The sequence below is a fragment of the Scatophagus argus genome, chromosome 19 (genome assembly GCF_020382885.2).
Source record: "Scatophagus argus isolate fScaArg1 chromosome 19, fScaArg1.pri, whole genome shotgun sequence".
NCBI classification, from domain to species: domain Eukaryota; kingdom Metazoa; phylum Chordata; class Actinopteri; family Scatophagidae; genus Scatophagus; species Scatophagus argus.
The window spans coordinates 11214039-11488971 of NC_058511.1; the positions used below are offsets into that span (position 1 = coordinate 11214039).

General features: G+C 40.5%; 11 protein-coding genes and 2 long non-coding RNA genes across 28 annotated transcripts; 8 read left to right on the forward strand and 5 right to left on the reverse strand.

The window, feature by feature from the left end:
• The first annotated feature begins 5039 nt into the window (after positions 1–5039).
• On the forward strand, positions 5040–14199 carry myb (v-myb avian myeloblastosis viral oncogene homolog). 2 transcript variants are annotated; one of them, XM_046373633.1, is made up of 16 exons: positions 5040–5190; positions 7169–7286; positions 7493–7564; positions 7764–7856; positions 8800–9020; positions 9562–9790; positions 9914–9976; positions 10083–10187; positions 10633–10896; positions 11038–11217; positions 11485–11603; positions 11698–11812; positions 11911–12006; positions 12223–12321; positions 12546–12629; positions 12756–14199. In XM_046373633.1, the coding sequence occupies exons 1-16, from the start codon at positions 5168–5170 to the stop codon at positions 12864–12866; spliced, it is 1992 nt and encodes a 663-aa protein (XP_046229589.1). In that variant the 5' UTR covers positions 5040–5167; the 3' UTR covers positions 12867–14199. The 2 variants fall into 2 exon arrangements, with proteins under 2 accessions (XP_046229589.1, XP_046229590.1); XM_046373634.1 differs by lacking the exon at positions 11038–11217.
• A 14183-nt stretch (positions 14200–28382) lies between these two features.
• LOC124051010 lies at positions 28383–33878 on the reverse strand. Its single transcript, XR_006841723.1, has 2 exons — positions 33742–33878; positions 28383–33118 (listed from the first exon to the last, which is right to left on the reverse strand). It is a non-coding gene; the product is annotated as an uncharacterized LOC124051010 (long non-coding RNA).
• A 6377-nt stretch (positions 33879–40255) lies between these two features.
• Positions 40256–60917, reverse strand: LOC124050575 (cAMP-specific 3',5'-cyclic phosphodiesterase 7B-like). 2 transcript variants are annotated; one of them, XM_046373260.1, is made up of 14 exons: positions 60784–60917; positions 60513–60667; positions 57525–57585; positions 49775–49864; positions 48752–48915; positions 48583–48646; positions 48238–48333; positions 47203–47303; positions 46348–46479; positions 46151–46242; positions 45578–45722; positions 44131–44227; positions 43755–43835; positions 40256–43661 (listed from the first exon to the last, which is right to left on the reverse strand). In XM_046373260.1, exons 2-14 carry the CDS (start codon positions 60603–60605, stop codon positions 43444–43446), a joined length of 1434 nt encoding a protein of 477 aa, XP_046229216.1. In that variant the 5' UTR covers positions 60606–60667; positions 60784–60917; the 3' UTR covers positions 40256–43443. The 2 variants fall into 2 exon arrangements, with proteins under 2 accessions (XP_046229216.1, XP_046229215.1); XM_046373259.1 differs by lacking the exons at positions 57525–57585; positions 60513–60667; positions 60784–60917 and adding an exon at positions 53769–54578.
• Positions 60918–63952: 3035 nt separating this feature from the next.
• On the forward strand, positions 63953–67025 carry LOC124051004. 3 transcript variants are annotated; one of them, XR_006841720.1, is made up of 5 exons: positions 63953–64912; positions 65144–65230; positions 65315–65349; positions 65940–66032; positions 66347–67025. It is a non-coding gene; the product is annotated as an uncharacterized LOC124051004 (long non-coding RNA). The 3 variants fall into 3 exon arrangements; XR_006841719.1 differs by having other exon boundaries at positions 63953–64256; XR_006841718.1 differs by having other exon boundaries at positions 63954–65230.
• A 2797-nt stretch (positions 67026–69822) lies between these two features.
• mtfr2 (mitochondrial fission regulator 2) lies at positions 69823–74018 on the reverse strand. 2 transcript variants are annotated; one of them, XM_046372698.1, is made up of 8 exons: positions 73896–74018; positions 73009–73192; positions 72746–72850; positions 72114–72241; positions 71660–71868; positions 71247–71565; positions 70941–71124; positions 69823–70369 (listed from the first exon to the last, which is right to left on the reverse strand). In XM_046372698.1, the coding sequence occupies exons 2-8, from the start codon at positions 73078–73080 to the stop codon at positions 70325–70327; spliced, it is 1062 nt and encodes a 353-aa protein (XP_046228654.1). In that variant the 5' UTR covers positions 73081–73192; positions 73896–74018; the 3' UTR covers positions 69823–70324. The 2 variants fall into 2 exon arrangements, with proteins under 2 accessions (XP_046228654.1, XP_046228653.1); XM_046372697.1 differs by having other exon boundaries at positions 73780–73956.
• armc1l (armadillo repeat containing 1, like) lies at positions 73966–77105 on the forward strand. 2 transcript variants are annotated; one of them, XM_046372699.1, is made up of 7 exons: positions 73966–74114; positions 74716–74894; positions 75247–75338; positions 75615–75798; positions 75893–76009; positions 76251–76325; positions 76456–77105. In XM_046372699.1, the coding sequence occupies exons 1-7, from the start codon at positions 74027–74029 to the stop codon at positions 76648–76650; spliced, it is 930 nt and encodes a 309-aa protein (XP_046228655.1). In that variant the 5' UTR covers positions 73966–74026; the 3' UTR covers positions 76651–77105. The 2 variants fall into 2 exon arrangements, with proteins under 2 accessions (XP_046228655.1, XP_046228656.1); XM_046372700.1 differs by having other exon boundaries at positions 74077–74166.
• A 107-nt stretch (positions 77106–77212) lies between these two features.
• On the reverse strand, positions 77213–100076 carry map7b (microtubule-associated protein 7b). Of its 9 annotated transcripts, XM_046372696.1 has the most exons (20): positions 95777–96188; positions 89916–90086; positions 89717–89794; positions 88921–89084; positions 88306–88423; positions 87690–87791; positions 87162–87272; positions 86224–86310; positions 84748–84867; positions 83426–83598; positions 82286–82422; positions 81806–82035; positions 81500–81650; positions 81240–81408; positions 81033–81137; positions 80885–80935; positions 80757–80790; positions 80530–80656; positions 80270–80448; positions 77213–79110 (listed from the first exon to the last, which is right to left on the reverse strand). In XM_046372696.1, the coding sequence occupies exons 1-20, from the start codon at positions 95943–95945 to the stop codon at positions 79100–79102; spliced, it is 2487 nt and encodes an 828-aa protein (XP_046228652.1). In that variant the 5' UTR covers positions 95946–96188; the 3' UTR covers positions 77213–79099. The 9 variants fall into 9 exon arrangements, with proteins under 9 accessions (XP_046228652.1, XP_046228648.1, XP_046228647.1 ...); XM_046372692.1 differs by lacking the exons at positions 87690–87791; positions 95777–96188 and adding an exon at positions 99944–100076 and having other exon boundaries at positions 81788–82035; positions 83426–83574; XM_046372691.1 differs by lacking the exons at positions 87690–87791; positions 95777–96188 and adding an exon at positions 99944–100076.
• An 8073-nt stretch (positions 100077–108149) lies between these two features.
• Positions 108150–128111, reverse strand: ppp1r14c (protein phosphatase 1, regulatory (inhibitor) subunit 14C). Its single transcript, XM_046373636.1, has 4 exons — positions 127254–128111; positions 112549–112632; positions 111980–112012; positions 108150–110719 (listed from the first exon to the last, which is right to left on the reverse strand). The coding sequence occupies exons 1-4, from the start codon at positions 127488–127490 to the stop codon at positions 110645–110647; spliced, it is 429 nt and encodes a 142-aa protein (XP_046229592.1). The 5' UTR covers positions 127491–128111; the 3' UTR covers positions 108150–110644.
• Positions 128112–128293: 182 nt separating this feature from the next.
• On the forward strand, positions 128294–131289 carry iyd (iodotyrosine deiodinase). The gene is made up of 5 exons (XM_046373635.1): positions 128294–128568; positions 129943–130140; positions 130256–130415; positions 130536–130692; positions 130882–131289. Exons 1-5 carry the CDS (start codon positions 128379–128381, stop codon positions 131062–131064), a joined length of 888 nt encoding a protein of 295 aa, XP_046229591.1. The 5' UTR covers positions 128294–128378; the 3' UTR covers positions 131065–131289.
• A 349-nt stretch (positions 131290–131638) lies between these two features.
• On the forward strand, positions 131639–145395 carry sec63 (SEC63 homolog, protein translocation regulator). The gene is made up of 20 exons (XM_046373327.1): positions 131639–131927; positions 132825–132924; positions 134450–134564; positions 134798–134910; positions 135018–135079; positions 135544–135602; positions 135785–135835; positions 135950–136058; positions 136844–136938; positions 137120–137252; positions 137776–137868; positions 138007–138152; positions 138271–138418; positions 138895–138977; positions 139179–139247; positions 139351–139506; positions 139641–139811; positions 140010–140210; positions 141436–141540; positions 142852–145395. Exons 1-20 carry the CDS (start codon positions 131804–131806, stop codon positions 142987–142989), a joined length of 2271 nt encoding a protein of 756 aa, XP_046229283.1. The 5' UTR covers positions 131639–131803; the 3' UTR covers positions 142990–145395.
• Positions 145396–146103: 708 nt separating this feature from the next.
• scml4 (Scm polycomb group protein like 4) lies at positions 146104–161599 on the forward strand. 2 transcript variants are annotated; one of them, XM_046373755.1, is made up of 7 exons: positions 146104–146538; positions 150559–150811; positions 155612–155814; positions 156351–156480; positions 158186–158395; positions 159003–159148; positions 159688–161599. In XM_046373755.1, exons 2-7 carry the CDS (start codon positions 150598–150600, stop codon positions 159811–159813), a joined length of 1029 nt encoding a protein of 342 aa, XP_046229711.1. In that variant the 5' UTR covers positions 146104–146538; positions 150559–150597; the 3' UTR covers positions 159814–161599. The 2 variants fall into 2 exon arrangements, with proteins under 2 accessions (XP_046229711.1, XP_046229710.1); XM_046373754.1 differs by having other exon boundaries at positions 146114–146538; positions 158183–158395.
• A 245-nt stretch (positions 161600–161844) lies between these two features.
• LOC124050990 (mitoregulin-like) lies at positions 161845–163353 on the forward strand. The gene is made up of 2 exons (XM_046373997.1): positions 161845–162096; positions 162409–163353. Exon 1 carries the CDS (start codon positions 161923–161925, stop codon positions 162091–162093), a length of 171 nt encoding a protein of 56 aa, XP_046229953.1. The 5' UTR covers positions 161845–161922; the 3' UTR covers positions 162094–162096; positions 162409–163353.
• A 74086-nt stretch (positions 163354–237439) lies between these two features.
• Positions 237440–241203, forward strand: lratd1 (LRAT domain containing 1). Its single transcript, XM_046373980.1, has 2 exons — positions 237440–237619; positions 238079–241203. The coding sequence occupies exon 2, from the start codon at positions 238116–238118 to the stop codon at positions 238902–238904; it is 789 nt and encodes a 262-aa protein (XP_046229936.1). The 5' UTR covers positions 237440–237619; positions 238079–238115; the 3' UTR covers positions 238905–241203.
• The last annotated feature ends 33730 nt before the right edge of the window (positions 241204–274933 follow it).

Below are 274933 nucleotides of genomic sequence, written 5' to 3' on the forward strand. Positions count from 1 at the left end.
TGTTATCAGGACATAACAGGAAGAGAAAAGAGTTCAAAAATCAGTATAGAGCAGAATGGAGATCTAGCAATTAGGTTCACAATGGTCTGAATTGAACAGTAAAAACATTGATTCCTTAATATTTCATTAGTCCTGTGCTTAAAAATCCAGCAATCATCATGAGGATGATGGTGGTGATGATGATAAAGGTAGTGATATTAATTGCTTGTGATCTGCATGCAGCCAAACATTGCTGAGTTTTATGACTGAGGAAACACTAAAATTCATATTCAAGATATCATATTAATGTGGAAAAGAGGGCACGATATCACAGATGAACAATGACAAAATTTGCACAACACTGAGAAAATTATTACGTTTAAGAGGAACATGGGGAAATCTGCCTGCACAGAACAGACACAAAACTTCAATTTTCAATCCCACCTATGATCTTCAGCTGTGAATGTCTAAACCATTTTTGTGAAAGGTTATGCCTTATGGTTAGGGACCACCCCGCCTGAGCCCACACTCACACAAACACGTACTCTATGGGTGACATCATTTTTTCCTCCTATCTTTGTACCACAAGAAACTTATCGCCTTTCTGCCACACAATGCAATGAGATGTTTACATCCTTGTGTGTGCTTGAATTTGTGCATTTACAAGCGTTTGTATATGCATGTGTTCATCTGAGACATGGTCTTTGCATCCATATGTGTTTGCACGTGTATGCATGTGTGGTTTTTGATTTTTCGATCAATACATTGCCCTGTGATTTCATCTACAGGAGCCTAAATGCCAATGAAAGAGAAGGGGGTGAAAATGTTATGCAGTGACCTAACACCAGTGATGCTGATGAAGTATGCACTTGCACATCTGCACAGTGAAATGAAATATGAGGTCTGCCGTGTCTCCCCAATCTAAAAATAGAGCAGAATAAAGAAAGACGTCTGCTTGGGTAATTGTAAAGACCTTTTCACAATGAATAGCTCATATTGCAACTGGCAGTTTGACAAAGAGCAGCTTTTATTGGCAAAGGTTAGTAAGAACAAGAAGATCACTTTTTTTGGAGGGGAGGGGGGGCAGATGTGGAGTTTATTATTTACTCTGCACAAAGTCCTTTGGTTAAGAGTGTGTGAATATGTCTGTGTGCATGTGTTTTTTCTCTGTGTGGGTGGAGGTTTCCCCTTAAAATTCCACTTCCTGCATTTTGAAGTCTTCATTGCACATCTACATGCCAAAATAAACAACTGCACATGTTCGTGCACACATGCACAAAGTACAAATAACCAGACACAAACATGTTCATTTTACAGGGTCACACAGGTGACAGAGAGGGAACTCTTCCTTCGCAAATGTTTCTAGGACATTTTCAAACCAAAGACAGAAGCAACATTTGATATGTAATGGAAATGGAACATATTGCCTAAGTGAAAAGCCATAAAGCATTTTCAACATTAAAAATGTAGTAGTATTTGCAGCTTTTCTGTTGGATTGTCTTATGCAACTTTACTCAAATCAAGGGTACGACGAGATCAGATTGATAGTTTGTTTGTTTTCTTTTTGCTTTCTTTACATACTCACAATTTCAGATGAATTAATATACACGTCTGTGTTGCAACAAGGCTGAGGTGTGACTTTTCACACCTCTACACAGACTCTGAACAGTTATTTCCTTTGAATGCCTTTTAAGAAGTCTTTGGTCAAATCTGTGCTGCCGATGTGGCCACAGAGTTCATGGAAAGTCTGATGAATCGGTGGTGGGTGAGAAAGATTTCCGAGAAAATTAATGTTGGACTGATTGGATGGATTAAACAGATGGATGAACAGATTGCTGGAAGAATGAGGAGCTCAGTGGATGGGTGCATTGTTTGAATTACATAGACTCCATATTATTGAATGACAAATAAACTTTGCAGATTTTTTTTTGTACCTGCATTTTATTTATTTCTCGGAGATCCACAAAATGGTTGTTAGCAAATAGATGGCAATGGTATCTATGCAATCAAGTGAAAGACAAGGATTGCAAATCTGTCAACAACAGCATGTAAATCTGAAAACAGATTAATCCTGGTGTAAGTGTAGAAGACAAAGCCTATGTGCAAGTGGGTGAGGGGTTAAACCCATCCCAAAAGTTGGCAGTGGATATGAGGTAATGCTTTACATAATTTGCCAAGGGCACCAGGCATCATGCGAAGAGTCTTTCACAGGAACTCCCCCCAAGGAAAATGCAAAACCTGCACCCTTGGCAGTATTTAACAGGTGGTCCAAACAGCTAAAGTCAATGAAAAACAAACACATATAAGCACCTTAAAGGGGCAAATTGTGAAGTTAAAAGGTAATAATTCTGAAAGAAAAATTAAAAGCTTTTTATATACAGCATGCATTCGTGAAGCAGGCAGGTTTAATAAATATTCTTTTAAAATAATATTGTTCCTGGAAAAAGAAAGTTTCGCTGGATTCCACAATAATGGAGAAATTCTTTGCATGATTATTACCAATGCTTAACAGATAGTCAACATATGGATTTCTTTAACCACGTAACCATAGATGATCACATTCACTCTCTATTTGACTTGGGATCGACCCTTCTACAATGCAGGCTTTTACATACACATAGACACACAGACAATTAACAATACTTATGCTTGGCCTTCCCAACACTGGATTTGAAAGCCTGATGGGGTGATATCTCAAGCCCAGGGGCTGTCATTAAAAATCATTCAAATGAACCAACCTGTGCACACAATGCTTTGCAAAGGGGCTAGCCGGCACAATACCTGCCCTTAACCTGTCCAATCGTGCCCATGCAAATGTCCTCAGCTAAGAGTCAATGGGAGTCAGGCTTCCTGCTATAGGGGAATTTGCATACCCTGGCTCTGTTCCTTCAATTTCGTTTCAGATAACAAAATGTTGTTTTTAATATTACCCTCTAGGGAAAAGACACATTTGGGGCTGATGTGGAAAAAGGCTCAAGACATATACTTAAATATATAATATATATACTTAAATACACTTGACATCTTGCACACACACACGCACGAATCAAAGTGGAGATAAATTTTTGCTATTGTGTGTATAATGTTGTTGAACTGGTTACTTTTAATGTCATACTTAGTTTTTGTACTGTATTTCTTTCACAGACCAACTTCTCTTTCTATGTAGGGCATCTTGTATTGCAATCTTGCACGATAGCTATTGTATAATTAAAGCTTGATTTGAATAGATTAGAAGTACCACCTCCTAGAGGCAAAAAAATGTCTGGAACAATGCATGTACACAGGTGTGTATAGGATTTTGAAGCTGACAAGTGATTGCAACCAGGCAACCATAAGCCTGCAGTTAGACGTGGTGACACTAAAAATTAACAGTAACATAATCCAGGATTAAAGTCACAAATATGAAGCTTCTGAACAATCACAGCCATTATCAATGCTAGATTGTATAAAGGATAATGCACACATAACAAATTTTAGAAATCTCACTCACGTTGAATTTCACTGAATAAATCTCCAACCCTGTAAATAAAATTATAATGAGTGTGGTCCAGACCTTTTCTACATGAAAAGTGCTCTGCAATAACTTCTTTTATGATTTGATGCAAATAAAATTGATTTCTGTGTAAATCTTGCTAAACTAGTTCTGTCTGTCTAACTGCTTCACTTCACTGATCACTCTATCCACACTGTTGAATCAAATAGTGAAATTTGCAGTCCATGGTAATGTGTGTATGTGTGTAACCTTTTATCAGGCCACTATTATGACTGCCCTGGGACAATAGGCTCTTCAGGGGTGATGGTAATTACAAGTGACCAGGACAATATGGTCGCGTATGGAGGAACTAATACAATGAGAAGAAACATTTATACAAATAAAGCATTAGAGCCCCCACCCACACACCCACACACCACCACCACCACCCGCAATGAATGGCTGAGCAAGGACAATCCTGGCGTAGGGAGGATGCCAAAACAAAATAATCACAATACATGGTGGCCACTTGCCTTAATACAGACTAAGGCCGAAGTTTAGCAATACAGCTAAGAAAGGATCATTATTATTAGTCATCTTGGAAAGAGGGTTGTTAAAAACAGGTTCAACTTGTCCCTAATTCAAATGTGGATTATTTGAAGTACATGCAAAGACATCAGCAAGGTGCCGTTTAAGAAACTCAAAAGGCAACATAAGGAATAACTCTGATAACATAAAGGAAGTCATGTGTGTTTTAAGGGCAGTTGCCCTCTGAGTTATGCGCAATACTTTCCCACAAAAAATTGAAGTGCCCCTGCTTTTCTTGAACTTTCTTTGTCTGGGCGAGCACAAAGTTCATTTTATCGCCGCACGATAAGAACAGGGTCTTGCTTGTTTTATCACGGCGAAACATCTGTATTTCTAACACCAGCAGTGCACTCAACAAACAGTTGCCGAGCGCAGAAAACATAGGCAACTTCACTTTCCTGGCATGCCAAAAACCCACTCGCAATTGTTTACTTCGTCCAGACTCGTTAGTTTCCTTCTTCTTTTCACCAAAAGAGAAGTAACTCACGTTTGTTGACAAAAAGCGTGTAGCGCGGACTTCCAAGCAAAACGCGCCTTTGGCACGTCTAATGCGTAATGCCATGGTACTTTAAATTACGCTTCGTAAAACGCAGTACGAAGCAGCCCTGTATAGTTTAATATGTGGCGCACCGTAGTACATATGATTAAAACATATCAAATTATTATTTGCAGTATTTAATCTCACCACGTTTTTATCGCTGCATTTGTATTTTTAAATTATGTGATATCAATCTTACAAGGCAGTGAAAATCAGTGTTAGTTTAAGTAGGCTTGGTCCATCACCTAAAAGAAAGTTTCCTGAACGTACATGACAAATTTCTCAAGATTTTCTATGATATGAAGTAATATTCTGAGTTTTCCAAAACGCTCTTCTTTCAAACGTTTGCAAAATTGCAAAATGTCGGACGGCAATTGAAGTATACTATATCCTGGACATGCGCAGTTGGCCTATCTGCTTTTTGGAGCGCCAAATTCACCGGGATGCGAAAGAGGGGAGGAGCACAAGTAAGGGGCTGCTGCTGTGTTTAAATTAATGTCAACCTGCCTCCTCGCCGGGAGAACAAACCCAGCGCAGATAGCGAAAGTACGTGCTCAGCGCAACCTGCGAGCCACTGTACAGATATTAACATGACTCGGCGGCCCAGAAACAGGTAAGCTCAAGAAGGCTAATTACTCTTTAACTTAAATGGTCCTTTACTTTCTTTTTTCCTTTATCTGAGCGTTATCCTACGTGGTTACTGTTAGTTCTTATTATCTTAGCCTTTATTTCTCTTCAGGATGGCTTCAGTTGTGAGCTTCAGGGGATATTATATTGACAAAGTTAATGGTGTTTTTTTTCTCCATTAATTCCTTCTGGTTTCCAGACTGTGTATTTGTGAAGCATTTTCTTTTCTTGGCAGTTAAAACGGAGTAGTGTGTGTCTCGCTCGCGCGCCCATGACAGGTGGTGGTCATCTGGCATGTGCGCTCCTCGCGCTGCTGTCAGTGCCGAGAGAGAGAAAGCACTCTCTCTCTCTCTCTCTCTCTCTCTCTCTCTCTCTCTCTCTGCACCTGTGTGTGTATGTGTTTCTCTGTCTCCATCTCTCTGGCTTGCACACGCACGCACGCACGCATTAACAAGCCAATAGGCGGCTGGGCAAGCGCGTGCCACGCTGTGCACAAGACGGTGCGTGGATATTGGTTTTAAAAGGAGCCCATATCATAAATACAAAGTGAAACCCGATAGCATGGCGTTTATATATCTCTTTCTCAACGCTGACTGTCCTGCCGCAAGCAATTTAATGTCCTAGCGTTGGTTTATGAAAGTTTTGCTAATTCTGTTTCCTTGCGCTTGACTTTTCCGGTGTCCATCACTCCAGTCGGCCGCGCAGACTCGGATGTTTTCCTTTTCACGTTTTATTTAAGCATGCATATTGGACTTTGCACTCCAGTCGATTTCGCGGAAAGTTCATTTAAAACCCGCCTTGATTAATCTTGCTTACACACTGAATGCCGCAGCATCTCTGATAGTAAAAGGGTGTTCACTGTTATTTTGAAAGCCTCGCTTTATGAGCACTTGTCTCGAGAAGTAATTCTACTTATACACCAGTCGCCACAACTTGTAGCTTCACTCATTCTGACCAGTTTTTGTACTCTTTCATGATGCGCACTTTCCCTAAAAAGGCTGGCAGCTTGCATGCAGCGTACGTGAGAATTTTTTACTTGAGGTTTAACAATTATAGTTTCAGTGTTGGTAATTAGTTTATTTTCATTTCATAAACAAAGTTTGTTTCAGGATGACGTTTTCATTTGATTTATCATTCTCAAGATGAGAATACTGTATTCATTAAAATTTGTCTGTGTGTTTGTACAAGTTCTCTGCAGTTTTTATTTATCATCTGGTGAAATTTATTTATACTAACGGAGAATAAACTTTTTTTTTTCTTTTTTATTTGGTTTGGTCAGTGCTGTTAGTTAGTCTTTGGGTAAATGAACAAAAATGAGGAAGATAATCCACTTTAGCCTAAATATCCTCTTGTACCAGCACGCACACATGCACACACGCATGTGCACACACACACACACACACCTCAGTGGGGTTCCTGTTCACCTGTTGTGCTGTATGATACCAAATTACCCTACCTGGCTTCCACGTTGTCCGTGCTCTACATTCTGATTGGTTAACCAACCACTCAGCGTCAGTGTCAGTGTGAGTGTGCATGCATGGCTGTGCTGCACAATGCCGCTGCAGGTCTGAACACGCCAGGGTCACGAAATTATGATCACATGTGCCAATCCCAGTATCTGTGGAAACCAAAAACATTGGAACCTGTTCATCCATCTCCCCTCCCTCCTACTGCCTGTTCTTCTCTCTCTCTTTCTTTCTGCCCTTGTGGGTGTCTTGGCTAAAAGCCTGCACCCAAACCTTCAAGAATGACTGGTTCTGTCTGTGTTGACACCTGATGAGTTAAAGAGTGGGCTGAGTTCTTTATGCACTCTGTAAAGAGACGATTAGGGAGTAGTTTGGAAATAGACTGGCACTTATTGTGCTATTATTTACCTTGCTATTATCTTGCCTTATTCTTTTTCACACAGCCTCCACTTGTTTTTTTAAATTTGCCTTTCTCTCTCTTTGTCTCTCTGTCTGCAGTGTTTACAGTAGTGAGGAGGATGAGGAGGAGACTGAGATGTATGAACATGATTATGATGGATCATTGGCCAAGGCAGGAAAACGCCACCTTGGCAAAACACGCTGGACACGAGAAGAGGTACACACAGACACCAGTCTCAACCATTCAAAACCGTGTTCACTACAAAATATAACACAAGCAACATGTTAAAGAGTTGCCTCAGGAGCGACCACGAACCTGGGAACATTTTTTTAATCAGTATTGTCCAGTCTTACCACATTCACTCACTAATATGCTCATTTTAAATTGCTGGTATTGATGTTCATTATGCTCTCTTTTTTTAGGACGAGAAATTAAAGAAACTCGTTGAGCTTCATGGATCAGAGGACTGGAAACTCATTGCAAGCTTATTAACTGTAAGCAACAAGTCTGTGCATACACACATTCATACACAAATACACACAGAGCAAGATAAGTAAACATAAGTAACGTGTGACAACATTGCCTTGTGGCAAAGAAATTGTCACAAGACAAACCAAGAGGATATTGTTTTATTTCTGTTACCTCCCATGGTATGAGGGTGATAACTAATTCTCCTGCTGTCTGACCTGCCAGAATCGTACAGATGTGCAGTGCCAGCATAGGTGGCAGAAGGTTCTTAATCCAGAACTCATCAAAGGGCCATGGACCAAAGAGGAGGACCAGAGGGTAAGGAAACTTCAAAATGTACACAGCACTTAATGGATCACAGACAAAATATTGAAAATGGGTGATGAAATCACATGTGAATGTTAAAGCAAAATCTTCACATAGAAATGCAGAAACATTTTAGCTGCAGCACAGCTTAGAAACGTCGATCAAATTAATTAAAACAACGTTTTAATACCTACAGAAAGATGCCACTGTCTAACAGAGGCATCAGTAATGATCACTGATAGGGTGGTGTTATGTTTGCTGTTTTTTTTTTGGAGTAACATAATTAGATAGCTCTCACAGAAAACAGACAATCAAGTGTAATCCAGGGTAAAAAAACAAATCACTTTATGTTCCTGTGTGATTAAAGCAATCATTCTGTAGCAACTCCTTGGCTGCTGTTGCACATTTTTAGTTTCCCAAAAAGTTGCCATTACTCAACAGGTAACATGTTTAGGCTCTTCAAACCTGTGAGGTGAACTAGTCCAAAGGAGTTATATTTCTACCCAGATGCCACTGTAATGATTAGCAGAGTGGCTAACGTTCCACTGGAAACTCCCTCACTGCACTCCAGCAGGTGTTCTCAATCACCTTCACAATTTTAAAGTTAAAGAAAGAGAGAAGGAGGCAGGACATGAGAGGAGAAGCAATAACTGACATAATCTATATGTTTTCTGAGATTTTTCTGGGTAACTAACAAGTTTTTTATTGTCATTTTCTCACACTGTCATCTCTTTCCCTATTCTATCCCTCATATACCTGTGATCTTTTTTGCCTTGTTGTTTTTCTTACTCTGCACCCCTTTACTTCTTCCTCTCCTCCCTGTTATTGCTCCTTCCTTCCTCTTTCCTCATGCCCCTCTGCTACAATTTACTTCTCTTCCTTTTCAATGCTCTTCCCCCTCCCCTCTCATCTTCCCCCTTTCTTGCTCCTCCACACAAACACATGCACACCCCAGGTAATTGAGCTGGTCCAGAAGTATGGTGCCAAGCGCTGGTCAGTGATCGCCAAGCACCTGAAGGGCCGCATTGGCAAGCAGTGCCGTGAGCGTTGGCACAACCACCTGAACCCAGAGGTGAAGAAGACATCATGGACTGAGGAGGAGGACCGGATCATCTACCAGGCACACGAGAAACTGGGCAACCGCTGGGCTGAAATCGCTAAGCTGCTCCCTGGCAGGTGAGGCAGAGAATGGAGAAGAGAGAAAGGTGGAAAAAGAGAAGCTAAATGAATCACTGAACCCTTGTTGGTTTACTGTGAAATATTGCGGTTGAGAGGGTGAAACAGAGGGAAGGACACTGAAGGGGGAATGAAAAAGAAGAAACAAATAAAAAAAAAAATGAAGTGAGCACACCGAACATAAAAGAAGATGGAGGAGTGAATACAGAAAAATGTCTGTGTTGTTATGTTTACAGAATGATTGGGAGAAAAAAGTTTAGAAGACAGTGTCAGGACAGGGTGGACTTGATATAGAAAGGCATAGAATCAAATAAGAAATACAAAAGGAATGAGAGAGAAAAACATACTGGACTTCTGACATGATTGTAATTGCTCTGTAGTGATAACCTTATGTCTCTTAACTATCTGTGGCAGATTCTGTGTGTGCCTTCACTGATAGTGCTATCAAGCACCACTAGAGTCCAAGATGATTTTGCATTTTGCATGCTTTGTTTTGTAATAAATTATCTGTAGTTTAAAATGTGTTATTCATGACATCCAGGACTGACAATGCGATAAAGAACCACTGGAACTCCACTATGAGGAGAAAGGTGGAGCAGGAGGGCTATCTCCAGGGTACATCAAAGAACAACAACTCCTCACTCTCCATCAACCATGGCTACGTCAAGACCAACAACCCCATCATGAGTTTCCCCCACCACTCACCCAGTCACGTGCAGCTGCCTCCCTTGTCACCACATAACTACACCTACATCACCAACCTTCACCGAGTGAGTGGGCTTTTAATCCACTTGGGTTGCTGACAGGAAAATGAAATGATTCTGAATTTGTAGCTGCATGCGATCCACTTCTTTGATGAGTATTTGATGAGGTATTTTTAATTGGCTTTTCAGGTACCGTTCCCCATGGCTTTCAACATCACAAACATTCCCCAGCATGGAACTGCTGCTATACAGGTAAGAACAACAAGTAACTGCATTCTCACATGAAATTGTAAGACGGGAAGAAGAACAGGTTGGAATTGTTGCTAAAAGTCTGCCTCCTGCACTCTTTTTTCCTCAGAGACACTATAATGAGGAGGACCCAGAGAAGGAGCAGAGGGTGAAAGAGATCGAACGGCTGCTCATGTCAACAGAAGATGAGCTTAGAGGCCAGCCATCACTACCAGTGAGTCGTATGTTTGTGTGTGTATGTGTGTGGCTGCGGGTGAGCTTTGCAGTGTTGAGGTGTGGCAGCACAATTTATGTGCATGTCTGTTTGACCCTGGTTTTAAGGACAGTGGTTGAATGTGTGTGTTTGAGTGAATAAGGAGGAGGAAACATCTGGGGAGCCTGTTTCTGCAAAAAATGATGAAATAGGACCTTATCGCCATTTTTGTGTGTGCATGACCCCTTGTGCAACCTCAACCTAACTTCTGTCACTCTTTAAATTAAAGTTCCCTTTCTTCTTCTTTTTTTTACACCTCTTCCTTTATTGTCAGGCTTGCATTTTCTCTCTCTTGCACTTGTTTGACACTTTTTTTTACATTCACCCCACTGTGCTCATGTTTTCAGATTATTATCCTTTGACACTTATTTCTAGCTCTCACTCTTCATATCCTTTTCTCCCCCAGATGAATTTGTCCTATCCCTGCTGGCCCAGCCAGAGCTCTTTGACCAACAGCTCAGAAGGTGTGCCAGTGTTATTACCTCATCACCAGGTAGCAGCCCCTGCCCTGCCTCTCGACCAGAGCTGCCTACCTGAGGAGAGCGCCTCTGCAACACGTGCTCACAACAGTGACAGCTGCAACAATAACAACAATAACAGCAACAGCCATCACAACAGTCCAACATTCTCAAATACTATTCCGGAGTTTGTGGAATCCGTCATTGATTCAGTAAGTGTCTGCATTTAGTTTGTCTTTGGGCTATATGTTAAGTGTGCTATGATCAGTTTCAAGATACAGAAAAAGAGAGCCTAGCAATTAGATGTTACTCAGTAGTGGGTCTTGACCCATATTTTCCCGCCCTTTTCCTAGAGCCTCTCCTCAGTGGATGAGGCCACTACTGGTGAGCTCTTGGATAGGAGCGTTCTCAGAACAGACAGGGTCTTGCCCAATCAGGGTTCAAGAACCGCTCATGGAGCATGGGCTGGTTTCATCTGCTCAACTCCTTCAAAGCCTTCACCAGGCAGAAACCTACCCTTTTCACCCTCACAGGTAGTTAAAGTAGCTGCGTGTGATCAGAATCCATCCAACCTGCCACCTGATGATATCAACAACCAATCATTCAGAATTAGTGTCTGTGCTGTTGCTTTTCATCTTTTTTGTTTTATTTCAATCATTTCATCTATAACTAGTCTAATCACGCACCTGTCCACTTTTCTACATTCCTCTTCATTTCTGTAGTTTGAAACAGTTGTGCTTCCATGATCTAAACCCCTCAAGGCACTTTGATTGATTGGTTTCTTTCCTCACGTTTCACAGTTTCTCAACCAGTCAATGAGCTCAGAACACTCCGACAACGACAGTTTACCGCTGAGCTCGCCTGTGGACTCCAAGCCTCTGATCAACCACACTGTTAGGCCCCAGAAAGAGAATGAAATGTGAGTAGCTCTATCTATAATATATTTTACTATGCAGAATTTGAAGTAAATGAGTCTTTACACACGGTCATCTCTTTCTCGCTCTCTCTTTTAGGTTCAGAACTCCAAACATTAGTCGTTCAATCATGGAGTCATCTCCTTGCACACCCACGCCTTTCAAGTCAGCCGTGGCCCTGCAAGAGGCCAAGTATGGACCCCTCAAACTACTGGTGAGAAAGAAGTCTTGATTCCTGAATTTGTCATATTAACCTCTGTAGTACTTACTTGTGTCCTTGTGACTAACCGGAGGATTTGTGTCTTTTTTCAGAATGTCTCTTTGGAGCAGCAGATGGTAGAGTCCATCAAGCAGGAGCCAATGGAATGTGCCATTGAGCAGCCTCCTCTGAAGAAGATAAAGCAAGAGGTACTTTCCACTCAACACATACACACATGCCGACAAATGTGAGACTGAAGTTTTAGTTTTTACGTTGAGAAAGCAAAGATGAAAAGTGGAACATACTTTCAGTCTGCAGTTGTGGTAGCAAACGGGGGTAAACGATCAGAGTGTTTTTCAGATTTGCAAATCACTTGATCGACATGAGGAATAGTTACGTGATCGTGATGTGTTTTGGGTCCTTAGGTGGAGTCCCCATGTGAGAGGAGCCCATGTATGCAGTGGGAAGGACAAGACCTTCACACCCAGCTCTTCTCCCCAAATGGCCCAGCTCAGGAAGTACCTGTAAGCTCGTGTTTGACTTCAGAATCCATCACTTCTGATGTGAAGCTATCCTTGATTACTCACAAATGTCCTCAGACCTTAATCCTCACCTCAAATAATAGTTTTTCTGAGAATGTATGAAAAACGCCCACCCTCCTGCTTTTCGTGATACTGCCCTTTCAGTTATTTGATGTAAATCAGCTTGACTTCTTTTGTTAAGATATTTTTTCTACATTTTCCTTCAGGACCTACTTACTAGCTCATTATTGAGTGAAGATGGACTCAAAGCCTACCACCTCCCTCGCAGAGGCATGGGCAGCCCACTACAGGTGTGTATGAGTTTGTATGCATGTTATATATTGAGATAAGTTTTAAAAATCATACTAAATAATACTAAAATTGTGCCGATTCGCACATTCAAAAGCTCATTGTCCTCTTTCTCTTGCCGACTGCAGCTCAGTTCCTGGGAACAGGCAACCTGCGGGAAAACGGAGGAGCACGTTTTGGCCTCGGAGCAGAGCCACAAGTACATCAACACTTACCCTACGAGGACACTGGTCATGTAGACACACGCATGTTGTCTACATGCATGGAAAACATCAACAATCCCTGCGCTGGATGCGGCGTCGTGGGTTACATATTTGTTGTGGTACAACAGTTGGGAGAGGCTCTATGCCATTGGTGTTTTTACACTCACACTTGTTGGATTTCAACCAACCAAAGACTATACTTTTTTTTTGTTTTGTTTTTTTTTTGTTTGTTTTTGAAATCTTTTATATAGAATTTGCTTTTGATTTTTAGAAATGTACGTCCTATCACTTTTGGTCTCGTCAGTGTATTATTATCAATGTTGTATTATAAATGGGAAACGGTGGCTACATAATTTGCATTTGGGCTGTATTATTAATTCTGAATTTTGATATTAATATAAAGAACAAGTTGATTAATTTATTTCTTTTTCTTTGATGATGACTTTATTGTTACTTGTTTTGTTTTTTGTTTTTTACAATTGGCCATTGGAGCAGTGTTTTAAGTTAAGTATTTAAGCCCTTTAGCATTATCATGAATCCAAAGGCATATTAATTAATTCAAAACTGACCTCTGTGTGTCATGAAAGTTTTCTGTTTCCTTTTTTTTCTTTTTTTTTTCTTTTTTTTTTTACAGGCTTTACAGGCTAGAATGGGTCTACTGAGAATTTCAAGTGTTTGTTCTGTGCCACCTCATGTAAACACTTAACTATTGAACAGGAGCAGCTACTTCTGTTCTTGCATTCAACTATGAATTGTCATGTTTTACACAGCAGAAGGGGCCAACCTTATTAGTATTACCTGGTTACTATATTGGCACCTTTATTTCATAAAAATTGAGTTTTCATTTCAACTTTCAGTTTATTTCTGGCCCTATGTGGCAAAACAATCTATGAACAAACATTATATGTCTTAGTTAGTTTAGTTTAAGTACATATATATATTGTATATTTATACATTTAAAAATCTCAAATGAGCTTATATGTTTGAAACCATGAGCTTCACCCAGTAAGAGTAAGGCCAAGCTGCACTTGAATTTTATATTCTCCATAAAACGTGAGAGTACTAAACACTGATATTTTATATTATGCTACAAACAAAAGCCCAGTTGAACCTTTTGTATGTTTGCTGTTTTTACATTTCTTTGAATAGGTTTGTATTGTTTTGTAACGCATAATCAATCAGCATTTTGTTTTCTTACTAAGACTGCTGTAGACCATGTCAAACACTTAGCGGACAATCTTTTTATATGTGAAATGCCTTGTTTTTATACTAGCTTTTGAGCAGAAAAATAATTTTATAAAAGCATTTATACATGCCAAGTTTTTATACTTTTATATACTGCCTAGTAAATAAAGTGTGTTTTTTTTTTACATCCTTGTGTTAAGTCTCATTTGGAGAATATTATTTTAGAGAACATAGCCGGATCTTTGGTTGAGGATCTAATAGTGATAGTGGTTCAAAAGTTCCTTAAAGACAATACACAAACATTTTCGTATATATTTAAACTGTAAATATGCTCTCATTAGTCAGAACTTTAGTATAAATAGCCTGTAGTGGTTTAAGTTACAAGGGTAAATAGTGCTGTGAAGCCAGTCTATTGTCCAAAGTAATTCCTCTATTTGAAGTGAATGAAGTATTTGCTCTCCGGTGTTTCCAAAGTGAAGTGTAACCTATCGCTACTATTCAAATTTTTGTGTGGACTGTAGTATTCAAATATTCCACCCTCAACACGTACACACACACACACTGTCCTGTAGATACAAAGGTTTTTTGTAATAAAGTTATGCATAGCATATCATAAATTTTTCCTCCATCTGCCAATGAGTATGCCAGTCTGTGAAGGTAATAAGCAAATATAACCAACCGCTGCCTATTTTTCTGTGGATGAGGCGCCACTCACATTTACTGTGGTTGCTTTCAGCTCGCTGAAGTTGGACACTTAATTCAGACACAACTGTAAGCACATATGAATATACTGAGTTCAATTAGTGAATAAAGCACCATAATCCTCCTTGTTCTCCAAAAACAGACACACGCACACATGTATGAGCTTCACCTCAGTCTCTTGAGGAGCCATCTTTTCCTGTGAGGCCATGAAAGCCAAGGGGCCCCTACTCAGACGTGGAGCTATATTTACACCCGCTCGCTCCCTCCCTCCCTACAGCCACCTGCACCCCATCTCACCCTGATCCACCACAGTGCCCTCAAATATAGATTCTCATCTCAAGTATGAGTCTCAAAGGGATATATGAACAGAAATGACATTCATCACGACGGACACAGCTAACAGGAACTGTGATATTTGAGGCAAAAATAGTTTCCTCAGAGGTGCGTGCATGCTTACTACAGCTTTAAGATACACACAAGGTGAGATGAGCTTTGTTCAAATTCAAAAGTTGGGTTTGAAATTCCCTGACAGCAGTTGTAGTTTGGGGTTCAGTATTGTGTGTGTGTATGTGTGTGTGTGTCTGTGTGTGTGTGCAGGGGAAGAGGCTAGAGCAAGAAGCAGACTTTCACTCTGGGAATTTCAATAACCAAAAGAAAGAAAGAAAGAAAACCAAAGCCCCAAACCCCACGAGATTTACAGACACCTGCTTCCAGTGAGTGAGATGACAGCTGCCTGTGTGTGTGTGTGTGTGTGTGTGTGTGTGTATGTTTTTGTGTGGATGGATGGTGGTTTATTGACAAAAACAATATAGACCCAGGTGGATATTATAAGACATAACATCTTATAGTGTGAATAGCTGGTCATCTTTCCTCTTTACTATGTTCACAAGATCGACTGGACCATAAAACTTAGTCTATAAAGGACCTGACTGTGTTATCATTGGCAGTGCAGTGCTGCAACCATTTGAGAAGGGCAGCAGCAGAGTGTGATAATGCACAAGATCAACAAAAGATTACAATGCATTCACACTGATCTTGATTTTGCAAGTTCACTTAAGTTCAGGCCTGTGTTTTTGTTCCCAAGGGGCAAAGAGAGACCAAAATAACACAGCGAAGTATACATAATGTGCACTGAAGTTCACATAAAATAACAAAGGAGCGCAAGGAATAAAAATCTGTAAAAAAAAAATAAAAAAAATTGAAATTCAAGTATTTATAAAAAGCAAAGTCTATTAAAGCAGACATTTCTTATCTTAATAGTGCATGGACAACAAAATTCTGAATCAAAAAGAAGGCAAAGGCTGTTGTGGTTTACATTTTAGGATGTACAAATGTGCACCCACTAGAGTCAAAGCTTAAGTGAATCCTATTTATATAATACCCTAAAAAATACAACATGTACTGACCTTTCAGCAAAGGAGGAAATGCAAAAAGGTCGCATATCTCTATCACTGGCTCAAATACGGCTTCAACAATGTTCCCCTCAGCACTGTCTCTGCTTGGATACTGGTTCAACTTTGGACCGGGGATACTAACAAGGATGGAAAGACTTTGTAGTGAAGTATGAATAAGTCAAGAAAGAAATCTTTATAAGGCATTCAACAGGTAAACACCTTTTTTTATTAATGCAAATACAAATTCTCGCTTTTAGATTTTATTGGACGATGATGTCAACAATTTGACATAACATAAAAAGGCTTAAAGGTATATGGTTTAAAAAGGTTCAGGCACTTTTTCTTCTTTTTTGAGAAATATCCAGCTCAAAATGTCAAGGCACAAGTTCCCTCTTACTGCTACATTTTTTTTTTTATTTCATCCTCCTTTTCCCTTTTCAAATCAAACATGTCTGTCGCAAGCAGATTGGCTCATAAATTCAGTTTGACGTGTCACAATAGATTTATAGCCGGATGTTGCAGAAGTGGCGGGCTCCTGAAAACGCTTGTGCATGCTCACAAAATACACGCACACGCCAGCCAGCGTGCTCTGGGCCTACATAGATTACTCTAGCATGATTTCCTCATTCCCTGGGTGCTGTTGTGGTCGGAGATACTCAGCAGCCGCTCCCTGCTGGCAGCGGTCAGGTAGGAGGGCTGGGCTTGGGCTGGCCGCCCCTGATAACTACCCTACCCATCCATGGTACTGAGATGAGGAGAAAAGCAGAGGACAGAGAAGAAGACAAGGGATGAAGAGACAGGGAAAAGAGAGAGCGAAAAAGAGTTCACTCAAGTTGAAACAGGATTATACTTATGTGGTTAGTTTGTCTGTATTTAAATTTGGTACCAACTTGCCGCTTTCAGTCTTTATGCTAAGCTAAGCAAATTGGCTCCGACATAAAAACATTTGACGTCTTGACTAAAGCTGGATCTGTAGCTGATGCAAGGGGTTAATGGGAGTCCCACTGCAGGTACCTGCATCGTAGGTTTGGACGTACAGTCCAGCGTCACCTTTCACCCATCGGTGCCACCTCTGCAAAGCCAGACAGAGCTGTTCTGAGATCAGGACAAATCATGCTTTATATTCCCTAAAGTTACCATGTCCATGTTCTTTTATTTACAGAGCAAAGGTGATCTCCGCATATATTTATAGAAATGGGGTTACATTCAAGTGACTTACAGCGTTATCTAAAATAACGCTGTGTGTTTCCCAAAATAACTAGTCTTTTTATTTCTTTCTATGCCCTATTGTATAAACACAAAAAATGTACATGAACAATTAGAATCAACAAAGTCATGCTGTTATACAAATGCTATTCTGCACACTGTGACATACTTCCAAATGTGATTTTGATGACTAAATTGATTAAACAGTTCATGTTAAAGGCATTTTTCAGCAAACATTTTGAAGTGTTACCAATAAATTAAAGTCTCTGGTCATTTCAAGTCCATTAAGCCATGACAGTTTAACAGTGAGCCAGCAGGCACAATACAGGACCCTGAAACTGAAGCAGCTAAATGGAATTCAGCCATCATTGATTTTATTGCCTTTTATTTCGGCTTTTTTTGCACATCATGAGCATGAGTGACTACCACAGGACTTTAGCGTTTGTACAGTCTGACTTATTCTGTCAGCATTTACGTATGTGAACATGAAGAAACTTCAAGGATTAAAAACCGAGAAAACAGAACTTCCTAAGGTTTGACAGTGAAATAAAGTGAACTTCAAGTTTCATCAGAGCTCAAGGAGAAGTTGCGGTATGATCAGGCACCTGGCTTAACAGGTTTGAGGAAAATGGGTAATTCCATCATGTAGTAGTAATTACAAGGTTGATCTTGGCAGTATGGCCCATCCAAAAAGTGCTTATGGTGAGTAAAAATCTGTTATGACTGATTATAATATGGGACAAGCCTGCCCTGAATTTACCCAGTCTGAGCCACAGATAGAACAGTGTAACCTATATATGACCAAATACCACTGAGGCTTATTTAATGTCACAGGAGACACAATTCACCCAGTTCAGTAGCTGATTCTTAAAACCTTTTTTTTTTTTTACTCCTATTATACAGCATACAGTGCTGTGTCAATCACTGGTATGCAAAGATTACTTTCTTACAACAAATGCTGCTCAGATGTAGGTTATGTGCATGTGTGTAGGAGGTTGTGTGTGTGTTGTTCATCCAGACTCAGAATCGATTAAGCACTTTTGCGGTTTTCAGTTATCCGTTTGCAGATAGAGGTAAAGGTGCAGGATCCCTGCCCAAAACGTCCAAGTTTGTCTGCAGCCATGTGACGACCGCGACACACGGACAGTATACAATATGACCCACGTGCAACCTCTGACTCGCGACCACAAAATGCACATGCATGCATGGTCACACACTACTAGAACACACAGATTGAGCAGATAGACTCCTGCCATGTGGAAAGAGAGACTGAGATAGGAGGGTAGGAGAACACACTAAGAGAGAGTGAGAGAGAGAGATGGAGACTGTTAGAGCTGCTGCTGAGGTGATTAGACTCCTTTGTAACAGTTACTGTCTCCCAGATTTGGCTGCCATTCATTTGGCAGTTTGTTTGTTGTTTTTCAGGACCAAAAAATGTATAGAGCAATGTGCCTGCTGCAGATAGCCCCAAAACAATAACTGTAAACATTTCAAAAACTGGGTCAGCATTATCAAAGTAGTGCCAACAGTGTCAAAGAGCAAAGAAAAAAAAAACTGACAAAGAGGGGAATAAACAACAATATTAGGCAGGAGGTCAGCAGAGAAGTAAGCGTGAAAGCTTGTTGGGTCTTTGTTTGCTTGCGTCATGAAATAATCGACTCGTATAACCCAGGCTTGACTTGCACCCAATTTTCAAATTGTCTTTTTAAATGAATAATGAAATAACATCGATTGCAAAAAAAGTTTTTTGATATTCACACATTTTGTGAACATCAAGACGACAGCCTCACCTCACAAAAGTCACCACGTTTTTAATGGCTTCTGAACTACACAAATTTAACATAAGGACACAGATGCACCGAGCTTGATAGGGGCTACGGTCAAAAAAATATTTCAGTTGTAGATTATGATTATTCTGCTTTCCTGAGTCGTGGTTTAGTCAGTGAGTTTATAAGATGTCAAGCAAAAAAGTTCTCTCTTTTGAAAATTCACTGAGTGTGAGGTCAGCAGAACCAATGACACAGAGGGTTAACCTGACCCGTAGACCTACCAGTGAGGTGTTGTGTCCCAATGTTGGTATTATTTTTACTGCTGCTTCTACCCCCCCTGCTATTAGGTAAAATTCAAAAATTTCCATCTAAGGCCTAAGGTAGCATTTTCAAATTTCTGGACTTGTCCAACTTAACAAAACCCAAATAACTTTAATTTTCAATCATACAAAGATGCAACAAATTCTCTTTTTCATACCACGTATATGAAACACTATGTATGAAAGAAAGACACAAGAGAATATCCTTGACATCACGTCAGCTTTTGACAACTTTTTCTCAAAGTGTGAACAGGACATGTGAAGGAATATTTAAAAAAAGATCTATGCTGTAAATAAACCCACCTTATGAATGCAGGTGTCATGAGTTAAGCAGGTTCTATATGAGAAACCACAAACACACACATACAAAGAAATGGACATGCACACCACGCACACACACACACACACACACACGCTTGCGTACACACATACATACGCATGTGCGCACACACACACACACACACACACACACACACAGCCTTCTCAGTTGTGTGGTCAGGTTTGTCACCCAGTTTCCTGACTTACTGAGACCAAGGCCTTTTCCCAGCAACACCCCTACACACACACACACACACACACACACACACACACTCCAGACACTTCCACTTAGATCTCATATTGTCTACTTTCACATTGGTCTGTCTAGGTTTTCTTCATCACATGCACAAAAACAAGTCAGAGAGAGAGAGAGGGAGAGAGACGACAAACTAACAAGGACAACATTAAAAGCAGTTTAATGTTGTGTTAAATCCAGAATAAGTCAAGTTTGTTTCTAATCTGTGTGTATCTGCCCGTGTGTGGGTTCAGGATTTTGGGGTAGGGGGTCATGTTGCTAACTTTTTGTCTTGAGAACTTCTGGTTGCATACAGTCAGGAAAAAGTGTCTGAAACTCCCCCCCAAACACACACACACACACACACACACACACAGACACCCCGCCCACACACTCACATTTACAAGGCACAAAATGACATGTTTTCCCGCTCAGGCTTGGTCCAGCTTCCCTATTCACCTGGGTAAATAGAGCAGAAGGAAGAGCCTTTCAATGGAACCCACTACACACACTCTCTCTCTCTCTCTCACGCGCACACACACACACAGATACATAGACGCAGGCACACAGACACACTTTCAACATAATCCCACCCTGCACTGCCATCACAACAACTGCACACACACACTCACATTTCAATATTTCCTAATCTAACATCCACTAATACACACACTCATATATGTTCATCTAAAACACTCCTCTTGTTTCCTTGTCTCCTTTCCTTGTTTCCTCTCCTCTCTGTCTGTCCATTCCATTGTTGTCCCTAAGTGATACTGACATGTTGATTCACATGCCATGATCACGCTTGACCGCCTCGATTTAGGACACTTGTCCCTGGGGTCCCCCAGCCTCAATAAATCTGCCCTCGATCTGCCCTCCACCCCTCCTAAACACACTCACACACCCCTTCAGATACACCCCCTACTACCCTTGAACTCATTTAGGAGGTGGGTGTGGTTGGAGGTAATGGGGTGAAAGTTGTGTGTGTGTGTTTGAGCAAGTGAGCAAGCAGGAGTGGGCATAATTGCACCAATGAGATAACAACATTCAGACCTTGGGCCAATTTGTGGTCTGCAGTCCAAAACACAGCCAGGCTGAAAGCACACACACACACACACACAGGGAGAGGCAAACACACTTTCTCTTTGTATGCATGACACCTGTTATGAAATAAACTGGTGAATAGAGCAGTGACTGGCATGTTCTGACATCATTAGTTCCAAGCAAATGTTCCTCTGTACAACTGAGGTTCTCTTTTCATCTGTTTGTGAGTAAGTGTGTGTGTGTTGGGGGGGGGGGGGTTAATTCAACTGTTGGAGAAGACATATGGGAGGAAAGCGCAGGATGAGGGACATGGGTGGGGGTGGGGTTAAATGAACTCATTAGAGCTATCAAAAGCAAAATTAACCTAAACTGACATAGTTCCTATTGAAACCCAGAAAATACTGAATATTTCATATTTCACAATGCAAGCCTAAGCTGTAAAATTTTAAAATGTAAGTTCTTTCCATTTTAAGTCACATGAAGTCAGCACCAAGTTTAATGTGCCCAGTCCTGGCTTAAAGTGTCAGTAAGCTCTAAGCTGTTTCCCAAAGCATGAAAAGCACAGCAGTTGGCCAGGTGTGAGGTGGTGAGAAAGTAAGCAGTGTTTTAACCTCGCTCTCAGGCTTTCTTTTCTATTCTTCACACATCACACCATCACACCACTTCTCATGTGTACAAAAGAGCAGCAGCAGCATCGTGAATAACCTTGAGGAGAACTGTCTGAAAATGAGTGTCTTTATCCCCATTTTAATGATTCATCGCGCCTCACCCTCCTCTATGACACTTTTGCCCTTTAACGTGTCAGGACTACACTTTCTGCAAAGTTAGTTCATTTGTCCTGTTACTGTGGCTCATCATCAGCAATGAAGATCTGCAGGCTTCTGCCTGTTGATCGATGAGGAAAAATAACCAGTTGATAAAGTTGTAATGCTAAAGCTTTGTTGGTGGTGGTATTTTTTTATTGGTTTTGTTTGAGTAGCAGAGCATTTACAAGCAGACACAATTCAGGTGTAAAACATAAAAATCCTCTTACAATAAACTGGTGCAAGCGTTTTAATTTTCCTTCTTTTGTAATCGTAAAACCTTAAAGACACAGACGTGTCCGGTTGCTGACAAGACCACACAATCATACACACACATTGACTCTGACCCACTTCGTATCAGTTGTAATCATGAATGCTGATGTTAATGTCTCTGCTCTCATTTTCTCAATGGAAATTGACAGGAAGATGAGCAAATGCTGACAATGTACATGTACCTAAATATCTCTGAGTGTGCATATTGTACATGTGCAGAGTGTGTGTGTGTGTGCTTGTGTATATGTGTGTGTGTGTGTGTGTGTGTGTGTGTGCACGCACTCATTGTGTACAAATGGTGCTAATAATGCTTTTTAACCTTTAGTGTTAACAAAAGTAGTACAAGGCCTGTGGGCTCAACAGTCGCTGTGACAGAAGAGGCACAAATGCAAACACAGGAAGAAAAAAGAGAAAGCAGGAGGGTTTTCAGAAAAGATGGCAAAAGAACAATGAATTTGTCCAAATATGATTTTACATTTGACAATTATACACATTTTACATGTTAAAATGTTATTTATTTTTATTTCTTTTACTCATATCATCATTACTACATTTCAAACACTGTTTGCTGAGTGGGTTATCCATAGGGCTGCAGTGGCTGCGGAGCAATGATGTTATCAGCCGCAGGAAATTCTGAGCAAACAATTCAGTGTGTGTGTGTGTGTGTGTGTGTGTGTGTGTGTGTGTGTGTGGGTGGGTGTGTGTGTGATAAATGCACTGAGCAATGCAGTTGGTGGGTTTTGAGACACCTGTCCTCTTAAAGATAAGAGCAACAGATACCAGAGAGCTGGCAAGGTGTGTTTCAAAGGTCTTATCTGAGCAACATCGTGCTAATACACTCTTATGTACACACACTGCAACAAAGATTATGCAAGACTGCAATCTATCTATCTATCTAGCTATCTTTTATGTAAATTAAACTGATTGCTTGGCCTTTTTTGCAGAGCAGAAGTGTTTCCAGCAGATATTTTAAATGTGTGTCAGAAGGTGAGAGATTTATGTTTAATTTTTGCTCTTCATTGAGGCAGCTTTTAGTTTGATTCCGACTGATTCAGGTGAGAACAACTTAAAATAATCACAAAAATATGATTCTCCACTGTGAAGCATGTGATGAGGATCGATGTGTCAGAGATCAATTTTCAGCCCTATTTATAAAAAAAGAGAAGCGTCACCACACTCAACAAATGTGCATTATCAGCATTAAGACTGATGAACCAGCAACCAAGTGTACACTATGTTCTTGTTTTTTGTTTGTTTATTTCCTTCTTCATGATCAACTTAAGTGGTTGTGATAGCGTCCACTCAGTCAACAATAAGCTGTCCCTACCTCCTCCTCCTCTTCATTACTGTTCTAATGAACTAATAGCTAAAATTCCCTGGTCTGTGTTTATCTGTTGTGTGAATGTGATGAAATCCATTTTTACATGAAGAAAATTTCAGGAAATTTCAGCTGCAGCTGAGGTACATGTGTTTGCGTTTTTCATTTTAATCACGACAAAATCAAAAACTGCTCAATAGACTAGGCTGTACATTTAATTACACAAATTTAAACTATTTACCAATCCATCGGTGTGTAGAGAGATACAAGAGGATCCAAGCATTTTTATATGAAGTGTTTCAAGACTCAAGATGTATGCAGACACGACAACAAAGTTTTTCAGTTCAAATCGGTCTTCTTGTTGAATTAGGAGTATTATAAACACCTTGAAAACTGGTTCACACACACTCACACACACACACACACACACACACAGACATACAGACAGAAAACCACAGACTTCACAGTGTAGTTATCTGGATGCAACATTGTGACCAAGCAGAGGCGCCTTAGCTCATCAGCAAAATAAATAGGGGGTTGAGGTGTGTGTGTGCGTGTGTGTGTGTGTGTGTGTGTGTGTGTGTGTGTGTGTGTGTGCTGGGTGGGTGTGTGGGGGTGGGGGGCAGGATTCAGGGTGGTAGGAGCACAGCAGTGCAGAGAGATAAGAAGCTGTGGGATTGTTGAGTTGAGAGGAAGAAAAAAAGCAGAGAAAACAGATGGATATACAGACTGTGTGTGTGTGTTTGTGTGTGTGCGTCTGTCTGTCTGTCTGTATCGCGGCTTCATTGCTGTGGTGCTAGTATTGGAGTTCACATTTTAAATGGAAGCATTTCAAAAATAATAACCAACTTATTACTTGTCATTAAAAGTATTTATTGCTGGATGCAGTCACACTCACATGAATCACAGAAGAACTTATGCTGGTTACAAATACAAACAGAAAAACATTGTTTATAGTCAACATGAAGCTTGGAAACACAAAGAACACTTTTCACAAAGAATTCATGCCTCTCTAATAATTGTTTCAAGCCTCTTTTATCCTGCAGAACATGAGTTAATAATGTACATCTGCTATGTTCAGCCCTTATCCACTCACCACGTACCATCTGCTGGGTGCAGCACTCTACCTTTCTTTTTATCAAAGAAGCCGTTAGCAGGGGATTCCCAATTCTTCCCGGAGTCTTATTCCTGCGATCAGGGATGAAAAGTCCAGTGAAAGCAGAGAAATGGTTAAAGGTGAAAGGTCAGTGCTGGATGATAGTCATCTAGGACGAGTCAGCCTTAGAGAGCAGGGCCAGAGCCTGACCGCGGCTCCACATGACTCTGATACCCAAATAAGTGATGAGAATTACTGTCCAGGTAGCGCATGCGTGTTCGCACTGTTGTAACAAATACATGGACACGCATTAGTGTCAGGAAGCTCATACATATAAGGTACATCCTGCACACACACACACATAGAGGCAGATCGGTCTCACACCTGCTTGTAATGTACACGGTGCCGTGTCACAAAAAGACTAGAAACAATGCAGCAAAAAAACTGTTTCAGTATTTTAATACACATTCACTCTTGTATTCTCACCACCGACACCACCAGCACGGCTGAGCTGAGGTAAGCAAATTATATCTGTGTTGTTAAAACCAGCTTTTTCTTTCTCAGACAGTTGCTCACACCACTAAACACATATACACACACTCACTCACTCACTCACACAGTACCTGTCATTTTCCATCTTGCCACAGAAAAGGTTGGTTCTACCCCCGACAGATGTCCCCACGCGTGTACAGTGGACATTATGGCAGTGGAAACTGAGATGTGAATGTCGGAGGAAAAGAGAAGCAGGAGTTATGCAAAAGCCATCACGCGACACAACTACGTCACATACTGGATGAGTAAAAAATGAGAAACAATACTTGTTCCGCATTAAAAAAAAAAAATGCTGCCTGGTAAATAGCTTGGACTGTGATCTCAGTTAGTGAAGAAGAGCCCCATGAATGTGCATTTGCACTAAAGGAAGAAATAATGCACATGTCTATGCACGTGTGTTTGCATCTGAGTGTCTGGGTGTGTCTGTGACTGTGACTGTGTGTGTCTGCATGAAGTCGGGGGACAGCATTCATATCACCAGTAGTGAAGGTACATTCACTTTAAATCATATTCTGAGAATCTTTGGACCCACATCACATACATGTGCCAAATGCATTAGACACACTTGTATACACACACACACACACACACGCACACACACACACACTGTCACAAACAAAGGGTCCTGTGGGAGGAAGTGTGAGGGAGGGAAAGTACCTTGTGAAGACAACAACAACAGCAGAGGTGCAGGGAGTGACAGCTGCTCACTGAGAGAGACATGAGGGATCACCTCTGCACAATAACAACAAAGCCCCAGCTCTCACAGACAGGACTACACAGAGCAGAGACTACATTGGACACACCTGATGGACAGCAGTGTTAAGGACCCACTGACAGCCAGATGTTGCCTATGATGTACAGTGTTGTTGTATACCGACTGATGGAGCACGATGGTTTGAGCCATGTGTCTATTGTGGATGTTTAATTGTGGATTTGACCAAGCTAAAAACACTATAATGTTACTACAGTCAGTAATTTCATTTCACAATTCATTTTCGTACACAAGCTGCATTTTGAAATGTAGCCAGCTTCATGTGTACACAGTCTACGTGTGCATGAATGTAAGGCTTGTAAGCTATGGTTTGTTTACAGTTTCATGCTTCTCTTATGTAAATTATGTAACATCAATCAGAAACATGTGTATTTAACAGTGATGCTGGGAATACCTTGTGTCAACAGCATTATGTGTATGTGTTCTGAGCAGCCACAACATTATACTACAGGTGAAGTAAATGACATTGATCAGCTAGCTAGTTTGTGAGTTCTTTATCTGAGTGTCTCCAGTACAGCAGGTCTCATGGGCTGTAGCTGGTATGTGGTGGTTAGTACCTAACAAAAGTGGTCCAAGTAAGGAGAACTGGTGATCCAGCGACAAGGTCATGGGCCCCAAAGGCTCTCTGATGTTCATAGGAACCCCCCCCCAGTCTGATCCCACAGTAGAGCTATCAGTAGTGCAAAATGCTGTAAAAATGAATGGTGAAATGATAGAAAGGTGTCAGAACTAACAGTGCATCGCAGCTGGGTGAGTGCAGCGCTGTGTAGCTGCGGACCTATCAGAGTGACCTTAAGTAAATTCACTGGATAAATGAGCATCAGAACTAAATCTTGGAGCAAAAATTGTAGCGTGTACTGATCAATCACATTTCTAGTAGGTGACTGGATGTGTGAGCGTGTGTGTGTGTGTGTGGGAAGAGCTGGCAGCAGAATGCATTACGGTAAAAAGGGCAATACAGCAGAGGTAATGTAATACTCTGGGCAATGCTCTGCTGGGAACCTCGTGTCCTGTAATTAATGATGAAAATAATGTCAATCCTGGAATCCAATCCATTTCATGACAAACATATGACACATCACTTGCTTGCTTTAACGCTTATCATTTTATTTTCTTAGGAAAGAGGCCACATTCTTTTGTGGGTATGATAGGAGCAAAAAGCCCTGCCCGACTCCACCCATCCTGAGAACAAACCACACACACACACACACACACCATACAGTATCTGACACCAGTAGGTGCTTCTCTTGACCACATTTGACTCCAATCAAACCCATCCCCAGCACCACACCAGTCCAGCCCTGCTATTTTGTAAGACGCAGGCAGTGCTAACGTAGATGTAACAATCATTCTACCCACAGACACACAGGCACACTGGGGGTAAAGTATTAGTGGGAGTCTCTGATGTTCCGTTTGGTTGAAGAACAATACAAATCTTACAATCATTTACTCATCAATCAGTGTGTGATATTGATAAGTGAAAGCTGTGAATTATTTATCACCGGGGAACTCCCAGCTGCAGAGTCACTTTCACACTCACATAAATGCAAACAGGCACACCTGCCTCCAGAGGAAACCACCCTAATGGGCATGGCCTTAGATAAATTGATTACTCACTATAATAAGCAAATTTACAGCAGTAAAAATGAATAGGAAACCCCCACTGCTATATGTCACAGTTTACCATGTATAGGTATTTGGTCTGACTCAGTTGCTGTGTTATTTTTGGCACGTTTGTCAGGTGAGTTGTAAAGTACAGGTGCACAGCCATCTAGACAGATAATTGCAGAACAAGGAGGAGTTTCCCATCTGTACTCACACACACACACACACGCACACATGCACAGGTTTGTCCAGATAAATAATCTGGTTTCATATCGTTGAGGATGACGTACGTTTCTTGTAAGAGGGATCTATATGTTTGCATTTCTGCCAGTTTAGAGCCTAGAAATGAAACTGTTGACCCTTTATCATTTAACCACACACACACAAAAAAAACCCAAAAAACCCCAAAAAAACACACAACCAAACATAAGGTGCCCGGCAGAATAATTTTCCAGGTAAAGTTTGCACTGCATTTTTCTGAGTCTTGTTAGTTTGTGGGCAAATAGTTCAAAGTCCACGCACATCTAGCACATCTAGCACATCCACAATTTTGTATTTTCCCCATCCTTTGATTCTTGATTCTCCTTGTTCTTGATTGTTTGGGCTGGTCCCGGATGCGATCAAGTTCAGGGCTAATCTTAGCAGCTCTGTTCTGCTCTTTATTTGATTTGGGAACGTTTACATACCAGCAGCTCCAACAGTTAAAAATTATACTAAACAGCCAAACTGTTATATTAGAACCAAAAAAAAACATTCTGATCTTTCATTTGTTCTTATCATATTTATAATCCTGACCCTGATTAGTTCTACACTGCAACAGATGAATATCACAATTGATAAAATTTAGCTGACAATAGTCAATTCAACTGAAAATTTGCTTGTCATTCTGTCTTCAGAGCTCTTTTTTCCTCAACTCTGTATGTCAAGCAGTGTAAAGTGGGGATTATTACCAGAAAAAAATCACCTAAAATCGTTTAATGAAAGCATTATGATTTGAAAAAAGGTCTGAACAACGACAGACAATATTTCTGTTAAGCTTTTCTCAGAGGCAGGACACATACATATGCCTCAGTGTTGCATGCACCCACTGAGCAGGGCAGAAAACAGGGTGTTCCTGAATCAGCCAGAGGCAGACGTTTTCTGGGAGGGCAATGGTGAGGATTGCAAAACAGGAAACACAGGGCCTTGATAACTCTCACGCACATACAGGGTATTTGTACATACAAAAAGTGTGTGGGCATGTTACATAGGGCACTAGGAAATGGGTTCTAGTGAAAAAGAGAGTGTGTGTCTTTACACATCTCAGTGAGCACAGGATGTGTTTATGAGCAAGCTGTGAAGCTGAATATGCGTTTGGTGCTTACAGTACGTGCCAACATGATAACAAGGTGTGATTGATGAAGCTGAGGCTGTTTGCTAGGTGGCTGTCAGTTGCTCTGCAGGACTTACAGGTGTCAAAGGAGGACTTAAAAAAAAAAGAAGAAAGAAACCTAAAGGCGGAACATCATAGATGAAACGAAAGGAACAGTAACATGAGTAAGCACTCATTAAGATGGATGGGTACCTCCTTCTCATCATCTCTCTCTGTATCTCTTTCTCTGTAGTACATAGGCCTACACACACACACATTCAACACAGTGTTTTCTCTTCTGTAACTCTTGACAAGTTTGAACATGTACATTGGCCTGTGATGACTTAAACACACACATGTTGAACCAGCACTTACTGTAGTGTAACACTTCATCAGAAACATGACAGGGTCCTGTTATGTAGGAGTTACTGTTACATCCTTGAGTGGACGTGAGGCTGTCGACATAGACAAGTCCATAGTGTTGTTTCACATTTTGTACATCACTGGATGGGTTTTACTGTGACAGAGATGAATATATGTGTATGGACTGAGTCAGCAGTCAGTAGTTGTCTTTGTAGTCTGAGTAGATTCTCAGTTGTCCAGGTCATCTTGAGTAGAAGAGCTTGAGTTGTGGCAACTGGACTTCAGTTTAAAAGCGTCAAGCTTCATCCAAAAGGCTTCTTCAGTTCTGATTGACTGGTCGGGAGTCCCAGGTATTAAAGCTAGACCTGCCCAGCCAACATCCGCTGCAAGGGGGTACACAACCATAATGTGACTCATTAGAGTCTCATGTGTCCAGGTGCGAATCACTCGTCCACCCTCCCATAACCATAGTGTGGCTCTTTGTAGTATTTGTATCATATTGGTTTTGTGATGTGATGATAGTACAGCATTTGACTAGGACAAATAATTGAAGGTTGACATGTTTATCGAAAGTATATGACCTCTGCCAGGTCAAAGAACAGTGGATTTCAGAGATTGGAGGGTTATTGTTAAAACCCACAGATATTTTTGTTCTTTCCACAATAACAATGATAATGGTGCAAACCACTGCAGCACTACAGCACCCTGCAGGAGCTGAAGACAATCTGTTTATTTAGTGTTGAAGAGAAGCACAAAGGTATGGTTTTGTCCTTGCCATTATGGGGAACTCATGCTGCGCTATGGGTGAATGTGTGTGTGGGGTGGGGGGTTCTCTGGAACAGGATGTACTTTAGCTGTGCAAACATCTAAAAGTTTCTTTTTACTTGTGTTTGCACATGAGATGAAGAAGCAAAAAGAAAAAAAAAAAAGCTTTACTGTAAGCCTCAGGTCCACAATGTACCCATGGTGGGGACTTTTACCACAACCTGCCTGTCATCCTGCCAACGTGAGGGCGGAGAAGATACTATCAGATAAAAATCTCTGTTTGCGATTTACTATCATAATTTAGACCTTCAGGCACACACAAAAAGCATAACATTTTAGAAATACACAGATGAATGGGTAACTTGGCCAGCAACACAGTAGAATGCAAAGCTATGCAAATCAGATGCAAAGAGTGAGTCAGCACTATGATGGAAAATTTCTTCCTGGCTCAGAGACACCTATTTAACTACAATGATTAAGTAAATAACATGTCACTAGTCTCAGTGTTTCAGTCATAATTACACAACGCAAATGTGGAATATTTATTCAAGTACTGTAAATATAATTAAATAATTAATTACAAAGGTGTTTGACTGCAAGACCTTTACTTGTAATGGAGCATTTTTAGATTGTAGTATTGCTACTTTTACTGAAGTGTTCAATATTTTCCTCCACTGTAAAAATGTCACACTTTAATTCTTTTTCTCTTTTTCTTTTGAGGAGCTGTCCTTGTAAGCAACGTTCCTGTTTTCAGTTGCTCCCTCCACAGGGAGGTCAAAGTTCAGGGTGAGAATCAGTTAGTAACCTTGTTTGGGGGAATCTCAGCTGAGTGGGTGCTTGTCAACACCAGTTTCAGGAACATGTACATAAACTATGTAGCGTCCACAGTGTATATAAAGATTAAAGGTCTAAAAAACTGCTCAAGTTCTTACTTAGCTCATAATAACTCTCCTCTATGTTCCTTAAAAGAGCAGGAAGAGGTGGTGATGGAAATAAATCCCTCCCGATCCAGCAGATAAATAAAGACAAAGAACAGGTTTGACAGCTGTGACTTTATCCTCCTAACAAAGGGATGGATGGAGGCGTTGGGAGGAAGAAGGGAAGAAAAAGAGCAGAGGGGAAAAAAAAAAACGTCACATCACCGGCAATTTCAGGTACATTTTGTGGGTCAAATTAAATGCCAAAGGCAGAGGCATGGTCCACACCCTGGCATTTTGTCTGAATATCTTTATGTGTTGATTTAACCACTCATGTTGACTCTTGTGTATTCCTGGCCTCTGCTGGGCATTGAGCACCTGTATCATAGCTGAACGCAACTTGCTAAACAGTTATGAAAACCTTGTGGTCCAGAGATGGCCAGCTGATGCCTATCTAGTAGTTTTTCTCATAAAGCTCACACATAATCCCTCTGACTGTCTGTCTTCTGTCACCCCCACTCAAAATACACCACGACATGCCCCCAGTTTTCCCATGCTGCTCCATGTTGTATCTATTTATCCATCTCCCTGTCTCTCCTGCCTTTGCTGACTTTTCTCTTTTCATTTTTTTCTTTTTTGCTTATACCTAGAACGAAAAACGCCGGAGGTTTTTCTCGTGGGAAACTCTTGGAGAGGTATGTTGCTCCGTGAGCAGGGAGTGAGAGTGGAATCCCGTTTTTCTGGGTCTAGTCTCACTCCCTGTTCCGCGATCCCATCCTGGCTCGGTGTCACGATCAGCATCATGTCAGGACTCGCAGCACTGTTAGGAAACTCTCGCCTGTTCTCGCTCAGCCGGATCCTGGGGTTTCTGTTGTGCACAGCACCTGTGCTCTATTTCACTCTGCTTCTGTTTCTTTCTTGCTCCTTTCTTCCATCCTTCTGGGTTTTTAATTAGTCTTCATTTAGTAATCAATCATTTCCCTTTAATTTCCCTATAATTTCCCTTCAGCAGAATTGCACTCCTATATTTTCAAGGAATGCTTTTGCACAAAACATTTCAACTACCCGATTTCCTCCAATAAGGTTCATCGTATATTGCCTAAGAGTGCAGTGTGTTTACCCTCACACGTTTTTGATGGCTATCGAGGCATCTTAGAACAACTAACAAAACAACACCATTACACGTCTGTCTCTATTGTACAGCTGCTGGCAGGCAGTTCTCATCAAACTCACCAGTCAAGTAAAGTGAAGGATTTCTCCTTAAGTCACATGACTTTCAGTAAGTGGTGTCATCCTCAAACAGGCACATCATCAGAAGGAAAGAAATCTAGGTTTTCCAGCTGTACATGAGTTAACTTTTCCGTATAGGGGTCCGTTTTATGATGGTTTCCATTAAAAAGATATTTTTTATACAAAAGGATTTGGGTTATTTTATAAGTTAAAAACGTTAAGAAATGCGTTTGAAAGCTCATTATTCAGAATAATTAGACATGTGTAACCATGTTTTTTATCACATGTGGAGAAATGGAGTAATGTGACTCAACTTGATAATGAGGGATTTACAGTAAGCAATACACTAAGTAATACATCACCAAGAGGTAAAAAGAAAAAAACGGTTAATACAACTTGAGCCTTCTGGCTAACACCACCATCACATCAAACTTTCCTCTTCCTGAACATTTGCTGAAGGCCTCTGGTTCAGTCCTGTCCACCAACAAGAAGGTGCATGCCATCTGTGGGCTGGTATTACATCTCCAGTCCCCACCATCTCTGCCCAAGCGCTTTGAGCACGGTACTGAACCCCAGAACTGCTCCAGTTCCCGCACTGCTGGCATTCCTGCAACCTCTATGATGAAATGCATTTCTGTGGGTGAGGTGAGGTGAGGTGAGGTGATATGCAGGAAGGTACATTTGCCTTGGGTGCACTGACACTAAAGGAATTCTTTATACCATGTATCATCCAAGTGTCTGAAAGTAAAAATGGGTCTTTGAGCCACACTTACAGGAAGGACAAAAACCAGTTTCAAATGGTTTCATAGAGTCTATCCTCAAAAGCATACATGGTGTTGCATTCAGCTGTACACATGCAAAGAGAAGGAAATACTTTTACAAAGGAGGGGAGAAAATCTGTCTGCTTTCTCATCTCCACACTGTGCACAGCAAGTGTACTTTGGTCACCAAAACTTGAATCAAGTGGCCTTTTCTTTTACATCAACGTCAAAATCTGGTCGCTCTGAAATTTACTGGACTCCCCACAGAATGAAGTCTTTTGTTCTGGACGCTCCAGGCTCCACAAGTTTCTGTAGGACATTGAACAGTGGACTGAAATTAGTTCATTTTTTAATGAAGTCTGTATTTATTAGTCACATTTTAAGTGTCTTCATGTGTCTAAAAGGTTATGGACACATCTTAATATCAACAAAAATATGCAAATAAAAGGAGATAGGTTTTTCCTTTGTACTTCCTCATTCCTCTTTTCCTCTGCCCATTTCCCAGAAAGAGAAAAATAGACATGATTAGCTTGAAAACAAGTAATACACACCCCTTTGTATCACATTATTCTGGATTTTTTGGTCCATATTCCTACTTATAAGAGTCTGTCTTTGTTGAATTTAACAAATTTAGAACCATGAAAGTGTGAGATGCTTTCAAAGCTAAATTTCAGTGCTGAGAAGCAGAGAAGTCTCACATCCCTATCCCACTTTCAGAATCATGTCACTGAAACAACAGTGCTTTTGTTTTTGCTCTGTGTCAAAATATGTCAGCCATCAACCAATCGGAGAGGAAAACGCAGAGAAAAGTAGGCAGGCAAGTCCGAGCTCCTGGTCCAGTTCAAAGATACTTAAAACGAGAGAGGAAGCCAAAAAGAGACGCTGAGGACGAGGAGGTCAAGAATTAATGAAGCAAACAGTCATAGACTTACGCTGAGATGACACAAGTCCATGTCCTTCTGTTTCATCACGTGGACATGAAAACACCAGGAAGCCGAATTATTCCCTCGACCAGAGCATGAATGATGGATGCAGAGAGAGTGGACGGGAGAAGACAGCAGGAAGTGAGTGATATCAGCTGGGGGAAGAGAATGACAGAGACACTGCAGAGTTTCCTGGGTCACTCAAACGCACGTACGCACACACACATGCATACATGCGCGATTGAAGGCTAACACAAGGTGATGCAAGCAACACATTGGTGACATAACCACAATCATGGCAACGTCTTCTGTTTCAGCTTAAATTTCACACATTTTGAAAATGTTCTCAAGCACCAATCTGCACGCTCGTTTTCCGTCACACATGTGGTTTAATCCACAGTGCATTTGACTCTCTGCACTAGCAATGAAGGCCAGCAAATGTCAGATTAAAAGTTTGGGAGTCTGGGCTGTTGGGAAGTAAAAGGTAAAACTAAATTAAATTAGTTTTATTGGGAAGCAGTTTGGTCCAAAAAAGGAGAAGCAGTTTATATATTATGCTATAATCACCTCATGGAGAACTTAATTGGAGGAAGTCTGATGCAGGAGGAACAACAATAAAAAACAATATCCAGTGAATTTTTAGGCATTTCGCATCAGTATTGAAACATTGGGTGTATCCGTCTTTCTGCAGTGCACAGACACAGATGTAGGAATACACATACATACACACACACACACACACACCCTGTGGTACATGCATGTGAAAAAAAGAGGAAATTCTCCCTCAATGAGGTGAACAATACTGGACGTATCTTCGCATATTTTTACTACACACTTCCCCTCTTTGTGACAACTTCCTCACAGTTTTCACTATGAGCGCGTCGTACTACTAGAGGCTGCATATGAATGAAGAAGATGAACACACACACACACACACACACACACGTGCAGAAGGACAGAGAACAAGAAGAGGGTTGTTTTGCAACTAGAAAGAGGAACGTCCATGTGTCACTCACTCCTTTGTGATGCAACATGGACAACTCAATGAACACACACTCACACTTTCTAACACAGGCTCATGGTATGCCCAGCTCTAACCCACTCTTGTATGCATATTATGTATAGCCTGGGAGCATTTTCATGCAAAAAAACAACAAAAAAAAACTCTTGATAGCCCTGGGACAATGAGGGCTATAAGGAGGCAAGATGGAGCATGCACGCAAGAATCCTTTCTCTCCATGCTCTCTCTCTCTCTCACACACTCACACACACACACACACACACATCAGAACTGACCCACCCCACTGTGTACACTCACCTACCTCTCCTTGCATCCAACTCATTGCCACAGTGGATTTGCATATACATTTGCCAGTCAAATGAGATGCATGGAAAAGTAGGAGTGCAACTTTGGAGAGCAAACTCCTCCAGAATTCCCCTCACCTGGGAGTCTCCCGTATCAGCTCCAAGGAAAAGGTCAATTAGAGGATAGCTTGCACGTTTTAAAAATGAAATCGAACATGCTTTTAATTGTTTCATCATGCTGACTTCTTAGATTAGTTAAAAAGCTTTACAGGCATGGAGACCTTAGAAACCACCAGAAAGACAGAATGTTGCAGCTTCTCATGCACGTGTGTTGTACAAAACTGTTTCAGAGCAAAAACAATGTATGGATATTCTCAATGAACCTCACCCATATTAGCCTTAGGGCAAATAAAAGTGCTGGCACCGCCATTTGTTTTGCTTGGAGGTGCATTGCTGACAGATATGGAAATGATGCCTTTGTTTTTCACTAATTGATGCTTGAGGGTTAAAGACATTGTTGTCCTTCACAGGCTTTGATTTCACACCCAGTTTACAACCAGTATGACCATGACCTGATGTTTTTCAAGTCGGGGTGTGCCTAACAATACCTTCACATTCAGGTGAGCTCACATTCCCCTCACAATTTGTCAAGTTTGTCAGACACTAATGTGTTTTAAAGTGGATGCTATTCAACACCATCAATATTACAAACATGGATGCTGTGACAGTATTATTTTCATAGTTTTCATAGTTCAGACAGTTTTAGAAATGGGTTGAGGCCAAACAAAACACATAATTGCTCAAAAAATCTTTCTGTTCCGATGCGAAATGAGCCTCTTTGAATTGACTAGGTGACATTTTGATTATGCAGATGTGTGAGTCTGCCCTCTGGCATGCTTGGTCCTTAAGTTAGAATGCTCTTGAAGCTAATTTTACTCTGTTTAGGGTAATTAAGGATTCTGTAGGATCTTCCGAAAGATCCTGGCTGCTCGTCTGCCTTCAGGTTAAAGAGCATGTCTTTAGTAGAGGGGACAAAATCTTTACCTTAGCCGTAGTAGTCCAGTCTATGATGATAACATGAACACAGCTCTCTGTTAACACCAGAAACATGACTCTTAGCTAAAAACAAAGGTGAATTTGAGATACGGTGGGGGGTTCTCTATTTAAACATAACGCTGCCATAAAATTTGGCCCAACAAACCACAAACAGATCAACAGATCACACACACACCTTCACCAAATCTAGACAAAATAAACACCGACACGCATGGATTAATCCAAAACTAGACAGCTTGTTTACAGCAGCAACAACATTACTGAGCCGATATAATTGTGACTTTGATAACAGTATGATCTGACTAATGATGCAGAGCAGGAGGAACAGGCCGAACAGGTTGGACTGTGCTTGTAATAACATGAGGAGACGTGACTTACAGGAAGCTGCATGAATTTCATCAGCAGATCTGAAGAGGAATTGCACAAAGCGGTAGAGATTTGGCTTCATGTGAATGTATGCAATGAAACACAGAAAAGGCCCCCGTAACAGCAACACTGATGTGGGCTTTATTAAAACGAAACCTTCTTAGCATTTCAGCTTGAAAGTATCTTGAACTTAAAGCCAACAAGGAAAAAAAATGAGAAGGAACAATAAGAGGTTTGATGTTTATAAAAAGAGCTGGACTCAGACACAGATAGTGACTCATGGAGCTCACTGAAGGCCCTTTTAAAGGTACATGTCACTAATTTAGTGGAGTTTTGGAGCAAATACAGTTAAATAATCTCAGTGGCTGTGGAGGAAGCTTTCCTGATGACGTTATCATTATGGAATTCACTATTCAGTTACATCATGGCAATTGTAGGATACAGGATATTTAAATCTTGATTTTGGCAATTCTTTTTTTTTTTTCCTTTGTGTACTCCAACTTAAGGAAGCACAGCAATAAATCACCAGTGTACTCCTTTTACAAGCTGTATGCTCCAACTAACTGCTCCAAAAAAATTGAGATTGTGATGTAAAGGTCATAGGTTACTACCAGAGGATAATTTTGAACAACAAAACACAAAACAGGAAACCATTCAACACTCATATATATTTCAGTGATAAATTGCAAAAACACTCTCACGATGTGTTATAATGAACAAGTCACAGCCGGTTGCTGCACCTTCTCTGTGGACGTGAACATCCTACCATCAGCCCGCAGCCACCTGCTTAATAATTTGTTTGCTGAAACTTGTGTCAAATGGTCAGAGTACACTGAAAAACCCTATATATATATCAAGTACTTTTCATATGCTAAAGCGCTTCTTGTGTGCCCACACACTTACGCATACTTGCAGTATTCAAATTGCAAAAATCTATATACACACACATTAAACCCCCCCCACCCCCCCACTCCCCCCCAAAAAAAACAAAACTAAAAAAAAAAAAACAGGAAAAATCACCACACAGTGAAAATATGAACACAAATGACTGTACACTCAAGTACAGTACTCACTGTACACACTCACGCACACATAAATAGAGCAGGTGAAATGTGGCAGGTGTGCTTGGGGGTTGTGTATCATTTAGTCAATGTTACAGCGGGGGAATGGAGTTAATAACACAAGATAAGAGCTTTTTAAGCACACCTACGCACAGAGTCAGAGGTGGAAACGGGTTTTGCTCCTGGATATTGATCATGTACATTTTTGTTTGCAGAGTGTTTTTGAATGTGTGGGTGTTGCATGTCAGATCTCAATACTGCATGGCAAATTAACCCTTTATTTCCCCTAAGTGTACGCTTTAGTCATTCCACGACACAGAGTGCAGCTTGGAAACCACCTTCTGCACAGAGACACTCAAATGCAGGGATGTAGTGGAGTGTAAACCCACCGGACAGATTTTAGGCTGACATCAGATTCAACCTAAATGTAGAACTTTTGGCATCAAAACATTTATGAAGTTTGAAGGTTGTGTTTCTATTCTTCCACTCACTTTTATTAAGGGGCAATTTGGCATCTTTAAAACCACTGTGAAGCTAAATTTAAAAACAAAACTCTTATACTTAAGTATTGCAACACGTTTAATGAGTGATCTGTGAAAGGGTATTTGGGGATAAGAAAGTGCAAAAACTCTCTCAGGATCTGGAAGAAGGGCACCTGTTTTAAGTTAAGTTTAAATTTTAATCTAATTTCTAAACATCTAAGGTTAAAGTGTTTTTTGCAATACATTTACAAAAGAACAAACCAAACTGACACTCTGATGTCTCAAGTGCCTCTCTGGTGTGACTCTAAATCTAACAAGGGGCATGGACTGATCCCATTGGTACACAGATGTATCCTGGCTAAATAAGAGTTTTTTTTCCCCCTTAAGACACTTTGACTCTCTGAGTAAAAAAAGGAGTTTCCTCCAGTGCCGAGAAGGGCTAGTTCCTCTTTTTCTGTGGACTGTATGTAAGTGAGTGATAGTGGGGTAAAGGGAGATATCATTATTGTATTTCATCCTCTGCTTCTTTCTGCTTTAGTCCAGACAGTGTACAGAAAAACAGGGATGCATGCTTCAGAACAGAAGTACTTATTGCAGTTGTACTGGCAATAGATTGCATTAAACTGACAAGTTTTTGTTATTCACAGAAAAAGAAAAGAAAGATATAAAGATAATGCAAACAGAGGAAATATACACAGTGCATATAGCAGAGATCTTGACTCACAACAGGAGATTAACCCTTTCAGTGCAGAGCACAGTGGCCAGACAGGCGTAGTGAGACAGACGCAGCCCGTGAACACCACAAGTTTCATTTTTCACTTTCCACACACACAGCCGTAAATCTTCATGTCACAGCAGTGAGGCCAGGGAGGTGTCACTTTTAGAGTTCGCTTGACATTTTCACCTCAGATGTCACCTAAATGGTAAAAACATTAAGGACGTTTACCATGCAACGCTGTCCTTACGTGTGAGATCTCTGTTTCTCATACAGCTATTTGTGAAAAATGCCAAAATAAAGAGAAAAAAGTTTGAGCAATTTTACATTTTGGAGGGAGATGGTTATCAGATGATGGGGTGCATGTTTTTACAGAGGGAGTGGTTGGATGACATTTGAGGGGCAAAAGGGGGGCTCTGTTTGCAGTGTCAATATTTACAGTGACACATGCTGGATGAGTGTTGACTGACTGAGCTGAATTGAGTGTGTGTGTGTGTTTGAGTAGAAGACAGAAAGACGGTAAGACAATTATCAGCATGAGTGGATGTCAGATGTCATGCTCTGATGAACAGATTTACGTCTTCAGAAACATAACTATCTATCTTGTTCAGAGTGTACGTGTACTCTCACATACCGAAAGCAGTACCCGAAATCTCCCAGAGTGCTGAAAAGGTGTTGCAGTTATTGAAAAAAGGCTAAAAAAAAAAGATAAAAAAGGAAAAAAGGTAAAGTTTAGAAAAGTCAGCCAGTACGGCGTAATGTGATTTAATAGGTGACCAATCGCAAGTGGACTCTGTGTCTGTCACAATCTACAAGCCCCTTTTGCATTGCAAATTGGATATGCAAATGAGGGAAACACAGGCTGTGTGTGCCACTTCTGTCCTCAGCACACTATCAGCAGTCCTGTATCTTGTGTGCTTTCCCACTTTTTCAACCCTGTATTTACACTAGTTTCACATTTCTTTATTCTTCTCTTTTGAATACTGACTTGCCATTAATCCTCTCATCCTTCATTTCCCTTTCTCTGACTTTTTTCACTTGACATATCCCTCCCTCTTGTTCCTCTTTTAATCCTTATCCAGTTCATGCGTCTTCTGCGTTGAGTAAAATGCTTAGCTTTAGTAACACTTAATAAAACACTCTAATACAACCTCACTATGATTTCACAGTTTCATGAATCAACACAGTGACACATTCATCCTCATGTTCCCTGTTGCTTGACTTGCAAAATACAACTTTGCGCTGTTTCATTTCAACCTGTCTTTCTTCTAAGTTTTTTTGTTTACATATGAGCTCGTCGCCCCCAGCTATGCTTACATTACAGAAATCATTATGTTGATTCACTGGCTGGCTATTGTATTTATACTGTAAACAGTAGCAGGGAGAGGCACATACACGACTATGAGCCCTTTACCATGAGAACTGACAGCGTTGTCTCATGTACCTGTTGACTACTGAAATGCTTTTATTGCCCTCTAGTGGTAAAAAAGCCCACAACATTTTATTTGACTTCACAAAAACACACATGGAATCTCTAGTACATTGGATGTTAAATGAAAAACATTTTATTTTCTTGTTCACAGTGCTCAGAGGTTGGTTGTCAGAACAGAAATGTACAGTCAAGAAGTCAGATGACCCGTTCAAACACTAAAATAGAGAGATTCAGGTTCTTGTTTGGATCACTGAATAGACCACAGTGCAAACATCTCTGTTAACTCAGCTACACCATTAGTTAGGGTTATAAATAGCATTAAAAGTATTCATTTGGATATCTCAGGCTTTATTTTAAGGGGTTAATATAATTAATCATATGATCACTCTGGCACAGATAACCTTGTAATTATGGTAGTTAGCATGTACTAACAATTCAGTGACTACTGGGCACATGATGTAGTGCATAAGATATGACGGAAAGCTCAGAAAACAGCTTCTAAATGGAGCTCATTGTGACAGATTTTTCTTAATTGACTTTAAATCCAGTGAGGATAAGGAGGGACTGACGTATTCAGAGAAAATGGAAACATCTATTAACCCCACAACAACTGGGGTCATAAGGATCAAGTGATACGATCAAAATCTCCAGACTAAATGGACCCTGTGGTGCTGTGCTGTCCACAGTGGCATGTTCACTTTTTCACATCGTTCTCGCTTCAGTTCTGCATTCAAACCATTGAAGTTTGACTATGGCTGTACTACTGGACAGCACCAATACATGTGAGGTGAAGATGCACCACAGGATTAGTAAACTGAACACTTTTAAGCATGTGTGATCCTTCAAGGGAGTAAAAATCACACCTGTGCACATGGACATAAAAAACACTTCCTTAGTTTACAGACATGTTGGTATTCCTGGTTAAATTTTATCCATTCTGGGTGGTTGTATTGTAAACTACTTGGGCCTAAATGAATCTCTTCCGAGCATCACAGCAAATTCACTGATTTTATGTGACTAATCTTTTTAATAAGATTATAATTGTACTGTTGAATCGGGTATAATAACCACTCAGTGCATATTTGTTCTTAATAGTGAAACCATTATGGCTCAGCAACCCTGTTTTCAGTGCTAATTGTGAGAGGTAATGAAAGGCAACTCGACGCCTCCTGTACCGACGACGGCTGCACTACAGCAGCAATGTGTGGCTTACACAGAATGAAAAGTGTGCACGTTAGACAATAATGTGGCTCAATTATACTGGGAGCAAAGCCAACAGAGTGCTAGAGTGAAGACACATGAATAATTTGCTCGTTAATCAGCACAGCTGTCGATACATATGATTATCTCCACTTTTTTTAACCTTATTGCACTGCACCTCATAGGAGAGGTTAATATCAGTTACTTTTTTAAAAAAAACTGTCAAAGAGATTCATTTTATGTGTATTTTACAGATTTTATGAATATAACTCGTAAATATTTGAGCTGTATGTAGAATATAGGGTAAAGCTCAGACTGGACCCTCTATAGCTCAGGGAAGACGTGGGACCTGGGCCTCTGTTAGCACCATGCCAGACGTGAATCTAAAATATGATCACCTTAACAATACATATTTAGAGCAAAAGTAGGTAAAAAAAAAAAAACGAAAAACAAATTACTGTTTTACATGAGTACATCTTACACTTGGACCAACCAGTATTTACAAATTCTTCATAAGCTTTAGATTACAGACTAACTACTGAGATTTTAAATATAAAAGGCCCATTTTACACAATTAATTTTATAGAACTTAACAATTAACAATGAATGGTGGTATTTATTTTTCTGTAACAGACATCTTTATTGCCTTGACATTCGTGGCAGGATAAAATAAATTGCACATTAGAATAAGAGGTATCTGCAATTACTAATTGGCCCAAGTCTGTTCGTGACATAAGACACAGTGCACAAGTGTAAAAAGAAACTAAGCATAAACGCCTTATAGAGGTAACAGCAGTGAGTCGATGTGTCAGAACAGTAGGCCTGCACTGGCACCTTGGCAATGCTGACCCTGATACTTGGTGAAAGATGAAACAGGAAACAAGCTGCTACAGTACCGTGAATTTGTGTGTGTGTGTGTGTGTGTGTGTGTTTTCAGTATGCTGGTATGGCTGCAGAAGAACAGGCAAAAAACTGTAAGTGTAAAAATGGTAAATAAATGGTAAAACTCCATTACAAAATGTGTTTCACAGACAGACCAAGTTGCTGTTAAGGCTTTGTTGTTAATGAGCTTGTAAAGTGAGGTCATCATAAATAAACGCAGCCATTAAGTTGTTGCACAGGTAACACCAGTACCCATACCCAGTAAAAAGGTTAATACATTGCTGAGATTTTGGCATGTGAAGTGCTGAGGTCATACATCACAGTATGTACAGATTATACTGTTTTTAACTTACATGAATACAAACACTTAAAAAAAAAAAAAAAAAAAAAAGCTCTCATTTGTGTTCTCCCCATAAGTGAGACAAGAAACATCCATCCGAAGCCACTTTTAGCCAGACATTAACTGTCAGTCAGTTCACTCAGTCTTACAGGTTACACACAGAATACACTGTACACTTTATAGTACCTTGACATATCGATTTAGTGATTGAGTTAAAAACGCACTTCAGTGAAAAGTAGACAAGTGAGACACTTGTATGAAAGAGCATCCAGTAGAAGTGCAGGCTGTACAAAAAGAGACAAAAGTGAAAAGAGCTTAATACAGTATGTATTGTTTAAAAGTTTAAAAAGCATAATATAGTGGATATATTCATATATCTTTGTCTTTCATATATTCTGTCATCTGTTCCAGCACAGTCCCGCTGTATATAATTTTGGCTTTTTCCATTTCTTTATTGTTCTAGCAGCATTGTGCAAACATTAATATTTCTCTTCAGCAACCCCTTTTCAGCCACAACCTTTGCATTTTAACTCCTGCTTTTCTCTCTTTCTAACTTTGAAACAAATATCACAGGCTTAAAGAGACAGGCATCGCTTTGTCATATAGCATATATTTACTAAGATCCATCCATCTATCTGCTCAACCATGTATCTTTGTCTTCTTTTTTGTTTTTCCTTCCCTCCTCCACTCCAGAAGAGGGAGCCATCTCTCACGAATCCAAATCATTCTCCCATCCACTGCTCCCACTTTCAGGGCCTGTGAACAACCATCAGAGGGAGAAAATACGCTGGAGGACAAACAAGGAGGCGGATAAACACCCCTCTCCTCCGTTCACGAAAGAAGATGAAACACCTCAAGAAACAGTGGGAAGTTTAAGGGATGTCTTCCCCCTCGCCTCTACCCCTCTCAGGCCCGGGCTCCTCGGTGTGGGGGTGTGTTTGCGTGTCTGAAGGTGTGTGTGTGCATCGTAGGTGGCTCCATCGGGCCTGGTTCTTGTGTAGGTGACCCATCATGGTCTGACTCAGAAAGCTGGGCTCGGTGAAGCGGTGCCACTCCTCAAACAGGGGCTGAACAATGTAGGAGATGAACCCTGAAGCAAAACATAACAAAAAGGGCAGATCAACTCCTGATCAGCTGACACCTTCAGTTCATGATTCAGTACTCAGCTCTCTCTAGTACTCACCTATCTGAACGGCTGGGACAGAGTCAGCCTGCTGGTTGCACAGAGGACTAATCTCCAAGTCAAACTTTCTCTCCAGGTCACCTGACAGGTTAATAGTCAAAATTCAGTAAAAGAGAAACCATAACAATGTTGATGCAGACCACCATAAAATCTTCAGGGAAGTGTTTTAACACTTAGAAAATACTACTATTTTTAAGCTGTTCAAACATTCATAAATGCCATAAATTATGTTGATGGTTTTTAGGTATTTAATTGAAAGCCGCTACAGTTTAAAAGTACAACATGATGCCATTTCAGGAGACACAAAGTACCGGTACTGATTTCTCTTTGTATTTTTTTTTTGTCTTTATTTCAAATGAAAGCACACTTTACTCACCCTGCCTGTAAAATTCCTCACACACCCTCTCACTCCACTGTCTGCTCAGCTCCCAAACCCGACAGGGATTACAGACATCTGCACACTTCAGAGCGATCTGAACGCAAAGACAGAGAGGTTCATACGCGAGGTATATGTCACAGTTAGAACAACTATAATGCTCTCTCTCAATCCAAAATGTTAATAAATATCAATCAAACCTGAATATTTAAAGAAGTAAAATTGAGGTGTTGGTTTTCTTAGGAGAATATCTGTGTGTGCACAGTATTGGGCAACTATTAGTGCGCAGAATTATTATGCAACTAAATGAAAAATGAAACTTTTCCCATCACACTTGTTTATTTTCATCTGTTAAAGTGAGAATAATAAATAAACCCCTCAAAATTAAAAGAAAAACAAAACAAAATCAGTGACCAATATAGTCACCCTTCTTTTCAATAACAGTCATAAGCCTTCCATTCATGGAGTCTGTCAGTTTCCCGATCTGTTGATGATCAACTTTTTGTGCAGCAGCAACCACAGCCTCCCGGACACTGCTCAGAGAGGTGTACCGTTTTCCTTCACCACAATTCTCCCATTTAAAAAAGGACCACAAGTTCTCAATAGGGCTTAGGTGAGGGAAGGGGGCCATGACAGTAGTTGATTTTGAGTTCATTTTCAATCCGAAAAGGCCCAACTAGCTCATCTTTAATAATATCAGCCCATACCAGTACCCCACCTCCAACTTGCTGGCGTCTGAAAGTGGAAAGCAAAGTGGAGCTCTGTGCCCGTTATTGATCCAGCCACGGGCCCATCCATCTGGTCTGTCAAGAGTCACTCTCATCTCATCAGTCCATAAAACCTTTGAAAAATCTGACTTCAGATATTTCTTGGCCCAGTCTTGATGTTTCAACTTATGTGTCTTGTTCAGTGGAGGTGAAGAACACCTTGTACTTCTGGGCATATGACAGCACTGGAGGATAATGGGTTCCTGATAGCTTCACGTTTGATTCTTCTCAAATCTTTGCCAGTTAATTTGCATCCTTTTTTTCTCAACATGTTTTTTGCAACTCTGTTGACCGTTTGCAACAAAAAGTTTGATGGTTCTGCGATCACGCCCCAATATCTTAGCAATTTTAAGGGCTGCATCACTCTGAAAGACTTTTTTTTTTTTTTTACAATTTTTTACTTTTCAGGGTCAGTTAAATGTCTTTTTTTGGCCCATTTTGCCTGAGGAAAAGAAGCTGCCTAATAATTATGCACACCTTGATATAGGGTTTTGATCTCCTTAGGCCACACCCTCCCTCATTACACAAATACACAACACCTGATATGTTTTTTGTTTATACAGCTTGGAGTTGGAAAATATGCATAAAAATGATGATATGGTCAAAATACTCACTTGCATAGTAATTGTGCACACAGTGTACATGGGTACAGTGTACTGTCAAGTGTGTGTGCAGTATACCTGCAATATAAAGTGCCTGTGTGAAGCCAGCTGGAGGTCCAGGTCCTGGTTGTCCAGATGTTCTCTGAAGGTCAACAGGAACTCATTCTGCCTACTGATGTCTGTAGCCAGGATGAGAGAACCCAGCTGCCGTTCCATGTCCTGCCTGCAGAGGAGAGAGGGGCAGCACTGAGCCATGCTGAAGCGTGCATGTACATGTAAATTGTCAAAAACAAAGGTAAATAGTGGCATCATAGTTCTTCTACTAAAGAGCTCTGACAAGTTCATTGTACAACTGGTTAAAATAAAAAATAAGGAGTAGGTAATCCCAAAAAGTATTTCTTTGTGTGTTTCTGTAAAAAAACATATCTGCATATCTCATAATGGAATGGCTATTGCAACTAAAACATTAACTTATGAATTTATCAAGAGAAAGTAAAAAAGGTATCCATTTTATTATTATTATCTCTTTTATTTATTTACCTGTCAATCAATGCTCTGGCATACGTATAATTTATGTTGTTGACAGAGGTTACTTGTTGATGTATATCTATAAATCCTTGTGGAAAATAAATTTTAAAAAACTGGTCTTACGACATGTCAGCAGGCAGGTGGGACAGCAGTCCTGACTCTCGCAGCATGCCCACAGTGGATCTCCAGTGGTGGCTCTCCAGCACAGATGTGTTCTGTACAGGATTGGGTAACAGTCATTTCAAATAGTGACAGGTCAGACATTAAACCTGCAGAACACGTAAATCCTCACGCCGACACGTCGACACAACCGCATGTACCTGGTAGAGTGATGCCAGGTGGTGTCTGGTCTTGATGAGGAAGGGCTGGTTGACCCCAGGATGGTCCACGTCGTGGGCGGCTGCCGCCATCAGACCCAGGAACACATCCAGAGGGCTCAGCTGCTCGGCCAGCTACAACAAACCAGCGGTTCACAGGGCAAATGTTGTTCCTTACATAGGAAGGAAATTTATACTCATTTCACATGAAACTTGCTTGCTAAGCTGCTAAGAGAGAGAGGAAATAAATAAAATCCAGTCCAAAATAAAAAAATGCTGAAATAAAACTACTTCCAATTTACAATGCACATTCAAAATTGTGGATTGTAACTCATACGTGGGCGTGTGTAACAGGGTGAAGATGAATTCTTTATCATCAGTAAAGGACAAAATGGCACACTGATGGGAGAAGCAGCAGGCTTCACATCCCGTATGGTGAGTGTGTGCCTGTAACACACCAGTACATCTGCTGTGTTGAATTCAATTTATTTACTTAAGTGCTTTCAACAAAATAGGTGCATCACAAAGTGCTTTACAGGGCAACAGAGGACACAAAAGCAATTACTGCATAAAGGGAAAAGAGGCAGAGACACTTAATCTGGTCAGAGGACTTCAGGGATCTCTCTAGGCTGTGGATGGATGTGTTGTCGAGAGTAAGTGAGCAGGAATTATCCCTCAGGAAGAGACGCTAATAGGATATGTCAAGGAGAAGCTCAAGCCCAGTGAGGCCTTGTAGTGTGTGTGTGTGTGTGTGTGTGTGTGTGTATGGGAAAGAGAGTAAGAGGGAGAAAGAGAGACAGTGTGTGTGTGTGCATGTGGGTGCATGTGTGTGTGTATGAAAACAGTATTATTCACTACCTTGGGCTCTTTCAGGTAGCAGTACATGGCTTGAGTGACATCAGCAGCGTGAACAGCATTGTGATAGGGATTCTGGGAGTGGTAGTCCTCTTGCACCATGCCTGGTAAAACAGGACACAAAGTTAAACCTCATTAAAGTATTAACTAATGTCATTTTGGCAACACTGCTGAAACTGTCACGCAAATGCCTTAATTTGATTTTCATGAGCAGAGTCTGAATATATTTGCACCAGAGCTCCACACTCATTTGCCAGCAAAAATCTGCCTTCAGCCCTGCCTTCACAGACACAAAGAGAATAAAAGTTGCATTGAAAGGGGCAGGGAGAGAGAGAGGGAGAGACGCTCCTCATTTCTCCCTTGGATTGAGAGAGAGAGTAGTCTCAGATCAATCTGTCACAACTAGGCAGTCCAATATGAATCTACTTATCAACGTCAACATTTTGAAGACATGTTGATGCTGCAGCAACTCAGTATTGTCTGATGATGACTGGAGAATAAAAAGGCTGTCTTCATATATTTTGTATATGGAAAACGCACAGGACAAAAGACCAAACAAAGAAAACCTAAACTAAAAGCTGATCACGCGCTTCGTTTCCAAAACAGCACAGAGCTCATTGTTGTTCTGCTGCATGTGATATTCACTTACAAGGACGTCCCCACAGTCGCTTTGTTTTTGCTGTATGGGACATAAACCCTGTGTCCTTTCTGTGATGTCTGACTGGAAGACAAAGAATCAGTTGACGTCAATCTGGGCTTTCCTGAAAAGTTAAACCTCTCTCAGTTTTCGAGAGCGTGCGGCCCCGCCAAAAAGGCCCGCCGGTGATAATTCAGGGAAAATGCTCTGTGTAAACACACTAGTACGCCAAACCACTGGAATGTTTAAAAATCACTTTTTGTTATCTGCATATTTGTTGTGCATGTAAATATAAATGCAAATATAAGTTTGAAGGGAAGGAACATAAATTATTCAGTTTAGAAATTCTGCTAATGACAGAGCTTGACGGGTATCATTAGTGATACTTCTATGCAGCTTACCCAGAAACCTGTGCAGTTTGACCATGTCCAGCTGGAAATGGTGAATGAGACCGTAGACATTGAAGAGGTGGCACATCAAAGTCACCAGGCTGTTACCTAAAGCACAGAAATGAACCTCTTTAGCACAGTAAGACAAACTTCTGACAATTACATTATACAGCACACAATGTGTGAAATAATAAACAAAATAACGAAATACTGTCAGCGAGAAGAAAAAAAAATCTCCCTGAAATTTAAGTGGAACAAAAAGAAAATGACATTGACATGTTCCAGTAATTACACAATGGTGACACTGTGAACATGGTAGGTGAGGGACAACACCATCTGTTAAAATTAAAGCCTTACCATTTGTAAGACGATCAAAGAGGAAAATATCAAAGTTCCAGGTGCCCACTTTTGATAGCATGTGCTGTAACAGAAGAGAAATGACCTGTGATTCACACCTGATACGTACAGGACACAGAGAGCTGGAGTCTGTACCTCTGCGTGCTTGTTGATTTGTGAGCATGCTTACCACAGCTTGTCCCAGGTAGTCGTCGTCCAGCAGGTGCAGTGGCCCCGGGGTGTGGGGCACCAACCCCCTGAGCAGCCTGGAAGCGTGGCAGTATCTCTGAAAGCTCAGCAGACGTTTCACCTTTCTCCTGGTGCCAGACTCTACCTCCCCCTGCTGGGCACTGGCTGAAATTACAAAATTAAGGACTGTGAAGGCAATACAGAGAAGCTAAAAAATGTAATCTACACGTTGCAAAGTTTTGCAGCCACTGATAAGCAACTGAACATCATTTTGAGGTTTCCTTAACTGCATACATCTCTGTCTCGAGACCAAGGAGCAATTAAGTGTAAGTTCATGGTCCACCAAGTAAACGGGCAAAAAGTGTCTTACTTTCGGAAACACACTTAACCTGAATTTAATGCACAGTAATGCTGATACTGCCTTGGAGCTGTATTCAAAGCCCAGTATATCCCATAATTCATCATGGTTTACCACTGGAAACATTTCTGACATGGCCAATTAATGTACTATGTAGACAAAAGTATTGGGACATCTGACCATTACACCAACAGGGACTTTAATAACATCGCATTTTAAATATATAGACAGCTTTGCAACTATAACTCTTCTTTTCTCTCTTCTTCCACTCTTCTGGTAAGGCTTTCCATAAGATTTTGGAGTATTTCTGTTGGAATTTTTCCCCATTCATGCAGTAGAGTGTTTGAGAGGTCAGACACTGACACTGGATGAAAAGGCCTGGCTCACAATCTCCATACCAGTTCATCCCAAAGGTGTTGGATGGGAATGAGGTCAGGGCTCTGTGGGGGCCAGTCAAGTTCTTCCACATCAAACTCATCCAACCGTGTCTTTAGGGACTTTGCTTTGTGTACTGGGACACAGTCATGCTGGAATAGAAAACCCCAAACTGTTGCCACAAAGTTGGAAGCGTAGCATTGTCCAAAATGTCTTTGTATGCTGAAGCATTAAGATTTCCTTTCACTGGAAGTAAGGGGTCTTGTATATTGTTTGAGTTGGGAGACTTACTTTTGAGGATTCGCAGGTCAATCAGAGGGTAGGAGCCTCGTCTCTCAACCAGCAACACACCAGCATGATCAGTGTTCAGTCTGCCATCAGCTGCACACAGACAGATACAGAAAGCAGAAAAGGAGGGCGAGATGGATTAATATGGTTAAGTATAAATATTTGGTGTTATTATTGATATTCTGTGTGGCCATTTATGGCAGAGCTGCCCACAATAGCCATGAATCAAATTTTCCAGCAGGGAGGAGAGAGAGGAGGTGAGTGTTTAGACTACAGCAGAGGGAACAGAGGAAGAAAGCAAGAAAAAGCTGAGGGCTGAATGATAAGTTGAGCAGCTGGGGGTGGGGGGAAGGCAACAGAGCAAAGTGTTCCCCAGTGCTGCACATGTCCCTGCAGCAATGCTCAACATGATCAGCCTCATAAAATCAGATTTTAGTCATTTTTAAATCAGCATCTTGGAAACAAGAGGATCTTTGACAACGCTGAATCACCAGAACACCACGCATCTCATTCGCGTTTGCCCGGAGAGGATGAATTTCATGCCACGGTTCAGCTGTTGTGGTGCATGTCTGAACACTTTGTATTTATCAGTCTGTGTATGTTCTGTTCACACAATAATTACTCATGTTTTGTTTCTCCAGTTTAACACTGATGGTGACTGCTTGAAGTGGTTCAGTTCAAAGCACAAGTAGAAGTACAAGTACACTCATAAGGATCTAACAAAAACATTGAACTTCTGCTATGAAGAGTTTGATTCTAAGAAACCACGCCCACCATTTAAACTACTTAAACACTCTCTCGCAAAGGGAAAAAAAAGGTTTATTACTTGTACGTTTGAAAGGCCTGTGCATTTCTGATACACTGACACACATATTACATGAATCCACTTTCTGTCTCTGCAGAATCCCTGAAGATTATTTTGGGTCCTAATCCTTTCAGACAGAGAAAGGAACACAGCAGCACAATGGACCCTTGAACGCTGTCTGTTCAATACACACACATGCACCCTGAGGCCCGTGACAAGACACAACAGAACAAGGTCCTAAGTCACAACACACATGCGCGCACATGAAATTCACACTTGAATAAACCAAAAAACTATGGGAATAATGAATAATTTACAGATCAGATGTGAGGAACTGGAGCGTATTATGTCCCTGATGTTGCAAATCCACATCACCTCTGTGACTCCCGTTTATGAGAGCAGCTAACTACCTGTAAATGGGTTTGGAATGGGGTTAGAGTCTCTAAGGCAAATCCCTCTGGCTACCAGATCTTGCCGTGCTTATGCAGATTGACAAACTGGCAGAGTTTGCAGGCAGGTTTTGTAGTTTTGGTAAATGCATGTATATATGTAACGCTGTGTGTGTGTGTGTGTGTGTGTGTGTGTGTGTGTGTGTGTGTGTGTTGTGCGGGTTAGGCAGCTATACATAAAACATAGGGTGGAAAAATGGCATCATTCCCTATTTATGCACCTTATAGTCCAGCAAACAAATATAAACTGTTTGGGGGAAGTGAGTCAGCCTGTTAAAGTGAGGCAGAAGAGTCCTGTTGGCCTAGTTTAAGCAAGAAAAGGGGAAAGGGGGGAAAGCCACATTGCCTTTTATCCTGTGTGCTGGGTGGCAAGCAGAGGAGGGTATACACCATCTGGAAAAACCACTGCAGTAACACACAGATCAACTCCCTTCAACACAGACAAAACACTCTCTTCCTGCACTCGAGCTCCATGCTTGTATTTTGTGTGTCACTCCATCCCTCATTCCTCCCCTTTACTCTCTCCCTCTCTCCGTCTCTGTTCCTACCCCGTCAACCTCCTCATCATCCCCAATTCCTTCCTTATCAACAACACTCCTTCTCTCCTCGTCTGATCCCTCCTTTCGTCTCCCTCCCCCTCTCCTCTTTCCATTTCTCTTCCTTTAACTCTCTCTGTGGTAAATAGGTCATTGTCTCTGAGTGGTGCAGAACTGGGTCATTTAGGATGAAAACGTGAATCAGTTGGAAAGGGTGTTTAAAAACATGGCAATACACACGCGCTTCATCACACTCACAGCACATATGCACACACTTGCAAATGAGGTTAAATCCCTGATTCCGAATGCGAAAACAAGATCACCCACACAGACACACACGGGGCACAAATACGAATATGTTCACTTGGCTTCTCTTGAATCTGTGGGTGTTTACGGCACAAATCGTGCTTTGGGGTTGTTGGTTAGTCAGACACATCGCTGCCATATGCACCACCAACACTAGAATACAAACAGATTTAAACACACAGTGGCACATGATGTTTCCTGCGGTACGGAGCTGCTGTTTCTTTAGCTGGACATGGAAATACAAGCAGCGCGTCCTCACAGCTGGCTGGGATCTCCAGATAGAGATAACACACTGAAACATTTCTGTTTCTCTGGGATTTGACGGTGACAGCAGCCTGGAGCAATGATAGGTGACATCACCTATCACCTACCATCTGGAACCAATGGATGGACCAATGGCATTTTTACTTAAAATTAAATAATGGTTTCCTGATTAACAAAACACTGGCAATTAATCTTTTGTCAGTCAGTTGATGATTTCATTTGTTTTGGTCGTTTATTTTTGATTATCCCAGCTATCTATGCAAATCGTCTTCACCCATAAAACTTATTTATATATGTTTGAAACCCAAAAAGGTTTTCTACATCATGTTTATTACACTGACATCAATGTCTTAAAATATTTTTTTTGATACATTTTAATCAATGTTTTGAATATTTAATAAACTGTACCGCCTTTGGGTTGGGTTGAAAATGCTGAATTCCTGATCACAATCAGTTATACTTTTTCTTCCTACATTTCTGGACTTTTTCAGTCATTGCTATGATAAAGGCCAGGATGACTCAGTATCACTGCCGACAAGATCTCACAGAGTTTTGACATATGTTGTCTGTGGTGAAATCAAATATTGGGCAGGCAGCTTTTCACTCTCTGCAAGGAGTCATCATATGAGTGAGGTCATCACGATACACACCGAACAGCCTACGTTTATCCATTTTCCACCTTATGAGTCAGTGTTTGCACTCAGGTAATTCCCCCCAGTGTGAATCATCACTTCATCATTACTTTACAAAAGAACATACATCCTTAATGGGCTTTTGAAAAGGAATGATAAAGTGATGATTTGCACTACCATGTTCAATATTTTGTTATTCACTGATTACTGATTAAAGCATTATCCTGCTGATATGCTCACATCAAAGACATCACTGTGCACTACTAATTGCACTAAATTCCAATGAGTATGCAGATGTCAAAAACATTTGACAGCTTCAGTCCTTTTGTCAATCTGCCATTAATGGTCAAATGGTATCAATACATGACTCAAAAAGATTAGATTATCAGTTTGGAAACTGTCAACAGTGTTACTGTGCATCACTGGTGTTACACTCCTGACAGACGGACAGAGGCTTGACTGATGGCGTAACGTCAGTGTCATCAGTACAGCTGCAGCTCAGCAGATGGTAATGCAGCTTTATTTAATGGAGACGCTTGGGCTTTACAGCCCAAATCCCACATTTCACTGTCTACTCTGCCACGGTGTCTGAACTGCTGAGAACCTCGTCTCAACCTGCAACACTTACGAACACACGCGCAAGTAAGTATCCAGGCCAGAGGTATGCTTGTTGCAGATCATCTGTCACACACAAATATGCACACACACACACAAAAGGAAAATGTGCATCGAAAATGTTCAAAATGGTTGAACACTCAAAAACTAAATCTGATGGTGATGCACAAAATCAAAGTCGGAAACTCCTGTGACAGAAAACGTGACCACAGACCACAGTTCTAAACAAAGGCACATGTCAATGTACATTATGAATGAATGTAAGATATCCAAGGTACAGTAACCACATACACAGTTAAAAGAAAACATACACTGGACATTAAACATTTACAAGAAATCTGACTCCCATAAGCTTTACTGTATTTGTAACATGTATTATGTGCAAATTACCTTCCAGATGAGCACTCCTGTCCTCTATGTCATGCTTCACCTCCTCTACCTCTTCCTTCTCTGCTTCCACCCAAGTGCTTGCCTGACTCCTCTCTGGCCTGAGAGGGCTTCCCCTGCGAGCCCTCCAGGCTGCCCTGAGCTGCCGTATGAGAGCTGGAAGCTCCAGGGCAAGCGACAGACGACCGCCGCAGGTCACTGGAGGCATCCTGAGAGGACCCCAGACTGGTGAGCGAGGGGCCTCATCTGGACAGACCCCAACCTCGACCCCAACGCCAAGACTGGCGTCCCGCATCCTGAAATCTGGCCCCCAAAGCCCCTCTAGCACCGGCATTCTCACATAAAAAAAAAACAACAAAAAAACAACGGGATGATGGACAGTTGCGAGGAAAAGAAAAATCTGAGTAAAGACAGGGTTGAAACTGAGGTAGAGAGAGAAAGAAGGGTGGTAGTGAAAAAGAGTGAGAGAGGAGGAGAGGCGGCGGAAGGAGAAGCTCACTGTCAGGTAGGCACAGGTAAGGAAGGGGAAGACAGACAGAGATAGTTCCCAGTCGGGATGTAGCAGAGAGACTCCAGGGAGGGAGGGACAGAATCAGCAGCAGGAAGGAGACAGAGAAATGGGTGTGTAGTGATAAAAAAGGTAGAACAAATGCAGGAAAGAGGAGTGGGGAGAAGCCAGAAAAAAGATGCGAGAATCCCGTCTCTTTCCCTCTCCCACAGTCGGCCACTGACGGTCTGCTCCCGCCTTCTGCCGCATTCTCTCTCCCCTCTACAGTCTCACTCGCGCCAGGGTTGTTGTGGAGCGTAAAAGCCCCTCCCATTCTCGCTTGCAGCTCGCATACGCGCTCTCTCACTCTGCCTATGTGCTGCTACGCTGATGGCAGACCAGCAAGATTTGTGCGAGCGTCTGTGGGGCTTTGGATTGACGGACGCAGCCTCTGCCTCACGGTCAGGTCAGTGTGAACGCGGCGCATAGCACAGAGATGTACAAATATAAAAATTATCTTCAAACATTGAGTCTCTCTCTATGGACTTAACATTTAAAAACAGATAAGAGCATCAGAATTGTGTGTAGGCGTATTGCTAATCCATTACTAATCATTCAACTTGATTGTTTCAATTAAAATGTCAGAAAATAATGAAAAATAGTGAAAGAAGCACCAAAAATGGCCCATGGTGACACCTTATATTGCTTGTTTTGTCCTAAACTTAAAAATGTTCAAATAATATAAAACAGAGAAAAGCAACAGATCTTGAGCACCTATTTGGTATTTATAATTACATTAATGATAAATCAACAAACCAAAGTAAGTGAGCATGAGTGAGCATGAACTGTGTAGTCTAATGTTAGAGTATACAGAATCTTTTACACGAACGCTTTTATTTCCAGGCACACAAAATAAATAACGTAATGTCACACGTCACAGGAGCAGATTCCAACAGAACAGAATAATCAACTTATTCTGCTTGAAGGCAGAATGAGGTACATGCTGTGAATCACCCTCATTAAGGATACGTTGACACAGTAACACTTCAGTGGATTTGTTTTGATTTATTTGCTCTGAATTATCCTGTCCAGGTGACTAACCAGCCTTGGGTCCAAAAGCAACAAGGACTTCTAATGGAAGCAGAAGACCAAGATGTGATTGAAAAATACACAACCTTGGAAGATGTTAAAAAATGTGAAAGGAGACAGGAAAAAAAAAATAAATTCATTATAAATGCAGTTGAACACTAATTGCATCCAGAACTAAGAACTGAACAAGATAACCAGTTTCTTTCTGTCGCAATCCTGAATTCATACTTGCCTTGGCTGAGTCTCATACAATAATATGATTTAAAATATTCTTAATTTAGCCAGTTTTAATTCAAATGACCTGAACATTTGTTTGGGACTGAAACTCTCTTCCTGCTGTCCTAACATGCCACACAAACACCCAAAGGCTTTCCTGTAGCTGCTGAATTAACAAGAACACAATTCAGTGAATATAAGTAAATAAAACTTGTGTGTTCTTCTTTGCATGCACATAATGATGGTTGATGCAGGGCTATAAACATTACATTTTTCCAGAGAAATGTTGCCTTGAGAAACAGTCACATGCAGACAAAAGTACACAAACACACACCCAAAGAAGTACAGACAGGCAGAGACAGTCACATAGCCTTGAACGTCACATATCAGGCACAAGCGGTCGACTGCAAGAAATCATGAGACAAAGAGAGTTAAGATAAAAGATACAGGCTGTGAGAAACTGAGAGGCATGCAGTGATACAAAATGTACAGGAGGGTGAGTCAGTGGAAATACACTGTGGCTGTGAACTCAATGTACAATTGTTTTGTTTTGTAACTGTGATCAGCAGTTGGCACTGTAGTGTAAGATACTGTATTGTTTTGTTAGGTGTAGTGATACCATGAGAAATAAAGCATATATCTAACTTTGTACTTACCAACTGAAATCTGTACCCTAACAGCAACTACTTGATTTGTTTCAAACTTGTTCAGAAATTTTCAACAAGTTCTTCCCCAATTTCTTCTTTTAAGATATTATTGATTATTCCTTTAAGATTACCAAGACTTTTGGTCTTTTGGATGACACGTAGATTAGGATTAGAGTAACATCAGCATCCATCGACAACAACAGTTTTGGTAAGTTTGTCTGGAAAAAGAAAAGAAAATACTAAATGTGGAGTTGGAGGTAATGAATACATCCAGCATTCACAATGCAAGTAACTGCAGTGGTGCAATGGTGCATACTGAAAAGCTGAAGTTAAACAGCATTGCTGTGAATAGCAGTTTAGCAGCTTGAATTAGCATGAATTTCATGAATTGCTTCATGCAAGGTGCAACACACACACACACAGGTTACACAGGGAAACTACAGTTTTATATGTAGTATTATTGCTAAAAATGCGAAGAAAACTGGAAAAGTTTAACGGGAGCAAACAAAAAGAGCTATGAACTTTGTGAATATGTGAAAAGAAGGTGATAAAACGTAAGAAACAATGAAGAAGTGATACTGGCACAGAACAAGAGACAGAAAAATATCTGGATGAGTAAACTTAGGAGTCAGCCATCAGACTGCTGGCTCCAAAAGTTCCCTTAGATGCAAACACACACACACATGTGTTGTGTGTCTGTGTGTGTGAGACAGTGACTAACTCTTTTTTATCTCTTGAATCTTGTTTTGAATCTCTTTAATGATGCCATGTGTCATGTTTTTGGGCAGGTCACTGTAGAGATGTGGGTCAGCCTGTTTCTGCCTGGGTGTGTTTGTGGGCATGCAAATATGCGAATGTGTGCGTGTGTGAATGTTTTTGTGTTTCGTACTGGTAATTTACACCCCATTTTACTGTACCATGTTTTATTATATGTTTAATGTTTGACACCAAGCATTACACCAATTTTTAAACAACTTCGATGTTAATTTGGAAAAAAACAGATTTAGCTACATTTCGAGGTTCAAATCTTCAAGCTCAATAAAAACATGACGGTAGTAAAACTGAACATTGTAAGAAAAAGTTGGACTTTTTTTCCAGAGTTACAAAAGTGTACTGAGCCACTCAGAAGGACATCGTATACAGAGATAGCAGAAATATGCCTCAGTGTTGCATAGAGATTACACTGGGCCAAAGGTTAGCAACAGCCTGAAGCATTGTTACCAAATATTTGGACACATTTTGCTCAATCGATCTGCTGCTGACTATATATACATTAACAACCTTTAGCACTGAGGTATTCAGGTCAGTTAGGGTTCTTACCCAGCATGCGAACTTGTATGGCATTCTGCTCCGACCTTTTAAATGCGACTGCTCCACACCTCTGTGGCAGAGAGAAAGAGAGGCTGAGATTAATATTACAACACCCCGAAATACACACTGCTATCAAAGAGCATCAATGAACCTCGTTAATAAATAGAAACTGTGTGAAAAGTCATGGTGGCTCACTGCAAAGTTTCACACGCAGATAACTCTGGTTGGGGGTAGAAACTAAACTGAACCCCGAGCCTTTAACTTGGGCAAGTGTATAATGTTGGTCAGCTTATCCTTTTAAAATCTTTTAAGCATCTGTTTAAAGTATATTCTTCATCTCAGTGACTAATACAGGGTGCTCTTAGCGACAGTGGCATCTGCTGTTCCAGTAGCGACAGGTCTGTGTGTTGGCCAACGACACTGAAAAGTGGGTCAGGCATCACCATCATCATCACATGCTTCCACATGGTCGGCCCTCACGCCAGGGGTCTTTAGTCATTGTTTTTTGTCATTTTCTATCAAAGGTGTGCTTGTACCAAGTTCAAGTCATATGTTTTTGCTTTTTTTTTTATTTTTTAAGAAAATACTGGTAGCAAACAGAGATACTATAATATATCAAAGTTCAGAATTGTATGTCACATTGAACAGTTGATAAAGACAGACATGTGGCATTTTAGCTTGAAAAAATGGCAGAAATTAACTAATTATCAGAATTGATAAACCCAAATAGTGATTATTCCACTGCTTTTTAACCTTTGATTCATAAACCTCTAATAGTCATGACTGACCTTAAATCATTATCTTTCATGCACTAATGTCACAGCAGGATTTTACTGTCATAGTTGGTTGAGGTGGAGCTCATTTTGAATCATTTCAAAATTACTCCAAACTCAAACAAAGTAATGTAATGTGTAATATGATATTTTCCATCAACAGCCCTGCCATGTTTGGAAATTTACACCAACAAAACCTTGTCAATTTCTTTCTGATTAGTCAAAATTTATGAAGGACAGCAACACTGTGGTAATCTGCCTCTGTGCCCTGACCTGAGGTCAGTGCCTGAGCCTTAATACAACCCACAGTCCAGTTCAGGCAGACTCAGCACAGTATATGTCCCAATTGAGGTCATCTATTTATAATAGTCACTAATGTCTATAATAGTTATACTGGCTCCACATCTGTGTGAGTGGTGGATAAAAGTAAGAGTAGACTGAGTGCACTAAGCAGTGCTGGTTGAAGGTACAAATGTCACAAAGACATGTATTTGACAGAAAGCAGGCAACCTCAGCTGACCTAATGGTCACATGACAAATCACCTGTTATCCCTCCTAACATATACTGAACCTATTACACTGTTTACTGTTGCCCCACTAGGGAAACACAGTCAGAAAGGTACACCTTGAGTAGGTGGTTTTTACATCATTTTATCACACTGCTGTTCAGTGGTGAGCAGGAAATGGTTAGATGGAAACAAACCAGAGGCAATGACGCTTTACTCATCCAGCCCACACAGTTATGGCATGTTTATAGGATGCGCTCTGTCAAACATGTTTTTCCATGATCTCTAGCTCTCTGCTCACATCATTAGTCATCTCAAGTGGACATCTTTCTAATCAAAGTCTCCCTCTCTCTGTCTTTGCTAATGGCTAGTTGCTGTCAAACTGTTTACATTGGGCAGGTCTGTTCACTGTCTCCTGTATGTTCACCAGAGCTGGCAAGGAAATGGATTTGAAAAAAGTTTTTGACAATGTACCAGTCCCACTTTTCTGTGTAAAAAAAACAATCATACTGTAATGTCAATTTCTGCTGAATACAGGACTTTGACACATATGTGTGCAATCTTACTAATCTATTTACACACAAAAGTTAAAAAAATGGATACAAGTGGATTAACATTTAAAGGATTGTATAAAGCCCTTTTTAAAACTCCCATTTGGTACAGTCATGGGACAGAGAAGCAACGAGGGAACAAAAAGGGAAGCAGGGACAAAAGCACTGCAACAATCAAGAACAAGTAACATGTGCTGGTTAAAAAAATCATAACCGACAAATGTAAATATTGCATATGGTGCACAATATGCAAGTGATGACAACCGAGCAATCTCCATGACAACTGATCAAATGCAAAACCGTGACGCAAGTTAGAAAGCATCGGAAAAAGCTAGTGAATGGACTTTGAGTTAAACTGTTTCCACCACTGACATATACACTCAATGGAATCAACGTGCAACAAAACTCAGTCGCAGTACCAGAACGTGGACCTTACGTCAAGATTTTTCTTGCTAAATTTTTGTTTCTAAGGTCAAGAATGAATTTTCACACTCTGCGCGTGTTTTCACCATCAAGTTCTTGAGCAAGCACTGTGCACTTTCTGTACATACTATATATATTAAGACATCTTCTAAAACATTCCTCACTCTCTTTAATACATACACTGTGGCACATAAGCGAACACAAACACCAAACCCTCCCTATAGTATATCATAGCTTCCTCCACTGCACACCTGCCCCCTTGTCTACATGTGGTCTGCAGTATCCAGGATGCAGGTTGACTGCTGTAAAGCTGTCAATACATTGACGTGACACATTGCAATATTAGGCCTACACAAAGCCCATCAATGCAGACTGTACAGCTTAAAGAGGCTACATGTCAAGAGGAGTGTACCAAAAAATATTCATAACATAAAAAAACCAAGGTCACTATAAACTCACTGGCAAAAATCAAAACATTTTCGTCCCTATTATAATTCTTCTACTATCATGTACGAATATCATATTACCACCACAGCACGTGGCATATATAGTAGATAACAATCCTGTGATATAAACTCTCTTTTGAGCGCCAATGATAGTTTATAGGTCCTTATGTGACATTCGGATATGAATGTAACACTGGTTTTACGGTCGGTTATATCAGGCCTTTTCCATAACAATTGCGTGTGTGCGCAAGCCTAAGTGCGCCTTTCTAGTTCATAAGTAAAGTCACAGTATACATACCTCGACCATTAAACAGGACATTAAACCATCTTGGCCGCTCGTGGACAGCAAGCTACTGAATGCGACGGACGGGCGCGTGCGGAGTGTTTTCATGTGACAGCGCACGAGTGAGCCGCATACAGCAGGACGAAAGGTGACTGTGCCTCGACTGACACCTGTTTAATAAAAAAAAACAAACAAAAAACTATTTCATCCTCCTTCTGTCGTTGTGCCTAACCGCAGACGCACTGTAAGGACAGTGTCAGCTTTTTAAAAGGCAAGGTGAAGTTACCGTTTCCGCCAGCCGTTTGTTGGACTTCGTTGTGAGCCGCAGAGAGAGGATAGGGGAGGGGTTGGTTGTAGCATCACAGAGGCGGGACTTGTGGAAAGTGGACCAATCAGTGCTGGATACAACCGCTGATTTGAGTACAATTGGTTTTCCTCGGTCAAATAGAATTAAATACAAGTTTAATAGTATTAAATAGTACTTAATGTTAAGACTGAGTGTGAGAGAGATAGGAGATAGTTTAAGGGTATTTCCCTTTCCCCCAGGGCCAGATCAGGATCATTAAGAGGTAAAGGGCCCGTGCCCCCCCCCCCCCCCCCATTTTCTCCGATTCTCTAGGTATTGTTGGAATCAGATCAAATTTAGTATCACCAACATACACAGTATACAATGTATATTGCATGTGCTCCGTGCCTGAGTCCAGAAAAAATGAGAAAATGAAACAAAGAGAATATATTGTTAGTGATATATAATTAATTTGTGGTAAGTAAAATACATATGAACAAAATTAAGACCCCAGGACCCCTATCGTCTCAGTTTGTATTGTGTTGTAGTGGTGCATACAATACTAACACAAATGTTGCCTAATTGGCTGGGACTCCAGGCCGGCTTGGCACTGCTTATTATAGATTGCAGTGAACCAAGTCTTTTTTTTTCAAAGCTCTTTTGATCCACTTGATATGAACATGACTGATATGTGTACAGTGTTGTGTTCAATAATGTTCAGTGTCATGTTCAGTGTAAATGTTTGTATCGACTTCAACGCTGCGGGGAGCTTTAATCATCTGAACTAAGGGTTGATGTCTGATGATGTTGAACAAAATACTGAAGCACATTAATGATATTATCACTGCAGTTTGCATAGCCATTTGGAAAGTGAACAGCAGATCATTACTTAAATTCATTAAGCAGCGCATGATATTTTTGCCTTGACATAAAAAAGCCACTTAAACTGAAATTATTACTTACTGCTTAGTTTAAAGGAGGGGTATTCATGTTGACTGTGAAAGCAATGTCTTGATATGCAATACTGACACCTGCTGGAATAATACAAAGAGTACAAATACAACTGAAATTATGATCTATTTCTTATAGTTTATTTCCTCTATTTGACACAAGATAGAAATACACCTGTCTGGTATGTTTGCTACTTTTCACTTTTGTGCTAATGTAAAGCTAAAAATTCTACATGTTTCCCTTTTTCAGTTTTTCATTATTTTGCACGAGTAAGGTAACTCTGGTACAACGCATGATATGTAAACATGTCTAATGCTGTCACCAGAGGGGCGGTAACAGGAAGAACATCCTTTATACTAAGTATTTTGACCTAAAAACAATTGCATAACCAACAGATTTAACTTATAGTTTTGCTCCTACTGATTATTTTGCCCAAATTCTACTGCTTTCTCTTGCAGTTAAAACTTGTTTTTCAAAAGTTATTACAAACTTGAAGTCATCAGTCCATCTCATGACAAATTCTGAAGGAAAAAAAAGAAATGTGCATGTTTGTGTGGATTAATTTGTATTGTGCATTTATTTTATCTTAATTGGTAACTTGTAATTTTGAGGATTTGGATCATTATTTGGGTTTTGTCTGCTGTTGTGTGTCTCTTTGAGAGAATGTACTTGATATTGTATGTGGGGAAATTGTATGATATAATCTTGACAGCATTGCATGATATCCTAGCAGGATGTGGGTAATTCAGCAGGCTGCAAAATTGTGTTGAAGAGGACCACAATGACTGCAGATACTACAGAAATAAATGTGAAAAGGTGAATAGTGAATGAATTTTATGAGAATGTTTCAGTCAATACCACCAAGTTTTTTTGAAGAAGCGGCCCACAGATAGTCCTAAACTTATATATAAGCTTACATACAGAGATACATTTGTTGTCTATCTTTCCATTCAGCTACATAACTGTAACAACAGTGTCACTAGTTTCCTTAAATCCAAACAGGAAAAGAGATTAAGTGTAATGGATTTTAAACATGACATATTTTTTGATCTTGTATGGGGCTTCTGGTAAATACAGTGACTCTGGTTGGTTTTGCTCTACAACTAAAGAAGGATATGCCTTCTCAGTAAAAGATTAAGTAAGTTAAGCTTAGCATTAGGGCAGCACAGTGGTGCAGTGGTCAGCACTGTCGCCTCATAGCAAGAGGATTCTACGTTTGAATCCCAGCCTTTCTGTGTAGAGTTTGCATGTTCTCGATGTGCCTGCGTGGGTTTTCTCCGGGTACTCCAGCTTCCTCCCACAATCCCAAAAACATGCACATTAGGTTAACTGGCTACTCTACATTGCCCCTAGGTGTGTGTGTGGTTGTCTGTCTTTGTGTTTGTCAGCCCTGCAATTGACTGGCGTTCAGTCCAGGGTGTAACCCGCCTCTCACCTGTAGTTAGCTGGGATAGGTTCAACAACTCCAGCTCCAGTTCCCCGTGACCCTGACGGATAAGCGCTATAGAAAATGGACGAATGAAGTTTAGCATTAGGTCAAGAATAGAGTTATGTTTTGGACTGAATTTTAAAAATGTTAATGTCAAACACATCCTGAGTGAGTTACAGTGTTTGGGTGTGTGACAGCTCTAACTGAATCTATAACAAAATATAATCTCAACTACCATCCATGCACTGAAAAAGCTGCACCATGCAGTCACCTAAGATATTTTTAATGTGAATTAGATGTTTTTAAATATAAAAATGTTATATTTTTGAGATAAATTTCAGTTTTGCATTCAGATTCAAAAAAAGTTACTGTGCAGAGTGTCTAACTGCGAGAGATGTGTTACATAATGACTTGCCTAAAACAGGAAGTTACATGATGTTGTACTGATTTTGTATGCAACTTTCAGTAGCCTTCCTTTAATTCAAACTTAAGTTAACATTGTAAAATGTCGTTCTTATCATGAGTGGGCAGATATTTATTTGATGGGCATATCCTGATTACGCAGCGTATGCTGTTTGTAAATCCTTTGAGGTAAATTTGTGATTTTAGGAAATTAAAATAAAACCGACTTATCTTTACATGTCCATAAATATGACACCACAATTGAACACCCTTATTTTTTATTAATGTCAAGGATGGTCATTTTTTCTGCATAAAACTAACTAGCACCGCCCAGCATTTCAGCTGATGTTTAAGGTTCTCCTCCCAGGATGGTTTGTGGGTGTCTGCACTTCACATATTTCTGTGAGGGTTAGAGTTTCCTTGAGAAGTGAAACAGAATGACTTGCTCATCTGTGGCATGCAAAAAGGGAAAATACAGAAGTCTAATTTCATTTTTCTTCTTCACCATAGGCATGATGCTGGCATCTTCTTAGCCCTCATCTTGAATGGCATAATTTATAACATATTTTTAATAGACATTTCATAGACATAGACATCTCTTCTCCAGCCTACAAGGATGCATGCTAATTTTTTTTTATTTTTCTCTCTCTCAGCGGAAATGGTGGACTAGCGTGTACGGACAAGAGCAGAGGTAAAGTCAGTGAACCATGTTCTGTACTCAAGAAAAGAGGTATGGTGTTTTGTTTTGGGGGTAGGAAAAATAAAATTTCCGGTATTTAATTCAGAAATGTTGAACCGCATGTCATCAGCGTATAGAGAAAGCTTGGTGGGAAATGCTTTAACCCATAAGAACCCAGACCCATTTTTCTTTATAGGACTGTTATGGGGCTATAAAACAGATTGAATGGACCACATGTAACACATTTCTGAAGTTGTTTAGGAAAAAGTACCCCCTAGTGTCCAAGATCTGTTATGTTCCTTATACTGCATGTTACATTGGGCGTTTATACTAAATTTTTTAGTAAAATCATTTAAAAGTTTGTGACAAATGTGTCACTGTGGGTTCTTATAGGTTAAAGTTAGTAATTTTAGTATTTTTATGTATGTAACCAAGTACTTTTATGTTTTTGACAGCAGGTGAGAGAATAAATAATGAATATGAGATTCTTACTTCTGTAAAAAATAAAAACTAAGTATTCTGACACTCTCAACATTGCTCTACATAAATTAAAACAATACTGGATACAGTATGTAACATGACATGGTCTTGACGAAACCACTGGTGTGACGTACTGAGCGGAAGAAATAGGAAACACAATGGCTGCTATCGGTGAAAAAGAATACAGTGTAAGTCCATATATTTTAGGCTGAAATTAACATACCTGTGCAAGTATTTGGTAAAGTGTGTGGAAGTATAGCAATTTGGGAAGTTACTCTCTGCCTTTGGGTGTGGATTAACTTAGTGAGCTGATTGAAGTCAAGTTTGTCCGTTTAAAGCAAATATTAGCATTGTTAGCATGTTGAAGAATTTGACGTGATCCATTTCCTTTTCATCATACATTTTTGTTGATACTACAGATTTCCATTGAGTGTGTGGACAATCCTGATGGATCGCCAGGTGTTGTTCTCTATGATGACAAAGCAGTCCATATTTTTTGTCAACAAGTAAGACTTTTCAATTTTAAGTGAATCTTAAAATCTATTTGGTCTTCAGTTATATGTAATGTTTGTCCTGTGTTTTGTTGTCAGCGGATCACCTCGGACGATGAACAACATCCTCACAGGTTAGCAGCAGGAGGAGAAATTTGAATGTTGGACAATTTCTTCAAGTGTTGTATGGAAGATAGGATCAAATTGTGTTGAGGGAGAGGGTAAAGTGAGGAGTAATTAGGAGACCGATCCATGAGCTGGTTATCAGCATGCTAATATTGAGGCTGTGATATTTTGTCTCTGTGGCACTGAGGCTGCTGAGTTTCGGGTTGCATCATCATATCTGGCCAATGGTTGTTGCATAATAGATAGAAATTATCAATGTAGTTGATCCCTTTAAAATTACTGCTGTTTTTCACATTTTGCTGAGCCAAGTTTTCAGTGATAACAGTCTGCTTCGCCTGTTGATCACTCTTGGTATTGGTCCCCTGATAAAAACCTGATCTTTCAGGCAATACAGACAGTTAAACAGTTTAATACTGACTGTTCTCTCCAGATTTGTCACCACATGTAGACTGCTATGATTAATTTGAGTGTGTTTATTTATCAGCTGGATGCAGTATGTTTTAATCATCTAAGCACTTTCTATTTTTACCAATGTTTCTGATAGTTAATAACACGACAGGCTAAACCTAAATCTCTTTCTCCAACTGTTGTTTTGTAGCTCTGTGAGAACTTTCAGCTCTGCTCATAATGAGAATGAGAGCACGGCCTTTGGTAGAAATCCTTCAGAGACTCACAGTTAACCACTAGCCAGGTAAATCTACAGTCACGTATGAGGCTTTAGCCCATGTCTCATTTTACTGCTTTAATTGAATTGCATTGCATTTTCTTGCCAAAAAATATCCAAAAAATTAAAATAGTCTCACTGTAGACAGTTAAGTATTTGATGATTTGTCCAAAAGATGTTTTAGACATGTGGTGGAAAAGTAATTGTTTTATTTGCTTACTTTTTTATTTATATGATGCTTATGTTTTCATGAGGCTACATATTATTAGTTATAATAATTGTAATATGAGTGATTATATAATATTAAGCCATTCCAAACTTCTGTGTTACATTTTCCACAGTCGAGAGAAGCAGGAGGAGGAGGATGAAGAGGAGGAGCAGGCATCAACATAAACTGGCAAAGAACAGCCTTTGTATTTAATTCCCTTCAAGAGCCCCATTCTTTATAGTTTATTTATGTAGTTTAGTTAGTTCCATATATATATATATATATATGGTTTCTTTGTCTTTATTGTCTTTGCACAAAAACATTGATGTCAAAATGAGACAAGATGATTTATGTCTGAATTATCTGTTAGCTAATTTTTGTCTACACTTATGTACATATAAATACTATTGTCAAGTTTGGTCGGTGTCGCCGACGCAAAAAGAGCTGAACCCCAATGCAGAGTCAAAAGAGCAGGCAGGCAGGCAGGCAGGTCCAAGCAAAAGTCTTTAATTAAACGAAACTGAACTCAAAAAACACACACACTTACTGTGGCTTAGGCAGAACAAAAGATCATGGCAAAAACTCCAGACAAATACAAAGCATAGCATGGCATGGCATGGCATGGCAAGGCAAGGCAAGGCATAAAGATCCTGACGTGACGTGGGGGATAAACACAGACACTCTGACAATGGTGACTGGGAAGACAAGGACTAAAGAGACACGACAACGAGACACAGGTGACACACATCAGGAGGGAGAAAGCAATCAGGAAAACCAAAGCAAAGCTACATGAAAACAGGGCACACAGGGGAAGAGACACTTTCACAATAAAACAGGACATGACAAAAACCTTGAACATAAAACATGGAAACACATGACAAGACAAACATGAAACATGGCACATGGACTGAAATCAAGAGACAAAGCATAACCAAAAACCACCAGGCATGACAACTATAAACACTTATATAAATAGTAGCACACTTTCATCTAATCCTAAAAAAAATAAAAATAATAAAGTATAAAATTACAATTCTTGATTCATTTTTCTCATGCTTCCTGATTTTTTTAACTGTACATGTAAATCTATAATGTTTGTACAGTCACTTATAAAATCTTCATAGCACATTTAACAAGTCATAATAACTTTGAGAGATTTGAGATCTCATCACATTTCAAACTTTTTACTTTTCTCACAATTTGTAGCCTAAAATTTCTGTGGGAGACTTTTACTGCAACATACCAATATGAGTTCAAACCACTATTTAACAGTGTTATCAAGTTGTGTGTGCAGGATTGGCATCACCTCTGAACCTGTTTATAATATACCACAGACTTTGACTAAGAGACACCTGCGTTCTTTCAAGATTTTTTTTTTTGAATAAGATTTTTTGAACATCAAAACTTGTTTTTATAAAGAAAAGAAGGAATCCACCAGACTGCAACAGTAACACTGTAAAAAACAAGGCATGGTGATATACTATACATCTTTTGAATGAAACTGTCTTGTTTGAATTGGCCAAAAACCAAACTACAGCCTCCTGGTAGTTGTGTAGTTATTTGATATAGCTTCTGCCTCAGTGATTACCATGAACTTGGTTTGGTTTACATATGAAAACCAAACTAGATCATCTGACCTGAAGTCTAAAGTTGAATTGTCTTTGCTGTGGGATCCACAGCACCAGTGTCAATAGAAAACGTTTAGCAGCCACTTTATGAGCTCTTAAAGTGTCCCTTATCGAGGTGCTTTTGTGAAGTTCTGAGAAATAAAGTCTGGACCCAAATAAGCCAACGAGCAGAGTGGTCAGACAGTAAGCAGACAGATCAAACCACAGAATAAAAGTTCAAAAGAGTCTTTCATCAAATACAAATGAATTGCAAACTATTTAAAAGAATCAAAATTAAACAGGGTGACCAATTAATAGTCACTTAAATAAATAAACTAAAAAAAGGGGCATTGATTAAAAGTCTCTAGGAACTGAATCCAATATGGGAACCAGGCAGCAGGTAAGTGCAAGTGGTCTCAGTAACAGATAGCAGTCCAGGATATCGTGAAATCTGGGGGTGATTTTCCAGGCAGAGAACACAAAAGACTGGTCGGGCCATGGACTGGTCAGGGCAGGTAGAGAAAGGCAGGTGAACCTGAGCACAAGAAATGAGAACAAGTTCAAGGTTGTATACAAGGAAAAATTTACAATAGTGTGAGCTGGTCTGACAAGTATGTGTTTAAATACAGCAGGTAATGAATAACGTGTGTAGGTGAAGAGGTGGGAGAAGGAAACGGGTAATCCAAAAAACAGGCAGAAACAAAACACACACAAACAGACAATGGAGGAAGGCGAGGCAAAGCACAGGAAACACAGGAAAGCACTGGGAGAATGACAAACCTAACAGCTTCTTGTCCACTCTCAGGGTGTTTTCACAAATAGTCCTTTTCTAAATGAACCAGTCTCAGTCCAAAGTGGACCAAAAAGTGAAGCAACAATAAAGGAGCTCAGTTCTTTTTTCATTCACATTGAAAGTTCATTTGAAAGAGGGACCAGTTCTCTTTCTGATCCACTTCAGCTCTGATGAGGCCTCAGTCCTTTTGCTGTTCACATTATAGTGACCTTTACTGCTTTGGATTATCGTTAACTGTCACTTGGAACAAGATGGCTGCTGCTATATTTGGCTTATCCATATTGCTGTGGTATTTAATTATTTGTGTGTCATAAATAGCTGCTTCTTGATATGTTCCTCATTCCATATTTGTAACAGAGCTGCTGTTTCCTTCTCGGCCCACACAACATCTCGTCCTCCTCCTCCACTTGCCATCTTTTCATCAGCCACGTGTCTATTTTGTTTTTCGAGCGCAAGGTCATATGATCTACCTACGGCAAGCCTAAAGGGTTAAAATACAGTTGAAAGAAAGGTAAACCAGGAGTGCTTTTTGTTCACAATGCACAGGTTAAGCAAACCGCTTTGCGGACGTAAAGCAGCTGAGCTCAGTTCAGTTTGTTTCAGAGACCCTCAAAGGTTAATACAGTCTTACTGTCACATGCACTATACTTGGCAATGTGAAATGCATGAAAATGTAACTCCAGGAACATTTTGAATCAATATCTATCATGTAGCCAGTAATGTTGCAATGTCATATTATACTTGTCTCTTTCAGTTTTGTCATATCACTCAGATTTCCCAACTGCGAGGATGAGGACTCGGACATGGACTGGGAAAGCGCAGATATGACGAGCCAATACTCAACCAGGTAAAAATGACTCAGTGTAAATATATGTAAGCCAGCAAGTGTGTGTCATTGTCTTCTAAATAAAGCCTACAAAATGATCCTGTCCATCCAGTGCATTCACATATGTGGTTATAATTATTTTGCAATGATGAATGAATGAATGAATTTAATCAATTTTGGAATGAGACTGTAACATAACAAAATGTGCAAAAAGCGAAGCGGTGTGAATACTTTCCGGATGCACTATACATCCACATCCACACCAATGGAACAATATTACGCACAACTTCCTGGATCCTGTTTTTTTTCTTTTTTTTATTAGCTAAAACTGGATTCAGATTTATACTAAAATACTAGAAAACATGAAAACAAACAACAAAAACACTGATCAGTGCACTTTAATAAAATAAAACAACTTGAAACAGCAGTTGCATAGATTACAATAGTGAGTGAATCTCCTCACCTGCCATTACTCATTTCACTTGACTGAGGTAAGAATTAAGGCCTCCGAAAGTGACTTTCAGGGACACTGAGGCGAGTAGCTACAAGCTGCTGTGCTTACCTGCTTATACACATTATGTCCAACTCTGCACTGTACAAATACTAAACAGTTGTACCAAAACCGTCGTTCACAGCAATCGCTGCAACAAACGTACATTCAAACTTCCCAACAAAGAAATTCATCACAAAGAGAGTGAGTGAAAGTGAGACAAACACTCTTACAAGAACAAAAGAACAGACAAACGAAAATAAAAACGAAATGTAAATTAGTAGCTGCTGTAAGTAATCACTTTGTGAGGCACACCAGCGGGAGCTGCGATTGGGATTGTAAAAGGGATGTCTGACTTTTGACAGTTTGGGGTCAAAAGTTTCTGTTCAGCAGGCTCAGAGATGTCGGCGCCCATGACTGCGTCTGGTATGGAGAGGAACCTGGAACAGAAGCATCAGATTAGTAAACCTGCAGACAGCTTAAACCTGCAAGCTTGGTTTTAGTAATAAGTTACAGGGACAGACACAAATAAATAAGCAGTTTGCAACAAAGTCATTTATCTGGCCTGGTTGCTTTACTTTGCTTTGAAAGCTCATTTAGATAAATGGTTACTGTTAGGTCATTGACTGGTAACTTGAGAAAAGGGTTAGAGTTTCAGCAACAGGAAGGCCAGATGACACACAAGGCTTTAAAATGATCCATTTTAGCGCTTATTAAAGTAATCGCTGTGTACAGATACTGATCAACAGTATGAATCCCTCAGATGTAACAAGACCTTTTCACAGGAAAACAACATTAATGTCTGTTCTGTTCAAGTGTCCCAGCTGTCATGTCAGTGAATGAGCATGAAGAACACCAGGAACCTGAAATTGAAACAGCTAAATTGAATGCAGCCATCATTATGTTAGTAGTTACGCTTATGCTGTAAAAAGGGTGATGAAGAATAATCACTGAATATATTAAAATGAGCGTGAAGTGTGTGAGTATGGGGTGTGCCTCTGGGAAACAAACCTTGGGTGGTTCTGGACTGCCAAATGGTGACAATTCTAGGGAATTTTCTTTGTCAGAGGAATTGTTATGGTGATGGTGGGCAAATTTTCTCTTTAGTGCTTCAGCAATCAGAGCGGCTGGGTCATTAACAGATGCTGCACCTCCCCTACTGCGCCTCTTTCTGACTGGTGTACCCCCTGGTGATCTACAAAGAAACAAAAGGAAAATTAATTAGGATATAAGAGATTATATTTCAGAATATTAATTTTGGTATTACTCAGGTATAAATTGTGGCACACAACGTATGCTATTGAGCCTACTGCCTACCTCTTCACTGAGCGCAATTTAACTTGACTTAAGTCCTTGAGAACATGCAGCATGGATGGGATCCCTTTAACTTCCGAACCCCTGCTGAGATCTGAGTCCTGGGGATTCAGCCGCCTTCCATCAGGGCCTTTCTCGTCCGTCCTGCGCTGTCGGATCAGCTCGCGTACAGACAAAGACTCGGTGGAAGAGTTAGGACAGGGAAGGGGTGGTGGTGGTGGTGGTGGAGGAGGAGGAACAGCACAGCGAGGTGTGGAGGTCAGAGCTGGAGGAGAAGGAGAAGACAAAGGCGTGCCTGGTGCATTCTGGGACTCGATCAGACCTAACAAAATGTTAAAAGAGAATAAAAAGTCTGTTACTTTTGCTCGACTTTTAACATACAAAACACACCTGTATGTTGTGTAAAAAATGTGAACCTGAGCCTGGAGCAGCAGTAACAATCATGGCGATCTGAGCTCGGAGTTTGAGCAGCTCGCTCTCCAGCGCGGTGATCTTCTTCAGGGCGTCTGGATCAGCTGTCCGCCTTATAGATGTGCCTCCTCTCTGGGCTTGATTCAGGGCCGGTCCTGGGTATCTCACCATGTCCTGATTTGCAGTTATTTGCTTTTTTGGAAGCAAATGGTTCCTATGGAGACCAAACATCAGTTTAGTATTACTTTTATATTTTCTGAAACAATAGCAGAAATGCACATGTATACAGCATATATGTAGGACATGTTCTTAATCTTGGCAGAGTGTTTCACACACTCCCTCCACGAAAAGCTGTCAGAGGTGAAATTCATAGCAGCATGGAGGCAGCCGCTGCATCTCTTTGTTCTGATGCTACACTGGACTCTGACTCATAAAGTTTAGGAAATACACAATCCATACCTGGTCCTGGCAAAGTTGTCCCCCTCATCTTCATAGACCCAGAGGACATCAGCGAGTGAGGGGATGACAGGTTTATCCGCAGGGATGTCGACATGATTCCTCTGCTCACCACAGCTGAGCAGAGGGACCTAAGGATGAAACATGTACAAGCAGGAAAGTTCTGTGACATGAAGAATGTGACAAAAATAACACACAATTACTGAAGTTATGAATGATTATGAAACATAAACCTCTTAAATATCACCAAAATGTGAACATGATTGCGCAGAAAGGAAATCAAATGAAAGTCTCTTGTGTGTGTCATGTCAAAACAATTAGGGTTTACACATTACGAATTAACACTCAAGTTCAGCATAGGATACAGTGTTGTTTCTGATTAGAGAGTACTTTGTGGCATACTTTAAATCAGGCTGCACACCTGTTTAGTATTGTTATATTCATGTGTTTATAAAAAGAACACACTTGATTTGCTGACTTGAATCTGACCAGTTAGAGACAAATATATAACTTCATGACATACCAATCAACAGTTTTTTTAATTTTCACACCAGCAATCTTCATTGTCATAATAAACTGAACCAATTTTGGTTGATGATCTTCAGTCTGTTAGAAAACACAAATAGTACAAGTACCTGGAAGTGGACGCGTGGTCTAGGTGCCAGTGGGAGATTGGTCCCAATCATGCGCACAATGCTGCGATACTGACCGCACAGCTGACTGTCCCACACTGGAACCAACTACAGGCAAGAGCACATAAACATAACCTTGTTGAAACAAATTGCCTAACAAATTCACCTAGTTAACCTTTATGGAGCCATAAATACCATTTGAATCCAGCTTCAGAATCAGTAACATGATTATAACTGCATGTGTGTGTGTGTGTGTCTGTACTCACCATGTCTGGTGACACTCCAAAGTACTCCAGGACAAAGCGCAGCACATACTGGACATCCTCTACTAAAGACATTGGAAGGACTTTTCATGCACCAGCTGATGCAGCTGCAAAGCTCGACTTTCTGCTGACTGACTTGATAAGAGGCCAATGAAGAATGGATCACACTAAGTCACATACTTTACACCTGCAACAACAACAACAACAACAAAAAGACTTACAACACTAAAACTACAAAATATAACTATAAAATATAAGAAATGTCTGTAAAAACCACAAATCAAGCCAGAAATCTCGATGTAGTTATGGACTTAAATTATAACACCTACATTCCTCACCTTCAAGCTACTGCAAGAATTTAAGAATTTCTACATCGCGTCAAGACTAAAACTAGAGGCGCTTAATTCAATTAAAACTCATTTTGGAGGTCACATTTCTAACATTCCTCGATCTACTGAAGTCGGTTATTGATCGAACTGTGCAAGTGTCACCTGGTGGCCTCGCAAACTGATGCTCAGGGAGGTAGCTGTCTTCGTCCTCACCCTTGAATGCTGACTCGGCTGAACAATCGCATTAGATCGGCAAAAGGAGGGTTCATAGAGGATTTTAGTTTTAACCTAAAGAGTGCATTCTGTCCAGGCCAGTGCAGGTAAATTCAGTACCGCACGGGTACCGCAGTGTGTCTCTCTGTTGGACTGCATGGCTCGTCAAAAATAAAATGCACGACGCACGGAAACATGCGGGATAAGCGAAAACATGTGTAACATTACTTACCGTGGACTCGTTGTCTGGTCAAAAGGCGTATCGGTGGCTACATTTGTGCGAGATCTTCTTAATAACTAATAGCATGAATTATAACTGCAGATAAACATTAATGAGAACTTGCTTACAGTTTCTCTCTGGGGTCACGCATCCAGCAGCAAGCCTTTGAAGTCAAATAAAGCTACACCAGCAAAGCCTCCTCTGATTGGCTGTAAATGCAGAACTGGCACGAGAAGCCAATAGGAAAGGGCGACTGTGCATGGTAGGAAACGGCTTGTCGACCAATTGCGTGTCACGAAAACCTGGCACCGAAATTTGTATTTTCGTACTGCTGTATTCTCTGTTGGGTAAGAAAACATCTATAAACTTAAATTTCAAGGCATTTATCGCACTTAAAGGGTATGTACGTTGCTGGTAGTCGTAACAGTCGCACTATTTTCCGTCCAAACGGTACACCGAAACAAATCTAAATGTATTTTATCAAGCTTGTCAGCTTCCTCACATGTCAAAAGTAGCTAGCTTCTTCAACTAGCCACAACGTTAACGCTCGTTCTGTGTCTTGACAGGACAACAGTTTTAAACTGTCCTTGTATCTCGAGATTCCTAACTTGAAAACAATGACTGTGACGTTAGGTAAAACCACCCGGTTAGATGGATAGATGGGCGGATGGATGGATAGATAGATAGATGCTTTATTCATGCCAATGGCGAATTTCAAATATACAGCAGTTCATGTATGTATATATATATATATATGTGTGTGTGTATAAAACAACTCTTCCACTCATAAAAAATGACTCTAAATAAATAAAAACAGGATAAGTTGTATAGAACTATCGTGATTAAATTAATTGCCTTTCCACAACACATTTTGTCTAGCTTTAATGTTAACACTGTGTCAGGCTAAAGAGAAACCACACTGAAATAACGTTACCACAACACTCGCAGTTTCAGGTCTGGTAAAGTTAATAAAGATGATGGATGCGCTGTCAGTGGTGAGCCAGCTGCGGGATCTGGCTTCTGAGCCGCAGAATCGACAGGTGATTGTTCAGGACCAGGGCTGTCTCCCCGGGCTGGTTCTTTTCTTGGACCACCAGAATCCAGATGTGCTACTTGCAACTCTTCAGGTGTGTGAACGAGGCCGGACTGGTGCGGTGAAGTGTTTTACATTGACTGCCAATTATTTTACCTATCAAAGTTGTGTTTAAGTTGTTCCTTCATTATTATTATTATTATCCATGAATGCCAATGCTGAATGGCAGCATGGATAATCAAAATCAAGCAAGTCTTCAGGTTCTGAACTTGATTTGCATGCTGTACTGTGAAAGAAATGAAAATGGCTGCTTAAAGGTAGAAAATAATTAATAATTAAGGACAGTCTGTGATTTAGGTAAATTGTAAAACCCTGAGTAACTGTGTGTACGGATGTGCAAAATGCTGTGTATATTTGAATCCCTTTTTGTCTTCCTTTGTCCTCAGACCCTGCGCTACTTGGCCGAGTTGTCCTACAACATCCCCACCATGAGGAATGAGCTGGGTATGATGGTGAGCTTGGAAAATATAATTGGACGGTGAGGGGATTTTTTTGTTTGTTTGTTTTTTTACACTATCTTGCTGACCCCCTTGCATTCAACTACATCAGTAGTTTGATCTTAGCAGTGGATAGAGAAACTTTATAGTTACATGTTTATATTATGTAAAAGGTGTTCTGTTGCCTGAAAACATAAAATTAAGGATTAAATTAGCCATTTTGTCAGTCATTTGAATTGCTGAACAACTCAGATATGCGGCTAGCTTTTCAGAGGTCTGGGAACAGGCTACATTCAAGAAAATGTCTGTCCATATAGGGAGGACCTGTCTGTTGACATCACAGCCTTGGCCCAGGAAGTGTTTGACATTCTGAGTGCACCTGCAAATCCTGTGCCACGCACACCTGAAAGGGAGAGGAGAAAGAAACCCCAGTTCTTTATCAACTCCTGCAGCAAGAAGGCCAAGTCTGTAACTTTGCACATCAAGGGGCTGGATGGCACTGTGAGGAGGCTGACTTACTAATACATTTGCATGACAGTAGGGATTGTTATTACTGCCAGCATGTGAACTAATAGAGCCTTTCCTTCTTATCAAGGACCGGAGAGGCCTGTGTGAGGAGGCTCTTCTGAAGGTCAAAGGGGTGATCAGCTTCACCTTCCAGATGGCTTCCAAGAGATGCACCGTCCGCATCCGTTCAGACCTTCCCACGGAGGTAACGCACAAAAGCACAAAGAAAGTCATTTGTTACAAGTGTTTGCTTAGGAAACAACCAGTCTGTTAAAATATTACTTTACATCTCTAGGTGTATTACATATTTCTATTATTGCATCGTGAATGCCACTGACATAGACATGATGCAGGACTCTGGAGTAAGAAAACAGAACATTTGGTCTCTGCTGCTGGATGTTTATTAATTCCAGTCACCTCCTTCTCTGATGTTTCTTCATGTACAGAGTCTGGCAACGGCTATTGCTGCCACGAAGGTGTTGTCAGCCCAACAGGTGGTGAAGAATGAGGCCGGAGAAGAGGTGAGTAGTGCTCAAAGAACACATTTTGAGTGTGTCAAGCACTTTACACTATACTGCCTGAGTGTCCACAGAGAAGAAAAATTGTGGGTTCACACTGGACTCTACTCTCCTCTCAAATCGTTTTCTTTAGGTTTTTATCCCACTGACCACATCAGGAGTGGAGGTGCAGCAAAACTCAGCTATACCAGACTACCTCCCAGAGGAAGAGGAGAGCCCAGACAGGGAGGTCAACCGAGCAATTTCCCGCACCGCAGCAAAAGAAGATTCCAGTGGAAGCTGGCTCAGCACTGCTGCCAGCTTCCTGACTAAAACTTTCTACTGGTGAACCTGGTGCAGTTTGATTCCCTGAGATCCAGTGACAGAATAGTGCTAAAAGATTTTCTCTACTGCTGTGTTTTACTGGAATGGACGTAACTGGATGTTAGTGCACCACATGCCTAAATCCTGGTTTTGTGAGCATGGTCTGGTCATGGTCCAACATTCCAGCAGTTGTTGTGAAAAACTGCAAATTAGCAACGTGCAAAAGCACTTCTCATTTTACCTCAGTTGTGCATAGACACACATGCCTTGTCTCTGGATTACAATGCTGGTTTCTATCCAGTATTCTTATCGATGTAAATATTTTCTGTTGGACTTTGTCAGTTTTCTCTCTAAATGTAAAAAATTTTTTCAGGCTTTTTGCTTCTGTTCAGTACACTTGGAGAAGTATTTTTCAGTGTGTCCTGGTGTTTTTGTTAGTAGCTGTATTGATTTATGCTAAAATAAATCTACTAAATATTATATTTGTTTGGTTTGCACTGGAACGTTTTTTTCCCGTATTTGCCCACAACTGTTCTGTATGTTGGATCAATAAAAAGAGACAAAATGATTGCAATACCACATCAGTGAACAGGTAATCGATCCAAAAAGTTTTATTTACTTGCCAAACAGTACGGCTTCAACAGCTGTACAGCAGTTTCACTTTTACAGTGGTTCAAAGATCTCATCCCGCAGCCCTTCTTCTAAAGGAAAGCCTTGTGGTCAGCCTTAGTAAAATATATTGACTTTTAACCATAATTTATAGGATATCTCTGTGTAATGTCGTTTACAAATGCCAACTCACCATGTTGATAACGGTGTGCTTTGTAATACTGGCAGAGACCAGCACAGCAGAACCAAGCCACGAGTAGTCTTTCTGAAGTTTCCTTCCACTTTGGTGCTACAGCAAGACTTGAACAAAAGAAAACTAAGTGCAAATGTTTCAGAATCAAAACTACTGAGGGTCGAGTGATAAAGGTGTGTAACTATGATTGGGTTCCAGTGTTTTACTCGAATCTCTCAAGTCTTTATGTCCTGAAATGCTGTATGAACAACCAATTTTTATGACATTATAGCTCTTACATGATATAACAGACAGACCGGCAACACTTCATAATAATCTTTCATACTTCAAACATAAATCAAGAAAAGGAAGCCACTGGAGATTTTGGGTGTGAAACCAGGATGTCAAAGCTCACACTGGGAACGCATATCTTCTTTGAAGAATGACAACCAATAAGTCGCCTCATTCTTCGTACAATGCGGTAAGGCAAAGGAAAATCAAAATTAGCAGCATTTCTTCTTAAATCCTTCATCATCAAGAAAACTTTAGAATTAACAGCATGACCAGTAAATTATTTTAATCCATTTTGTACTTGGGACAAAACAAAGGTTAACCCTCCGACACAAGGCAGCTAAGCTAAAGCGGAATCCTCCAACACTGCTCACTGAGCTACAGCCTCACAGGACATGGGAAGCAGCATTGATGGGGTCAACAAATGAAAGGGCAGGGCTTAACATCAAAGCAGATTTTTTTTTTTCTCAAGTTGAACAGAAAGCGAAGACAGGATGAGGATGAAACAAAGAATCACATTTTATCTGTACAACAATTAAATAAAACTAAACAAAAAAAAATCATCAGTAGTTTACACCCTAATTCTCAGCGGTCTGAGAACAGTATTTTCATTTTCTCATTATTTAACTTAAACCCGAAGATGCTCCAACGCCCCTGCCTCACCCCAATAATAACCTCAAATCATAAACACCGTGGACACAGCAAAAACATATTACATGACACTTTCATCTTAATACAACTTCATGCTCTGATATCACTCCTACATCCCATCTCTTCTGGGACATTTCAATAGAAATGTTGAAACATGAGAATTATTATAAGTTCCAGTCAAAGAGAGCAAACACTTTGAAACTGAAACCTTGTAGTGTGAGTTCTGGTTATAACATCGCTGATTACAGTGCGTTCTGCAGCCATGAGAAAAAAAAAAACTGTTCAAGTATCATGGCTGAAGACTTAACACCTGATCTCTGTTTACATTATTAATCTCTCATTGACATGCAGGCAGACACACACACACACACACACACACACACACACACACACACACTATTGTGATTTCAGGACATTCACTTCAGAATAAGGAGTAGTTGGGGCCGTATAAAGAAAATTATGGCTGAGTGCTATCATGATCAGAGGCAGAGAGGCAGATCTTATTCCCCAGAGCTTTTGTTGAGGGACAAGTAACTTCTCTCTGGAGATGCTTTCAGGGAGAGCTTGGAAACAGCATCTTTGGGAAGAGGCTGCGGTGCTCTTCTGTTGCAAGAGGGTGTCAAAGTAAACCTCCGGAAGGGTCTTGGCTGTGATGCTGCGAGTCCTTCTGTCGAACAGCTCTGTGTTACCTCTCTCTGACCATCTCAGTCCTGTCTCTCTGGGCGTGGAATCATCTCCGTCACATAGGGCATCAGGCAACATCTAAAAAACCAACAGCACCAAAGAAAAACATCAACTGCTCTGAAGGTGAAAGTAAACTGAAAAAAACAAAAAAAACAAAACAAAAAAAGCATCTAGAAAGTTGCTTGACTTGGCCTGCTGCTGACCATCTGTGGTGATTAGTAGTTCATGTGCTGCTACATGTAGGGTCGCTAATGCAGACTGAAACCTTTGCTCTGAATTTTCAACATTAAGTAAAGTGTACTAATACATGTGAGTGGTACATAGAGCCTGTACCGCCTCATACTGATTATTTAGTTATTAGGGAGATTTGATTGCGGCCAGATGTCTGTTTTCACCCGGTCTGATATCAAATATTGTTGTAATATTGAACAATGACTGGTATTTTAAGGACTTGTAAGCTATTACATTTCAACCAACTTTTCACACTGGCCAAATGTTGTAAATGCAAACTTAAATGTAAATTAAACCAACTGCCCATTTCAGCTCACAATGTGGGTACAGTGTGTGAAGCTCAGAGGATGAAAGAACATACTGGGATCAAATAAAAGTAAAGGGACACACTATGATACATGTGTGATAAACTTGCAGTTATTATCTAAGAAGCATTAAGACAAAAGTTTAAGTGCACAGCTCCTTTACTGCTCTAGATTTCAGGTGCTGTAAGTACAGGCAAGAAGAGAGACTAGAGTGTGCAATGACGCCACTTCATTCTAATAGAGCAGATCTGCTCCCACTTCTTCATTACCAGTTAATAATAAGGTGCCACATGTCTGTTGCTTCTGCCTCTATCATCACTTATTTAGTGCTTCAATATACGTAATCCATTAGAGGTATTTCACCAGTTTAGTTTTGCACTTCCAAAAAATGTTGAACCCTACACAGCATCTGATCAGACCCTCCCTGCCTGGTAAAACTCCACACCACAAGTTTGACGTGTAACGCTCAATCTAAGATAACCCTGCTGGTATCACTATGTCATCATTACAATCATTTTCACACAGACGAAATATTGTCACAGGCTCAGTAGTAGCTGAGCAATTTCCTCAAATGTAGCAGCATCAGCTCTGAAACACGGTGAGCAACGTCCTCTGTAACTACATGAAGAGAATAAAGTAATGATGACGATGATGACAAATGAAGCAGGCAGAGGCAAAGCAGGAAGCAGACGCTTATTGACCTGGTCCCTGCTGGGCTGATATATCTTCTATTCCACTTAGAGGCTTTAGGAGACCATTCTCCCTGAAGGCTATGACAGGAACTCTTTCCTCCCCCTCCTCCTGCTGCTCCTCTCCCTCAGGAGGAGACAGCCTGGAATGTGAAGGCAGTACAATCACCTCTTCAAACTCCCCATTCTCCCTGGAAAAACAGAGGATGGAAAGGAAAGTTTTGAAATGCATTCCTCACTACAGTCACAGGTAACATTAATCTGATATTTACCTCTGGTCTGGATGGCTCAGTAGTGTGGAGTTGGGGTTTGGGTTAGGGTCAGACTGGTGAATGCTGCTGTTGCTGCCCTCAGTCAGTGACACAGTCACTGCAGATGGACTAGGAGCAGCTGATGATGCTGAGGGAAAACCAGGAAGTCAGCAACAGGATCATAAGAATGACAGTGGATATATTTTAAATGTACAACAAAAAAGTAAAAGTCATTTTTCAAAATATACCTGCATTGTCTTCATTCCCACTAGGAACAACTTTCTAGAGTGAGGAACGAAGAAAAAGATAATGAACACTCAGGAAGAATATTGATTCTTCACGGTTAGTCAGATACAACATTTACTTTAGTTCTTACCTTCTCTCCTGTGTCTGAACGTCTTGTTCTCTTCATGATCTCCTCAAGACGCTGGTGGGAAAAAAAAAAGAAGAGACTTTAACACACACTGCGAATGATGAATGAAATATTACGTGTTTTGTTTGTGTGTGAGTGCATGTATAAAGACCTTTTTCCTCTCCATGCGTTCAGCCTCCTCTTTTTGGAAGTGTTTCTCTCTCTCCTGTCTCAGTCGCTCCGCTTCCTCTCTTTGTCGAGACTCTTCCTCCTCTTTCTAACACACACACACACACACACACTCAGAGTTTTATTTTCCTGTGAGATCAACAGACTTCTTTGGTGGGTCTGCTAAGTTCGCATGTACACTTTCTCTGACCTGTTTCTGGAGTCTCTCTGCCTCCTCTCTCTCTTTCTGAAGTCTCGCTTCCTCTTCCTGTCTCTCCTGCTCCTCCTTCATTCTCCTCTCCTCTGCCTGGCGCTGAGCCTCCTCCTCTCTCCTTGCTCGCTCCTCGGCCTTACGTCGGGCCATCTCCTCCTTCGCTATCCTGTTCAGTCAGATACACACACATTCAGTATTGTCCATCTCATTGCAGTTTCTCACAGACAGAACATACATTTAGATGCAGCACAGCATACCTCGCCTGCTCCTCCTGTTGCCTGCGCTCCTCTTCCTCTCTCTCCCTCTGCTCGCGGGCCAGCCGACGATTCTCAGCCAGGATACGACTCGCCTCCTCTGGATCTGTGGTTCCTGCAGTGGGCTTGTAGGCAGGAGGACTGCTTATACTCTCTAAAAAACATCACAATTGAAGTTATGAGGCAATAATTTTAGAAAAACAGTTCCCAGCACCATTTCCATTGGAATATAAAATATAAAAATCATTGATGGGATAGAAAACTCCACACTAAAACTATAATTAGTATCACCAGGTGTTGGTAGCTGACCATTGACTGCTGCTGGCATCTGTTCACTACTGGGCTTGTTCTGACCAAGTGGCTGAGGTCGAGGCTGAGGAGGACTGAGGGCCTGCTCTTCCTCCTCCTCTCCTTGAGCTCTGGTGGGCTGGGGGCTCTCGGGTGTGATTCTGACTGGACGAAGATTTCCGGGGTCCTCTGCCGCTGGAGACTTAAGCAGCTTTGGGGTTGGGGGTCGGCCTAATGACTTTTGTGGAGGTCTGTGTGCAGAGAGAGAGAGAGAAAATTATCATTTGGTGCAAAGGAGCATCAAAAATCAGTGCAAATGTGGCTCTACTAATTAATGATTTGAAAAGTTCTCATCGTGGAACTTACTGATACTGATAGTTATCAGCCATCTTAACCTTAATTCAGATGTTATGAAAAAAGCCTTCATATAGTAATACTTGTCCAAAAATGTACAAGTATAGCAATACTTGCCCAAAAATGTACCTGGCTGTGTATGCCTACCTGCCAGGAGAGGGTGCTGTCACTTTGCTGTTCTTCTTGCCTGAAGGAGAGTGCTTGTTGGGGGGCAAAGTCAGAAGAGGAGTCAATGGAAGGGACAGGTTGCTCCATGACTTCCTGACCTCATCGCGGCCCTTGAACTATCAGTGCAGGAGATGGATGGAAATGAAGAGATGAAAAATTAGCACCCAAAATAGTTTAGTTTTCACTTATTCGGGACCTGGCTAAGCTGGCAGCACATTCTCTGTTATACAACATAATAATATAATAACTCTTCACAAAAGTGGCCTTAGCATCATAAAGGGTCATGTGGTGGTACAGTAGGTGCCCAGACTCTGATGTCCGACTGACAGTAGGACAGTAATAGGATTAGACTCAAACAGTCTTCCTTAGGCTGCGCATAACCCCTGGCACCAAATCCTGACACAAACATTAAAAAAAAGATTATTTTAACTGTTACCAAAAAAAAAAAAAACACTTTTGTAACTCAGAGAAACTTACAAGGCATTTATTGTCTCACTTTTGTAGAAATCAGTGCAGTGATACGCAGGGTAAATGCTTGCTCAAATTAACACTGACCTAATGTATGCAGTATCAAGGCACTATAGCACATAAGTAGTAGAACTGGTATATCACTGGATTGGGTTCAAGATCATGAATGCATTTGCGTACATGCATGCTCTATGCCTGTGTCTCTGGCTCACTGCATGGAATATAAAGTACAAAAGAAGCTCTTCTTCTAAGACCTTAATAGTATAAAGCTGTGACACAGCAGCAGACAGATGGACAGAGTGTGTGTGTGTGTGCATGTATGTGTGTATGTGTGTGTGTGTGTGTGTGTGTGTGTGTGTGTGTGTGTGGTGTGATGTAGTGCGATACTGTGGCTAACTGATCTGGGACATCATCAATGTGAAAATGTGAACAAGAGGGGTAGAAAGCAGAGAAATACTAGAAATGATCAGAGAATGCCCAAACATTGCGCATGCACAGGCTCACAGTAAATCTGTCAAAATCAAGATCAGGAATATTAAAGCCAACAGTTTCAAGTATATTATAAAAAAAAATATATAAAAAAAGGGAAATTATTATTACAGTATCTGGATACTGAGGTAAATGCAGGTGCAGATCGATGACATGACCCACCTGTGTGGTGCCGGTGGTCTTCCTTCGGCCAGTCTTGGAGGAAGATGAGGCTGTCTCCCTGCTGAGGTTCCTCTCATGGCTGCGGCAGTGAGGAAGTGGCTGAGTCTGCAGGGCCTTAAAGGACATGGAGCCCATGGGGTGGCAGGACACTGAGCGAGGACACACAGGCATGACTACTGTGATGTACGAGGTGAGAGTTTGGAGTGTTTTGAGAAAGGTATAGATTGGGGCAGTGTGAGGATTCATTGAACATCAATAAGGGTTTGATAAGCGCGTGATCAAGAGGGAGAGGAAGGAATGAACAGGATGTCAGATGAATTAATAAATGGAAGCCAAGAGTTTGAGAGGACCAGCAGAGGATAGGGAGGAAAGAAAAGAAGATGTTTGGTGAAAACAGAGAAGAGAAAGAAGGCATTAGTACTGCTGTTTGGAAGAAAAACTGTTAATATACTGCAGCCATCACTTGGAAATTGTACATCAAAAAACTAATGTCACATTATCAAGAGAAATATGTAGTATGGTTGATTGGCTGAGTTAGAAAAGAAAAATTTGACAACTTTTAAAACCACGACACAATACGGAAAATGCTCCAATCACTCTGTGCTATGTTACCCTTTAAGGCATCAGATAGGAGTGGTTTGGCAAAGCAATCCATGCTGTTAATTGTCCCAGTGGTGAAAGCATCTCTACTCTGTAAGACTTTGTCATTCAATCAGAATAAACTACAAACTGTAGATGTATTAGACCCAAAACTGCTTAGATGAAGTGAGCATGCAGCAAAACACACAAAACACAAGCAAGAAATGGACCTTCACACACTGCAAATAATGCTGAATGTGTACAAAGCAGAGGAAAGTAAATAAAAGATAACATGTGCTGTATGTGTCAGTGCGACTGAGTTTTCGTGTATGTGAATGTAAAAGACAGTGTGATTACTCAAATCAGAAACAAACAGGTAAAATACACCAAAGTCATGTCCCCATAGTAACAACAGAGAGAGACAGGGGAGGATATCGATATGGGAATACTTCCTGGAGAGCTTAACTGTTTATACGTGCATGTGTGTGTGCGTGCGTGCGTGTGTGTGTGTGTATGAGCTTTGAGTGCCTGATACAGGCTGGTGAAGGAAGTTTCAGACGCTGTAATGCTGTAAGTCTGTCCAAATCTGATTAGCATGCAAAACTGTTCTGGTCAAGGGACCAACATATAAACAGCACTATGAGCTCTGATTCTGAGTTTTGTGTGCACTCGCAGACATCCTCTGTTCACTACTGACCATAGCAACCCGGAGGGGTCTTTGACGTGGGATGCGTGTATATTACCTGCTTGCTCACCAGACAGACTCATGGCACTGCGGCTACGAGCCAAGTAGGAGTGTGTTGGCTGCTGCAGACGGTTCACCACGTTGCTCTCCCATGGCGTCAATGGAAGACGGCGCAGGCCTGAACACAAACACACATAACATTTGAGGTTTGATAACAGCTAAAGCGACTCACTGCCCACTGACTAGCCTAAGCAATCAGTCAAAAGAGATTAGAAATGATGCATAATTACTGTTTTCATTACCCAGTCCATCACTCACACTGCAGAGCAGGGTAGGTGAGAGCTCAAGTTAAGTGCTAACCATGCACAAAACATTACAAACCTATACTTGCATGCACCACTTTGTTACTTATGAGAGGAAGCAAACCAAGAACAAACACAGGAAGTAGAGAATGCAGATAAAAACAGAATATTTTTGAACAAAGGACATGCAGGATCTGCATTTTAAGAAAATAATATTTACCTAAACCTGGAACAAAAAATCTTGGAATTAATCTGACAAATGGCAAATTAATCTGAAATAGGGCTGAAAGCTTTTATGCAAGCAAGTTAAAATATCTCGCCATGCGGTGTCCTTTAGTAACTGGGTAGGGATTCTGGTACGTGGTGCAAAATGTGTGGCACCAGAAGTGGACAGTGCAACAATTAATCCATTTTACTGATAACCTGATTTGCCACTTAAAATGACAGTTTATCAGAGAAAACATGCAGCGCTGCTCGCTCTGTGAATGAAGCAGAATACAAAGTTTAAGCTTTCAGAGTGAGGAGCAAAGATGCAACTGGGCTGGAAACTGTGCAGGAGAATCCGAGTGTCTCATCTGAGCCACTTTGTTTTCATGCAATGAACGGTTTCAGAGTTCGCATTACTCTCACTAAATGTGTGATGTTTTTAACACTGTCTGTTTGAGATCTGAGTCTTTGCACATGCTTACATTTTAGGCCTGTAATTATGTGTATGTTTGATTGCTGAAATGTGGGTGTTGATTTTTTTTAGCTTGGATAAAAACAGCATAGTGTTCCCACAAAAACAAAAAGATTATCCTACGGAGGATTAGAGAAAGGGGTCACGCTAGAGGGGGAAAAAAAATCTTGATCCCTCTGATGAAACACGGAGGGGTTTCAGTATTAACGCATGCATATACAGTATAGTACATGCCATTAACAGAGAATGGAAACTGGATTCGATTATCACACTGTAATTACTCCAGATCACACTATTCTGTATTTAGGCATCTAAATTCTTTGCACATTTATCATATAAATATAATCCATGATCAAAGCCACATTGACATATTGTTCACCCACACTTCAATCTCAACTGAAGTGACACAGTGAGCAGGATAATCACATTTTTCAATCATTTCTTTCTGTTTGGAATTCCTTAACACTTTCCAGCCCATGAGCTTCTTGCTTAGCAAAATAGTGTGCAGCATACAATTTAAGGGACCAAACTGAAAAAAATCCCCATAAAACACCTGTGTTTTTGTGCAGGGTCTTTCCGAGGTGTAGGCGGGGTTTGGATTTGCTAATGACAGGGGAGGAGGCTGTTCTCATCTGTAAGCCTGTCAGCAACATACGAACATCAAAGAGTACATGATCTAAATGGTTAAAGTAGCACTTAAAAAATTATCCCTGAAAGAATAGTTAGAGATTGAGATTGTTTTCTTGCGGAGAGTTACATGAGAAGATCAAATACCACTCTCATATTTGTCCATTGACTATGAGGATACAGCAGACAGCCTGTTAGCTTAGCTTGGCAGAAAGCTTGAGAAAAAAGGGGGAGATTGTTAGTCTGTTTCTGTCCAAAGGTAATAAAATAACCCTATTAGTACCCCAAGCACTCACTTGTTTTTACATTATATCTTGCTTTGTATAATCTATACAAAAGTTCAAATATGCAGGTGGGTAGTGGTTTTGGGGCAGTTATGTGCGAGACTATTTCTGAGCTGTACACCGTGACTAAAACAAATAAGATACAACATGTTTGTAAATGAGCTTTATACATGCTAGTAGGCAGCTTTATGTTATGTTCACACAGATCCAATCTAGTCATTTTCCCATTTCCAGTCTTTACGCTAACTTAACTAGTCGGTTGAATGTAGATTCAAATTAACCATACAAACATGAGTGGTAACTATCTTCTCATCTAATTCTCTGCAAGAAAGCAAAAGCATCTTAGCCAAAACACTGAAATATTCTTTTGATGTAGAGTTCTGTGTTTTGTCCATATCAACACCGCTGTGCCCTCAAATCTCACTCAGTAAATCAAAGAAGAAAACAATGAGCACTCAGACTGGCAGAGTTTAGCTTACAACAAACGCAAATGACATAAGATGCAGCCAAAGGCAGAATATCACAAGTGGATACTGTAATGAGTAATACCGGTGTTTGTATATGATGTTCATTTCTTTACCTCGGTCTGGTGAATGTAGGAGTGTGGCAGAGGATGAGGAGAGGCGTTTGGTAATAACAGGGTCTGTGTGTTTGGATAAATTCATCGTGGACACTGACCGCCTGTCAGTATCTAAAAACAAAGAAGAAAAATTATAAAAGCCAATGAATGGTATAACTAACAAAGTGAAAACAGAGGAAAAGAGAGACAGAGAACTGGGGCCAGAACTCTCTCTTTGAAGGGTTACTCTAGTCTATTTTGGATAAATATGGTTAGATGTGGAAAAACTACCTACATGTTGCTAAATGGGATTTTTTTTAAATGAATTAGTGCTAAGTGCAGCTAAAATATATTTGAATGCTGATCCTGTGACTTAGGACATAAGTTACGAACTGGATCGCTACGTGCAAGTAAAACACTAATCATGCCATTCACACTGGCCTACATTTACTCTAATGCAAGTGAGCTACAACAGTGCTGTACAGTTACAGTGCTAGAGCCAGCGGTCTAACACTGGCTGGCTAAGTGACACAATGCTATAATATTCACATTGGGAGGTCACTCCGTATCTGCGGTAGAGACTGAAAGCACTCTGCATGTGCTCCAGTCCGGCAAGGTCGAGTGGATAGAGGAAAGCCGACTCGACAAAACCTGGACCAGGAGGGGAAAGGACAATGGCAGAGAAATAAAGAGCAGAAAGGAGATAGAGAAGAGAGATCCGAGCGTGACAGTAAGAAAGAAAGTGAGAATTGAGAATAAGAGATAGGTGGGATAGAGAGAGAGATAGATAGATAGATAGAGAAAGAGAGAGAGAAGGAGAGGCACAGCAGGGTGTGAGTCAGCAGTAACAACAGAGGGAAGGGGATCTGAAAAGTTCAAATACAAACATGGCAGAATAATACTGACACGCAGAGGCAGGCAGACATATTTACACAAGAGACACACTGTCTGACAGCAGGGAGATGAGCTATCAAAAGTACTCAATAAAAGTGAAAGCACTGGTACTTTCAGGAGGAAAAGTGGCTCAACAACAGTAAGAAAAATTCTCCAACTAATTGGGAGACTGTAAGACAAGACAGTGAGTCTCAGCACACTATAATTTCTGCGGGAGAATGCTCTAACTTTCTGCAAGTACTGTGTCTAGGCGTGTGATGTGTAAAAGTACCAGCTGGTGTGCTGGGAGTGTTGGTGTGGAGCGCCCCTCCCCAAGACCAGCGGTTGGGCTTCTGTCTGGCTCTCTGGCTCCTCTCCAACGTCCGTCGCATCACAGCCTCATGACGGGCCTTCACAGTCACAAAAACAACAATGACAACATCATCACATAATCAGGATTAACAAAACAACGCCCAACATGCAAATGCTGCATGTTGAGTGGAACATATTTTTGCTCTGAGTGGACACCAGTTGAACAGGTACCTGGTAGATAAAAATCAAAGCTGTGGTTATGCAACATGCTCAAATCAAAACTCAGTTTATCTCAAAAGTGTCCTGAGAACTTATAGTACTCGTGAAATCTTCTAGGCTATTGCAATTTTATGTCTGCATCTCAAATGTTATGTAAACTGGAAAAAAAAATGGAAATAAGGGTACAGATAGGACATGTATAAAGATCGAACTCTGACTAAAGAAGGAAGGAGCACAGAGGGTGTCAATGGTTCAGATTAGTGTGTTCATAAGGATGACGGTTATGATGTGGAGAAGATGTGCAAGCATGTGTTTTTACATAAATGAGTGACATAGTCGTAATGCACAAGCATGTACAGGGCCATGTAAGTCAGACCTTATCTTCCTCCAGTTTCTGCCGTCGTTTCTCCTCAACAGCAGCCCGTCTCTTGTCCTCCTTTATCCTCTGCTCCTCTAGCTTTCTTCTCCTCTCTTCTAGTTGCTTCTCGTAGTAGTGCTTGGCTCGCTCCTCACGTGCCTGCCACTGGGCCTCTTTAATAGCTGCAGCATGGTGCATGCACATACATAATTAGTTGATGCACAAATGTAAGTGTGTTCACATGTGCCCCCACACATGCAGAAAACAATGCACATAATCATATGCACAAAGACAGGCTGCGCATACACTCGCACATGCACGCACACAGGCTTACAGCAGCAGTGTGATGGGTCAGCTGTTGATCATGTGACCTGGCTTTAGCTTTGAACACAAAGCAAATCCCTCAGACCCTCGGCTGAGGACTGAGGTTTGACCACTGCACTATAGTCTGAACACAAACACACTTCAGAAATGAAAACATAAAAAACACAAACGGGCACCAACTTTCTAAAATCCATCTGTTACAGCGTGTCACTTGCATACTCATACAAAACACACACTCAAATCATCAGCCTCCCTAAACTCCCATGGCAAGACCTATTATGTAATGCTGGTGCCATGACAACGGGGGGTGCCTGGCTTCAACCTAAACTTTATGTAACAACCACAGAAACATTTCACCACAGCTACCAACTAAGTTAAGCCGTGATATGTTGTCCACAGAAAAGAAAGCGAGGGCTGCAGTTAAAGCCTTCTGCAGAATTACATGCAGTCTACTCTCTGTCACACAAACACACAATTAAAGAATACACACCATTCTGTTTCTCGCGCTCCCCTCGGCGCTCACGGGCCATCCTCTGTCTCTCGTCAATCTTGTTGAAGAGCAATGAGTCTGCAACACAAACAACTGTTAAACAGCAGTGTAAATGACTCAAGACAACAACTAATTCAGCATTATGTCTCATTAAGATTGTATTAACAAGAGAGAAATATTTCCTTGTATTCCAACTTACCTGTTTTGGTGCCAGCATTGTTACTGGGGCTGTTGCTGGTGGTGGTGCGAGTTGGGGTAGGGGTGGGAGTGGAGGTCAGGGTGGGAGTGTAGGTCTGCCCGGAGCCCGCAGAGCTGGGGCGGGTGGCTGAAGACACTCTGTCATCCTCAGATTTAAACTGGGAGTAAGACGCTGGAAAGAAAGACAACCCAGACAACGACATAAATGTTGTGAGAAAGAGACAAAAAGAAGGGGGGAAAAAGAGACAGAAACAGAGGTGTCCATAAGGACAAGTATCACTAATGAAACGTTCTAATGACTTCTCTTGCAAAAAATACCTGGAGTCTTACAGGAAACACAATGGGGTAAATTGGTATATACCGTTTTCCCTGTTTTCACAAATGTTCCCGATGTGTTGCAGTGTTTCCACTCAGCACAGAGCTATTGATTAATGGTACTATCAGGCTGAGGGTGACTCAGCATTTTCGGGTCAGCCTCCTGGACACAGACACAGAGCTTAACATTGGGCCTTATGCAGAAACAGATAAGCCTGTCCCAAATAAAAAGCTGGCTTAATTAGTCAAGGATCCAAGGACAAACAGCATTAGAGTAGAAAACATTATCACAATTTGCTGAGAGGGTTTCATAAAATATAGGACATTCATTGAAAGAAATGTATTCTGTAGAAAAATGTTTCTGACCGCAAAATTATTGTTAAACACCATCTTTGTCTGTGACTGTGGTGAAGAGAGAGAGAGGGAAAGAAAGGGAGAGTTAAATTTCCACAAGGACCAATCTGTCCCAGAAAGTTGAGGACTAAATCAAGTCAGTCCCCCTGAGACAGGCTAACGAGAAACTACAACACATGGACCCAGCCCTAAATAGCACAAGCCACACACCCTATTCTACAGTTGTCTACCCTACTTCTTTATCTCTTCACTTCTGTAACATGTTAGCTCAGTCGGGTAATTAATTATGCCGATGGTCCTGAGGAGCGAAGTACAAGTTTAATATTCACAGTGGACTCTCTTAGACCTGGATGAGCAAGCTCAAGTGCACTTTTCACTTTTGCACTTTTCAGGACTGACCTCGGATTGTACTTCTGCAACCAATAAAAGGCAAAAAAAAAAGCATGATAATTTTGACTTATTTCTATGTTATGTGGCCAGTCCTGTCTCCACTCAAACACAGAGATTTTTCATGGTAATTCACAAAGGACATCCTGGACAAAGACATGAGATCATAGCTGCAGGGTATTGCATGTATTGCATGTCAATGGGACATCAACAGAGGTGTGTGCACAAGTATTAACAGGTCTACCCTGCCTCAGCTGCACCAGCCTCAGAACTGGTTTTATAATGGCTTTTGTTATAACAGGAAAGGTTGGGTCAGGCCAGGTTACAATAATGTCTAGTCGATGTATTCCTTCCTCCAAAATAATCTTCCTTAAACAAAGGATTAGCTCATTGAGACAGGAGTATATTGTGCATCAGGCAAATACTACACTGGAAATATGTGAAAAGCTTTCAGGATCATAGCACTGTAAACAGGATGTAATTCAAATGTATGTCATATATCCAATGGCTCTGTATCAAATAACACAAAAGATTCCATGACCATACATTTGCATCAAAAATACACACTTTGATAAATAACTAAATAAATAAATAAAGGAGCCTGCTCCATTTGTGCAAGTTAACATTTAGTGACTGATGAAGTGGACCTTCTGACAAGCTAAGTGGGCCACTACTCAAAAAGCCAGTGGGGACAGGCAAAAGGAAGGACAACTTTGCCCAATTTGACAGCTTGAACTGGAGCACTTCACAAATAAGAGCTGGAACACTCTGAACTACACCAATAAGGAACAATTCCCCCCTTTCTTTAAAAAGTCTGGCACAGAAACACAAAGACACCGAGGAGAACAAGAGGGACGGAGATAAATGGAGACTGCTCAGGGGGAGAAAAAAAAAACATGCACCATTTACAAGGAATTCATAACTGTGGAAAGTATTATTAAACCAGTAGAATGCATGCACCTGAAGTGATTAATAATTGATCAGTATAGTTATACGCCTACTCAGAAATCATTTGTAAATGATTTCTGTGGGGAATCTGGATCTCTGCCGCAGGAAATAGTAACATGAAACATCAAGAAAAACAGACCAAACAAAAGACAATGAAAACAGGTGTGTGCATAAATACAATACATCAGGTGCAAGATACTCACGTTCACAATAATCTAAAATTCTGAAAGATCTGAATAATAGCCAGATGTCCCCTTATCACAGCGTTTGTTTTCATATAACACACTACATTTCAGTCGGTGGGAGTCAAATGACACCAGGTCAGAGGTGTGTGTGTGTGTATGATACAACACTCATCCTGTGAGTAGCATGTGGCTGCTTCAAACTAAAACAAAATACAAGAATAAACATCTGTCTGCCTGTATCCATCAAGTCATCCTAACTACATCTCACACTGTCATCTCATTAATAACCCTACAGCCATTCCAGCTCCACACACTATACACTTCACACATATGAAGTCTATGGATATGACCTCATATAGTCCAGTTTCTAAGACTGAGAGTCTGCCAAACAAAAAAAAAGAAAAAAAGAAATGAACTGGGGTCATCCTACATATAGAGGAGGCCAGCTGAGGTCAAAGGACTTTTTACTCAGAGTTGCAGATGAGGCTTTCTGTAGATCAGGGCACCATAGGGTTTTGGTTTGTCTATACTATCACTCTGAAGAAAAGGCTCTCAGAGGTTCTCATTTTGTACAACAAAAATCACATGAAATGAATGCAATTTCATGTGACACTTAATTGCAACACTTTCACTTTCAATATCCTACATTTAGTAAACTACTCAGCTACTGTGCCAAACTTTGCCCCTGAACTCATCTGTCAGGTTAGGAATGACAACTTGTAGAAAGTTACTGGTGGCATTTTACACGTCATCCTTTACCTTGATGGGTATCTTGGCAGTTTATTTAGACATGAATGGTAAAGCCACCACAGAACAAACACTGTATGATTGAGGAGAAAATATAAGAAGTACTTTTTAATCAGAACTCTAGGGCCAAATATATAATATATAAGAATCTGCAAACAGGCGAAACTGGTTTTCAAGACATTTTTAAAGCTAAACACCATGATAAGAGCATTCTCAAATCGTGTGACATTCTTGTGCAACCCTAAGCAGTGCAGTCCTAAAATGCTTTATAAAAAGAGAATAACAAACATGAATGTTTAAAATGGAGGCTCTGATCTAGGAGTTGTTGTTAATGAAAATCAGTCCTGCATCCATACAAGTGAAGTTCATTAGCCCATTCATTAATCATGTCTGTGTTAGTTCCCTGCACTTCAAATTTTCTACTTCATCTCTAATTCATCTGCCTTCACCTCCCTTCCCACAACACGCTTTTGCAAAGGCAAAATGGCGGATTTAGAACCAAAAACCAAAATCCGCATTTTGCGTCACTCGCTGCACAGAAAAGAGAGCCCAACTGAACTTCAATCAAAATTGAACGTCATACAATAACTCACCATTTCATAGCTTAGCATTCTCACCATTCACCAGTAGATTATTTAGTGCAATTCTTTAACATATAATGTGGTGCACTTCTTTCTGGTGCAGTTTTTTTCTTCCTGCTGCCTCTCACAGCCTCATCCATCTGTTGTAGAGGTCATTGACCAAACCGCAGATAGTATATTTGCTTGTGTACATGAGATAGCCATTTAACAGCCTTTGCAAACACACCAAAGGCAATTTTATTTGAAGCATAGTGCTATCTCCTGGTGATAAATGTCCACCAGTCAAACTCCAAAGAACCTGACTAGCTTATGCATGAGCTTCCTGCATATTTTAACAACTAAATAAAATGTGAAAAAACTACACCACAAAACAAAAGGTGCATCGGTACTGAAGTACAGCAGATTCTTCTAATGAGGTAAGAAACTAGACAAACTTAAATCACACTGGATTTAAATATAAACAATGGATTTAAGAGTGCTTGGGGTTTTCAAATCGATATTGGGTTTACAGTGACACTCATACTCCTTCTGATGCTGAAGGACTTTGTACTAAAATTCACTCATTTCACAGTAAGAGGATCTAAATACCCTTAACATAAAGCTGGATGCCTGTATTTTAACGTTATAGCCACGATTCATTTCAAATCTGACGTACTGGTTTAAAGCGCCACAACAAAATTGAACGCGCTGCATTTGTATTTGTGTTCACTACCCACTCTTGATGATGAGTGTTCAACCTGTGCAGATTTATCAAGGAAGTATGCAGAAATCCTGGGATCAAATCACAAGTCTTTACCTGGATTTTGGTTCATCATTCCAGGGCTGTCAATCCCAGGATGAGACCTGTTTAACCCCTGGCTGGCATCCCACTCCGACTAGTCGGATCTGAGGGCCAGAATCAACATTCCTACTTCCTGAAAACATCCTACACAGTAAGAGATAAGCGCAAATCCAAAGTCCATGGTGCAGTGAAAGGGAAAAAGAAAATGTAAAAAGAAGAAATTCCCTAACAATGTCAAGTTCCAGAAAAAGGGAGCACCCAAAATTCAAGTTTTTCAGAGTAAAAGGAAAAGCAGGAAGGTAGAAAGAGATAGGGGTCAGCTATGGTGGGTGTCACTATCGTTCAGAGCCGACTGTGAGACAGGTTGTGGCTACTCTTCTACCCCCATCCTTTTGTCCATAAGTGTGTGTGTGTGTTTATGTGTGCGTGTGTGTAAAAGAGACAGAGAGTGAGACATAGAGAGAGTGTGAGTGTTTAATCTGGCCCTCCCTCTCATAGAACTGGTGTGTGTGTGTGTGTGTGTATGTGAGTGAACACGCTCCCCACCCCCAATCTATCTGCATTCACTAGCAGTCAGATTAAATGGTCAGAGTTAGCGATTAATGTTGTGTTGTCCAGGCCAGTGTGTAGCAGGCAAGCACACTATGGCTCCTACCTCCCCTGCAGCCTGAGCGGATTAGCCGCTGCTAATGCTAAGCTAAACGCTAAGCTTGAGCCAGCATAGAGGCAAAGGGGGGCGAGGGGTGGAAGTCCTCCTTTCTAGCCCCAGGAGAGGCAGTCAGACCTGGATAACAGAAGCCTAAGAGAAGGATGATGCTGCATTTGTTACACACAGAAGGTACAAACTTCAGTAATCACCTGAACTTAACATAAATTAAATTGTGCACAATTTTAACACCTTCAAACTAGTTGACTATTTAAGTCAGTAAGTTTAACCTTCCTGTTCACACACAGAAGCACATTAAAAGTTATGCATGTAGATGAACGTGACATGCAGATGAATAATGAAGGCTGCAGATTTAGTGCACTGCAATACCCATAAAACGCTGTCCATAGCTTCTGCCTACCCCCTTAGTTCACTACTCATTCTTCAAATCCTAAATGCAAGTGGGACCGAAAAACAAGGCAAATCTTTTGCTTTCAGTTTTCTGAAGTTCTGGAATAAACCCAAAACCAGATAAGTTAAAAGTTTGCATTTTCACACCTGCTGTGACTACAGACACGTGCTGCCCTGTTGACTGACCGTTCTGCTTACTGATGCAGTATAACCACATACACATGTGAAGTGAACTGCACCTTCATTCTCATCCGCTGCCCTTGTGTTGACCCAATCTTGCCTTGTCAGCTGGTTTACCTACACACAGTGTGCTTTCTCATCAGACTTGTCAGCCACCCATCTCCAGATGGCTGAGCTTAATGGGTTAAGAGGACTTTCCCCTCTATATACACAAACACACACACGTGAAGATTTTTAATAAACCTCATACAGTACAAAGTACCAGAGCATGCAAAGCCTCTCCACTTCACCCTCATCAATTCCTCTCTCTATTCTCCCCCTCCATACCTTTTTTCTTCCTGCTGCGAGCATCCTTCCGTCTTTGCCCCTCCTCTTCCTCAGTGATAGTGAAGAGTGCCGGGATGACTGAACGGCTGCCTCCCTTCCTCCGATTCTGCTTGCCCCTCCAGCACCCGCCTCCACCTCCTCCTTGTTCTCGTCCTTTACTATCTAGCATCGCCTGCCCTGTTGCTAACCCTCCAGCCTGTGGCTAACTCACCCAGCCCCAGCCCATCCCATCCTGCAGCAGCAGTGATAGTGGTGGTGGGGGTAAGTGGTGGATGCCAGAAGTTGGTGGTGGTCAGGACGGGCTCACCACTGAAACTCGTCTTCTCAGTGAAGATACGGATGGCTAACAGCTGATGCTAAAAGCTAAATCCTCTTGGTGAACATAGCTGCTCTGTGTCAGCAGAAAGAGGAGAGAGAGTAAGAGAGAAGCACAGGACAAAAAGAGCAGAAAAGATGGAGGAAAAAAAAGTAGTAAATATGGTAGATGAGAGAAAAAGGTTAAGGCAAGGCTAAGAATAAAGCACTGAGAGGAGATGATGAGGGAGATGGATGAGAGATGTGAAAGAGAAACAAACAGAGCTGCTCGCTGTCCACACTGCCTATGATGGCAGTGCCAGGCATAGAGAAAGAGTGAAAGAGACAGTGCGACAGAGTCTGAGCTCTTCTAGTCTGGCTTAGAAAGGAAGACTTAATCCACAAGACTGGCTAGCTCAAGAGCTGGAAAAATTGGACTTCTTTTTGACTCCCTCACTCCTCAAGAGATGCCGTCACTATTATTACTGCAGCTCCCCCTTTCCCTCCCTACTTCTCTCTTGCTAAGCCTATTCTGTAAATGCAAACTTGTCAGATGAATCACATCACACACGCACTGGCTGTACACTACACACACACACACTGACCCACAGATACGCATGTAACAGAGGGCGGCAGGGTCTTTAAAATATTCAGTGCGAATCCAGTGTTGGAAGGTGAGCCGGTACCGGTAAAGGGTTTCCCTGACAACAGCAGCACATGGACCAATGACGCAGTGGGGGTGTGGATGCGAGAAAGTAGAGGATGGGCACACGTTAATGTAATGTACAAACACAGACACACTTCCAGGGATGCACGCCTATGCACAAACCAAACAACGCAGTACTGGAGAACTCTCTGAGGAAAGGGTGTGTTTATAGAGCACATGGTTTATGTCCCCGCCCCATTCTCCACTTAAAGAGCCATCAGCTATTTGACACGCCACGGCTATAAAGTAAATACGCAAATCATGTTCTGCTGGCTCTTTGTGAAAACAGAAGAACAGAAGTAACAATATGCAGCACTTAAATATTTATATACTGTATATCTGAGCAGTATTGTTGCAGTTGTGCTTCAATTCTCTGACACCGCATGTACAGTATGAAGTAGAGAGAAGATGTTAGAGATGCATGACATGGATATTTTTTTTTCCAGCCAATATCAGGAACAGAAAATTACCTGCTTCTCAGGGCAGATACCAATTAGATTACCACCTATTTCATATTTGTGTATTTTAAAATAAGTTCATATGAATTGTTGTGTTTAAACTTGACTCGACTAAATGACGAAAAGAAACAAGCACTGATAGGCACATGAAAGCCATTACAGTTGCACTTCTCCTTTATTAAGGGATTTCAGGACAAGACTTGCTGCCTTATCTTCTTTGGGGCAAACACATACAAACACACATGCCGGTATTCATGAAAGAGCAACATGATCTTTGCCCCTGCAGGATAAAGTAATGCTGTAATCCTACACTCAGACTTAAACCGGATAGGCTAGGTTACACACCTTTTTCACACCTACTGGGTATGTGTATTGAAGAGACAGACACAGAACAGGTGAAATACTGAGACTGTTATTATGGATACATTTTAACTGTTTGTATCCAAAGACATACATTTTGCAATGCTAGTTTGAGCTTATTCCTATTTCTAACAAAACAAAAAAAAAGCAATTTTTGATAAAATGCCACCATCAAGGAAAAGGGATGATTGTCTTTTCAATGCAGTAGTTTAGTATGTTTTGGAAATAAAATATTTGACATTCTTTAACAGAATGACTTTTGTTCAGAGCCGCAACAACATGATGTCTCCCCAGTGTCAGGAAATATAATTAATGGAAGGCATTTGCAACTTATGTGGGTCCTGTAAGTCCTAAATTTGTCCCATAGCAAAGCATAGCTAAAAGCTAATGGACATTTAATGAAATGGTCAAAATAAATCAAAAAGCCCTGCTTTAAAGGAAAGGTTGAGAGGTAAACTGCAATACATTCACACCTAATAACATGACTCACGACAGCTACCAGTATTAGATCAATTAGTCAGCTGATACAGAGAGAGATATTAAAACTGTTCCGTTTTATGCGTATCCGTTTCATGTTGTGGTGAAAGATGCAGCGGACTGCACGTCTTAAAGCACACAGCAGCATAGCAATACAAGATAAATAATGCACATGGAAGGAAGCTGTTTATAAATACTAAACGGGGAACAAAATTGGAAAGCCTGAAAGCATCATGTTATAGAAAATGGATGCTGAGAGTTTGCAGAAATTGCAGTACAGTCATTTTATACTAATGTAAGTAGGCATTCACGGAAAAACTGAAAGACATCTGTGCTTTTTGCATAGCTTCTCTACACTCTGTGCCACAATTTGTGGATTAATACACCTTTTTTAAAATGTAAACTGGGGTTCCTGATTGAATGTGACAACTGAAATACTGTATATAATAAGGGACCTTTACTTCACATTCTGGGTGTTTACAAATATCTACCTTTATGTGGCTCATCTCCTAAAGCAAACATATCCTGATTATACTAACCAAACATGTCATCCTACAGAACATGTACAATCAACAAATTTGCTAAAGAAAACATGTTGGTCCAGCAAAAACTGCGTATTATTTCAGCTTAATTCATGACTGCAAGGATGAAACTAACCCAAAAAGGATTCAAAAGTTAAACACACTAATGCAAGAAAACATTTCCCTGTCAGTAGTTTAAACCCAATCGGAGCATCTTGGTGGAGCATCTTGTCAGTCTTGTGAAGTTATTCACTAAAGCGACAAAGACAGACAACTTCAGCATAGGCGACTGGATACCTATAACAATGATCAACATGTGACAACATCCCCATCAGCGTATATGTATTTTGCTAATGAAAAATACCTGCTGTGTCATTATACTATATAACTGAGGCGTGGCCAGAGGTATGCTTACGTTTTTCAAACAACAAAGAACCATGCAGGAGAAACTGAATCTGCCCTTTTTGATTCAATACTGAATTACAAAAAACAAAGTGGATAATTCACAATATTGTTGTTTTGATTCTGGCGACACCACTGGCGACAAACGGCCATTGCTTCAATGCCCTAAACTGCAAATTTGGACTGGCAACAGCTCATACTCCACTGCCAGACACACCGCCGTTTTGTTTAGCCTTTGGGTTACATTAAAATTACATACTACAAGATACAAGTTAGTCAAGTTAACAAAACACAACAAAACACCGTACTGTAGTGAAGCTATGACTGGCTACTTTCAGTCAAAACGTTAACACAATAAATGACGATGTCATCGAGTTTGGGCCACAGGTGTTCGTTTACCCGGTGTTGTAGAAAAGTTTATGCTATTATGAAGTCAGTCCAAAGTGTAGGCATAGTAAAATGTGTTTTAAAATACATGTAAAACCAGACAACAAAGTTATAAAAAAGCCTAAAGACAGGTTATATAGGCAGCTACCAAAGAACAAGCCTCTGCTCCTTCCATTAATTCACCTGTCACGTAAACTGAACGAGCATTTCGACGAGTGGACCAAATGTCAGCAACAGGTGTCCCCTCCAGCGCCAGAGGAGCTCAAAATGTCTATCAACGACGACAAGGGTAAAACTGAAACTAATCGTGTAGTTTAGAGAACACATCGTGTTTGATCCACCTAAAACAACCGGCTGGGTGAATCGGTTGATAGTTAATCCCACTCCCGTGACCGACCCGGCTCCGAGTACTTTTAGGTCTCTCTTGTAATTCAGCGCCAAGCGTCAAACACCGCCAACCTCAACTGAAGACTCTCCACTGACACATACTTAATAGTTTAAATAACAACGCGTCCACGTAAGAAGTTTGTTATAGTAAACTTTCGTGTCGGCGGGAGCTCACCTTGGGACTCGGGAGGAGATGCGTCGCTGCCATCCTGGTCCGCCATTTCTCCTGACGTCAGCTGACAGGGATCAGCGGCAGGAATCCGAGGGACCTGCTGACAGGCCGGGCACCCTCCCACGGACAGGTGGGGGACGGCGCGACGCAGCCAAATACCTCATCTAAGAAGCCAATTAAGCTCAAAGCAGTGTGTTACTGTCACATACTTGGCGTAAAATGAACTTTAGTCACGCTGTTAGTCTCAGTCATTTGCATATTTGCTTCATTTTGGGCCTCAAAAACACCTGATAAACCATTAAGCCACACATGTTAATGTATAGAATTTGTAGGCTTGCCTACCTAGCTAATAAATGTGGTTATTCTCTGTTTGAATAATAATATTAATGCTTGAAAAGAAAACACTGCTTGACAAGGTTGAAATGGGGCAAGGTGTACAAGTGAAACTACATGGCCTCAGGTCTGTCTAAAATATTATGCTGACATCTACTGGCAATCAGGGTACATCATCATAGGGAAATCATGGTTGAGTCGTCCGTGCATGTAGTAGCTAAACTGCCACATCATCGCATGTATTGACTCACTTGTTTTGTTTAATAAATCTTACATAATAACTACAACACTACATCAAATATGCAGCCATACGGGTTTTTTTTAAACATATCAGAAGGCGTGGAAGAAGTACTCAGATCCTTTACTTAATACTCTGTTACAAGTAAAAATCCTGCACTGAAAATGTTAAGTGAAATTAGAAACGTATTAGCATCAAAATGTACCGCGAACCATTATGCAGAATAACACATTTCAGAATAATGTATGTTATATATATATATTTTTATAAACAGAGATGCATTACTGTAAGAATCACTTTAATGTTGCAGCTGGTAAAAGTAAATCTAGTTCCATCTAATTTGGTTTGTATAAAAAGATTGAACATTCTGAGATCATAGAGCAAATTTATAGTAATAAACAGAGGTTTCGGACATGCAGCCTAAAAATCATTAATATTTGTCTTGTATGTATTACTATTGTCCCATACGAACAGTAGAGGGAGCTCTCTTTTTAATTTTTGATTCATCACAACTGGAGTCAGTCCCTTCACAGGGGTTCCTTTCTCATTGTGTTTTATTGATACATCAATGTAATGCTTAAATCACCATTATCAGGCTAATTGCAGACCTATAAAAAATGAATGAAGTATTGTTTAATTCCCAGAATATTTATGCTTGAATGGCTTTAATGTGGCCATTACATCCCATTACCACAAATCTGTCAATTCACCACACTCCAAAAATGTCAATGAATAACACAGTGCATAGAAATGTAAAGGGCATGTCGCCTCACAGTTACCCCCTTACAAAGAGACATTTCATTTAGACAAAATTAGATGTGAGACAAAAATAAAACCATTATTATTTCAACTAACCCAGTGATATTTGAGCAAGGATTTACTGTTCCTGGCTAAATGTATGCTAATCTCTGCTCGTATCGTTGCTATTTGCCAGACTGTGCAGGCTTACCCCCCTCAAGACCCCCAGTAAGATGGCGACTGATTGGTGCACAGAAAACTGCAACCATGGCAACCAGCTGTTTGACAATTCCTCTCATGGAGGAGGTGGAGGGAGAAGATATTGGCCTGTAGGTATCTACTTCCAGACTCACACACTGTCTGACAGACAGACCCACACACACAGAGACAGACTCTTCTGAGCATCTCTGTGGTGAGATGCCCAGAGATGTCCCCCATTCCCACCCCACCCACTCACCCAAAGCCAGCCCCTACTCTTCCTTTTGGGTGTTTAGTGTTTCTTTTTGTGTCTGTGCTTGATGTCTGTTCTTCATTTTGCCATGAAGCTGTGCTGTTTGGTCATGAGGTAGAGGGTTTAGTCAGTGGGTGGTGGTTAAAGCCCGAGGTGATGTCCAGGGTCATGCGTGTCTGAGTGTGTGTGCATGATGAAAGCAGCCTTGAACTGTAATTGGTTCCCGAGGGAGAAGGGTCTTGAGATTCTCTCTCTATATACAAAAGAATATACACACTGAGTCTCTGTATGTCATGGAGTATTTACCTGTTGAACTGAAGTGAGGGGAGACTCAGACAGAGTTTGCGCTTGACCTGAATGTGTGCAAGATTTGAAGGGAATGGATGACAGACTGTTTGGGATGTTTATTCTCTGTTGAATAAAGGTCAAGGCTCTTCATGGATGATCAACTAAGGTGGTGGGTGGGCTTCTGAGTAATAAGCAGATCGAGGAACTGATTGATTCTGAGGTCAAGCGAGCTCTTTGCTCCTCACTAATTTAATTGGATTAATCCGTGTGCCTGTTGTGTGTGAGCTTGCACAGGACCAGAACCTTGGGCCAGCCAACATCAGGGTAGATGAAGATAAATTTCTAGATTAAGCAGGCTGGTTTGATGAGTAGGATCAACAATCCAGGGACAAACTGCTTCTTACTGTAGACTACTGTAGACGGATGTGGCATTAAAGCACCTCGGCTTCAAATCTTTACATTAAGTCTTCATATAGCGTGAAATGTTAATATAATAAATATATAAGCAACAACCAGACTTAGGCTTTGGTGAAAAAATATTTTTAGGCATTATTTAATGCTTTTATTCAAGAAACATTCAAAACGTAAAGCCAGTTTTTTTCATTAGGACAGTGTAGTTGTGGCAGAATGAGCAAACAATTCAAAAACTGTTGTCATATTTAGAGTAAAAACATTCCTAAAGCCTGATGATGCTCAGAAGTATGTGGCTGTTTTTTTTCAACCAAGCCAGTTCAAACCAGTGAGATGAGCACAGAGAGAAACTCAAATACGCAAATCACTAACTAACTTGGTGAAATAACCAAATTGTTCTACAACACAATTCCAAGTGTTATTAAAAGAAAATTTGATTTAATCATCATCAAAATCATTGCGTTCTGTTTTTATTTATGGTGCTCCTCTTTTTATGGAATCTGCATTGTACCTCTGACAGATTTTTTTTGTGTTTATGCAGGACCACATGACTCATTGTAAGAAGCTGATGGAGAAAATTGTTTTGTAGGGCTTTTAAAGTCTCTGATAAGGGTGATATTCTTTAACTCTTTGAATTAGAGGAGAATATGTGAAATAACCAAAGTTATTATTGGCATTTTCACTGTCAAATATGAGATAAAAAAAAATCAGCATTATGAAACTGTGAATGTCCTTTCTTTTAATTGAGTGTCATGTAAAAATGAACCTTTGCATTTGTATTTATATTGTCTATCATTAAATAATGCTCTGTGACTGTAATGCATGTGCAATTGCAATATTTCTGACAGCAACTGAAGGCAGCATAGCAGCTAATTATGCAGTGATGAACGAGAAGATAATGAGGTAAACAATGCATAGGCTGCAAAATCTCATCTCAGACAAGCTTGCAGAGACATGCTGCTGTGTTGATGATAGTAACACATTGCCACCTACAAAGCACCCATCCAGTAAGCAGATGTCAGTCTAGTAATGGATATTCACAGCTTAGCTCTACATTTCACATAACCTTAATCCTGTATATAGTGGAAAAGCACTTTTTTAGTGTGACTGACCACTCAAAGTGCTTTACAGCATGAGGAAGCATTCACCCATTCATACATAAATCCATATACTGGTGGCAGAAGCTACCATGCAAGGTGCCACCTGCTCATCAGGAGCAGTAACCATTTGCATGATCACTTACACACTGATTGGGATCCACTGGGAGCAAACTGGGCTTCAGTATTTTGCTCAAGGCCTCTTCAACATTTGGACTGCTCAACCTCCCGAGCATCAGCCACTCCAAATGTGATTGATCTTTCATTCATTCAGTTTTTCAGATGTGACGGTGAAATCACACACACTCTGGCAATTAATAATGAAGCACATTACGGTGCTAACTGCTGCTGTCATTCAGCAACCCACGCAGTGTGACTGCACTGCTGACACTGTTGAACTGTTGAACTACAGTATATATTGTAACCTGGACTTGTTTTTCCTTTCTATTCCTTCATATGATCACTTTTCCTTTAAGACTGACCTCAACTGCTTCTTTGTGTCTGTTACCACATCAGTCTCTGTAGCCCTCTCTCTTTATCCCCGTGTTATCTTTTCAGCAGCAGACAGACAGAACCATCTCTGCATAGCAATAAGTAAATCCAGACCTTTTTCTGTAGCCTCACTGTTCATATTCCTGATTATATTTCTAAACAAAGGAAATCAAGAAATCAGAGTAATAATGCTGCTTTAACCAACTCCGGTCTACTGGTCATTGTCGTTATTATGAGGAAATACGGTTCAGGTTTTCTTTTCTTTTAATGAGATGAGATTTCTGCATATGGATCAAATTTGAGCAAATCTTCAACATTGCTTGAGGTTCTTAACATGTTTCTCCAATGTTACGCATTTCTCTTGTTTGTACATTTTTAAGGGCGCTAAGCATGTCTGTTGTGTTTTGGTGAAATAATGATAATAGCCTCTTTAATTATCTCTGTCTCTACATAATTCACTAGAAACAGATGGCATAATGGCGAATGATCTGAACTCACCCCCTGCAGATAGACAGGGGATGAGGCCCCCCACCCCCATTCATGTTGTCTAAATAGACTTGTCCTGCCTTTAGCACACGTTCAGATGTACGCTGCATGTTGTATCGAGGTATGAGATCCGTTTACAGCTGACCAATCCCATCCCTCTGTGTCTTCCCAGAAAGGCCCATTCGCAACAAAGAAAACAAAGCTCAAAAACAAGTAGCTGATACACAAGCAGGCCAGCAGACATATGGCTATGAGACCCAAGTAAATAGTGCTATTAATTCTAAATCCCTGCAGTCAATCCCTTCGGTGGTCACAGTGGTATTATCTACACAATGTTTACAACAGCAATGTTTACTGTCTAACATCCAGACATTTATTGTGTTGGGTAGGCAGGGCTGAACCATAAAGCATCAAACACACAACATCTAGGCTCCGTTTGCAGTACTGCTGAATATTGAATACTACTTGTCTGTACTATAATGACTTGGGAGAATGTACACCAATGAGCATTTATAGCATCTAAAGTGTTTGAGTTTAAAATTTTCATACCTATAGTTTTTTGTAGTATTTATTATCCTACAAAGAAGTGTAGGGTGTTTGTTCCTTCCTGAAACTGCATACTTGATTGTGGATCATATTGTTTCATTTGTATTCATTCATACAACACCATACCAGTATTGGAAATACATCTACTATAGTACTCAAATACAATATAGAGGTACTTTTACTTAATACTTTTCTTTTGTACCAGTATACCATTGGAATTTTAGGACCTTTACTCATAATCAGATTTTTACATTGTTCTACTGGCACTTCTTCTGCCATTACGCACTACACAATTAAAACCCTCCTCCTCCTGCTGACAGCAGTTGCTGAGGGAACTATTAATATTAAAGCTTTGAACTTGCCCTTACTAAAACTGCTGCAGACTGCTGCACTAAAGCGATTCCCACACATTCAGCCAAATCTATTTCGTGTGTTTGCCTCCAGCTGTAGTGGTAGTAGTAACAGTAGAAATGGTCAATGTTGGCAACAAAATCTGTGCGATGTTGTAAACGCCTACATATTTTTATGCTTGAGGAGCAAGAGTTGTAACATTCATGTCTGGAGTGCTGGAAAATTGAATGGGCTCAGTGTAGTGAAATTAAAGAGATTTCCCACGAGATGCACTGCAGGTTTTCTTGCAAGCACACGTGCACACACACACACACACAGATGTGCTGCAAAAGTGGAACATGCTTGTGTGTTATGTAGTATTTATAGTCAAGAAAGCAGCTTTTTCATGGGAATTTGGTTGTGTTTGAATTAAAATATTCAGGAAGTGTCCAAAATGCATAATCTTGCTGGAAATAACTTGCTGGGTAACTTTTTCTGTCCCTTTTTGCAATGCACTTTTATTTGTTTTACTAATGTTCTAGACTAGATCACTTGCTAGATAAAATAGGGGTGGTAGGGGAGACAGTCCTGCCTGCCATGTCCTTCTTACCCACAATGCAGGAGGTCTAGTGTGCATAGCCAACACAGCTCTGTGCCATGGAGGTGACAGAGGAAAACATAAGCCCCTTGTCTTTCTCTCTGTCTGGGTAATGAGTGATGCTGTATGGCTGAACTGCCTGTCATGTGAATGAACGAGCAGGCTGCAACAGTGTGACACATTGCCCGCGCATTGGTCTGATGCTGCTGTTGGGTTCCACAGCGGTGGAGACAAGATGGGATCTGTCTCCCACAAGAGGGTTGGTTGGTCCCTATCTCTCATCTCTCTCTTCACCACTCTGGTCATATACAGTAGCTGTCTGTCTTTTTATATTCTCAATCTGTTCCACCTCTCCCTCTTGCTGTCTCCCTGAAGTATTGGCATGATGGATCACTGCATCCACAAGGGAGAGGGGGAAGAACACTGAAGCAGAAGAAGAGATGAAGGGAAGCCGAGAGGAGCATATATGATCAAGAGAGAGAATGGCAAAATGAAGAGGGGGATGGGAAGACATTAAATTTACAGTAGGCTCTGCTGGGCTATTTCACATTAGGAGATATAATGTATTGCCTGTTGTGTTCCTTGAAAATTTAGAGTGGCTCCAACAGTATAAACTGACAGCAGTCAGCCTTATTTTATTTCATACATTTATACGATTTCCCTCCGTCAAACAACTGCCTCCATTCACATCAGTCTTAATATTCCAAAACACCACGACCAACAGTGACTTGAGGACAGTGCTGGTGTGAGATTTGCTGGTGTGCAGCCAGCTGACTGAACCAGGCACGCCGGCTAGCGGGGGGGGAAAGCTCCCGTCTTTAACTATTCTCCTCACATTCACCTTGCAGTCCCAATTATTCAAGGCAGCGTGCGCGAACGCTCCCTGCCAGCCAGCCAGCCCCAGCTGTGAAAAGTGGGTCATAGAATTTAAAGGCACACGCTGCCTTGTTGCACGGCACAGTCGCACTGGAACCTCTTTGGCTTTCCGTTCTTCCCGACATGCAGAAGCTCCAGCAGCAGTGTGTGTCTGTGTGTGCGATGTTGTATCCTGCAGTGAAATCCACAAGGTTGTTTGGGAATTTGTGCCAGTGAATCAGACGACATTCATTATCACATTCTGTACATCTCTTTCTGAATCTCTCTCTCTCTCTCTCTATTCCTTTCTCTGTCTGTCTCTTCTGTAAACTGGCCTATATTCTTCCACATGACTTCCCTTTAGAGATAAAAATATATGAGCTTTGATTTGCACTGAGGTTGACAGATCGATGAACATGCAACTTTTAGCTTCACTGTGGTAATTCTTTCGTAGCTCACAATGCCCTTATAAACAAGAGTCTTAAATCTTTCAGAGATGAGTGAACACTTTCTACCTAGCAACAATGTACAGTAGGACAGTAGGCCAGCGCATATGGGGCTAGACACGCTGCAGAGAAAGGCTACTCATGCGCACACTGAGCAATAATGTCATACCCTGATGAGCTCTTTACTGAATCAGACAGTGGACAGGACTATCCTACTAAACTACTGCAACATTGTGTGGCACTGAGAACACAGGAACACATTGGCAACCACAAAGCTCTAATAAGCCCCTCGTGCAGAAACGCACCTTTGCAGATAGCCAGGCTTCCTCTTTCCCACTCTCTCCAGTTTTTATGCCAGGCTAAGCTAAATGGCTACAGGCTTTAACTTGGCAGAATATTTACCAGACAATCTTGAGAGTGGAATCGTTCCTCTAATTTAATTCTCAGAAAATGTCTTGTATATCGTATAAAGTATGTATATTAACTGAAACATTGAGTTATTGCTTTCAAGGTTCACTGTATAGGATTTAAGGGAATCCAACATCAGAAACTGAATAAAATAGCTTATTTATAATTACTTGCTGAAAATAAGAATAGTTGTGTTTTCATTACATAGAATCAGCCTACATAGTCCTGTTTCACAGAGCATATTGTCATGTTTCCACACTATCCCAGAATGAACAAACAGAACACTGGATCTAGAGAGAGTTATTTGCATTTTTAAGATTTTTAGCAGCCACTCTAGTTCATTTATATGCTTAGAAATGGATGATGAGGCCTGGGGTGTTCAGTTGGTTGCAAACTGTGAAATCCTAAATTCTACACACTTGACCTATTAAATAAACCTCTTCCTTTATCTGTAAAAACAAACAAACAAAAATTCAAAATACACAAAGGATATTTGTGTTTAAACAGTACAGAGTCATTCTGCATTTTTATTATCAGCAAAAACAAACCACACACCACATTACATTTTAAAAACAAGAACGCTTATTGTGGATGTACAGAAAAACAAAACTGCAGCTGAAAAACTGAATATTTTAGTCTTAATAATAATAAAGGTATAAAAAGGAAAGTGTTTTATCTTTTGAAATAAAAACCTTTGGGCCAACAAAATGTTCCCCTCAACATGCGGCTTTAAAAATACATGCAAACATAAAGCTTTCTAGTATGGACACTTTCAAAATACTCTCCACATGAAATCCCATAAATTATAAAATATCAGCCTATTGCCCCTGAACTGTTTCTTGACAGAGAAAATCCTATGGAGTACCTCAACATGAGTCCTGGATGCATCTCAGTTGCCAATAATGACTTCCTCTTAAACTTTTCCTTCCAATTCACTGATCTGGAAAACACATGATCTTTTTCAACCAAATCAACCATTGCCAGCTGAGTGTGGTAACACACACCCAGCCATGTCTTGTTCAGTTCAGACTGAGGAAAGGAAATGCGTAGAGGATACCATTCTAGACTGCATGCACCCCCTCAATAAAGACAGATACATTTCTTGTAGATGCATTTCTCTGGCATTAATGACAGTGAAAATGCATCTTGTATGACCAAAACCTGGGAAAAACATCAAAAACAGCACCATTTTAAAAAATTTTTCCTGGATTCTCTCCAACGTGACAGTCACGTTGTTTCAACAACAACAAAAAAAAGTTCTACAAAGTCAGACATGGCAGCTAAGTGAAAAAGGTATTTTTTGCTTGATTATAATTTCATAATATCTATACTCTTTATCAGTGTTTTTTTCTCTGTTGTTAGCATGCAAGACGGGTGCTTTGCAAGTGTTATGTTAAAATCAAACATTGCCCTGCTTTTGTCTTTGGCAGCTGTGGGTATATCACATGGCAAGTTTAGGACTGCTCCATTCCGGTTGGTTCGCGATTGACTACTCGGAAGTGAAACTGGGCCCAACGCCATAACACGAGTCATGATTGTACCAGAGCTTACAGGTTTTTGAGTGTGTTGTTGTACAGAAGGTCAACAATACATAACTAAATCCATCTCTTTAATGTGGGATTATGCAATTACAATATATTTTCTGCAACCTGGAAAAGTTTTATCTTAAAATTCTGCGCCCACCCCGAGGATGTTTCACAAACTCAACAAACAATTTCTGTGGAAATGCTGTGTCACGCTAATGCCTCTGTAAAGTATGACATTTAGGATATATTACTCCTGGTTTTGGCACACCTTCCCTTACAGGACATGACAGGTTTCAGTGTCAAAGTTTCAAGTTGTCCTCAGGTTCTTGCTCAACCATATTTGTCTTTAGGTTGTCAGTAGTTAAGGTTCAGTGCTGAGAAAAAAGGTGAACTGATCCTGAATATCCTTGAAGGCAACGTTAGCCACTACTGGAGAGGCAAGTTAGCAAAGTGAAGTGAACCAGAGTGTGAAAAACAACTACAATGTTTGGACTTTGTGCTTGAACCTAAATGACCAACTGATATGTATTCTGATGAGGGATAGCAATCAACAATACCACATAACATGATTAGTGAAAGGCTGCCAATCATACAGGTTTTGTAGTCTCATCCAGAGAACTGCAACACCCATCATGCCTTGCTGTGGTGAAATATAGAACAGAACAGTGGTTAAAAAGCAAAAATCTTTCCTCCTGGAGTTTACATATCACAAAAGGACAGAACCGATGCATTAACACCTTGTGCTAAAAATAATACTACAGAGCTCCCTTACAAGCACTGACGAAGTAAGGATGAGGAGGTTGACTTAAAAGTAGGACAAAAACTGTTGAGGACCACATTTCAATCACATGAATAATAAATGGCAACATACAGTACATTTTTGTAATAAAAAAAAAAAGAAGAAGAAGTGACAGCAAAACACCTCAGTAAAAAATAACAAAATCATGAAGCACTGTGTTTACGTAGTGCTACAGCTAATTTAACACCTACTGCAGTACAAACATTTTTTTTTTACCACCTCCCTTTTTGAGATTTGATGGTGCTTTAGTCTGTATGGCTGTTGGTATTACAGCATCAGCTTGTAAAATGGCTCTGAAACGTGGAATTAGGTGGTGTTCATGTTAAAGCTGCAGAGCTGCACAGCTGCAGTTCTGGCATGTTCCACGGCTTGACATGTTATTGTAAGTGTATGCTATTGAACCATATTAGCTCTGTTTTGCCTACGTACCTTTCAACAGTCAAATATTATAATACACCTTGTTATTCTACATGATTGTGAAATGAATGACTAGTACTATATGTATGGAGTTCATGGTGCGGTTTGCAGGTTGCAGAATAGTTACTAATGCGGTTATGTTTAGATAAGTTATTCTTTGTGATGACAGTCCATGTTGAATGGGTTAAGTAGGTGGAGCTGAGATGACGTAGTTTATGGTTGATTGATGGTTGACATTACAGCCATTATAGGCCCTTCTTAGTTGGCGCACTGAGTTTTCTCATCCCCCTTATCCTGCAAAGCAGCTCACGGACAAAGTCCTGCGACAAAGACAGGAAAAGTTAGAGCAGACAGATATGCAGGTGCATTCATACATATCCACAGGAGTTCTGTTTGATTTTCTGATTTTCTTTATGGGTCCACCATAAAGAAACATAAAGAACATAAGCAACTGACAAAGGATGAATTTTTAATAGATAGACAAGCAAATGAACTGGATAAGCTTTCTTGTGCTATACGTAATTGTATGGGAGAGAAGGAACAGGATACTGAGCAAAGAGAAAGAGAACCCACATCTTGGGTTTAAGCATAAGGTTGTGTGGAGGTTCTCAATAGTGTGACTGTGGTTGAGAATATGCTGGAATATAATCTATGTCCTTATACCAGGGGTGACGCTGCTCATGACCCAATTACTGCTGATGCTTCCACCTCCTTTATCTCCCTCTGTGCCCCTCCTCCCCCCCTCTTAATTCCCCATACTCTTGTCTTGTATATCCCTCTATATTCCTCTCCTCCCATCTCTTTGCAATTAGCTTGTACCTTTGACTTTCATCCCTTCACCTTCAGTTATTTTCTGAGTGTATCTTTTTTTCTAACAGTAATCTCATTCCATCAATCCCCAACCATTGCCACTTTCACCGTTTCCCTCCATTGCTTCTGTCTGTCACTGTTTATCTCCAGCTGATGCCTCCTTTGTGGGATTTTGTTCACAATGGCATCTGTGCTTCTTCACTCTCAAAGGCTTACACTGTGTGTGTGTGTGTGTGTGTGCACACGCGCAGATATGGCATGGATCACAGGCTGTCAACTTGGTCGGATACATCAGTGACCTTGTAGTAGTTGTCACAGACTGACCCTTTGCCACACACACACACACACACGCACAAGGATAACAGGTGGTGAATCCAGGCTAGACAAGATTGCCATATGTAGAGCTAATGTGACTGGTCTGTTCTACCTTTAATCACAAAAATAGCTTAACCCTACCTCACCCTAACCCAAACACTTAAAACCTCTATACACACACACACACACACATACATACACAGAGTCAAACAGTGTCTTTTCTGTGCAGCTTCTGCTTCTTGCATTTAGGTCAGATTGACCGTGGAAGTGTCACCAGACATTAATTAACCACATACATACACATCGGGGACATGATGCTTCAATATATAGAGGTCTATATGCTGCAAAGCGGACGGTGCATGTGGGCATCAATAATGTATGAATACTCACAGACTGCTAGAGTAATTGATATTGAGTATTTTATTGTCAAGATGACAGACACTAAACACACTCACCTCTGTTGGTTTGTAGCAATCTGTTAAAGATTCCTGTGCAAAAAGACAAAAAAAAGAAAACAGATTAGACACTTTTAACATCTTTACATTACAACAGCACTAGGACCTTTGAATTAAAACGTAAAATTATTGTACAATTCGACATCCTTCGGCTTGTATTGTTGCATGTTGTTGCCTATTGTTGGTGTACGACTTTTTGTTTGTGGCAATAGGCTCAAACACAATGGAAGAAAATGCTGCGTAATGCACTGGCATTATGAATCATACAGGGAGAAATCTGCAGTCATATAACAAGTTTCTAGAAAACATGACACGACACAATTATAGTTATTAATAGTATAGCTGTGGTTTTATGAATCTACTTCACAAACATGAACTGGAGTTCCTGGCGAGGTTGAAGATCAGTCAGAGGCTGGGCTGTGTGTATGTTCCTGAATGCAGCTAATGTCTGTACAGTTTGGAATACTGAGGCTGTTCAACGTGACAAAAGGCATAAAAGTCAAACTGCTGGGGTTTGTTAAAAATAGACGTGCAGATACACACAAACACACACCGTCACATGGACATACCTGCAGTTTGCTGGCTCTCTCGTCATCACTGTTGACCTCCAACAGGTCATCTATGTCTATCTCTACTTCTGGCATCTCTTCCTCCTGAAACACAGAAACTGTCTTCGTTAGTCAGCTGCAGAAACTGAGGCACATCAACAGGACAATGACATGCAAACTAACAACAGGAGATGTGGAAAAAGGGAAATCATAAAGGAAAACCAGGGAAACTTTGTGTTGGGATGACAGAACATGTTTATATATATACATCCTTTTTCTTTTTTTAAACACTGGCCTCTCACTGAAATGAATCTTTCACTTTCAGCTCCTTCACTTCACCTCTCAGCACAAATCTGTGCTGCATTCAGTCACATGTCAGCACTCCAAGCTCCAAACAGCCTGGATGTATACTTTATTTGCCTATTAGGAGCAGACATCATATGGAAATGTCATTGTGCCATTCTGTGCTGCCAGGGCTGAGTCGTTCAGCAGCTCTGTGGTTGGAGGCTGTGTTCTGCTCAACACCACTTCAAAGATTTCTGTGTGCCTCTGGTTCATTTTATTTCACCACAAGGCTTGTGAAATAGAGGCACACTGGGAGGATCAACCCTAGCCTCCCAGCAACCACATGATGTAACTTCCAATTGCTCCCTCAAAGCCAAAGAAAACTATGTACAAGTGCAGTGTCTTCATCCTCTACCAGCAGCCGAACTGCACAACTGTGTGACTGCAGCAAAATGGACTCTGCTGCTATTGCAAATATGCCCAAACTCGATGATTCCACACATCACAATTTACATCCAATGTCAACATTCATTGTCAGTGCGGGAAGTAGTGTGTCATTTACATAGCAAGGTGGAAAGTATGGGTGTGGAGGACTTAGTGGTCCAGGGCATGTCTGGACTCTCATGCAGACAGTTTGTGTCTCAATGCAGACCTGCACTTAATGTTTTCCTGTTAATTAACTGTAACCACAACCTTTCTCTAAACTTGAAGTGTTTTCACCCCGTGAACATAGTTTATTTGCAACAACCAATATCTTTCACAAACAAGAGCAAACAAACATTACTGAATGTCTTCTAAGGAACTGTTCAACATTCCTGTTCAAATGGTTCTCTAAAAGCAGGTTTTAATATGTTGTTTCTCACACAGAAAGGCCATATGACATGTATGTACTCACAACAACTTTCAGAACAATAAACCAGCTATTATTAGCCATAACACCAAAATAAAGAAGTTTAAAATTTAAAATTGGACAGTGAACAAGACTTAAAGATATACAATACCTTTTTTGCTGCACAGGGAAGACTAACTTTCACAGTAACCATCGTGTGTGTGTGTGTGTGTGTGTGTGTGTGAGTGTGCATGCATGCATGCGCACTCGTTGTGGGGACAAATACCTGTTTACACAGTCACATTGTGAGGACCGACCTCACTTAGATTGAGGTTAGGGTTTGGCTAAGGTAAGGATTAGGATTAGGCAAGTAATGTTTATTGTTATGGTTAGGTGGTGGTTAAGACTCCAGGAGATGAACGTAAATCTATGTAATGTCCCCAAAAGTGATGGAAACATGATTGTGTGTGTGTGTGTGTGTGTTTACAGTTCTCAGAGGGCTCCTTATGCTTTTGTCTGGGGCATTCACTGGTATTCAGACACAGGAACACGGAGGAAGGACGATTCGATTTTAACTCTCAGCATTAAAACTCAGTCGACTCATATTTGCGTGGGTGGGTTGATGTGCGCAGAACAGAATTAGCTTGCAATTATACCTTTGAAATTACAATACTAAATGTACTAAAGGTAATACAAGTGAATGGAGTGGTACATAATGTGCTCCATGTTTGATGGTACGACTGCAGATTAATTACTTTACCTAATGCAAGTTTTTCATCACTAACTGTGAGGATGAAAATAAAACAACAGGAACGTACATGTTTCAGGTAGAACCAAAACCTGTACCCTCATATCTGTTTCAAAAATTCCACTTGACATCGGTGACACTCAAACCTACCTCATTTGCATTCACGCTTAACACTCATACACACACTTGCACACAAGGCTACACCACCTTCATCCTTATTCCTGAGCCGTTAAGAGGCATTTACACAACCAGCGTTTTAAGCATCTCAGTCTCCCTTCAGATGAACGTCCCCTTTGACCTCTTCCTCTGAAATCTCTCTCCTCGTCTTAGCGAGAGGGTCTCGCTCTGAAATCCCCCCTCGTTAAGGAAGCAGAAAAGAAGGGAGGAGAAACGAGGGAATGTGGCAGAACGTATCAAAGCCTGTCATCTATTAGTATCCAGAGGATTCAGAGGACTGAGGCTGTTCGCAAATGAAAAAACATCAGAGGAGAGATGAGAGGAGAAGAAAGATAAATGGATGGATAGACAGAGGTGGGAAGAGAAATGGAAACAGTTGAAGAAATAATGAGCATAATGCTGTAATTGAGTTTGCATTTTTATTTTCCTTTCAGTGTGGGTCTCTGTATTGTCTAACTTATAATACCAGAGAAATGTTCAAGTTAGGGGGAAAAAAAACATGTCAAATTTGCATTTAAAAAAAACAAAAAGAAGTACAAAAACCAAGCTGACATGACTGCACTTTGTCTATGTCAACAAAACACACTCTGTTTGTAGAGACTGTGTTTTAGTCACACCCCATTGCAGTATCAAAATCCTGTCCCTCACCTTCACTCTTTCTGTAGTCACTGCTCTTTTGCAAGGCAGCATAGGTTGAGAAAATTCCCCCATCATTTGAGAGGCTTATTAGAAAAGTTCCAAATGGTTTAGTAATGCTATTCTTAAATTAGATCCCAAAATTTTAACAGAGCAGGTTTCATGCCCAGAGGACAGATCAAACCCATTAAGAATTCAAACTAGAATTTCAGGAATGATTCATCTTTAATGAAAGGTCAACTTGTTTACACCTGACAGCAGGTACCTGCGAGTTCTGAAATGTGAACAGGGCACAAAGATCATGGCCTCAATCATAAATGCCTAAAAACAAAAAACAAAAAAGCAAGAACTGAGTGGGGTCCTGCTTGGAAACTGTGGTCTATCTATCTATCTGTCTAACTGCAGTCAGCCAGTCTATCTGTGTGTCTGTCTGTCTGACTGTCCCATCAGGCCATCAGTCACCCTCCGTCACTGTGATCGCTGCTGACTGGAGCAAGCATGGCCTGCGCGTGAAGCATGACCACAGGCAATCGCCAACGACGTGCAAATCTTCACACGCATGCACACACGTACAAACAATTTGTGCCACCATTAATCTTCTTTGTCTGTTGTCTCTCTGTGGAGATTGTGGAAAAGAACCGTGTGTTAAATATACTTGTGTTAAATATCCTTGCAACGGCAAGAATAGAAACACTCGTGTACACTCACACACTTAACATGCAGATAAACACAACTGTTGTTGTCCTGCTTGTTGTGATTGAAAGCCTAAAATAGTTGAGGTCACACCCACTGCCTCTGGGGAAAACCATTTTCCATCTTGCCAACAGTGGAAGGGTGACAAAATGACAGCAATCAAAGCCAAGGAGACAGAAAGGGACAGGCAAGGCACACATCCACACACTTGCAGGAATACATTCAAAATCATACCACAACAAGGTCTAATTTTGTGAAACAGACAAATTGTCCCAGTGAAATATTCTTAAAAATGCTTGCATGCAGACAAAAAATTACTTGAGGGACATAAATCAGAGCGCACAATGGAACAAGTTCAGAAAATGTCAAAGGCACATAAAGTAATTTTTGCTTCATGTTATGAATTGTCTTATTATGTCTTGTTGTCTCATTATAAACTGTCATCTTTCTCTCTTAACAAGTGTGATCTCTTGTGTCTAAGTGCCAAAACAGAGCTCTGACAACGTGTGTGTGTGTGTGTGTGTGTGTATACTGCAAACCTGGGCAGGGATAAGAATTTGTGTGTGTCTGGATGTATTAGAGAGGAATAGAAGCAGCATTTATTTCAGATGAGGGCAAATTTGCGTGTTTGCATATGCAGAAGAAAGAAAACAGGAAAGGAGAGTTTGTGTGTGCAAGAAAGATAACAAGGAGTGTTTGTTGTAATGAAGGCAACTTTGAGTCGACTGTGTATGTGAGCCAGCAAGCAAAAGAGAGTCTGAGAGAGAAACAGACAGCGAGACAACCCAGCCAGTGTGTTATTGCTGTTGTTATTGTGCGGAGAAAGTGTGTGCATGTGTGTCACACTTGTTTTCACCGACAGCCAAGCAGTCGCCAGCGTTTTCAGTCTGGTTTGTCCGTGATGGGGTGAATCAAAGCTAATGTAAGCGGCTCGACCCTGTGACTCACCACGAATTCTATTCAGGCGCTATTCAAACACTCACCATGAACAAAAAGTCAAACTCTTTGTGACAAGGAATTGCTTCACTCAACCAAGTGATTCATGATTATTCCTATTCATAGCCTGCTCACTCGAACTACCAGTTGTACTGAACAGCGGCTAGGACTTTCCGCGGACATAATTGCTTTTGCTAAACCCAGTTGTATGGACAGATAATATGTGGATGAAATATTTTTTAAAGTTAGTGATTAAATAATGGCTGGGTAAAGGTCGGTTATCCCTTTTGGTAACATGAAATCTTGGAGGAGTAAAAGTTTTTGCTGTTTTGTTGATCAAGCCAGGTTGAATTGAGAGCTCTGAAAACTGTATAGCACCACAGCAGCTCCCACAGCTACCAAATGGGCTGCTACGCAAAGATTTTGTCTGGATCATTGTGGCAGCTGTCGGTTACAGATGGCGAAAAAGGAGCCTTGGCGGTGGACGCTGCTGTCTAAGTTATCATTTCCAGAGCGTTTATGTAGAAATAGATAGATAGATAGATAGATAGATAGAGAGAGAGAGAGAGAGAGAGAGAGAGAGAGAGAGAGACAGTGTGGTGATGTTCCACAGCACAGCAACATTCTGTCTCAGCCTGTAATGGGTATACTGAAACTGAGTGTCTCAGTAATACACACAGTATGCGGCTGACATTGACAGATCCCCCACATAACTGAGATAATATTGAGCACACGCACGCACACATGCACACACACACACATACACAGCCTGATCTGGTTTCTAAGGGAAGTTATCCAGTAAATAAGATAATAACGCCTGCGCTTTTTGCAAGTGATAAAGATAACAGAGGGAAAAAAAAAGAACAGAGGGACTGACAAATGGCAGAGAAAGAAAGGAAGGTGAATTTTAATAGGAAGGAGCTAAAATGCCAACATGTTCAGATAAACAAGGGAAATTAAAAGGGATTGCACATCAGAGAGAAATAAAATAAAACAAATGAAGGTTAAGGTTTAAAATAAGTCAAACAATGAAATATCAGTGGATGTTTGTTAAATTAGGGACCATGCAGAGATAAGAGTAACAAAGAGGTGAAAACGGGAAGTAAAAAGAGATGAAAAGAGGAATGTATGAGAGCATTAATTAAGGAGGAGGAAATGAGACGGAGATGGGAAGCGCACCTGTAAGTGGGTCACTGTGATGATGAGGCAGATAGGAAGGAAGAGGAGGATTGCGCAACACAGTAAAATCTCACAGCTCAGCTTTCTTCCTCTCTCTCTACTCTGCCATGCTGTGTCACATCAAAGTGAGGAGGAGCTCAAGGTGGGATGAATTCATCTCATGAGACGGTGTGTCATGAGGAAGAGGAAGAGAGAGAGAGAGCAAAAGCACCGCACACAAAAGAATGGAGGGAGAAGATAGGACGAGCTGAGGGGCCCAGAGGATCAAGGTGAGCAAGAGGACAAAGGCAGAGGAGTGCACAAGAACGAAGACAAATGGCAAAATAGAGGCTTGTCAGGCTGTCTGTGAAGGCTCCCCATGTTTCACAAAGTAAAGAGAGAAGTGTTTCCACAGCTCTTTTCCCTTCCATGTATCCCTCCCTCCTCCGCCTTCGAGCACCTCCCGCTCCCCACCCTCCAGCCATGCAATTTGCTGAAACCATACAGCAGTTGATGTGACCTCACTGGATAAAGTTAGCTGCTGCAGCAAAAGCTCTTTCCCACGCTGATTCAGCTGCACTCTAAAGGACATTGTATATCAGAGAGGGGAATGGCTGGAAAAAAGGAGGAGGAATTAATTCTCAAAGGAGAATTTCAGTTAAAAATAACCGGGATTCTGAGTGCTGAATTTTGGAAGTTAAGTGTGATGTCAGTGTATTAATCACTGACTCTGTAACACCTGTCTAGGGACTACGGATGGAAAATAGCCTCTTGGCTAACACTGGTGCATTTAAAGCAATGCTTATTCACTTGCACTGTCCCTGTTAAATAAACCAACAAATAAATAAATTCATTCACCCCTCATTGTGGTAGCTGCTTCTCCCCAATAGGGTGATAGTTGCCACTGCACCTGATGGTACTATCACAGTCTTTTATAGAAAAATAACTCAAATAACTGAGACTTAAGCTACAAGGGATTTTAATGACTATCCCACTGTAGATACTTAAGAGAGAGCAAGCAATGGGTTTCATGTGCTACAAGCAATGGGTTTCATGTGCTACACTTGATCAAACAGTATTGTTAATTATATTTCCCACAGGAATTTTGTTTACTTTCTTTTTGCTTTGTGACATAGAGAGACAGTGAGTGACACACTTGTGGAGCCAGTATGCTTCCTTAGAGGTACTTTTGGCAATGGTTGAATAGCTTCAGAAACCCCTTAAACTTTCCAGCATTGGTTGGTGGGGTGAGGCCTTGTCTGACCTTTTGTCTGACCACTTCAATGCTGTGATTGGTGAACGTCCAAGTGCAACACCATGAATAACCTCCAGGTGAGACTGTCTGATAATGTGTACAGCTGATGGCCAGCCTTTCACTCTGCCTTGAACTGTGTGTTCTCAGAAAAAGCTATAAACAATTTTAATTTTCAACTTAGTCGTTCAGCACATTGGACAAGCTTGGTATAGTTAAACATTACCTGACTCTTGTAACATCTGCCTAACTTCAGTTCCCCTGCTTACGTTCTGTCATTCAGCTAGCAATGATAGCAATGACTGCAGTGAGCAGAAGCATCATGGTGGAGATGACTTATCCAGATTGTGAGTCTTTCTTTCAACTTTTTAAATGTTGTCTTCACTATAAGCAAATTTCTAGCCTCCCTGAAAACACGTAGAACAACACAAGCAGCCAAACCTGACCAACCTTGGTTCTTGCAGCCCTTTCATGTTGTTATGTTTAGGGGAAAGCTCTTTGTAGAGGATAAGCTGGACCGCAGCAGCAGCCCTCAGCAGCTCACAGTGCTATAGCAGCTGCTAACATACACACGCTGTGTTATACTCTTACTATACAAGTCAAAATCCTTGAAATCATCCTTCTTTTGGCTAAATTCCTGCTTTAAAGCCCAGGGTAAGTATGATTATAGATTCAACCATGAAACTGTCAGCATCAGTCCTGTGCATCTATTTCACACTGTTGTGATTCAGTGGTGCTTGACTCATTTCACTGTATTTACCAGGCATACAGTTCCTCCCTGAGGGTAATGTATTGACAGCTGGGGCCCATTTGGACCTTTGCTCTCAGTGCAAAGCAAAGCCTCCAGCCAAACTGGACTTAAAACATCAATACCAGCAGGGTCATAAGCAGTCAGCCAGTCAAATTAAAACATTTTTTCAAAGAGGCAGTTAGAAAACCACCACCCATCGTGGTGAAGACATAGAGTATAAGCAGTGATTTAGCAGCGATGAACCAACTTAAACTCAGTTTACCATGAAGAAATTACTTTTCACACATTTAATAAATAAAGAGTGCTTGCTTGATGATTGGATCCATTGCTGTCAAATGTGCAGTCATTCAGCACATGCAAAAGTACACATACAAACTACACACCCGCATGAAGATACCACACTGACTTTGAGTCAGAACAATAATCTCTCTCTGCCTTCCCCTCAAACCTCAACCCCCCCAATCTCACATGCACGTGTGAACGACGGCAGCGTTTTGCATCTTTTCACAGTGCCAACCACAGAGAGTGAGTCAGTATTTGGACACAGACAGTTTATAAATCGTGTCGGCCCCCCTGACAATGAAACCAGTTATTAACTGGATCATCTCGGGATGGGAGAAGATGTCATAGGAAAACAAGTAAGTCAGTGTGTGAGTGAGAAAAGCCGACACATTTTTGCTACTCTGGCTGTACAATTTGCATCTGGTTCTCGCTATATTCTGTCCGTCTTTAATCAATTTGCAGATAAAATCCTGCTTGGAAGAAGTTTGAAATCAGTATGCTGAGAAAACCACATAAACTGGTGGTCCAGGTTCAAACAAATTAAAAGGATGTGCCACCTTTTCTTTCAAATTTCAAATTTAACCTGCAGACATTATATTGTTCCCAGATTTTTAAATTTTTCATCCTATGCTTTTTTTTCTGTATAGCTAGCAAACTGATATGCCTCCTCCCTTCCTGGTAAGAACGTGTAAATACCCCGTGACAGCATTATAGTATCACAGCAAAGCCCATGAACACAGAATACAGGGTTAATAGATTAGAAAACCATAAAGGACAGGGGGAAAGAGACCAGGAATCAAATGAAAGAATACAAAATAAGACGAAAGCTTGCTTAAATCATTTAATTGTAACCCTTTTATCATCATTGTTTTTGCTTTCCAATGATAAACAGTCATTTGGGGGTAATGATATAGTTCAGCACTGGGGGCATCATAATTCATGGCGAGGTTATCACATTGGTAATGTAGCAATTAAATCTTTTTGCATATGTGATTAACGGTGTCAGCCACAGACACGAAATGGCTAATCTGCATGCATGTGAAAGCCACGGATGACAGCAGAACAAAATGCTCAAGGGAAAGTCACAGAGAGGAGGCGGAGGAGGAGGATAAGAAAAAGAAAAAAATGTGTAGGTGGGTGTCCCCGTTGGTTCAGAAGTTGAGACGATAGACAGGAGAAAAAGCACAGAGAATGACAGCAGGATGAAGCATGTAAAAAGACGACAGAGAAGAGAACAAACACGTTGTAACCTTTGCACTGGCTTTTGCTTTTGAGATGGATATTTGACACCTTTCTACTGCGTGTGCGTTTATAACTGTTTCAACAGCTGGTGGCTATCCGCTCGCTAAAAGGTCCTCTTGTCAACACCTCTGATTTGTTTAGCAGCAGATGTGTCTGTAGGTGCTAGATGAAATGTGTCACCACGTGCTCGGATGCGGAGGCTAAGCAAGTGTCTATTTTTGTCTTCACAATTTAAATGGCTGAGAGATAAATGTCTGGCTTCCCAAGCACAGATAACAGTGACCTTCCCTGCCAGATCCATAAACACATCAGGGTCACTCGTTAAAACAAACCATCCAGTTGACTGGCTAAATCTTGCAGTGTGTAGATCTGTCAGCCTGGTTGTGAAAATAAAATTAATGGTGGTCATTCTGGTTCCAAGCTTATAATACACACATGTATTTCACTTCCTCCTTTTTTTGTTTAATTCCCACACTGTCTTGCCACCCTTTCCCCTCGGTCCCTTCTCTTTTTGTACAGTTTTGACCTTTATCAGAGTGTAAAATACATTGGACTGGTGTAAAATGGACCTGGAGCTGTAACGGAGGACAAAATAATGAGGTAATCAAGCTTAGCCCACTTCCTGTCATCAGTGAGAGTGAGATGTGTTCAATTGATCACTGAGTTGAAACATATCCATCAAGTCTCAGAAGTGATGGACAGGAAAATAGTAAAGAACCAGCTTACAGCCACCTAAGATATCATCTGCTAACACAAGTACGTATATCCAGTACCCTTAAAGGTAACACAATGCTTCTCTGTGTGTGTGTCAATATTTGTGTGTTTACCCCTGACATGCTATTCCTAAATCTATTGAGTTTTGCTAATGACATGGCTTGAATTGCACTGTTTCTCCTCCTCTGTTACGCTATGAGGTTCACATGATATGTGGTCTTTCTCCTTCCCGACAACAAAAACATGAATGGAACTAGCAAAGGGAAATGTTATTGACAAGGTCAGAGGAAAAGCAGTGGGGTAAGGGATGATGGCACAGACAGAAAGAGATGACATTTTTATCCACTTAGATTCATGATGTTGATTGTCATTGTACACTTGTGTGAAATACTTGGGGGCTGCAGGAAACTGTAAATAAATATATACAAGGCAATAAATATAACAACAGAATATAGAGGTCTGTGCTGATCTTTCCAGGGGAAAGAGAGGTCAACAACAAAACCCAGATTCATTTGGTAATAGCACATGTACACATGTGCACACACACATCACCTCCTACATAAAGCAATGTGGAAATTAACCCATCCCCCCATGCTGTGGTGATTATCCAGGGAGAAAGAGAGCAGCAGACAGAGGAGTTTGTATTAACCACAAGAAGATGCTGCATCTCCTAGCTCCTTTTGGTCTAAATATGTACACTGACTTGTAATGTGTACATATTTAGACCAACACACATACACAACTGAATACAAGGGGCTCATGCTCATCCATTCGTAGACAAGTACCCATGACCGCTCACCACCCCAAATCTGCCAAAGAGCAGCAGAATAACATCAAGCCCAAAAAGCATGTAGGACCTCTTATGAACATCCACATGACCCCATAGACACAGACGTAAACACACACACACACATGCACAAGGCCTAAGGGCAGAGTGCTGTATATCAGCAGTGTCTGTGCTTGTACATATGAATAAGCCTCATTGAGTGGGGGCTCTATTGATGCAGAGCCATGAAAAAGTAGGGCATTACAAGTGTGTCTCTCCCCTCATTTTGCAGCATGCACCCCGACAACACACACACATGAAACTGCAGAGTCTGCAAGCCTGCAAGTGCTCTGTCAGCCTCTGTTGCTGTTTTATTCTCTCTCTCTCTCTCTCTCTCTCTCACACACACACACACACTAAGTAAAGGCCTTTTTCTCAACAGTCCTCACTGACTGTATTGAAGCGCTCTCAGACGGACAGACTCATCACTGTGCTGACACATTATGCCTTTTAATCAGCTAGACTTGACCTCAGCATTAAGCTGCACTCAAATACAGTCTGGTTCAATGTCTCTCTGTGGGCTACTGAATGAAAGAGTGGATTGATGTTTATTTATTTATTTATTTTTCATGGGTTGTGAAGATGGTGCGCAAGGGTTTGGGGAAGTGTCAATTATGGTCCTATAGAGTTTATCAGCCATGGAAATGCTAGGAAAAGCTAGGCAATTATGTAAACCCACCCTTCAAAGAATAAGGACTGGATTAGAAGATTAGAGCTGAAACAACTAGTTTTGATTTAATCAAATTAAAAACTAAAACAACTCTAAATGAATGTACAGAAGTTGAAGGGCAAAAATGGTGCAACACCAAGCGGAGGATCGCTGGTTCGATTTGCCACCCCCCCTTTCTGGAATGGAAAATTGACAACTAAAATTATGAATTATATGCAGGTCTTTACACTAAGCTAAGCTAACTGGCTGGAGGCTGTAGCTTCATCTATAGCTCACAGACATGGTGCAGTGTCCCTCTAAGCACAAGATTCTGAGTTACACGTTAGCTTACGACAATGCTTCAAACTAAAATGGTAACATACCGGACACACGATTACTGTGGTTACCAATATATCATGGGTGCATTCAGCGTTTGTGTAAAGCCCATTTCTGTTGAGAACTGATGATGATCTTTTTTACACAGTTTTTCACAACAAGTATGATCAGTTTTGTATCAGTTTCTTAGACTTGCTGTAATTGTGTGAGGATACTTGAGGTTTTTGCTTGTCCTGTATTTCATCAATTATACCTGAAAAATATTTTGGACAAGAGGAACTGGAAATAGAAATTCTTACCTACTTGCTGTTGGAAACTAAATCCAGTTTTGTCGATCCTCTCTGCAGTCCATTACGTTCAGCATCAGCATACAACCACCACCCCCACACAAACAATCTGTGATGCTCACTAGGATCAGGTTTTCTTATGAAACTGATGCAGCGGCTGACCTTTAAACTGGACCAGCACAGCCAAATCAGCAGTCTGTCCCTTCCTCTTTACCACATGCACAGTCAACACAAAATATACACACCTGTGTCTGTCTTGGGTCTGAACACGGAGGTGTTAACAGGCATTACAGGAGCGTAACTTCCCGTTTACGGTCACGTGACCAAACACCGTCAGCAAAGCAGTTAAGTGCACCTGCTCAAACACTGCCATCATCTATTTATTTATGGACAAACAGACAGATGATCTGATGAAAGTAAGCCTTAACAATGCACCAAAGTGACAACCTGTCAAAATAATGACGTTCTGGTTTTATTACCTTCAGTCCTCTGAAATCCTGCCAGCTTTCATCTCTTTCTAGCACCAGTCAACACTGCACTTATTCCAGCAGCCAGTATGATATCAGACTAGTAACAATGCCAGAGAGCCAGGGGATTATCATGTGATATTATCCCATTTGTTGTGTGAAAGACATAATATGAGGAGGTGTCGTACTGCTGGGAATATCTACACTGAAATCTGAACTGCAGAGCTGACATCATTAGGTTAAAATCAAGGAAAAGGGGACACCTGTAGATGAAAGTAATGCTGCAGCAGTGAATTCAAAGATTGATCTCTGTCCATCCAGAAATGGCAACAGAGACTGGCTGCATCCTGTGGGTGGGTGTTTTTGAGTACTTAGCTCAATATACATTTGTATTTTAAAAAATCAAAGGCTGGCATCCACTGGCAGAGAAATCCAAATGCTGCATGACCGAGATGTGACTCCATGAGATCAATGCTGGGTCGGTGCTCTCCAGCCCTCATCGAAACATCAGACACATTAGTTGATCTGTGTGGGGAGGCATCATGCGACTTGTAGATCAAGCGCACCTGCTGATGGCAGACTGACATGCAGCCAAGAACTCAGCTGGCTTTGAAATGTAAACCAGTCAACACTCAGACAGGCTATGCTGCTCTTTTCAACTTGAGCGAGAACCGCAGCAGGACTGTAAAAAGAGGAGGAAGCTTGCAAACAAGATGACAGCCATAACAAAATAGCAGTGGAAGGTTCACTACTGTTAAGTAGATACAAGCTGTTCTGGAGTCACAGAAAACCCTAATGACTTTGCACACATGAAGACAGTTTATTTGCCTTCAGTATGGGGAAGAAATATTTGCATTGCAATGCTCTGTGAGCAGAGGGACGAACTAAGACGGACTATAATGCTTTGATGTTGACATTGACAGTGTCCTGCTGTGATTTGTGCAGGTGTTTCCCTTCTGCACATGCACACAGCGCAGTCAGCCAGAGATGCAGCATATTCCATCAATGAATAACCACATGAACACTAACGATGTGTACTCTCTCTCTCTCTCTCTCTCTCTCTCTCTCTCTCACACACACACACACACACACACACATCTTTGTATTCAAATAAAACACATCCCCCATAGTGGAGTCTGGCAGGTCCATGCGTGCACGTGTGGATGCACGCTCACACCGCCTGTTTCATCTCTGATTGGCTGAGGCTGAAGTGATAGACACACTGTGTGCCTGCGGTGGTGTGTATGCGTGTGCATATGTGTGCATTTGTGCACCCCTCTGTTGCAAGGAAGGAGTTCAGAACCAGAGGGGAGGTGATTGGCTGGCGAGGAGAGTCACAGCATCAGCACATCCTTAACCCACTGCCCTTCTTTCCTCTGCCACAGTCCATCCCCTCCCCCCACTTGACTCATACTATGTGTGGCAGCAGGCACACACACGCACCTACACATCACCTATAGAGTCTCTCTTTTCCCACCCCTTCTCTGTCTCCACACACAGCACTGCAAGCGCACGGCCCCCCACGGCAACCCCCTCCTCTCTCTCTTTAAATGTTAAAGAATTCTACTTGTGGACGTGAGAGCGCAAAATAATTGGGCTGTCATTATCGTCGGGCGACAGACAGATCCTCCCAAGGAAGGTGAAAAGGTTTGCAAGGTCAGACATTTGAGACAGAAAGACAGGAATTAATTCGAGCAGCTTCACGCAGGCAGTCACAGAAACGCTATCAGGGCCTCGTATGGTTTACACGCCTTTGGCTCTCGAGGACCGCCCGATTTAGACATGAATATTAGATACGGGGAATAAACCGATGAGCCCATTGCAGAATGCAGTTACCCAGTCTACAACTTAAATATAATCGGGAAATTGACACAATCCAGAGAGACCGCCGGTGCGTAAAAGGCGCAACCATGCGATTTCTCTCTCTCGCACTCTCTTTCGAAACATTTCATCCCTCTGTCTGCGAGGGTGAGAGGGGAGACAAAGTCGGAGAGTCCCGCAGTTCAGCTAAGAGGTACATTATTACAGCAGACAGTATTTGTCTCGCTTAGCCACCCCTGTTATTCTCTCCTCAGTCATCAAGACATCAGTGCTGCAGTGGACAAAGAGACACCGATGAACCAAATGAGGATGTTTGAGCGTTCGCTGTAAATATGGGTGCATTGTTCTTATGCCTTTGCAATGACAGGGAATTGGAGTATCTACAGATGAGATGAGCGGCAGTTCTAGCTGATCCTGATAATGCAACTCAAGACACTCAGTCAAACAGAGCACAATACACCAATGGAAGTCAAAATGTCCATGTGAGGTTGGGGTTAAAGCAGTTATTCCTGTGTGTCATTCAGGCTTCACTTGTCACTGCCCACCTGTCTCCATAAAGGAGCATATGGTTTCGAAGGTGTCGGTGACAGGTGCGCGCACTACCCCGTGTGTGATTTAAGATTTATGCTCTACTCACCTCGCAGTCGTACAACTCGCTGAGCTGCTCAATGATCCACTCCTCCAGGACGAGCCTTTTCCGCAGCTCTTTCCTATCGTACTTGACCGTGACTTTGCCCTGTTTCTTCTGGACCGGATCGTCCCCGGCGGTGATGGGGCCGGACCCCACGCAACCCACTCCGGTCGCAGCTTGGAAGAAGACGCGGCTACCGGCGGTAGGCAGCGGGGCACTTGTCTCGGTGCTGGCGGCCGACATTGCGGGGTGTGGGGGGGTCTTATTATTTAAGAACTGTGTGAATGAGTCGAGGCTGCGGTGCTGAGAGGGACTAAATGCTGCACGGCACACCGGAGAATGTTGAGCTTTTAAACAGCTGCTATTTAAAGCGCAGCGCCGGAGACAGCCGAGAGGGCGGAGCGTACGCTGCAAGAAATGAGCACCTTAGGCTCTTGTCTCGTGATAAAATTAAAATCTGTGTGTCACTCAAAGAAGAAAACATTGTCACGTTGGGACTTAGATTACGGGGTTCCAATGCCGTGCTTCTTTGGGTAGCTAATAACTGTAAAACGTGTCAGGATGCACTTGCTAAAAATGGCAGAGAATTTAGGGAAGTTCTGCAAATATTTTACTTAAAACAATTTAAACTATTCTGACAGAGAACGTTATCGGGTTCTAAAGCTTGCTTTAGGGTGTAAAACATTTTTAAGTAGGGATATGTGATGAAAGGATTACCTTGGGTCGGTATTTTTTGCAGTGTGCCAACCAAATTCCCTCAATGGTGCTTGTGTGTGCGCCGGCTGGAAAGCTGAGGCAGCAGAGGGTCTTTCCCAGTGCTCACCAGGCTCTGTTAGTATTTATATTATTTAGTCCATGAACCGCATCGATTTAGTATTTATGTATATTTCTGTGATACATGGATGTGTAGAAAATTGGCGATATGTACTGGATCATCAGTATGTTTTAAAACGAGTCTGGTCACAAAGATTTCAGCCTGGCATGAGCGGAGTTCTTGGCGCCACCTGTCGGCTTTATGTGTAAATAACTAAATAAATAAATCAAGTATTTCATAACATCAGGTCTGGACTTAGTTCAGGCACTCAAGCCACTGGAGTCCGTGTGTGTCAGCCTGCTATATCTCACCTTCTCATGCCTCTCCTGTCCATTTTCACGCCAGTCCTGGCGGCCGTGGTGTGCTTGGTGATGGGCTTCATAATGCTGAAATCACGGCCGACGGAGACCACCTCGAAGTCCCCGGGAGGGAAAACTGAGGGGCCGTGTAAAAAAGGCCAGGATCTACAGGACGACACAGAAACAACAGAGGGTAAAGACGAAGAAGGTAAGAGCTGAACTAAAACTGTTATAGAGCCTGGATATTTTCACCGTGTTTACACTTTACTAAGTTCCTTCACTCTGTCTTAAAGGGAAACATTGTGCGCTTCACTTCACTACGTTTGTCTGACAGATGTTACTTTTCATTCCCCTTCTACCCTGTAAAAAGTGTGTATCTCCAAACTTTATGACTTTGAATTTGTTTTTGTGTTTTTTCTGATAAACTGAGTGTTCCTATAGGTTACTTATTAAGTTAACTAAGCGCTTTCTTATATTAGGTGGAAAACACATTGTCAATAGGCTTAAAGTGGAGAATGCACCAGTATGACAGAGTAAACAATAATTTAAGGGACACACTCACACTCTTTCTATATTCAAAATAAAACACTATAAAATAACACTATGGAAAAAAACACGACAAATTAATTATTAAATGCAGAAAAACAATAAGGTACCATTTTACTGCAGAATTAGTCCTTTTACGTGTTATTTATATTTTGCTGAAAAAACGTACTTTTATTTAAGTAACGCTCTGAATGCTATTAGTACTATTGCTTAAGTAAAGAATACTTCATCCACTGGTCATGAGAGAAATACATATGCATATTGTGTGAGCACACACAGGAAACATTAACTTACTATTTACTTTTCCCTTTCTGGGAATTGTTTGAATGTATATCTTTCACAGCATGGTTACTGGTGAGCCTAGGGATGTTTTCCTTCTCTCTTCTCAGTCTAAATCATCTAATTTATGAAACTGCTTCTCTGCAGTTATTTGATAACAGATTCATCTAAATAATGCAAAAACATAATCAACATATAAATTGTAATGTATTATCATAATGTATTATCATAGATTAAGAATTTACTCCTGGGAGGGAATTCACAACCCAGCAGTAATTACAAATTGTCCCACCTTTCCCAGCTGCTGCATTAAAGCAATGCACACATTAATCCATCAGTAACTGGAATATATTATATAATACATTATTCTGAAACAGACCCTCCTGCTTAACAAGTATAGTAAAGTATGGTACTTGAATTATGTTTTGATGCTCATGTATTTGTACTGAAGTAAAACTTTGAAAGCAAGAACTTTCCTTGTAACTGAGTATTTAAATATGCTATTTTTACTCAAGGACAAGTTAGTGTAGACATAATGCATATGTGTATGTCATTAATGAAATTAATGAGAAAATGGTTTTTGCTGCAACTGATTTGTACTTAAACAATGCGTACAATGAAAATATTTATTATTATTATTATAATTATTATTCTTAATATTTATTAGTTATTACAAATGGAGTATTAACACCTAACAGATTTTCATTCATTTCACATTCTACTCGCTGGTCCTGCTTTTTGTTGGCCATCCTTGTAGACGATGATGATTGGGTGGACATTGATGAGGAGGCAAACTGCCCACATGTGCCCTACTCAACACAACGTTACTCCGAGGAGACAATGCTGGAGAGATCCAAGGATTTTTACACAATGTTAAACCATCGGAGGACGGTACGGTCCATCAGCCCAGAGCCGGTCCCACAAGAAGTCATTGATTATGTCATCCGCTCTGCAGGCATGTGCACATTTGAGGACAAATTGAGCGCTGTTAACCTGCTGTAAATCAAAATAAAGACATTTGGTCTCAGGTTAGGTGCAGATCTTAGCCACCTCCTCCTTCCTCTGCACAGGTACGGCCCCCAGTGGAGCACACACAGAGCCCTGGACATTCGTTGTGGTGTCAGACCCAGAGATGAAGCACCAGATCAGACAGATAGTAGAAAAGGAGGAGAGAATGAACTACCAGCAGAGGATGGGAGACAAGTGGGTCAGTGACTTGAGCAAATTTAGGTGAATTAACTCCCCAGTTTCACACACACACAAACAATGATTATGTACCAATCTAAAGTCTAACCATGTTTTCTTTCATGCATGTCTTTCCATTTTCTCACAACTTACTTGCTCTTGCAGGACAAACTGGATTAAGGAGTACTTGGATGTTGCTCCATACCTGGTCTTCATCTTCAAACAGACCTATGGCATCCTACCAAATGGCAAGAAAAAGACACACTACTACAATGAAATCAGTGTCTCCATATCTTGTGGAATCCTCTTGGCTGCATTACAGGTAAAGACCCGTAGATTCCATTTAAACAACACATGTAAGACAGAGTTATGTTTGTGTGTGGAACATATACAATGTATGTACAGTATATATACCCATATGGAAGATGTGTGCCATTAAGGCAAACTAAATAATTTTTTGTTTGTCTTATGAAAGTCTTATATCTGTTCTTTCTGTCTCTTTTCTGGTCAGAATGTGGGCCTTGTTACCGTCACGTCGACACCCCTAAACTGCGGCCCCCAGCTCAGGCTCCTCCTCAAACGGCCAGCCAATGAGAAGCTGTTGATGTTGCTTCCTGTGGGCTATCCTGCTACTGACGCCACCGTGCCAGACTTGAAACGCAAGCCTCTGGAAGATATTACGGTGTATATGTGAACAAATCAATTTGCAGTGAAAAATTCAGAAAGTTCAAAATACTTTTTTCTTCTTTGACATCGTTCACTTAGACCACAGCTGAAAAATAAGAAAACTATGAACCTAATAGAAATGTTTTAATTGTGCTTAGAGTTTTGCTAATGAGCTAAAGCTTCAAGTAGACTGTATATTGGGACATCTATTGAACATTTCGTGAATGGGAAAATAAAGAACAATAGTAATTCATTATTGTTGTATTTCACTTGTATTTGTATTGAATTAAATTTCTGTGTTTGTCTGTAAAATATTACTAAAAACTGTGATGAATGCAGTTATATTTTCCCCCAGAAAACATTCATTAAAATAGTCATCTGGTTTTTTTGTTTTATGAGTGCAAATGCTGTAGAACTTGATCATATAACTCTTAAATGGGTCATCAAATACATATTGTTACACCAATGTATTTTAATCGACCTAAAAAAAAAATAAAATATAAAAAAAGGTCATTCGCATTGAGCTCTATTGGCTTACCTTAAATGCCACCTCTGGGGGTCAGTAGGGTCTATGAAAATTGCTGAATCATCCATAGAAGAAGAAGAAAGGCCACATTGCGCAGGCGTACACCACGTACACCGATGATTAGCGCTGTCTTGGCTGCATGCTAGCTGAGTAGCTAACGGTCTGTCAAGTCGCACACATTGGGCTAGAAGGGGGGAAGCGCAGCGGTGGAGAAGAAGGGCGACCCTAGCGCCGCTACGAAATGGCCGGCCAACAGTTCCAGTATGATGACAGCGGCAATACGTTTTTCTATTTCCTAACGTCCTTCGTCGGACTTATTGTGATCCCAGCCACATATTATCTCTGGCCCCGGGATCAGAATGCTGGTAAGGCCCAATGTCTGGTCCAGTGCTAACGTAGCTTACTAACTAACCTCAGCTAGTGTAACTTGAAATGTCCACCCAAAATTTGGGCTTGTAAACGTTCACTACTTGGCGGTCTGTTGATGTATCTATCTCGCTGATTGTTGCAGAGACTGTGCAGCCAACTAGGCGTTTCAGTAACTTGCAAATGTAAGCTAGCAAACGTTACAAATGGTGGTACACGTTTCTTTCACTGTTTGGAGCTAAAAGCAATTCAGACAGCTTTACTAATTGCTATCCCATTGGCTATTCAACTGTCTTCACCCCTGTAGCCCGTTTTGCCTCTCTGACTGGGCAAACATAAAATTAATCCTGGTTAGTTTAGCTAGAGCTTCAACTCTAAAACCCAGCGTCACTCTCGCAGGTTCTCAGCCCTGCCTTTTATGCCTTGATTATCATTATCTTGACATATCTTTATCTTTGTACAGCTATCTGTTTGTCAACAGCACAGTCTATCTAACATGGATTATGTAACATATGCTAGCAAACTTTACTCAGCAGTTCCCTGGGAATAGCTGAATGGCAGGTCACCATAGATCGGCGCTGCCATGATTAAAAACAAACTGTTTTATGGGAGCTAGGTTGGTCTAGTGAATCCGATGACATTACGTCTTCTCTTGTTAAGGCTGCATTACTACCAAGTAATACAAATTTCTTAACAAGCTGAAAGAAGTAAGCAAACATATCCCTCTCCTTACTTGGCTTGCATATCTGCAGTTATTATATTTTATTGGAGAAACTGATTGAAAATACATTAACTTAAAACTTCAGTAATCCTAACCAAATTACTGTGCCAGTATCAGCGCCAATTTTGACTGGTTTCATGATACTAATATGTGTCTCTGTCCATCTTCTTTCCAGAACAACTGCGCCTGAAGAGCCTGAGAAGGGTACACGGCAGATGTCTGTGGTACCGGCTCAGGCTGATGAAGTCGCAGCAGAGCATTGTCCCAACACTAAAGTGAGTGCAATGATATGGATTTGGATTTGCAGTTTTTGTTGTGAAAACAAGTACGGTGTAGACACATTCAGAGAGGGCAAAAAGTTGTTGACACACAGTGTGCACAGTCTGATTGGATGACCTTTTGAAGAAATTCTTCTATAGTATTGCTAATATCCCTGAAAGCTAATATTGACCTTCTTACTTAAAGCTGAAAAAGACTGCTTGACTTCTGAATCATTCACTGCTGGTAGTGATTGAACTGTATTATGTTTAACACCTAAGTGCAGCTTCAGTTGGATTACTTACATAGAAATGTCTTGACATATGATTGGTCTCGACTTGCTTGGCAGTATGATTGTAGGTTTGCTCCCTTCTCCTTTGTTTTCAAATTTCGCTGTTGGCTGGGTGTGATTTCATTGAGAAAGCTCAGTCATTGGTCACTGAACACACTCAAATGTGTGTTACTGGCTGGACAGAGATGTTGGTACTGTTGTGTGAAGATGAGCCAAGGAACTCACTCTCCAAACTTTAGGCAAACTTGTGATCATACGCGTGTGAGAAAGAGCTTGTTTTGGGCAATTTTTGGTTAAGTTTGGTTTATGTTGCTCGTTCATGCGTAAACCTCTAAGTTGGGTGTGCTGTTGGTGTAAACAGTGTCTTAGACTGTATAACATTTCTCTGAATGTAAACCTGCTTTCTCAGTGATGTTAGTTCTGTATGTGTGTGGGTTAATAGAAAGACAGATGTGCAAGTGCTGTTCAGTGTCACACTGCCTATCTTCTCTCACTCATTTGCCTCCTTGTCACAGAGTTTTGCTCTATCTCCTCTTTGTTCTGCCTCTGCTGTCTCCACTGTTTGTCTTCATACTTCCACTTTCCGCTACTTTTCTGTCACTCGACATACAGCCTGTTTTTAGTCTCAGAATTCATAAATTCTTTATTAGCCTGGTTGCATTTATGACTGAAGCTGGTGGACGTATCCAGCATATTTATTAGGTGGGCTGAATTGAAATGGTTGTTTCAGCCTTTCGCTCGAAATCTCAGTATCTGTTTCCTCTTGGCAACTGTATCATAATGATGGTGTTTATTATAGGAATCCAGCATGTATTTTTCTGGTTGAGCCACTCAGATAACTCAGGCGAGTGAGCAGTTGTTATGGCAACAGATGCTGCAGAACAGGCCACAGGGTTTTGCCATTGTCATGGAAACAAGTTCAACTTCCATAAGTACAAAACTACAACAATGTCAGAGCCTGTCCTGCCCTTTTGCTTGCATGCAGTAGAATAAGATAAGCTTTCTGTAGTTTGTCTAATTAGAACCTAAAGTTTGTAGCCTTGAGTGCTGGAAGATACTTTGCATTGCAAATTGGTTCTGCAGAATAACTCAGTTCCAAACAATTACAAGCCACGGTGTGAAACTGTCTGTTAAAAATAAATAAATAAATAAAAAATATAGAAAAGATAAGACAGGTCTGATGTTGTCTCCAGAGAACACAGATGTTTGTGCATGACATTTTTCCCTTGTTTATGTGCTGCCATTTTCAGGAAAGCAGCCTTGTTATTTGGCTGGGCTGTGTTCCTGCTGCTAGCGTACAAGGTGTCCAAGCTGGACAGAGAGTACCAGGAATATAATCCATATGAAGTCCTCAACTTGGACCCGGTAAACAAACACACAAAACATTAACTCTTTTGTATTTTACAGAGCCTTTGAAGTACTTAAAACACCACAAGATATTATAGGCATAACCTTTGTGAGAGGAAAAACTTCTTTCAAGACTTTTGAGACTCTGTGGTATTCTCTATATTTGATTGTATCTGTAACACTTATATGTTTATTATTGTTATTGTGTTATTGTGGTAAAAAGTTGATCTAAGTAATATTTCTGTCTTCAGAGTGCGTCGGTGTCAGAAATCAAGAAGCAATACCGTGTACTATCCCTCAAGTACCACCCTGACAAAGGTGGTGATGAGGCCACATTCATGAGAATCGCCAAAGCTTATGCTGCGTATGTATCCCCTAGGATTTACCAGCCAGACAGCAAGGCTCAGTTGATAAACAGATTAATTAATCTTGAGTGTTTGATTCATCCACTTCCTTGTCTTTTTTCCACAGTCTGACCAATGAACAGTCACGACAAAACTGGCAAATATACGGTAACCCAGATGGTCCAGGAGGTGAGTTAAGCCATCTTAAATCCCACTGTATACATTTGCATTTTTATGTTAAGATGCCACATGCCTGGTGAGTCAGCCTCTTGAAGTCAAGTGACTATGAAGTGTTAAACATTGGAAGATGAAACATGGTGGCCCATTCATTCCAGTGAGAGCTGACACCCAGAGTCTATGATGAAGGTGTCTTTCTGTTTCACACACACACACACACACACACTACTGCTGTGGGTGTTCGTAATGCATGATCACCAGGCACCAAAAATAACGTGTTTATACAGATTTTGGTGTCTTCTAAAAATAGATTATGTGGTTTGAATTTTAATCATTAAAAGAGCAATTCTTGAACTTTCAACAGCAGTTCAACATTTTCAACTTTGTCCACCATACCAAAGTTGCTACACAGTCCACTCCAGTTAGTGTTAGGTTTATTCTTTTTTAACTTTTGACTGTTCTGTCTTTCTCTCCAGCAACCAGCTTTGGAATTGCCCTGCCTGCATGGATTGTCGACCAGAAAAACTCAATGCTGGTATATGTTTATTGATTATGTAAATATGGTTTTAATGATAAACCTACCTTAGTTTGCTTGAAATGTGTTGTATCTCTCCTACATTTAGTGAATGTCATCAATAACCCGGAGACTCAAATATTACATATCACAAATGTATATTTTGAAGCTTAATTTACTGTGGCTTTTGCTATCCTCTGTAGGTGCTGTTGGTATATGGACTAGCCTTTATGGTCATCCTCCCTGTTGTTGTGGTAAGTCTTCACCTGGGTTTAAAACCAGACTAGCAGTGCAGTAACACAGTTATCTTCCTGCATTGCTCACTTTTCTCTCTATTGTCCTTGCTGTTTTTTCCTTCTCTGTTAAAGGGCACATGGTGGTACCGCTCCATCCGATACAGTGGAGACCAAATCCTCATCAACACCACCCAGCTCTTCATGCATTTCATGTATAAGACGCCCAACATGAACATGAAGCGTGAGTTTTCCACACCGCATTGTCACTCATAATGTACCACAAGACTTTGACCAGATATAACTGCAGTTCAAGCTGAGTAAAACAGGGATACAGTGAGTGTTCATGTGATATTATTTCACGCTAACTTGCTGCATTCAATATTTTTTGTGTCACAGTCAAGACATTAGTTCCCTGTGAATATAGATCATATAGACAAAAATGTATTAATATAATATTGGGACACACCTCTTTATTATTGAATTCAGGTGTGGTATGGGGCTGTTTTCAAGGGATTGGGCTCAGCCCCTTACTTCCAGTGAAGTGAAATCTTAATGCTTCAGCATACCAACACATTTTGGACAATGCTATGCTTCCAACTTTGTGGCAACAGCTTGGGAAGACATAGTTGGAGTTTGGTGTGGAAGAACCTGACTGGCCCAGACAGAGTCCTGACCTCAAGCCCACAGATCACCTTTGGGATGAAATGGAACAGAAGCTGTGAGCCAGACCTTTTTGTCCAAATTCAGTGTCTGACCTCACAAATGCTCTACTGCATGAATGGGCAAAAATTCCCACAGAAACACTTGAAAATCTTGTGGAAAGCCTTCCCAGAAGATTGGAAGCTGTTACAGCTGCAAAGCTGTCTGTGTATTTAGTTGTATTTAGCTGTTGGTGTAATGGTCAGGCGTCCCAGTACTTTTGTCTATGTGGTGCATTTGGATTAAATTATGGAAAATTAACCAAACGTGACATCAACCTCAACAATATTTTGACTAATAACCATTCTCACAAATTCTTCCCTCCAGGTTTAGCCATGGTGTTAACAGCAGCATTTGAGTTTGACCCTCGCAGCAATAAAGAAGCCACCATACGACCAACAGACAACATTGAAGTTCCGCAGGTAATAACAGACGTCAAACCTATGTGCTTATGTGCAGATGTGAGAGTAACTACAGTGTCCAGATGTGCAAACATTAGTGTCGGGGAGAGATTGTTTGTCCAGTATTCCAAAGAAAACATTTAAGAAGGGCAGTTTAACCTCAAGTATGTGTCATAAACAACTTCTCCGGTCTGTCTTGCAGCTGATCCGTGAGTTGGGAAATATCAACGTGAAGAAGAAGGAGCCTCCATTCTGCTATCCTTACAGTCTGAAGGCCAGGGTCTTAGTGCTAGCTCACCTAGCACGCATGGACGTATCAGAGGAGTTAGAGGAAGGTAGGACACTTGGATAGGTCTGCGTCAGCTTTTTCCAAAGCAAGAAAAGTGGTCTGGAAGTGGTCCTTCAAAGATCCAAAAATGGGAAATAAAACAGCTGCAGAAGCTGTATGGAGTGAAGTTGTGAGGTCACAAGTTTGCATTGTGAATACACAACCAATGTTTGCACTCCGACACAGACGTAATGTTACAAGGACAAATTGTTTGGAGTACTTCTATGATGCCCCCTCCTGTTTGTGAACTGGAGAAACATAATGTTGGCTATCTGTTATTTTGGAGAAGAGTTAAATCTGCAGTAGCTAATACACTGTGTATGAAGTGTGAACATGAACATGTCAATACTTCTCCGGTGGTTTGTCTGTCAAAACCTGTCATTTAAATTTGATATTCTTTGTTCAGTTTTGTTGTGCAATGAGGTGGAGAACAGTATTCAAACATTATCTTGTTATAAGATTTCCTAATGAAATGAACATGAAGAAGTTCATGAATATGCTGTTCAGTGCATGGTGTGTTTCTGTTCCAGATCAGAGGTTTGTGGTGAGGAAGAGTCCAGCTCTCCTTCAGGAGATGATCAATGTGGGCTGTCAGCTTACCATGATGGCCAACAGCAGAGGAGGTATACAAATACGCGTCCAATTTGCTTGAGTTATCACTTTGAATGAAGTTCTCACAAGCTTCAACCCACATATCAACTTCTTTGCCCATTTTTAAATTCTGCTTGTGTTTGTGTGTGTGCGTGTTTGCTGGCTTCCAGGTTTTCATGCTCCTCGACTGGTAACTATAGAGAACTGCATGAAGCTGACCCAAATGATAGTGCAGGGTCTGCAGGAGTCAAAGTCACCACTGTTGCAGCTGCCTCACTTTGAGGAGGAGCACCTCCGCTACTGCATCTCTAAGAAGGTAACCATGGAGTGTCTGCACATGCACACATAGATTGTACTGGAGCAATGTAGAAGGGAAAATGTTGAAGAGAAAGTAGTGCGATGGGTCAGTGGCTCATTTGTCCTTTTCTTTCAAGTATAAAGTCCGGAGCCTTCAGGACCTGGTGAGTCTCAAGGACTCAGACAGACGCAGCATGCTGCGTTTCTTGGGGGAGGAGAAGTACGATGAGGTCATGGCTGTGCTGGGTAGCTTCCCTCACATCACTATGGATACCAAACTGCAGGGTGAGTACTAAAATGCACACATACAAACACACTTTTGGCTGGCCACCTGCTGACCTGTGATTTGACTATGACCTGAAAACACTTCCACAGCTGAATATGCATCATTTAAGAAAGTTTTTTTGTCATTATAGTTGGTATTTCTTAAACTATGGAGTACAGTATGTTGATACATAGAGAAAGTTAATTAACATATGTGGTCTTTTGAGCAGTGCTTTTACAAAAACCCACCAAAAGGTAGTGAAATTGGTACGGACTACATGCATAAGCATCAGCCCGGTTTCTTTGGAAATGGTCCAGTTTTGTTCAAACAAACCCGTCACTGCATGCAGTTTGAAAAAAATATGACGATGACCACATTCTAGTTTACCTAAACTGCTAATCAGTTCACTGATGCATCGAGGAAGGAGATTCTGTACTTGTCCTTGTAAAACTTGTGGATATTCAAAGTTCTCCTCTTTTTCCCTCTGTCTTTGCAGTCCTTGATGATGAAGACAGCAATAACATCACAGCAGGGTCTATCGTAACAGTAACTGTCACCTTAACCAGAAAACGGATGGCGGTAAGGAATGTTTGCATTCACTTTTAACACAGATATAATTTGACGTAATAGAGAGATACTTGAAATCAACTTTTTGTTCGAAAATGGTGTTTTATGTTGCTGGCTTAGAGAAGTAGTTTCACAAATGACCACTAGAGTGTGCTGTTTACTGCATGTATTACTAAAAATCATGAATTAATTTGATGAATACTGTGTGCGTAGGAGGTGTTTGAAAAGGAGCAGGAGTCAACGCCGTGTTTATCGGAAGAGGCAGCCGCTGCAGAGGAAGCAGTAAGGATAAGACTCCCATCGACTCAAACCAATCCAGACAATACATTCATTGTCTTTCTTGATCTTGTAGTGTTTACTTGCCTTATTTTGTCTCTGTGTACAGCATGCAGACTCAAGTAAATCCAAAACAAAAGTGTGGCAGAACAAGAGTAAAGGGGCTAAGAAGACAGCCAAGTCCAAGAAGAAAAAATTAACCAAGAAGAAGGCCACACCTGCACCTGCCAAAACCAAGCAGGCCAATGGCAATGTGGCAGGAAATGTACGTGTGCAATCGCAGCTCAGTTGAAACCTGCTTAATGGCTTTAGACACATCTATCTACATCAATTTTTCAAACAGTTAAAAGAAAAATACTGTGCTGACAGCATAAACTCTGACTATTGGTGCTGTCACAGGAAGTCGTAGCAGCAGCAGCAGCAGTGAAGGAGGAAGAGGACGAGGCCTCAGACAAGGGTAGTGACTCAGACGAAGGCGAGGCCAACAAGGACTCTCCCAGCGAGAGAGACGAAGACAGCGACAAACAAAGCGATACAGAGGTCGATGAGATGGCTGGTGATGATGAAGAGGTGAGAGAACTTCAGCAGCAGTCTTGAGCAATGTGTTGAAAATATCATTCAGTATTGTGCTGTATGTTCCTGTCCTATTTAATTCCACACCTGGAAGCACAAAAATGTAGTGCTCAGTCTGAACATGAGATGCGAAACTGTGCTTGTACCTGAACTTAACCCAGTCTTCCTCCTTGTCTTCACACCTGCCCCCATCAGGAGTGGGAGGCGTTGCAGCAGAGCATCCAGCGGCGAGAGCGGGCCCTGCTTGAGACCAAGTCAAAGGTGACGCACCCGGTTTACAGCCTCTATTTCCCTGAGGAGAAGCAGGAGTGGTGGTGGCTCTACATCGCCGACCGCCGAGACCAGACCCTCGTCTCCATGCCCTACCATGTGTGCACACTAAAAGACACAGAAGAGGTGAGTTTGACCATGTGCTCTTAAATGGACAAACATTACAGACAGTTTGGGTTACACACAAGTGGTGAGCGTGTGCCTGTTCAGAAGGACTCTAACAGCATTTTGATTCATCTTTTATTATATAATTTTGAGAAGAATCCTCAGTATGTATTTTCTAATTAGTTTCCGCATTGTGGTATGCAGTGTTATAAAGTCAGTTCTGTGTTTGACTGTGTGTGATATTAAAATGCTTTGAGAGTATATTGTGGCCTGTGTTATGATCTGTCTGGACTAGGGAGGTCTTAATAAGTTAACGACTGTGCGTGTGTGTTTTCACGTTTCTTGTTTCCTGCACACTGTGGATCCTTTCACATCCTGTTGCTAGGCAACCTTTTTGCACTTGTGTCATTATTTCCTCAGAGGAGTGTGTGTGTGTGTGTGTGTGTTTGCACCTCTGATCCTGGTGTTCTCCAGCTACAATAAAGACTGACAGTGAGGTAAAAGCTTAATGAGGCCTGTGTAAGTCTGCAGGACCAGCTGTCCCCCTCTGAAGGAATGTAATGGCAAGAGGTGACCCGCACATGTATAATGGTGCACTGTCTAGCAATCAATTAGTCTGTCACTTAACAGCTCCTTTTGTTGTTTGTGTCGTGTGACTGCTTCCACGCAGCGTGTTTGACAGACTTGTTTTTTTGGGGAGGGCAGAGGGGCTGCTTTCATCAACAAGGCAGGGGCAACAAATTGCTGCTCTGCCCATGGCTCATTCGTTGCTCCCACGCTGAATAATAATTAGCCTCATTGTGCTCATAATCAGATGTTTGCCATGTGTAATCGCACAACACAGCCTGAGGTAATGCTGGCCTAATATTTACAGTTGGACCCTGTCATCATGAGGTGTTTTGTTTGTGATTACCTACCGCACCGCGTTCCCCTGCCGATAATTGTGCACCATCAATAACCCACAAGTTTGTAATATTCAGCGGTGTTAAGTTTGCTTCTGTCTGCTGCTGATTTTAGTGTTTTTAATGGAAATAAGAAGGCGGTCAGTCTGAAGTGTATAGTCACCTTGTTTATTTATGTAATTTTATTTTGACATCAACAGTTCCAATCCCACCTCTGTTGCAGCGCTGTCACAAGTTTTGCTGTAACAATACACTTCACGCAGTCATACCCCAGTGAGTGCTCATATGATTGGATTTGACAGCCATGTGTTTGTGTTTTTGTGTGTGTTGCTGTTTTTCACCAGGTGGAGCTGAAATTTCCAGCCCCCTCCAAAACAGGAAACTACCAATATTCTGTCATACTCCGTTCTGATTCCTACCTGGGATTGGACCAGATCAAACCGCTCAAGGTGACAATAAAAAGCTCTGTGTGTGTGTGTGTGTGTGTTCATGCAAGAGAGAGTGATTGCTTGGAGGATGCCTGCCAGCTGAGACAATACACCCAGCTTTAATGGCCAAAATGTACCAGCAACTCGCTGAACAATGGTGTTAATTTGCCAAGCTGTTGGGAGTAAGAAGATCTGTGACTAACAGAGGCCCAAGGGGCATTAAGCTGCACTACACTTGAGGTGTGATTTTGCTGCAGTTGCTTAAGAGCTGATGAACTTCAGAGAAAATCACAATTTATCATGTTATGCAAGGCTTAAAATGAGAATGTTTTAGTTGTGAAAGATTAGTTTATTGGTTGTGAATTTGGTGTTTTCAGCGGCCATAAAGCCAAGTCAGGAAGATGAAAAAAATTCAAGTTTGGTTTAACTGGACATAATGAACAGCAACAGGCTGAAACATTTCTTTTGAATTAACCTTTCTTCTTTCAATCAAGAATTTAATCTATTTATTAAATTCATTAATTCATTCAGACAAGGTGACTCTTTATGGTCTCTATTGCACATCCAGTTTGCCGTTTAATTTATGTTTATAAACAATTACAGCTTTATTTGTAAAATGGTTGAAATAACTTCATAACTGCTTACCTCTGGTCTGGTTCAGTTGAACTCTGGTGTGATTTTCCATGTGTTGTTGTTTGTTTGCAGTGTACAATCAAAATTGACCAACTACATTGTTATGTTAGTTGATTTGAAATTTTAATATAAATTTGAAACGTCAAACTAGTATTAAATCCATCTCTTGACCAGGCTGCCACTAGTGTTATTTTTTTCATTATCAATTTATCAAGGAATAATTTCTTCTTTCTGTCCAACCAGCAGTTCCGTAACCCAAAGCAAAGTCGCAAATTCTTAACGTGTGAGAAGGGAACATAAAATGGGTGACATTTTTTCCTGAAAAATGACCAAAATGATTAATCAGTTATCACAATAGATGGCAACTAATTTTCTTTCAAGCAGCTAATCTTTTTATCAACTAATCATTGCAGTTCTGATTGCAAGATCGCACAAAGATGTGTTCTCTGCTAATTGTGGCAGTTCTTTGTGAAAAAGTCAGTGAAATGAAGTGAGCTCATTATCTCCCTGCATGATTTTATGTTAAAAGACAGACAGAGAACATAAATATATACATAAAATACATTAGAGTGCTGTATAATTTGCTTTCTGTCAGTGGAATTTGACAGCTGCTTTATAGTGGTTAATAACTAGAGCTAATGTGCAAAATGACAACAAAACCCCCATTTACTAAAATGTATAAATCTTGCATTTTCCCAGCTGGAGGTCCACGAGGCCAAGGCCATGCTGGACAACCATCCACAGTGGGACATCCCTGACACGGAGGAGGAGGACGAGGAGCAGGAGGACAGCGACGGCATCGAGGAGAGTGAAGAAGATGACGAAGACAACGACTGAATGTGGATACGCACACACGCCCCCAACCCCCATGGCCACACACCCACTTCTGACCCTACAGCAGCACTCGAGAGCAGTGAACAGGAAGCAGCAAAGCTGTGCCCACCATGGACACACACACACACACCAAACCCACACAGAATCACCAGGGACAGTTCATACACACATAGCCCTCCTCCTCCATTTTACCTTCACAATGACATGGACTGTGACCCTGCCCTTACATTTCCTATTTTCTACAGAGACTTGTTCATTCACTTTCCGCTGCTGGCGGAAGAGAATTCTGTGAATACTTACCCAGGCCCGTGTGAGAGTGGATGTGAATGATGTGAGTGTCTGTGAGTGTTTGTGTGTGTGGTACAATATGGGTGAATGGTGTGTGTGTTTGTAACCTTGTATGCGTTTGTACAAGAATGAAAGATTGACACACTGTGGACTGGAGGACCTATTATCTGGGCTCTTTTCTTATTTTCTTGAAAGGGAGAGGGGGATGTGTAACAGCTAATTCTGTTTGCAAAATTAAAAAAAACAAAACAAAAACATGACCTCCTGTATTGGAACTCATGACATTGCTCTTGCTTCTAATTTTAAAATCACTCAGCACCAATATTTTCCACACCAATGATACTTTCTATTGTACGGTTAAAACTGCAGAAGTGTAAGCTTCACACCCGTTGGCATGTTTGCTCCTTTCGGCACATGGGGGCACGGTTGAGTCTCATCTTTTTTTTTTTTTTTTTTTAAATGTCCCCCGTCACACCAGCCTGTCACTTGTATGTACTTGTACCCACTGTATGCTGAAGAAGATGATCTCCAGTCGGTTCTGTTAACGATGTTCTGTTCTGGCTCTGTGATCCACGTCTAGCTGTATTTTTCTGAATGAGACAACTGTTGTTCAAAAGCAGGTGGATCTTGACATGAATTATAACCTCAAGCATAATGGGGAGAAAATGACAAAACTTGCAGTGTTAAGATGAACTATGAGTAATTTTCATGTCCATATTTTGTGGGTAAGTTGTGGGTTTTCAGTCTTTTTAAGGGACTCGGATGCTGATGTATGTATATAGATACAGTATATACATGTGGCTTTTCGGAGAAGTGACTTGCTTTTCTCTTCATCCTTTTTTTTCTTTTTAAATTTTACAATTGTAGCACATTCCAGTGTATACTCATTGTCCAAAAGGCCTTATGAATACAACTGAAATACTACAACATAAAAATCCTTGGGTGCTATGCACCATTAGTTCTTGATAGAGCAGGAAAAAAAGGTTTGTTTCTTTTGTGTTTGTAAAAAAAAAAAGTAATAATAATAATCTACAGTGTTTTTCTTATGTTTCAGTTTAGTTAGTCTCTTCATAGTAACCTATAGCTACACAGTCTTGGAATACATATCACTGATCATGTAATGGCAAAGCCTGTAGTAAGTACTTATTTGTCTGCTGGACGAGGATAAGAAGTTGTGCGCGGCATGAGACTGTTAAAGGGACTGGACTGTGAAGTCCCTGACACACAGCAGTCAGGATGTGAAAAATGTCTCGAACAAAAAGCTCTTGAAATTTACTTTTAAGTGCAAGACTCAGCATAATCTGTCCAGCACTTTTTTTTCCTCTTCAGTCATTAAATCAGAACAAACTCTCATTTCAGATTGAAAGTTTTGTTTTTCTTCCACCAAACCTAATGCAGGCAAATTAAGAGATCCTCCTCATTCATTCTTTTTTTTTTTTGTCCCATTTAAGCTGCAGTTCTAACAAATTTAACACATACATCTTTGTCCTGTTTTGTTCCATTCTAACCTTTGTTTTTACATCTGTTAGACTCGAGTGCAACAAAAAAGAAAATCGGAGCTTCCTTGCGTAACTCTGCGAGCTCTCACTGTATGTGGACGACTTGCCGGTTTTTTAAAAGAAATGACTAATCTTTCACCATGAATATACACTCTCAACAGTTAAATGTGTTTTTTTTAAACAACATATATTAGTGTGTCATGTTGGCGTGAGAGAGTAAGAGTATGAAGATCTGTGGGCACACTCTCCTGACACCACATAGACACACACTGACAAACTCACTTGCGCACACTAAAGCCTCCTGTGATTGTGTTAAAGGCAGGTGTATGCTAACAGGTAATATTGTACTCTGAGTATTTATCGCTCTGCAATAGAATGTAGCATCAGTGATTTATGCTGTTTGGGGAAAAAGAAAAACAGCAGCGAGGTTAAATACGACAGCAGTTCTCCCATGACAGACCCAGTCCAGGCGACTGGCCAGCAGGCCCCCTCAGTTTGGATGAACTACCCAATGACTATCTATCTGCCACTTTTGTTTACAAAGGAACTGTCATTGTAAATGGAAAAAAAATATATATAATTTGTATTTAAAATCATTTCAAATAAAAACTTTTAAATGAGATGGTGCTATTCTCTGTCCTGTGTACTGTAGGTTTGGAAATGTGAGAACTAAAGAAGGATGCATGTCATGGTATTTTTCTGTAATCATGTATGTGTTAAAAGCAGTTTGTTGTTCGTCTTGTATGCAGACTTATTGTGTGTTTCTAATTTAAAAAACAAAAACTTCAATGCTTATTTTCTAATTGAATAAATTTCAAACCTGTTAGGGAACTTCATTCACCGTATCAGTAAATGTGGGCCTTGCATTACATTGCACTCTCTGCCCTTGTCATGAGGAACCCTGTGTCAATATCCAGTGTTACTGTGCTCATATGGTGCATATTCCTTTTAAAAGGAAATAAGGGCCCAACAGGAATGACTATCCTTTTTGTCTAAACAGGTGTGGGAATTCCCTTTAGAAAGAAATGCAAATTTGGGATCAGTTTGTCAAGATAAAATCATGATTAGGTTAATCACAGGTACATTACCGTATAAATGGAGCCAAGTTCTCATAGATAAAACGACCTAATTAGCATATCTGTATTATAAAGCTAGACCAATATAACTACCTGAATATCTTAATTAGGGGGCATAGAGTACAATAAGGTAATGGGATTCATTATTTTAGTCGTTGTTCGTGTCTGGGCTCAACTCAGACACCATGTTTATGGAGGAGTGTTTTGGTGTAGTCAGAAGTGGGCTGAACCTCTTCAGTTTGAGTGCTCCTGTTCACGGTGCCTCCTCTCCCCTCTCTGTCGGCTGAACCAGTGCAGGTAAATGAGATGCAGCTTTAAAGTCACATAGGAAAATGATCCTCAACAACACCAATCCAACTCCGCCCATATTAACAACCCAGACGGAGGTGTTTCGCCCCAACTTGCGCCCTTGAGGACGTTACAACTTCAGTCCAAAAATCCTCAGCAGGACAGCGTCGAGAAGGTCAAACTGCAGCTTTTCTCACCGCCTGCAGACTCCAGACCGGCTGGTGGTAAATCGCTCGCTTCCCTGCCGCAACTGCAGGGGTGGAACCCGGACTGACCTAAGCCGAGAGTTCCCCGGTGATTCTCCCGCTTCTGCTCCTCCATGCACCGGCTCGGGGTCTGTACGCAGCCAGCCTGCTGTGGAGAAATGGATTCCCGCAGCTGAATCGACCTCATCGAGACAGGTAAAAGAGAGGAAGCACACGCTCATGTCTGTCGGGTCATTGTAGCCTAACTGGAGCACGTCAATGTAAAATTATTAATCGCAGACTAATAACAGGCTACAGGACTTCATGTTAGTCTAACCTACAAAGTCACAGTAAACTCACTGAAGTCCCTGCAGAGCGCTATGGAGAGATTCCATATGCTGACTGTTAATGTCGTGATGCTGCTTCAGACTTCATTTTCTATTTAGAGGACTATCTAGTGCTATCGAGTTTTCAGCAAAAATGTCAAGACCATGAAATATCCATTAAACTCGTCTTTGCTGTTACTGATTTTTTACTGATGCAGCTCACAGTGCATTAGTTCACTCATTATTTTGTTATGCCACACCAGAAAAGTTGATTGCAGTGGACTGCATGCCAGTGATAGGCCAGTAACAGTGCACTCACTCACACACACACACTTCTTATGCATGGGCCTAATACTGAAATTACAGATTTTAAACCATTGACTTCCCTCAAACCACTAAAAACTTGCTTGAGGCCACAGTGCAGACATGCAGTGGTGGTGCTGGGAGTGTGTGTTTGTGTATGTTAGTGGGATAACTGGTGAATTATTGGGAAAAAATGCATTTGTAGCAATCTCTTGGTGTTTGTTTCAGAATTTAAAATATGCCCACTGAAAATAAATTTTTGATAATAGGTTGCACATCTGAAATGTCGTGGACTTCAAGGAAATACTTGACTTCAAGGTATAAATACCTCATGTTTGCACTGAAGTACAGTACTTGAGTGGATGTATTTAGTGACTTCCCCAGGACTATTTCCACTTCATCTTCAGTAAACACAGCACGTGCAAGTATGATTTTCTGTTATCCATTTTCTCCACCTAATATATGTGATGCTGGATCAAAAATGATGGGTGACATCCCTAACTAACTCTATAGACTTGATTACTTCTTTTTCCTAAAAGAGCAAGTACTGTATTCTTTTGGAAAGACAACAACTACTCGCAGTTGTTGCTGTTATGGCACAACCACAAGGACATTTCTTGGTTTGTTTTGATCCTCTTTGCCCTTGTAAGAAAGTGTTTGAGAAAGCTTTTTAATAAAGAAATGATGGTCAGCGCCGAATTGCAGAGGGAAACGGTTATTACTGCTCACGTAACAGAGAAATGAGTGGTGGTGCTTTCACACCTCAGCGTGGCACTGTGCAGATGAAGGTCAGCTACACTCTCATAAGCACCTGCGTGATTAGAAGCTGAGAGGTGGTTGCCAGGTCCACCTTTGAGCCCCCAACAGAGTTGTCATAATACCAGAATTTCAAACTTCTATGCAATACTAGCGTAAAAGCTGATGCTCCAGTGATACCACGGCAAAAAGGACGCCATCATACAACTCCAAGGTGTCCTGGGACGCACCAAGTGGGACATCTTTGACAGAGACTTGAATGCCAGGGTCATTATCATTACAGACTGTAGGCAGTTCTGCACAGTTACCGCTATACTCGTTAAAACAAAAAAGAAATATATCAACTCCATCAACTGACACAGAACTCTTCACCACTAAACCGAAGTTCAGTTTCATCCTCATGTAACCTTATACATGATACCTCAACCAACAAAAACAACAATAATAATGATGATAATGATAATAGCTCTGTTTATCAGTATTGCTGTCGACAGATACCCATATTCAGGAATCGGAACTGGATCAGAGCTGAAAAAATATGGACTGATTAATCTCTATTTGCAACTGATGATCAGACTAAACAAATATGTCATGTCAAACCCTGGGAAATTACTTTTTTTTTTTTAATTACTGACTATTTCTCGATATTTTCAGGAACAAATACACCAATCAGGAAAATAATCTACAGAGTAATTTATTGAAAATAATGCTGTTATGCTACACTGTCATCATAACAGGGTTTAATTGGCAAAATAGTCACATGTAGACAGACTTCGGCTACAATTATTTGTTATGTTATAATTATAATTGTATTTTCTCCATTCTAATTCAAATGAGGCTCATATTAGACAAATGAAAATGTAGATGAGAAGGCATTCATTTAGTGCGTAATTCATGTTGCCATTAAATCTATCAGTTTGTAAAATCTGTTATTTCCAGATCTGATGTAACACTCATCAGTACTCTGATGGAACATGTGTGTGTGTGTGTCACTGCTGGTGTTTGATTTTGTCAAAGAAATCTCTCCAACAAGCTGCACTCCTGGCAGGGCTCCAAGCCACAAGTGTTTTGGTAGAGTGGCAAGATAAAGTAGTTTTCTGCTCCCATGGTACACACAGCCTTTAGATAGAAACAGAAGCATTTGTGTGTGTGTGTGTGTGTGTGTGTGTGTGTGTGTGCGCTGGATGGGTTGCACTCTGTTTCATCAAATCAAACTTTTTTCATTCCAGTTGTTCCATGGTGCTTCAGACGGAGGCTCTGTGTGTGTGTGTGTGTGTGTGTGTGTGTGCACGCACCATCCTCTTCAATGTTTTTAGCTTCACTGTTTGTTTGATGTTTCCGAGTTTTTTTGATAAATATGAAATATTGGGGGTTGAGATTGTTTTCATGGAAGTTGACAACTCAGAAAAAAATGTCTTCTCTTTAACTGTCGCTGTTTTCCTCTGTTTGTTGTTTTCTCATATTTAACATTTGATTCGTATTCATTTGCAAGCAAACAACAAAACATTTGAATGCTTGGAGTTGCTTTTGGTGTGGTTTCTGTTCATTTTGTTACATGTACTGCTGAAACAATCAAATGTATTACATTTGCATATTATTAGTGAATCATTTCAATATCCCTCCTTTGTCATCGTCTCTCATTCTCTCTGTTTAATCACTGATGTACATTCACATTAGTGTATATTCATGACATTAAGATTCAGTACATATGATATCAGTAAAACACTGCTTGGCTGCAGCATAACATTGCCTTAAGCAGTTTTTTTTTTTTTTGAATGCTCTGGTGTTCTTTTATTCTAATTAAAGGAGTCTATCCTGCTCTTCATCCTCCCCTACATTGTGTTTATTTAGACAACAGTTTCACTTCATAATATCTGACACATTTTAAATAAATAGACTTTGTCAAACAAAAGCATATTTTATGACTGCATGGCACTGTGTGTCAAATTGCATTTGCTGATAGTCCATAAATCTTTAGAAATAAGTCTTTGTTTAAACCACAGGCTGTAAATACTTGCAATATCTTATTGTTATGAGACAAAATGCTGTGGAACTCGTGTTATCTAATGTCGCAACCCAAAATCCAACCTCCAAGTAGACAAAATAAGCTATAAAACTGTGCAAATTGCTCACCCTAAGCTTACAGTGGTAAATAAGGCCCTTGGTAAACCCTCAGCTGCAATTACTGCAAGACTAACAATCACCAAACTAAAATAAGATCTAGAATAGGGTAACATGGTGATCATGTGAATCTTTCTCCATCAACTCTAACTAGTTTCTAAGCTTCCCTCTTTCTCCTCTTCATCCACCTTGGTTCCATCCAATACACAGGAGGCTGAAGGCTTAGTCAGTTAGTCACTAAATCCATCAGTCTTGTACGCCAAATTGCATTCACTTTACAACACAATAGACACACTGTGTCCAATACTTTTATCATTAGCGAAACCATATTCTCCCATTAACCACCAGTTTATTTCTTTGACCTCTGAACACACACTGGCAATTACAAAACCACCTCCCCCATTTTTTTCTCTTTTAAATGCTTCCTGCACTCTGGGTCTCTCCATTCCCTTCAGTCTGCCTGCTTTTTATCTGAGGATTGAAAAGCCTGAAATTAATTTGTAAATTTGTAGAGGATACGAGTAATGCTAGGAAATGGAATATTGGAGCACTTTATCATCAACCAAGGGTGATTAGTTTTTTAGAATTGATTAGAATTTAAATTAATTAAAAATTGAACTGCTAATACGTTCACATTTGACAGCGGTTCCGTGTCAACATGCTGTTTACTTCACAGCTAATTATTTTTTGTTGTTGTTGTTGTTGTTGTTTTTTGTTTTTGTTTCACCAGTGTGATGTATCTCGCCTCCCCCTGGTGGGCTGAGAGGGCATGAGACTGCGAGGAGGGCGGCATTTCAACCCTGACTCCCACCAGGAACTGGCCCCGCCTCCTACTCCTGTTGCCTGGTTACCCGGCGTCCTCAGCAAAGGTGTACGCCTCCGTCTGCGTTTGGATCGCAGAGACGATCGGGGGCGAGGCTGCTGGCAGCTGGTGGACTTGGAGGCGGAGTCAGAGCCAGTTGGACGGAGACTGAGGAGTCAAAGTAAGAGCTGATTCTCCTGGAATTTTATTGACATTGATATTCTGGTGTGCAGTTTAACATCGGTTTTGGATAAAGTAAAATCTATCGCAGGTAAAGGTATTTGGGATTTGACATATGGCCAGATGACCTCGGTCGGTTATATTGTTATAATTATATTATTAGATCATTATTAGGCTACTGTGTTTTAAGCCATGGTCTGGGTGAGGACTCAGTTCTGATTGGCTTAATTTCTGATAATGAACACCTACTAAGTTCCAGTCAAACTGTCTGTTCACCGTTCTAAGTTAATGTGCTGGCTGTGGACACCTTGACATTAGAAATAAATAAAAAAAAAATCGGAATATCAACACTGAGTGTGGTCCTGCAGTGCCTCATCCTCATCACAGGATGGCGACTGTAACACACAAGCTACAAGCGACCTACGCTGCCCCTCTGAAGTCATCACCAGATCTCACATCCCATTCGCTATTCATCTCGCTACCTCAACATGTGGCCCACAGTACGCTTAGACTATCATTTGTTTGGAACAGCGACAAAGCTGATAGCCAGATAGTCATGTTGTTAAATATACTGTCAAATTTATTTATGCTTTCTGTCAAAGTATGTTAATGTTAGCTTCCTGGTTCGTTGCTGAGCCAAAACGGAGTAAAGCAGCGATACCGTATCTCCCAAGCTAAGTCATATCTAAGGTTCATCCTGTTTACTGGAGTAGTGAGCAACGTTTCTCTTGCACAGGATGGGATGGTAATGATTGTTTCATGTTTCATGTGTTTCCAGAGAATCATGAACAATGACTTGTGATAAACTTGATTGCAAAAGACAAAAAAAAAAATTTTCTCTTCAGTAACTGACCAAGATAAAAGCAGGATAATGCCCACCGAGGTATCCACAATTAGGATTTAAAGGACTCACGTCTGCACGTCCATTAATTCAAGGACACCTTGCCAGGCATTATAATGGCATTATAAACTTGATCACTTTAATTTGTTTTATTTGAAACAATACGTCGTATAAAGCGATAGTCCTGTGGAGTAACTAACAACAGCTGTCAGAAAATGTAGTGAAGTATGAAATACAGATGTTCAAATGCAAAGGGGTTGCAGTATAAAGTACTGGAAATGAAAATACTTAAGTAAAACACAAATATCTAAAAACTGAACTTAAGTCCTTTACTAAATGTAGTTAGTTACTTTCCACCGCTGAAATAAAAGAAGAAGTCTTTGATTTTGGGCTTGTGATATTAGTGGATGTGATTTCCACTTTATGCCCCTCACCCATAGCTGATGTAAAGAGCAATACTCTTCACCTTCCCTGTCTTCTGAAGTGTGTTGTGTTATGAAGGAGTGCAGTGGAGATAAGGAGGGACAGTGTGTTTGTGTGTGTGTGTGTTAGCTTGCCTATTTAATACACACATTGTTGTTTACGCATTTATTTATTCCAACCTTATCACATGACTCTGGTGCAGGATCCGATTTCACTGTCTGTTACCATGGTGATGCCCTGCCTGAGCTGTAAATAAATTCAGGGGGTTTGTTACATTGATTAGACAACACACACGCACACATACACACACAACACCCTGTTCTAATATATTGTTTCTAATGTATATCTAATATATTGTTGTGGGTAAAATACAATTATTTTATGCATGCATTTTGGTGTGTGTGTGTGTAGACTGTTTATGAATGTGTAGGTGTGCAGTTTAGTGCTATGTTACCATAACTCTCTTCGTTGCAGTTTCTCCTCTGCACAAGTTAAAACAGATATGTTATGATAAGTTATGCTAATCATTGCTGATCATCGCTGCATTACTGTGGCCATAACGGTGGGCTCTGACTGCTTTCAAATGCCTTCCTTTAATATTGTGCTTCCAAAAGGAGACAATATCAGTACGTCAGAAAATAAAATTGGGCGCCGGGGTTCGCTGAACGCTTAATTGCTTAATTAGTCATAAACAAATGAGGCTGCAGTCCCAAATGTGCAGTGCAATGGTGCAAATCTTTCCCCTCGCCTGCAAAAAATGGTGTTGTTTTATATTATCAGCCAGTGTTAATGCCCCCTCCCCCTCATATCCAATTCTTTTTAAGTAAAAGATGATTATCTGCTCTCTCTCGGTCTGTCTCTGACTGTAACGTGATGCGCCTTAATGGGACAGGACTGATTGAGGAGGGATATCAGGATTAATCTCACTGTGTAATTACTTTTATGATTTATGTTTCCTTTTATGATTCCCTTCTTTCACACACACACACACACACACACAGACACATACTTGCACCCTGCCACTACGATCTGCGAAAATGAAGTGTGCAAACGTGTGCCAGCATTCAGTATCTTATTGGCCTGACCTTGCTGTTTATGTTTCTTTTTTATTTTCGTGTATGGGCTTCAGGTAATGAAATACTGCGGTTTGACTGGCCTGTCACGTTGAGTGTTCAAACAGCTCGCGAGCGGCCGTTTTTACGGCCGACTCCTGACAAATCTCTTTACGCTCTTTACACACGGCTGTGTGTGCGAGCGAATCCACGCTGGTGTTTGATCCTCCCTTTGTAAGGTTAACCTGAGTTTGATTGAGTGCTAAAACCCACCGGTGCGGCTTCTTTGACTGCGCATGGGAAACAACCTTAGCGTAACTAATCGATATGTGGTGGTGAGGGGGAAAAACCTGAGTTGTACACAGTTGTAGCCAATAAGAACCAATAAGCACTCTGGAGCCTGCTTTTTCTTTTTGTACTTGCCCCTCAGCAGGCAAAACACACACAACCTTGCCTATGGCTGGTCTTTTTTTCTTTCCACGTGCAGATTATTTATTATAGATAAAACGAAAGCTGCACGACCTGACACAAAGGCAGAGAGAGTCTATAAATAAAAGGAAGACAGTGAGCTTTGACAGCAATATGATCTTTTTTTTTTTCCACAAACAAAAGCAGCAGGGTAATCCTGAAGGGCTTCTGCTAGAGCCTTTTGATGTCTGCAGGAAAAAATGATCTCTGTAGCAAAAAGTCAGTTTGTAAAAGAAAAGCTCAATTATTTAAAGGTGGTTTAAAGATTTCATTCTTTAGGATTTTGGCGAAATTTTTGGACTGGACTCTTCCTGTGGAGATTTGCATTTGAATTTCCAGAAATATTTAGAGGACAGATTACAATTTGTAACCCGAACGCACGTAGCGCAAAACACTGCACAGCTTGAATCTCTCGTCAGCTGCTCTAAGCCTTTTTTGATGACAGAAAAAAAAAAACAAACCCTGAGCTGCGGCAACTGTAATTACATTACAGTCCCACACAGCCACACACAGAAACACACACACACATACACACAGACATCGTTTTGAGCTCAGCGGGTCTGCCGGCTGCCGCGGGATGTTAGAGGCGTGTTGCTATGGCGACTGAAAGGGAACACAGAGGAAGGGGGTTAGGGTAGAAGGGGAAGGGAGGAGGGGGTTGTTTCGGATTGAGGAAGAGAGACAGAAAGAGAGAGAGAGAGAGAGAGACGCACGCAGCAGAGTTGTCGGTGTCTTGACACTGTGTAGTAGAAGAGAACAGTGGAGGCAGACTGCTGGAGATCCATCAGGGGAATATTCAGAAAGCTGCTGCTGGAGTGAAGCATCACACAGACAGTGATTGCCAGACGGTTGTGTGCATGGTAGGCAACATTCAGAATGATAATTTTGTGCAAAATGTGAAGCTTTTGTTTTTTTTTTTTTCGTGTGATTTTGGTCTGAGAGGAAGGGGATGGAAGGCATCACGCATATTCACATGCTCTTGGCTGTCTCTGTTCCTGTTTTTCCTCTCTCTGCATACTGTCATCACAGAAAGAGGATCTTATTTTCTACAGTAACTCAATTGTTGAAGGCAGACCATCTCTGTATGTTATTGAGAATAATAGGTATGTGACAGCTAATTGGTAGAACGTCAGCCAAGCGCAGATAGTAAGTGCAGACCGACTTAGCTTCAGATTCAAAGGCCGTGTCAGGTGAGAGATTGTGTTGCGTGAATGACATGATGGTGAGATCAGTTGAGAGAGGGGAGTACTGTAAAGTCATGACCATGTGGATGAATGGTACCAAGACAAAACACTAGAAACCGTGGCACTGTGTGTGTGTGTGTGTGTAAATACACACTTCATTGTTTGATTATGTGGGTGTTGTGGGTATATGCTTTGCTTTCACTTCCTCTGTGTATATGTGTGTGTGTGTGTGTGTGTGTGTGCATGCATATTCCTGTAGTTGTGGGGACAAAACTCTGTTTACACAGTCACATTGTGAGGACCCGCCTTACTTATGTGGACAAAATGCAAGTTCCCACAATGTAAATCATTAAATATTAGGGTGAAGACTTGATTTAAGGTTAGGCTGAGGTTAGCGTTAGGTTAAGGATTAGGACTAGGCGATTAATGTTTATTGTTACGGCTATGTGGTGGTTAAGCCTCCAGCAGATGAATGTAAGTTGATGTAATGTCCCCAATAGTGACGGAAACAAGACTGTGTGGATGTGTGAGTGTGTGTGTGTGTGTGTGTTGGGGGGTATCTCTGATATAATGATATTTATTAAAATCTTTGCAGTTAAAGAGTGGAAGGGGTGTGCTGGAGTACAAAGCATTATGTGGCTTTGTTTCTAGTACTTTCTATAGTTTCTTTTTCTCTCTCTCTCTGTGTATGTGTGTGTGTGTGTGTGTGTTTGGAGGGGGCAGTCTCACCATGTACATCTAACTTTCCGCTCCACTTTGGAAGGCAATAGCGTGTGCAGTTTATAGCAGCCACTTCCTGTGACATTGAGATTACATTTGATGATCTCTCTCAGGTCTGATGAGTACCCTGTCTGCCGGCTCAGAGATGCAGACTCCCGCTCTCGGTCCCCAGTTCATGGCAGGGCCTCAGGTTAAGGTTCCCGGTAGGAAGAGAGGACGACCTCCGATCCGTAAACTGGAGTTCCAGAGTCACTATGCTGAGCCTGTGTTGCCTCTGAAGGTCCCCAAGAAAAGAGGCAGGAAACCCGGCTTTAAGGTCAGTCAGTCATCGTTTTGGTTTAGTAATAATTCTTTGCCTCATTGTGAGAGATGACTTTGTTCACTGTGCACATATTTTGTTTACATTCATATTTGTCACTTAAATGTATTACGTGTTTCTTTGTTGTTGAACAAATGTGTTGGAAGCATTTCCTTCCTCATGAATATATTAAGGCCCACACTGTTTACATCTCCATTTATGTAACTAGCAGTCCTCTTCCTCCACTCCCTTTGCTGGTGCATTGTTTGTTGTGCACAATACCTCCACTAGTGGAACTTTTCTTCCAGTGCCACCAGCAGATCGGAAGTTCCACCCATCTATCACTTGATGCATGCATGACTAAATATTTTTTAAATAATGACTGAATTCCTGTTAGCCTCAGCTATTTTTACACCCACAGCACACTTTGGCTACGAGATCAGTACTTTTGTTTTCTGATGTGTAGTGAGAATTACAGTCACAGGCCCTGTCTTCTTTATGGTGACTGATATGTGTGCGTGTGTATATGCATGTGTTTGTGTGTGTGTGTTCAGCTGAAGCCCAGGATGGTGATGTCCCCACTAGCGAACTCTCCTCCCAGCAGCACACCTGAACCTGAGATGGGCTCCCTCCCACAGGACGCTGCTATTGTCCCCCATTCAGCCACACCACAAGTCCTAATGGGTAACAGCATACACTTAGTCATCTCAACCTTCAGCTTTTCCACCTCATAACATCATGATAAATGTTAACAGGTGTGTATAGAGTGTTTTTTGCCCTGTGACCTGGAGTTGTTGAGTGTGGCAGGAAGGTGATCTTGATCTTTTAACATGTAGTAAACACTCACAGCTTGACTTGGTGGTTTGTGACTTTGGGACATGAAGTGTGTCCTCCCTTCTTCTCTTTTGTTTTTTTGGGTTTTTTTTTTTGTGTCTTATATTTTTTATCCTGCTGCCCTGCTCTTACTGTGACCTCAGTGCTAACAATTACGCTTCTTGCTCTGCATGTGTCTACGTATTTTATTCTCATCTATCTTCGTATTCATTTCCAGTCCTCTCATACAGCTTTGCTTTTCTGCTTGTGCTCTGGAGAAAATCAGACATTTTTCTTTCACTAAAGAAAATACATCTCATACAGCCATCCTTTATGTCTCGCTCTCATTTTTCCTCTTCCTTTTCCCCCCTGTCCGGGTCTGAATAAGCAAATATTTAAAGATTGTCTTAAGTGTATTTGAGGTGGTAATGGGAATCTCATGTGTCGACAACCAGCGCTTTGCTCTTTGTTCTCGCAAATCATGAAAAGTGTTTGATGTCAGGCTGTAGAAATACAGAAGCAAAGCACACACACACACACACACGAATAGGCACACACTACAAACCAGTGTGCTCCCTGTGGTGCCACCCAAACACTCATGTAAATCATTTCTCTGGTGAAATGGAGAAGCATTTCAAAAATAGCCCCTTTTTTTTGTGATATCTTTTGGGATACTCTCTAAGCAGCAGAGTATTCTCTTTTAGATACTGATAAATTTATTACATATTGTGTTCTAAAAATTGTAGTCATTAATCTATTTAAAAATGTATGCTTTATTATCATTAATATTATTTATTTACATTGTGGATTATTTGAAAATATTTTAGCTCACATGCACAGATCTCCACCACACAATGGATTTTTCAGAATATAAACATTTAACCTTTCTGTAAGCACAAAGTAGAGGTAAATCAGAAACGTCTCAGTGGAGTATTTCAGTCTTATAAATCTGTGATGTGGTAAATCCATAACTGTTCAGCTCTGGCATAACCAGCAGGCATCTACACTATTGACAAGATGGAAAACGATTGGCACAAAGAGAGCAGATTCAGAGCAATTACTGACTACCAGTACCAGACTGAAGGGGCTTTAACACAGCTTATCGCTCTATTTATTTAACTCCTTATTTAAAGGACATGAAAAATATAATTGATGTTCAGTAGAGTACATAAGTCTGCAGACATTATATTGGCTTGAAAGCAAAGTAAAATATTTATAGTTAAACATACAGGAGGTTTCTTGTTTCTTCTTCTCCTGTTAGGCAAACATCTGGTGTACCAAATAGATATCTTAGGGTTAAATGTGGGTGCTTTGAGCAGCTAACATCAGCATCATAATATGGTCACCAGGACAATGTTCACCATGCTCAGCATCTTTGTTTGTGTGTTAGCATGTTTGCTAATTGGCAATAAACAAAAATTACAGCATGTTGTTAGTTTTGCAGGTATAACCAAAGAATTGGACAAATTGAAATCTTGAATTTCCTGACACACTGATGTTGCCACACTAAAAGGAACGTTTTTTCAGATGGGCTTGGCTTAAATGATGCCACTTCCTGTCGTTCTTCTCTCAGCAGAGACACCAATGCCTGATGACTTCTTATGTGACCCACCAGTGGACTCCAAGCGCTACGCTGTAGATCCCAGCGACTCTGCATTCAATGTCATGGCATCGCAGTACCCACCAAAACACTCCTATGGTTACCGTGGCAGCAGCTGTCCGACTCCAATGGGCTTGTGCAGACAGGCATCAAGCCTAGGAAGCTTCCAAGAGGGAAACAGGAATGGTGAGGCTGTGTTTTATATTCAGATGGGTGTTCTTCAGGAATACAAGGAGTGTTATACAGTACATAGTACAGAACATATGCTGTCATAGCAAACAAACTGGGGAAATGGTCTACCTGCACGGGGGTGTTCACTTATTTTCCTGACTAAACCTCCTTTTACTGCAGAGGAGGTGTGAGACAAATGTACTCTCTCTGTCTACTCTAATTTACATGTCCTTTTTATTGGTCTGCTGACATTGGTGACCTCATGTAATTTCCATCATTGCCCCACCCAACTTAAACTGGAGCTGGTCAGTCATATTATTTAGAAACATCTGTGTTGCACAGCCTTTAATCTGAGAAACTATTAATTTGAACAGCAAGGGCAGGAATGTAGAATATTATCATGCATTGTATAACATTGCTCCAGCATAAAGGGGACTTCAGATAGATGTAACAGGCATGAGAGAGCTGCAACTTTGTTGATTGCCTCTTTTTTCATGAGTAGCATACACCCATGCTAATGCTGATCAAACTGTGGAGGAAAACCATCATTATAAGAGTGTCAGCGTTTGGTTATGTTAAACATTTGAGCACTTCACTTCACCTGTATCCCTGTGCTACCTAGGTTACAGTCCAATGCCAGAAAGTGGAGAGTGCAAGCGTCCTGCTGGTAAGGACCCGTCCAGCTGGGGTGTTGAAGAGGTTGTTTGGTTCATCAAAGATGCTGACCCCCAAGCCTTGGGACCTCACGCTGATACATTCAGGAAGCATGTGAGTCAAACCTACTTCATATTGTACTGGCACTGTAGTACTAAATGTATTGAAACAGAGCTTTGCATCCCAGCATGCATTAGGCAGAGAAACCCATGCACCCATAGGGCAAACTTAAAATCACTTAAAATTCCGAGACAGCTGGAGCTATATTTATCCATCACCCAATTCCCTGCAGTCCTGAATGTGAATCAGCAGATATGGAAACTAAATGAATGCTATTGCAGCATTTTTAGAGTATAGGGAGGTCCAGCTTCAAGCTATATTACAAGCCTTTTGATTCGTCATAAACCTGATCCTCAGACAGGACTTCTGCCTGATATTTAAAGTGACCAGGCTTTTGTTATGATAGCTACTGGGCTCTGAAACAGCATAGGTTCAGGAGAGAACAGTCAGTCATAAAAGTAACTTTATATTATGTATAAAAGTTGCTGCTTTTAATATCCACTTATTAGCTTTTCCTTTAGTATGAGACAGGCACAGAATTGGATTGGGGAATATGGATTCTGTTTGTCATGTGGTTCTGTGATGTGTTTCAGGAGATAGATGGAGATGCTCTGCTCTTGCTTAAAAGTGAGATGATGATGAAGTATCTGGGACTGAAGCTGGGACCTGCACTCAAACTCTGTTACCACATCGACAGGCTTAAACAGAATCGGTTGTGAGTTGCTGCAGAGGAGCCAAATCCCCAATCACCTTTCACTAAAACTGTACCACTGCAGAATCTCTCAATATTTCTCAACCATCAGCAATACATCATGGCCGCCTTTGGATCCCGACTGCACACTTGTTGGCTTTTGTTGCATCTGCACCACATTTTTTGTTGACCGTACAGCTACTGTATATCAAAACGTGAAATGTATTGACATCCACTATGCAGCCTGCACACAGTCTTCTGTTACTTCTGTAGATCTTAATTGTGGACACTGTATCAACACCTCTGATGTCTGACAGAGACATAGTGCTTAACAAACTTGGTGCTTTACCTCATTATCATATTTAAACTTAAGAAGTCTTCGGGTTCAGGCACAATGCTGCTGCAGTTTTAAAACCATAGTTTTGTGAGTCGGTTTTGTTTCAAACTGTTGACTCAGTTATCGCTCCTAGACACAAACTGTAACTGATGACTGATCTCTTGAAATCTGTGTCAGATAATTAATTCTTGTGATGTTGACCAGTGCCAGTAATGAGTCACTCTTGTGTAAATCCAAATTAAGAGGAAGAATTCTTAATTTAAGCAAGAAATCCTGACCCAAGAATGAGATTTAATTTTTTTTTTCTTAATCCATTTCATTGTGTTAAAAAGTGAGAAACTGCATTAGAAAAGCTGTTGTTATGAAGCTAAGTAATTTGCTAACTTGAACTTTTTTTTTTTAACCACAAACCACAGCACATCAGAACAGCAAAGCAGTAAGGTGTGACGCCAGTCAGAGCTGCATATAGTCACACAACTCTCATAATGACAGGAAGGAAAGGAGACAGGCAGACGCTGGGGTTTTTCACCATATTCTCATGAACTGTATGTCATCTAACATTTACTGGTTTTAAAATGACAATACTGAACAGCATGCCACTTTGTAACCTATCCTACGAAGCCCTTTGTTTTACTTGGGTTTGCAAAGTAGTGTGGGAGAAAGCAACTTGTAGCAAACTTGGTGCTCACTGAAACAATTACTTCCACTACAACCACAACACTTTAACAGGTTCATCAATATCCTCATATCACTAGCTCTTCCAGATAAAGCTACAGTTTACAGTCCTCTCATATATACCTCTTCAGTCATTTTGAATATAAATAAATCTTAGTCATGTTTTGTTTTGCCTAATGAGAAAGCAGTATTTCATCTCCAAACTGTAAAAAGTGACAAAAGGTAAAGTAAAATATCTTAAGCATTAATTGTAGCTTTTTAAAAGCAGCCACAAAATGCAGTTTTGTCATATTAAATAGTAAAAACAACAACTTGTAAACACATTAATGATCAGTTACATGCAGTATATGACAAACCTGTACAACTTGTGGTTAAATACAATGCTTTGTTTGGGACTGACTGTACAGTATTTGTTACTCACTTTAATATTTTGTGTTCTGTGCGGTTTGCTTAAATTTGTTTAAGTCAGTGTGCCACAGACTTATGCAAATACAGCATGTATGTCTATGTATGAATTCTGTATTTCATGTCTGTCCCAAGCCCCAGTTACAAGTTATGGGCTGCATTGAACTTTTTTATTGTTTAGTTTCCAATATGATAAATAGATTTCAGTGATTTCCAAGAAATGTTGGAGGTTGTGTTGCACAGGAAAAACTAGACATTTTTACATGTTTTTCACAAAGTTTTATCACACCTGTGAGCCATATGTAATCGATTTTGACTCTGATGACCTTCCTTTTCTTTTTAATATAATGTTTTTTAAAGCATACTTTTTCCAGACAAAATAAACCTTCTCGTTCAATGACTAAGTCTGACAAGTCTGACTATTATTGTTGTTGTTATTTTTATTATTATTATTGTTACAATTGTTGTGAGTAGTAATAGTAATCGTGCTTGTAATAGTAACAGTAATAGTATAAGTATATAAGTTTTATTTGTTTAACGTTTAAAAAGCGAACCAAAAAACACTTTAATTTAATGTCTTCCGGAGCTTTATTTTGGAAAGTGCGAGATTAACGTTACTCTAGTATCGCGACAGTAGAAACGATTCACTTCCTGTATGAGTATGCCAATGATGTTCATGCGGCTTACACAAATGTGCACATCAGTCAGCCGGAGGTGAACATGGCAGACGTCTCGGAGAGGACACTACAAGTCGCGGTCGTGGTTTCTTTCGCCGCCGGCTTTTTGGCGGGCTGGCAGGCAAACAGAATGAGGAGAAAGTTTCTGGACTGGAGAAAGAAACGGCTGCAAGACAAATTGACAGAAACACAGAAGAAACTGGATTTGGCTTGAATGGTAACGCGAAAGTGGTGTTACTCACCTCAGGCCTGTGGATACTTGACTTGTCTGCATCTAAATTAGTAGGGAAAAAAAAAAGATTAGTTGTTGGCCTCATTTGAACATAGATTTAGACCTAACTGATGTAGACCCAATTATGGAAGACAACTTGTTGGTTAATAAGGGTTAAAGTTCTTTGTGGTGCTTCAGCTTTGAGCAATTTAACTTTTGTAATCATACCAGTAATTGTACTTATATCCACTCCTGGCATCGTCCCCATAGTGAACGGTGTCTCATCTTGGTGCTCTTCTCTATTTGTCTATTTCCCAGGTCGGCTGCTGTCTGGTGTGGGTGAACACTCATGATTGAAAAGCTGCTGGGTCCTGGATGTGCTACACACCTGTCGCTACCTGTGTTCTGGACTGCCCGCATTTTCTCATCACAAATTTTAAATTGGGGCTGAACTCTTGATATTTACTAGCTATGGAAATACAATCCTTATCCACACACTGCAGATTGTTTTCTGCCAGACACTAACTTGGAAGAAGTTGGGGATCTGGCTCCAGTGGTTTTCCATTCCAACATGTCTCAGTTTCTGTCTGTTTCATATCTGGTCAAATAATCTATGTGTGTTTTTCATGTTTGTTTTGCTATGTTTATTTTATTCATTTAAACATGAGGTTACAGTTTTCATGGCTGGCATCACTGGCATAAATCTGAAGTGACAACACTATTGCCAAGAGTTTAAAAGTTGTAAACATGTTCATGTCCAGCACATGTAGGGTGTTGTTTATCTAAATGTCTTGACACTTAATGTCATACAGGTCACTGTCTTGCCTTTCTGCTCTGACACCATCGTTGTCTGTAGGTTTGTGACATATTTGAGGTATTCACATTACATATACCTATACCCCCACCCCGTACACATCCGATGTTTACCATATGAAATGTGAGACAAGTGCTTTGAGGATATTTGTGCTCCATAAATACAGTCCATTTAACAACAAAAACATCAGTTAAACAGCAGTTTGTCTTGAATGTGTCTTATCTCTGTTTAACACAGCTGATGCTCTTGTGTCTACTATATGGTGATATGTTGTCTAACTTTTTTTCCCTCTTTTATTGAAATTGTTTTTATCTTGTTTTTGGTCTTTTTCCCTCCGTTAGGTACGGGTAGGGTGATTTTACATCAGTGTGACTCATTCATGTCTTAAAACCTGACTTAGACTGATGAATTTAGTTTCAGCATGAATATTAAAAACACAATTTAAATAAGATGAGTCTTTAAAGTTTTCTCTTGTGGCGCCATCTGCTGGATGAAAAGTGTTGCAAACACCAAACCACATCATCCCCTGTCATGTACTGTTTAAGCAACAGTATCCAGCTGCACCTCTTTATGGGCCTGCTTGTCAGCTGCTGGGCTCGGCCCCTTACTTCCAGTGAAGGCAAATCTTAATGCTTCAGCATCCCAAGACATTTTGGACAATGTTATGCTTCCAACTTTGTGGCAACACTTTGGGGAAGGTCCTTTTCTATTCCAACATGACTGTGTCCCATACAATGCAAAATGAGTGTGTATGTATTTTAGTTATAGGTATATATATTTTACTTTTATTTGCTTATGTCATAGATGAACTTTAGTGCTTATTTACCAAAGTGTTATTTTAATATAATATATGGTCTGCTTGTATGAGGTTGTGATAATATATTTATACTTCAGATATTAATTCAACACGATTTAAATGGCCAGTGGTTTTCCATGTACACAACTTGTCTACAGGGGGTGCTAGTGCGCTTTAATACTTTATGCCCACAAAACAGTCGTTTGCCTCCGTCATCTTAGCCACTGGCTCCAAAAGCAGGTCTCTCTTTTTCATCATCACCAGTCTAGCAGGCCTCTCACCACCTCTCAACAAGCTTTTGACAAGACCTTAAGAAGTCCCTTCTCTGTGAAGCACTCCATCATTGGCTTGATGAGAAAAAAGGTGGAGAGGCTACTAGAGTTCAGGCTCAGAAGTTAAGATGGCAGATAAACACAAAGGAATCACTGCTGATCTTTATCTTTCCCAGGAGTAAAAACTATTTACTCACCATATTTACAGAAAGGACAATAATCATATTTATTTGTAGATGTTGTAAGAGATGACTCGGTGCTTTATGTAACAGAATGTGCATTAAACTGAAATCTAATTTTAAGTCACTTCAAATGTTGTGAAATCTTTGATTAAGCAGCATTAAAAATTTCTAATTAGATAACTGACTGCCTATGTCAGTTATTTATTGAGACCTGGCATTCCTTCCAAACTATTGTCTGATTTTCTTTGCAAGCTATTGTCTAATTTTTAAATGAATCTTTGGATTTTTTTTTTTTTTTTGTGCAAAGAGAGTTATATTTTGCTCACTTGCATAAATCAGAAGCAGTTTGGAGTTTAGTGTTTTGCTAAAGGGCTCTTTGACGTGGGGATAGTAGGAGGGAGATAGGAGGGGGCTGTGTTATTCTGTGCTTAGAAATCATTAATCAGACATTAATTCCATCTAACCATGCACACACATAGATGCCTATCTGATATCAGCACTCACTTTGTTGACATTTTTGGCCTGAATAGAGAAAAACTTGTATCAGGTTTAGAAGACATAAGTAGCAGTAATGCCTACATCATCAGTAACATCATTGCCTACATCATAAAGATCTTTATTAGAGAATACACTATATATCTAGTGCATAAACTAATCTCATAACACATGGATTATAGTTGCATAAAATTCCTAGGCATTTTTCTGTTTCACTGACTCCCTTTTAAATTCACTTGAATGGTGTAGCCTAGTTTTAAAAGAAGATAAAAGAGGGATGACAGACAGCTTAGCAGGAATTAAAAAGTGTGAGAGCGCATGTTGACAAATGGTGGGTAAGAGGAGTGTCATGGGAGCAAGTGTGTAGCTGTTTGTGTTTTAAATGGTATTCTAGAGGGAGTGTTATTGTCCCCCATTGTCTAATGTTGTGGCTAAATTGTGATGAATAGCTTGCCAGAGTGTGGTGTGTGTGTGTGTGTGTGTGTGTGTGTGTGTGTGTGTGTGTGTGTGTAGACGGCAGTTGTCTATTCCCTGTTTATTTTGTTACAAGCTGTGCATGATTGTGTGCAACAGCAGAGCTGGTGCTTATAGCTGGGAAGTATTTTCAAAGTAGACAAGAGGGATGGTGACTAAAGGAGATAAGAGAGACAGCAACAGAGGGGCGGCAAGTTCACACTGACTGCTATGATTGATCAGATTTTCCTAATTGGCAGAGCCTATGTCCTTCGCCTATATTGAGTGTGCTCAGTGAGTGTCATGTTTAATAAGCTTCCTGACTGGCTTTCTGCTTGTGTGATTGTGCCCTCTGGCTACAGAATGAATGAAGAACAGGGAGAGGAGAGGAGAGGAGAGGAGAGGAAGCAAGGAGAGGAAATGGGGGAAACAGAGAAATGAGAAAAGTCCTCTGTTACTTATGCTGCTACAGTCATGCTAGCATCTCTGTGAGGATGTGCACAGACAAAGGAGATGAACTAACATTAGCATGCTAACAGTCAGTAATTGACAATGCTAACATGCTTACCTTACTTCAACATCTGTGCTTGTTTTCTGTGCTAATTGGCGCTACACACAAAGTGCAGCCAATTTCGGAACCTGCTAATGGAGCTTGACGAAGCATGAATGTCTGGAGCAAATTTCACTTTATTACATCTAGTAGATGTTCGGATATTTCAGTCTGGACCAAAGTGACTCACTAAGAACCAGCTAATGTGGCAAAAAATAATGTGAACATGAAAAGACAATATATAGCACTAAGAAACAGATTTGAAAAATAGGTGTTATGTTTTTTTCTATTTATCATTTGAAGGAAAATAGTCTTATTCATGACATAACAAAGGTCCTATAGTGCAATGAAATGCAGTCATTATTAATTGGTAACCATCTTAGAATATCCCATATTTCATCAAATTCAGAATATTTAAAACATTCAGCAAAGACATGATCTCTTTCTTGGTCGAACCTAAGCTCCTTAAATGTTTTGTGTGAAATATTCCTTTTTATCAGTCAACCGGAGACACAGGGAAGGAGTTGTGTGCAGTTATGTGTAATAGGGCAGAAAAACATACATCTTTCCTGATGCTTTTCATATTCATACAAATATAAATACTGCATGAGTAGAAATAAACATGCACACACACACACACACACACACCTGAGGTTTTATCAAGCCTCAGTCCTCACCTCACACACCACTGAATGTTCACCTGTTTATGGATGAATATGTCTCAGATAAGTACTGAGACTGTGAATTGGAGTGATGTGCTGCAAAGACCTCCATTTAAATGGTGATGTGATTATGTCTCGCTTTATTTGATCAAGGCTTATTTTGTAACATCCTTTCCTGAAGGCTTTTATGTAACAGGAGAGAACATCAACACCTCCATCCAGCAGAAAAATTACAGCATGCAAAGAGATTTCATTAACAACATATCAGTCCTGCAAGACATGAAAGAAGCATTGCAGCTGTAGCTAATCATTCTCTAATATGATTATTTAAAATAGACTTCAGTTAGAACAGTGATTTCTTTTGTTTCGCATCTGTTGAAAAAGTTTCAGTACAACCTTCTAAGAAGGCATTCTTTTCAGAGGCTGTATGAGCTGTTACTGAGGCCTAATTTAAAAAAAAAAGATCTTTGGGTTTTTTTACATTTTCCTCATACACATACATCAGGAGCAGTTTGGAGTTCAGTGTATTGTTAAAGGGCACTTTGATGTGAGGATAGGACGAATCAGGAACCTGCTGCCCTCATGCTGACAGAGCAACTAAGACCATCTATTTTGTGAAAAATCCAACTGATGTACAATCTCAAAGTGTTCCTGAGCCCATGTAGTGATACCATTCATACGGTTGTGTGTTTCACAAAGCGCTGAACTTTGCACCACCTTGCTTGTGAATGACTGAGCCATTCGAGGATGCTCTTTTTATACTCAGTCATGATACTACAGCAAATATCAGGACAGTGTTACGCACAGTCAAGACTCACCCAGGGAGGCCACTATCAAGGCCTCCGGGGGGCCTGGGTCGTCTGGGTGTCTGCCTTTGAGATTCAGTATAAAGGCAATGACCAAGGTTAACCCCTAATCTAAAGGGAGAGTAAGAGAGAAGTAAAAGAATTCTTTGTCAGTTATATTGACAAAAATCAATGATGCTGATGAGGGTAAACATTAAACAAACTGTCTTTGTACTGTTTTCAAATGCGCTTATGTCAAAAAGGATTAGCAAATCACTCATTATGTTTTACAAAGCATCCCAGCTGTTTTGAAATCGGGGTTGTACGTCCTCCACTAACACAAGCACTTGTTTTGTTTTGTTTTGTTTTTAACTTACTAGGGAACTGAAAAGTGTGTGATGTGAGCATATGTTGTCTCTGTATGTTAATAAAGCAGATTCTGGGATAGGCATGATTTTGTTGCTCATACTTATACGTTTGAAAGGTTTCTGGACCTGCATTTATGTCTCATTTGAGTCTAATCATGTCATCTCTAAAATTCACTTTGTCTCCTTTCTGAACGCAGTCAGTAACAGATGATGATTGCTGATGACAACTGTAGCAAGCAGTAAACACAACATCAACATATTGGCACATTATAAAGTTGATATTGCAAATATTAGCTTGTTTACACATCTGACGGATGTGGAAAAACTTTTATTTAGAGTTGGGTTGGGACACCTGATGAATGGCTCGAGTCCTGTCTTCAGTCTCTTGTATTAGCTTTGTTTTTCACCAGCTCTTGTGGATTTTTTTTCTTCCTTTTTTCCTTTTTTAGCTACAAATTGCTCCACTCTGTTCTACATCTGGCAGCTAACTTTGTTTTTCTGCTATCTGGAGGAGAGGAGTTAGCATACAGTGGTTTTATCTGGAGCTGGAAACAAAGCCGATGAAAGCAGTAAGAGTGAATCTTCTCTTTTCCATAACCTTTCACATTATGTGAAGTCTCTTTGACCCAACCAAAAGTATTGATTTTTGCAGCTTTAAATGTTTACTTAAGAAGCAGTCTTTATAAAAGTATCTTTATGCAGGACTTTGATTATTCTGATCAATAAATGTTTTGGTTCAGCTGGTTTCCCACCCACAGGATGATTCACACTAAACTTATTTTTGCTCAAATGAGAACAACCTGCTGTTTTGAGAGTAGTGTGGTGCTGCTGGCGCTGCAGGGATAGAGCTTTATTTCCCACTGGGAGCACCCTTACTAAATGGATGCACTCAAGATGCTCTGGATAAAAGCTCCAAATGAATGACAGATGTGGCATGAAGCTGTATATACAGTATTGGTACAGGCTGCCCACCCTGCTCTCATCCCTCTGTTTTTAGCTCTGAGTACACTTGAACAATCTGGACACACTCAAGAGAGTGTTCGTTGTTTACGCTCTCCACTTGCTTTTACTGCTTTTACTGTTCTTTAAAGCAGAAGCACCACTTTTTCAAAACTGCATTACACAGTATGTTTCTAAACTGTATCACACATAAACACTGTTCATACACCTTCAAACCCCATTTTTTCTTAATGTGTGTCTTTATGTATGGACTAAAATCACTCTATGATGCGCGTTACTGTCTCATTGAGGAATGTCATTGACTGTTCCAGACATTTGTTACACAAGTACAAGAAATTTAATCCGAGCCCCATATTTTTATTTCAGCTTGGACTCAGGATATTTTTCACTTTTGAGCACAAACATTTTCATCTATGGAAGCAATTAACTTATGCATTGTCAAACGCAGACAGTGGAAAACGGACTAGACTTTTTGAAGTTCACTTCAGCTGAGTTTTATGAATGTAAACTCACAACAACAGGGGACTTGGAGCAGAAGAAAGGACATGACAGAAGGAAGGTTTAAGACCAAGCTGAGACTGCAATGCTTGTTTCACAGTAAAAGAGACAATCAAACTGCTGAATGAATAGGAACTGAAGCACAGTTTCTATCATTAAATCCTCACCACTCTGGCCAGAAATGTAACATTTGGCCTGAGGGTGGTGCCACAAAATAGATAATGTTATTACCCACATCCAGCAGTGAGCACTGAGGTATTTTCACAGAGACTTGTGTGGTAATCGTTTGCCTTTTCTTGGTTTAAGGTTAGTAGAGCAAGAGGAAAGGTCATATGATAAGACACATTTATTAACAGTGATTGTTAGTATAAAATGAAATCAGTTCTGAACTTAAGCTAAACTGAGTACCTGTTAGAGAAAGTAGCATCAGAATCATTATGGTCAGTGCTTTCTGAGCCTTTCAGAGAAAACATTACTTTTAATATAAGCGTAGTGCTAAGCTTGCCACTTGATCTCACAGTGGCACTATGGGAAAGGTGAGAGATTGAGCAAAATAGTGACCTGCCAACCAACAAGCATCACCATCCTTGGAGCTATCAAACTCTATCTATCTATCTGTCTATCTATCAAACCACTGATTAACGTGGCATATTTAGGTAAATAGGAATCCACACAAAACCAGAAGTGTGAAAACACCAGGCTGTGGGAATGATCATGTGCTGGACTGTTTCGTAGCTCAATGCATAGATTTCCTGGAGTCTTGCCATTGTCATGTGCCTGCCAGGTGACCAAGAGGAAACTTAAACTCTTCCATGAAAGAATAACTTTATACCAGACTTTTCACAGACCTCCTGGCTGCACATGTCAACACCCAAGAGACAGCACATTTCTACTTACATTGCTGCAGCAAGGTGACAAATGAAACCCACAGAATTCTACCAAAAAAAAAAACAAACAAAAAATGCCTTTCAAATGAGAGCAAAATGAAAGAGAAAAGCCTTCGGTGTAAATGGAAACAGGAATCAGGAATTCATACAGGATTACTGGAATCAGTGGATCATCTGCTTGTCAGATCCTAACACAGATCTTACTTCATAACATACCGTTTTTCTGTAGAGCTAATCCTTGTTTTAGCAATGCCAAGCCAACCCCTGTTTCATTAATTTATGGAATAATCTGTAAAATGATGACACAGACCTTATTTTGACTATTTTGACATGTAAATTTGATATGAGGAAGGACTAACAATAGCAGTTAGTTAAGCACAGCTGGTCAGACACAGAGCAAGATGTCCAATTCAAATTAATGTGATCTAAACACACAGACACTCCTAAAGGAAAATTCATCACATTTAGTGCACTCAGTATTCAACTGTATGTTTCTGCACCCCTGCCAATTACTCCTTTTTGGGGAAGCTGCATTTTGGCACAGGCTATAACCTCGATATAATTACGGCAGGCCTGACAAATTAACCTTTTAATGTGAGAAAGTGTGCATGCATGTGTGGCATCTTGTGCCTGTGTGTTTTCCCTCATAAACACACCACACGCACACACAGTTTTAACAAGGGCAATATGCACACACAAAGTCAGCTCATCGGCGGAAACTGCTTATTCCAGCTGATGGAGTGTATAATTCCAACATTGGAATAATAATGATGGCATTGTAATTCAGATGGATAGAGTAGAAATTAGATTCTGGGGGCTTTTTGCATATTGTCATTATTGAGTTCTGCACCATTCTCTTCGTGAAAGTGAAATGAATTGAGAGATGGGCTGAGTTTACAAGTCTGACTTGCTGGAGCGACCCACAAGTCTCACCATGCAGTCTAAAATGAATCTAAAGTGCACCTTAATTATATCTCAAAATGAAACTGTACACACACACACACACACACACATATGAATTTATGTACTTGCACAGACACACAGAGCCACCATGTTGGTACGCAACCTGAAAGTAAATGGCTGCAATCACATTAAATACCCCAGCAATTACAGTGAGAACAAACAACATTTCTATACAGCATTTTTCCTAATGCCACTTCACAGAGCACCCTAATTGTTCTCCGTTTGCTGCCGAAAATAATCTATGTCACTCTTGCTTTGCTTTGCGGAAGCGTGCAAACTGCTAATCAAAGAGCTGAATTTTCATTTCTGTCCTCCATTCAGAACCATCAAATGTCTTTGAATGAATACTTAGCATCTTAGTGTCATCTAACAGCTTATAAGAGAAGAAGAAGATGTTCCTTCTCCTCTCTCGCTTTCTTTCACTCGAGGCTGTGGGACGGCCTGTGGTGAGGGTTTAGCTAAAAGAGAATTTCCCAGCATGGATCAATAACGCCTTGTGTTATGATTATTATTACTTAAGGGAGTCAGCTATCTTTGTATTTTTATTGAGGGAGAGGAAAAGAGACCTAGAAGAAAATGTTCCTGTCAATATGAGATCTCAGTATTACAGGGACCAAAAGCATGCTTGCGATTTCAGTATTTATTAACCATGACACCACTCTCAAGCCACGTCTGACTTCGAAGAGCTCCGAGCTACATGTCAGTGCAGCTTTAAACTTTATGACCACAGACTCTGGGTTTTCATAAATTAACATCACCTGAAGAGTTAAATGTTCTCTGTGGATGCGGGAACATCATCCATGTCTAAGCGGAACCTTTAGAAACCTTTATAAATATAAAATATAGCAGCGTTTGAAATGTTGTACAATAGACATAGCATACCTGTAGTTTGCTCCAGTAGTGTTTTTGTAATGGTCCCTGGTTCAACCAAATGCTGAATATGCAAAGCATATTTTATTTGCATTTAGAATCTTCTGTGATGTTGAAACAAAAAAAAGGTATTTCTAGATTAGATTTCTGTGGCTGCATCCAAAGTTATCCAAAAGTAATCCAAACATATTCATATCAGATTACTTTGTTTTGTAATCATTGGATCACGTTACGGATTCCAACAAAAGCCTTATAATTTTTGTTTAGTAAGCGACTACATGTGACAGTAATCTGACTCAGCCCTGTGAGTGTAGCAGTTTAGTTTCAACTGGTGAGTTTATTATAATAAAATGGAGATGGTGGGAGAGGGCAGGCAAGTGGCAATGAGTGGAGAATGGTTAGGGATGGCAGAGGAGGTGGAGGGTGGCCTACTGGAAGTGGTGTGGGTGGTGATGGCAGGCCCTGGTGGTTCTAAGCAACAGGAAAATAAATGTTAGCAAAATGACACAAGGAGATCACTAGAGAAATAACTCAAGTATGAGAGAGGGACTACCATATAGCGCGTGGAACAATCTGGTGAAGGGCTTAGGATGAAGCAGGGCTCAGGGGGACAGGTGGGGAGAATCACCAGGTGCTGGGAATCCAGAGACCCACAACACACACATAAAACAGACAAACAGACAGACAGACAGACAGACAGACAGAGGAGGAGGAAACACAAGGGAATACAAGGAAACGCTAGGCAGCTGAAGACACAGCTGGAGCCGTGACAGCGAGGGTCGTCAGAGGGATAACCTGTGAGGGCTAGTGTGACAATAACATTGGATTTCCACTGAAGAATATTCCATGAATGATTGTTGGCTCTACTTCATTAATGAAGCCAATTTTTAGTTTTTTGAGTAATTAATGATCCTGAATTAGCTAGATATCTAGCTAGTTTTTCATGCACCCAAACACTCACACATCCTTATCAGCCTGTACAGTTGCACGCTCTTTCCTGATTTTTAAGAAAAGTAGATGTAATCCCACTTCAAACTGGACCATCACAGTGGTGGGCTTTGGTCCAACCAGCACCTGATTATGTGTAGCATACTGTAGCACACTGTAAACACGTAAAGGCATTTACCCTGAGCAGGTGAGCTATCTTATCAAACCTTAAAATGTGTGTTCCAACAGCCAGTAAATTGTTTGCTGGCAATCACCTACTATGGCCCAAGCAAACAGATGCCTCCCATGTTCATCCACCACAGCTGGCCTCCCACACAAAGACTCAGATGATGATGATGTTTTGTGTTCTGCTCTTTTCATTGTACACATCTAAAATTGCTGTGCTTGACAAGCCCAGCAAGTCTTCAGTCTCTTGGATAAAACTGCTATTTTTGGCAATCCATTATATGCTGTTAGTCAGTGTAGTTCAGATGCTATATAAAAGAAATGTCCACACACACACACACACACACACACACACACACACACACACACACACACAGTGCTATCACATCACTTCTGCAAATATAATGAACAATTAGCCAGTAAACAACTTGCAAGATGCAAGGCATTACCACTGATCCCTGCTCTTTTCATTTCCATTTTTTATTTACCCTCCATATCCCATTGTCCTGATTTGTCTTACAACTTGTTTTTGCCACTGTTTAGTTTGGGTTGGTGGTGCATATGAAAGGGGAAAACAGAATAAATTAGCCTCTGGGTAAATAAATAGATTTTGGCATTCAGTTCCCTCTTTCTCGTGCTGTTTGTTTCACAACATTGCCGACAGTTTAATCAGTTTTTCACTTAATGATTTAATCAGCTTTTAAAAAAGAATTTTTTTTTAAACCCTTCATTTCATGGTGAGCCTCCTGATGGTCCAGATTATAATAAAGTTAAGCACTTTCATTTCTGCTTAATACAAAATTAGGCAAAAATGACTTTAAATGTACATTTGAGAGAGTGAGGAATAATGCCAACCTAAGGAAATCCTTATGATCGAATCATTTTGTATCCCTCATGTTGTTACCAGACCCAACATTTAGGCACTGATGGGTTCTCTTTAATTCAGGCAATGTATAAAGCTAAAACAATCTCAACTTGGACCTCAAGGGCAACCCATTTTACGGAAAGATAAAAGGTTGATCATAATCAGCCAACTTAATCCTTAAATCTTACAAATTTGCAGTTAAATCAAATGTGTAATCACACTCACACATTAATGTGCTTGAGGGGTGGACACACTTTGCACACACATTGGCTGCACAAAGCAGAACTCTTGATGATGTTTTATGAAATGTCTGATTCCATCACTGCTCTGTTGTTGGATGTGGGACACTGAAGCCCGAAGTTGATAATGCTTCTCTGCAGTGTCAGAAAGCAATGCTGAAACCCACTCAGCTGTAGCCAGCCTTATTGCCCTCTTTCATCTCCTGTCCCTCTTTCCTTTACCTTTGATCTTACATTTCTGATTTTCCTATCCTGCTCCGCCGCAGCACTTACACCTGTAGACAAAGACGGAAGAAAGAAAGCGCTCGGCTTTTAGTAAAAAATTGTGGACCCGTGTGCACATAGGCGCACGCTTGACTGCGGTACGCACAAAGTCTGTATCTTCTGCAGAACATCTGCTTCCCATCGAAAGCACCATCAAAGGCTGCTTGTTACTTGGATTGCATTAGCTTCCTGATGTTTCAGCTTTGATATGGTGCAGCATTACTTCAGTGAATGACACATCCTCCTTCTACACTGCATGAAAGTCTGTAAACCTCAGTCATTCATGTCCTAACAATACGAGCGACTTTCTGGCTGTCTGGATAATCAAATGAAGACAGATGACATGCCAGAAGTCCTGCAAACACAGTCTCTCACAAAAACTCCTGGAAGTTAGACTGTATCACCACGTTTAATATTGCAGGCTGTTACAGTTTGTCCTTATTTTCGTCAGACAGTAGGTGAGTTTAGGCATGCTTATCAATATTGTCAGTGGAGCAACAGACATTTTGTTTGTCTCCCCACTCAGGCAGCTTAAAGGTGTTTGTGTGAGATAAGTGGAGCTGCATTCTTTTCTTCAGGGAATATCACATCATGTCTTTTTATATTGAGCACATCAGTAATCTGTTGCAGTTGTCTCCTAGTCACCATTATCTAAATTGGCTTAGTGGTTCTATACTTTATATGAAATTAGCAACTGATACCACTTTCATTATGCTGAATGGCAGCATGGGCTCATTATATTCTGATAAGTCTTTGATAATTTATATGCATGTGGTTATGTACACATGCTGTTTGTGTGCATCTGGGTGTGATGTGTTTTTTCAGTCAACTTTCTCTTGTTTTTAGCGTGTGAGGGAAGGGAAATGCTCTGGTGATTCAAAGAAATTGTTATTCTCAGAGGGAGGAAAATGTTTCTCCAAACCTTCCTGTTTTTAAATAAAGATCAAAGAGGCAAAGACTGGTGAAGAGTCTCTTTTTTCTCGAAGGCTGAATCACTCAAAGCAACTAGGATTTTTTCATGATTGAAATCTGTTTTAATGTCCTTAATTTTGGTAAGTGTGCTATAACTTTAATGGGACAAACTGGAGAGCCTCTTAATTCACACGCTTCTGATCTCTATCATATATTTTCTATATACATATTCCATAGTCATGTAGAGTAATTTATGTGATGCAATCAATATGAAAGCCAGTTCACTGATTTTTAAGGTTTAAGGGCTGCCATAAAAGTTTTATTGAAGCTGTACCGAGTGAAATTTTAGCCACTGCAACACTTATGAAGGTAGTTTGGAAGGCCAAAGCATTTTGGATGTGAGTTAACTTGGACACTTAAAATGTGAAGGTGCAACTGAGTTTCTGTTTTAGAAAACGGAAGGCGAAGGTTAGACATTTTGGGGAAATGAGATGGGAAGCTAGCAGGGACCAAAATTAAGTTTTTGGTCTATAGTGAATGGCATGTAAACTGAAAAATGTATCCACCAAAATGTCCGCAAAACCATCTATATAACTGCCTAAGATATGATGTACAGTGATATTTTTGACAATATTTCCAACAGCTTTGCAGGCTGAGCACCATCACTGGGGAGCATCAGCTATTTGGATAATCGTCATTTTTCATACAAAAACATTCCATGGTTCCTTTTAACTACATTCACAATATTAATGCATTTTTAAGAATTTTGAGGTTTGCAGTCCGGGTAACTGTAATGCACTGATGTTCCTCACTCGACATTACTCAGGTTTTACAAACCAAACAAGCAGTTAACAGAGAAAATAACCAGTAGATTAATCCATGATGATAATTATCATGGGTTGTAGCCCAATACAAAATAGCTCAAAATGAGCTCCACCTCAACCAATTACAACAACAAATCCTGCTTTTACATTAAAGCATGACTCATGATAATCTAATGATTTAATATGCACTGAGTACTTTTAATTTTAAAAAATGAATGGTTATGGGTTTGGGGTTAATTGGGAAAGACTAACTGTTCATTTGATTTCTAAGGCTAGGATTTGTTTTACTCATCTCACATTTTCTCAGCAGTTGGCTTATCAGTTTTCATGACTGTGGTATTTGCAACTTAATCCATTTAATCAATGATTGTCTTGTTTTTGTCTGTTCTTGCAGTGTTTGTTTATATTGATTTGTACTCTGAGTTGGTGGATGATTTATTTAGGAAGCAAATCTCACAGAGCATCATTCACTGAGCAGGTACAAAGAGGACCATATTGTGGATATCACACACGCAAAGTATACACACCGACATACAGACGGAGCTGATATGTAAGCACATGAAATAGCAGCACACCCTGGGACCTTGCTGTTGTATGCAGTTATGCATAATGACATGGCTTAGTATGCCCTTTCCAATATAGTCCTCTGCTAGCTGTCACGTTCAGGCTGTTTGCACAGTGACACCTTTGCCATTCCGTGTGTGTCAGTATATGTATATATATATATGTGTGTGTGTGTGTGTGTCATTTTTGGTGAACATGCAAAGAGATGTGAAAATGTGTTAATGAGTGAGTTTTAGAGATACTTTTTGTTACTGTCAGACAGAGCAAAGGTAGCTGTTTCCTCTTTTTTTCCAGTCTTCATGCTAAAGACTGAGTAACATATAGCTGAGGTATAGTTTTATATTTTGTGTACAGACGTAGGGTGGTGTCACTCTACCTCTCAGCAAGAAAGCAAATTAAAAGCTTATATCCTAAAATGTCAAATTACTTGATTACTACTACTGCTACTTGACTCTGTGGATCTATTGGGTATATTTAGCCTTTTCACCAACGAGACCACATCGACATGTACACACTAACAGCCTTGAGGCTTTTGTTGTTGTTGTTGATGATGTTTTTAAACACTATTCTATCTTCAGTCTGTATGCCCACCTGCTAAGGCTGGATTAACAACAAGGCAATGCATGAAACTGTTCCACGGCCCTTTAAGTCCCATGGTGACTGTGTGTACTATTTTAGTAACAAACACAGAAACCTTGGGGCCAGGTAGCACAGGAGTATTAGATGCGTAATAAAGCTGCCATGTGCAGTAAGCTGTGTGTTTTGATGGGAAGCTGGAGTGAAAGGATATGTACACAATTCACACATGGCAGTAAATGAAGGGTCAGTACAGTAAATGATTGCCCCAGGGACCCCCTGACAGGCTAATCCAGCCATACCGTTTACACTAACACTGACAAGCAAAAGACACACTGGAATATATTCATGTGTTTTGGCCATTTGGACTGTGAACCGAGGATGGACCAAACTGATGCAGTTAATAAGTTGGCAAAAAACATAAAAGTTCACTCTTTTCTTCTCTTTTTGTTTTTGTCGCTTTGTCTCAACCTTAATAGCCTTTAACAGTTCCAGTCATTTCTGCAACTCCAGAAGGACAAATTATGTAAATCTGTTGTCAACAAAATTTGTATTAAATGGCGAAATGTTTCAGTGTAAATGCTTTTAATTCCCTGGCCCATCATTGTTTCAGACAGTTCCAAACAATAGTTTTACTAATTGGATATTTGGAGTATTTCGTTCCTATATATATCCAGTATTTCAATCAGTTATTTTCAACTTTCAACAAACAAACTGTACTTATAAGGCAGAACAAATTATTCACCAGCATATTGCAGACTGTTCTGCTCCCTGGAGGCACGGGTGCCGCCTGCAACATCAAGCACCACAGCCTCTCCAAAAAAAAAAAAAAAAAAAAAAAAAAAAAAAAAAAAAAAAAAAGACAGACAAAAGCAAAAATGATGAATGCATCGCGGAAATGGAGGTCTAATTTCCCCCAGTATGCACTTTGTTTGCCTAATTAATTTGCTTTGGTTCAGGCACTTTGCCCAAACGCAGTTAGATAGACAGAGGGGCAGAGAGGGAGAGGTTGGTGTACTGGCTTTCTTGTTTTTGAATATTCGGGCATGTGACTCTTTGTGTGACTGTGTTTGTACTTTGGCTACTCCACTGGGTCTTCTTTCTGGTCCAGTGAATTACTGACAATAAAATACATGGATTCATTGATAAGTCATTTTGCAGACTTTGGTCCAGGCTTTCATTTGTTTTGTTAAGGGGGGAAATATTAATAAACATATTAAAAAAATAGAAAATAATAACAAAAGGCTCTGCCTCAGAGAATTCCCCTCCTGGATTATGCTGTGTGATTTGTTTTGCTGATTGTTTTCATTTGACTGAAACATGGAAACAGATTTGATTTCTTGAAAATGACTGAAACAAAGACTAACCAAAACTAAAAACAAATTGTACTCAAAAACAAATGGGACCTTGTCTAATTGCTTTTCTCAGTGGACACAGTATGAGACACTTTATAAATCCTCATTTACTAATCTGATAACAAATTGCATTTATTATGAGATTATCATCAATTATTGTGACATATTTCAGCGTGAAATTGCATAGGAATAGCACTACATCGACAGGCATAAAATGCAACGTGATAGAGAAAAAAACAGAATTCTTGCTGGCGGGGCCTTAATGAGACAGGGATTGAGTATACTGGTTTCCAGTGCCTGAATAAATAATTTAACAGCAGCCCTCACAGCTATGAATCTCAAGTCCACACAAAGAGACATCAGAACAATACACCTGAGTGAATGAAGCCTGTTTGCAAACACAACAGAGCATCATCTCAATCTACATTCTTACAAGCACGATATCCATCATCTATAATCTGTAATGGATGACTATTAACAGGTCTTTGTCAGTTTTAGATGTACACAGGTCGAATGCAGTGTCAGAGTTGGCAGCAAACATGGGCAAATTAGAAGGGGAAGCATCTTCTTGTTAAATCTTTAATTAAACACACACTTGAAATACTGCTAAACAACACTGGAAATATGAGGAAAAATTTGTCACCCAACTGTAACAGCTTGCTCAGGTTCCTTTCTAAAAGTCCTCTTCACGCAGTGATTGGAGAATTTGTGAGGCTCTTAGTTGGCTGTTGTTAAGTGCCAGAGGAAAATGTATTGGTTCATATTCATTTTTAAATGCATGCACTTTAATTACCCAGTTTATCTGAAGCACTTTTAGATCCATATATCTCAGTGTATTCACATAGTGTCTACAGAAATAAGTTAAGAAGCACTCTCTTTTAATGATTTCTTTGAAAGCCTTTTTTCATATTTTGACTTGGAGTCATAGTAGGAGAAGCACAGGTGTTACTAATAACATGGCAATGTCTCTGTTTTATTCAAGTGTACCAGAAACTGAAGCAAATAAATTAAATGCAGCCACCATTAAATTTATTGTTCAAACTAGTGCTTTTTCCCACTGTCACATGTAAAATATGTCCTGTGAAAAATCTCTATTAGAATATTGTATCTCACAGCAGTCCCTGTATGTGCCACTACAGATGTCAAGCTCGGGTGATACAAAAAACTGTAAGGTTGTTAATCAGCCTTTTAACATCTTACTGCATGTGTGAGTCTGCCTTCGAACACGTCAACAAGGAATAGCTTTGAAAAACGCTGCAGCAACAGTGTCACAACACGTCAATAACAATGAAAAATTCAATCACTTTTCTCTGCAAGTTGTTATGTTTTTTTCTGCATTGAAATGAATGGAAACCAACAGCTGCCTGGAAGCACACAAGTCAGTGTAAAAAATGTGTTTTCAGAAAATGGCTGACAGTATTTTTAATTAATGGGCTATAAACTTAACAGAACAATGTCATATTGCTTGAATAACACCACATGCTAAATCCTGTTTATCCTCCTCTGCTCTCTTCGTTCTCTTGTCTCCCTCCAGCTCCTTCCCACTGAATTGCGCTGGCTATCGATTGTCCCACAGGGGATGATTAGCCCTAACCTGTGTCAGAGTGCCAAGTCAGGGCGGTGATAATACCTTCACTCAATGCACAATAACAACTCAGGTGTCCCTGGAGCAAGTGCTAGCTGCTCTGTGTGTGCTAGCATGCTAATTTGCAGAGACTTGTGATAAATGCATGCTGTCATTCCTGCTGAACAAAGTCAGCCTCTCAGCAGTGCGGCGGCAAAGCCGATAAGCTACATTAAGCGAACAGGAGGCAGTGGGATTGTTTATGCAGTACTTCTATGTACTGTACAGAATACATGCAGCACACAGTGTGTGTAGATATATGTACACTGTCATATCTGTCAACCCAGCTGCAAACAATGCAACACAAACATCACAGTCCTATTTTCATAGTCCTTAACAGTCAGTACACAACCAACATACCTCTGACACCTCATTAGTCTTCATGTACCCACATGAGAGTCCCGCTCAGGCCTGAAATTTCTCCCCTCATTTGCATGAGCAACTAAGTTCATCCCAGGCTGATCCTGAACAGAAGCCCAAAGCGAGTGCTTTAATGCACAAATTCTCTCCTACCATCTTACTCACGCACACAGTACACAAAAACTGGGACTTGTTACAATCTGAAAGATGCTCTCATCGTAACAATGCAGTAACACGCTCTTTACTCTGCTGCTATATCAGCTTAGCACTCATAACGAAGAGGCTATTCAAAGCGTAAACACAGACATAAACAGCAGTCATGTAGCTCTCACCAAGCATTAGTCAGTCAGCCATCACACTTCAACAGACAAGGTGTTCAGACCTCTCCACATTGATAGAGCACGTCCTTAAACAATTGTAATGGCAAACAAGAGAGCAAGTGCTTAATAAATCAAAAGTGACTGACCACTTTGCCTTGATGTGAGAAGGGCTCAGAAGGCAAGTTGACAAATGATCACCAAATCTTCACCACACGCTTATAAATCCTGAACCAGACAAATAGGCTACTGGTAAGTCGCCCCCCCCACCCCTAATATTACACATATTATTCCTTATAGTATGAATGAAGGATCCAACACATAGTCAACCTGTCAAGGGAATAAAAGGCTCCTGCTGCAGACTGATGTGCAGAGAATGAAGTGAGGTGAGAGCAAATACATCAAAATAGTCAATGTATTGTTTTGAGTTTTGAGATGTCCGTCTGTTGTCTGCCACAACAAATGTGACAGAGGGGAATGTAATTTTGTATGTGGTGCACAGCATGAAAAATTACACCTACAAAATTGCAAAGCAACATGTCTTTAGAGAAAAAAACCTCCCTCCTACATAACCCTTTGTGTGTTACCTTACTATGTACTGAAGTAGTCCCTACACCGTTCATTGACAGGGCATTTTCTTTCTGCTCTGGGGGTTGTTTGATTCTAATGTGGAAATAAATAACCATAACCAACCACCAACCAGTGATGGAAAGTATATTTACTCAAGTACTGTACTTCATTGTGGTTTTGAGGTGCAATGTACTCTTCCATTTTCTTCTACTTTGTAATTCAACTCCAGTACATTTTGGAGGCAAATATTGTACATTTTACTTCACTACATTTGTTTGATTACTGAGATACTAATTACTGTGTAGATTCATGAATAATAGCAAAATATTATTTCATCATTATAATTTATTATTTTTCAGGGGTAAGTCACAAGCTACCCAGTAGTATGTACAGTATTAAAAATCCCTTGAAAAGAGTGACATTAGTGGGAAGTGATGCTTCCCGTTGATGGTATTGCTTCTCCCTTGGTATATTACTTACATTTTGATTCTAATCTAATATAAGACAAAGCTGTTATACTCTAGCATTTTTCTGTATAATAAGGAAAATATGCATATGAATATTTCATTTTGTTATGTCCACTTATTAGACTTAATGCTAAGAGATCTTGTGAAGCCTGGAAAACTAGCTGCTCCTGTACATCTCCCAGCTATGGGGGCTGGTCTCCAGAGCTACAAAGTAACATTAGGGGACAGGATTAGGATTAACTGGTTAGTTAACTTCAGTAGATATCTCTGCAACACAATGGACAACTCTGATTTTTGTTTCTTCACACTTACTGCACTTTCTGTTGAAAATGTTTTAAACAAAAATTCTGGTCATATCTTACAAATCCCACATTTAATGGTTATATTTAAAGCTGACATTTGAACACACAGTATGTAGAAAGGACCAGAACCTGACATGAATATGTCAAAAAAAAGCTTCAGTGGCTTCATGCTGTTGCCACCTGCTGCTTCACTCATATGGAACAGTCTCCTTGACTAACTATGAGTCAGTGGGTGACAAAGTAAAAGAAAAAACTGAATAAACTAATGCAGATCCTTCTACAGAGATCTGCCCCCTACAGGGCAGGAGGGGTCACCTACTGGTTTGATGAGTATGAAAATGATTTACATAAGAGACTCTGGTCTGCTCAGTTACAGATCTCAACCGAGTTGAACACCTCTGGGTGATTCTGAAGTGTCATACAGCACTCTCCCTCCACCATGAGGGAACATCTCTTAGATGTTTATGTTGAGTTTTCCTTTAATAATCAAAGTTATTTAAATGAGTCTCAGAAGCTCCCATCAGCCAAGAGGTGATCACTGCAAGCCCAAGAAAAACTCAGTGCTCACTTATTTATTGAAGATGTACAAATGTGTTACACGCAGTGCGTTGAAGTTGCAGTGTAATGGGCAAGCGCAGGGTGTGGGTTTCTGCACAGAGACAAAAGAGAATCTGTCGGCAGTGCCGGCACTCGGCTTCAAAATGACAGTAAAGGAAAACAGGGAGGGAAGCTTTTGAGAGGAAATTGTGATCCTCTTGCTCTTACAAATCACCAGAAATACCCACGCAAACGCACATGGACAGCAGTATGTATGCTTTATTTGTTCAAGCTGAATGCTGCACATACACAGACATGCACAAACACAACAACACACCTATTTCCCAACCACTTTCACTGTCTCCCTCCATCTCTCACCCACATAAACACGTGTATGCAATGTACTGATACACACATTCCTAATCAGTGATCCTCTCTTGGAATGGCTCGCGCATTTGAAAAGGGACAAAGAGGAAGAGGAGGAGGAGGAGGGGAATAAAAGCAGATTTACAAGGCCTGTTCCAGCACCAGTCAGCAACTTCATACTTAAGCATCGGCGGTGCTCTACAGCAGTGACACACACACACACACACACACAGTTTGATGTCTTTTTCTTCAGTTGTAAAGAAATAATCTGTTGTCTTGGCTGCATGTTCGTGTTGGAAAGGACTTTGCACAGCATTTATGTGACACAGTGAGGACATAGGGATATGTTCAGAGAGGCATCTGCAGGAGAACGGCGTGTTACCAAGTGATTTCATCCAAAGCCATTTTTTTTTCCGCTTGCTTAGTCATTATTCAAATGTGCAAGCTGAGGGCGAACACACAAAGCGGGCACAGATTGGTTTCAACATTTAGCGCAACAATTACATCTCTTGATTGTCGACAAGCTAGTTTTGTAGATTTTGTCTGCGTGTTGACCTTTACCGCTTGACTCGCGTTACAAAACAACAAAAATGTGTTTTTAATTCACTGCATTGCAGATTGTCCTGCAGCCACAACAAACAGATGTTAATATAGAACTTCTCTAACGTGTTTCATTAATTCAGAGAGTCGTCTGTATGACATGAGAAGCTAGCAGTTTTCTCTCCACAGAAAAGTCAAATGCTGCTCATTAATCTTACAGATACACAGAACTGATAAATAAAATTGTTTTTATTTCTTCCCCCGTTTTCATCTGAGGTCGAGCGTGTGCTTCTGCCTGATGTCTGATCATTGCGGCTCTCAGAGATACAGGGATCAGATGGTTTGGATGTTTTTTTTGTCTGTGTTTGTGGGTGTGTGTGTCTAAGCTTCACTTCAGTTTCCAGTGTTGGGATTACCAGTCCCTTTTGAAATGAAAGATTGAATCACTTTCTTTGAAATGAATTTGCATAGCACTTTCTTAAAAGGTTCAAGACATGTTTCAGGAGACATTCATGAATAAATAATCAATGTTTATAGCTGCTTCGCTGTTATGCAACATTTATGTAGCATGCTCCTGGCGTCAAAATAAAAGTCCTTCACAAATGTAATTTGTGATTCAAACTGCAATATTTAGCAGAACTGAATATATTTGCTCAGAGAGTGGTCAACACAAAACACAAATCTAACAGAGTTATCCTTGGATCATGCAGGTTAAAACAGTGCTGAATAATAAACTTCTTTAAAACCTCACAACTATCATGTTGTATTTACAGTATTTGTGCCCGAAGAGAAAAGAAGCAACAACCTTTCTGGCAGTATATATAGTGTATATATATATATATATATAGATAGATAGATAGATAGATAGTATGTGCAGATCTTAAAAGATACTGTAATGCTTGTAAGGAGAGACAGTGCTTACTGGTCTATAGTTAAGTATAATCTATGTGGGTGGCCAATGGTAGCTTTACTTTGAGTAGAGCTCAGTTTAAATGGCATCACATGAAGATTTAATCTTGTTATGGTGGATGAGGCCAGCTGCCAAGAGGGATTCTTAGGTATTATAATCACCTCGAGCTCACACTTAAAGTTTGCATAAAAGAAAAAAAGATTTAAATTCTTATGAGAAATGGTACAAGCTCAGGAATTCTCTCAGGGGAATCCATCAGGAAAATAAAGATGTCACAAAGATATAAAACACACTGTCCGCCACCCGCAGAGAAACATCTCTATATGTGAGTGAAGTCTAAGAAATGGTGCTACTGGTTCTGGTTTTGTTTCATTTTGCTTGTCCTCTTGTTGTAATTAGTTAACTTCATGCCACAGATGACACAGAGGAACATCTATAGAACTGACAGAGAACACAGGTCACAGAGGTGTGACTAAGTAACCAAAAAATAAAAAAAATTATATTCTTAAAATATGTTTTATATGCAGATTTTATATATATACTATATATGCATTCTTTTTTTTTCATTCATTTTTTTTGGTTTGACAGTCTGAGTGCACCACTGGCTAACATGCTGATATTTGGCAGGTGGAATGTTTGCCATGTTCACCTTACCACGATACTTCATCAGAAGTGCTTGTCTAACGGCTGAAACCCCATTCCCCACACCTTTCACACATGGCAGTATCGGTAACTTGACAAAATCAACAATCTGAGATTCACACCTATATCATGCTGCAATGTGTGCGTGCTAAAGGCATATGGTCGACACTTATCTCCCAAAGTCACTTTTCAAAATTCTTTACACAGCTTGTTCTGTTACAGCCTGTGCATGTCAGATGCATCACATTTGTCATTTGTGCACTGGAGTGCAACACAATAAATGTCTTTCAGGAAAGACTTTCCCTACTTATCCCTATTTTAAAACAGTTCTGATGTCTCACCCCTCTATATGATGGCCAGCTTTTCACTCCTTTGAATGTGGCTGTTTGGATCAGTTATAAGCAGTGCTCATGTTCAAATGGCTTATTATAGGAACTTACCTCTCATCAGTCAAGGATTCATCCTCCTTGAGTCATGAATACTTGAAAATCAAACAAACAAAAAAGATACAACAGTTAGTTAGTGTAGAACAAAGTTATTTCAGTGTAGAACAAAGTGACTTAGTTTGGTTGAAAATAAACAAAAGATGATTTTAGAGATAATGCAGTGTCATCATTATTGACTTCTTGTTGGATCAGATCCACTTGGTATGCAGTACTCAAATGGATGACTTTTTCTGTATTTTGGCTGCAGAATATTTGGAATTGAAACTCTGCCAAGTTCACCATTATTTAGTCCAGAGTAAATATAGCTCAGATCCTCGCCCACTGGCCCTTCATCCCTGGCTTTCTCAATGTTTTTTCTCCCCTCTCTCCAACTGATTTGGCCTGTGGTTGTTGCAGGCCTGCGTGAGTGAATAGACCCTCGGCTCGTCAATAAAGCAATCATTAGAAGCAGATTGAGTTTGTGCTTGTGTACTGACAGCACATTGGATGGGAGTGAATGGAGGAGGAGGAGAGGAGCGAAAGAAGGACGCTGATAGATTCAATATTTTTGATGCATGTCGGCTGAATCTGTCTCAGCCAATTTAAGTGATGGGAAACAGTCGCATTGTTTTTGTAACACGCACATAGAAGTTGATGTATCTTATCTTATAACACACACATGCTCATATACAGTATAAGCATGCATGCAGGATGCACACATCTCCTGAGCAAACATGTTCTCTCTCCTTTGTCTTTCCCTTATGTTCAACCACAAACACAAATGTGTCACCAGGAGCAACTGGTTATAATTAACATAAAACAGGGTCAGACGATGATCAGACTTCACAGCACAAACTTTTCTTCCCTCTGTCAGTAGCCTCTTACACCCTGACGATCCTTCTTTCTGTCTCAGTCTATGCTGTGAGTCCCTGGGGCAAGACTTGGTCAGTGATCAGCTGTGATTTTGCCACAATCAGTGCAATCAGTCCCAATTTCCTGTGCTCTCTCCGGCCCTCTAACAAGGAGCCGGCATCAACTCATCCGCTGAAGACCATAGTTAAAGGACTGCAGCAGAGACAGAGACAGAATGAAAAACAAAAAAACAAAAAACAGGGGAGTCAAGAAAAATTTGGCGAAGTGATAAAATCGATGTGTTTGTGTGGGTGCTGTGTTGCAGCTCCTATAGAATATCATGACAAGAAGCGTGGTGATAGACACAATGTGTTATCTTAGACAAAGACTCCTCTCATCCCAACTGTGAGATACATGAGACATTTTGTCACAGTAATGCATAATCTTTCAATGCTTCTGAAATGTTATACAGGATAGAATCAGACTAGCTTCACTCTTACAGAAACAAATTCACTTTTAGGGTTTAATATGTGTAAAGTCAGGTTGCTGACCATCGCTGACCAAGTCTAGTAAGTTGTTTTAGCTAACTTGCTTGTTCCATATGCACTTTCCTTTTAGCTCTGTCCTGGTTTAACCCAATTACTCATCTGGCTCTTTAGAAGTTAAATGCTCAGTAGACTCACTAGTTAGCTGCTGTCTTTATTTGTCTGGCATTTTGTGCTCAGCTCAGCGCTTTTCTTTTTCTTTTTCTTTTTTTTCTTAAGCAATGCTAATGAGAGTGGTGACTCTTCACCAAAAAGCTACAGGCCATAAAATGCAACATTACAAAGCTACAGAAGCTACAAAAGCTACAGAGCTAAGGAGAACTGCAGAGTTGGCTGATAATTATGTCTCAGTTTATCACTACTAGTCACACATTTCCTGTTATTTAATCTTTTGTTCATATAAAAATATTGATTACAGCAGCTCGAAGGCTCTCCAAGGCTTTGGGGAGAAATAGTTTAATCATGCAGTACATGTATCACAAATTACATTGTAAATCCCACATTCATGTACTCCAAAATCTTCAGCTTCAATAAAGTGTCAGACACAGCAGCAGAGTAGAGTATGTAGCAGCTCTTGTTCTGTTGGCTGTCTAAACAAACACAGTCCAAGTGTATTAAACTTTGTTCAGGTCACACAACAAATGTGACTGATTCATCAGAGCAGGTGAACCAGCCTTAAGGAGGAAAGTTAAATAGCCTTAATAGTTAAAATGTATTATTCATGTGGATACATGATAATGAGTTGTGCTGGAAAATGTTTCATCCAGAGGCTGTCTGTATTTCTTACAAATGATCTCCATTTTTGGTGCATCTGCCATGTTAAATCATTGGAAACTAATGCTTATAACTGTGACTGCTAAATTTTGGTTGACTTTTATTGTTTCCCTCAGGTTTTCTGCTCCTTTAATGCCAACAAAAGCATATCACACAAGGCAGAAAATGTATGAACTGTACTCTGCAACATACAGTGTCTCAGTCATTGATTCTTCAGATATTCAATATCAGTGTTTGGACTTGTGCCATTTCTTTCCATTGCCTCTTTTTCATGTCCCATTTAACGTGAATCCAATTTTCACAAGTGTGTATGGCTATCTTGTGCACATGAATAATGTGTCCTGTTGAACTACGTAATTCATGTCTTTGTGGATATAATAGGTTATATATAACACGTCCAGCAGCACACAGCAGTGATCCTGGGTGGGTACATACGTTTGATGTTCTTTTATTACCTTTATGATTTGTTCTGTCCGTTCTGCGGCGTCAGCAAGGAAACTGCGCATGTACGTTTGTTTTGGAATTCGCTCATCACTGTGAGGCACTACTAGCCTATGGACTTGGTGTTTTTTTTAATTGTTATGACTGCGGGGGACTCTGAGACTCATGTACACGTTTACTGTCATAGATACTGCGGATGATGCATGCAGTTCAGACTGGAAACGTCTCAAAGAGCTCAAAGGGGAAGAAAGAGAGCAAGGACAAGACAGAAATGATGAATTTCATTCTTACGTTATCTTTTTCATTTTTACACTATGTTTTATTATATTGCTTTTATTTTCCTATCATGCAACACTCCTTTGCACCGTAACACACATGGGAGCCACTTCAGAATGATGTACTATCCAGAGTAATATGGTTACGGTGGAAGACATCATGCTACATTGATACAGATCTACAAGTCCATATGGCAAGCAGCACCACTCACTTACCACCTAATCTAAAAATGCTTGCTGAAAGTATGCATTTGTTAAGGTTTTTTTCAAGTAGGCACATTCCCTCACCAATATTTCATTGAGATATGACCATGACAGCAGTTGGTGTCATGGCATTAATATGTTGTGGCACACCAGAAACAGCCTCCTCCTCTGTAATTGCATACACTGCCCTACACTTTGACTTAAGACTTTTTTACACAAAACTCCATAATTCAACAACAGGCTAATTGGATGGCTGACCCTGCTGATTGAAAAAGCCCACTCAGCAGTTTAAACACCAAATTCTATCAGCAAGTACAAAGCTTTACTAAAAGCTGTCAGTTGTCAGTAATTTACAGATGGATGATGAATTATATGAAAACCTTGTTTCACCGTGAGCCTCCAAAACAGATTCAATGCTCAAAGTGGCTGAAACTCTACTGACTGGGTGAACAGCATTCTTCCGAAAGATATTTGCTCATTTGGTGTTTTGATGATACTGGCTCACCAGAACAGGAAGAACGATTTGCTTCAGAATCTCTAAATGGATATCAGCATGGTTCAGACCTGGTGACTAGGAAGGTCTGTACATAATGTATCTTGTGCCTTGCATGAAATAATTTGTTAGGGATATAATTTTCATTTAATTTGTCCCTCATTTAGATTACTTAGAAGGAAGTGATATTGTTGTAATGTGCCCTGAATTTTGGGGGGTGGAAAGTGAGGGTGAGGAAGTCATGGTGGTGAATAGATGTGTCGCACATCACATGGAGTTAACTGTAACCGGAGTCTTTCACGATCCACAGTGATACGGTATTTGCCACAAACAGATATTGTAATTTAATAGTGTTAAACTCTCTTTGCCTAATAAATGCTTATGTCTTTTTTTCAGCCTGTAGACCTTCTGCTTGAAATTTACAAGCCTGAGGAGAGATGAAAGAATAGACCTGATGGCATTAAGAGAAAACTGGTGGACTGCACCTTAAAATAGTGGAGAAGACATCAGGGTAATATAATTGATATGCAATTGCTATCAAGATGCAAACAAACATGGCATCTTATTAACTCCCAGCACTTCTTTATCTGCTTGATGACTTTCACACAATCCAGTCTCACCACACAACACTGCAGCTTTCAGATCCTGCTGCTCCAGTTTGCTAAGAATGTCCTTTTATATAGCTTTCCTTCTGTGTCCTTTCATGGTACTGTGAGTTCAGAAGATATTTGGTCTGTTGCACTTCTGACAACAACAGCAAGGCTGGCTTTAAGGTGGTGCTCACTCTTGCCTCTGGGATTATCGGCTTTTCCCCAAAATCTACCCGTGTCTGCCCTCTGACCAGCCTAGCCAGGGTTCACATATAGAATATTCAGCCTCGAAATGCTCTTACTGTTAAAATACTCCTGAAGGTTTTGTGAATACAGCAGCCCAGAACTTACATCACATATCTCAAATACATGCAACTGACAGAGATTTTTTTTTTTTTTTTTTTACAAAGAAAGTGACATCAATTTACTCTAACTTAAAGCTAATGGCACCACTGTGTTTAATAGTTTTGCAACAAGGCATGAGCAGTTGTTCCCTGGTCTCCCTCTATGGCCTTTATGTTTATTTAGTTGAGCTGCCCTGTCTGAGTTTTTCAGTGTTTATAATACAAGATTGGGGGTGAGATAAGTTTTTGTTTAAACTGGATGAATAGCAATTTTACTCAAGATATTAAAGATAAGATATTTAGCTATATGGCTGCTGCAGCTGTATATGTGCATTCACTAAAGGATCTCTCAACTCACCTCCCTAGACATTACAACTCCCCCTCTAACTCACTATCAGTGAGTTAGAGGGGGAGTGATCAGAATATCAGAGCACACCATAGACTGCTGGTATAATTAATATAATTTCATTTCATACCCAACAACCAAGTTTCCTACTTTCCGTTTTTTCTCATGTCTGAGGAAAAAAAAAATCAAGTTTTAAGTTATCTTTTATTGATCCCTGTAGAGAAATTAGTTCACTGCATTTAACCCATCCTAATTATTAGGAACAATGGGCAGCCAGCTCTAAACCTCGAGGGCTGAAAGGAGAATTAACCTAACTTACATGATTTGATGGCCAGAGCACCAGAAGAAAACCTGTGTAAAGAACACCACAAGAAGAGGCTCTGGCCTTCTGCAGCCAGGATGCAAACCTATAACATCCTCACTGTTAGGCCACAACAAGAACCACTGATCCTTAGTGCTGCCCTGTTGAATATGAGCTCAGCATGGTCTGCTGGTTTTCTACCCACTGATTGTTTTTTTCTTTTTTATCATGGCCATCTTTCTTATCCTCAACAGATTTTTGTCTGACTCCATCATGTCTGCTGTATGCAGAGCCATAAGCCTCCCCTCCACACTCTATATTGCATCTATATCTCTGGGTCTGACTGTGCCCGCACGGTTTTCTCTACACTTCGATGAGTCTTAAGATTGTGTCAGCTTGTATTTCAAAGTTGCAACATATTGTACCACTTTCTTAAGTTTTCTGTTTATTTGGATTTTTTTTTTTACTGTGATATTGCAGGATTTGTTTTCTCATCTTTGGAAAAACCTTCCTCGCTATTTTCCCCCTGAGAAGTTCTTGTATTTACTCAACATGACATTCATTCTAACCAAAATGAGGTCATCAAATCACAACAATTCTGGATCCAAGATGCAACAGTAGTCACACAGTCTACATACGCGTGGACTGGTTGGAAGCACAGCTGTCCCTGTGGGCTTCCTCTACCTACACTATCATCAAATCAGTTTGATGGCGTAATGATTACTTTCTAGCACGAAGAAAGCATGAGGAGATATTACACACCCTGCTATGATGTATGCCTTCAACACTTTGTTGTAGTGAGGCACATTTGATTATGCTAAACACATCCTCTGACCACATTTTTTAATGATGCGTGGAGCTTGAAAAGCCTCCCACAAATGTTATTTGGAATCACACTGAATGCATTAGTAGAGTTCAAAAATCACTTTTCTCCTGCTGGGCTGAATTTAAAGCAAAATTATATGAGTGTGCTCAAAGCAACAAGAACAACCTCAGTTTTTGTGTCACTGTCACATGGTTTTCTTTCTATGTCAAAGATATTTCCCTATGAATTCAAACAGGAGCCAAATCCTTTAGATATTTGGGGGTAGTTTTAGTTTGTTTGGATTATCATTATATGTTATTAATTTTGTATTTGTACATTGACTCTCAGGACTCTCAGATTTGTTTGTGTAGGTCGTTTTTTTTTCTTTCTTTTTTTTTTTTGACTACATTAAACCAAACCAATTACTAATCAAGACCTATGTTATCTTATCTAATGTATTCACCTTTCTGTAGGCCAGGATTTGGGCCAGCTAGCTTATGCTAGCTTAAAGGGCCACACAAAAAAGAACCTTTAGAGGGCTGTCACAATATCATGTTAACACTAGATTATTATTGCTGCCAAATTAATTCACAATAACAACTTCATCACAATGTCAATAGAACATTAATATTATAATAATAATGATAGTGCTAATAATATAATGTAATAATAATAATAACGCTAGTCAAATTTATCTGTGACTTTATGTTTTCTCTTTGTTAGCAAATGAACTGCACTGAAAGTATGACTGGAGATGGAGAGAGAATCTGTGACCATAACTGTACAAAAGTGTACAAAAAGAACAATTATACTTGATGAACAGTGAAAAGAAGATGAATTGGTAAACAAAAGATCCACAAGGTCTGACATCTTCATTCTGGGCTATGAGTGTCTGCTCTGTGGCTCCAGCCCTCCTATCACCCAGTCTTATGGTAAACTCTCTTTCCTGCTGTTACTTTAAAATTACGCTTCAGCAATGTGTGAGTATCTAGAAACTGTAAATGACTTTAGCAGTTTTGGTTCTTGACGACACTCTCTTCACCTCTGGCTACAGATGTTGTTGAATGCTCGTATGTTCTTGTACAGTAGTTCAATCAGAACAACATGCATACAGCCCACAGCTGCACAAGGCCTGAAAGAAATGTGATTCTGAGGAAAAGCTGTTGTGGTATGCCATATTGATTTTTGTATGAGTTCTCTTAATAAATCTTGATCATTCACAAAGGAAATGGAGAAGAAACAGCATAAAAATGAATTTTAAACAAAATTTGCCTGATGTTTTACACAAGCAAGTACTACTGTCCTGAAAATAACTAGTCTGTTGGCATTGAGAGTGAGTTTGTGAGTAGTGTGTGTGTGTGCGTCTTCCTACCTGTGCATAACGCAGAAGGTGATTTCCAGCACCTAGCACCAGTTGAAGCCAGAGGTCAGCCACCCCTGCTGGCCCTCTGTGTGCTCTGCACAAGCACCCAAAGGTCTTGACAACCAGCACAAACACACATGCATACCTTGTTCGAGCTGTGAAGTCCCAGTTGTGTGTGAACAATTACTAAAGCTGCCAGATGGAGTGGGGTTAGATTGGATCTATACCAGCTGTCAGACTGACAGTTACCCCCGACAGAGAGCGGACTGCTGCATGAGGGAGTGCTGCTGCTTCTGCACTCTGTAGCCTTCTTTCAATCAATCTTTCTATTTTTTCCCCCTTACTCTTTGTACTGCCGTGGTTTACCTTTGTCTGTGGTTCCAAATCATGCTGAACTCAAAGAGCTAACACAAACTTTACTTTGGGTAAGTTAACAGCTATAGTCAGTAGTCTGTATTTGTAATTCAAAAATAATTTAAAGAAGAAAAACATAAGGGAAGAAAATGAAAAAGAAAATAAGGGATGTTGAACAGTTAGGATCAGGTCTTATATGTTCCTCGATGAAGCTCTTTCACACCCTCGCAGATCCAGATTCTTAATCCATGTTTGACTGATAATTCTTTCAACCATGCTATCTCTTCTGCAACAATTATTGCATGTTGGGGTTCCTCCACTGTTGCTCTCCCTGAGGTTTCCTCAGTTTAATTTTTTTCTCTGTTAAAAGGGGACTATGGTCAAAATGGCCAAAATGGCATATAGTTTTCAATAACATTATGTCACTTTTTAAGCATGAATTTGTTTACATGGTTTCTTGTACATTTGCCCTTTGCCTCATCTCTCTCTTAACCTTCCTTTCCACCCTATACTTTCTTCATTCTCGCCCCCATCTTTGCTCTTCTTGCTCTGTCAGTTGCTGAGCTTGATAGGCCAGGTCTTCCCCGAGGCCTCTACACACTAATATCAATCTAGCTATTAATAACACAGATGATGGAGATGTGCTAGGAGGAGAAATCAATCATTCTACTTCTCACACCTCTCACACGTCTCTCATTCTGTGATCAACCAACAGCAGCAGAAAAAAATACTCTGAGCGTAAACTACATGAGCACTAAAACTAGTGCATGTAGTCAATTATTTTTTGCTCTAATATTTGAAAATGATTGTCTCTGTAAATGAATTTATGTTGTCAAGATCAGCAATATTTCCTAGCATCTTTTATTTTCTGTAGAAATTCAAAATATAGTAGGTCTGCTTAACGATTTTCTGATACACATGTTCAAACATGTTCCATCCACTTCAAGACAGGGTGGCTGGTAGTTGTGAAGCAATTTTTAATTCAGTAACCGTTAACAAGCATCTGAGAGCCCATTTTGCTTTGTAGCAAAAGTTCTGTCAACTTCTGCGGTGCTCTACCTCATAGAGCGCGTCACACCGTAATGTACATCGCATCAACCTGGTCTTAAGAAGATTTGTTTTCTTTTTTCAAAGAAACCCTACTTAAGATTAACATTCAACATTTTGGACAAGCCATAGTTCTATTAACTTTGTATTTCACTCTGAAAATGAAAAATGGAAGCTAGTTAGTCTAGCCCACTAATGATAGCACTGAATCCCATTAGTTATTCATTTTGTTTTATTTCAACATCTGCAGAGCCATCTGCAGCTCCTACACTCAGTGCTGTGTTTGCCACATATTGCAGAAAACAGACGGCCTACCTACCACTAGCTGTCTTTCTACAACAGGTCTACATGTGATGATGGCAAATCACCAGCAACAAATACTCCTATAACCTCAACACTCCATATTTATCCCACTGTTCCACCCCACTGGGGTGGAAATCAGCGGGAGATCCCTGCCCCCCCCCCCACAGTCACAAACATAGCACCCCAGTGGAAGTGCCCTCTAGGGTGCCCTCCCTGTGGAGAAAACGCAGTGTAGCTCCAGTGTAGTAGTAGTAGTGATCAAAATCACATCATAAATAACACAGTAAAACAATTTTTGAATGGTTTTACTAAAATGCATCAACCTTCAGCACATTTGTTGATATCTTAGCTTAAATTTCTTTCTTTCTTGAGTTAAATTTCACTTCAACACTGCACAAGGTAATGCAATGAGCCTTTCAGTGTACTGCACTACACTATGAGAGGTGTTGCCGTTGACTGTGCTGAGCCTCCTAAATCACCCTGAGAGGGGAGCAAGGAGAATGTTGAATTTACAGGAAGTTGTATATCCATGGGTGTGTGGGTGTTTTAGTGCCTTAATCCTACCAGTGCTTCCCTCAGCTTTTCTCATGTACCATGAACAGAAGAGGAATAGGTGATGATCGTACAATACAAAAGCCACAGGAAACATTCATTTGTAATCCAACAGACGAATTGGTGCAGAACCTCTCCTGACTGACAATATTGTGCTGAAAACAGATTTTGTACTGCAGTTCAGAGATTAGATAGGATGGGCGGTGCATAAAACTGGAATTCAGGATTTTTGTTTTTTTTGACCTGACATGTCTTTTTGAAATGCATTGCCTGTAATATGTTTATGTGTGTGACGGAGAAGGAGCGATCAATGGTGAGAGACGAAGCTAGAGGAAGAGAGATTCTGCACTGGTGCGTGGCAGGTGGGTTATTACAGTAATGAGGATGGATGTGTTTATCATGAGTTGCGTATCCCATTCCAGTCCTTCCCTCCTTCGCTTGCTCTTACGCTCTTTGGCTCACTCGAGCAGCTCCGTCTGCGTCCTACATCTGGCGGACCGGGACCTCATCTCAGCGCTCCAGTCTTGGTGTTACAGCTTGTCTCAAGAGGAAGGTATGTGTGTGTGTGTGTGTTTGTGTCACCCTCATCTGCTGCTACCACCTGAAGCCACCCCTCCACCTTTATGGTTAAGGCCAGGTGTAGCAATGGGGCAGTAATGGGGTGTGGAGAAAAAGAGCCACTCCACGATTCAGCGCTTTCTCTGACAGAGCCCTGTAGCAATAACCCTCCAATGCCTCCCCCTGTCCGTTCTCTGACTCCCCTCTATTTTCCTATTGTTTTTAGCCTTCCTTGCCTAAGAGGCAGAGGCGAGAGAAATCCAATTTTCAGGGCACCTTCTTTCACACATCCTTGTGCACATCCATCCATCTGTCCATCCACTTCTGAGTCCCTGGTCTCTGGATTTCCTCCACAGGTCATTGCATCCTTAGAGGATTAAGACATTTGAGTGACAATAACAGGCCTGGAAATAGCTTTTGTAAATGATGGAAGTTGTTAAAAAAAAAAAAAGTGCCAGACTTTCACTCTTAGTATACTGTTACATACATACATACAAAGTTCCTCTTTGTTGCAAATAAAGACAGTGAAAAGAATAGTAAAAACTGTAATCTAGAAAGTTCCAAAACATATCTTCTGAAATACTGTTTCTGACACAAGTATATCCCTTCCTGATTTGCTTTCATTTTGGGAGATCAAAAGAGTCAATTCGTCTGGCATGAAAATACTCTCACTTTGCCCTGGATGCGCCTCACAGAGTTAATGTTGGTTGTTTTGAGAAGGGCTGTTGAACTAAATTGAACAGAGAGTGGCTGGGCTGGCAGACTGCTTCGCAAAAGGAGACAGAATCTGAAAGAAGAGGGCTACATAAAATCACTTCAAAGCTCCTAATTAAATCATGAAACAGAGTGACACTAAATCAAAGTGACCATTGGGTCAGCAGATCAATACTGTGCAAATCCTTCTTGCAAACGTCCTGTCACTCACATTCTCCATGTTACTCTCATACACACTCATTGGCCCTGTTTATACCTGGCATTTACATGCCTATGGAGCACATCACTTTGCACTTGGCAATAGAATGCATCCCTACATGAATGGATTCCTCTTCCCAGATCTATAATCAAATAAGCATGTATATCACTTCCATTTGCAAAAGCATGTTTTCCTGTTGTGGTTTCTTCTTGTTGTTTCCCTTAAATGATTATGTCCTTCCACTCACACCAGGCTTAGGTTTCAGGACTTTTGAGACCATTTATTAGAGATTCACCCCTCTCAGTAACTGCAGAAGAAATCTGGTCTGGCACCTTGACTGCGACAAACGTTAAACCCACATTACCTGGTAATAAGAGGCATTAAAAATGAAGTCTTAAGCACCCCAAACCGTTCGCAAACCGATCAAGGCCTTTCTGTTATTTCAAACATGTTTTTTAATTAATACATTTATTTAAAGTCTGAATAATTACATCAGTACTTCCTGAGTGAGACAACTCTAGCAAATGAGAGCGGCGTTACCATGCAATGGTAAACGCTCTAACTGTTGCCATGGCCATGTTCACCATGGCTCCTCAACCACCTAAACTCGTTCAGCCCTATGCTTTTCTTTTTGCCTCACTGCAAAGCATTACTACAGCAAGTTGTTGCACCACTTCAGTTTCCATTTTGTTTATGTGTGCTTCCCTGTGAGATCACATGAAAGAGATCACATGAGGTGATGCACTGCTCCCTCTAGCACTATGTTCTTCATAAATATGCTCTAGTATGTGATGCACCATTTTTGTATGTCCATGTTTGATATTGCAGAGATGACTATCTGATAAGTTTCTCTCTATGTTTCTCTTTGGGGTCATTCACACATGTATTTAGAGCTGTCCACTTTGTGATTAGATCACCCAGGACATATCTCTTTTTTATGCACACAAACTTCTTTCTCTTTCATGTTCACTCTGTCTTTACTCCTCTACCCTCTGTTTGGAGATCAATTCAGTCAGCTTCATTGGTTCCAAAATAAACATTTGCTTAATGGCACACAAATAACAGGGAATGACATGGTTTCTAATGAGTAATTGATTTTTTTCTTTGACCTTCTTCTCCTCTCTTCTTCTCCTCTTGTTGCTCTTTCTAAACTTCTGACATCTCCCAATCATTGTAGCTGATGCCTCTCAGTGTCATAGAAAGTTCATGGTAAAACTCACTGCTCTTTCTGGCTGGCGTTAGCTTTTTATGACTCAACAAGATAGTTATTGGTTGTGAGTGTTATGTGACTTATAATGGAGTGAGCGTACGTGTGTGATTTCTGTGTCATTTTCCCTGAGATGGCCTCATTCTGGAAAATGAGCGCGACCAGCCAAAGCAGGCGTTCAAGTGCTAATCAGCGCCTGTGTGATTGGCTTTGGCTAATCATTACAGAAAACTGCTGTTCTGTTGTGATGAGTCAAGACCTGACATGCCCTTGAATGAGCTGCTTGAGATATGAGCATTTTGTGCTTGTGTGCAATTCAAACATACAAATTTTTAACACACTATTTTAACTTTGCAGCCCTTAAATTATACATCTGAAACAAGTGGATAATCTTCTAATGAGATGAGATCATGCTGCTCATTTCAAATACTTACTTTGAGAGTTTTATTATGACTGACTTTAAATGGGTAATATCTTGCAATCAAGATAACTGGAGAAGATCTTTTTAAAAGGTGTCCAAAAAATTATTGGAGGAATAGTTTAATTCTCTATTTAATTTTCAATTTAAATAACCGAACTACATTTTTCCCACGTGTTTACATTTTTGCATCAACATATTTAAGTTGTGTGTTTAACTCCAAATTCAAGTCAAAATAAACAAACTATGAGTCCACAATCATGCTAGTTGCTGTTTGAGTCTGTATGAAGTCACAGCGGTGCTTTGAGCTAAATACTAATGTTAGCATGATCAAAATAACAGTATGTGTTTGTATGTGTAAAAATACAAGAAATTTTGACCTGATGATGGTGCTGAAAGAAATGTTAGGGGATCAAGTCATCTTGAGGTGAATAAAAATGTCTGTACTAATTTTTGTGCCAGTCTCTCTTGTACATGTTGGAATATAAAGTCAGAAGGCTTTACCCTCTGGGGACCATGAATGCCAAGCCATGAAAATGACATGATAATCCATGTAATAGTTTAAATATTTCAGTCTGTCCAAAGTGGTGGACTCACCAACATAATAGCAGACACACATTGCCATCCATCATGTCAGGCTGCTAGCATGGCTTATAACAAACTAAATATATTTCTAGTCTTTTTATGAACCTCTATAAAGTCCTGTGATTAAGAAACCCCTACAATCTCATCTAATGTGTCAACCACAACAGAAACATTTGCCAAGTGCCTTTGAACTCAGCACCACTTTATGTCCCTGAGTAAGGGAGTAAGTTGGATCTAGTATATAAAGAATATATATTAGTGAGCCTGTTGTGGCTGCAGCTAGCAAGTGCTGCCTTTCAGAGTCTTTTTCTGTCATAGCTTGATGCACCATGTAATCTTCCCCTTGGACTGTTTGAGTTATCTGAGTGTCATGGTTGACGGAGAAGGTTGGCCTCCTTAGGGCCATGGCAACTGATGTAAGATAAATCAGCTGTGAGTCAGTCATACATATGTTAAAGTCGGGTACATGTAGGAGGCAACAACAGCTGCAGCGATGAAGCCAGTCACTTATCATACAAGGTTTGTTTAATGAGTTTTACTCTAGAGTTTACTGCAGCAGAGATGAACCTAAAGCTAATCTTATCTATGAAAAATATGAATAGATACTTGGACTGAGTTTGCAAATTATCTGAAATATTTATGTTACTCTGTGTATGTGGATGTTAGCCACTTACAAGGCCTATCTTCTGTGTGACAGCAGTTCGTTAAAAAATGAACAAATTAACACACACTAGGTGCAATGTAGGGAAACAGGATCTTGCCTAAGGTAAAGGCAGAGCAGAGATGCAGACTTGAGACTTGTGTTTGAGTGTGACTTAAGTCACACAAATGAGCTGCTGATGATGGTACATATGTAACAAAGCAGCAGTGAAGCTGTATGCATCCCCATTCCAGACAGAGGTTTCCACACGGAATGTTACAAAATCATTACAACATTGTAGTACTATAAATTTTATCCTTGCTTCCATTATCCGCTATTATAAACCCAATCAGTGACAAATCTGACCAAAAACAAGACAGATTAATCTATTGACAGTAGTCAAGAAGCATGTTTCCACATCAGCTGTTTCAGTTTAATCCTGCCCATAGAAATTTCTGTCCTGCGCTGATATCAGATGAGCTTCAGTTACGGGACATGGACGTACTAGAGGGGTAGGGCCAGCAGACCCGAGAGGACTGAGACGTGAACCTGTCGCAAAAGGACTTAAGACTAAAACTTAAAGACTTGGGACTTGACCTGAAAGATTTCAGATTTGATGTAAACTTCTCTTGGGCAACTTGAGACTGAATGACCTGACAAACTCAAGATTTAATTTGGACTTGCACTAAAAGACTTGATATGCAAGACTTTACACTTGACCGAGTCTTGATGTTACAAAAATACTAAGAAGAGTTCTGATGCAGATCGGAAATACGGTACACATAAGGCTTGTTTCACTGTTCAGACACTATTAGAGAGACACTGTTTAGTCGTGCTAACTAAATATCACTGGAACTGATGCTAACAGTTACTTCTGTGGGAAAGTGAAAATGAATTGAATGAGTGAGCGAGCAAGAGAGAGAAAGAAGATTTTATTCCAGCCTGAGTGAGGGCTGACAGAAAATTGTTTCTGAGCTGCTCTAATAGAATGAAGAATGGAGAAATATTGATCATACCAGCTGCTGAAAAATCTCTACTCTGCCATCCTCTCATCTCCTCTACACCTTTCTTTCCCATCTCTCTTTCATTTTCATCTTTTTTTTGTGTGTGTGTGTGTGTGTGTATTTTTTCATCTCCAACTGATAACAGTAACCATGTAGGCCGCATAGTGCAGGGAGAAGACGATTTCATTTCATTCTGGATCAGTTGAGGCAGGAGCCTGGTAAAAAGATAAAAAACATTCTTAAAGCCTCTGGTTGATGGGGCAGTATTTCGGGAGGGAAATTGATTTATACATATTTAACCAGACAGTGAAGAAAAAACATTATGTATGAGATTTGGGGCAGCGAGGACGTCCACAGATGCACCCCTTCATTACCCGTCCCGGTGGGTGTGTGTGTGTGTGTGTGTGTGTGTGAGCGTGTGTTGGGTAATGGAGAGTAATAGTCAGCACTGTGGAGAATTGCCCTCCCTGTCGCAGGATGATGACAGATGAAGCCTTGTGTCCCCTGATGATGATGATGACACTAATGCATTCACAGTCCGTTTCCCTCGCACTGATCTCTGCAACATGGAACGAAGGAGAAGGGAGGAGTATGGGACCTGTGTGTGTGTGTGTGTGGCTGCAATTGAAAACAGAGAGGGGAAGAAGTGTAAGGAGAGAGGGAGAGGTCAATAACAGCCAAACATTAGAATATTAATGCCTGCCTCTAGTCACATTCTTACTCCTCTTCTTTCCCTCTTTCTCTAACTTTCCATCCATCTTTATTTACAATTTCGAGCTTAGCTTTCTCAACCCAACTTCGTCTCTCACTCTCACTTTTTCCTCAGTAGGGAGGGATTAGTGGTCATTAGCTGGGGACTCTGATATAATGAGGCTCATCTTCTCCCACATGAAGGGCAGTTTAATAGAGTGCGAGAGCTGCTTCGTCTGCCCAGGGGTAAGCACATTAACCCTGACTCACATTCAGCCTTATGAACACGCCACAAACACACACATGCCCGCACATGTGCGCACAAGTTCACATGTTGCAGTTCACTTTATATTTACGCTGCTAATGGACGTCCTTTCATAAACGAAACGCATAAAATTGAAAGCATATGTATTCAAGCATACACGTGCAAGCATTAATGCACACACACATTTGCATTGCCTTATTTAGATTGGACACAATTTACATCAGATTCATATATTACAGATACTCACATCAACACACACACAAAATCCCTCAATCACGCGCCCTGCATGTCTGAAATTTGTTTCTCAATATTTCCACCATGTCTCTCTTCGGTTCATTCTTTTGCTGTCTGAGCCAGAGCTGTAGGTGTGTGTCAGAAGTCTTTTCAGCAGCGCCCATGCTTCCGGCTGAGAGCTCTATCTCCTGTGAGAGCTACCTCTCTGAACACGACAGATAAGGCCTCCTCAATGCCACAGCCTCTACCATAAGACAGCACACACACGTACACATGCGCGCGCACACACACAGACATGCATATGGAGACCTGCTCAACACCCACCTGCATATTCAGAACATAGGAAAGAGCTGGTGACACGCACAGCTGGATCCGTACAAACTGCACAGGCTGCATGAGCAGGTGCTTAAAAACACACACACATAGCCACAAGTTGTGACACACACACACAAACACAACCTTAATTTAAAGGAATACATGCAGAAACATTCACTCACACTGCTGTGGTCCAATAAGCATCACCATGAGCATTTATAGCCATATCCCACTGAAAACACCATGTAGGATTCACTCAGTACAGTCTGGAAACCAATGGGTGGGTGTGAGAGAAACCAGAAATGCCAGATGGTAACTATGTGTGTTTGTGTATATGTGTGTTTGTGAAAATGTGTGTCTGACTTTGAAATGTAAATGGTGTGAGTGGATAAGCTGCCAGGTACATTGACAGAGCGCGTGGCGGGGGAAGTGTGCCCGATGTTACCGTGTGCGATGAGCCACTTAAGTGGGTCTCCGTACATGCAGACGAATGTTTGCAGCTGGTAAGGACACAGGCAGCTTTAGATTAAAGAAGCATTATAAACAGCCAAAGGCAAAGCAGCATTTCTTTCTAAGGAGATATGAGTGCTGTGGGGTCATTGCTCGCCTGGAATCGAGGCTCGAGATAGCAGTCACATTTGGTGTCAGACTTTCCCAAATGGTTGGATGTGTTTTTCGGTGCCTCATGTGCCTTTCAGGTCCATATGAGCTGAGGGGATTGAAGCAGCCAGCCCTGTATTACTGAAGGGATTGAATCATCCAACATAAATCTACGTTTTGTGAAGGGGGAGCAATGTCCGCAACCTGCTACAAAAGCTGCTACAGAAGGAGCAAAGAAACCTGCTGTAGCTAAAAGATAAGTCCTTTGCCTTCAAAAATCATTTATGAATGTACAGATGTTTACTGTTATAGTGGAGTTTGTACTCTGTCTGTTACTAGGTTTTGGTTAACACAGGAAAAGATGAGAATTTTGTTTAATTATATAAGTTTAGTTGGTGTCGAATTTTCATAATATTTAACTAAAACCATGACATTGCTTTGGATTAAAGATCCAATATTTAAGATAAATATCTTAAAATCGAGCTGAAAACATGCGTTTCATCGCCTTCTCTGCACCCGTAACCACAACCAGCAGTGATGTTACAGAGTACAATTTTACAGTGATGTTTAAATATAGCATTGCACACCACACATAATGTGTATGTTAATACAAAGTGGAAAAAGACCCTTTACAGTACCTGTTGGTGGTAAAAAAGAAAAGAAAAAAGAAAAAAAGAGCTTAAGACTATGAATATGCATAAGGTCTCATTGCAGATTCTTCATTTAAGGGATATACAAGCAGAGAGGGATACAAGTGTTCGCATTTCATGTCACAGTCGAGCAGAATTTGTTCATTTACATATAGCATGCTCTTAGATGAATAATGGAATGTAGCAGATGCCCTGAAGGAAATGAATGTTTAATGTTTATTGTATCTTATTAATTTTCCTTTTTGCTGAACACACTTGACTTGCCATGCTGAGTGAATCAATTTTCAAGAAAAAAGAACAAGTAATAGAAATAAAAAAAACATCTTTATCTTCTGCCACTATCATATACCAGGATCTAACTTGTTCTCTGTGCAAAAGGCAACATGTGAACCATTATGTTCCTTGTTAGCCTGCTGTGTGTCCTGGGTAGCTCCCTTAAATGTGCCTGTTTTCTTGGATCAATACTGTGAGATGGGGTGGTCGCCCCCTGTCACGGAGAATCATCAGAAATCTATCAGCGCACACATGCAATCACATGCGCTGAAACAGCCAACCGATCAGCTGCATCAACACAAATACAATATGCACATGTATTTGCCACTATAAATTCATACTTTCTGACATTTCACTCTCGCTGGTTGACCTTCATTAATGTTGAAACCAAAAAAAACATGGCTCTCACAGTCAGACACCATGCATTGTGTAAATATGTTGAAAGGTTTTTCAGTGCTTTTGATGAAAGTTGCATTTTGATAGGGTTTCACAGAAAATGCTTTGCTTCTGCTGTCAAATGTGTCGTCTGCCAAATGCACCATCTGGTAGACCAAGAAAAAGAGTGTTTGTGGATAATATGGGAGGGAGGGGAATTATAGTAACAAGATATAAAGACTGTCTGTCCACAGATAATGCAAAGGATACATTTTTTTTCAGGAACTCTTGCTGGCCTGAGATACAGGCCAACATCTTATCTTTTCTGCTGCAGTCTGGAATTAGTTTCACAGCGCAATAAAACTCAATTTTACAGTGTACATTTACAGAGCTTTACAACTCATTAAGTCTCATATTCAACCTTAAAATCTTAAAAACTCAAACAGCTCTGCCTCTGGAATGAGTTTGTTTCTTATTGTAGCTGGAAATATCCCAAAACTGAGAGCTGATTTACTTGAATCATGATGCAAAATTACGCTTGAAGAAACAACTTAAAAGATGAGTATTTGCACCATGCTCACCATGCTGGAATTAAATTAACAAATTGCCATTTTTTTTCTTTCATATAAATGTATAACTAAATGACTTGCTAAAATTTATATTTCATAGCATATAGAACTGATTGTATTCTAAAGCTGCTCAGTCGTAAAAGTCCATTAAATTATTTTACAGGACATGGTAACAAGGCAGTTAAAATGCACTCCCTCAGTCTTCACTTTCTGCTGTAAAGAAAAATGCTTGCACAGAGTAGATTTGATGTAAAGCAAGGCGAAGCTGCTGGGGAAAGGTCCCTTTGATGTAGTCTCATCTTTCTGTTTGGGGTCACTGAACATGATCCATGTACTGGTATTGATTTTACTATAAATCTGAAAACATCCGTATACTCTCTGGGACTGCAATAAGGAAAAAAAATGGAAAAAATGAAAAAGGAATGGCATGTCTCATTCATATATTTTCTTCTATACAGTAAATGATTTTCATCTAAACTGAAACAGAATTGATATTCAACCCTACCATCTTTCCTTCTCTCCCTCTGCTCCTAAATAGGTTACCTCTCAGGCATTCAGACTCATGGGGAACACCAACTTCCCCATGAGTCTTTTCTTCTTGCAACTTCACTGCATCTGCAAAGATAGACCAGCATCTGCGAGAGAGAAAGTACAAGAGGGACTGGAGGGGTGACTGGAAGGGGTATTGTGTAGAAGTAGGTCAAAATGGCCAAAATGGCTGGAGACAAGATGTGTGTATGCGTGTGTGTGAGAGGGATGAGTAATGACAGAAATGGGAAAAGATGCTAACTCTTACGGTACACCTGCGACTGCTGATGCGCTAAGAGAGATAAAGACAAATAAAGTAAGTACGTAAATCAAGTAAGTGATTGAAAAGTGAATGTGAAAAGAGATGACCAGTCAGAGAATTAGATGCATTTCAACACATTTCCCGCTTTTCATTTTCAATTCAGCAAAATCTTTAGCTGATATAAGCTCTTTCCTCCTGTTTTGTGTTTCTGTCTCTTCGGAGAAACTGTTGACAGCGACAGAGGTCCTTCAAGCTAAGTCCATACTATTTCTCTCTGACAAAAACCTCCTCTAAAGCCATCCCGCTGCTGTGGCTGGAGATAAGAGCCAAGACAGAACCTTTTGAATAATAATACTGAAGACACTCACTGTCTTTCCGTGTGTGTGTGAGTATGTGGGTTGTATATGAGGGCGTACAGCATGCATACAGCTCTGTGCTCATTGGTGGAAAGTAACTAAGTACATTTACTATTTATTACACATTAAAAGTAATGTGTTTGAATACCATTTTTACATTTTGGTTCTTTACCTGCTTATTTGTTGTTTTTCATGCTGCTTCATATTTCTACCCATTTGACAACTTTAGCTGCTTGTTACGTTTTGGATTAGGATCTGACTTAATCCCAATATCTTTAGCTTGTGGAAAACAGAAACCGTCTAGTGAGAAGAGATTTCCGCTATTAACTAATCATACGGTTTCACTTAAATAACTGTTCGAGACCCAGAAAGATAATACTCTACAATACAATATTTTACACAAATACAAGAACAGAGAGTGGTCTGAAGAAATGAGAGCAGTTTATGAAGACGAACATATTTTTTCTTCTTTCCTGCCCCATTAATCATACAACCCCTCAGATTTAACCAGTGACCTTTTGGAAGAGCTTACTGGACTGAGCTACACTTAAAACTAGCTGCACATGGAGCAGCTACTTACACTTTGTTGCATCAGTATTAACAATCTACTGCCAAACACATAATAATAATATCAGTCACAGGAGTCATTTTTCTGCATAATAAGTACTTATACTTTCCATCAATCAGCACAGACTGGTTTGTCAGAGCTGAAGCGGGGAACAACCACAGTGATCGAGCGATGACAGCTCCAGAGCCTGTGTGCTATGTGGAGTGTGCTGTGCGTGTGTGTGTGTGTGTGTGTGTTTCTTGCAGGTCTTAGTCTGGGTGGAGCTGCAGTGGCGCCAAGTTAACTGGGAACACCTGGCCCGTGTCTCCAGTTTAAGCTCACCTGCCCAGACACCGGTGTCACGGTCGGTCCATGCAATCTGCACCGAGTTCTTTTGTGTTGCTTTGTTTTGTGTTATACTGAGAACGTGCACCACTGATCACTGTGTTCGTGCACTCACCTGCATCACTGATCCAGACCACCACACCTCATAGTAGTTATTCTTATTTATTTTAATAAAAGTTAGATATTGTTTAACTCAGTGTGCATCTCCTGCCTTTGCTGCAGCTTGCGAGCTGGTCATAACACAGTATACGCTCATAATAACAACAGGGTTTGTGTTATTTTTCTGACTACCTGAGGGGGGAGACAAACCACACTGCAGGTTTAAACCTCAAAAGCATGTCAAAATGGTTTTCACTGCATTCATGTTCCAAGTATCTGACAACTTTACAGAAAGGATCCCTACAGAGAATAGACCTTTTTCTAAAGAGTAAAATTCTTTTTGTTTAACCAGAAACACGAGTCTTGCTCAGAGAGAAGTCTCGCTCCACAGTCTTGCAAGAGGAGAGCTGTTGCAGGAAGTCGACCATGGAAACATGAGAGGGACTTCTCTCTGAGCAAGACTCGTGTGCACCACCTCAACATATAAACCCCACAGAAATTCAGTTTTGATGGAGTAAATTTAATCCGCCTTCAATAGCAACATTCCTACAAGAAAGTCAGGCATAGAGTCTGTGTCACAAATACTTTGCCTTCTACCAAAACTTACTTTTCATGCAAACTCCCAAGTCTGATGAACGACCTCCTCCACTGTGATTCAGACTGACTCAAAGAGACAACATTATTGTGGGCCATTTGTGTGGGCCAAAATAGCTTCTCTCCTTTACTCCTTGGCTTTGCACGGGCAGACATGCACTTTACTCAAATCCTGATTAGTGGAGAGTTCTTCAGGCACAATAGCATGGTGGGATAATATGCACTGTCCACAAGACTCATTCTAAATTAGAATTATTTCAAATTAGGGTGAAAGCCTTTTCACACACCGCAAGATTGCAGGCTGCCCTGTTTGACTGGTAATTTTCCCTTATTCTTCCACAGGCGTGAAGTGGCTTTGCTATAGGGAGTGATTGTTTTTCAGTAGATGCAATCAGTTGGTGTGTGTGTGTATGTATGTGTGAATGTGTGTGTGTGTGCGTGCGTGCTTGTGCGCATGTACATTTGTCACCTACAATCATCCTAATCAAGTCATAGCAAAGTGAATTGGGACCTTGGCTGCTCTGACAGTCACCCTGATCACTCTGAGTGTGTTTCAGCAGGATATAAAGGGTTATTTAACACATGACACATGACTCATATGTATAGCCAAGCTACAGTAATACACACTCATACGTCTTTTCTCTCCCACACACATTCACACCCACGCAAACAGCCACTCTTGCCCCTGTTTTCCAGTCGAACTCAGATATTGCACTGCTTAACGGCTTTGCTTTTTCTATAACCACAGTATGGTGCCATTTCTTCCACTAATCTGCAGCTTGCTGGGCAAACACATGCACGCACGCACATTCAGTCTCCTACCTTACCGTAATGTGGCCTAGTCTGTATTAAAATAGCTTGAAAAGGTGCAATTTCAGCAAATCCTGTTGTAAGAACAAGAGTTTGAAGAGAATATCTCTCTTTCTGTCTGTGTATTGATCCCAAAGCCTGTCTGTCTGCTTGCCTCTCTGTTTATATTTGTTGTTGCATGCTTCTCTTTTCTCCAGCTTCTTTCCTCCTGGTGTCCACAGGCAGTAAATTCCTCACCCAGTTTATGATGCATCAGATGTTTGTAACGTGTGTATACACCACTATAGGCAATATGTGTGTCTTATTTTCTGCTGTTTTTAGCTGCCTCCATGTTACATGTACAGGTTAAAGAGAGGACATGTCGATATCAGATTGGTCACACACACACACACGCACACATCCACTCATGCATACACAGCCACAGACAAACACAGACAGAGACATAGCTCAGACTTTGAATTCCCAAAGGCAGGGATGTGTCATTTCTTATATGCGTTAGTGACTACAGGGTGTGAGAAGGACAAAAACAAGATGCAAGAAGGATAGAAGAGAAGAGAAGAGAAACAGTAGTTCTGTTAGAAACAGAGAGAGGGAGGGTGGAGAGGAGAGATGGAGACTGGAGGCTCTAAGTTGTAGCTAATTAAGGCTCTCTAATAAAAAAAAGAAAAAGAAAAGCCCTGGACATAGCACAGAGGAAGATGTTATTAAATCATAGCCAGTGGTGAGGGAGAGCATAAAAACATTAGTGCGCACATTCAAAGCACTGCCCAGGGCCTGTTGGCTAGAGTTAGATTTAAAAAGTAACTAATATGAAAAATTAATTAGGGCTCGTGCATCATTGGGGGGTATCTCTCTCTGTCTTCTTGAAAAAGGAAACCAGAAGCAAACCTTCAGGTGGCCCAGTGGACAAGTTGAGAGCGACCACATATAATGGACCAGCTTTAATTGCTAAATGTGATATCTGTGACCTGTCTAAAAGTGCATACCGAGTGCGACCCTTTGCAGATATTATTTCAGGATGTGCAGTTGAAAATGTGTGGACTCATTTTAAAAACATGTATCACAGGAAGGAACACAGCCATATGAGAACAATATATGAATATGTGTATAAAAATAAATCACAATGATCACAGTTTTCTTAAATGTTCCTACAATTAGTATATACTAATAAAAAATAAAAAAATTCACAAAGAGCCATTCAATGAATTTTCTGTAATTACCTCTTAAAGGTAATGTTGTCTGCCATTCCCAGTCTGGATTCAAAATGCTTTCACAAGTACACAAGGAAATGAGGCGTGAATGTAATAACTGTTTGTGATTGTATCTCACTGTAATCAGCTACAGTGTTAACTGTTCACAGGGTCACAACAGTCAAGCTGCTTGGGATGAATGCAATACTAAGGCATACTATGTGGTATATGATGGTTGCTGTTTGGAAATACGCCAGTAAGTAGTAATAGTACGAGCAGCAGCAGTAGTAGTATTAGTAGTAGTTGATTGATAGCACTTGAGTCTCTTGCAACTGGTATCTGATAACAGTTGATGTCCAGAAATGTCCTGAGCAAAGCAAAATAATGAGAAGACACAGGCGGAGGGCAGGGTCTTTGCAGATACAGACACTGCCACACTCCTCTAGAGAGTCTTAAGTGATGATTGAGAGAAATTAGTTTTTGGCGAATTGATTGTTTTCTTGTTTTGTTTTGGGTTTTTTTTCAGGAAAATCATGCATGGTGTACCTTTAAAAACCTAAAATATAAAAACCAAAATGTAATCAGGATTATTACTCTGTGGATGTTTCATGTGTCCTACTAGCACAAAATGAAATCATTTCACCCACAATGTTGCTCTTAGCTCATACACCACTAATTTTCTGTCTTAAAGGGATCTGACAAGCAATCAAAAGTGAGACACTGAACACAAGAAAATTCTCGATCTGAGCATTCCCCTGGACTATAACTGATTGAAGAAGTACTTCACTCTCACTGGCACATGCAAGCTTTCTTTTACCTCCATTCAGCGGTGAAACAAATTGGATCATCAATGTCTTGAGGTAGACAAAGAAAAACAAGAATGTGTTTAGGCCATCCGTGGAGAAACAGGACTGATTAGTTGAAAGTCAAATCGGACAGAGTATTTTCAATTATTCAATACATGAGCAGTTCATAATTTATTGATTGTTTTATAAGAGAAGACCTGAAATGAAAGGAAAATCATGGCCTTGAAAATTCAAATGACCTACATTTGTATTTACTGGTATCACCTTGCTAAATGCCTTTTTTACCTACTTTTTAACTTTAAAAATTCTCCCTATGCAGCCTATGAATATAAAATAGATCCCTGCAGCTTTCACAGTTTGAGGCCATATTGGTAAAAACTACATTCTTATTTGGAAATCATAATGTTGGTAAATAGAATATTTCTTCCCTCCCCTTGTTTGAGACACACTGGGAGTCAATATGTGGTAAAGTCGCCTCTCAGACTCACAATAACAGACGTGGAATCCATGAGTGCTCACCATTAGGAGAACAAAAGAACAAAGGATCGGATGGAATAATAGCTTTCTGTTGCATTGGAAAGTGGGGGAAAAGAAAAAGAAGTCATTCCGTTCCCTCTCTCATCTCTGGGTCTTAGCACCTCAGAGGCTGATGATCCAAAGAGCTGCTCTGGTATGCCGGGATAAGCCGTGCCACTCGGATCCGTCACCATAAGTCCGGAAAGGACTGACGGGGGTGGGGGGTGGGGGGTGGGGGGGTGAGACTGGGGGAGCGAGAGGCAGAGCAGCAGAGAGAGGCCAAAGGGGAATGAGAGCAGTAAAGTCAGGGCTAATGCTCATCAAAAATCATACTGTTCCTGACCCGCAAGCCTGCACACACCATCATACACACTGATTACTTGTTGATGATTTACTCCCAGTAGGTGCTCAGGGTGTTTTGCATGTTGGTATGAAAATGGAAAAGCTTTCGCATCTGCATCTGTCTTTCCCATGTTCCCAATATATTCAAACAGAGTTTCTTTTTTTTTTTGCCACTGGCACGCTAAATGAATTATCCAAGCATTGCTGCAAGGCATGCTTTTGTGTTTCAAAATATAGTATGAAAACAGCTCTTGCCTGGTGAAATGTAATATTACCCTTAAATGATGGCATCCTCAGTCACACTGATGGTATCCTTTACACCTGCACAATGAGTGAACTTTGATGATTTGAGATGGAGGACAAACACAATTTGCATTTGTCTCTTCATTGTGCCACTACCCCCCAGCATTGGAAGTAACCCATATTGCTCTTTCGGATTACAAATACATCAAAAGCAAAATTTTAAATCTGTAGTTAAAATGCTGAAATCAGTCAACTCAATACCCAAAAGTGAAATGTTTAACTGTAAACCACACAACTGACACTGCTTTAAACTAACTTTGTAACTTTAAATTTGTGTTGCTGACAAGCTTCTCGTCCATCAGCTAAAGCTTGTGGATATCAAAGTATTTAGAGCTAGCCAAAAAAACAAATACAAAAACTTTTCTTGAATGAAAATGATTCATTCAAACTGAAGGCCATAACACAAACAAATACCATTTTTAAATTACACAGCAGATCTTCTATCAAACAATAACATTCTTTCTTGGGTATTTATTACGGAAAACGAGCACATCCTTCCATTTCTACAATCTTTGACATGCGTAAGCAATAAAGTGACTGCAGTGAAGAATCAGTGGTGAAATCTATCCTCTCCTTCCACATCACCCTCTGGAAGACAGGATGAAATATCATACAGAGAAACCTTTGGGATAACTCTTCGCAGAGGACGCCGGTAGACTGTATCTCTCTTTCATTTATCCTCTCATCTCTCCTGTGGCTCTTCTCATTAAGCAATCGCACCATGTCGTGGGTATAACAACGCTAATGGGAGCTGATGATCAATCCTAATTGGTCTCTTCAGAGTGCCTGTCTGCCGTTTGAGAATGTGACCGTTAGCTGGTGCCTCAGCACCCTAATGAACTATTTATCTAGTATTGGCGCACCCAAAGGTCAGCCATCTCGCATATCACACAAGCTTCCCACAAATACACGCACAAGCACACCTAATTTCAACAGATATACGGTCACACACCTTAAGATGTCAGCATAAACACACATGAGGGTATTGACATCTGCATAGCAGCTAGGAATATGTGCATTTTCATGTAAATGACAAGCTCACACGCAAGCTGGAATACCTCACATGTTCCCCATGTCTGCACACAAGCCCTCTTAATGATGTTGAAGTCAAATATTGTATGGAGGAGAGTGTTATGTGTATTAACGATGACAGTGAAAGATGTTCTGGGCACATTGTGTGCTGGTGAAAGAGATGAGAGAGAGAAAGGTAGGTTCACAGCCTGACTGGCTGTCTGACTGACCCATACAAAAAACACACAACCATTTCTTTGCATTTCCGTGCATCCAGGCATCTGTTGAATGCTCACACTGATCAGCTGTCTGCTGTGAATATGTGAATATTAACCGCTTAATGTGGGCGTAAAATGCTAATCGCAGTGGCAAAATGCTAATGTCGCCTTCCTCAAATTGTTCTGCCATATGCACAGAGTGCACAGTGGTGGCACTGAGATGATGTCCACTGATCAGTCACCCACATTCACACACACACACACGCACACACACACATATATGGGAAAAGAGGGGAGAAGTTGCTCAGCGCAGTGAGCAGCCAGTGTGGACATCCATCAGAAAAATAACAATAAAGTTAGAACCTGCTGATATAGAAAAGGGAACACATTTACACAGTCACGTGTAAATGTCTAGAGTGTGTGTGTGTATGTGTGTGTGTGTGTGAGTCGCTTCCTGCAGACTGAGGGTGAAGCTGACTGTAAGCCTGTAGTTCTGTTTCTGCTCGGATGGTTAGAATAAGGACTGGGTTTAAAAGGGAAAGCTGTTCCCAGATCTGTGTCCATGAAGGTAGAAATCCTCCTTCTGGCTTTAACCACCTTCAGACCTCTCGCACACAAACACACACACGCAGTCCTCAGTTAATGTAACGCTTCAGTAGGGTGAGCATCAGGCACTGAGGGCATGACCAGCAAACAGACTGCAGGTTTTCTTTTACTGCAGAGGAGGAGGGAAAGAGAGAGAAATATTACACGACATAGAGAGAGGGAAGGTGAGGGCATTCCTCCTTTCTCTGTTACTCTCTCTCTCTCTCTCTCTCTGTCGCTCTAATCCTCATTTTAATTTTCATCATCCTGGATGTAGCAGCCACCTCTGTAACCTCTTTCTTGCTCATCTCCCTTTTGTCTTCCTGCGTTCCCTCCTTCCCCTTCTCTTCCCCTCCCCCTTCCAATCTCTACATGTCTACATGTTATTTCCATCACCTCCTCTTCCATACTAGCCTCTATCCTTGCATCAGCACCCCTCACCCCCTCCACCAACCCCATTATCTTTCACTCACTGAGGCAGGGAGAGAAGCTGTGGGAAGGACTTTGTGTCCAACAAGTCGCTGCTTGTGAACTTATCGTCTCAGCCCAGTGTTGATTTTGACAAAGAAAACTTTGATAATTTGAAGTATTGGTTAACATCCTTTTATTTTATGACTAAATTTTAGCAACAGCAGTGCAATTATGAACGCAGGAGTAAAGACAAAACAGAATAGTTGGCGGACAATTTGGATGGACATCATAAGTTAGATGACAGCAGTCATCTGAAAGCACTACTGGTTGTTTTCCTTTGAAATCATTCCTCAGCAAGTGCGATTACAAATTTCTCTGACAAACTGTTTTGTTCTCAGTGAGAACGCAGTTCCTTTTATATTCAAAATGGGTGGAAAAAAATACAAGCAAAGCGGCCAATTTAAGCATCAGTTGTATGTTGTTTGTATGTTGTATTTAGTTCCTTTCAGCATTGCATTAAATGTTCTCTGTGGTTTCAGTACATGATACATGATACATGGTACATGAATATCTGGCTCATTAACATATTGTCAAATTTAATGGAGCTGAGCTTACACTAAATGCCTACTGTGTCTAAAAATTTACGATTTATGATCTCTTACAAGTCATAAACAGATACCAGCTCATTTGGTCCTACTTTAAGCTCCATGTAAAGTGAATAAATGTGACTTTTTTTTAATACCTGTGACAAAAGCTGTGATGAAGGTCTGTTTTCGGTTTTAGGCACTCAAAGGTTAGAGAAAACTCACGGTTTAGGTTGAAATTGTAAAGTAAACTGTAAGTCACATAACACATAATTTAAGGTTTTTCCTTCCAAAGTAACGGATACAGGAAGCTTCACATCAAGTGGTTTGAGTAAACACACAAACTCACGCATGGTGCATGGCGAGTGGGTTATAGAAAAGCAGGTGACAGGCATAATTTGATATATGTATCAGTATACTCAAGAAGACACGTGTATGCAGTACGTGAGCACACACACGAGCACCTCAACATGCATACACCCTCAGACAAGACCGGTTTTCCTTACGCCTTGTCCTCTGTTTATCGGTACCTACAGTACACACACGCAAACCGCTGTCAAGCTAGCATCCCCCTCGTGCTACTATCTCTCCATTTATTTAGTATACATAGTGTCCTGTTCAGTGCTGTGTTCTCTGATGGGCCTCTCACGAGAGTATAAATCAAATACAAATAGAGGAGATGCAGTTCATAAAGAGGATGTGTTTGTCGCTCTGCCAGGCTCTGCGTGCATGTCGGCTTGTATGCACTCGAATAAGAAGAGGGGACTTTCTGAAGCCCTCGCTCTTTCCAGGAAATTAAATGAGAATTACTGGAAAAGGAAAATGACTTCACAGGCACGTGTAGTCTTGTCCACATGCACACTAAGAACAAAAAAGAGACCAGGATAAGAACAGACAACACATCATCTCAGATGACAGACAATGAGACAAAAGCCAGCACTAATGTGTTTATGTACAGCGATTTCCTCATTTTCCTTAAATCTCTAAGGTTGGTTATGTGCCTTCACCTCCTGTCTTTCTCTCCATCTGCCTCGTCCGTTGTTTTGCTGTATCGTACCTCCCTCTGTCTGCACAGTTTTCAAATTTTAAGCTGACCTTTCAAATTTGAGAAGTTCAAAGGATTGAAAAAGCTTGACAAATGACAAATGTTTCAAAATAATTGAAGCTGCTATCACTGACTTTGTTGGTCCACACTTTTAATTTCACTGAGAGTTGCACTTAACATGTTGCACATATTAGTGGAGGTAGTGTGACTGTGTGTGACAAATATCAGGTAAAACCTGTGAATCCAGATTAAGATGCCTTTATTAGTTTGTGACACATTTTAGACAAATCACTTAGAAATGTTTGAGCCTGAATAAAGTCCAAAAGTCAATAATGTTTCCTTGACAATTTCAAAACAGCTACGTTACTTAGGAGAATATATTCATATTATAAAAAGAGCCTGACTTACAAATACTAAATACATTATGGCTTTAAGTGTTTATTGTATGTATGTAAAATTGTATGTAAAATCACAATATCAGCAAACTATTAAGCGGGCACGTTATGACTGAAAACAGACTGAAAACTTAAAGACATTTGTATATAATTTTGATCAAACTCTAGATTTTACTCCTCATACTGGCTGTAGATCAGTAAATAAAAACATAGCTTTCCATGGGTGGAGGTGGGCTTACCTGCAGCTGTGAGGACACTTGAGGGTGGATTAGGGTGTGAAGGAAATGGAGTGCAGAGGGATCTGTTCATGCATTTAAATGGTACAAAATTATTCTTGCTCAACATTATTCATATTTCAAAATTTGCATGAAATGAATTAGCTTGAGGTTATTCCCTATAGCATTTTGGGTGCTGCATACACATCAATCATCTTTTGCCACTTTGAAATCCCATCTTCAAATTTATAAATTGAGTCTACTTATTGATATAGAAATAAAATTCTTGTAATTTTGTCTGTCACAATTGTCTACCCATTTATGTTGGCCATTTTCAAATTTCTCTGTAAAAAAGTTTGGTCATCACTTAGTTTTCTTTAAATTTACTTGACCTAACATTCTTTAAAAAAGTTTTTCATTAAATTGTGAATAGCATTGGAGATTTTCACAATGATTTAAACCACTTGAGCTGAAAGCTCTATCATATTCAGGTTTAAAAAATATCGATCAAATTCGAAAACAGAGTTATGTGAATGTCACAAGTATTTAGGATAGGTGGCCTTGCCGGTGATAACCAGCATCATTTAACAAGAGTTGCAGCATGTTAAACTAGATGTGGGGAGAGGATGAACTAGAACTGTATCCATATCTAAGCAAGTGGCTAACAGCTATTTGATTTGCTATAAGTAGAACTGATGCACAATAAATGTCCACTGTTCATTTATTTATTCATTATAAATGTCTGTGGGCAGTGCAGCTGTGCCAAGAAGAGATGCCTCTTGGTAATAATACTCAATTCTTCTTTGTTTAAACACACAAAAACTAAAAGCATTGCCATAGAGTGTCGATATCTCTACAAGAAACAGACCAATCAGAGGATACCTTGAAGCTGTTCCATGTGAACAAGGGCATGTGCAAAGGAATCAGCACTGTCTCTATAATACCTTCAAGGTAATAGTAAAAGAGGATTGTCAGTGTCATTGTAAATATACACATCTTCAGTCAAACCAATTAGTGAGCAACATGGTCTCAAAAGAAAAAGACAGATTTCCTCCCCGAATCGACAGCCCGTCTTTCCTTGTTCATCATGCAGCAGAATCAGCTGTCTTGGTTCCAGGACAACACAATAAGACTGCACACATGTAGAAGAAAATATACACTTCTCTCATAAATGTACTCAGCAGACACAATTTAGTTTTGGCTTGATCGTAATTTGCTGCAAGCTGTTTTATATTTTCTGAATATAAATCACATGTATTCTGTGCATTTATATTTTTTCTGGATAGTTTGACAGTAATCCATTTGGATGAGCAAGTGTCTATAATTTGTCATTGTATATATTGTAGCCATTATTTTCTGCACCGCATTCATATATGGCACTTATTATTACACAATCCTCCCTGAGGATTTACAGCATTTCTTCTTTGATTAGCGTTTATTTTCCTGGTTATTTCATGGATCTCGTTATTCCCCACCACGTTGTTTTGTGCTGTCAATTAGATTCTGATATCAGTGAGGTTTTGTTTTTGGTTGTCATCTTGAATTTCATTCTATTCTAGTTTGCTTTTACAGGAAATGTTTTCATTTCTTTCCTGAGGTCACACACCACACACACCTCCCCTGTCCCACAGTGGAAATAAATATAAAAGTTTTTCTTTATAGCTTGGTTTTATGTTAACATTTACTGTATATAGCATGCTATACATTTTTCCTTTGTCACACCTTCTCTTATGCTCTTGCAGTCCTCAATACATGTGGTTGTTGTTGTTGTTGTTGTTGTTGTCTTGCTCCCAGGTCTTTTCTGAATTGTCAGTCACTTTTGTCAGATAGGGGAAGGACAAATGCTGGTGCACTTGAGCTGTAAATTCCTTGAACTATGAAGCACTCTCGGACTAACAGAGCTGCCTCTTCATTCTCATCCCGTTCTCCCACCCTTTGTGCTCTGCTGTTTGTGTTCTTTGGTGTGTAAGTAACAAATGAATGGGCCTTCTTCTCAGTCCCTCATAATTACTGCTGATAGCTGCAGCATTTACTGCTTTATAAAATTCACTTGCGAAAGAGGTCCTGTTTGTGACCAGCTATCAGATGTAAATAAAACCTTTACTCATAAAACACAAGGCAAGGCACTGATTATGAGTACCTGTGCTTATGTGTGTGTGTCTACCTTTGAGTGTGTCTATGAAAGTGCAAAATCTGAGGGATATCAGTCTTTGATTCCAAAGCTTTCAGAAAGCCTTGATAACTTGAAACCAAAATTCTATTCACATGAGGAAATAGGAAGATCAGTTATCTCTGCAGCTTTTGTGTTTGTGAGCACAAACACACATATGAACACATACACATGCACATAAATGCCCACAGAAAAAGCCACGAAATGAAGTGACAATCCCCTGGTGAGGGAGCAATGTACAGACAGCTCAACAGATTCTAGGCAATTATTTGATATAATGAAAAATATTTATACAGCTGATGATACGCTGTACAGTTTAGGGTGAGAAATCCAATAACTACAGGCCAAAGGATTTTTATTCTGTGTGTGAGTGTGTATGCGTGTGTGTGTGTGTGTGTGCCAGGGATTGAAAGTGACTATAATTGGGTTTTGATTGAAATCCCTCTAACCCAAACAAAATGGGTAGCAGTTTAAAAAAGGGTCATGCGTGTGGTGTGAAAGCACTGAGAGTGCGTATTCATGAACAAACAAGGCAGACAAAAGATGTAAAAATAACAATTTGGAAAGTTAACAATGATAAATAAAATGTGCACTTTAACTCTAAGCTGTAGTTCTCAAAGGAGATGATGAAATGTGTACATGGGAAGTGAATCCAATATCATAATCAGAAGTGACTGAGCCATTAGCTGATGGAGGGGTAATGACAACAAAGCAGTGGATAGCAAGAATCAAATGAGATGAGACATTAGCTGTGTCAAGGCTAATGGAAACCACTATTAATACAGGGCCAAAATTGTCTGTATCATTAGTTGATGTATGACAAATGTGAAAACAGTATTAAATCAGGACCAAAATTAACCAAACAGGGACAGTTATGAAACTGTATTTAGCACAGGGCCTTGGAAGTATGACAAAGAAACACTTAACCGCATTTAAAGATAAACAAACAAAGAACTTATGTCCCATCTGACATATAAGTCATATAATGCAGCACTGGGTCAATGAGTCAGAATTAGCTGAGCACTGATTACAGTTAATTATAAACTGATAAATTATCGCTGAGGAATAATAATATAACACATTGATAATATCAGTACTAAGTCTGGTTTTGATACTCAGCTTGTTCTTTCTGGATCTTGCATTTCCTACCATCCGACCAAAACCAAATTTTGTAGTATTGCACACCACTACAGCTCGTTAACTAGCCCTAGGTTAAAAAAAGAGTCCACAGCCACTCCAGCAGCTCTGTGAGGATGTACTTACTCAAGCTGAAAGCTTACGTCAGCATCCTCACATGCTGAGGGGGACATGAGTGTCCCATCATGGCAAACTGACCAACTGCTGTTGACATATGTCACTTACGACCAGATGTGATCTTAATGATGTGGCTAAAGGAAAGTTCAAGGGATCCTCAAAATCAGTACGATTCTGATTCATCCCCTGGGAAGTTTCACGGCAATCCATCAAGTAGCTGTCATGGATGTCAGTCTGGATCAAAATGATCAACCAACTGACAGAACAGCATTGCCACATGTTATATTCTCTCCCGGGTGGCTAAATGGCCACTCAATGAGACTTAAGAACACTGATTAAGAGAACTTACATAAAAGCTGATATCTACTTGTTTTTATGTTGTTATATTCTAGCTCATTGTGTGATTGCAGAGATGTCCGTTCTGTCTGTTTACCTCTGCATGTCCGCCCTACAACATCAGTAGCAACCAGTCAGTAATTTGCTGACTCCTGCAGAGAAAGGTTCATTTGTTTTCATCATCGACTGACTCAAGTGGGTGATGTGTTAATGGCTGCACTGTGCTCACATGAAGATACCATTGTCCAGTGGAGTTAGAAATAAGTAATTACAAAATTTCCAAGACAAAAAGCCCATAGGAGCACACTGATGGTAACTATGCATAAATGCCCTACAGCAGGGGTTATCAACTACATTTGTCCAAGGGAAATAAGTTTTCTAAGCAGACAACATGGGGGACTGACTTTCAGTCATAAAGCAATCCACATTTATTTAGGCCTAATTAGCCTTTTATTGTGTGTTTTTTTTCTTCCACTTTTTCATAGATTAATGTTAGTTTTATAGCCCAGTAAGAACAAACCCCTAAAGAATATAGGAAACCCATAATGATAACTAGATACCTCACTAGAAATTGCTCTCAAACCTCCACAAAGGAAGCAGTCAGTGCTCAGTACAGAACTGACAAAATAGTAAAAAAATACCAAAATACTAGTTTCAAAGTCAATACTACAGCTGGACAACAAAAGTAAACCCAAGTGACACCTCCAGTATCTAACAGACAATCTTAGTGCTTCTCGACAACTCTGCAGCTACCTCCTGTAGTCTGGCCAATAGGTTGCTGCCAGCTCCAGGGAATGGCCTGTCTAGGACTGGTTGGATGGTGGGATGGATAAACAGGTGCACTGTGAATTACAGACTTTTTGGCTCATTGCCAGGGGTTGCCAAGCTAACTGAACATCACTCACACAGTCTGATGAATAATGTTAGATATGAGCATCTTTTGAATTTTTCAATGTTGTGTGGATGGGCCGGAAGAGAAGATTTGGCCTCCCGGGTGTGGCCTGCAGGTCACCAGTTGATGATCACTGCCCTTAGGATCTTTTAAACGCTTTTCACGTTTTGAATTTACTCTTTGTTAAAGAGTAGAAAAAGCTTGTTGTTAGTGAATATAAATTTTGTGTGAGAGGCAGTGATTTATTCTCTCTGTTCTTTGAAATCAAATGAACAGGTTGAGTGCTTTGGACAGAGAGATTGAACTTTTAATAGGTAGTTGAGATCAAATTGAGGTTTTGGAATTAGACTTATGGAGCAGCAGTGGAGAATATATGGATCTGAATTTAATTATTTAACTGTGGGTATGTAAGCACAACCTGTAGAATTACTAACCTGAAAACACACTCTCTTCTCAAAGTCTCCCAAACTCCAAAAGATGGGGTGCTGATTTGACTATAGAAAACTAACACTGTTGGGTTTGCTGATAAATTCGCCAGTGTGCATTTGTTCACCTGTCTGTCTGTAATTTTCCAGTTTTAAATGACAGACTCTTAAACGAGTTCTCTTCCCCACGCATGGGTGACCTCAGAATTAAAAGAAAAGGCGAAACAGATACTTGTAATTGGGCATAATTACTGTCAACCCAGCAGGGCTTTGCTGTTGGGGAGGTCAAACATATTAAAATGCAAATGGATGCCGCTGCACACAAGTAGAACTTTCAACTTTAATTTTCCTGCTTGCCTCGGCTGCCTGACAAGTGACAACCTGTCTGTGTATAGAGAGATTAACACTGTCCTTCAGTGAGTGCGATTTCTTTGAATGTGTCCTCGCTCAGCCTCTCACTGCCTTTCTGTCATGCTCTGCTCACATGGCCACACAAAATTCCACAAGCCACAATTTCTGCATTTCCTGACCACCTATAATCTCAGGAAAGGAATGTGTACTCTCTTATTTTACATGTTCGACGTGACAAACTGACATTTCTACGCAGTTACACACTGGGACAGATGTGATTCACTTTAGGAAATCTAGATGTCTGTTTCTACAAAGTACCCTCACTCATTTGCTTGCTTTCATCATTAAGAAGAACCAAAACTATAAAGTCTACAGCAGGGGGGTAGTTTTGCCAAATTTTATGGCAATCCCTTCAGTAGCTGTTGAGACATTTCACTGAAAATCACAAAGATCAGCCTCATGGTCATGTTAGATGAATTATAGATATTGGGTGATTAAATTCAGTAGGATTCAACCTCGGGACCATGAATGTCCATGACCATCATGCAAAATTTCATGGCAGCATATTCAGTAGCGGTCAAGAGATCTCAGTCTGGACTGACACAGACACGCTACCATTTCTATCTATAAATAATAGCAAAAAATCATTTTGTGGGAACATCTGTATGATTTAATGCAATCACAACATTTCTGCAATAAATCCCACATTTGTAAAGACTGTTTTGTTTGGTAGAGTCAGAGAGGTCGAAAATCCTTGTAAAAAAAAAAGGATTTGTATGGGTCTGACATACATGTATTTTTGACCAATCCATGATTACAACCATGACAAAAAACTGAACGCATATTAACAGAAAAATGCACACAAAAGCCATCTGCTCAGAAAACACAATTTCTGCTGTTGCACACACAAAAATACAAACACAAATACACACTCAGACATTCTGCACCACACAAGAGGGGGCCTCCTGGGATATTATAGAGAGGCAGAGATCTATACAGAGCTGAACTTGCTGTCACTGGGGAGCATCAGTAATTAAATTGCATATGCATACAGTAGCACAGGCCACAGACTGGCTGATCTGACAGTGCAACAGCAAAATGCATGACAGCCACCACCCGGCAATGAAATATCACAAAGAGCAGACAGAAAGGGGAAGGTGGAACGGAGGACAACAAAAAGACATAGCATGAGGGGAAGGGCATAAAAAGTTACTGGATGACAACAGTGTCCCTGCACAGAAATTTAACAATTTCAAACTACTCTCAAACAGGTAAAGCAAAAACTGAACCAACAGCCACAAAGTGAGGTATTAAATATGCAATATCCAGCCGAGCTTATACAATCTCTTACATACACACACTCCCCTGTAAACATATTCATGAGGCATGTGCAGAAAAACACTGTCAATGATCCATCTTGGACTCAGATATGGAATGTGTGCAAGCCAGGCACCCTGGAATATGAATAGAAAACAGTGCCACAACATCTTTCACTAGCTTTCATTGCATATGACATCTGGTGTGTGAAGTTGAGCCTACTGGCAAAGACCACAGTATTACTGAGTTTTATTGGGGCCTACAGACAAAAAAAAAACTCAAGTCTGAATTTTTCAGTAGGGCTTTGTGGCTGTTCAGGTCTTCAGAGGTGGGACAACTTAAAAGAAAAAATTCCAATGTTGAAGAGGCTCCCTAAAAATATAAGCTCAGTCAGTCCATTCTGTATGGCAGCAAATTAAAAGAGCAAGTTAGAGAATGTATTGATTCAACATCTTTACTCAACAACAGTAAATGAAAGAGTAATTGACAGCCACAAAAAATACCAATAATGTGGAAAGATTCGTCCTTATGCCCTGCGGTTATTAAGTACTGTTGCATTGTAGCTGCTAACACTGCTTGGCTGAATAAAACAAAAAATAAAGAAGTCGCCCTTGGTGCCTTTGCCCCTGGCTCACTTCACTAACTGCTTTTGGTAAGAGCTTTTCACCAGGAGGTGTCACGCCAGAAGGGCTGAATCTCAGAGTGTACAGTGTGGAGTGCTTTGTGCATCCTGTGTACATCATACTAAAGTGGCATTATGAATAATTATGGAAAATACAAAATATTAGCCATAACTGCATAGAATTGGATAATTTTGTTATTTGCATTGAATATTTGTTCAAAGAAAAATGTAAAAGAGTGCTGCCTGTGCTGCTGCCCCCAGATACTTACTTTTTTGCTTTCTTTGGTTTTCCATTGCCGAATTTTCCTCCTTCCTTTCCTGTCTTATACAAAAAAATGCCCCAGAATACCTAAATAGTTTGCACTTTTAAACAAAAAATAAATAAATAAATACCGTAGTCATCACAGTGAATGAGGAAAGACAACAATAACGTGCATGTTAATATTTAATTTACCGCAGCAAAACTTTTACCCCAGCTATTCAGTTAACCTTTGGCTCAGCAGATAGTGTTGGATAATTTAGAAAGGGTAACTGCAAATGCCTGCTGTTTGTGTACCAGTATGGCTAATGTTTCACAATGAATGTCCATAACACTATCACTGCAAAGAATAGAGATGTTTTGAAAAAGATGCTGCTGTCTTTCAGAACGCTCACATGGCTTTACTGTCTGACTAAGCCAGAATTCACCTTTTGTGCTTATGTTTTGGTGCCGTTCACTGATTGAATTCTTATTCTGCCAAGTTCTCCTTCTCCTCCTTTCACACATTTAACAAAGGCTCCTTCACACAGTGAGAGGAAGAGAGAATGGGGGAGGGGATAGAGAGAAGGAATGAAGAAAAAAGAAAAGTATAGAGAAGAGAAATCGGAGGGTAATGCTTGACAGTGCCAACAATTTTTTTAAAAAAGAATATTTAGAGAAAGCAGAAATGGGAGTAAGGAAATGGACATAGGAAGCTGGTGGAAAGAATGCTGCAGGAGCAACCTGAAGCTGCAGAAAATGGCAGACCTTTTTTAGATTCAAAGCACATGTTATATCCCGAGATTATTGACTAGAAATGTCAGTAAGGGGAGAGAAAGCATTCACAAGAACAAGCGGGCAGAAAGACAAGGAAAGGCGAGAGAAAAGGGAAGGGAAGAGAAGGGAAATAGTGTACAAGGCTGAAGGGATAGAAAGCGAGATAAACAAACAGGGATGTTACCAAAGAGAGGTCAAAAGACCTCGAAAGAGGTGGAGTGGGCTATACTCAGAGGTTGGATAAGGAGAGTAATGGAGAACAAGACTGAAGGAAGGGTAAAAAGAGGAGAACATTTTTTGAGTCAAGGGCACAAAGTGGAGGAGAAGAAGACTTCATCTGGAGGAAAAATAATAAAGTCCCACATGCACAGATACCTATGCTGCTAGGGGACGGTTTGGGAAATCAGAGGATGCTCTGAGTTGTGTGTGTGTGTGCGTGTGTGTTTGCAAATGTTCTCATGCTTGTGCATGCATATGTAAGCGTGTGCATGTGTCCGCGTGCATCTCTATTTTGCTTTCAGCATTTTAACAGGCTACGTGAGGCCCAGGGGAGAGGGGGAACCGGGACGCTTCTACACTACCTGTGTCTGGAATGGAAATCTATTTAGGCATTCAATGTGTGACCTCCAAATAACTAAGCAGCCATTTTTACCTCCAGTTCTCTGGGAGAGGGTCGGTTCTCTGACCTACATTTCACAGCGCTCTTCACTCGTGGTGAGGTGCAGTGTGGCCAACAGTCTTTTATGAATCCTGTAAATTGAAGGTTATAGGACATACACTTTGCTGTTTTATACACTTTCATCCAAAGTTTTCTTTCTTGTATTTTTCTCCAACAAAAAGAAACCCTGACATTCCCAACATTTTTGCTTGAGAGGATTTTTTTAAAAATATCTACAACAGGAAACTTTTTTCTTAACTAACTTATCTAAATACTTGAAAGCTGCTATGATCAATATTTAAATGTTAACAAGGGCTCAAAATACTTTACGCATTTGGCACTTGACCTCTACTTGACTTGATCTCTATATAGCATTTTAGTGTCTTTCAGCTCAGTTTTCTTTCAAGCCTACAACTTTCACCATCAGCGCTGCTCTTTCCAGCAGTAGCAGCATCTGTTTCAGCAAATTATATGTGGCTGTAAAAGACCATAAGCTAGCCAGCACCAAACAGCAGACTGACAAAGTGAGCAACAAGCTGGCCAGCATATTGAAACATTAAACAGGCAGCAACATATTTCCTTCAGGAGTTGTTGAGTAAGTAAAACAGAGCAAAATGGAGAGAGAATTTTGGACTTTGTGGTGTGCTGAGATACCTGACTCCAAATGAATGTTAATGCTGTTGCAAACCTGCTTCTTGATGTATGAATATGTAACATTTGCTTTGCCATATCGATATGTCAGTGTTTTCTTTAACATGTAATGCATTGTAGAAAAAAAAATCATATTTCAGGTGTTCCTGTAAAAGTTGTGGAGGGATCACTTCAAAAACAAGAAGGCAATCCAGGAATTTCAAATATATTTGGAGTGCCTGGATTGTCCTCTTGTTTTTGAAGTGACACAAAACACATTCTATAATTTTATGATCCAGACATAGACAATTAGTTCAGTTCCTGAGGTTTTAAATTTGTTTATTAAAGGAAAATGTTCTCCTCTTTCTGTCAGTGGAACCTTTAAAGAGAGTCACTGTCCAGTTCCTTCTTTGACTTTTTAATTAGCAAAAACCCTAAAAAACAAAAGAGCAGCTGCACTAATTGAATCAGTGGCTCCGTGTAGGACATTATGTAACACAAACTTCTTCTTAAGTCTCTGAAAGCATATCACTACAATGAATTGGTTGAGTACCAGACAATTAGCATGATTTTACTATTAAAGGAGAGGGAAAACCACAGTTCAGTAGGAGACACTTGTACCAAGAAACTAAACATTTAAAACATGTTTTAGGGGCTCAGTTCTTTGAGGGAGCTCTCAAAGGATCTAAGCAAATAATCACCTTTAACAAACGCATGCATGATGAATAACAATAGCAATAATATCAAAAATTTATCACATAGGGACAAGGGGAGGTGAAGGAAGCTGCAGCAGAAAAGAGCACTCACGAGAGCATGTCAGCAGAGTTCATTTTCACATCATTCAAAGTGAGGTCACTTTTGGTGAACCCAGAATGCAAAATTTCAAGGTCAGCCATCACGATTACGCTGACGTTTGAGTAACCAGAGAGCCCAAAATGAAGAGGCAACCATAGGTCATTAGCTAGTCAGTTAGTGCAAATGAAGAGAGAAAATAAACATCCCAAGTGAAACAGTGCTTGGATGCACAAAATTGAATATATGAACATGATATGATGTGATGAAGACTGAAGGTACCAACAGCCAACACAGATTAAGCTCCTACATTCACCTCCTCTGTAGCTGTGAAAGAGGACTTTTATTAGCGTGTGGCTCCTAACATATTACTGAGCCACTAGGGGGCTCTGGGGAAGACGGTACACCAGAACTACTGGAAATTTACCACAATAACATATTGGTAATTCTGCAATAGAACTTTGCCTTTAATACATCTTTTTGTGCTTGTGTGTGCAAACAAGCGTGACCGTGAACATGTGTGCACTGAATGTACATGCATATGTACAGTCCCTAGGCCCTGCAGTCCATAATAAGAATCCTCTACCTTGCCCCTGATTTGAACCCCCTACATCATGGCTTATTGTCTTCCACTTCTCCTTACACACACACACACACACACACACACACACACACACTAATCAGGGCTAGACAGTCAATGTAAGAGGCAAAGGTCTGCAGTGCTGTTTGATAGCAGATTATGCCGGCATGACAGACAAGGGACTGGGCCACACAGAAGGCAGTCACATGCTGAATCTACACACTCAGACAAACACACACCGATACAGTCATAGTCAAAAGGAGGAAAACATATGTGAATACACGGGTACACACAGTCTGAAATAACTCGGATGGCTGATTATTACAGCTGCAGCAGCGATAAAAGAAACAAAAGTAGAGTGTTAGACAAATAGAGTTTGTCTGTGTTTTTAAGAACCAAACAGTGGAAACTGACTTGGTAGATTCAGCACAGAGGTATAAAACTGTAGCACAGCTTGTGAGGGGTTGGAGTTTTGGGAAACGTGTTATCAGTAAGTTTGGTGGTGGCTGGCATCAGTCATGACCAATCTTATCATCACTCTGCTGCACTCTGCATTTCCTGATGAGAACAGTCTACAGCAAGGCTGCCACAAAGGCTTCTCCCAAGGGGATTCGATGTCCTTGTGAGGAGGTGCAGAATCGACACAAGTAAATACGCGCCGCTTTAAATTAAATTAACTTGGGTGGAGATAACGCTTTTGCTTACCCTGCTGCAGTGGTCTAAGGAGAACTGTGGTATTGTGGGAAACATTTCAGTGAAAAGAACACAGCAAGAGCTACTGGCTGTTGACCGTGACATTGGGATAACCACAAGCCATTCAAGATGCCAATACAAGATGATGTCAATAATTCACAGCACAACACAAATACCATAAAATAAAAGAAGTTGTTTTTTTATTTGCTGTACATCATATCCTGTATATCAGTTTAATATGTCATCCATACGTCATTGTATGCTTGAACGCTATATGCTTTTTATAGAGTCATGTTCACATTTCTTATAAATATAATAATAAATACATTATAATAGCATAAAACCACTGGTTTATTGTATAAGGCACTGGCCCTGTGCTGTGCTGTGCACCTCAGGCGTGGTCCAAGCAGGTGGGAAGTACAAAGTACACAAACGCTTGACATCAAAATTGCACTGTGGTGCCTGATAATAACTGACACACCCCCACTGTGCCTGTCCTAACTGTCAAATTCAGGGCGAGTCAGTAAATAACAATCACATGGAGAGAACACAGCTTGTGTGTGCATCCAGTAAAAACGCCACTTCACAAAAACCTTCCTGCGAGCCATCACAAAATGAGAGCCCCTGGTATCATCCATCTTTTGACAATAAAAGCCCAATTTGTAATTTACATTCATGAATGCTAATTCCTCCGTTACTCTCAGAAAGACTTGCTGACTCAAACCTTTGACCCTTTGGAGCCATTTACGCATTAAATCTCATCTGAATCCATGATTGAAGTTTTCTGATAGTTATTCAGAGGTTTTTCCTGTGACAGATATTGTTCCTGTGCGCTTATTTCTTACAGCTAAACCACAAAACGAAGCATGTTCTGCTTTTACATGTTGCTTATAATTCCTTTAAAATTGGTTACATTTACACAGAAACTCATTCAGTTTAAAACTGGTTCTTCTTTTGTGTCATCATGCAATAAATGCGACCTTATTCTGTGATTGTTTTGCTGCTGTGTATTTTTCAGATTTTAAGCAGTTGGTGAGATTTTACCATCGGTGAAAAAATTTAAGAAACTGTGAGGGGGGGTAAATGAAACTGTCAAGCTCGAGAGAAATATCAAACAAATACACACTGAATGCCACAGTAACATGTACGAGTGGTCAGAAATAAAATGCCATCAGGCACTTCCCATATGTGATGTAGACATTAGTTCATGCTTTTGTCACACTGAAACTAAAATAAGAATATTAAGTTGATTCTACCTTGTTCTTCACGGTACCACAGCAAACTCAATCATATTTCATTGAATCACTGGATCAGATTATATAAAGTATAACTTTTCTGATTGTTTTCTATGATAAACTACCACATTGTAAGTTGGTTATGTTTGCACAACAAAAGCACTTTGGTTCAGGTGAGGGAAGCAATATTTTTTTGCCTTAAATGTTCCAGAAAAAAAAAAAAAAAAAAAAACTAAATTAAATATTTCGTAAGCAAATATTTTTCTGATATGTTTTGCGACTTTTGTGACTTGCTACACATGTTAACTTATAATATATCCTCATTATGTTAAGAGACAGCATATTTGTTTGCCATTACATTTCCCATGAACATGTTTGCTGTTCCAAATCGGTTCCATATAAGCACTGTTTCTAAGAGACATACAGACCTGAACATGACCCCTCAGCTTTAATTAACAAGGCAGAAAACAGAGCAGAGGATGGAACATGAGCATAAAGAGTGAAACGATATGTTGTGTTTGAGCTTCACACACCATGAATGTATCTATCATCCACCATCTGAAACAGTCCTCTCAGCCAACACTTTTCTCTCTGTCAGATCTTAAGTCAACAGTTTAAATCAAACAACTTTATTGACAGAGGTAACAGCAATGAGAAAAAAAAACACAATTAATGTGCTGAGATAACAGGATGATGGCTGTGCTTTGGTTAAAACAGCAGAGGAGGATAATCACAGTTGAGACCACTGAACATTCATTATTTTAACCATTATTTATTTGGGTGAGGTTACTTACACATGTCAACATGTGGCTGCTTCTTGCTGGATGCTGCTCATCCCAGTCATGCACGGAGCAGTTAGCAGGTCTACTGGGGCATTTGATAGTTTAGTGCTGGGCTTGCTGGCACTTTGGCACTAGATGTTCAGTGTTGTCCTTCAAATATCTGTCACTGAAAAATGGATAACATGTGTTAGGATGAATGCGAAAGAGATTTTTCTTTATCACATTTTGTTATGCGACTCACACACAACAATCTGTATTGTACTGCTCATTAAAATCTTTGCCTCTCCAGTGATAAGCAAACAAAAATCAGTAAATGCATCTGGTTCCATTTTTCCTAACAGTCATAACAAAGTAAATTGCACAACAGCAACTGCATCAAGACCATGAAAGGTTGTGCAAGTCTGAAATTTATGTCTAGTGAGTGTAACATGTGTCTCTGGAAAGAAAAATTCTTCCTCCTGCTCGATTCAGTGCAGTCAACAGACGGGACCGTAAATAAATAGGAAAGCTGACCGCTGCATTTTGATAGCTGGGATCATATTGCACTGTGCACAAGAGGAAGAGCAGTCATGTAACATTTGTGTCCAAGACAATGACCTCTGTCTGACCTCTTAGATATTACTCCCTTTATCCATTTCTTTCTCTCTCTCTATCACACACACACACACGCACACACACACGCACACACACACTGACACACATGGTCTGGTGGTGTTGCTGATGTTGGCACATTTGTGCTCTGGGACAAGAGCTGCTTCATTGGCACTGATTACTGCTTTATCCTTCCCCTGCAAACACCAGCCAACATCACCCTGCATACCAATGGACTACAACAACCAGGGCAAGATAAAGGGAAAGAGGGGAAAGAGGGAGAAGGAATGAAGAACAAGTGCAAGATGAAAGAATGAAAGAGAAGAAAGAAGGGAAGTGAGCAAGCCTATTGTTGGCACTGTAGCAAAATATTTTACATTTGTGTTTGTCAAGTCCATATGATATGTCACAATATAAAACAAATTCATATTTCTGTTGCGCTTGACGATTGCTTCAAGGAGCTCATATTCAGTTCCTTTCATCCTTCATTTTGAACATGCATACATTATCAGCTGTGATGTGACAACCTTTGTTGTCTTTTCTGTTATTTTTCTATGTATCTGTTTCAGCTTGGACTTCATAGAAACAATGCACTGCCTCACTGTAAGGCCTTTTTAAATTGTTTATTCATAATGTCTTTAAAGTTGTTGCGGCTGTTGAGCTGTCACTTTCTTTTGAGACAGTCTTCCATATATTTTATCTTTCTTTTTCTACAGCAAACAAAAGCATGTGAACTGTTTAGCTAACCTGGCATGCCGCCTGTTCTCCAAACAACAATATATCACTTTTGAAAGCAACTCAATCTGAAAAATGAAAGGTGTATTCAGAGAACTCACTCTGAGATTGCTGGTACAGCCTTAATTTGTCTGCTCAGGAGTTTATGGTAGTAAATATTAGCATACATTATAATTCCATTAGCTTTAACTACATCAGGGTTTGCAGACTGTGCCTGAACTTAACCAAACCTTAACCCTGGTGTTGTCACATGATCAAATGTTTAGTTTTTACTTGGTTTTTACTTGTGACCACAGTGGCAGCTGCTCAGCACCACATACATAATCTCACTGTAACCGTTTAGTTTCTGGGATTGGCTACTGGTGCATTATCAATGTTCCCAAATAATCCTACCTTTTTCATATTTTGAAATAGTTTGACATATCCATAGTTTCTATTGACCAGCAGAGTATGGTATTAAAAACATTTAAGATGGGAAGGAAATTTTAAAAAAGATTAAAGGTTACACTGAAAGCAATTAATAAAACATGTTTAATGAGCAAACTCTTACCTGGTTAATATCAGAGTAACTTGTGTCAGCTCAGCATATTGTATGTTCACACTATGATTTTGTTAACCACAGGATCACACTGAGCTCTTATTCTGTTCTGTCAGTACAGTACAGCATGACAGAATTCAGCTTGTCCATCTTTTCCTGCACACACACACACAAACACACACACACACACAGGTCTGTGAAAGTCTTTAAGGAGTGAAGAAGAGTTGAAGATGGAGAAGAGTTGAATCTGCAGAAGTTAACATTCACGGCCACATCGACGGGCTTTAGATGTGTCAGATGAGGGCTTCCTGAGTGAGTCACAGTCCACAGTCTGAGGAGAGCTGATAAGACCTGACGGAAGACCTGCCTTTCAACAGGAGACAGATGGGTGTTGGAACAAAACACATGACACACACCCACATACACACACCCACATACAAATTTTGTCCATATATATATATATATATGGGGCGGCACGGTGGTGCAGTGGTTAGCACTGTCGCCTCATAGCAAGAGGGTTCCAGGTTCGAATCCCGGTCTGGGCCCTTCTATGTGGAGTTTGCATGTTCTCCCTGTGCCTGCGTGGGTTTTCTCCGGGTACTCCGGCTTCCTCCCACAATACCAAAAACATGCACATTAGGTTAATTGGCTACTCTAAATTGCCCCTAGGTGTGAGTGTGAGAGTGTGTGGTTGTCTGTCTTTGTGTGTTGGCCCTGCGATTGACTGGCGACCAGTCCAGGGTGTATCCCGCCTCTCGCCCGTAGTCAGCTGGGATAGGCTCCAGCTCCCCCGCGACCCTGACGGATAAGCGGTATAGAAAATGGATGGATATATATATATATATATATACACTGAAGTAAAGTAATTTATTTTGTGAATTACTGAATGCTTTGGATAAGACAAAGAACTGAAAATTTACTCAGGTTAACAGATAAAACACCTTAAAACAAACTATTCTGAACAGATGTCTTAACTTTAAATTTAACTTTTTAACTCAAATTTAAAATAATTGTTTCTTCTTTTGGGTGGACCGTTTTTTTGTGTGTGTGCGGAGACAAACGGAGCACATGAGATGAAGCTGTCGTGTGTTACAATGGGAGGACCGGCTGTATTTGGAGAAGCGTGGAGGGAGACTTTTGGAACTGGTGTTATACAGAAACACATTTGCCAATTCAATCCTTCACATTGGCAAAAGGAGTGTTTCGTGACCAGACTATTCCAATTGCTTCCCCTTTTGAATTGCAAGATGTCTTGGGACAGCTTGATGCCATATGTGACTGTCTGGATATGAACCAGGATCTTTAAGCCAGTAAAAGCCAGTATTAAAGCTATACAGTTCCAAATCAGCAACTTTAGGCAAGCATGTTTGGTTTGTTTATACCCTCTCCAACTCAAGAGCTAAACCTTTGCCTTTATCACTTGCAACAACATCAACCATCTCAAAATGTCTCCCTCCTCCTTAATATGCTGGGACAGTTTAATTGATTTCCAGGAAGAAATTTGCCATTTGTCTGGTTATTTATGTCATAGTTTGGGCCCAAGTTCAATATCTTATGAAAATCTAAATGAAGAGTGCTGACACAGACAGTAAGCATATTGCTGTAACAGCAGTGCAGTTAGATACAAAACAAGTCTATCTGAATCACACAAAGTGAGTGTCCAGTGTGACGTGAAGGAAACAGATGAACTGGCCGTTTGCTAAGCCCTGCCCCTCTTAGCTACTGCTGCTGCCTGTCAGACTTTCCATTCTAGCATTGTACATATGCAGTTCACAGTGATAACATGGGCAGAAATTTGTAATAATTTTAAAACAATGGCTATTTGGTTTAGCACAAAAATAAACAAAATCAGGCTGCTCGTTTCTAGCCAATGACTATAATTATCCTTTTCTTTTTTCAGCTAAAATTATGTATTTTGCTAATGCATTAGACCACCACTAATTGTTCCTTGTATTATGATTTTTAATACATTAAAATTTTGTATTTAGAAGACTTTAGAAAAGGCACCTTTACCAGGTGATTATCAATGTAGACATGGAAATACAAGAGCAACACTGTTCTTGTATTGCAATACATAAAATAAAAAAAATTAAATTAGTCTAATAGTACCCTTGAATGGATGCATATGTTTGTCTACAACAAGAGAGGATAAGGAATAATGTTGAGTTTAGCAAATATAACACTGATTCATATTTGTCTGGACCAAATGAAGAGCAGGACAGAGATGCTACTGTTACCCCAAGCATCTTTGCTCCCACAAAGTAGATATTCTGGTCCCAAAGGATCATTTTTATAACATAACCTGCTAACTCACAACAGGATGCTGTTTGCTGATAACATGCCACTTTTCTTTGGAATAACACCAGGTTACTGGGAAGTAAGATAGTTAGCATGCTAGCTTTTTTGCTTACATTCTGCCACACAAGTGCTGTTTAATCCATTCCTTACATTTTGCTTATCTTTCTAGTTTTGAAAAGGCTCAGTGGAGATACCCATTCTCTTTTTGGAGTACAGCAGTAGAAAGTGGCTCTGAAAGACCCATGCACTGTCCAGAGAAACTGAAAGCTTGGTGCACTGCTTGGCAGTCATGGGTTGCAGAAGGGGTTTATCGACTAGTCAGCTATTCTTCAGCCATGGGCCCAGGCCTACAGCTACCCTGCTGAGGAGCCACTGAGCAAGCCACCAAACATAACATGCTCTTCAGTAAGACATACCCAGGTGTAAATATGTGTAAGTAAGGTGTTCCTGAAAAAGAGAGAAAAAGACATTGTTAGCAAAACATCAATACTGTGGTTACATTAACAAAAAAAAAATGAATTTTCACTTACTGGATTTATGCCAGTGCAGATTTTTACACCCTGGTTCCTTATTATACGGTTTAACCAAGCAGACACTGAGCTTCATTGCTCCACTTCCCTACTCTGTTAAAGACTATGCTCAGTTCAAGAAATAACACCCCAAAGGAAAGTCTTCACTGTGATTATAGATACGATGATGATGTTGATGATGACTACCATCTGCAGCAACTAAGCACCTACAATCACAGTTACATGCTAGAGGGTATAATTGCTTTTATACATTGTTTTCCAACACAAGTGGTATCTGATTTTTTAATTTAATATTCATGCCCCAAAACTAGAACAATTAGCATTGCTTTCCTGCAGTATTTTGTTTTCTTAATTACAACTGAAAACCTTTGAAACTAAACTCCGGGGTTCTGTCACTGCTATACGTATGTTGGCAAGTTTAATTCCAATATGCACTGGGAAAAAATAAACAACATTCATTTAAGCTACTAAGCTACATACATATATGGCACTGGTGTAAGTTATCGTCATCTAGCATTTACATAAGTGATTATGTGTACCATGACACATAGTCAGAGGAGGTAATTGTAGTGTAATTGTTGATGCTGCTGCAACCTCTTCTGCTGCTTCTTCTGATTGGCTCCGCACCTTGTATATCACAGAATTGTTTCTTACTCTGGACAACAGCTCTCCTGCAACCAGAAAAACACATGAACACAACAAACACATTCATTTAATTTAAGGTGTCACATATTCATTCCAACAAAATGACGTTCAGTTTCCTCCTGGGAGAAGATTTTGCAGTGGACCTTCTCCAGGCATTTCACTCCATCACGAAATTGTCAGAGCGAGAACACAGAGTGCACTGTTTCTGAAGAGCAGGAATACATTGCAGGAGACCTGGCTGGTTATGGCTGAAGGTGCACCATCACTCTGCTCCAATAACACGTGAACCACACCTCTGGGATAAAACCTACCAAATATCGGTCACCCCATTTTATATACCTTCTGTACACCACTGATAATGCTGCTCCTTTTTTAACCTGACACTGCTCTGTAGCTAAACCTGCTCTCTGACCTTGCTCGAAAGGCTCTAGCAAAAAGATTATTTTTCCCCACAGGGATCAGTAAAATATCACAAAAAGTTTACATGGTATTTTCCACTACCTTGTTTTTATAAACACAAGAAACCAAGAGAATGATTTGGAGATTTGCGATTGCTGGAATACCACCAATTTGAGTGATGTACAGGTGATACAGGTTTGTAAAATGTTGACATGACATGCTGTCCTTTTCTGAGTGCTGACTTCAGCTTCAATACAACAATAGGTACATGCACACAGCAGAAAATCTGTCCTCACTCTTTCTTTTCATACTACACTCTATCCTCTAACACCTCCTGTGCCTCAAGGGTTTGTGACTTGATGTAGTGCCTTTTCTTCTCAAAAGACACTCCCTTTATGATGCATGTATAACAAAGCTGGCTCTGTTTCACAGTCCAACAAAGTATGGTCAGCAGCCGAGTGAGTGAGAGAAAAAGAGTGCTTACATATGTTGCACATAAGGTATTTGTTGTGTATGCTTACATGTGAGTCCGTCAGATGGACAGACACATTGATGTCTGAATGTATTTGTGCATAAATTTGACAGCTAAGTGGGTGTGTGTGTACGTGTGCGCGCATGCGCATCTTACTGCTTTATCTGCATGGTATGGCGCTGCAGTGTATATGATTTAGTTAGTAATTAGGGAATAGAGACATATCCAATTATTGGGGTTGTGAAATATCACCCTGTCTCAGTAGTTATTCCAGTACTGTCTGCTCCCTGCCTTATTATTACACCAGCTGCATATATGATTAGCTGTGTGTGTGTGTGTAAAAGAGAGAGAGTAAGAGAGATAGAGAGAGAGAGAGAGAGAGAGAGAGAGAGAGAGAGACAGAGATGGGAGAAAAGGTAGAGAATAAAAGAGAGAGAGCAAATACAGTATATGTGTGTGTCCAGGGAAAGGCGGTGCCTACAAAGGAAACTCATTTCTGCTCATTGTAGATTATAGGTGGCAGGACCACATGCCCGTAGGAGCTGAAACCAAAGACACTGCAGACAGTGTAAATGACACCTTATCTGTGTGTGTGTATGTGTGTGTGTGTGTGGGGGGGGGGGGTGTGACTGTACATGGAGTAAAAAAAAAAATCTATCTTATATATATCTTATATCTATTTTTCTCTGCCTATCTGAAGTACATTGATAGACACACAAAGGTAAGCAACAAATCCACTCTGAAAGTATCAGATACATGCAGTCCTGCTCTTATAATGAAGTATAAATACATAGAGGGACATCACACAGCTGCATGGACGACTGTTTGTGTTTATGGGTGTGTGGGGGAGTGCGTAAACCTGCACAACCATATCTCACCTACTGAAAAAAAAAAAAACACCTTGCGCTCAGCCTGTCACCAGTGGAAACAAAGAACAGAGACCGTTCTATGTCAGCAGCTGGAGAGCCGCAATCTCCAACCATCTGGGAGAGATACTCTGAGGAGTTCTCTGGATGCTGCCACCAAAAAAAAGGGAAAAGAAATAAGATGAACAGATTTCTGATGTGGAGGTAGACAGAGAAAACATTCTCTCTGAAGAGCGGGATCTGATATAAACGGTAAGATGGCTATCTGCTCGAGGCAGTAGTGATGAAAGGAAAGGCACGACTGCGGAGTGTGGATGACATTAGTGTACTCACGTTTATCTTTCAAGCACAATATGCAAGTATACATTATGCATGAAAAAGTGAGTCACAGGGCTGAAATTTGATTTGGATTTCATTTCAGTCATATTTTGTTCTCAGACACAACATCAGTACAGAGTAAAATATAGAATATGCATTAATCTCCCAGTAGACTCTTTTGTTTTGTTGTTACCTTGCACACAAACACACACCTGCCTCCAGCCCCTCCCTCTATACCAGGCACATACACACACACACACACACACACACACACTGACAGACATGGGGGAACATGTAGATGTATAGCTAGTGAAGCATGTGGAAATAATTTGCAAGCTACACGTGGGAACTGTAGGACAGAGGCGACTCATGTTGGCGGAAACACATTTGTCATATCCTACAGCAATAGTGCGCATGCGATAAGAGTGCAGTCTGGAACATTTTTTGAGATAGTAGACAGTTTATTGCACATGAGAGCGCAATAAAAACAAAAACAAAAAAAAACTCAAGCTTTTCTCATATGCTCGTCTTGAGAAATGCAGGCTGTTATCGCTGCCGACTGTTGTCCGGAGTGTGCGTTCACAGACTCCGCTGATCATGTTGAGAATTCCACAGCTCTCTCTCACAACAAAAACCATGCCACGGTAACAGCCGCCTATCGCCGCCAGCTGCCCTGTGCGCACCTGGTTGGATCCTCTGATTGACTGGCATGTTGCTCCATGGTTCCCATTGGACCCGTGGTAATCGACCCTTGACTATGCTCCAATAAGACTGACCGAAGGCGGGGCGTGTCGGCCGAGGCGGAGCTCTCCTTGGTACTTAAATGGAGCTGGTGCTGAGGGAAACGAAGTACAAGCACGCACTACAGCCGGAATTCCCGGTGCAAACAGAGACAGGTACGTGTAAGAAGAAAGAGGAAAGGAGAAGAGAAAGAAAGGGAGCAGAGGACCGACAGCCCTCTGTACTAATGGACCATAAGGATATTTAAACATTTGCCCGGGGAGCGCACAGGTATCCTTTCTCTCCAGTTTCTTTTCATTTTACGCCGTGCGTAAAGACACAAGACTTGCTTTTATTGACGGTACTTTCTCTTTTCTCACTCTTTAACTTCTGCAAGCCTCAGACCACTTTTCTCTCTCTATTTCTTTCCTTGTTTCCTCTGCATGGGAACCGTGGACTCTTTTCCATTCCATCGGGATTAATGATTGACTAATGGTGTGAAGGGAGCAAGGGGCAGTGGATCATTGATTATGTTAGTGTACTCTTTCGGCTCAATAACACGAGAGAGCTCTCGCTCGCCACTTCTTGGAAGTGTTGAGTGTCTTCTTAGCCTACTCTCTCATCTATTGAGCAAAGGGGTTTAGAAGCGTTTGTGCATAATGAATCTTGTTCTATAAAAAGGTGTACTTCACGCTATTGACACTTGTCTCTCCATCTATCTCTCCATCTCTCTCGTCATATCCCTCTCAGACACCGCAGTCCATGCCTCTTCCTTGCCAGGTCATTGATGGGAAATCAACTGGATCGGATCACCCACCTCAGCTACAGCGAACTGCCCACGGGGGATCCGTCCGGGCTGGAGAAGGACGAGCTTCGGGTCGGCGTCGCCTACTTCTTCTCTGACGAAGAGGAGGAGGTGGATGACCGCACTCCGTCCGACTGCGGCTTCACCAAAGACCACAGCCCTGCCGAGGAGGGACCCTTCTCGGTCAGCGAGGTGGAGTACTCAGCCTTCTGCTCCCAGGAATGCATCTTCTCCAAGCTACGAGAAAACGAAGACTTGAATGTGTACTCGGTCAAAACTTTGCTGACTATGTGCAAACCGGGGGACCTGCTGGAGCTGGTGGCGACCGCGCAAGCCCCCCACTGGGCTATCTACGAGCAGGACGACCAGGTCATACATCTGCACAAGGGCGAGATCCGCAAGGACAGCCTGCTTGAGATCAGCAACGGCCGCCACGGGAGGATAGTCAACAATCGGTACCGGTACCGACCGCTTCCTCCTGACCTTGTGATGCAGAACGCAGTGGGACATCTGGGCCTGAGCAGCGAGGAGATATGCTGGACCAACTCGGAAAGTTTCGCAGCCTGGTGCCGCTTTGGGAAACGGGAGTTCAAAGCAGGGGGAGAGGCGCACTCAGCGGAGCAGCAGTATTTCCTCAAAGTGCATCTGTCCGGCAGCGGGGTGCACACTCTGGTCTTTCGCAGCCTAGAGGACATGATCCGGGAGAGAAGGCGAGTGGACGCCAGTGGAATTCTCAAAGAGCTGTCTTTGGTTAACGGGGGCAAGGAGTGATCAGGGATTCCGTTTGATATCCGCTCCTCCTCCCCCTTTCTCTCCCCCCCACCCCCCACCCCTTGCCTTTCCTCGCCAAACGCGCACGGACGCACAGTTTTGCGCACACATAAACGTACTCAGCACACATGCACACAAGCACACGGACGCACAGACATGCAAGGACCTGTTGGCTTTGGACTGTGTGTGTGTTCCGGATGGACCCCGAGCCGCGTCTGGACCAAAGGCGCTCTGAGGAATTTCCATCAAATTGCAGAGTGTTGAAAACTGAGAGAGCGCGGCCATATAAACAGACAACGCCCCTTCAGATTAGATTCGTGCTGTGTGGGACACACGACTTCTACTAAACCCATTGCCCCGAACAGTGAAATCACCTTTACAAATGGCACATAGCGCACACGGCTCGGTTTGGTTTTCTGTTTAATTTCTCGGGATAATGGAACTGGCCCCTTCTCGGCATAGGGCGCCTGCTGCGGCAGACCAGACGGTGAGACCGGGAGAGGGAGAGATAGATGGGGGTGTAGATGAAAGATAGGATCTGGGATGGCTCTCGAAAAGTCTCCCTTATATTTTTTTACTGTTAGCTTTAAGACCGGGACTGACCATAACACAGATCCAAGCCACTGATTCATAGACATCTGACAGTCCCAGATGGCTACGCAGTTGCCTAAACAAAGCATTTGGCTTGTTCAAGCTCCCCTTTTGCCATAACAAAAGTATTGTCATTTTCACAATGCTGTCATCCTGCTCCACAGCACTGGATGTATGTGTAAATTGTATTCATATATTGATTTCAATTTGAGTCCCTTATTTTTGTATTTAAGTTTAGTGGATTTAACCATGATATCTCTTTTTTTGATTCAAATAAATGGAGGTTGGAATATGAAAACAGTCACTTGGTCTAAGCAGGTGTTGTTTGGTCACACGTAATTATATGAACACACAAACACATGATCTCCCACTTACTCTCACTCTCTCCCACACACAAACACAAAGACGAATGTATGAATTATTGATGTTCCAGTGCCTCCTGACCTTCGTCAAGCCAAATAGGCTTCATATATATCTACACAGTATTTGGAGGCAGTAAAATGGTCATCTGCATCAAACCTATAAAGGCTTTATGAAAAATCCATAAGGGATCTCGGAGCTATAGTGTATAGGCAGCCGTATAGACTCAGTGGGAACATACAGTGTTTGGCCACTGGCTATTTTTCCATACGTAGGTTTTATCCAACTGGCATTTACACATTAACAGGCATTTCAATCTCCCAATTGTGTGTTTTTTCTACTTCACAGCAGAATTACCAAAATTAAGTTATCTTCTTCAGTCACACTTTACATCTGTATTGTGAACAAGATGTCCTCTATATAATACTTATCATGAGGAAACTGTGTTGTGTTGTTATGGCACCTGCAGCAGCTTTATCTTTGGACTGATGGTTTTACTCTTGTGCTATGAGAGTCAAGGCAGTGCCTTCCTCCTCTCATGTGATGTGTAGTAGCAGTTAAGGTGGGATCAATCACCTCAGTGGTCTGAAGACGCCAGTCTACCTTCACTTGTCTTCTTAGGTTTGCTTAATTGAGTCTGAAAGGACCAGAGAGTGGATCTATGGAGAGGTTCTGCAGTAATGTGTGTCTTTGTTCTGCCTGGCAGTCTGCTACACCTGTGATTTATTTATGATTGTATTCATAAGCTGAAGAGGTTTCAAAGTATCAGTTTACCACTATAGATCGTGTCTGGTTCAATCCCCACCTCTATGTATTAGTGATTTTAGCCTTAATTTGAACATAAATAGCAAAACTGCAGTTGATGTGGCTAAATCCAATTGCGGAGAAATGGCAGACAAAGACTTTATATGTGACTGTGTGTGTCTGGCTGTGCGGGTGTGTGTGTGTGTGTGAGAGAGAGAGAGAGAGAGAGCGAGGGGGAGAGAGAGAGGATGCAGAAAAACCAGCACACATGTGCAGTGTTTCCCATGTGTGCTTGTCTCTGGTGGGCCTGGTTTTGTTTGGTGTTGGATATGTTTATTGCCCTGATAAGCTCAGACAGACCCACATCTTCTGTCATTTCTGTTGTGTGTTTGAGTTTGCAGATGTTGCAAGTTCAGCCCTCAGACAAGGTTTGTTTCAAAATATAGAATAATAAGCCTTTGAATATTGTAAATGTTCCTTTAAGAATTTTTTCTCCAGCTATTGACCTAAATGCTTTATTCTGTTGTCTTTTCTGCAAATATATTGACACACTCCTCTTGTTAACTCCATGTCTTTTAATTCTCTTCAGCTTCTCTTGGCTGGTATTTCTTTTCCATTTCCATAATTTTCATGTCCACACAGTCAAATGCCACCTAATTCTGCTTCGATAGCTACTTTTACTTTAAAATTGGGAAAACTGAAACTCATGTTTCAAACAGATGTTTCCTATTTAAAATTGGCGTTTTAATTCACCAGCATTGTCATTCTCGCTAACAAATATCAAGATGAAAAAAATCATTTTACTGTTGTTTTATCTCTCTGCTTTCTTGTGTTTTACCCACTCATGACTGTTGTGTCCATTCGGTACATTTTTAACAGGCTCCATGTTAAAATGAGGTTGCCCCAGGTGTGTATGTGTGTGTGTGCGTCAGACATCTCCCCTGTGAGTTTGAAGAATCAGGGTAGTGGGGCAGCCAGTGTTAAGAGTTTGTATGTGTGTTTGTGGTCTGTGACTAATAGGCCCCGGAGAAAGATTTACTAGTGTGTGTGTGTGTGTGCTCTCCGGGCAGATAATACACATCATGCTGTTAGCTTGAAGAGAGGCTTCTGCATCTGACATGACAGTGTGTGTCTCTCTGTGTGTGTGTGTGTGTGTGTGTGTGTGTGTACTATATGTTTGTGAGAATGGGTGAAATTGTGAGACCTAACTACCAAGGTTTTGTCAGGCTGCACATATATTTATATATATTTTGGCCACATGCTGTATGCATTTATATTTATGAAGGTCTGAATCTTTGTATCTATCAGCAACAGCGTGAAAGTAGATGCTGTTACTAGGGAAACTCCGACCACTGTCGTACTGTATATCCATTGAGCTCTTGTGTCTACATGCATGTGTGTGTGGCTGTACAGACATCCCATAGATTAAAGCTGGTTGTTAGCACTAATAGATTCTCATATGAGACAAACATATGTAAACCTCTCTTTCTCCCTCTCTCTCTAGCTCTCTCCGGCTCACACACTGAGTATAAGCTATTACTCCTTTGTGCAGTGGCATGGATGTATTCACACTGGGGTTTGTCTTCAGCGTGTGTGTGTGTGTGTGTGGACAAAGCGGATCCCAGCTTGCCTGCTGCCAGCTAAATCAGTGGTCTCAGAGGAGATGTTCTAGGGAGGAGGGAACAAGTCAAAATATCCTGTCTGCACGATGCCTTTAAGAGGATCTCCCTCTAATCTAGACACTGGCCTGAACTCCCAGTGGACTTGAATGTCTTGTTTTCCTCTTCCGTCATTCTTTAGGTTGGGCGCTTTGCCAACAACATATGCAACACAGCTGGTGATGTAAATGTGGCAGTGGTAAATGGGTTACATGCTGTTAAACCCTTGGTAACAGCGGTTTTCACCAAACCTCTGTTGCAAAATGTCTGAATACATCACACACAGTACTTCTGTGTTTGAAGCAGCAGCTACACATTGACATTTAAAACTGATTGCATGCTACAACACATTTGTAATTTGAATTACATGGCCAGCTGGGCTTGGTTATCAGTGCCCTCAAAGCATTGTCTTTGTGCAGGATTGATTAAACCTGTAACTGGTTGGTATATGAAGACAGGACAGCAGTTCTATAAACTGGGGCCTGAGTCCTGAAAACTGTATGCAGCATCCTAGTTTGTCATTGGTATTTTTTCCTCTAAGTGTTTGCACACCATGAAGTCTTAAAAGTCTGGTGATCTTCTTTTTCTCAATGAAAGGACTAGTACTGCAAGTATTGCCTGTTTATCCAAAACCTGAAGAAAAGCTATTAAAAACACAACACTGAGCTGCATTACTGCACTGGGTGACATGTTACTTCATTTTGATGAACGTGGGTGCTGTAGTTTGTTTTGACTCGGTCCCGCATACATCATCCAGCTGCTGGAAATGCTCACTATAGAGCAACAAACCTGCAGCTGAAATGAGTCCCCAACAAAGGCACTATTTACTCCTGTTTGAGTAATGCCTCTTAAAAACTACAGTGCTCAGCTGCTTTAGGAATTGTTTTAGTATTTGTTTAAATTAAAGTTTCTATTTGTGACCTCTTTTTAAAAATGTACAACTTCAATAAGAACTAACGGGCTCGCAGCTGAGAGCCACAGGCTGGGAAGCGGATTTGGAAAGAACTGAGAGTCCGATTAAGTTTGTTTTGGTGTTTTCGTGAGATATGTGGACAATAACAGAAGTAAAGAAGCTTCATTCTTTTATGACAGGAATGTGGTGCCAAAAACTCTTTAAACTGAGAAGGAGCTAGAAATGCCAGACGCTGTGAGTCACTACTTCATGTGGTACCGACTTATCCGTCAGTTGACTATCATCAGGTAAGAATGTTGAATGTTAGATGGTTAACACAGGTGAGATTCAGGATTATGCTGTACCTTATGAAGGTCGGCCATGCCAAAGGGTTGTAGTTAACTAAAATGATAAGAAGTAGGGGAACCTCATCTCTAAATGAACATGTGGTCGTAGTTTCATGGATACAAACAATGCCCCAAAGTATAACGGCATGTTTTCACTACTAAACTACAGTAAATGTCTTCCCACTGGAAACAACCAGCACACAAAGCCCAGCTGTGTCCCGCCCAGCCTTCTTGTCACACATCTACAGATCTTTTGTCTGCACCTAGCCACTGAGGATTAAGTGCTGTATCCGATCAAAACCTGTTTGCTCAATTCAAAATCTGTGCTGTACATAGTTTGGAAGACATGTACAAACAACGGCTAAATATTTTGTAAATCACCGGTGATTTGGACACTTTCCGCTGCAACTTTTTTGGTACCTTTCTTGTACATAAAGCAATGTGATTTTAATGTGTGTATATATATATATATAGTCGTCTAATGTGCATTTACTTCATATATTTCTATCTTTTATCTATCTATTCTTTTCAGGGCAGTGACCTTTCAGCTATAAAAAACACAACTAGCACTTTTTAAAGACACAAACACTCACAGGATTTTTACCAGTAAAACCATCAAACTGAAAGATTACAAGTAAGAATCCTGCATTCAGAGGTATAGCTACAGAGATACTAGCAACAAAATGCTTTTGAAGTATCAAAAGCACTCATTAGCATGTAAGCAGTACTTTAATGTTGCACCTTGTTGAGGTGAAGTTAATTTTAACTGTTTCTTTATACTTTTGATTTGTTTATCAGAATCAGAATTCCTTTATTTATCCCTGAAGGGAAATTCTTAAATGTTAATGTTTAAGAGTGCAATATATTTAATCAACTGGTGACATGTGTCTGAAAAGTATCACGTAACTATAGTAATAATTCTCAAAATACTCAAGTAAAGTAAGTACGTGCAGTATTTAGCCACTTTCCACCATATTTAAGGGGATTTGCAAGTGTTAAGTTCTTTATATGGCAGTGTAGAAGATCAGCAGCTGGAAAACACTTTTAGGTGAAAAAACTCAACTGCAACATTTCCTACAGCCCATGAATTTTCTATTGTGAGGGCAACCGTTCCAACATTTGACTGTGCTTCACTGAGTTTAGGGACTGAATGGCCTGAGGATATGTGCTGTGCTGCAGCTTCACCCCTCTGGTCCTCTCCACCTCTGTCAGGAGAATGCTTCTGCTAAATGTCAGCAGCATATTGTTGTCAACAACCTCTTAAAATGTTGAGGGAGTACCTCTCACTCAGTTGGTTGCACAGCTTTGCAAACATTAGGCTACCTTCATGTTTACTCTGAGCATCAAAGACGAAGGTATTTGATTGCTTTTTAGGAAGAGAAAAGAAAAAGATTCATGTCATCCTCAAGTTGAGGATGACATTTGTGAGGTGAAATCTAATTTGGACAAGAGTGAAATGGAAAAAATAAAACGATAGGAGTCATTTCCTATTCCTTTGAAAGCAGCAGGTCCCTTTCACAAACGTTTGGTAAATGTCTCATTACATTTGCATTTAGGCTTTTCATATTCAGTGTTTTTCACAGTGGACCCTTCCCTTAAATCAGCTCCATTTAACAGCTTTTTTCCCCCTCATAATTGAAAATGCATAGCTATAGTTTCCTAAACATATCTGTAGAAAATAATGAGCAATTTGCCAAAGATAAAATATTCATGCAAAGTAAATCTTCATGAAAACATTCTCAACAGGAGATTTCACTTTGAATTCATTATATTAATGGTAATGAGTTGCTTTAGCTTTTGCAATGGAGGTCAGAAGTAGCGGGGATACAAATTTCTGTCCATCAGAGGGTTTGACCCCGGGTTGACTGGTTAAACGACAAATATTGTGCCCATCAGTCCTCCCTGCAGCTCTGACTGTTTTATGCGTGTGGCCCCGTCTTCCTCCTTCTCACTTCTTCATGAGTGAGAAGAGAAATTGCCCTCAGGCTGTGGCCCAGTGCAATCACAGTTTGATTAATGGGAAGGACCTAACATAGCCCCATCTTTCCATCTCTGTGGTTTTAACCCTTTTTAAAAAGTCACAGGAAAAGGTTACTGTAAATGTCATTATGAGCATTTCACAACCTTCCTGGTCGCCTTGCTCTGAATAACCCACTGCTAAATGTCATTCTCTTAACATTTTGTCATGTTATACTCCAGAGTGTTTCCCCAGTAAAGGTTTATGCTTTACCATTTCATAACATTACTCTTTTTCTCTTGCATCTTTTACAGTTGCACATTGTTGAATAATGCCCTGAGTGAATTCATTTTCGCAGTTTGAACAGAGATCCTTCATTTCTCTCTCTCTCTCTCTTACTCTGCAGTCACACACTGCAGAAGTTGATGTGAGGGTGTTGGCGCAGCTAAAAAGATAAGCATATGGTCATCTGACAGTCAGTGTGTGGTCTTCTAAGACTATGTAAGAGGTGAGAGGTTGGTGAATAAGCAAAGCTCATCCAGGACCACGGTGTGTGTGTGCATATTTATGACCACAGTTCATTTCCAGCTCAATACAACAACATTTGTGAGACAGGGCTGGACAATAAAAACGTATTATCTCAATGATTTCTACATTCGTGATGATATAACACTAAGCTCAAGACACGTTCACTTTTTCCGCAAGGGATTTACAAATTTTTGTACAATAGTACAAATACAATAGTTAAGTCTAATCAGCCTTCAGTACTGTTAATACTAAAATAAAATATAAAGTGCAGAATTCAAATTTAGAGCCAAAATAACCTTTTTTTCAACACTGGAAAGTGTCTAGCCCTTTAGCAAAAAGGAAAATGTCTGAAATCTTAGCTAATAATCGATTCAACTTCCTTAACAATTAGTGAACTCCATAATAAAAGGTCTCTGAGACGTTCTGATCACTCATCATAACATTTCATTTTTAGTGTTAATTAGTCCATGATAAACCTGAAATAAACAAGAGGAGACTAGCCCCCAAAATCAAAACTACACATTTTCCTCTTACATGTAGCCTACCGCTATTTATCCACCTAGATTACTTTGGTCTAAGTTGTCAAGTTATAGAGATATCAGTTGTAGAGATGTTTGCCTTCTCTTCTCATTACAATGGCACTAGAGGGCATTTTGCTTGTGATGTTCAAATTGCCAAATAAATAAATAAGTAAATCATTTGAAAAACTCAATAGCACTGTCTCCTTCCAAAAATCATGACTTGGTCATTCAAGATAACCCTCAGACCCTGCTGTGAGCAGTTTCATGAAGGAAGGGTGGATCAACTCCTGTGATGCAAAGTAAGAAAGTACATCTACTCTAGTATAGTATTTATGGTTTTAAAGCACTTGTGCTTTACTTGAGTAGTTCCATTTTATGCTGCTTCGTGTTGCTTTTCCTCTACTACATTTATTTGACAACTTTATCTACTTTGTGGATTTACTTTAATAATAGAAAATATAATCAACAAATAAATTATGAAATAATACTGTAGACCAAAATGAAACTTTACTGATCTGCGAGGGGGGAAATTTACAGACTACAGATAATGCAGATAAACTATGTCAAGTAATTACACCACCTTTACCAGCTTCAACATTAAAATCCTGCATCAATAATTATGATCCAGCACTATAAGCATTATGAGACCAAGATCTGAGTACTTCTTCCATCACCGATTTACACGTGGATGAGAAGATGGCATTGAAAATAACTAACCTTGCTAATGTTACAGCTCAGCCAAGGAGCTAATGTAACATTCTGCACTTTCACAAACATGTTTCACGCCAAATCAATTTAGCACTAAAGGTAAGAGGGAAAGTATATGTTTTATGAATCTGAGATGAACAGTTCCTTTACATTTCAAGACTTTTCCTCCATTTTAAATAATTAAAGAAAACAAAAACCTCAAGGATGAAATAAACATCTTTAATAAACACACCATCAAAGCCAACCACGCTCATCAGGGAGCAGAAACAGGTTTACAGATGAGGAGGTCGAGAATGAATCAGAGATTGCTTGTCAATAACACCGCAGACACTCATCTATTAGCGTTGATGTTGTTCAGATGAGCCAAATGAAATCCTCAGTGTACAGCAACCCACACACGCACGTGTGCACGCACACACACACACACATTAACCACAAAAATTTTCAAGGGAGTTAATGTGTGCTATTTTAACGTAACGTATACACTCACCTACCAAAGCAGCAGACATGCTCCATCACACACTCATTCACTCACTCATACACACACACACACACACACACACACACAAACACATCCATCCTTAAAGTGGTTACTATTTCTAACAACAATTGTGTCCTCCCTCGTACATCCACTGATGACACAAATGCCTGCCAAGAAAACCACCACGATGCTTTCAATGGTGTGTCCTGCAAAAAAACCAAAATACTCACAAATTGCTGCATTCTCTGGTATTTTTCTCCTCCTTTGATTCATCCCCTCTCATTTCCACATACTCACCTCTTGTCTCCTCTTGTGCTCTTCAGTCTGTCACGCTCACCTCTCATTGACCCATGAAAGGCTTCCATTCTCACTCTCCACCACATCAGACTCTGGACAAAAAGAAGCGGCTCTTCTCTCTCTTTGGCTCTGTATCCTCTTGTGTCTGTCTGCATGCCTTCAGATAATATCCTCTTTTTAGACGGGATGCATTTCTTTAATATTTCTGAAGCATCAACACTTCTGTGGGGAAAAAAAACAAAACTTTTTGCTATGCAGGAAAAGACACAGGCAGCCACACTGTCAGAAATGAAAATGAATGTGTGTGTGTGTGTGTGTGTGTGTGTGTGTGTGTGTGTGTGTGATTTTTACATGAGTTATCAGTTGGCATTTTGAGGTGTGTTTACTGTAAACCAAGAAAAATAATGCTGAAAGTTTAGGCTTGAATAGCACATTCACTTCTTTTGTTTATGCACAGGCACACACCAGCAACATAGAGCAAGTGGAAATGGAGGATGATACACTGGTGGAGATTCAACTCTAAGCATCATCTGTCCATGTTACATCCAAGGTCAAGAGCTATTTTGGATTTTACAGAACAAAAACATGATGGATAAAGCTGTTTGGAAACAGTGTCATGGAAAAGTGAGTTATGATTATACTCAACAGCACAGAAGGCAGATTCCACTCAACACCACGCAGAGCTAAACACTGAGGCAGACAAAAGAAGGCGAACTGATGTTTTACCTGCCAAACAGAACAAAAACAAGCCTGTAAGGTGTATAAAAAATATTCAAACAACTGTTCTGCATAATCCAGTTAAGTTAGGCTTAGTTGTTTGTCTGTGTGCGGTGCGACACAGTCATAGCTCTTGTCACTGTGTCTGTCTGGCATATCAAATGCACATAAGTAGCTTAGTTAACTTTAGCTTCAGATTTATCTAGCATCTTCTATACACCTGGTCACACACATGGTAGCTGCTGACATTTCTCAATGCATTCCTTTTTCTGTTTTTTTAACATTGTGTTAGTTTGAGGAACTCCAAAAGACAGAGTCTGAGTTCTTCTTCTGTCGCTCTTCACCTCCCCTACTTGTGTGAGATGCTTCCTCTATCTCATTGGAAATGTAAGCAGCAACATGCAACCCTCAAAGTACAAATATTAACACTCAGTGGTAGCTTTGAGTGGTGTGCCATGCCAAGGGTAGCACATGACCCAGCTGGGTGCCACCACCATTCAATTGGCCATTTAAGTTAAAGAATTCATCCTTAGGGGACCATGAATTTCTGTATCAAACATCACTGGCTTCCGTCCAGTGGTGACTGAGGCATTTCACTCAAATCTAAATTTAAACCTTGAGGATCCTAGAGGAGAAGTCAGAGAGGATCAATAAGGTTATTAGGACACATCCTGAAGGGACCATGAATATCTGTACAAAATTTCACAGCAATCCATTCAATTGTTATTGAAATATTTCTTTCTGGAACAATGCAGTGGACTAACCAACTAACTGACCAGTTCATATTTCCAATCCTTACATCAAAACAAAATTAATGGGGCTGGAGTTGGGACTTTCAATCTAACTAACTCAGCAGCGTCTTTCATTAGACCCTCTCTCCCTGAGCAAACACCCACATCTTCCAATCCTCATGCTTCAGACATTATGCAACTGGTTCCACACACTTAGCACCTTCAAATATCATATCTGTGAAGTGCCTCTTTAAAAGAACCATAAAAAAGCATTAATTCAACACCTTGAAAGTCAATATAATATCATATCAAGGTTCCTCGCAATTTCACTTACACACACACACACACACACATACACACACACACACACACACATCAAGTAAACACATAAAGAAAAATTAGAATGAAATGGGAAGAAAAAAAAACCTTTCCTTTCTCAGAGTGCCTTTAAATCATCCATACAGGTAATGGGGTTTGGAATTGATTTTACTTTCATAGTAAAGAAAGCAATTTAGTGCTGGTTTAACTACTGTCCTCTCCTCTAGGCGAGCTCTCCCATTCACTATTCTGCAACCAGTGTTCCGATAACTATAGTCCACGGGATCATGAGCATTCGCAATATGTGTGTGCAGCTGTGTGTGTGTAAGTGCTGCAAATGTGTTGTGTTGTGTGTGTGAGCTCATCCATAAATGAGTGTATGTGCAAGACACAGAAAAAGCATAATCTGCCAGTAATGGGACATGAAACCGAGCAGAAAATTGCAAAAAGAAATGACTCCTAGGGAGGGTGTCAGCTCTGATGAAATAAAGCCCTTCATGTGTGGCCTAATAAAGGCAGGCAGAGGGGCTAATGCCCTCTATAATCACACCTTTATTCTGATACACATATGGGAAAAGAACACAAACACATGATTGGAGCACACGAAAATATTCAAAAGTGGCCCCATAGTTAATTATCAAGCGCGGTGTTGTTCCCTTGGGTGTCAGCCGGCTACTGGAGGTAAGAGCGCAGTTTTTCCATAATGAACTCAAAATATGATATGTCTGTTTTTCACATTAAAACTGACAGTAATTAATAAAGAAAAGACAGCCAGAAATGTAACAAAATCAATCCAAAGTAGAGAAATTTACCAAGAGGTATTGCCGCCAAAGTCATGTGGACTTTCTGCAGACGTCCTGGGATTCTGCTTGGGACTTTGCTGACTGAACTACCCACAGTTCACTGCAATATGAATGTGATGTTATAAGTTTTTTATCACTGACACAAGAGAGACATGAAACTTATAGCTTCATAAAACATAGAAGCATGATGAGATGCATTGTGCAGAACCATCATCTAACCTTATAATATGATAGAAATATGTAAGAAAAAAGGTTGAAAGGTAATGCAATGAAAAAAAAAGACTGGGAAAAAGACTAGATATCTTCCGCTAGCTTTGAATCAATCCAGTAGCAGCCAATCACATTGTGTCATCCTTTATTTTATGGATTTATTATGAACAATACAATTTGGTACTAATTACTACTAATTCCCTTAGTGATGTTGTGTTTAAAAAGTGGTGTTGATTTTTAGAGAAATTTACTTAAAATAACTGCTCCATTTAAACCCAAGCACATATTTATTTATTGTTAATTCATTACTGAAAATTTGACTCTAAAGTTTATGTTTATATTTATGTTAGATTGTGTGCTTGCCAGTAGATAAATAGCACATTCTTGCATGTTAGCTGACCTGCGGTGCACCAAATAAAGACTCTACATTACACTAGCATTTAATTTAAATGTATTAACTGGTTGTTTGGAACACTTTCTCTTTACTAAGTGCCAAATTGCACAGTTTTTGGGAGCCTTCCAAGAAATTATTGGGATCTACAGACCTGTTAAACAAAGCATTACAAACAGGGCTCATCGCTCACTCCCAGCTTGGAATTGCCCTTGAAGGAAGTACTGAAATGGACACAAACAGAGAAATAACGTGAAAGCATCTCCCCTGCAGAAATGTCCGTTTAAAGGTTAAACATTTGGAGCTTAAGATACATTTGTAGCACGTGCCCTGGTTCATTAGTATGGGGGTGGGGGGTATGCTGCTATTATGTTGCACTACATGGGGTCTGTCTGCTCTTTTAACCCTACCACTGTCTCCTTCTGTCTGTGTGGTGTCATTAGTGTTGACGGGGCAGCTGGAATTGACTCAGCAGGGGGGATATGATTGGACAAAACTATGTTCAACTGCTATCATCGACTGACCTGCCCTTGACCACTGCTGCTTCAGTGGATTTGCAAAATGACCTCATGTCAAATAGATTGGTTGTGCTGGACAATTCCTCTGTGAACAGCTGAAAACTGTGTGAGCATGTGTTGGACCCTGTCAACCTACTGTGGTTAAATAAAGGTTAAAAAGAAATAGCGAAAGGATTGTTTGCAACCATCTGGCAGTGGCAGTTTCTTTGCAGCACCAGACGCAACTCACACTGTCCCAATGGGATTCCAGCCAGCCAGCCAGGCCTTCAATAGTGTGTAGTGCAGCACAGATAAAAACCTCATTCTGATGCCCAAGAAAGAGAGAGGGAGTGAGAGAATGAGAAAGAGAAGAGGAGGAGAGGGAGTGAAATATTGATGAGAAATGTGAAGCATAAAAATAGAGCAGCTCTGAATTCCCAATGAAGGGCAAAGGACGCATGCACACACACACACACACACACACACACACACACACACAAAGCAGGGTGTAACAATAAAGTAGATGAATAAGTCACATACACACTGACATGCACTGAGGCATTTTTGTGTAAAAAAAAAAAAAAAAAAAAGCAAAACATGATTCAGCACAAAAAATCCCATCTACTTCCCAGAAGCGCTTTCTAAAATAGTAACCTGTCATCTTCCCAATCGTTTCTATGTAAAACACTCCATGTAGCTTAACCGTATACTTTTATTCTTATTATCTACAATCTGAAGTCAACTTCAGGCACAGGCAATACGACACTATACAACAACAAGCAACAAAAGGCCATTCAGACACGCTTCAAGACTTCGTCAAGACCTTGAGAGTCTCAGTGGAACCAAAGAGTGGGAACAGTGGAACTAAAGAAAGAAGAAATCACAGAACAATTGGTGTGAAAACATGAACACAACAGACATGCGACAAGTTGCTGCTGCCATCCCATATTCACACTCCCACTCCCATTCATCAGTTAACACTTGTATCAGCAGTCGGTACATGTGTGTGTGTCTGTGTGTGTTTCCCTTAATGGGACCCAGCTGGCCTTTAAATACATGTTAACAATAAGCGTTTAAATTAAAATTAAAATATTATCCCAATAAGGCCCATAGCAGTTCTCAACCTTCAATACTTTTAGAATAATTAATTTGTTTTGCAAAGAAATAAACCAACAGCTGACAAGAATCCAGCTGATAAGGTTTTTCCCCGGAGTTGTGTTCCAGGGATCATGCTGGAAGGAAATTACCAGAAAATGTAAACCCTCAGAGACATATTATTATCCTGCAGCCTCAGCCTGCATATTTGGGTTTGACCTTTAAATGTAAAATCTCATTAATTTTACTATTTTTTCTGTTCTCTTGCACAGGAAAACAAATGTTATCTGATATTTACAAGATCTTTCACATTAGGAGAAACTGACAAAATAACTCTAGGCTAAAGTTATATTTCCAGCCTACATAATCCATAATAATTCATAAAAAGCTCAAGTAAAGCGCTGAAGTTACTCACAAAAATAATGATAATCCAAGATCAGCAGCTTTGATGCGAAAACCTTGTGACCTAAGTGCAGCCAGTCTCTCTAGCAACAAAATTCTTTCCCTGAATGAATTTTGTAGAAAACCATGACTCACACAAAGTCACTAGTGTTCACACACAGACAGACAAACGCGTTGATGGAACACAATTGCCATCAAGCTCCAGCCAACTGCAGTTAATTGCTTCTGAGAATGAGTGATGGGGTCCAGTTTTTACCACAGCAGGATCTTACAGGAAGAGAGGATGAAGGAAGGAGAGAGAGAGATAAAAACAAAAACATCAACCTGTCACAGAGGGGCAATTAACAGGTTGATTAACTCCTAACTACTGCACGACTTCCCCCCTGTGTGTCTCTGTGTGAGTGTGTTTGTCTGTCTGCCTGTATGCCTGCCTGTTCTCGGCTCTGGTGGACAGGATGGACTCTGCAAACAATTAACACCTCTTATGAAACTTACAAATGTTGATAAAACATGTGTTTGTGCCACAATTTGACTGGCACTTGCAGATGACTGTGTTACTGGACAAATTGTTTATGCTTATGTTTTTTCTCTCTCCCTTCTCTTCTCACCTGAGCAGGACCCAACTATCTTCCACAGAAGCAATTAATTGAAATAAATGAGAATAAAAATGGGATTAATGGCAACTCCTCGTGTGGATCCTATTTTAATGTTCTGATTTAGATTCCACTAGAATTCATCTTATCGAAGTGGATCATTGCATTTACATTTATATTTGTTGGTTCATCCAGATGATGAAATATATATTTTGTCAACAACAGCATGACTGTCAGGGCACCAGTGGAGACTGTGCAGAGGCACTGGGTGTATGGATAAACTGTTGTTTAAGAGACATACACTACATGCTTACACTGTTAAATGCTGATATGTAAATTTGTCAACTCTCTAAATTTGTGACGAGTCTTTACGCTATGCAAGGCTAACCACCTCTTGACTCCTGCTATCTCAAAACCTGCACAAGAACTAAAACAAACAAAGTTATATATATATATATATATATTTAGTGATATATTTGTGGAAATATGCTCAGAATATCACTCTTCCCTCTTGGGTTTGCTACAGACATCCACATTTGAAAAATTCCTCCAGGATCATTTACCTTGAGCATGACTCATTTTTCCCAGTTCAAATGGATTTCAACCTCAAACTGGCTTGTTGAACGTACTCATGATAGATCCTGGAAGATGACTGGTTACCTTAGCAACCTGACACCCTTTGGTTCCTTTATATCATTGTGAGAAAATGTTGGAAACATAGAAAGAACAAGAGGGCGGGCGAATCAGCTGAGAGGCGGGGCAGACAGACAGGAACTGTGCATTTCCAGTCAATGTACAGTTTCCGACAGGCCAGAAAATGACACATGCTGCAAAATATAATGAATTGAATAAATATTTTTGACTGAAATGGCAGAAGAGTGGACTGAGTCAACACTTGAAAAACTTCAGCACCAAATGTTAATTCAGAAAAAAAAACAAAACAAGACAAAGTAGTAAACACAGTTCCAGTACGCACATACACACATTTATATACATTTTACATGCCAGTATTTGCATAAACGGGCTGTACAGAAGAGAAACAATGAGACATAAATGGTGTTAATTAACATTCAGATGGAGACAAATGCGTATTACTAATGCAGAGCCTCTTGTGTGGGGAAAATCAGCCTGATTGACTGAAATAAGAGACTGAGATCATCTTTCATTCATCACTATGTCTGTCCATCCTATTCTTACTTTTCTCTAAACTTTACTCTGAAAAACACAATTTCAAAGAACAGATTTTAGAGTTCAAGACTTTGGGACACATTTTAAATTAAATATCTCCATATGACCCTTTTCAAATTCCAGGTCCTGTACTCCAGCCAGAGTTGATCACCAACAGCTCAGGCTGTCTGAGCAGTTGCGACGATTGTGTGCCCTGGAGGAAACCAACTCATGCTGAACCACAAGCCAAGTAGAAGGAGACACATAATGAAGAAATATTTTTAATATGACACTAAAGATGGAATTCACATCATAGGTGGCTTCAGTGTTATGTTAGCTTGTCACCCTTCATTACATGTTAGCTCTAACTTGTTCAAACTGACTTTTTTGAAATTAAGACTTGGTTTAAAAGGATGCTGACATGCTTAAAGAAACGTATCAAAATACTGAGATGATAACGCATCCCTGTTTTTTAACCATAATTGAAAGTTATAGTAACTTTTCCTCTTTACTTGCATATACCAAGTCCCTCTCTGTGTCTCTTTCACAGTCACACAGAAACACACACACAGTGGAAGTCTTCTGTCCAGCATGGCTCTCAACGCTGCTATAAATCAGACAGCTTTCACAGACTCACCACCTGGCAAACCACTGATAGGGAAAGAAAAAGGAGCGAGGCCCAAAAGAGCAATTGCAACAATAGATGGGGCCTAATGAAACAATAGAGACAAGAAAAGAGGAGGAAGGAGGGAAAGGGCAACAACGGGACACAGATAAAAAGCCAAAGTACACAAAGTGCATCTGCGCTGTTAGAAAAGGGAGAACAACTCCATTTCAGAATTTACATCTTTTTTTATCACAGCCCATGAAGTTCATGTTATTTTGCCGTTTCAGGCAAGAATATTGTGTTGGTGTTTATCCCCAGAAAATCATGCACAGGGTTTCTGAGCAAATGTAATCATACATTACAAGTTTCCTCATGATTGAAAAGGATGCTCCAGTAATTATAATGAACACTGATCCCCTCAAGGGAATTCTCTTTTCAGTGGGGATTCAGTGATTTGCTCAAGGACTCTTAAGCAGGGAATGGATGTCACCCAGAGCGCAGGTCCTTGATTTGAAGGATAGTCTCCCCGTTCATTTCACAACACCCCCACCCTGCTGCCTACATTTCATCGTCACATTTTACAAGGGTCACTCCTCTTTCGCCTCCGGCTATGACTGCTGTTTTACAGACTGTACTTGATGGCAGTGCTGCATTCAGGCTCTGCAGCAGTACTCCCCTGCTACTGGCACAGACAAGAGCTGCTTCTGTAATTTGGCAAAGTCATGTTTAAATCATGGTCTAATTATGGTGGAGCACATTTAATGCTGCACAATACTGAATATACACGTGGTTATTAATTTCAAGATCAAAACGGCAAGACTGCAGTATATGAAAATCCTTCCCTAAATCTCCCTAAAGCTTCATCACTGTACACTTGCAGGTAAAGCAGAGCACATTTAGTCTCTCTGTGCTCCTGACATAGTGACTTCAAAGCCTTTCCTGGGAGGAGAGCTAACAGTATAATTAAATCTAGACAGACGATAGGAGAGCAAACGCCTGCTAAATGGCCGCCTTATCTTCTCTGGCCTGACAAACTGTCAAACCATCTCCTCCATTTGTACATAATAGGAAGGTAGAGGCAATGACAACACAATGATAGGTAATTGTGAGGAGGTGGGAGCTTAGATGTGGGAAATGTCAGAAGCAACAGTGAGGTGAGATCGATGGATGAAGTCCTGGTTTGTTTAAAGCAGTGAGAAGCAGCAGACTAAAGAGAACTTTCTCCATATTGTCTCCATGTTAATATGTTTCAGAGCTTCTTTTTAGTCATCCAAGACAACACGGGGGTCACATAAGACAACTATGTCATGATCGTGTGGATCAGCAGTCACACTTTAAACTGCTTGACAAAGACAATGAAGTGGATAAAACTTTTAGAATTTTAACAGGTGTTAAAAACAATAGTTTCTCTTGTAAAAGACCTCAGTAGCAGCAGCAGTAACAGACAGAATAATGAATGACCAAGCTTTTCTTGAAAAGACATATTTGTGGTTCATGTCATGCCAGTCAAAGTTGATTTCATTTAACCATAAAGGTAATCTTTTGCGAGTCTTAACAAATCAATCAATGTAAAGTCTGCCACCATAAGCTGCTGCTCATATCAGACCCAGCAAGGCTGTAGCAGCAAAACACCACAGTGCATTAAACTGAGCAACGGTGTGTTTTATTGCTTCTGAATTCAGTTTTCATTTATAATAGGAATAAGTTACGCAGCATAGCTGCAAAGCCCCTGCACGCCTATAGAACACCCACACGAGCGATTTCAATTAATTAGAGCTCTTCTTTGCGGGTGTATACAGACTGTGCCTGATTGACAGCTCCCACACTCTCCCACACATCATGGGCAAGTGTGGCACATCCTGTGTGCTTTTTGTCACCATGTTTCCTGGCAATACATCATAATGGCAAGTGCTTATGACTTGTAGAAGCAAGTTTATTTGAGTCAAGGAACTGTGTGTTTCACAAATAAACCATGACTCAAAATACATATATGACATGTTTCTTGCTTCATTGTCTTCATCTCCACAGCTGCATATTTCTCATGTCCCAACAATCATGTGCAGCTTGCTCTTCAGTCCTAATGAGTAATTTTACTCCTAATACTTAAGTGAAAATATGGAAGCAAAGTACTGGAACAAAAAAGGTTTCAGTTTGAATCTTGCATTTCAGATCAGAAAATGCATGGAAGTGGTTATTGTTTTTGTTGTTGTTGTTGTTGTTGGGTTAATGATTACTGAAAGCATAAATAGATCTTTCATCCCCGTATTATTCATGCCATAAGAGAATGAAACCCAAAACTACACAACACTCAGTTAAAGTTAAATTATAAATGATGCAGACTAAACTATAACAAGATGCATCATCGCTCCAAGTTTTACCAGTTCAGCTCAGCCTGTACGAGATTCCCAAATGTGCATATGAATTTTTCTGTCAGATCTTAAGTGCAGTAATCAGTGCTTTTACAACTTTACAAATATGTCTTTTAATGACAGTAGCATATTTATTTGTTGTCTATTTTGAAAATGACAAGAAAATATAACATGTCTCCAAATTTGTCTTAAACGACATCAGCAATTTGTCAAACATGCCCACTGTGGTGATATCAGAATGCCCCTAATTTGGCCATCAATGTGACTTTCTTCTCCCCACTACAGGACCAAAGTGTCAAAATTCATCCCTCCTTGTTGTCTCCAAATGAGACTGTTGTGGTCTGAGAGATACAGTCTCATGTGTAATGACTTAATGAACGAACCTATTCATCCTGCAAACCTCCCCCAGACATTATCTTCAGAATAGCATCTGAAAAATCAAAGGCTGCAAAATCTTCAGCATTAAATAAACTCTGCCAGTCATAAACGAGCATGGCATGAAATTAACACTCGGCATCAACATTTAGATAAAACTGAACTCTTGCACCGGAGACCACAGCACTTTTAAGAGCAAACAAACAATCAACATTTTGAGCACCTAATAGAATGTCACTGAAAAGTCAACACTCATTAACAGTAAAAAATTGAAAACACTGCTGGTGTTTATATCTGCATGTACACACCAGCAGAGTTAATTTAAAGTCAAAGATTTATGTCAACCCATGTGGTCACCACTTGCTATTAGGCAGCGCATGGTTTCAATAATATCTAAATATGCAGCAAAAATCCAAAATACACACACACACATCCCTACACAAAACACACACTTGCGGGCATGGCTGTGAGACCTTGGTTAATTATTCAGACTGGTCAATAATGAGCCGTGAATCAATTTTTAATTGTGTTTGTCCCCTGTATTAATCAGGCAATCGATTCCAGGCACGTCTCCAGTCCTCAGATGAGCCTCAGCAAGCAAAAGAGCTTCAGTATGAGAAAAAATGGACGGAGGACGGAGGATAACAGCTACTGCAGAGGGTAAGAAAGGAAGAGAAGAAGAGAACTAAGGCAGCAGTGTGACAAGATATGATGGCTCGCCTCTACCTGAAAAACCCAAGGGATTTTCCTTTTTTGTTTTTGCAGGCAAATATGCTGTTACCCCTGACCGTATCAGGTCAGCATGTGTGAGCCTGTGCGTGTGTGTGTGTGTATATATAAAGTATTTTGAGGGGCTGTCCTGCTCCATTTCAGTCAACAAGCTGATAGAGTAATGGAGAGATGCTGACCTACCTGCTGTACATACACACACGCAAACCTTTTTATATATATATATATCCAATCCTCTTTCCTCCATCTAATTTTCATCTACATTCTTGCACAACTCTTTTGTCCCATGAGCAAAGAATCATTTATTCTTCTAACTCATTTTATAATCTTTCTCACCCACAGCGGAAAAATAATGTGCACCTGTGTTGAGAGCTCATTTTATCTCAAGGAAATTCAATCGAATGCAACTGGACTTAGTTATTTGTCTTTGAAGACGTTTCACCTCTCATCCAAGAGGCTTCATCAGTTCATGCTCGCTTGACTAGGCTGGGACTAGTCCAACTAGCTGGTGTGGAGACCCAGGTATTTAACCTCTGTGGAGGCATTCACATGACCAGTGGTGTCATAGGCTCGTTTAGTGTTCCATTGTGACAAACGACAGTCGTTGAGACAGTCGTTGGGGATGGTAAAGTTGGTTTCGACTTCGTTACTGCTCTGTTGTGTTGTAACGACAGTCGTTAGAGTCACATGGGGTCCTTTGTGAATGGCAGTTTTCCTTAGAGGCTAAGTTGTGGAATCTCCTGGGAAGAGATGAAAGGGCAACGAAGTCGAAACCAACTTTACCATCCCCAACGACTGTCTCAACGACTGTCGTTAGCTAGTTGGACTAGTCCCAGCCTAGTCAAGCGAGCATGAACTGATGAAGCCTCTTGGATGAGAGGTGAAACGTCTTCAAAGACAAATAACTAAGTCCAGTTGCATTCGATTGAATTTCCTTGAGATAACCATGACCTGGATGAATGAGAATATTCACAGGCTTAGAGCTCATTTTACCATAACCGCCTGACAAACTGAAAGAAATAAATATACAGAAAGCATGTAAAAACCCAAAGCAGTTGATTAAACTTTAGCAAAACTTCACAAAGCCAAACCAAACAGCCGGGGACCCTGATAGGAAATGTCAAGGGGCTTTTAAGGCACAAAGACAAGCCATTAAAAGAGTTGGCGTGACATAGCGTTTTAATATTCCATCTAACATGCACCTTTGGAAATGTCATCGCTGCATTTGAGCTTGTGTGATAGAAAGGCACCAGCTTGATTACAGTCATCATCCTTTCAACCAGCCAAGACTTGAGAATACATTTACTAAAAATCCACTTTGAAATCCACACACACGCCCACACACACAAACAAATGCACAGACATTTCCAGATGCATATATTTTAAACACATGTTCGCAAATACCTGTGCATTACAGGCAATGGAAACATGATTCCATGCACTGAAGTTATCACACACCTGTTGTTGTTGTTGTTGTTGTTGTTGTTTTTGTTCTGAAACTTTCAATTTGTCTGCAACCGCTCCACTAACACACGCACAAATGCTTTTAGGTTACTTTAAACCTTGATCAGAAGACTACCCTCCAATGACAATCTAATAATATGTAAGTGTCTCCAAGGCAAAAGCACGCTGCAACTCGCGTGATGGGCAGTTCAAACAGTAACTACTGGTTTCAAAGATTAAATTGACTTACGCTGGCTTTTGGAATAGAGCCGTGGAAGTGGTGTGTGCCCCAAAAGAAGGCACTATTAAAACACCTCAGTGTGTACAGATTCTGCCTTCGTGCTCATAAAACTGCCTTTGGTCCATAAATTGACAGTAAAATTGCTGTTTACTTGCAGTTTGGCTTCCTGTTTTCCCCCAGTAAATGAAATGACTGCACACAACATGAGACAATCTGGCTTGTTTTTGTATTTAGTTACTATGGCAATGAAATGGGATGAGTAAATTGATAGAAAACTTTTACATTATTGCATCCCTTCTAGGGCTGATTGTGTCGGCGTAAGCTCAATCAGGTCGTAATCAGAAAAATAATCTTCATCCAGAACCTCTAAGTGCTTGCAAACAGAAACAGAAAGAGTTGGAATTACTGCCTCGCGGTTATATGCCTGCAAGCACCAGCAAGCAGCAGTTCACATCCATGTGTGTCCAGGCTTGTGTTGAGAAGACTTTGAAGGAATTTAATAAAGGTATGTATGAGTTGCATTTTTGGAAGTTTTATACATGATCAATATAATGCCATGCATGAATCCAGTGACTAATTTCTATTAAGAAACATACTGTGTTTACTTAAAGACCTTTTTAACAGAGAACAGAAGTTCAGAGCCCCAGCACACCTGCGCTACATTTAGGAAACAAGCTGCGAATGCACAATACACAACTAAATACAGAAATGTACTGTGAATGCAGAATAGGACAACGGAAATGTTTCCAGAGGAAACAGGGCTGACACAGTTGCACATGGACATGCTTGACACGCTAAAGTTTCTGACTCATGAAGTCAGTCCACAACATACACATAAAGAGTGTTTTGCAGAACATCATGTCATGACACTGAAGTTGACCTTTTGGATATAAAGTTTGATCACTTTATCAATTTATCCACATTTACCCACAATTTTCTCCTAACTAGCATATGAATTCTTGGGTTATGCCAACACAAAAATATGCCGAGGTTACATTGAACTTTGACATTTGAACACCAAATTCCAATCAGTTTCTCCTTGAGTCCAAGTGGACGTTTCTGTCAAATTTTACAAGAGACGGGTGGGACGGACGGACATACGGTCAACCCCAATGCATAATGTCTGGCCTCACAGCTGTTGTCAACACATAGGCATAAAAAGGACTTGCACTGTGATACATGTGTGTAAGCGTGTCATCCATTAGTGAGGTTTTTATTGATTATGGGAATATTGAATAGGACTTTACTGAACAAAAAATGTGTTTTGTTAAGAGGATGAACTAAAAAGTACACAGTCACAGATGTCAACTTAATTAGCTGCAGAGAGCTGCATTAATCTGGCTGAACTCAATTAGATCTTTAAAACTTAATCGACACCTTATTTACAAAGAAACCAAAACAATCAAATCGAGCCTTTTTTCCACAAAATTGCTCTCTTTCGGAGACAACACATTCTCATTTTTCAGCAGTACTGAATTGGATTTGTGAGAACAGATGGGAAAATTTTGTCTGATATTTGATCCCCTCATGTTTGAATCGTTTGAGGTTAACACCCTTTGATTGGCTGCGGCTCCCTGAGGAACCGAGGCCACGGCCCAAACCGATCGGGCAGACTGATTGTGCTTGAGCCCATTGATTGGCGACTGCTGAAGATTAAGTTTGAAATGTGAACATGCAATGATCTTTGGGGGGTGGGCTGTGTTATCATGCAGTGAGCTAACATGAACATTAGCTGTACGAGATGTAAAAGAAGGACGGGCTGTGCGTACATAAACAGTGAGGATTCTTAGTAAATAGACATTTTCTGAGATAAATGTGCTCACAAAGTGATTTAGAGTACATAAATACAGAGCACTCAAATCATACTGGAAAAGTAAAATAAGACATGATGATTAACGGTGCAAGTACAGTATTGTATTTACAGTATGTATTTTTGGGTTTTTTTTGGGCTAGTACAATGATGGCAGTCATGAACCTTGTCTCCATGTAATAAAAGTTATAACAAGTGGTATAATTAGGTGGCAACTCATTGTTATTGAAAGATATAATTGTGATTAGTTCATGAAAATCCTCTGTTTTAATGAATTCAGAAAAATCTTTGCCAAAAACCCACATGAACAGTTTGCGTTCCAAGAAAATGAATTTAAATTCACTTCTAAGAGAGGAAGAACATGAAGAAATTGAAGTCAACATTCTGTGAGACATTAAGATGGTGGGAGGAGGTTCGTGTCACTGAAAATGACCATGGCAGTGTCTGTGACACCTCTGACAACTAAACTGCCTCAGGTCATGCTCAGACTTCTGGAATCAACAAGACATAGACAGACATGTTCAGTCAGCTGGGGAGGACAGATGAAGCACTAACAAACACTGACATCAGTGACGCAGGAACCAAGCGGTCATGTTGACCCAGACCTGAAATGCTGACAGAATGAGTACAGGTGTAGAAGAGATGTGAGATCGTTGAGAGGACGCAGGTAAAACTGAATCAACAGCAACTCCCCAGTGGCCGCAGAGACAACAAGCTAAAAGCTGTGATGGCTGAAGTGAAAGAGCTACAGCACCATGAAAAATAAGCCTACACCGATTGCTGATGGAGTCTGAGCTCTTAAAGGGCAACTCCACATTTTAACTGCAAACTAAGTTTAAGACATATCCTCTGTGGCTTTGGAGGAGTTTTATCAAGTCAACTGGGCTTATGCTTGAAGACTATAATAGAAAGCCTTTGCAACACTTGAAACATGAGAGGTGTTTACTAGACAGAGTATAATGAAAAGATGACATGAGTTGAACTATGGGAAAAGGAACAGGATTTTTTGTGACATTTTCCCTTTATTTGAGAGCAAGTAGAGATAGACAGAGATATAACATGCGACAAAGAACACCTGGCTGGACTTTGAAGCACAGATGTTGCAGTTATGTGCTATGAGCCTTAACCATAAGGCCACAAGGTCACCTCCTCTTCTGCTTTTCGTTCAACACCATTTTTGCTATTATTTATTTGAGCCGTTATCTCTGGCAGTGTTACTAGAGGGGCCCACCATTCCATGTGTGCAGGACAAAATCAGCTGCTATTATTACTGACTGACTTCTTCATTAAAACAACAAGAGTTTGTTTGGCTGCAGTGTAAGCAGATACACCAGCTGCTCCTCTGTTTTATTTCTGACAAAGTGCCAGCTGGGAACTGCATTTGTTGTTATCAGCAGGAGTGAAATCCTTCAAGTTAGTATAAGATATCAATGTCAATGAATGGTTCTTGATATTAAGATGTTTTTTTTTTTTTACATTGTATCTATTTCCCAAAGGAATCATAATTATGAAAATGCTGTTTTTTACTACCTGGCACCTTTTCATTTTGTTTTTGTCATAATTCCTGTCAGCTTTCTGTTTTTCTTGCCAACTGAAATCTGGGATGAACATGTGTTGGTTGTGCGTTTCTTGTACTGGTTTGTTGGTTTATTTATGTAAGCTACATGCTTTTAAAATGAGTGAAATATTCAAACCCAAGCCTCAACACATGACTTTTTTTTTTTTTTAACGGCTGCACTATTTCATCCAAAGAAAATACTGTAGACGGGAATATTTTATACACATTTCACACCAATTAAGCCTGGCTCATTTGGTATCTTTGATAACTTTAGAATCTGCAGTAGAGTCTAAAGTTCATCTGCAAAGAGTTCTATCTTTGTGTGTGTGTGTGTTTGCACACATAGCATATGGCATATGGTGTATATGTGAGTGAGACACGTAGCTAAATATGGAGGAGAAGAGGCAGAGTAAGGTAAGTAAGCTCTCTCGGGGTATGATGAGGTAACATGTTGCTGTATGAAAAGGAAAACTCACTCATGAAAACCTTGCATTTTCTTCTTTCTCATACTCTCATACTCACTTGCACACAGTAACACACACACACACACACACACACACACATTTACAGCTTCTTGCTTTTCTTAATTAGCCTAAAGCCCCGATGTCTGGTTTCAGCTCCCATGCTCTGTGTGGTGCAAGCGCCTCTGTTAAGATTTCAGCTCAACATCCTCCACTGCTCTCATCGCTCCTTCACCCTCCCTCTCACTCATTCTTTGTCTCATCTCTTTTTTTGCTAGCACACACACGCAGGCACGCACACATGTGCACGCGCGCGTGCACGCACACACTCTGCTGCTCTTTCAGCCGTCGTTTTCTCACACACTTTGCTGTATTTCTTTTTTAATTTATCACTTCTCCTCTTTCTCTGGATCATCCTCCCACTCTGCTTTTACCAGGAGTGTTATCTCATATATCTCTCTCTTTTTTTTTGCCTCTTCTCTTTCTGTTGCCCTCTACACTCCCCTCTTTCTTTGTCTGCCATTTCAATGGGCCTCAAAAGCTTCGCTGTCTGTCGTTGTGATTGTTGCCTCACTGGTTTTCAGTCCATCACCATCCTTTCAACAACCCCCAATCCACCCTCCAGGTCTATCCTCTCTCACCCTGCGAAAGTGAAAGAATCATTCACTGGAGCATACTCGGTGACATCTATCCGGTGGCAGTGTAACATCCGTTAATTCTGTGACGCATTAACAAAACCTAGAGGACGTCACACCCTGCAAATCACACTTCACCAGCTTTTCTTCCTCTGCAAACAGGCCACACACATATTGTTTTTTGACCAAATCCTCACCCAGCACTCAGATGGAAGTCAGTGTCAGTGTGTTGCCATGGATACAGCGATCCTTGCCGTTCATCACAAGGCCGGCAGGACACCTGCAGGGAGAGGGTAGCAGGTAGCCTGGGCTGATGGGTGTGTGTGTGTGAGTGGGCGTTTGGGTGGGTGAGGAGTTACAGACAGGCAAATGTTGTTGGAGAAAGTACAAACCAGGAGGAGGTTAGTCGAAGAAGGAGAAGGAGAGAAACAGCTGTTAGTGAGTGCTAACCTGATCCTCTGGAGTGTCCAATTCTCCCAGTATTTTAACGCTCTGATGTTGTTTACCCCGGCAGCAGCCCTTATCATCATCAAAGCCTGTAAGTGACACTCTCCAAATGAAACACTTGTGCTCCCCCTCCTCTTCCTCCTCCTCCTTCTTTACAATTGCCATGGTAACTGATTGCCTCATTCTTCTCTGGCTTGAATTTGCTCAGAAACACAAACACCTGTTGTTCCTCTTGTTCCTGCTTCGTTGCAGCTTCGATCTGTCTGTCATTATGTTGGATTGTTTGGAAAAGTTTTGCTCAGAGCAAACAGGAAGCTCCTTCGGTAAAGACTTGAAGGTGTGTCTCTATATCTATACACTTCTCACTATGAGTGACAGGATTTTACATGAACATAAGCTAGAACAGTTTTAGTTAGTTTTTTGTTTGAATTCCTAAAAATGATTACCAAACCACAGTGCGAATATATAAACTATTACCTACTAGTCTATTTCTATTTTTTGCAGCTGTTTAAGTAACATTTCTAAAATAACGATACAGTTTAATAAAACAATTTTAGAACTTGAACTAAACCACCAAATTTCAAGCTAGGCTTATTTTTATTAAATCAACTTTCTTTAACAAATATATTTTATTTGTTATTTCTTACACAGTATGGTGCTGCTAGACCGCATGCCATTATTTCTAGAGAAATGGAGATATGTCCACTGAATATATTCACATACTTACAGACATCTGTCTAAACGCCTTAGTCCTGACTACTTCACTGTCATGCCAATAATGACAGTAAAGCGCACTTCTCATGTACTACTTCTTAATTTAGCAAAATTTAGATCAAAAGTGATCATAGTTGGGGGGGGGGGGTGTCAATCAAGTCTGATCAAAGCACGCACACACACAATCCTGATGAAGCAGATTAAATGAATTTTGCTCTTATCAAAATAACACCTAAATATAAAATAAATATATTTTAACTTTGACTGATGCTTATTTATCCCTGAATATTTAGAGGAATAGTCCATGCTAAAATAAAACTGTAAAACTCCTGAACTGAAGCTGCATGATGGCTCCATGTTGTTTTATGAGCATAACCGGAAACATCCTCCATGTATTGTGCACCATTTATACACATTTTCCCCCAGTTTCTGTCTGACATGTTTGGCACCTTTGCAAATGCTGGGATCCACACTAGAATTTGAAAACAAGAATTGAAGGGCCCAGCTTTGAATACGTAGTTTTGAACCAGAATCAGAATCAGAATTCCTTTATTTATCCCCGAGGGGAAATTCTTTTGTATTTGAATTTGTATGCACCGGCTTCACAGCATGACAATGAGGTCAAAGAGGTCAAAAGGTAGAAGAAATTACATTTTTGAGGTTCATTTAGCAGCTGTTCTGGAGCTTACATCATATTATATGGTCTGTTGCAGTACATGGAGTTGCTTCTCATAGAACAGTTCAAACTGTGACTTTTTTCCTCTAAAATGCATCTCCTGGAAACCTCTTCTCCTAGAAAAACATGAAAGAAGACCAAGCAAACTGCAGCACAAAAAATGCACATATCTATAGAAATCTGTGACTCATGCAGAGCTTACAAATTTAGGAATTCACAAACAGCACAAAGACTCAAAACACATTGCCCTCTCACTCTCAAAACGTTTTATCATCATCCCGCCCACACTCAGGAAGGTAGCAAAGGTCTCCTACACTCCACCTTCCACTGTCTGTGAGCTGTGTGTGTGTGTTTAGAGGTACAGTTTGGCGGTGTTATAGCCTCAGTCAAGGTGTTGCAGAGCTTGAACACGAGAGCAGAGAAGCTAACACTTGCTGGCAAAGCAGGTAATTTGCTTCATTCAGCCAGAGAGATCAGACATCAATGAATGTCTGATTGCAGGAGAAGAGATTCTAAATGCTACAAAGACCCGCACAAGGAGTAAAAAACACACACAAACACTCACACAGGGGACAAAATTGATATTCTGCACATGTGGATTCACTGGAAGCACACATAAACATGCATGCACACACAGGCGGCTGCTTGCTGCACTGCTGATGAAACTTTCACTGCACTTATTCTGAAGTATTGCCCACACTTTCATCTCCTTTCCATCTCTCCTGCTCTTCTTCATCTACGCCTCCTCTCCTCCATTTGTCGTGTTTAAAAAAAAGACAGCACACTCATTTTTACAGCACAACTGAGAAATACACACACACACACACACATATACATATACATATATATATATATATAAACAGCTCCCCTGATTTTGCAGATCTGCTTGGTTCATGTCCTCTCTCTTCCCATATCCTGCTTGCTTCAGCTCTGTCCTTAGACATGCACAAACAATCTTCCAGTCATTCTGGATCCCCAGTTTTGCACTTCCACCTACACTATTCTGTCCCAGGTCTCAAATCACCTCTCCCTCTCCCCTCCGGCTCTCTCTTTCATTCTCCTAAATAACTAAACAACCTGCCAGTTTGGACAGCATGATGCAGTCAGTAACAACTTGGAAAATGTGAATACGTGTGCGGTTGTAAAAGAGGATAATGCCGATATGTCAAATGCAACCCATTACTGACCTTTTTTTTTCCATCCTCAATGTAATGGAACAGCTGTTGGAAACAAGAAACGATTTGATGCTTACAGATACACTTCTCTCAAGTGCAAAGACATTGGTGTAATCTCATGTATAGTTCCAGTCGCATCAGGTCCAGCAGCTTTTGCAATGTTGAGCAAGGTGTCTTTTAGTTCTATCATTATCATTCACATAGTGGTATTAACGGTGGGGACACACGGACTCATCTATAGAATAACTGTGAAAAACATACCATATTGATCTATTATTAAATGTTACGATCTATCAGACTCTACATCAGCTGTGGGGGGAGTTAACTTCACATGTCTCCAGTGCAAATCAAGTCATTTTATCAGTTTCGTCAAATGAGCTGTCATTTTCCTTCTCAGTTGTACAGCGATTGGCCTCATTCTGCCATGTTTCAACTTTTGAGAAGAACCTTGTGCTGCTAGCAAAATGTTTCATTTGTTGAAGAAACTTTTAAAGTCAAAAGAATTTTCAAGTGGAATGTGACACTTGAAGTCAAGAGTTTGTGCTGATTTAACACTATCACAGAGACTCTCAATACCGGTCATTTGATGCAGTGAAACCGTGATTGCATTCAGTAATATGGTCATAATATAAATTTTCTTCCATCTTTTTTGTTGATTTTTTCCCCTCTGATTCATTATGGGACCTAGTCGAAAGGCTTTTGTGAAGACATTAATAATCCCTCTTGTTTTAATTCAAACTTCATCTCAAAGTACTGAGCCACTTGAACAAATCACCATGTCCAAAAATCAAACAACACTACTTACTTACAAAACAAACCAGCTATCAAGCCACAGGCATTCAGCAAAGGGTTGAATGCACCTCCACCAAATGCATGCAACCAGCATTCGGTGTTACAGCTGCTAATCAAGCAACAATATTCTCAAGTTACACACAACACAGTTAGTTCAGCTTAGTTCAATTAGCTTCATCACTTCAGTACCAAGCCAAACGTTGGCAGTGCTCACATAATGAAAAGCTCACTGTAAACAAGTCCCGTACATGGGCATCTGTTCTAGTGAGAGCCGAAAGCATGGGTAATCTACACTCAATTCAATCCTTTCAAAGCTATTAGCCTCTTTGTGTGTGATTTGAGCAATGTACAACTCAAAGTAAGCCTACGGCTTTCTCCAAAAGTGGATCTGCATTTTCATGAGAAAAACTGAATGTAAATATAGAATTATTTGTCCACAAAGACACTGGACCTGGAACCTCTAATACACCTGGTCCTATGAGGTAACTGATAAGCACCTGTCCACTACCATATGCTCATAAAAAGAAGGTAAATGATAAAATGACTTTAGCATTCATACTGAGAAGAGGCAAAATGTGAAAGAGCCATTTTTGTTTAAAAACAGTATTTCCACTGCATTGCTAATAGAGGTCGCAGCCCTGCATCAATGTCCTTCCACTCCCCTGCTCTGCTATTGTTTTACTAAAGCCCTCCCATGTGATGCTAAATCCTGCATGACTCTCAAGAACCTTTAATTCTTGCTCTTCTTTTTCTCTTTATTATGTCTGACCTTCAGCCATTTCCCTTCTCCCTCGCTTTCATGATGTAATTCACTTATGTTCCATTCCTCAATACTACAAACATCTTTTCAAATCTATCTTTCTTATACAGTATCTGTTGAAAGAATTTTTCTTGTATGTGTGTGTGTGTGCGCGCGCTACAAGGATTTACTAGACAGTCAGTCACTCTGTGGAGGGCAAGGTTGCAGGTCAAAAAAATAGAGCGGTAAACGAAACAAACATGGCCTCAGAGGGTGAATGATTTCCCAGGATTCAGTCTGTTGACAAGGTGGAAGGCGTGTGAGGGATTTCCTGGAATGCAAACACTATATTTTACTCCTTTCATGTTTTCTCTTCTTTTTCTCTCACATTGTTGTCTCCACAGAGGACTCATAGGCACAAGTTAAATGCTTTGTTTCAAAGAGAGAACGTCTCTTCAACAGAGGAGAGAGTCTATAAGATCCTGTCTCATTCAGCTTACCCCCGGGGGGACACAAATTCTTTTTCTTTCACCCCTCCTCACCTTCTGGATGGCTTGCGATGATGGCTCACTGCCTGCACCAAGAGCTTTGTCAGACAGACAGAAAAAAAAGGATGCTGACACTTGACAGGTCGTGACAATGTGTTTACCAAACCCCAGAAGTAAGGGAGGTAGACCTTAACAATATTTCCCAGAGTTACTTGAAGTCTATCTGTGCTCTCAAGCACAAGCTAAGCGCACTGTTTAAAACCATTAGAAAGCTAGCAGGTGTAAAAAAAGACTGCAATTTTCATCATCATTACATTATCATCATAACCATTGGCATTCATGGCATTATGTTAGCAGTAGTGACTTTCGATTAAGAGTGAACTGAAAAACTGCAAAGATGAGAATTCCTGCCCATTTCCATGCCATATCTGTGTGTGCACATGGCTCACATTAAGTACCACCCTATGTGAATGACAAATGTGTTGGTATGGAGGTCTGACTGAATGCTAAGTCAAGGAGGAAGTCAATAAAAGTGAAATTATATTTCAGGTAATCATGAGGGGGTGGTACAAGCTGAAAGGGAGCGCAAATGCTGAGATCCAAAGAGACAGGAGCCCTTTAATCCTCAGCATGGCTTTGTCAGCATCAACTTTTTAGGAGTTCTTAAAAGCATGAATATTATGCATGATTTGATGGAGTTTCGGCAGAGAAAATGTGATTTTAATATTCAAAAGAGATTTACAGGGTGTTAGGACTCATAATAAAAGTGGACAAAGCTATTTTGAAGAAAGGTTTGGCAAAACTTGCTATTCAAACAATTGCACCAGATCCATTTTTACTCACACAATTGGGAGAGAACCCCTGAAAGAATCTTTGGTGATTAGACCTTATTGGGAAATCAGTCATCAGTCAACACCACAAGCCCTACTGGAATATCTTTTGATACCCTTTGATCTAGACTGTGGTGGAGGTGCAGATCTGAAGAACTTTGAGCACAGAATGACAGCTGACAGCAACAAAGGAAGAAACTATTTTTAAATTTTCACAGATTGACTAACAGATGTTGAAATCTGCTGGGTTGAACTTGCAATACGGCGGCCAGCCGTGGCCTAGAGGTTGGAGAAGTGGCTTGTGATCAGAGGGTCACCGGTTTGATTCCCCCACAGGACGGGCAGGAAAAATTTGGGTGTTGTGGAGTGATTAATGCAACAAATGCTCCCCCCTGCCATTAGCTGACTGATGTGCCCTTGAGCAAGGCACTTAACCCCCAATTTGCTCCCCAGGTGCTTGATGCAGCCCACTGCTCCTGTGTGTTTCACTGTATGTAACTTGCTGGGTGTTGCATGTGTGTGTGTTCAACCAAGGATGGGTTAAATGCAGAAGACAAATTCAGTGTGTGTATGTAAAAATATATGTACTGCTGATTCTTGCTGATTGATTTTTTAGCCACTTGGAAGAAGCACTGACATGTAACTTTACAAAGTTGATATGATGAACACTGGCAAACAGTTGCTTATGTCCACATAGAGCAGGCACAGAGCAACATCAGCATTTCCATTCCAGAAGTGTTTCTGGCCACCTGACAGATATTCTTCATATGCTTCACTTTCTTTATAGGCTAGTAAGCACCGCACCCCAACCCCACCCCAACCTCACCCTTCCTCCTGTCTGAATGACGGCTGAGAAATAAGATGCAAGTGCTGTGTGGTCTGAGAGGCTGTCTGGTATCACAGGTGTCGGCGAGTGAGTATTTTAAGCAAACACACATTAGAGCGGTCCCAGGGGTTGATGGGGGTCAACTCTGCTAATCAAGATGGGTCAAAACACTGTGCAAAATACACTGCAGTGCTGATCCACTCTCCTTAAGATTCAAATGTTAATCAAATTCTGTCTTAATGCTGTGCCAGCCTCCCCTCTCCTCCTCCAGAGATTTCTGTCTATTTCTACATATTTTCGTTCTTTTGATTTCTTCAAATGACTGTTCTTGGTGCTGCTCTCTTTCACGCAGATGTGTAGTTACTCATCTGTGTACTACTTATGGCTGAATGTTAGCCTGTTGTCGTAGTTTCTGCTCAGACATTATCTGGGAGTACCACTTTGCTGCAGCGTTAAGAGCCAGAGGTCTGAGCCTGCTAGCACTGATTCGATCAACCTGATAACTGCAGGATTTTACAGTTCAGACTGATTACAATGAGACTTCATGTAATCTTGTTAGTTTAACACAAAGAGTTGATTTCACGCTGGCCAGGGCTAAAACCCAGACTCTTGCTGTAGCTCAGGGGTATGAATGAACCTGGGTCGATTACTTTCTGCGACCAATTTAATTCATTTTGCAGGGTTGAGAGAATATGTTTGACAGAAGGGAATGAGCATCGTTGTATTTTCTTAAGACTGCAAAGCCCAGTCATCTTATCACTATCAATGTCTGACTGGCTTAGAATCACACTACATAGCAAACCCATGATTGAAGGAGTGAAAATGGAATTTCCACATACTGTATATTGTTGACACTTTGGAAAAGCAGCCAGAAGCCCATCTGCTAACTTTGTATTTGCTGTATTTTCATGGATCCAATCACAGAATTGTCTTATTTTCCTCTTTCCTTCCACAGATGGGGAAATTCATTACACTCTTGTTTGATATATAGATCACCCACGAGCCCCATTCCCGTCTCTTATATATGGGCCTGAAACACAACTATATTGCTGTCAGGGTAAATACCTCAGAGTCATGGGCCTTTATTCAATTTCTGTCCTGTCACAAGGTACTCTGCCATGGCAGCTGTTTTAAATGTTGCCTGCCAAAGAGAATTACTGGTGAATATTTCATGATATTGAAAAAAAATTATTTTCTTACTTTAGCTATCCTAAAAGTATTGGGATTGATGGCAGGGTTAGGCAGGCAAACACCACAGCACTCATGGTGCAAAAAGATAAGAGGATCTGAAACAAAACGCATTAAGTGTAAACTTAACCAGGGGGATTTAAAAGAAATTAACTCCTATCTAGTCTTGATGGAGAAGGAAAAGTGCCTGTACAGAGAAGTCATGCTGAAATCATTATGAATTTCATTCATTAAACTAAGAGATTAAGTACAGCAGGAGAAAGTCAACAAGCAAAATGGAAGCATGATCTGCTTATTACTGCCTGAACAGATTTAAATAGGCCTTGAAGTCACTGGTGCCACAATTACATAAGGTAGCCATCAAGAACTGTTACAGCTAGTTTTCAATGAGGTGCACCTGGATAATTAAAAGCATGGTGAGTGCAGTGATTTTAAAGCCCCTGAAATTTCAGTTTCTAATCTTGAAGGCCTTAAATACTTTTGTCTCAGCTTCTTACTCAGAGCAGTGTGGTTATAAACAAACAGCTTTTTCTGTGAAAGAACAAGATTGGTTACTTCCTTCAAGAGATTTTCTGTAGGTTTTTTTGGTTTTAGTATGTTCTTCTCATTTGTTTTAAGTTTATTCACACTGTGAGAACAGTTGTGAGAATCGAGAATCCTTGGGATTCCCCAGCATAAGTCAAATCCACCCTCCCATCACAGATCTCTAGGGGTATTTCCTGATCATCAGCATCAAAATATTGGATCCTTTGGGTCCTGTGCTTTGAGAGTGGGGCCTTCAGATGGGAGGGCGCATTTGGCTTATCCCAAATATTCTTGATCAGGTTGGGATCTGGGGAGTGTGCAGGCCGTTGTTGTGGTCCTTGAGACATTACTGAGCTGTTATTGAAATGCGACGGGGTACATTGTCCAGGTGGGGGGGGGGGGATTGCTGCTGATGCGAAGAGCTGTTGCCATGGGGAGGTTGGGGGATGTATTTGGTCTGCAAGGTGGGTGGTGTGCGTGTGTGCGTGTCAAAGAACATCCCTGTGAAAAAAAAAAAAAATGGGGGGCAGCCGTGGCCTAGAGGTTGGAGAAGCGGCTTGTGATCGGAGGGTCACCGGTGCGATTCCCCCACTGGACGGGCAGGAAAAATTTGGGTGTGGTGAAGTGATTAAAGCGAAAAAATGCTCCCCCCCTCCATTAGTCGGCTGATGGGCCCTTGAGCAAGGCACTTAACCCCCCAATATGCTCCCCGGGCGCTTGATGCTGCCCACTGCTCCTGTGTGTGTTTCACTGCATGTAATTTGCCGGGTGTTGCATGTGTGTGTTCAGCTAAGGATGGGATAAATGCAGTAGTCAAATTCAGTATGTGTGTATGTAAAAATATAAATATACTGCCAATAAAAAGTTGATTCTTCTTCTTGATTCTTCTTGCCAGAAAACAAGGTTTCCCCACAGAACATTGCATTGTGAATAGATGATCAATGCTATTCACTACACCTGTCAGCGGTGTTAATGTTGTGGCTGACTGGTGTACACTGAGAACTGACTTTACAGTGAAGTAGGACAGTTAAACTTGTGAAGTAAAATATATTCTTTAAATATTCATTAATTAATTCAATAAATAATTTTTATTATTATTATTATTATATATTTTGTTAATTTTGCCAAAACCATGCCAGACACAATTAGACAATTAGAGAAATTTTCTGTATGACTGAGTACATGTTTGGAGGAGATTTTCAAGTATTTTTCTATAATATAAAACATGTTGACAATAAATGTCATCACATTTGTATTTAAATTCTGACTGGTGCATGTAAAGTTAATGTCATCACTTCAAACTAATCAAAACTCTAACTTTTATGTCAGTGACCCCAGCAATTAAGGTTATTGCTGTTTCATTAGTGAAAGTGTGCTTTAAGTGTAATTTCAA

Excerpts from the sequence above, each read along its gene's own strand:
- LOC124050575 (XM_046373259.1), bottom strand. The coding sequence starts at position 54,099 with ATGCCGGTGCTAGAGGGGCTTTGGGGGCCAGATTTCAGGATGCGGGAC. Across the intron at positions 48,647-48,751 it reads ACTACCTGGGACAAGCTGTG|CACATGCTATCAAAAGTGGG; the intron begins GTAAGCATGCTC and ends CTTCTGTTACAG. Across the intron at positions 47,304-48,237 it reads CAAACTGCACAGGTTTCTGG|GCATGGTGCAAGAGGACTAC; the intron begins GTAAGCTGCATA and ends CTGTTTTACCAG.
- iyd (XM_046373635.1), top strand. The coding sequence starts at position 128,379 with ATGCCTCTCCTGTCCATTTTCACGCCAGTCCTGGCGGCCGTGGTGTGC. Across the intron at positions 128,569-129,942 it reads AGAGGGTAAAGACGAAGAAG|ACGATGATGATTGGGTGGAC; the intron begins GTAAGAGCTGAA and ends CCATCCTTGTAG. Across the intron at positions 130,141-130,255 it reads TTATGTCATCCGCTCTGCAG|GTACGGCCCCCAGTGGAGCA; the intron begins GCATGTGCACAT and ends TCCTCTGCACAG.
- myb (XM_046373633.1), top strand. The coding sequence starts at position 5,168 with ATGACTCGGCGGCCCAGAAACAG. Across the intron at positions 11,218-11,484 it reads TACCCTTTTCACCCTCACAG|TTTCTCAACCAGTCAATGAG; the intron begins GTAGTTAAAGTA and ends CACGTTTCACAG. Across the intron at positions 12,630-12,755 it reads GCATGGGCAGCCCACTACAG|CTCAGTTCCTGGGAACAGGC; the intron begins GTGTGTATGAGT and ends TGCCGACTGCAG.
- lratd1 (XM_046373980.1), top strand. The coding sequence starts at position 238,116 with ATGGGAAATCAACTGGATCGGATCACCCACCTCAGCTACAGCGAACTG.
- sec63 (XM_046373327.1), top strand. The coding sequence starts at position 131,804 with ATGGCCGGCCAACAGTTCCAGTATGATGACAGCGGCAATACGTTTTTC. Across the intron at positions 131,928-132,824 it reads GCCCCGGGATCAGAATGCTG|AACAACTGCGCCTGAAGAGC; the intron begins GTAAGGCCCAAT and ends TCTTCTTTCCAG. Across the intron at positions 138,419-138,894 it reads TATGGATACCAAACTGCAGG|TCCTTGATGATGAAGACAGC; the intron begins GTGAGTACTAAA and ends CTGTCTTTGCAG.
- mtfr2 (XM_046372698.1), bottom strand. The coding sequence starts at position 73,080 with ATGTCTTTAGTAGAGGATGTCCAGTATGTGCTGCGCTTTGTCCTGGAG. Across the intron at positions 72,851-73,008 it reads TTGGAGTGTCACCAGACATG|TTGGTTCCAGTGTGGGACAG; the intron begins GTGAGTACAGAC and ends TCTTGCCTGTAG. Across the intron at positions 70,370-70,940 it reads GCAGTCCAGAACCACCCAAG|GTTCCTCTCCATACCAGACG; the intron begins GTTTGTTTCCCA and ends CTTCTGTTCCAG.
- LOC124050990 (XM_046373997.1), top strand. The coding sequence starts at position 161,923 with ATGGCAGACGTCTCGGAGAGGACACTACAAGTCGCGGTCGTGGTTTCT.
- armc1l (XM_046372699.1), top strand. The coding sequence starts at position 74,027 with ATGGTAGGAAACGGCTTGTCGACCAATTGCGTGTCACGAAAACCTGGC. Across the intron at positions 74,115-74,715 it reads ACTGCTGTATTCTCTGTTGG|TTTCAGGTCTGGTAAAGTTA; the intron begins GTAAGAAAACAT and ends CAACACTCGCAG. Across the intron at positions 75,339-75,614 it reads TTGGAAAATATAATTGGACG|GGAGGACCTGTCTGTTGACA; the intron begins GTGAGGGGATTT and ends CTGTCCATATAG.
- ppp1r14c (XM_046373636.1), bottom strand. The coding sequence starts at position 127,490 with ATGTCGGCCGCCAGCACCGAGACAAGTGCCCCGCTGCCTACCGCCGGT. Across the intron at positions 112,633-127,253 it reads GCGAGTTGTACGACTGCGAG|GAGGAAGAGATGCCAGAAGT; the intron begins GTGAGTAGAGCA and ends TCTGTGTTTCAG. Across the intron at positions 110,720-111,979 it reads ATTGCTACAAACCAACAGAG|GACTTTGTCCGTGAGCTGCT; the intron begins GTGAGTGTGTTT and ends TCTTTGTCGCAG.
- map7b (XM_046372696.1), bottom strand. The coding sequence starts at position 95,945 with ATGCTAGATAGTAAAGGACGAGAACAAGGAGGAGGTGGAGGCGGGTGC. Across the intron at positions 83,599-84,747 it reads TCTGTCTGGTGAGCAAGCAG|TCATGCCTGTGTGTCCTCGC; the intron begins GTAATATACACG and ends ACATCACAGTAG. Across the intron at positions 80,791-80,884 it reads GTTCAGACACAGGAGAGAAG|AAAGTTGTTCCTAGTGGGAA; the intron begins GTAAGAACTAAA and ends TCCTCACTCTAG.
- scml4 (XM_046373754.1), top strand. The coding sequence starts at position 150,598 with ATGAGACTGCGAGGAGGGCGGCATTTCAACCCTGACTCCCACCAGGAA. Across the intron at positions 155,815-156,350 it reads GCAGGAAACCCGGCTTTAAG|CTGAAGCCCAGGATGGTGAT; the intron begins GTCAGTCAGTCA and ends GTGTGTGTTCAG. Across the intron at positions 158,396-159,002 it reads CCAAGAGGGAAACAGGAATG|GTTACAGTCCAATGCCAGAA; the intron begins GTGAGGCTGTGT and ends TGTGCTACCTAG.